We start from the raw sequence: 232,335 nt of genomic DNA on the forward strand, positions 1-232,335 counted from the left end.
ACCCTCAATACAAATGATGTTTATGTGTAACATGCTATTGATTTGAATCACACCCACCTGACGGAGGAGGATTTACTCAATCTTTACATTATGGATATTGACCAACATCACATCATCGGATTGTATCTGTTTTGCTGGATATGAGTTATGTTAGTTTAACAGTAAACAAATTTCACCCTCTTGGATTATGAACTCAATGCGTTAGCAGTCATTCAATATTTTGTTTGTGTCAACTAGTTACTTTGTATGTTACTCCACAACTCTTACAAAAGTACGAAGGATATTAACATCACACTAAGTAATTAACTTTACTCGATATTCTCGCATTACGAAACTAAAGAATGGTTGGTTAGACTCTACAAACTGTTTCGATATCACAAGACCTCTATTGTCTGAATGGGTGTTCATGTATCTTAATAATCAAATAGTTCAACACAGAACTAGTACGAACAGAAACATCAGAGTTGTTTACACAAAAGTTTGTATGTGTACAGTATGCGAATACCATGTGTAAGTCCAGCACAATTGCAGTATCCATCCGAGTTTAGTTAACACAAATTTATTACAACGGAGCCACGTAAACTTTCGTGAAAGAAAAGCATACTCACTTCCGGAGGGTTACGTCAACACCATAGCAGTAAATCAGCTACTCCAACAACAAAGTACATATGTTTTCTAGTCACGGTCCTTACATCTTTCACATAGATCAATCTACTTTGCTAAGGAAAAGTGATGACTCATCACATGATCGCCCTCACAACAAAACAGCTAGTAGATATTATCATTCAAAAAATTCCTAACCCTTTACACACCAGTGACAAATCATACAACGAATATGTTTTGTGGGTCGAATTGTTGTTCAGTGTCAAGTCTACCTGTTGAAACTTACATTAAAACAACACAGTCACAATTCAATTAAAACCACGAATCTATTTTCATTTCGTCACATACAGAAAAATAAATTTTCTTTCCCCAACACATACTTGTAACCAATCGCTTTCATTAAACACACAACTTCATAAAAGTATTTACTTTCTACAACATAGACATTCCGATGTAGTCAAGAAATATTTTTTATTAATCAAAATCATCGACTTCTGTTTACGGTGTTAGTGTGTGCATGTCATACACGTGGGGCCCGTATTAAAATGGACACGACACAACTGAATGTAAGGGGGTAGAAGTCTATCGCATCGATTTACATGTGGTCTTCGCTACGGTTTCAAAAAAACGAATTATGTATTTTGCATTGGTCGAGACCGAGCGAACCAGTTACATGTATTCGCGTTAATGATTTTGCTTGTCATATGCGAATGATAGGGTTGCTACTCCGAAAAATCAACATACAACAATCTTCTGACGATCATAATAGCAATTTCATTTTCCACCCCTTCGTAATTGTATACGCACGAAAAGTATATTGTACAACTCGGCAACTACGTTTAACAAGACCAATCACACTAAACGTACGATACCTACCCGAGTAAAATTACCATTTTCACCTAGAGGTCAGACGCTACCTGAGTAAAAAATACCATTGTCCTTTGGAGATTTATCGTTTACCCAGTGCAACAATACATTTTCTCTTGGGGGTCTATCGTTTCCTAGAGTAACAAACCCCTTTTCCTTTGGAAATCTATTTTTCCCTGGGTAACAAACCTTTTTCACTTGGAAACATATTTTTTCTCTTGGTAACAAACCTTTTTCACTTGGAAACATATTTTTTCTCTGGTTAACAAACTTTTTTCACTTGGAAATCTATTTTTTCCCTGGTTAACAATTCTTTTTCACTTGGAAATCTATTTTTTCCCTGGGTATTCGTTACTTGTTAAATCTTACCAGCGAAATCAAGTTCTGTGACAAACTGATTACTAAAATTTCACCGCGTGAGCGAGCCAACACGAGTTTCCAATACGACATGCGAGAGATACCTATACTTGAAAGTACGACGTGCGAGCGCACCCATAAGAACACATGGCGAATCACCACCACAGCCTATACCTGTAACGTTATCATGTCGCCGCGTCCATAAGAATAACGATATATCATTGTCGTCCAAAATATTACTTATAATTCCTACCTTTGTAACACCAAACCACGAGAGATGACTATTCTGATGTGTTATCTTGTGAGTGGTCGTAGGATTTTTACAAATATTTCACACCTTTTTAGAGTGTTAGTATGCGAACGCGGTTATTGTTGATATTCGAATCGTCGTCTACGCCGGCTCTGCGGTAAACTAATTACCAAAATATTACCTTGGAAGTGATTCCTAGAATTAGCAAACTATTTCGCACTGACTGGATTAGTGTAATAATCGATACGATAGTAGCACAAAACAGCTGCACGGGCAACAATTCAGCGCGCAGGTCACTCGAAATATAGGTCGCACGCACTGCGTAAATCCTCTTACAAGCCGCGTTTCCGTTTGTGCGGTTATTGTTGGTGACTATTCAACACCACGCGAGAGATGGCTGAAAGTGCGAATCACGACCGCACCCATAAGAACACACGGCGACTCATCACAGATCCCGTAAGAATACATGACAGACACATTTATCGTCGTTAGCATGTCGCCGCGCGTATACCTAAAAACATTAGCATGCGACCGATCCCTATCTCCATAACGCTATCATGCGACCGGAGCCTATACCGGAAAGTACGAATCATCGCCGCATCCATAAGAATAACGATATACACATTAACAAAGATTCATTCACATGACTATTCACTTGATACATATTCAACACCGCGCGAGAGATGCCTGAAAGTACGAATCGGCACGACCGCACCCATAAGAACACATGGCGACTCATCACAGATCCCGTAAGAATACATGACAGACACATTTATCGTCGTTAGCATGTCGCCGCACGTATACCAAAAAACATTAGCATGCCACCACGAGTTTTCACGTTAGCATGCTGCCGCCGCCTATACCCGAAAAGGTAACCATGTCGCCGCACCCATAAGACACAATGGCACCATGTGACCGCAGCCTATAGTTATAAGGGTCACCATGCCACCACGAGTTTCTCGGCACCATGCCGCCGCAGCCTATACCCGAAAAGGTAACCATGCCACCGCAGCCATAAGACACAATGGCACCATGCGACCGCACCCATAAGAGATAAGGGTCACCATGCCACCACGAGTTTCACGGCACCATGCCGCCGCCGCCTATACCCGAAAAGGTAACCATGCCACCGCAGCCATAAGATACAATTGCACCATGCCACCCCCGCCATAAAACATAAGGGTCACCATGCCACCCCCGGTTTCTCGGCACCATGCCACCCCGCCCATAAGAAACAATGGCCGTTCGCGAGCGATCTACTATACTACTCGCGTCTGTTATATAATCAAAAGATATTATAGTCACGCAAACGTAGCAGACTAAAACTTTCGTGAGACGAACACACAAATTGTCACGTCTTCATTCCTCCGAGGGTGTCCCCCGTTGCATTTGTATTGTTGGGATCAGATTTGAAGGACACGACTATTCGTCACGCCCATCCACCGCGGCTATTGACAATGGGCACATACCCAAAGTTTCGGCCTAGGTCTTTCTTTGGTAGCACAATTTGTGGAGTCGCATGATGGCCGCAACGGCATATATATTTTCGTGTGTCGTGGCGCGGTAATGACGGCACCGAAATGCCTATTCCTAAAAATTAGGCATGCATTTTCCTTGAGGTAGAGACGTATGCATTTCAAAATCAAATTATCTAGAGACATTAAATTGCGAAGCTCGAAGAAAATTTTAAAGTTAAATAAATCTTTCGAAAATACCCTATAATTTATGTTGATTTACGAATTACTTTGGAGTCCCCTTCGACCTCGATCCCCACCCTGTTGGGGTGTTTGTGGTGCGGCAGTTACGCACCTAGCAATAATGCAAATCGGTGGGTGCGATAAATCGTCCTCTATAAAGCTGGCGATCGGGTATGTTATGACGTAACAAGCAAATGAAGTATTGCCTATAAAGAAAGTTGTTATCTCATTACGCCCTTTTCATCACAATCCTTGTATAGTCTACCAATCCTCTAAGATCAGTTATAACAAGCAAAATAAATGTAATCGTGAGTAATCGTGATTACTTTTCCAATGTAATCGTAATCGTAATCGACTACTTCCTGTTTTTGCTGTAATCGTAATCGTAATCGCGTGATTCAGAAGTAATCGTAATCGCAATCGATTACATTCGTGAAGCAATCACCCCATGTCTGCCTCTCATCAGAATTGTCGGTATATAGTGGAAATATATTGGATTAGCCACCCACTTTCTGGAAAACTATCTCATCATAAAGCATGGTCTTTTGGAGAGTCCGAAGTCGTTTTTTAAGCGTCTCGGTCTTGGCAGTGCACGTCAAGGCAATATGCCCATTCATATCAGCAAATTATCCTCCGTGGAATGACATTACCATCGCCGAAGCAGTATCAGCTAGTAGGGCTGGGCAAAATCGAGTACCTGAGTTATTCGATTCTGAATCACGTAATATGCTTCGAGTCGAGTCGAGTAATCGAGTATCACCCATTATGACGTCACAACGTAATGCAACATGGCAAAGTTCAAATATGTACCTTTTTTGTGACCACAAATAATATAAAGCCCGTTATCCATCACATTAAAGATACTTTGGTATTTTTTCGACGATACCGATTTCATTGAACTTGGTGAAAATTTTGTGGGATGATCATGACTTCGGAAATGTGCTATTTCTAGTAACGTTCGTAGCTTTGTACTATATGATTCGTATGCTACGATACGGCCGATCAAGGTTCCAAAGCTTCCACAGTGAAAATAAGTTTCGAAACTATAATTCTCGTTGGTAAATTAACTTTCAATGGCGAGGAGAGTATAATTTCAGTACTCAAAAAAAACATATTTTATTACTCGACTCGAATCATTAAAATTAATACCCGATTCAGATTCGAGTACTCGAATCATTGCGCCCAGCCCTATCAGCTGGTGAGGAATAGTGATAGTGGGCACAGTAGAATGGCTTACTTTGAACAACAGCAACAATATGTTTAAACTGAAATCAATTTCAGTATTTTAAAATGCTTTACTAAGCGTTCTTCCGAAATTTATTCAAATCAGGTCGCGGGCCGCAGAATATGACCTCACGGGCCGCATGCGACCCACGGGCCGCGTGTTGGGGACTCCTGGTTTAAAACATGCGATACTTGAGTTACGAGAACGTAGTTCGTCGGGGCGACATTAACTTAAATTTGAGGATTTTGAAAAGAGAGGGTCCGAGCCCATGAACCGGAAGACGGTGTTGTCTTTCTCTCAAAAACATGTTTTTATCGTCACGACAAAAAATTATTCTGGACGTGATGAAAATTTACTAATAAGTTGCTGCAATATTGATCAATTCTGTACAAAAATAAATATTTGGCAAAGAGATATATCTTATACCCATAGGTTTCCGACCACTTCTATTGATCGACAATATTTTACGATATCACTGTGAAGTTTACATCGTTTGCTATACGCTTCATGAAGCAAGACGAATCGTGTTTTTTTTTAGCGGAAGCCTGCATACTTTTGAAGTCTTTAGTGTTTACACAGAAAACTGACGGGAAACAGATTTACACATCAAAACATTAATATTGCCAAAATAATTATACTTTCAGCTTATTTTTACTGAATGAAGCTCACCAGGAACGGTCGTCGGGTTAAGCGATAAATTAAACAGAAACAGAAATAATTTGTGACCGTTAACACAGAAGCAGATTGCCGAATTATATATTGCAACGTACAATTAACTGCAATAAAGAAACATTTAGCCGGGGAGTTGGCGTATTGGTAGCGATAAGCGCATGCAACCCGGGCGGCCCGCGTTCAATTCCCTGTAAGAGGTTTATCTGGGCTCCGCTACCTCCGCGTTGCTGTTCTTACCATGGAATCGGGTTCTCTTCTATGATGAATTAGCTCCGGAGGTCATTGATACCACTGCTCCGGCTCCAGCTCCAGCTCGGGCAACTATGGTTCGGTAATAGCTATAGAAATTAAACATCGAACTGCAACGACCGATTTTGCAGCTTCGTTCCGCTTCGCCGAGGCTGGAGTGGGAAATTGTTTTGCGTAAGCGACTGTAGGATTTCTGGCAATCCAAAAGCTATCTTCCCGAGCGCAGAAATTATTGAATCTGGTCTTGATCGAAAGCTACTGTTGCACCGATTCCGAAAATATAAATCAAAATAAGGATCAGGCACTGATCCACCTAGAATCCGTCCTCCAATCTGAACTATCGGCATTGTTCGAACAATCGGAGAGTCGCAATGGGTCATTGTTATGGCCATCGTGTTGCGGTTACCCGATTGTTCTGAACAATCCCGATATTTCAGACTTGGAGGACAGATTCTAGGTGGATCAGTGCCTGATCAATATTTTAATTTATATTTTCGGAATTGGTGCAACAGTAGCTTTCGATCAAGACCAGATTCAATAATTTCTGCGCTCGGGAAGATAGCTTTTGGATTGCCAGAAATCCTACCGTCGCTTACGCAAAACAATTCACCAGTCCAGCCTCAGCGAAGCGGAACGAAGCTGCAAAATCGGTCGTTGCCGTTCCATGTTTAATTTCTATAGTTATAGCCGTCGCAAGGAACCATCATTTTGTGGGGGTATGCAAAGTCCTGTGACGAAATAATTACTTCGTGTCGTCTGTCGATGACGTCATATCTGCACGAGAACGCAATTTGCTCCATGTCATTGCATGTACAATGTACATTGTACACATATCATACAGCATTAAAACAGTGACGTTAATATCAAGTCATACGGTCCAATTTAATCTCTAAATGGTATGATTTGTTCTGACGTAACTGCAGAAATGAGCGACCTTATCAGCAGAAATCCACTGTTTACCAACCCAACCGCCTCAAATTCGGCATTGGGGCGCTCGCTACCAGTCCGTCCGTTGTCGATCAAGTTTAGTGGGGTATAGAAGGTTTCCCTTCAGACGAATCGAATAAACTCGAAATTAGTGCCACTGACAATCTGGTAGTGCATCAATATATGAGAACTTTTAATTCAACATCGTGCACTGTACAAGTCAGTAACCGATTATACTGCAAACTCGCAAGTGACGTTGCGCGACAATTCAAGAATACGAGTGTATCAAGCAAACAAGAATGAATACACAAAATTGATGATTATAAATTGGAAAGGACGCACCCAATCACTAATTGTCCTCTTGTATTCAATACCAGGGCAGGGTTCGGACACCGCATTGACTGTAGCTCATCGCCTCGCGGCATTTGTAGGCTATGCGGACTATAAAAGCGATATGGGCTGCTTCGATGCATTTCCTTATTTACGTTCGCAAATCGTTAAACGATCGTGCGCTTGGATGAATTTAAATTCATAGGCAAAAACGATAACACACTATTCAATTTGGCGCTACGATTAAAAATCAATCAACGAAGAACGTGCATTTGTTCGTCAGAGACAATGTTTCTCGGCGTGAGGCATGCGCGCCTCTAAATCAACATGTGCAGATTGTGCACTGTGCAGTGTGCAGCAACGTTATATCGTACGGCGTCGCTTATATATTCGTCTCAATACTAATTAGGGATATTGCTCATCTCACATAAGCACCAATCCCGTTTTGTGACATGCATAGTTTTCATTTTTTGAACCACACAATTGACCGTCGGTGTTGTCCTGATTACGAATTTGAGGGTATAGCCTACCTATAATACAGTAATTACGAAGTAAAGCGCGGGAAATCCAGCCTACCCAGGTTTGGCGCATGCTGTGTATAAACAATTAAACATAGTTACTGGTTAGTTAGAAAAGGTGGTGCTAACGAGACAACCATTCTCATTTTTTTGAACGATTATGGTAAAATTATCTGTGAATTCAACCATCAGTAAAAGCATATAGCATCTTATGCAATACATCGGAGCCGGAGCTACTGTTCATGGAACCGGCTCTAGCTCGGGGTCCTCTTGAATTTCATTTAGAGCACCGGTCCCAGCTCCGGCTCCGCTGAAAATGCACGGCTCCGGGGTTCCGGCTCCTTGCTCGGGCTCCAAAGCCCTGGTTCTTACGGCGCCAAAAAAGCCCAGAAAATGACCCAGCAAATGAGCGCACTCACAAGGAATGGAAAGAGCCGCGGAATAAATATTAACATCGAAAAAGAACTGTGGCATTGGGCACTAGGCAATGGCGTGGTCAAAATGCTCAAATAATAATTTCGATGCAAGACAAACAAGTATTGGAAGTTCATGTTACGCATGACTGATTGGGTGCTAAACCCTTTTGATTAGCAGAAAATCCGAGTGAACCGAGCCTAGTTTTTGATAGGCATGGCGGGAACCAGGGCGGTAACAGCACTTCGTCAGCCCCCCCAAAAACGTTGGTCTTGCCCCCCCCAATAGGGTGATAAACCAAACTTCTGGGTGGCGTCGCCCCCCTAGACCTCCCTCATGCAATGCGCTATTACGACCGCTACTTATCATCTAAATCGGGTGTCCGTTTGGTGAGTCAGCTTTTCTTGCCTGAACGCGTGAAGCGCGAGAAATTACTATAATTCATGATCGAATCGGTCAATATTATCGGGAATGGCATATATATTGCTATCAATTTTTATCCTCTCTCTGCTCACGTAATCTGATTTACCGGTAGAGTTGAGTGAGGTGTGTTAGAAAAGGTAGGACCCCAAACATCTCCGGGTGTATACCCGTTGGCAGGAACGGAACAGCACTTCGTCCCCCGAAAAAAACTTGAGCGTTGGGCTCCCATTTGGTGATAAAATTACCCTCATCACGTTGTTCGCTTTTTCCACGAAATTATGGTGGTACCATTTGCGGGGGAGATAGTGTGGTGGTTACCATAAGCGCCCAGCACGCAGACGAATCGGGTTCGATTCCCGTCGGAGGTTTATCTAGGCTCCTCTTCCCATGCCCAGACAAAGACCCGACGAAAAGAAAGCACTCACAATGAATGGAAAGAACCATTAGAAAGGGCCGCGGCTTCAAAGAGATCAACATCGAAAAAGAACTGTAACATCGGGCACTCTAGGCCGAGGTGGATGTTAGAGTAAAGGATCGCTACTGATGCGTGTCGTCCGACATCCTCCTATTTGTTCATGACATCGCATTGTGTCTTATCGCATCGTACATTGTGTGTGACTTGTTCAGATCAAAAATATAACCCAACCATGTTATGTTATGTTATGAGCAAGCGCAAAGCGCGAGAATTTTCGGTGATTCATACTAACATCGGTCAATAACATCGGGTATTGCATACATATACTGCTATCAATTTCTTGTCCTATCTGCTCACGTAATCAGTTTATACCGGTAGAGCTGAGTGAGGTGTCTTTGAAACTGTACAGCCCGTTAATAATAATTAAACATCTTCGGGCGGGCGGACTCGTTTGTATGACTTCGTTACATGATGTTATTTCGTGACCTCCTGACTGCTATATCAAAAAATATAGAATCGCCCAAACGTACTAAACTAAAATATCACACGATTTCAAATTGGTATTTATTCACTGGCATATTATTTTTTCCCTGTGGAATGGTATTTGTCTTGTGAGGTTCAGATTGCCAAGACAGGAACATTCGGCGCCTATGGACAATTAAACCTATAGCCTATGTATTTTGTATATATAACGAAGTTTTCAGTCAGCATAAGGGCAGTCCTTCTCGGCCAAGATTATATCGCTACCGATCGTTCTATCACACTTCTTGGAGTCACATGTTACATGGCCTAAAACTTCATATGTCTTGGTGCATCGTGGCACGGTAATGGCCAACGCCGACATGCCCATTTCTATAAATCTTGCGTATTTTTTCTTGTGAAAGAATCCTCAATAATCAAGATATTTGGCGACCTGAAATGACGCATGGCGCGAAAATTTGCATAATTTGCATAAATTTTCAAAAAATACTCTAAAATTTATGCTAATTACCAAAATAATTTTGGGCCCCCTTCGAGCTCGCCCCCCCCCCATTTGGGGGTTTGGGGTGCGGCAGTTACGGCCCTGGTGAGAACGCACCACCGAGAGACTCATCCATTAATCCGCGTGAGAGCTCTTCCCGCTCGATATAACACTGCTCGTGTCCTTTGGAATTTGAAAATGTAAAAAAAACTATGTGACCTAGCGAATATTTTGTGCGATTCTATTGGTTTGAAGAACTTCAAATGTTCCCCATTCCCGCAACCGACACCATCTGCTTCGCTCTGCATAGTAGGCCTACTTTCAGTATCATCATGGAAAACTGAAAAAAACAGTTTTCCATGGTATCATCGCCTGATTATCACCAATCACCATGGAAAGGCTCATTCATTAATCCACGTGCTGGGTGTTTTTGCGCGAATAACACCACTCGTTTTCTTTAGATCTTTGCATGCAGAATTAGAAAAGGCTATGCTATATGTTGCCCAGCGGAAAATTGACTCGATTCATGTGACCCGTCGCATTAAAAATTTTTTTACTCCGAACAGCGACACCAGTAGACGCAATAAAAGAATACCCAAACTGGTAGATGGCGTGCCTGAGAAAGATTTTACTTCACAAATCAATAAAATATATATATATATATATAGGTCTAGCTCTGTCTGCGTTCAGACTTAGAGCACCATCACCGAGGTGATGGAAGTATCCATCAAAAATGAGAGAGCATCAAAGATTTAGGTTATAAATTAAATTTCCCTTGAAAGTGCTGCTTTTGAGAATGTCCTGATGTCGGTGTCGTTCCGGTTGAGGACATTGCTCATCAGCGTTGCGGAGGGTCTTCCTTTTTTCGTTCTCCTTTCATCTTCAAACGTTATTGACTTCACGACACTGTCATTAGGTTTTCGAATTATGTGTGCAAGAAATTTAGCTTGTTGGTGATCAATGAATACTGAAAGGTCTTCAGTGCGACAGATTCTATGAAGATTCTGATTGCTAATTTTGAATGCGTGATCGGTTCCCCTTCGAGTGTAGCCTCCGTGTACCATTTTTCGCAAAAATTGTCTGTAGCAGACATCCAGGACGCTTCTTTGATTTTCCGAAAGAGACCATACACTGCAGCCATATGTAAGTCGACTTCGCACAAAGGCATTCAAAAATTTTATACGACATCAAAATAATCTACCGATATCGTAGCCCTATGCAATGAATTTGTCTGCGCCGAGTGCAGCGGATGCAGTTGCGGCCAATAGATCGCTGGTGGAGAAGTGCGATATAGAACACGGTAGTGGATACGAACGACTTGTTGTTAAGCACAACGTTTGTTACATTGTTGCAGGTAGGGTTAATTTGAATGCTTTGTTTTAGGGTTGAACTTTCTGAAAATATCTACCATGAAAAAACACTATAAATTGGGGTAGCCTATACTTACCAAATAGGCAAGTGCTAAATTGATATAGAATTGAAAGTGACATAGGGAAGTTTGACAACAATATCTCACTGCATTTTATACCAACTCGAAAGATCCGATGGTCATGGAACTATGAATTGCAGAAAAGTTAGCTTGCTTCTGGATTATAGGTGTTGTTATCAATGATGATAATGAAGTGCTTATGATACAAGAGGCAAAGCCATCATGTTACGGGAAATGGTATCTTCCAGCTGGAAGAATGGAGCAAAATGAAACGATAGGTGAGTGTAGTAAGGCTATATGAAACGCATTGCTCTCTCTCTCATGGATTTCTGCGTGCCTTTTTCATTCCGCTATTTTTGTGTATTATCTGCGTGCCACGGAAAGAAATCGCTTTTGGTGAACCATTTAATTTTTACAGTTAATGGGGTGAAGCGTGAAGTTTTAGAAGAAGCAGGAATTGAATTTGAGCCGATAACAGTTCTATGTGTCGAAGAGTGCGGCGGTTACTGGGTGAGAATCACCATTGTAGGTATAAATTTGATTAAAATCTAGTTATCTACAGTATCACTGTCCGCACCTGCTTGTACATTCAGGTAAAATGGTTGGGGGCGAGTTGAAGTCGAATCGGAATGCAGACAAGGAATCGTTACAAGCAATGTGGTGGAATAGGACTGATGATATTCCAATACGCTGCAAGGATATCTTTCCTCTTATTGAATTGGGCTTGGGATGGAAGAGCAGAACGATGGCCAGGTATAATCTTATCAAAATTTTACAAAACAAATCCCTTGCTCTGATAATTATTTAGACATTATACTTTTGCGTGGATCTGCATTCCAACTAAAGCAGGCTACTTTGCATCACCATGTTTGTATATTCTTTGTCCCCATATTTCTGATTTCTGATCAGCGACTCACGTTATTGTCCTCTGTATGATATATATGTCTAATTTGGATTGGTTTGAATTTTTCCTGTTGCATAGAATTTTCCGTCTCTTCTACAAAATACTCTGTTACAGTTATATGTATGAGGTCGTTTAGTAGGCCTACCGCAAATCTGCACGTTCTCCCTTCATCTTTTTTCAAAATATCTCTCTCTCTTATGATAGTCACTGCCCGATTTGCTTTGGGGTTATTCAAGACTATTAGCCTACACAACAAAAAGGACCTAATAGTCGTCGCGGATTTTAATTATGAGTACTCCAATCTAGATATTCTAGTCCGGTAGTAATATTTTAGTATCTTTTTTCTTGAGCCCTTATAACTAGTACGATTTTTTTTACGTAAAAACGGAAGATTTTGACCTAAAAATCGAAATTTTGACATTTTTTTACCTTAAAAAACTTAGTTTTGACCAAATTTTTACCTCGTGTATGTAAATTGAGTGTTTTCCCTCATAATGCCAGAATTGTAGGCCTACTACTTATCTTCATTTCTGGATGGAACTGTCTGTCCTTGCAAAGTAGTTTGGCCTGAAAAAACTTTTTGACAAATTTTTACATGAAAAAACTTAACCTCAACAAAATCTGGATCTATGAAGAATTCCAGTAGTCACATCACGCATTATGGTAGAAATAATTAAAATTTGTTGTAGCACATCGAAAGATACTTTACTACATTCTCAGGTAGAAAGTGTCTGTCCTTACTTAGTATGTTGCCAATAATGGAGAAAGAACGTTCAACAGCTGCAGTTGTTGGTCGGCAACACTGAAGTGCGTACACTGCTGGTGACACACTGTGTTGCTTCATTCTGACAATGTTGTCTGCATCACAATTTTCATCATGCGCTTCCTGATATAAGAACCAATGCCCAAACAGTCTTGTTTCAGGTAGGATATTACGGTACGCTGAGCATAGCACCATGTCAACCTATTTTTTTCATTTATTGACCGTTCATGATTCACAATGACAATGGGCCGTCTACAACGGTGGCTACAAGCTGTAAAATGATCAGACCACAGACAGTGCAAACATCTACGTTACAAACGAAATGCAGGCTGCAAAAAACTTTGTTTTGACAATTTTTTGACCTAACGCTTACTTATAGCTCATATGGTAATTGTGTTTATGGACTAGCTACAAATTGAATAGAACATCCACAGAGTTTTTATTCAAGTAAAAAAATACAATTTGTGACTTGCCGTTTCATTATGCAGGCACGATCATCTGCTACCCACTCTCCAAGGACAGAATCGGATCTTTCTACGCATACTGACGGTACAATTAAAAGACCAGGATTTTTCGGTACTGCTACGGGCAGACACGGTTGAAGGCTCCGACTCTCATCGAATCCCAACATCTCGCATTCATCCACACGACCGATCCTTTTATAAAGCTGTAGAATGCTTGCTAGACGAAGCACTGGTGGAATACGACGCGGCGACGCAGTTTAAAATATTAGGGGTCCTCTCAATCGAACATTCGGGAGAATCGGAATCTGACAGAGACGGCATGGGGCTCACTACTGTCGTTGAATTAATAACGAAAGACCCACCACGTTGTCAAGATGGTTATCGATGGTTGAAGAAAGACAACATGTCGGATCATTCACTGGAGTACTTGCTGAGCAATAGTATTTTCAATAAGAGTATGATTCCATTACGTAGCTTACGGGAGAAGTTTTGATTGGTAACCGTATTGGTACTTACTTTTACGGACGCGTCACTGTACACCGATAAGTAGCTATGCAATTGCGCACTGTACTAAATTTGATATATCGTCTAATGGGGAAAGGCACTTTACTGTGTTATTTGATTGATATTTACTCTGTCGATTGTAAGCAACTCATGTTTTTCACTGCTCCAAAGAGGTCTGTGTGGTCAGGTTTTTGTTGAAAACGTTTGAGAATAGAAACATGCAATGAACGCTGCAATTAGATCAATTTTGTCCACTGCACAGTTGGTTCGCCCATGTGGAGTGCAGTGGTTTGAAAATTCCATGCTGACTACATATCAGTTTAAATGTACCGTAATTACTGACTCCATATCCCATGGTAATTGCGTTTTTATATCCAACTTGGACACGTTTCCACTGTTTACTAATAATGCACAAATTTATCAAGTGATGCTGGTTGAACATGAATTTTCACATCCCAGTTCTATTTCTGTGGCTCTTTCGGTTTTTTAGATCTTGCGAAATGCACCACCATGGGTTTGTTCATGAGCTGATATCCGTTAGTCTCTGTCAACGCGTCCGCGGCAGTTTCGACAGAAGAAAAACTGACGAAAGCTTGACCTTTCATCCGTCCTTGTTTTAACAGCTGGATATTGAAGGAGTTCTTTTCATGTTCCTTGTCGTGATTCACAAAACTGGAAAAATCAGAGATTTGGTCATGTTTTGAACTACAGTAGAACATCATCACCAGAGACGGCGAATAGTGCTATGCACATTGCTGAAGTATTCATGAAGTCATATATTAATCAAGCGTAGAGGAGGTGCTGCAATTAGTTTTGATGGAGGTGACCATCTTTGAGCACAGATATCACACCCGTCAGATATTGAGTACAAATGAAAATTATGCTTTCAGCATCTTCTTCCACAACTTGAAATGTGCACACGGTAGTCACAATAAATGGTACGTGATTTGACTCCAAGGTCGGGACCTAATAGTCAGTCAGTTGCACAAATTCTACTTAACCCTAATTTAGGTTTTTCATGGTACTTCATGAATTGAGTCAACAGAATTAAACAGATGTGTCAAACCTTCCAATTCTCGACAACTGGTTTCATTTGAACTGAACATTTCAGCATGACACCTATCGTAACCTACTTTTAAAACAAACTTTTAATGACCAGGTGTCACATTTCATTGTTTAATCACCAACATACAATGCGCTTACAGAATCATTGGCGTTAGCAAACTTCTTGAACGAGTAGAATCACATAATCAGCAAGCCGCTGCAATCCTGATCATTCAAGCATAGCTGATTATAACCAATCAAGAGCCGTGACTTTGTGATTACTTGCCGTTCTATGGTCCCTGGCACGCCCACTATACAGCAGCTACATTGAGACAAATCTTATCGACTTTCCTGTGAGCTTATTGCAGGCTCATTGACGTTTTTATCAATAATCTATACAGCAAGACATGGATACGGATGATTTTTGAGATTTTCCAAATTATGGACAACCCTACACTACAGTGAGAGCAAACCAACCTTCCATATATGAATTCCAAGTCTTTCTCCGTAACCCGTTTTGACAAGTTCTTAACATACAGCCTGCAGGTCGCGTCGCCTGCTGTGTAATTTTCAAAAACAGACGAGGATTTCATATCTTTCTGGTTCAACCGACCGCTGGAAAGCTGTTTTCGAGTGATGAAGTCTTTCAAAACTGAAAAAATATCAGAATTTCGGGTAGAAGTGAAGTCTTGAATACGAGTAGAATTAGCGAGTTCCAAGGCATGTCAAAGCTACTTCAAGTGAAAGCAGGAAATGAAGGTCATTGCGGTACTCAAGTTAATAGTTTAAAAAACTCGGCAGCCGTAAGGGTTGCATGCTTTTAGCAGTTGATCAGAGGTGACTACTTCCGTAAAATGACAACGGACACAACAAATAAGTGCAGTTTTCTATTTGAAAAAATCAAAATTGTAAGAAATAGCTTTGCTTTTAAAAAATAAAATATCAAGTTAGTCCGGAAAAGTGCTAGTACTTAGTCACTGATCACCTCTGATACCAAGTCAACACGTGGCCTAGGCTGGTGCATAATAACCTTTTTCCTCTTGCTCACAATCGTTGACGTTATCGAGATCGGTCTGGGTCGAGTTGGCCGGCTGTATTTTCCCAAACCCTTCAGTGCTGTGCGTGACTATCACGGAATCTGTGTTGTCTTCTGATATCGGGGCTTGAACCTGGGTGGAAATTGACAAGGTAAAATATGAAGCCCACGTGCGCCGGACATGGTTTACTTTAATTTCGATCTGCTTTCGGTCCTTCACGACTGCGGTTTCGCCGAAGGCATCCGATACGTTTGCTGATTTGGCTGCAGGCGACTGGAAAGCGAAAGATATCGCGTCGTATCATGTTAGCTCAGTAGTAAATTGCTGGGACAGAGACAGGTTTTAATGCTGAGGATTCTGGAAGTCGGCTACCCAACTAGGATTTGCGTAATTGCACGAATCACTGGTAACAATGTTCTTTCCAATTCTCTACTAGTTGCTGACGATTACCCCTGACGAGTGTCAGCCGAAAATATTCGGGTTCATTGCAATATGAATATACTATTTAATTGTATATTGAAGTTCTGTACCTCCAAGAAGCTCTTCAGGTAATGGACATGCTTTCAAACTACTCCCAAATCTACTTGATGGTTTTGAAGAAAAGCTACTCACCGCTTTAATCTTTCTAAGTAGTTTTTTTTATAGGTCTGTATCACTTCTAGTCACAGTGTCCTAACAACCAATGATTGAATATTTTTTGTCAAAAAAAATGCATATTGACATAAGACGTTTTGTGGCAGCCTACTTCTACTCCAAGCATATCTTAGGAATCACTACATTTACTTGTAATTGAGTAGTTATTTATGTTATTATTTCTGAATGAGTGGCAAAGTTAACTACTTCCACCTCTGGTACATCCCATCCCATGTATGCCATACAGGTCGCCGAAGGCCGGAACAATATCTATCATAACGAGTAACGCGGTCTTTCAACAATTATATTATGTGCCATAAATCCAGTCGAAACTGAGCACTTCGCTACTGTATTTGTTATTCGGTACACAGTATTTTTATACATGGCTTGTTATTCAATTTAGCAAGCAGATTGATTAGCTATTCACAAAAATACATTACGTTGATGGGAGTTGGCTTTGTCACAAGCTGTTTCAGTTTCTTCCGTTTAACCCGATCTTCAGTGTTTCGTATTTTTCTTTTCCTAGTGCGTATCACCCTTTCGGGAACGTCCATGTTCAGAGCTCTCAATTTACCTTCACCTTGAATGCATGAGACACAGATACAAAAACAACTAGTATATGCATCAAATCAATTTGTGTAGCTAGATGTGAACTACCTTCTGATTCACTGCTTTCATATTCTGATTCCGATTCTGACATTTCGATGACCTCCAATTTATCGGGGTCTTTAGGCATCTCAGCAGGCCCCACGGAATTTACAAATAGCTCAGGAGATATTTGATATATTTCTTTGATACGCTTCAATACCTACTTAAAAGTATTTCACAAGTTGTAGACGGATATTTTTGTGGAAATAATTATCTCCTCACCATTGGTGGTATGGTGCTCGCTGGTGAAAATGGCGGTATCAGTTGCATCTTATTCATCAGATGCAGGACCTTTGAAAAACGTTGCAGTGTTATTTTCAAATGGGTGGTAAATGTTGTGCATGATATTGGCAAATTAGAATTTCTGCAGTAAACTCGTAGAAAGTCTATCGTAAAAATATAGGATGATAACGGCTTGAAAAGCACTCAAGAACATTGCTCAGGTTAAGTAGTTTGGGTCCATCGACTTGCCAAGAGCAAAATAATATCAAAATTACAAAATAATAATCCATAATTCAACTATAAGCATGGGTAGATTGATAGCTCCAAAAAAATGTGCAGTTTCTTAGTTACTTAAATGAATTTGGTGAACAGGTCATCAAATGCAGTACGCTACAGATCAAATATGTTTCTCACATATTAGCCTACCTGTGTGTAAAATTTCGGGACAGCTGCCAGTGCCGAACAAATATTCAAGAGGATGTCTCCGCTCACTGGAGGATAGCAATACTTCAGTCCAGGATCTGATGGATAATGAATGCCGAGATGTGGAGCGATAGGACTTGGATCAATGCCTTCAAAAAAGAATAATGTTCGTCTTTAGAACAGATTGTTCTGATAAGGTGAAAGGTTAGCAGAAAATGCAGTAATGGAAATAACTCCGTCTTGTAAGGAAATATTTCCTTTATAGAGCGCCGACCCCAACATTCCTGTAAATCTACTCAGAATAATATATGTTTATTACGTTTTTAGTAATTATTATTACCAAGTAAATCAGCATATTTTTTTGAATTTAGATAAATCATGCTCGCTGAGATCAACAGCTTTGATTTTCAATCAGAATTAGTAGCTTATGTTGAAAGGAATACTTGAAGGAAAAAATTAAACATTGCAAAAATCTATAGAATTGAAGACAATCAAGATATTATGATTGAACAACGCATTCGAATGCATTGAACACAACGAAATATATTTGCCAACTAAGGTTGTAAGGATGTACACGAACATAGTTTCGCTCTATCCGTGATTTTATGTATTCCAAATGTGTAAAGATCTATAGTACCGTACGTAAAGTGTTGATTAAAATTTCAACAAATGATTAAGACACACATTTTACATTCATCATTTCACACTTAATGAACCAAGTACAAAATTCGGTCTCAGAGTTACCTTTATCCTTTCCAGACTTAACTACTTTTTCATCCGCCGTTGGCTTTTGATTGGTGTTGCTTATTGGTGAACTGGTGGTGATGGAGGATTTTTCTTTGGCAAATTCTACACTTAACACGGAGTCGTGAAGTTCCACTTGGTGAAGTCGCGCTATCGCCTTTTTTGCATCATCACAATCGCCGAAGGTTGCAAATGCGGTATGTTTCTTGGCAAAAGATTTTAAAAAGTATATAGAGAGAAGAGATGGAATCGTCATAAAAAAGAGGGTGTAATATAATTGCTGATCCACTTATATTATGAATCAGATAAATGACAACATCAAATACCACAAAACTTACCATTCGACCGTGACAAGGCATCACGCGAACCTCTTTTGCTCCGAAATATTGAAGCAGATCTGTCTTTTCTGCGGGTGTTAAGCAAGCAGGCAAATGCCTCACAATGACGGTGTTTGCTCCAACCATTGCGATAGTTGACGTGTACAAAGCGATGGGTTACAGTAACACAAAGCCACGGATACAGACCCTTGTAGCTACATAAAAATCACTAATCAGCGACCCAGGTCGATTTGACTCTCCCTCAACGCAAGTCGCAAACCACACAGCAAGCAAAACAAAGATGTTTACGCAATAATGCAATGAAGCGTGCGATTACGTTTTGGTTGAGTAGTCATAACCATGGATTTAAATAAAGTACATCTGAAATACACAAAGCACATGTATCGATTATTTTAAACAACAACAATAACCTGTCAACTCTATTTGAAAATGTTTAGGTTTTTTGGCTAAACTATACCAAGAATACCTAATATTTTACTTACTTATGAATCGCTTTGTACTTGCACTTGAGTAAGTTGGCGATTACTTCTGCTTCTACTTAAGCACCAATGATGAGTACTTTGACCACTTCTGCTCACATATTACAGTGGTATTCCAGTCGCATTCGTCTTACTTTAACGACATGACGTTCATCTATCAGACAGACAGACAGACAGACAGACAGACATTTTATTGCTTCGTCAAACAAAAAAAGTTGACTGGAGGTGACGATATGGCCTATAAAGGCCTTGTTACTCGTCACCTCCATGGCAGTGAAATAATCAAGTGCACTCATCCCAATAAATATAACATATATCATTTGATCATTTGAAGTTGTAGTCGCAATTATGAATGAAAGTAACAAAGATACTCGAATTATGCTACCGTACCGTAACCGAAATAATTCCACTTTGGTTAGCTGGAGCCCGGAGATGTTATCAGAAGCAATCAGAATGTAGAAAGTAAGAAATAGTTTTCTATGTGACATCTCCATTCTCCACCTTGCGGAAGGTATTCGTTGGTAGTATTTTGTAGCTGACGCGGTAGCCGCCTGTCGTAAAATTTTGTATCGGTCAGTCAGTCAGGTTTATTAGTATTTTCATCGTTTCAAAACATCACAAGACTGCGATACAATGAAAAGATAGGAAGGTGTCGAAACAACTTGGAGTAGCCATTAAGATCAGACACCCACCTTAGCCTAGGCGAAGTAAATAAGAGGCAAGCACACTGAATGAAAAGTAATGCAGAGAATATAAGACCCAAGCGACAAAATGGGGTGGCATGTGGCGGAGGGCGAGGTCGATGTTAGGTCGTGGTCCGGTAATCCTGAAGACTGGCTAGTATCAGTATCAGTCAGTGTCAACGAAACTTTCGTGATGAACCAATCTCAGTGTTGTCGCCAATGTAGCGGAATGTACTACATTAGATTTATTATTTCCTAAAATATGACTGACAACGAGCGCTATTCATTATTACCAATGAATAAGCCCCCTACGATTTCGCTACATACATCCTATGGAAGGAATTTATGTTGTTTGTTGTTATCAATTCCGCCCGTGTGGCGTAGTCTGTATAATGCCGTTGAAACTTAAAATTAGCCTACCTTAGCTGCTGCCTGCTGGTACCGTAATTTTATGACTATCTAAGTCTCTTGTGAATCGATAATGATATAGCAAGAAAGTTTCTTCTTAGTAATGTTTACATTTCTGTCGAATGAGAGTTTCTGCACAGGTAGTTCAGATGCCTGCATCGGCTGCATGGTATCCTGGAAATATACAATCATTTTATTTATATTTTCGTAGTTATAGAAATTGTTACTTACTTTTGCATCCTGCAATCCGCCCACTTTTTACTCTAGGACTACTTGAAAATATAGACTTTAGTTATAATAGCCCATGGCTATGTATATATATCAAAATTAGCAAATTGCTAAACTGATATTGTTACTGCCTGCTTCTGCTGAGTTTAGGGGCGTCTCAAGTCCTCAGTGATCCTGTTGCGATTTGATTGAAGTGTTACTCTGAATGGCCTTTCTTCCATATAGCCCCATTGGACTTGGATATACTTTTTGACAACTTACACTAATATTTAATGCATCTCTTCAATGGAAAAGTAGCCATCTGCAATTGACTACTAGAAGTATTTGACGCCTCGAGACCAACTCTTATATGACTGCTATTGGGACCTCTCACTTTAAACCTGTACTGGAATAAGTTTTAGCATGTTTTGGGAATTACATCTATACTTGTAAGTGGGTATAAATATGTGTCAGTATTATCTCTATTTCTACTTGAGTAGCAATACTGCCTACTTTGCAGATATGAACAGAGCAAAAATATTGCATAATAAAGGCTGCTTCTCGATCCTTCACTCCAACTGAGTCTAATATTTTAAAATGCGAAATATTCAATATAATAATATTTAATATGCATCATGATCAATGACATTAGCCTACACAACACTTGATTTTTTCATTATGGCGTTTAACATCTACAAAACTGGTAGGCTATGTAGCCTATAGTATATGGATATAGAAACCTTGGTGTTATCTTGCAATCCAAATTCATGCTTATTTCCGCTATAGATTTATTGATCATGTGTTACTATGTAGCGCACTTGTGTCTACTATCCGCATGTGAGATCTGAACTTTGGTCTTATCACTTACTCACTTATTATGATGTTATGGATAACGACATAACGTGGTAAAAAGATGATTTCAAAAGTACGACTTTATCCTTCATGTATATATATCGGAAGGAATAGGATAAATGGACTAGACTCTTGGGAAAAGTTGTCTTCGTCAATCATGAATTGGATTGATTGATTGGATTTCACTGCTTTGAATATCATGCATTGAATGATCTTTGATAGGTCTTCCAAGTTCGTAAAATTGCTTTAGTGAATTGAATGGCAGTTTTGCTTTCATTAACTTGGTCAATATGGTCTCAATTAGGAGCATCCAGCATTGCTATAGTAGGCCTAAGTGTTTAAAGGTCATCATCTCTGCGATTCGAACAGAAAGCGATGGCGATTCATGCACCGATTCACTTGTTTGCTTCAGACTTTTCTGAGGAGGCTTAAGCCTATTCATTGTCGTGTACTTATGTTTGGCCCTTTCTGAAGAAGAGAGGCATTCCATGAGTAAAGTTAGCATCAAATTAGGAAAGGTTCATTCTTTTCGCCGGGATTAATGTTACAATAAAGAGAATGGTAGTATGGTACAAATATCTCAAGTAGTTGAATATGATGTACTCTGTGCTAGTGTGAAAGGTAATTGCATTCATGGGTGAAATTGCATTGGAAAAATGTTCCTAAATTCACAAGACACCCGGAATCTTGTGATGTTTTAATATTATTTTAATTTTATTTAGATGTCAACACAATTGCACACTCCATACAAGCGATTCTGTCTAAGTGGTGATCATTGTATTCATGCTGTAATATTTGGAATAGCGTGTCTTCTGCGAGCATGTTGTAGTGGCTACAATGCATCTACAGGGCAATAAAATAGCTTCCAGGTTATGATGATGATAAATTCATGTTCAGTCCACTTTCAATTTGATAATATTGAATTAGAAGTGCATTAGACGATCTGCTTTGGTACTCACAAAATTTTCAGTTATTTCTAACGGCCATTAATTGTCATGATTGAATAATATATGTCCAATGTCCATGTATAGATCGCTATTGATGTGTGATTCTTGACAGATCAACTTGGTTAGGTATATGTCGTGGTGATCAGCAGGTATGATTTCCTGAATTGCGCTCTATGATCGACGTATATATGAAGTCGTCGGAGAGATTGCAATTGTACTTTTGACTATGACGGATATGAATTTACAAAAATGAGTTTGAAATCTCGGAGATTCCCGCCACGGCCAGCACCTGATAGTCCGGGACCAGCCCGGTATGCCCGCGCTACATTTGACTTTTCTCCAAGCGTGAGCGAGGAGTTACTGCTCGTCACTGGGGATTTAGTCAGGATCATACGGAGTGTCGATACCTTCTGGCAGTATGGATTGAAACTTCACACAGGAGAGAAAGGTTGGTGTAGAAGTTATCACCATCTTCATACCTTTGTATTGATTATGATTGTATTGATACTTGATGTATATGATTATGATTAAATTTATAGTCCTCAAAATCACTGAGTTGTTGGTTTTAAATTATATGTCATGGTGAGTTGATGCCAACATTGCCAAGTAATGTTAGTTGGGATAGTCTGACTATGACATCCCACCCCAATGCCTCAAGGTATCAATATTTATACGAAAAATATTTAACAAGTGCAATGAAAGCTTGACATCATGGAAATTGTCAAATTGGTTATACAGTCCGAATTGCTAATTAATCAAGGAAAATAGGAAAAAATGAAGCAGCTAAAAATAATTAGTAACGTAATCTAATAGTAACAATCTAAGTGATGAACCATTATCTCAGCTACGTATTTTTTGTGAAACGATCGAACAAAATATATGCAGTTCATTACAATGAATAATTTTTGCTTAAGTAAGTAGGCTACATTCAACACTATTCATATGACTTAGCGCAAGGGAATTCATTTAATTAATATGGAGCAATGCATTGCAGTGGTTAGGTTGGTGTTAATTAAAATTTCACAGTGGAAGAACTTGTAGTGCAGTGTACTGGGTAGGCCTAGAAGCTGAAATACTAGGCTGATATGTAGAGTTTAGGGTTTCATTTTTACATAAGTGTGATGCAGTCACCCTCAGCTGTCAGCTATGGCCTGTATCCAACAGGAGGATCTTGATCCTCAAGTGCTCTAATGCTTGATGAAATGACAGCAATTTTGGAATTTTCTGCAGTAATTATTTCCTAGAAAATGGATATTATACGTCATAGAATAATAATATGTCACTAGTTGAATACACATGTTGTAGCGACACAGGCTAACTAGCCTACACAATCTGTGGAAGTTTTAAAACCATCAATTTAAATAGGCCTAGACCTGATCATTTGAACTGTGTGTGCTGGACATAACCGTCGCAAGTTGGTTTGGTACTATAAAGGCTGAATGGTTAGGATCGGATATAGTAAATAATTATTGCTCACAATCACACTATTATTGAGAACTGCCATTCGCTGGTGTAGATGTAAAACGATGGACTATTATCATTCCTTATTGTGGCAAATTGTGTGAAATTGAGCTACTATACAATGGCGGATTGTTTTGTAATCGATACAAGCGGAATTGTGATGACTTGAAGCTATTGTGGCATAGGATCTAGGCCTACGCTGCTTACCTGTCATAGTCTGATACAAATGATGTCAGATTTGGTTGAATTAACTTTTGACCAACTCTAGATCTCATGGCTTTGCATGACTGACTTGCCGAGTTTTTGGTTACAAAAATTTCAAGTATCACTGCTCTGCTGAATATGAGATTTTCGAATGTAATTGAGTGTAGACCAGAAAATGAATGGTACACCTGTTATCTTACAAGTTAACTTGTGACTGTGAAACGTGGAATGATTGGCTACTTGTTTCTTGTAGAAGTTTTTCTGGTTTATAATCTTTTTTTCTTAATCAGTGTTGTTATTGAAATTATTCCAGACCCATGTGCTAATATTCCTTTGTAAATTACGAGGAACGTGTGTAGAGGAATTCCAATTTTAATAATGTGACTGACATGAAACTAATGGTTACATCTTTCGATGGGGACAAGACTACCATTTGACTATTAATAAGTCTCGTCCTTTGATGCTGATGAGAGATTACAGACAGACTGTTCCGGCAGAAGATTTATTAGATTAGAGCTAATAATCCCAACTACATCTGCAGAAAGAAATAATGCGGGAAAGCAACATTACTGCACTACTGTTAGCGCGAGCGGCAACATATATGAGCGGTGTTCACAACACATGTTGTGAGGCAAACTTGTGACTTCGCTATAGCGAGAATCAGGATATAACAACTATTGACATAATCTTCCTAGATATGGGCCATAGTATTTAGTCCATGTAAATTGAATTCTAGTGCATGCTGGATCGTTCCGCGGATCATGAATTCCATTCAGAGATTCATTGCAAGCACAATCTTAAAATCAAATATGCCTTTCTGGCTCCAGTGTGTAAACAGACTGATAAAGGGACCATTACATTCCATCAATGTTTTGCAGGGCAGTTTCCTCGTGATTTTGTGAAGGAAATCATCTTACCGAAACACCAAAACGGTGAGACATTGCTTTACGCGTTGGACGCATTCTACCCGGAAACTGATGGCGATCTTCCATTCGGCAAAGGTAGGAAAATGTGATTGTTTGTCTCGTATCGTCGCCTCTGGCTGTGTGTTTTGTTGTGTCAGACTTCACCTTTATTTTCGTGTCTGATGTGACAAAGTCCATGCCGAAAGTTTCGTTCGGTAGCTTGAGGGGGATTTATTTTCTTGAATCTGCAAAAAAATTTGTGGCATGCAAGATGTACTATGCTGATGTCGTAAAGTGTGTTATTAGGTATAATCTAGTCGATGTTGTGACGGCTACTCCTGTAAATAATATCTCATTTTAAGACACTCTCGTTGTAGAACTATATCATTGCATCTAGGTGTCTGGTTTAATTTTGCTTGTGATTATTAACAGGCGATATCATAGTCTTGGAAAGTAAAATTAACAATGAATGGGGAACTGGCCGGTGCCCGGGCTCTTACGACAAAGGGATGTTTCCATTGAACTACACCAGCCCGCTGACAAACCCTGCTGATCATAACAAGTCGAATTTTACTGATGTCAAAAAAATCGGTAACGGTATCTCCAGTGCTGAGAAGTCAAACAACAAAGGTAGTATGATGTTCTTATGGTATCCTGGTACAGTTTTTGGAACACTTTGATATAGGTATGCATTTTCACTTATCTCTTGACCATTTGGGGTCATGGATGCCTGGTGTGGTGCCAATTCAGTTGAAGTGTCTGGTTGTGAAACATTGAATTCGAGCAATGTATTGTTCGTGTTGGCAGGACTCTTACTTGTTGGTGTTGACAAAAGTATTCAACTTGTTTAATTGAAAGTGCAGATCACTGAATGTTGAAACATTTCAATTGTTTTCTGTAATTCCACATCTGTTGTTGTATGTTGAACACTTATACTTCACTGTTCAAGATCATCACTTTCTATATTTAGTCAGTGTAAATTGTTATGTTTTAAAAGCTCCTGGATACTGCAACATTGTTAAATGTTGATTTTGGCTACAAAATGAATTCTAAATGCAGATGAAGTACCATTATGGAACACCTGAGACAATCAGTGGTCTCTGAAGTGGATGTTATCTGCTTTGAATTAGTATCAAATGAGAGAAAACAGAACACTTGGCACATTCACTGCACTCCTTACTAAGCTTTGCTCTTGGGTATATTGCTGTTGTATACTCTATAGAAGACAGACAAACGAGTCAGTAATTTGTGTCTGTCAGTCACTGTTGGTAGGTTTGTTATGCAGGAATACTTGATCTTTGAAATGGTACATCACTGAGATTAGGTTGCATTGGAAGTATGCTACAAATAATCTTTGCACGCAGTGCACAGTTACTCACCATCATAGTACCATGCCATACTCATCACCAGTCATCACCAGTGAACAGATGTGATTTGTTGAATGTGTAACATTCTTTGATAGACTCTATATAGGTAGTCTGAGTAGGAAAGGAAAAGTTTTTAGTGTTATTCTGAGCAAAAAAAGACGAGGCTTGTACATACCATAACCAATGTAACCGTCCTAACATTTGATATAGTGCTATTAGGATGGTCCAATGGTCGATTAAGCTAGGGATCTAATTCAAGTCATATCCTTGCGGATTCAGATATTTTTGCACAATTTCAAAATGACTCCTTAAATTGAAAAAACCCGAAACTGCTTGACTCTACTACTCTACATTTTACTCGAGCACAATCGGATAGTATATAGCCTGTGCCTGTATTACTTACAGTGTCTTTGGTTGAATTTTTGAGCTGAGTGAAATAACGTTCAGGAACAACTGCATTAATATGACGAGGGGTGTGTAACATGCGAAGGAGTAATGAAAAAAAAACTGCCTTTACTTGACCTTAATCAATTCAATCTGATGTAGTCAAGTTTCGGGCTACAGCAACACAATGCTCCATGTTCACAAATACATGAGCATCTTTTTTGTTATAGGTTTAACGAAAGCGAAAGCTATCATGAACTTGACCGCGCAACTCGATGAAGAATTGAGTTTTTCAATCGGCGATGAAATCACAATTCTTGAAGTGATGGATGACGGGTCTTGGTACAAAGGACAGTTGGGTGACGACGTGGGAACTTTTCCTGCGGCGTTTGTTCAGCTTCTAAAGCCATTAGCGAACGCGAGTTTACCGCCTCGCCAAGTCGGGCCGCGAAATTTAATGAGAAGAAGCGTCAACAAGAGTTGGAAGGAGGAAGAATTAGATCCAGTCTTACGCGGTAATCTCGGCACCCAATACACTGACGATTCTGCTCTTCAAGGGAGAAAATTACACATTCAAAATAAGGAGATTACGAACAACACTGACAACACATTGAACGGTAAGGATGCAATTTTGAGGATGATGATATGAATTAATAATTTAGTATGCCATGATCTCTTGCAAGTGTATAGAATACGCCTCTGTGCAGCGCATAGCATCCGTCGATTTGTGCTTGGCGTCAATGGCATGACAAATCAAATTTACCCCTCCTCCATGCATACAGCTTATCCATGATAGCAATGCTAATAAATGGACATTGAAATATTTATCTCTACCGGTATATCTAAATATCTATCGATGCTGTTGATGTACAAAGTTCAAGTATCTACTAGTTGCAGAGGATTACCACTAGTTCACATTTCAGTGTTTGAGCAATAGCTACATATACACCCTCCCATAGGCCACATCATGGTTCCGATTCCGCAAGGCGATTATTTTGGCTCTTCTCTAAGAGCACTTGAGTTCGGCTGGAAGATGCTTGGTCAAGGTGTATTCGAAAATCATTTTCCGTATTGCACTAATCTACTGGATGCGGTCGGCTGGCTTCAATAATCGATGCAAATATAATTTGTAACTGACCGACTGTTATCTGATTTCTTTATGTGTATTTGTGTGACTGTCCGGTAGCACGCATGTATGTACGAGTACGAGTGCTCTCGTTTTTATTGCCAACCAGTAACAAATCTCACAGTTTAAACTAAACAGATTTCTTATTGTAATTATGAATTACATATTTTTACTCTGTACTGTGTGATTTATATTTGACGGTTCGGTAAACAATAAACATCTAAGATTTTAAGTTTGTTTGTTCATCATCCATTATAATAGCACTTGAAGCACCGTGGTCATGGTCGTGGGGGCGTGATTGTTGATTCAGATAGTATGATTCTTCTATTCATATGGGTCAATGAAAATAACTTTCTCCCATATATGTGTTTCATGCTAACACTGATGAGGAGATATATTTTGGTTGGGTTGTTGAGTGAATAATTCATAGTGTATGCTTTACCTGAGGGCTGAATTTTCCATGCATTTCTGATGTACAGCTTGAGGATTAAAAGGCCTTCCTTGCTTTACCCGAGAATCTGAGCAATCTGATCATTTTATTAGGGTTTGGGATGGAATCAATTGTAATGAATTGCAGGCTAGGTAGTTCGAAATAACTTGCGACAGGCTACTTCTGTGAGGACGACAAGATAGCCTAGCCTAATAGAAATATTCATTTATCAAATTGGGAACGATGAAACAATAGGTGAACTGAACGATTTTCCAATCTACGGCATAGTTTCCCAGTGATATTAAGGCAAAAGTGTTGTGTGTTATTCTCATTTCTCCTCGCCTATATTTGGACAACAAAGTTCAATGGGTCACATAAGATAAATCGTAACATCACATACCATAGTAGGCCTTATTACAGGGCAAATTGTCTCAGACATGCACAAGATGCTTCTAAAAACCTGTACGAAAACCTGTTGTCTTGAAATATGAATTTTATTCGATACTGAGATCGTATGATTCGTTAATAACAATTAGGGCTGGGCACAATGATTCGAGTACTCGAATCTGAATCGAGTATTAATTTTAATGATTCGAGTCGAGTAGCAAAAGAACATTTTTTCGAGTACAGAAATTATACGCTCCTCGCAACTGAAAGGTAATTTACTGACTAGAATTATAATTTCGATATTATTTTCTAATGAGGAAGCCTTGAAACCTTGATAGGCCGTGTCGCAGCATACGAGACATACTACAAAGCCACGAACGTTACTGAAAATAACACATTTCCGAAATCATGATCATCCCACAACATTGTCAAGAAGTGCAATGAATTCGTTATGGTCGAATAAACACCAAAGTATCTTTAATGTGACGGATAGCAGGCATTATATTTATTGTGGTGGCATAAAACGTACATATTTGAACTTCGACGTAGTACATTCTGTTGTGACGTCACAATGCGTGATACTCGAATACTCGACTCGACTCGAAGCGTAATACGTGATTCAGAATCGAATCACTCAGGTACTCGATTTTGCCCAGCCCTAATAACAATGGCAAGGCATTTTCATTTTTACGCGATAGACTATCACAGCAAATATTTACCTACAGATCAATGAGTGTGGATGATAATTACGAGTCAGTCCGTTTCGAAGTGCAGTCTTTATAGGAGGCTTGTATGGTTCTTGATAGTGTTTTTCATACTTGAAACCGACTGTGAGTGTTTGGGAATGTCGAAAGTGTCTTTTGTGTGGTAAATAGCCTGAGGATTGCAGCAAAGGTACTCAAGAGTGCAAGGCGCGCTAACTTCGGCTGAATTGTGGAACTACTGATGTATTTTCCATGTTCAAAATCATAATCATGCACCTTTCTCTTTCAAACTGGCTGTTAATAATAAGTCACTACCACTACTAGTCCCTTGATTGGATGCTGCTAAATATTGGTAGTATTAGATGCAGATATTCTGTATGATGTTTGCAGTTAGCACACAAGGCTTGGCATAATATTTGTAGACAATGCTTTAACAATTTTGAAATGTAGGCCATATGGAGCCATTCCGTGTCCCTCAGTTTTATTTGGGATTTTATTTGGAACTGAGATGTTGCAGTAGCCGCAAGTGATAGACTGATTGGCAGCTGAGTGTCTACTAACCTGTATATCTAGTGCAGTAATTATCAGAATAATAGCACATCTATATAAAGATATGTAGTTGGAGAGCTTGTATTACTACTGTATATTCTCGTAACTGTCAGCCTTAACGATGTAAATTTGAATAGAAATAGGTTTTGCTTTTTAAAATAGGAACAATACAAGTTAAAGCTCATGAGATCAGGTACTCCATATTATTGGTTCTGAATTAACTTTAATATAGGTCACACTCTGAGATCTCAGATTCCTTATATACTCCTACCAGTCAAGACATGTAGTGTGTTCATGTAGTGTGAGTGTGTCCCTACATTCAATAGATGTTCTTCACAGTGGCCCTTGATGACTTTGCGTATTGCGTTGCCTTTTCATACAAATACTTATATGAAACTTTTTTTCGAAATTTGCGTTTTTAAAATTCAAGACATATCTGGTGACTTCACAGCACTGAGTGTTCAATTTTTTTCAAATATTTTTAGAGATTCTGCACAGCTGTATATTGGGCTCATAGATAATCATACATCACCAGATGTTACACTGAGCCAACTGGCCTTGGAGATTGTAAATACAAAAATCAATATTATTGTAATCCCAATATTTGTAGCGACAGAACAGAATTGAAAAATAAGTATTATCCAATGTTCCTATGTAGCCTGCCAGAGGCATTGTAATATTGATTTGTGTATAATGAATGGAAGGTGGAGGTATTATCACAATTTAAAAAAAAATGAAATTTTATACCTCATAGATATGGTAATGGTTTCGAGAGTTTTATAGTTGCCGAAAGCAGAGGTGTACCGACAATTTCACCTTGATATAAGCTATTCTGTCTTTTGGTTATTGATGTTGATATTTACGTTCTTACCTACACTTCTACGATCCATTCAAATTTTAGATCGTACTGAAGAGTCTGAAAACAGTCAAGTGCGCACCAACGTACTGTATATTGTAACCGCAATTCACGATTACACAAGGAATACGGATCAAGAAATATCTTTCAAATCCGATGCGAAAATCAAAATATACGAAGAAGTAGATGAGCATTGGTTACTGGGACAAATCGGCAGCGACAAGGGATACATCGCTCGCGCCTATGTCAAAAAAGATTCAGGAGACACTGTAAACTTCCAGGACTCTTCCGATTCAGTAGAACCATCCGTGGTCATGCAAAAGTCTGGAGTTATGTTCAAACCCGCGGCCTCGACGGGTTACGTGAAAAAGACCGGAGATCGTCTGATCGATAAGAATCATGTGTACAAAGGCCCCGTTCTACCCGCCAACACTAAGACACAAGAGACAAAGCCAGTCGAACTTCGAAAGGCTCGGGCAATATACGATTATCACGCAAGCAAAAAATTTGACCTCACCATATCGACAGGAGAGATCGTGTGGGTGATTAAGGACGTAGATCGGAACTGGGTTGAGATTAAAAACGCAGACGGTAAAAAGGGTATCGTACCCAATACTTTTATACGCCGTGTCGAAGACGGCACAGACATAGTGGGTTCGTGTGATAATAATAAGGATATATCCTGTCAAAGTCATGATGTGGGGTTAAGAAAAAATGCTTCCGGTATCGATCTGTCATATGTTGGTGCGTATAACGTGAAGTCAATGCCTGTGTTGCGTGAAAATACGGTAGAACGGTCTGTGCGTGCTAAAGATTGTGATGTTGACGATTTGTCGCAAAATCCTCAAACAAAACAGTCGATTTATTCAGGGACAGGCAGTGTGGCGCGGCCAGCGCCGAGCTTGCTGAAAAAATCCATATCCGCAGACGCGGTGGCCTCTATGACAACTCGCGGGTATAGGGACAGCCACGTCGGTCGCAGCAATTCAAACCCGCAGAAAAACGTGACGGCGCAAGACGCGCGCGAGATGTTGATAGCGTGGTGCGCGACGCGACGGGCTGGCGCGTCGAAAAATCAGGACTACGCGCAAGCAGAAGACGCGGACACGTCGTCGAACAGCAGCGGCGCTACGGTATCGCGAAAATCTAGTTTCGCTCGCGGTAGCAGTAGGAGTAAGAGCATGCGCGAGAAGAGAACGCGTCGGCGAAAACCGGAGGCTACTTCGAAAGATACGAGTTGTTTGGAGACGCAGACACGGCCAGGCGGAGTGTTGTCGAAGCGAGAGAGACACAGGACTGTGACCGGCGTTATGATGCAGTCTGGTACGGACCCTGAATCCGAGCGGCTGAGAACGCGGTCGTCGCCGGTTAAAGCTAGACATGCGGACTCGATATCCACTACTAGCACTGGGTCTTCGTCATCGCTTGGAGAATCAAGGTGAGTGTCATTTAGACCAGCAACCTTTACGACCTCGTGGACCTGTAAAACTTCAAAACATATTTTCCGTGCCAGTGAACCTTCTAAAATAAACCCTAAATTTCTTGACAGCAGATGTATGCAACTCGAACTCGAATGTAATATTGGAAATTTCATTGAATGCTGCCTTTTGGATTCTCTATATTTATTCGCGGTTCTATCGAAGTTTCTGCAATGCGTAGCTCGCGAATTTCATTGTGTTTCAATTTATGGCCAACAATTTCATCATTTTAATACACCCCAAGACTGCGACAATGAAAGATAGGAAGGTGTCGAAACGACAGGGAGTAGTCTTCAAAATCAGACGCCTCCTGGGTATGGTAACCTTTGACAGAAATGCGACTATGCTGTTTGCTAATTGCATGGCTTCTAAAACACTGGTACGAGTCGCTTAACTGTACTGCCAGAATTTAACGAAGTTTGTTTAAAAGTTCCTGTAGCTTTAACATATAACTTGTCCAACATGACTTAAAAATTAGATGTTATATTTTCTATAATTAGTGGACAAGCGTCCAACTTCCAACTTCTGCGGACCGGGGGTTGAGAACCACTGGTTTAGACCAGCTGAACGACCAAACCTGGCTTATAGCTTCCCATATTTCACTATTATGGTTAAATGAAATCAATTTATGATTATATAGTGATGTCTGGCGATGCTTATTTCATAAATCATTCACCTTATAACTGCCTTACTCGAGATTTTGGATTGCCTACTGTTTTGTGTTTGTTAACCATTTGTTTTTGATGATTTTACAGAAATTCGCGCAGCACTAATTTAGATTTAGGCAACATCCAGAGAAGAAGGGTTCAACGATCAGCCCCAGCGCCTCATACGCCTCCGCATGCTGCTGATGGGTCGTCCACACCTGACACTAACCCGAATGGGTCTTTGCTGTGGACTCCACCTATTCCAACGAGGTACCGTTACCAGTTCTGTATCAACTTTAGCAGCACCTTTGCACTCGTGAAAATAGTTTGGGGAGCCACGTACTTCAAATGTTGTTTAGGCATTGAAATCACAGTCTGCCGAATTAATTGACACACCTCAATTCCCAGTAGAATACCCCCCTCCCTCCCGCAATAAACGTGAGCATGTAAGGTTATATTTCATCCAAGGGTATTGGTATTCTTGATATACTTTCCTGTTGGTTTTACATCATCCGTTCTTTTTGAATACCGTATATTTGGAAATTGGTGAGTTAGAATATGATACACCCAGTTTCTAGGTGATTTAGTGTGCTAATGGCTATGACAGATGACGCATGTTTACACACGTTTAAGTGTACTGTTGTGACGATGTGATGGGGGCGAAAGCACAAAACAATTCAGGTTTTCAACAACCACTACTGGCTAGGAATGTTCTCAGCGTAACTGTGACTGATGAAACATTTTGTTAGACAGCCTAACCTTGTTTGCTTTTCTGATCCACCAAAACCCAAGTTTAAAAACGTGTATGCTATACTAGAATATTTCAGATAGCGTATACGATTCAAATGTCTACCTTCCTTCAATTCCAGAAATCAATCATTACATCACGGGCCCATCACCCCTCCTGTTGACACCCCACCCCCCCTTCCTGATATTTCCCTAATACCGTCGCGCAGCCCGAAATATTTACCGGCCCGACCGGCGCCGCAACTCCCAGACACAAAGTCCCAGGCGTTCAGTAGGTCTTCGGCGAGCAGCGAGTCGTCACCCAAGAAGAAGGTACCTCCCACGAGACCCGCCAACCCGCCCCGGTCCAGAAGATCGATGGCCGGACAAGTGAACGGACGGTCCCAAGAAAGGGTACGACGCGTCTTGACAAATGATGTCAAAAGTAGGATTGAAAAGGTATTGAAGCAGTTGCAATTCCGGATTCATTTGTTTGTGTATTTTTTATCATTCGGCTTTTTTACCTTGCGGCACCCTCCTAACAGAATGAATAGTTGGTTAGCTGGGAAGCTGGTTACAATGAAGAAGAAAGTCATCACTTTCGACTCATTTTTAGCTGTCAGCTTACCAAATACTACTCAGAATCGGACATCCGTAACTCTTGTTATGTCTGCGGCAACCATGACTACCTCATTGTGGTTCCGTTTCATTTTAGTCATATTTGCCTCTTTTCAATCCACGAGATTGCGAGTAGACAGGAAGGTGTAGAAATAACTTGATATAATCTTTAAGTCCCACACCCACCTTGCTCTACAACAGTGGTTCCCAGTCTATCTACAGTCATGATCTTAATTCCTATTTGAAAATGTTCCACATCCATCTCTACATCTGATAAGGCGAGTATTAGAAACATCGCAACACCTTTGCACCGACCAGGCATCAGCAACCGCTGGCACGCAAGATCATTATTCACGGCACCCCAAATGTTCGAATGTCAAGTTATATCTTCCCTTTCCACAGGCCCCGTCATATATGAAAAAATGGAATATAAATTTTCGAAATTACTTGAACTTTATACTGTTTTATTACCGAGAGGATATGGAAATAGGCCACAACACCAGCAACAAATAATGATGTTACTTATAAACAGACATGTTCAAATATTTCTTAATTTTATCTGGTATGTAGGTACCTGTTTTCTTGAAAGTTGATCACAGTATTGATATCAACGCGTTCATGCATGTCTGTTGCTGTCTTCCAAATAAATGACGGGTGGGCTCACTGCTCGATGAAAAATGAATACAAAAGTCTGCCCCACCTTCAATGCCATAAAGACGAAATGGTATTTCATGCTATATTTATCCCTGGTTGTGATGCGCCCGAATTTTGCAATGTAAGCCGTGGTTGCGGGGCACATCGTAGTAACCATAAATTGCTCACGATCTCTAGAAGTTACCACGGACATGGTTTCCGTCTTGGCTCAATGTGAAAATGGTTGCCACACGAAATTTTGATCATTTATATTTGGCAAACTGCTTATGAAGGGTTACTGGCCCCTGACTCAGACTTACTACTTACGGCCTATTTGGTAGCCTACTGGTTGGTACGGCCTATTTGGGAAGCTGATTACTAAAAACGTAACTGGGTTTTAGGGGGACTGCTGCCAATGTGATTTGAACTAGGGTCTGCTGATTTTCAACACTGAACTACCATGTGCGTCAAAGTATTTACTCACTATACAGGCACATATTATGATGTTGCTCAACCGCTTATCTCGCGGAATCTGCGTTGTTCCTTGCAAAAGTTCTTTTGTAAACTAAGAGAAAAAATCTCTGCTTGATAAACAAAATGTTCCATAAGTTGTTCAGCTTTGATTGATACATACAATCATCAAGAGATAAACACGACCTATCGCTTGAGTCAACATTGGGATGCGTGTTTCTTTAGCATCCAGTCACCTTACCCCGTATGTTAGGGATTTAATCTGATTTGATGTCAGTACAGAATCTTGAAATGTCAGTAGTGGTAGGTAGTAATCTGATACATGTCTGCCTCCTGTATGGATTAAGTGCAGTCTAATCAAGATAGACTGTAGCTGGCAGATGGTATTTTCAATCTAGAAATTTCCCTACATACTGAGAAAGCAACTAAACATTTTTCAGACTTGGCTGAACTTCTACATTGTTACTGAACATCAGGCTATTCTTCTCATTCTCGTTATGATGCTTTGTTGGCATTGATATGATAGACACACCCTAATATGTGGGACTAGTGGGACAATGCCTTTGCTGTGATATAGCATTGGCGGAGCGTGGAGTAACTATTCTGTGAAAATGTATCTTGGTATTTTCGTGGCATGGTGTGACTTCACACAGGGAGTAGACAGCACGTTGAGGATGTTAGCCTTTCCACAAGCGTCATGCATGCAACTTAATGAATTGTTGATAGTTCATTGGAAGCCACGCGAATTCATGGAGATTATTGAATCATGTGTTTATTAAAAAAAGGTCAAGTTAGGGACAGGGTTGGGGGTTAGTTCTGGGGTGAGGATTAAGGTTAGGCTCTGTTGCTCAAATGTTGTTTTTCTGATCCATAGGTCTATTTAATTCAACAAAATGTTCGTTAGAAAATTTGGGAAATGCTTGCCATTTTCGATATTATAGGCTAGTTAGAGAGACTCTTATCAGTACAGAACCTAAACGTTCACTTGAATAATATGTTCACATTGAAATAAACCTGAATATTTTCTTCTGACGCCACCAGGGGTAATGGTCAGCAACTAGTGAGAATTCAAAAGAACTTTGTATATCAACAGACTTATTATATTTGTGCAATTCAATTAAATCAATCTGGTGAATCCATGCACTAGCCTATATTAGGGTCACTGTCCAAAGTACCTTGACCACCCCTGGACTTTCATTCCCACTCAGATACGGTCAGACATTGAGGAGTACAGCCGCATGAAGAGCGACCTAACAAGTCTCTATCAAAGCACGCTGGACGGCAAAGAGAGGAGAGAGATATCGGAGAATATGGAATTCGTCAAGGCCAACTTGCGAAGATTGCAGACGGAATTTCAGAACCTCTTAGGTACGTACGAATGGGCCTTTTCGTTGTCTTCCTGCGGTGGGAGCTAGAGAGCCGGGCTAGTACGCGGTTGATATGCCGACATCTGTATGTGGCTATGTGCTTTGTGCTTGGATCAACATTTTGGTAGCGTTCAACTATTCTATAGATAAGCTTTGAAGAACTTCAATATACAGATGAATAGTGTGTTTTTATTGAAATGGACGTGGATATTATCGGCTGACACTCGTCAGGGGTAATCTTCAGCTACTAGTAGAGAATTGGAAAGAACATTGTATATCAACAATTGTGTCACAGATTATGAGGTCACAAGCATGAAATTTCTAATAATGGGGGCGGAGAAATCGATATCGTAGGCCCTGGATAACTTTTTTCCAAATTAGGTTACAATTAGGATTATCGGCGTGTACAGTATTTTTCAAATTAGATTAGAATTGGAATGATAGAATACACAAAATCTCGAAAATTGAATTACATTCCGAACTGTTGAAGAAATGCAACAAACATCAAGTTCAGTTTATATCAAGTCACAGTGTGTTCTTGTAAGCATGAGAGTGAGAGTGGCAAATGTATCTGTATGATTGTACGTACACCAAGCTTGGCTCGTTTCGCACTGTACACTGTACAGTTCACTTCAAGTTTGTGTTGTCGCATTGGAACTGAAGAGCCTTGTAATTTTGGAGGTCATTTTCTCGGTATTGCCGACGCGTAATTGCGGATCAAAGAGCCATGGGGCCGGCCAATTCCACTTAGTTCCGCCTGCACCACGAAACAGTCGGGCTAAGTCCATTTTCGTGGAGCTGATACACGTATTTATTACCCCGTTAGAGCGTATCATTTCCTACTTCGGTAGTTTCATCGACGGCTTATCCATATGTCGTATGGGTTTCTGGTCAATCGTGGATAGATAGCTATCTCAGAATCTGATATCGCGTTTGTAACCGTAACGCCGACAATCGTGTGGTGCAGCAGTATTGGTTTGGAGCAGATATTCTTTATGATGTGCGATTATTAGTATTACCGGCTTTATCGTTTGAGATTTCGGGAGTAATCCGGTGGTATTTTGTTATTGGATCGTAATTGCTTACGTGGTAGTGCGTGGAATGTGATTTCGTTAGTATTTGGGAGTTATGTTTTTTAGTACGATCAGATATACGAGTCACGTTTTGTCTCCGTCAGATAGCCGTCATATTTTAAACATTCGTAACTTATTCTGCTGAGTTGGCCTATACGTTGGGCCATCGTCTTTATTGAAAGACTTCTGTATAATAATTTATTACGAGATGGCATCGGACAGCAAACACGGGTGAACGTCAAATTGAAACGGGGCGTCTGGCTCAATCGTCGGTAAAGTTTTTAGTATAATGCCATCTTCGCGTACTCTTGTCTAGGAAATATAATCAAGATACAATGCCAGACGTCGGTTTGCCGTTTTGTGTACGTTTTAGGGCAGAGTAAAAGCAAATACTGTTTTGGGCCCGCAACGGACTGTAACCGCACTCCATCTCCGCGAGTTTACGTCTGCGTGAAAAAGTTTGACAACTAGAAATTTTTCAGTCAAGCTTGTTAGAATTATAAAGATATGGTGCATAGTTTTTTTTCTAAATTAGATTAGGATTATAATTACTGAATCACAAAGACCTGGAAATGTAATTAAATTACGGATTACAAGCGTCTGTACACCAAACTTGGCTCGTTTCGCACTATACAGTCCTCCAGTATTATTTTCAGGCTAGCCAGAAATTACATTAGAATAAAATGGGAGTATAGAAATATTTCACAAAGTAGATAAGAATTGGATTACCGGCAAATCGTTGAAATAAATTAGTCAAATAAGATTACAAGAATTAGAACTAGTTAGGTTAAGTTACTATATAGTTGTCCAAATCTGCTGCGCACAAGTCGTTTCTCCGTCGGGCGGGTGTTGTTTACCCACACCGCTACGTCAGGACTTGTGATGCATCACGTGTATGCCCTCGGGGCTGACTAATTTAGCGCACTTCACGTTTATTGCAACCGAAACAGATAGCGAAACGGTCACGCGCCCTGGCTATTAACGGATGACGGCGCTAATAATATGTTACGATCGCGTCGCCGAAATAGATCTGGTACACTCCGGCGATCGGGCATCGATCAAATGCCCCCCGATCAAATGCCCGAGGTATCTCGTTCAGATCGGTGGTTTGAGCTTTGAGGTGGCTATGTTTACTCGCGTAGCGTTTGATTGAGTTCGCACACGATTGACAGCGGCCGTGTCGAAGGTTTAATCTATGTTCGTGTCGACGAAGGATTAAGTAATAATTTATGCCATGGCATTTTGAAGACAGCTGTATTGAGCGTGAGCGATTCGGCGCAGTACTCTTTATAATTTTTGCTACGCATTTTAAAGGCATTTAGTCTAACGGCAGTGTCTCGAGCTTTTGCGATCTAATTTCATCGAAAAGAATCCGTTGAATTTAACACTTGGTTTTTATTGTAGACCGTCAAGAATGTAGGGAAATTGCGGTGCTTGAGAATGATCAGGAACGCTGCTAAAATAACTAGCTTGGTTAGAAGCGGACGAAAAGTTCGAGTTAATTTGCGTTGGGAGTTGTTTTAAAATCTGGATTCTCCTTCGTATCACTTTCGGCCACTGTATTTGGCCGTTTTCCGGTCATATCTTTCTCGAGTTGTGAGTTTAATGCAACGCGCAAAAGTCCATGTTCAAATCCTGCGGGAACATGATCGTGTGTGCCCTGATGCTGTTACTAAATGCTGATATTATGTCCCTCATTTCTCATCACTGTCCGTAGGTTTTATGATGGTAATTAGTCTCTGTTACTGCGTATTATTGACACCGACAGTAGGTCATGGTGAGATTGTACGGAGTTGCCCTCTTCTGGTAACCTTTGAATGCGGGCATAAACGAGCCTGTATGAGCAATTGTGCGTATTTGCGGTGTTGAGACAACGCTACGTTTATACTGGAGCCTCTTTTGTATCAAGCAATGTTATTCAATGGATCGGCAGGCCTTGTAACTAGAGAAGTTCTTTGTAAATTGAAATCTAAACGCCCGCTGTGAGTCAATCGCACCGGTGGTTTGCCGATATCGATTTTTATGAGATGCTCTCGCCAACTTATATCACTTCCTGTCGAATTTCGATGGCGGATTACTGGCCATTCTGCTTGCCGGAAAATATTCTGACTATTGCGAGGCAGATTGCTACGTAGCGGCTGGTTGAAGTATAATAACAAAGCCTCAGGCGTTAACCTAGATATGTTTTATGTTCGTGCAGACGTACAATGCCGCACTAGCGTGAATTGTCCGCGCGTTGAAAATAACATTCCGTAGTGTGAGCGAACGGTATTGTTGGTCCTAGCGCGGTAAAATAGTGCGAAAGGTGGTGAACCCGAATGGCGATTTATTCTTGGGTTGGCGTAGCGCTGATGCATGCATGGTATGCGAGTGTTATGCTGACATTCGCACGTACTTTATGCCCGACGCAATAATGTGTCGCAACGCCTGTTGTTTTTGTGATCGATATATATTGTTAATTACATAGCCTACACACGCGCGACTTTATAACTCCGAAACGAATGTCTTGTCTTCTGTCGGCGACCGTAAAAACGTTATTACTTCAGTGTCCATTGTTAGTAGAATCTTACTTGTAATTTTACGGCATGGCAGTGATGTATAATTTCGCAGGCTGCCTTTGAAAGGGGCATTATGCCACCGTATTGAGAGCTCTTCTGGTATTTCCCACCATGGTTGGGATGTTTATTTAGCGTTGCTGGCACCGGGGCCTACGATACTTATCTTACTTAAATATCGTAGGCCCCGCTGGCACGTAAACAGTATGCAGTACGTTTGATTATGAGCCGTGCGGTGTAAGTTTGCTGGAGGTAATATGCTGCATGTTTAATTTGTGACATGCAGTGATCAGTCGCAGTTCATAATTAGCCAGATGTCACTGTAGTGGTAGCAGGGACTTGTGAAGTGATAGACGCTGAAATTGTGGTCGTTCAGTGGTAGCTACCCACAAAGCTTGCATTGATTGGTATGGTGATGCTGCCTATGTATAATGTGTCAGTGAATATCTTGTTCTATAGTTATATAATTCCACTTGAACTATTCATTTCTGTGTCATAAAGTGCAGACATTGTCAAAGGCTGATTCCCTATTTTATGCACTTCCCAGTCATACAATCTTACACATCATTTACCTGATTGGTGCTAAAAGTCGTTAATACCTGGTTTTAACAAAGTAGAAGTAACACTATCTGTGATTATTAGGGCAAGTTTTTGCAACTTTGGCAACTTTTTTTTACAGCTTCCGGAAGCTTCCTAAATACTCGTAAGATATGTAGAATGCTGTTTTAAGCTGTTTGAAGGAATCTTATAGTGCAACTTTTGTCCATTTTTTTCATGCAACTTTTTGCAACATTTTGCAACTTTTTCGATTTTTCGTGAAAGTATTTACGATTTTGGTGAAATACACGGCCAAATTCGACTGAAACACCGTGAAACAGCACCGAAGTAACGATTTTACGGGTATTTCAGGAGCTGAGCCGGAAAATTGCCCTTTTTTTTTTAGTCAACCGAGCAAAATGTGGTCAAAATGCAACTTTTGCAACTTTCTTCAAAAATAAATGAATAAATGCAACTTTCCACGGATTCAACTGCAACAAAAACTTGCCCTAGTGATTATCTACTTACTTGAGATTGGTTTCCAGTAAGGGTCACTGCTACTATAACTGGGAGTACGGTTGAGTGATTTGAAAATTATTTAGTAGATACCAAGGTTGGAAGGTAGTATAGCATGACTGTGTATTTTCATTTGAAGACGGTTAACTCAATTCAACACATTAGTAAAATATTAGAGTTTGCTTTTCTCTGATGGACGAGGAAGGCGTCTATGGTGGGGGAGGCATTCTAGCCGACGGCGGACCCCAGCCTCCACACGCAGCAATGTTAGATGCGGAAGTGTATGGCATGGTGGGCGAACCGGAAAAAAAGTTTTGGACGCGTAAACCAAAACCCAAGACCATCAATCTCGATAATCCCTTGTATGACACACAAATGTTCATCCAACAAACTCCAGAGCGTGTCGACACAGTCGAACAACCGCGAGAGCACCCGGATAGACCCAGTGTGTATAGGCCTATCCCGCGTGTTGAAATCACTCCTGCAGACGACTGTTGCAATGTACAAGACAAAGAATTAGATTCTAATCCGATATATGAGAACGCATACATGCCAGCGGATGAGATTGCCCGTTATTCTGACGATAGCTCGTGGGATAGCACGCATGATTCGGACGGAGGTACGATTCCACATAGCTAGTCGTGAAAATGAAAAGCTCTCATCCAATTTTTGTAATTTCCTCTAAATCCTGTGTGGTGTCACAGTATGCAGTCAATTTTATATATTGCTGACCAGCTGACGCACGAGTGAAACGCTCTACAGTGTTTTGATAGTATTGATGGAATAAGTTGAGCAAAAGTGATCACTCGTGGTTTGTTCAGAAGATGTTATCTCTGTCGCAGTGAATAGCACCTATTAATTCGCACTTATACTTTGTGGACTCCATAAGGAAGAAACCAAAACATGTACATTGTACCTATTTACAACAAGGTTATCTCGTCTTCTTGATTATATACACGCTCGGTTGACCTGATCTCGTCTTGCTTCGTGGTGTAATTTGTTAGGCGTTGACATTCTGAATCCAACGATCTATTACTTGTTGGTTTCGAATCCAATTGCGGTCGTGTTTTACAGTTTTGAAAAGTGAAGCAAAATTTTTTGGAAAAACCCTACGATGCCAGCCTGTTAACTGTAAGGGATGATTCAATGTGGCAGTGTCGGTGATGGCAAGAGCCAAACTTGTAAATCATAGGGAAACTTCCCACCTTTCCAAGTCCTACTCTATCTTCACAATTTAATGTGTTTGAGCAGCACTCTTGAGCTGGCACACCATATCTATTTACAGGCACCTAATGTAGTTATGTCAGGTCAAACTGGTCACAGTGTAAACAGTGTCGTATTTATACAAGATACAGTTTTACTTTAAGATTAAAAGGACAAAGGACTTGTTTAACTTGTGGAGATGCATACATAATCAAACTATGGGGACTTCGAATACTTTATTGTTTCAGATGACCAACAAGATCACATTTATGAGAGCATGGAACAATATTCCCAGGCACGACCGACGATTGCTGAAACGGTCTCTGATGAGTGAGTAGATTTTCATAATGCTCCTGCATGTGATCCCGTACAATATGTTTGCTCTCATGGCATATGATTTGACACACATCTATGGGCGTAGCACATCTTATCTCATCTCATCTCAGTCGAGAGTGGTAATTATTTAAACCAGTGCTTCTCAACCAAAGAATTACTTCATTTTAAAGTTTCTTATTACATTTTCCAAATGTCCCAAACACTGGAATTATATTGCGCCATAAGCGCCTCGAGTCACGCCCCTGTTCTCACAATAATTCGTGAGCCAGGTTTTGATTGGTGAGTGAAATCGGACAGTGCGTTATTGTGTTTGCCTGAGACTTGGAATTTATTATTTCCTTTTAACGCTTCGCGAACGTTGATAGGGAAATGCAGTACTCCAGACTGATATGTCATTATAATCAGCAAACAATTGCCGCGACGCAAGCTACAACCACAAGCACTTTGTGTTCGATGTAAAAGACAAATTGCTGATTGGATACCCGCTTTCTCGTTTGTTGTGTTGTTTGCGGTATTCATGTTTTTCGACTACAATGGTCAATTACACCAGGCCGATATTCTTTATTATCATTCTGCATCTGCCGACTGGTAGCACGGCCCACTTGCAGGCTTCTTTAAGACTCCGCTTACGCAGATCGGATAGCGAGGAGGAGCCTGGATAAACCCTCGTTTTTAATCATATGTTACATGTCGCACCCCAAACCGAAGGGGGGGTGTCAAAATAATCGCATGAATCAAAATAAATTATGGGGTGTTTATTTGGAGAGTTATTCAACTTTTTTTAAATTTTCTTCGCGCATGGCACGATTTAACGTCGTTAGATGTCTGGATTTTACTACGGGTACACCTCCCCCAAATGAAAAATGCGCATAATTTATTGAAATAGGCATTTCGGTGTCAGCCATTGCCACATCAAGACACACAAAGACATATGAAATTTGCGACAAGTAATTACTAACAACGTGCCCACCTGAAGATGTAATTATAAATCTTCGCCAGCTTCGTCTTGCAGAAACTTCAATAGAAACGCATATAAAAATCATGTATATAAAGGCATTGAAAGAAGTTTCCGATATTATATATGAGTTGAATGCATTTGCTGCAATTAAATTTTAGGGTGAATTTTGGTTTTTGAAGGTTCACCTGTCCGCCGCATTTGTTTTGAAGTTTTACCAGTCGGCGAGGTCAGAAAGGTTGAGCACCACTGATTTAGATTACTTTCACTTCACTACGTAATAGTTCTCATGCAAAATTTACCTCAAAATTGCCCTCTTCTGTCTAAAACTTGTGCTGTACCGATAAATTATTTTCTTGAAGAATATCGCGGTAGAAGTGCTGGTATCCTGAAACCGAAAGTAGAGAAAATCAACTCTGAGCAATGGCAAAAAGTCTGAAAGTAGCCTACGTCACTTTTTATGCAACTGGAATATATACAACCGGAATCGGGTAACGCCATATCGCCTGCAGTTGGGCTACAGTTATTACCTTCGGCCTGTCAAGTCTCTGTAACAGCCTGAACTACACAAACTGATGGGAATTACATTATGCCACACAAGTCACCGGTGATGTAACTATCAGTATTTACATCAACAGTGGATTTAATTTTGCAGACTGCAGGCACCTCCGCTCCCCCCTGTACCGCACTCCCCGGGCTCAATACGACAGAAAAGGCAGGAGAAGCGACTGCGCGTTGTCTCGGAGCTTGTTGAAACGGAAAGAGATTTTTTAAAAGCTGTCACGATCACTGTGGAAGACGTTATGAACGAGCTTATTGACAGACAGGTAGGATGGGTTACAAGTTGTACTGCGAAAAATTGATAATTTGTGTACCACTCATGGACAGCAATGTGAATATCATGGAAAATTTACATTGGTACATTTTTACAGCCATCAGAAAAAAGTTGTGAGTCATACCTTGTGACAAATAATTTGGCACATCTTGACTGTGACCATTTGATAATGCGTTGTGGCAAATCTGTAGGTCACTACTTGAGAGATATGTTAGTTTCATGAATATTCGTGAAGTTTGCTCAACATATTTTGGGTGCTGAATTAGTGCAGTGGGAATAACTATAGTAATTGTTGGGATAAACTTAGTTCGATTGTTGGGTATTTTTTTATTACTCGAAACTGCCAAATCTCACTACAAGTTGAATTGGTGTACTCAGCACTAGTTACAGGTTACGATGCAAAGAAACATTCCTACTTCATTGATGCTGGCATAATCTCACTGGTTTCGGAACGAATTTAATTGTGAATTGAATGGTTACACTGTGGAGTATCCAAACAGATAGGAGCCTTTTATTTGGTCTGTTGTTCACTTGTTGATGCATAACTATTGGATTAAACAGCGTTACCAGCTGTTCACATATTATAAAGCTGTAGACCACCGTTGTAAACTTTGGAACGCTTGTCAGATGTGACCATTTGCAAACTACTTACTACTGTTAGTTCTGAGGTCCAGATTTTAGAAACGAAACTAGAATTTGGACATGCCTCTCCAATGCAAGTGTTGCTTGGGTGCTCACACAAAAATTTAGCCTTGTCGGGGATAGCCCATCTTATGAAATTTCAATTAACCTTCATGGTGTCATTTAACCCGCATTGAAACACTCGTGAATGCTTGTCAATCTTTCACATTGGCGATGAATCGCAACTTGAACCAAGCCCCGCCCTTTATAATAAATTTTATGCTTCTCCAACATCAATTACACGGTCTGGCTACTCTTATTTATCACTGAGAGCATTTGTATTCAGATACCTCAACACACAATCACTACGCTATTCGCAAATATCTTGGACGTGAAAGATTTCTCCGAGAAGTTACTGAAGGATATGGAAGAGGCTTTCAAGAACGAGTCTTCGGAAGCGGTGTGTTCACGGTTATACTTTAAAAAGAGATTTGCCTTTTTGGCAATGTCTTGATTCGATATTGGCAACGATAGTGATAAGTTCAAATAACCAAAACTCGGCATCATATTTTTCACCAAGCCGTAATTTAAAAGTTCACTATCTTACAGCTGCAATCTAGTGATTCGTTTTAGTATCGGCTGAGACAAAACTTGCACCCGAGTAAGCAGATGAGATTTTTAAGTCGGGCATGTTTGCAGTTATCCTCTATGAAATCTTATAATGGACAGGGAAATCTCATTCAATTACTGTCAATGATCATAGCGCTTGACCGATGTCACAACTTTACGTTATGCAACCAGAACTTCTAATGAGTGGCAGTAAATATATCATGGATAAACTTCATTTGTTTACAACCAGATTTCAGCTGTGTAAGAAATTAGTACTTCGTGTTTAACAGGCACAAACGGCAACCTAGCTTGCCTCACTAGATTCCAGTGTAAATTATCACAAAGTTTCGTAGTTGACGTACAGTTTTCGACACATTAACTGATAAAATCATTTTTCTTTTCCACGCCAGACCGACTTCGACGGTCCTACCATTGGTCAAGTATTTATAGACTGCAACCTGGAGATGAAGGAGATCTACACCCCCTATTATCGAAATCATGACGATGCCATGACGCATTTGGAAGCCAAAATGAAGGAGGACGCTGACTTTGCTCAGATCGTTCAGGAATGCCTAGAACGTATCAAGTATGTGCTTCTACGGCTGATGACCTCGGTTTTCAATGAATTTTATTGAGATCTATTTCATGTATTATGAGATCTTTAGCCATGTTTGTATCGGTCAAATCCTGTGTTGATAATCAACTTAGCCCGAGTCACTTGAATTTATCAGATCTCCCTCTCCATACTCCATGCACTTGAATAGGCATAAAAAATGGGACTACCAGTTACTCACTAGGTTGTCGCTGCACTACTGGTACAGATTTTCAAGGTGTCATGCCATACCTGTGAAAAAACATCATTCAATAGCTATAAATCGATCATGAAATAGCATCTGAATTACCGGTACACGAATAAAAATGGCTGATCGATATCTATCAGTGTCCTCATTCAATTAAACACCACCACCCCACAAATTGAAATGTTGAGCTGTTCTATGAATTCACGCATACCGATGTGGTCTAAGGATTTGGAATTTTTGCTCTTAAATCAAGGAATCCATGACACCACCGATGTTGTTCAGGGCGAAAGTGAACGTCTTTGATTTGGGCTCGTTTCTTATCAAACCCGTGCAGCGCTTTCTGAAGTATCCGCTTCTCATCGAGCAACTGATCAAGCTCACCGACGCGTCGACCAAAGACTGTCCTTCGGACCATGACAAACTTATTCTGGCGTATAAAATGACGCAGACCATCGCGAAAGAGATTAACGAAGACAAGCGAATCAAAGACTTAGGTATGGCGATGTTAATTTGTCGCGACAATGCTATTGCACCAATGTTTCGCGCATTAGTGTAGGCCATGTTATCACGTTGTCTGTGGTCATTAAAAGCGAAAACCTTTCACATGTGTAAGGAGGGTTGGTCGAAGTACTCAATATCGGTATGGCGATGTTAATTTGTCGCGACAATGCTATTGCACCAATGTTTCACGTGTTATCACATGTTATCACGTTGTCTGTGGTCATTAAAAGCGAAAACCTTTCACATGTGTAAGGAGGGTTGGTCGAAGTACTCAATATCGGTATGGCGATGTTAATTTGTCGCGACAATGCTATTGCACCAATGTTTCGCGCATTAGTGTAGGCCATGTTATCACGTTGTCTGTGGTCATTAAAAGCGAAAACCTTTCACATGTGTAAGGAGGGTTGGTCGAAGTACTCAATATCGGTATCAGACTTCTGTTAACTACTGGCTTTTCAAAACCCGCTAATAGAACTAGAATTACCCACTTCTACTTACTGATTCTGTGAATTACTAAATTGCAAATGAGCTTTGAAATATTGGAGATGGAATCGGCATTTCAAAGAGACAAGGTTCCAAGTTTGAAAGGGGAGGGGTTTCGACTACCAAAACCCACCGCTGGCTTACGCCACTGTCAGTAGTGATGACACAAGAACATCACACAACAGTGTCACGATTCAACCAACTACATGGGTTTTCTAGTTTGCTCTGCAACTATTTCCTCAGATGCGCAACTTGAACCAGATCTACTGGCTTTTGAGAGTCCGCAAAACTTGAGGTGCCGTGCTCACTTTTCAAAGTCTACAACAAGAACTAGATTGTTAGTTTGAACAAGTCTGGTCAGTACTCGAGTAGAAGTAAATTTATACACATTTTCAAGCTGCCATTTTGTAGACATGTTAACACTACTTCAACTGGAGAAAGAGAACGAAGCTCTGTAAATACTCAACATAATAGTTTCAGAAAGATGATTAGATTTGGTCTTACCAAAGAATCTCAACAATAGATGTTATAATCAATGTTCCGTCTAAGCTGCTACTTGGCTGACGCAAAAGGATTAATGACAGCGCAGATAGACGGAATTTACTTAAATACAGTTGGTATGACGATTTCACTCGTAAAAACGACGCAGACATGACATATCACATGGATACCATACAAAATCCCAAAGTGCTAAAACTACATCGTCTTTTACTTGAAAATTTCTTCATTAATGACCGTCTCTGCTAGTAAGTAACATCTATCGAAAGCAATCAGCTTGATATACAATATTTCCGTGACAGTCCGCAAGTACAAAGATGCAGACAACGAAGGTATCACGGAGAAGCTGAGCAAATTGAATCTGAAGTCGATCAAAAAGAAGTCTCTGCGGTTCACGAAAAAATTTGAGAGGGCCGCCGGTATATCGACCAGCGAGAAACGGGATCCGCAGTTTGACGAAGTTCAGAGGAGGTGATGATTTTGTATTTTCTGTTGCGCAGTATTCAGCATCTTGGCATAGTTTTTTTAAGCTAAATGACTTGTTATACTTGAGACTGTGTTTCATCTCATATTGGTCAAGGTCAGCATACTTTGAGGTCACTACTGTAGAGTTTGAGTTATCAAGCACATTTGAATTGTGCTGTAAGCTGCGCTCTAAATTAAGAATATGAATTTTCTTGTGAAATAACGATGTAATGTAGCAAATATTGTGTCCTTGTACCCAGCCCTTGTCAGTAATCATTGACCATCGTTGAATTCGGTTTTTGCACGAATATGAGCATTTTATTTGATTTGTGTTTCGCCCGTGTGCGCATAAAAACGAACTTCTTTTCGAGCTATCGCAGTGGGCAACATGGCCAAATTAAATTTAAGTCAGGATATTTCCCGCTACCCGAAAATCATCATCTCATTTTCAAGCCTTTGATTCGAGATTTCGTTTCAGGTTCAAAGTCATGGAGCGCGCCACCAAACTCTTTGTACAGAACGTGGACTCCTACTGTGACAAGTGTCGCGACGTGCTGTACGCGGAACTGGTGGTCGCCAACGCCATGTTCGATATTGTGGCGCAACCCCCCACCACCCATCCCGTGTCCATGTTCAAATCCATGGCGGAGAAGATGTCAGATCGAATTTACAGGCAGTTTGTGAGTTTTTGGTAGTTTTTAGCAGTTTTCATTATGAATCTCTTCGGTATTCTGTGTTTTGCGCAGAGGTGGTCATCGATGAAGTAAAAGTATGCCCACTGATGTTGATTTTTGAGTAACAACAGTGTCTACTTTGAGCACCTTCGTTTTTGCGCTCAACGCTTTTGAGTTGATGTCATCTTTCTTGTTACAGCATGACCAGGTGCAGCTTCAGGTTCTGACCCCTATTTCGTCGCTGTTGCACAGTTTCAAGTCGCCCCAAACGATCATCGACAAGCGTTTGGATAAACTTATCGATTACGAACGATTACTGAAGCACTCGGACTCGAAAGAGAAAACCGAGGTTGGAGTTGATAGACGTTTTTGGTTACTCGTTGGGCAGGTTAATCTTCAGCATTTTGTTGCCTGCGATCTGATGTATTGTCAATGCATGAACATCAATATTGGGCCTATTTTGGGCCTTATGATCAAATTGACACCTTACTTGATGCAGGAGCGCCATTCTCTGTAGTAGCCACGCAATAAAGGAATAACATTTTGGCTGGTGTATTTGTAACACAGTGAGACTATATTCTGAGCACGAAACAGGTCTTATTGGGTGATTGTAACTAACCCCAGCTTTTCGACCTATCATAACCCTTCACCTGCCATATACTCTACAATACTAAATTGCTTTGTCATCACATAGAATATATCAAGCATCAGTAAATCATCGATAAATCAACAGTCTCCTTGGGTTTGTTGGTTTAGTCTGGGTATGTCTCATAGCGAGGTGACCTGCCTGAAGTAAGCAAACATTGTTGTCACATAGAGTTTGGTATCTAATTATGAAGTGTCTTTTGAAATGAACCATTTCTAGCCTCATCCAACCAATGCAGATCAAAGGTAATCGGGCAGTGCCACTTTCACTAGATTTTATGGTGTTGCATATTCCACAGCACAAATGGATTGCGGCTGATTTGCAACTCCACCGGTCACAAAATTAGTGTAGGCTATGCGGTGGTATCCTTATAGCTACAGTCGACCAGTTTAATAAAAGGATTTGTTGTAAACAACTTTCCCGAAAATGCAGATTTGTGAATGAAGGAAAGTCGGGGTTTCAGTAATTTTAGGGTTACCGTGCTTTGAGATCTGAAAAAGAGGGACACTTCAAAAATTCTGGAAGCTATAACACCGGAGAAGAAAACAAGTGATTTGGAAATTTTTTGAGTAGGCTACCGGTAATAGTATTGTGTTGACTGAAAAATAGGTAACTTTTCCGACTCCACTGCAAAGTTACCTGGTTTTACCTTTTATTAGAGGTGGTGACTAGAAAAAGGTCATTTTTCCGATCTCGCTCTGTATTTTTCTTTTATTTTACCAACCCTGTTGTTTGTGGCATCGGATTCCAGTTTTTGATTGCATTTCAACACTTCTTCTAGAAAAAAAGAGGACAAATTGCAAATATTTTGATATCTTGCGGCCCTGTGAAAATCAAACAATGTTAGAGGAAGAATCCAAAAAGTTACAGTTGCTGTATGATTTCATGTGTTATGTTATAATAAAACATAACTTGAAGGCACATAATCATGACAGATGTTTCAAAACTTTTAATAGCATAATAGTACGTCTGTAATGATTAAAGCATTCGCTAACTAAAGACTATCAGATTGCAATAATTAAAATACGTCGCAATCTCATTTTTGACCCTGTTGAACTCCTGTACGGACCCCAGGTTGGGAATGGCTGTAATAGGCTTTACTGCACTCTTTAAAAGATGTTCGTAAAATGAGTAAGATCGAGAAAACCTGATTTTAAGCGATCTTTTAGGAATTGTGCTTTTTGATAGACTCGTCTGTGTTTTCTTTACAGGCCGCGAAACACGATTACGAAGCTTTGAATAAATCTCTCCTCGACGAATTGCCGAAACTTTGCGACTTGTCGTTCAAGCTGCTGACCTCGTGCACCGCCATATTTGCGAGGGTACACCGCGATTTTGAAAGCAAACTTTTACAAGTGAGATCTCAGACTAGCTGATGGATATGGCTTGGCCGCCGTGATTTGAGTAGGCTACTCTAATCTGAATCAGAGTATTAATTGCAATGATTCGAATCTAATAGCGAGAGACGGTGTACTAAAGTACTGCGATTATATGCTGTTGACCACTTGAATTACCAACGACCATTATAGTTTCAAAATGATGCTTGTGGGTACAGAACCTGAATATACATATTTATTGCGTATTTGGGTTATATTCAATCGCAAGTGGACGTTAAATAGGGTGTGAAAGCTTACAAGGTTTTACGTTTATATATAGGCTATATCGTCTGCTATCGGCGCAACAAAGCGTGATACTTTTTTCTCAACTTGGAAGTCTTGAAACCTCAATTGGTCGTTTGTCCTATCATGGTGAAAAACATGAAGTACAAAGATACACGGTAGTGGAGATGACCTTTCTAAAGTTGTGATCATGATCAGTCCGTAGTATTGTCAAGTGCAATGAAATACTTTGTGTGGTGAATAAAAACAAACTATCCTTCTTTGTCGTAGAACTGCCGTTATTTTCTTGGCGGTCGCATAGAATGTTATAACTTTCACCATCATCCACATTCTTATGATGTCGTAATGAATGATACTCGGATACTCTGCTTTGTTCAGTCCTACTAATGGTTTGTGTTCTCTAAGTTTGCAAAGTTCCTTAACTTGCGCCTTTGATTTGCCAGGAGCTGGATCCTCTGCTGTCGATGGTGCACCAAAACAGCGATGGCGTCCCGAAGTTTACTGACAATATGGAAACCTACAATAAGTTCCAGCCCGACTACATGGAGGTGAGTTGGCTTGCGGTCGCTTTCAAATTAACTTTAATTTGTCATTGCCGACTTGAAACAGGCTGTTCAGACACTGTCCAGACTGCAGATAGTCCCGAACGGATTCGGTGCCATTTACGGCAGCGTAAAAGGGACGCCCGATCGGCGATCGGCGGGAAAGTCTACGCATGGACGCACTGAAGGCAAACCGCTTACTTTGGTAAGCACGATCGCGACTTTGCTGCATAAATTTTTGTTGTTTTTGCAATAATTTTCTGCTTTTGTGACTTGGGACATTTGCTGGTCAAATGTTTTGACTAAGCCTACAGTTCCCATAGGCCAACTTGCTCGAGCGGTTGTTTTTTGAGTACATCCACTTCGCAAAATTGGTTGCTTATTATTAGGGCAAGTTTTTGCAACTCATTTTTACAGCTTCCTAAATACTCAGAAAAGTTATGTAGTATGGTGTTTTAGGCTGTTTGGAGGATTCTTATTTTGCAACTTTTCTTCATTTTTTTCACGCATCTTTATGCGACTTTTTCAATTTTGCATGAAACTTTTTGCAACTTTTTTCGATCTTTCATGGAAATGACTTTTTACCAGAGATATATGTAAGTAGATCGCTTGATTATTTCACTGTCGTTTAAATTTGTGGTCCTTTCTGATTTGACGTACATTCAGGCTAGACCCCGAAAATTATATTTTCACTGGGTCAAGTTTTTCAGACTATTGATTTTGTTGAAGTCGCCAACACTCAGTTTTGCTACATTGCTTTCGATACGAATCAATTCAAGTCTCTCATACCCTAATAATTTCAAGCATCTTGTCCTCGAATGCTACTTTTTAGTGCAACTTGACTGCAAAATAAATGCAACTCTTTTCTGCAACTTTTGTGAAAAATAAATTCAAATTGCCACAGATCTGACTGCAACAAAACGTTGCCCTACTTATTATGCTTTAGATTTTGTAGAAGTTGAATGTAGTTTGGGGATAAGTTAGCATGACTTGTAAGAGTGTAATACGCTAATCAGAACAACAGCGTGACACTGAATAAAACTGAATGTATGTTCAAAATGCTTTCAATTTGTGGCGTTACTTCTACTTCATTAGCAACACTGACTTTTTTGACAACCTTGAGGGTCTCTGGTTAATCTATGATGTTTTAAAGTAATGTACGAGCTTCTGGAGATAAAAACTTGTATAATATCTCATCAACCAGTATATTGGTTCGACTAAATTTAATGCTCTCTAAACTTCCCAACTGATTCTCTTCAGGAGATACTATAATGTCTTTGAATGCGCTTCATGAAATCTAGATATGATATATTGTCATGTAATAATGACACACAAACAATTTCATGTAATAATGACACACAAACATACTCGAGGAAGGCGTATGGCGACACACGGCAGACGCGTTTGTTTACTTGAGTTTGATGTTCCAAGGCTGTCAACCTGCTTGAAACTGTCATTTCTCCGTGAAGAACTTTGAGTATTTTTCCAATATTTGCCTCGACAAATACCAAATGTCCTTGTCAGGTCGCTGGGTTGCAACCTGCGCCTCTTCAAATATTGTTGTTAACGAAGCAATTACGCAATGTGTACCTGTACTTATTTACTTTCTTCACGGCCTTCGAAGTAATTTCAATGCAATTTCGTCGGCAGTATTATTCCAGACTCATTGATGATTGACTCCAGTCGCTTCGAAAATCCTTTAATACGTTCAATGTATGCAACAAATCCAGCGTTATCAGTAGGGCTAGGCACAACGATTAGAGCATTTGAAGGAGGGTTGAATAATGAGAATAGTGTTTTTTCAAGCAATGAAAATGTACTACATGAAATTTTCATAGTAAATAAACACCAAATTGTTTTTGATGGGACAAAACCGGCATGGTTTTCTTGAAGGTACATAATTGAACTGAAGTTATTCATCGTTCCGATATGACGTCTTACTAGGTAGCACTGGACTCGAAGATGTGATAAGCCTGCTGTTTCGCCCATTCATTACCTCCATTGAACCCGTCAACGTGAATCATACTTCTAAAAAAACTACCTGTCTGCTTTAGAAAATCTTCCAGGTAGAAAATAAAAAAATTGGCCATCAACTAAGTATAAATGGAAGAGATGTGGAAACACAACTACTCGAGTACTCTGGAAAAACATAAGATATCCGTTGCGAGCCATATCTGCTCGCTAATAATCTGAAACTGTCTTTCAGAAACAACCAGTCGAGGACAAACAGGCTCTAAGAGCAAAGTACAATCCCCAGCAATTGCGTACGGCGACGCAGAGTTATAACGCATCACAACTGATGGACATCAGCTGCGTTGAAGGCGACTTGGTGGCTGTCTTGAAGCAGAGCGATCCGATGGGGAATCAGAACCGTTGGTTCGTCGACAGAGGAGGTAAAAGTCCTAGGGTTATCTGTATTTCATGATATGAATCCTTCATACACCAAGCGATACAAACAGTAACAATACAAACCATGCGCAAGGTTCTACGAAAGTGTCGCTTCATTGCAAGCCGAAATAGCAAAGTCAAATTGCAGATGTGTAGCCGATCTCTGCATGCTTCTGTTCAGTTAGCGTCAGCAGTCAGTGTTGTGATATGATGTATGAGATTTTTCGATTTGGCATCTTTCTATGATCCTGCTTGTAATTTGAAATGGCGTTTGTAACTAGAGCCTGGCGACAAAACATAATTTTCCGATGATATGAAATGTGCAAAATTTCCTTTGAAATCTCGTCTAGGTGCTGCCAATAACCCCTTATGAGTTTCTGCCGAAAATATTCAGGTTTATTTCAGTATCAACGTCTTACTCAAATCAATTTTTTGAAGTGCTGTACCACCAAGAGTCTCTTGTAATACATATTTCCAAATTCAGGTCCGGGAAATTCGACAGGGTTTCTGCCCGCTTCCATTTTAAAGCAATTCGACGCGTCAAACAACGACACTGCAGCTACACTCTCCCTAACGTACGCCCGCGCCAAGTCCTTGTCCGTCGAAAACTCGCCTTCGCTAAATAGTAAAGACCGAAGCCGAAGCCCGTCGATAAAGTCGTGCAGTTCGGACGATTCCGCTAACCGCGTCGTGCGTAGGACATCGATTAGCCCGCATACGTTGCGACAGAAGCTTCGTGAGGGCTCGGTTTTGAGTAAAGACGACGGGACTTTGTTTACTGACGAAGATATATCGGACGCTCTCGCGGAAGAAGAGGAATTGTTAGACGATGTTTACGGAGACTCGGAATATCCAGTGCCATCACCGAGGTAAGTTGTACTTGACTTGCGTTGACTTTAGGGCAGCTTGAAGGAATAATTAACTTTTTTTGGTTAACTATCATGCGTATGGTCCTAAAATCGCTCGATTACACTCGGTTAGGATACCGCCGATGGCAGTTAGCCATAAACAAACGTCGAGTACGGGTAAAATACAAAACAAAAGGTTTCAAAAATACTCTACTAAGTGACTTCGTCGATAGCTTGTGGCAATTTTCAATCTCTCATTAGTCTCATCTTGTAATTAGGGCAGTTTCCGACTATTTCTTGGTTGAAATTCATCTAAAATGTTGGGATTCGGATCAAAAACTACCTTCCAAACTAAATTTGTGAAGAAAGTTGGTTTTGAAACTTTCGAAGAGGTGGTCGTACGAAACAGGCTTCTTCAAGTTTCTGCATTACTTTGTCAGTAATAGTAGCCTTTTAATAATGGGAACGTAGTATGTGAAATTTTTCAAAAGGACTTGGAGCGTAGCTTGCCCGACTTCATTTCGAGAATAAAATGCGACAATTTTCCACGTTTTCTCACTGAACCTACCCAAACTGTCTTTTTTATAGTACAGCGAGACATAATTATTATTTAAATTTCATAAATATTTTATTTATAAATATCTTCCAAATGTTGCATAACGACGATCGATATGTTTCAAAGGTCACCGAAGAAGCACTTTCGAGCCGAATACGATTTTCACGCGCGAACGGAGATCGAACTGTCGCTGAAAATCGGGAATATCGTTTCCCTCATCGTACCGCACGACTCTGATGGCAACCCGGATTGGTGGTTTGTCGGCAACGCGGAAGGCGAACAGGGATATGTGCCCGCCAATTATTTAACGGTGGCAGAATATTTATGATAGCCACAGACTCGAGTGATGTCTCAAACTGTTTTGACCCAGTTCCATTTTGTGATCGAATTCTCGCTACAAATATTCCGAGGGTACGTTTGATTTTTTAGTCTTGATATTCTATCCTACATACCTCGCTCTTTCCTCGTTTTCCATAATACCGATTCCTGTTAGAATCGCCCAGTCATCCCACAAAATGTGACACGGCTGCTTGAAAGCATTCTGCTGCAGAGAAAATCTTTGCTATTCAAAGTAATTCAAAGGTCAATATTCAGTTACCCATACTCTTTTGCTTAGGCTTGGGTTATATATGGCGTTTAAACAGGACAATGCGATTTTGTGTATACTTGGCAGATTCGGTGGACAATGGACACCCGTTTCTCTCAATAAAACCTGTGCTACCCGAGTATTGATACAATGAATATTCGCCGTGAATACAGATCAATATCTTTTTTTTAAATTAAAAACGTCAAAGAGACATATGCTCTGATTATATATAGTGTGTGAAATTATCACATTTGTGCTTCATTCTTGCTTCAAAGAAATTCATATCCACATCTATTCTGTAGAATCCATGCACGATTGTATGTGTTCATTTCGCTTGTTCCTGGATTTTCTTCGATTTCAAAAGTATCTGTGAAAGTGATTGGTGATGATCCACATAGTCATTGTGAATTCTTTGAATACAACCTATAGATATATTACTGACGGTTCTATTCTATTCTTTACTGATTAGCCATTGTATGAAATATTGTTCGCGAGTTGCTATGTTCTTGTGTTACAAGGTACTTTTTCTCTATGCCGTAGTGTTATCAAGTGGACACTAAATCAATTTTTGTACGAATTTCTGCAGAATATCAAATTCAACTTTATCATTATTTGCAACTGCTGTGTCTATTTGAGTGGTGCATATTGGCGCTGGGTAGGCTTAGATATGTCGGTAATTCGGCATTGTGCAATTGTTGAAGTAGGTTTCTTGAGCTATCCGAATGCAAGTCAGCACTTCAAGTCACACAAATATGGTTATTGTGTATGCAGGAGATAATTTTGATTTGAGTACCTTGCAGTGATGGTGCAAGCAGTGGCGGTGAAATGAGTTCTTGTCCATACAAATACCAATGAATGAATAGTAGAATTCTATGTCATATCACGAGTACAGTCAGTACACACCTGTTGTTGGGACTGGAGCAAACTTTACAGCAATTGAAAGTGATAAAGTAAATCAGCGTTGTCTAGTTACCCGAAATTCTGGATATTTGTAAGAAGAACGAGTTCATTCAAAATCTGCAGATTTCTTTTCAACAACTTCAAGACTCCCGAATCAAACCTGGAGAATTGACCATCAACACTTCTGCCTTTTACAACGGCTATGCTTTTATTTGGAGATCTTCGGTTACCTGTAATGTCGGAATTGCAATCTCCCATAGAGATCAGCAGCGAGACCTGGATCTACAACGATAAGATTCTAGCTATGGTAGGATTACCGATTACCATATTTTGAGATCCGGAAAAGAGGACCCTTTTGCTGACCAGATAGCGTATTGTGAAGCGTCCGGCTTATCGATCGGTAGGTCGTGGGTTCGATACCCGGCCGGGTCACATCGAAGACCTGATTAGTAACACCGGTATCTATGACTTCCCTGCTTGGCGCTCATGCATTACTGGGATAGCATGGAGGGGTGGTGCAAGACATAGAAAGCCGCAAAAGGCCATCTCTGCACCTTCCTTGTCCAGCGGCATATGCACATCAGAGAGAGAGAGAAAGTCTTTATTTTCATCCAACCAAAATACATAACAAACGGCAGTGATGGTGGTACAGAAAATATGCATGCACGGTATTCGGTATTAGATAGGAATGATCGATAAGGCCGTGAAGGTCATCTAGTCTGATCATGGTATGCATATGCACAGATTGTGTTTATGTGTATCATGAGTCGGTGTATGCCGCAAAAAAGACAAAAATAAACTACGTCCTTTCCTTTCCACATAAAAATATATAATATCGGACAAGAAAACGGGTAATTTGGAAATCTTTACTGGAGATTTTGTGTGTCGACCAAAAGGAAGTTCATATCTCCGACTAGAGCACGAAATTCTCGTTCGAGCGTAATACTGTCGTGTTGACTAAATTTAAAAAAAGAAGCACGTATGGTGTGGTAACCAGAGGTGGTCAGTAACGAAGTACTTCTACTTTTTGGAAGTACTTAAGTAGTTTTCCTCTACTTCTGGTACTTACTCAAGTAGACCTGATTTTCTCTACTTCTACTTCTACTTCGTAAGATTTTGTGATCTACTTACTTACTTTCCGCTATTTTCAGTTTGTCAAGTAGAAGTAGTTTAATCCTCCAATACGAAAGATAGCCTGAGGAATTTCGGGGCTGTTTTCACGGAGTACCAACATTTAATATTCATAAAAGTCAACTAAAGCCCAGAAATTTTGTTGCGCTTCGCGCACAGTAGTTATGGAGTGACAAATATGTTTTCACGAAAGTATCAGTGAATATAATTTAGGTACCGGCTTGCTTGATTTCGCTCACACCGCATTGTCACCCATATTAAATATTTCATCACAGTAAATATGGCCTACCATAACGTTTGAAATTACCGTTTCGCAATATAGCAATTACCTACCATTACGTAATCTAGCAGCCCATGACGTGTCCTGCTTATCGGGAAAATCCGACATTTTTGAACGTTACGTCTGTTTTAGCAGATTACCTCTGAAGCTTTATGGACAGAAGACATGAAATATATTTTTCGCTTTTTACAAGTGGTATTTGTATTTCACTTATATTCCAAGTATAATACTTTGAGTTCTAATTACTTTCAGTTCTTTTGTCTGCAGAACATACATGTTGAAGCATAAAAACAAGCGTAGTAATGCTTCTATTTTCCAAAATAAAGTTGCACTAAATATAACTTTCACGATCCACAATATTTGTTATTAACGTATACTAATCGCGCAAAGTGTTGAATCCGTATCCGCATGTCTCCGTATTGCTCTCCGCCTAAACTTAGAGCCTTATAATATGCGGTAGGGCGCCCTGCCACGATATACTCTAAAACGGGGTTTTATAGTAAACAAAGGGTTAGTATCGCATTTTCATATCAATACTATAATTTGCATCCCATGATGCGAAAGAATGTTTATTCCGTCGAAAATTGATACCTCCTGGAATGCATCAAAACGAATCGAACTCTCTGCACCTTCCATATAACTCAATTTGCAGCTTTTGACAGTCCATGCGAACGAATTAAGACTGTTTTCAAAACTACTTACTTACTTGAGTAGATTTGAAGTCAGTCAATTCTACTTCTACTTCAAGTAGTTTCGGGTGGCTTATTGAAGAAGTACTTCTACTCGTACTTGAGTAGAATTTTTCGTCACTACTTCTACTTCTACTTGAGTAGCTTTGTTGACTACTTTGACCACCTCTGGTGGTAACCATAAAGACCTAATTGCTTAACTATAGGCTTACCATACGTCCACTTTTAAGAGGATTTGTCCTCTTTTTTGAAAGTGTCCTCGGAGGACTCCCATTTGTCCTCTTTTTTGAGATTTTGTCCTCTTTTTTTGAAAATTTAGGTCAGATTCGGAGCAAATTGCGAGTGATATGCCGCAAATTAGCACAGAAGTGAAGCTCCGGAAGGTATTTCGGAGTGAAAAACGGTGATTTTAGCTCTGAGCGAAAAGATGACCTTTTTATTTATTTTTTAGTCATCCATGCACCTGGCAACGTGGAGAGAAAAACGGTATTTTGAGCTCTGAGCGGAAAATATGACCTTTTTTTTTTTTAGTCAACCGATCACAAAGTGGGAAAAATTCACCGGTTTTTGATTTCTTTTTAGATTTTCAAAATATGGTAAGCCTACTTAACTATAGATTGCTGCATTCCATTATAGAGTCTCTATACAGTCTCTATAATTCCATCCATATTCCAACGAGTCGAAATAAAACTCCCACTAGTGACCACAGCCGCGCCTATAACACGCCCTCGATTCGTGGAAGTAGATTCGAAAAAGGGGCGCCCACGTTTGCTTTGTTGGTAAACAACTTCAGTGGCTGGCTTCAGGTTTCCATCGCGCATTAGAAATGGTGCATTCCATTGAAGACTTCTTCGGCTGTTACCTTCTTTATAGCACAAATCCAAAGTTTAAAGGAAGAACTTACATCGGATTCACGGTTAATCCTAAGCGCAGAATAACTCAGCACAACGCAGGAAGACAAAAAGGTGGAGCTTGGCGTACAAGCGGCAGAGGACCATGGGATATGACTCTGATCGTGCACGGATTTCCGTCTGATATAGCGGCTTTAGGGTTTGAATGGGCTTGGCAGCATCCAGAGTCTTCAAGACGACTACGGCACGTGCCAAGAAAAAGCAGGAAGGAAACACCTTTCGTTTATAGAGTGAGAGTCCTTGCTAGTATGTTGTCTGCACGACCATGGTGTTTAATGCCGCTCACAGTACGCTGGTTACAGCAAAAATATTGCATTGATTTGATACCTTCACCGCCTCAACATATTGCCTATGCATACGGGTTGGTGGATGTAATAGATTCAAAAAAGTTACGGAAAAAAGCCAAGGCACAAGATAACAAGGAAAGCCAGTGTTCCAAGACTTTGAATTCTCAAGGTGACATCAATATCAAAGAGAAAACATGCCACATATGTCTGAAATTGTTACCAAAGTCGGACCTTTCTGTATCATGTTATGCAGATTCATGTGATTCTAGTTATCATATACAGTGTCTAGCCAGCAGGTTCTTAAATGATTGTCCGACTGAAATATTACCTGTGGAAGGCCCGTGCCCTGGTTGTAATGAAACACTTTTATGGGGTGAATTGATAAGGAAGTCGAAAGGCTTCAATCAATATATTGACGATGAAGATGATGATTTTGAATCCTAGGTTCAACCAATATTTCCAAATGAACATGAACAACCATTGATCAGATTCCGGTATTGCTATCTCATAGCTTACCGAACTGTCATTGATGCTAACAATCTTTTGTTGATGATGACTTTTATGCGCATATCTGGCAGCGGCTAGGGATATTACTCTTGGGAAGTGTTTATGATAGGCTATCAATAATGGCTATGAATGTATCCCTGGGATAAGTTGGGTTGATAGGGATGGCATACCAAACTTAACTCCATAATTATATCTTGTTCTATCCATATATATATATATTTGTTTTGTTTATGATTTCACAATCCTATCTAGTGTCTGTATGTAGTCTGTGCCTTGGATTTTAAAGGCTAACCCGGGCCTATGATAACTTTATGACCTATCTCCTTCATTACATTTGCAGACTTGGCTTGAGTCATAATAATCGATGATGGTCAACAAATGCTGTGTTTTGGGTTGTAAGTCCGGATATTTGACTGCCGAAAAAAAAGTTTCGTCGTTCCAATTTCCATTCGATGATTCGGAGTTACAAAAAAAATGGATATCGTTTGTGAATAGGCGCGATTGGAAGCCAACTAAGAATTCTGTAATTTGTGCCCTGCACTTTGAATCAAAGTACATCAACGACTCTGGCGTACGAAAAAGACTACGTTTGGATGAAAAACCAGTTCCTTCCATTCGATCTGAGCAGGAGCGGCAACGGCCTTCACTGATCCCGACTGTGACTCCAGTCAAAAAACCACCAACGAAAAGGATATTTCAGAAAGATGAGCTGAAAGATTTTCAGCTGACCGATAAAATCAGGAGCTTATCAGATTTTACGGAGTCCCACGCTCCACCAGGCTATACCATGCACAAAAAAGATAAAGAATATGTGATTTTCTACCATATGGAATTCAATGATTTCCCGAAGGTGTCAGAGAGCATAAAGATTGACGATAAGTTGCATGTGAAATTGCAGTGTGATGGAAGGGATGTTCCTTTGCCTCGTTGGTTCACACAGGGCAAGAATGCTACTATGACTAGATTTAGCGCTTTACTTAACTTTCCTCAATATCTACGAAGTGTTCATGAAAATTCTGAGCACAATTTACTGAACGAGCTTCAAAATCTAATGTATTACAAGACTGACGGCCATGCTCATATTCCATATTCATCCGAAATGATTCGTTTTGCACTACCACTTCGCTACACATCCGTGCAAGCTTACCGAATTCTTACGAGCAGATTTCCCTTTCCATCAACGTCAACCTTGAGTCGGTACAGCAAAGGCCGTGTTGACGCCGATAAAATCCTTGAAGATATGAAAGAAAACGGTGAGATCTCCTTCGAGTCTGAATAATAATTCTGCACACCACGCCTTAATTTATAGAACCGTAAAATATGGCGAGTGGCAGTTTTACAAACTGGGCCATATCAGGACTATGTGGGCTTCCAAAAATGCTGGTCTTTCTTGCCACTGTATTGTTGTTGTTGCCATATTTGAATGAGCAATATAAATGAAAACATGTCATGTAAAAGTCTGTTTTATACGAATTTAGCAAATAACTTCCGAGGGCCCCTTGAAGCTTCGGCTTGTCAGTGTTGAGATTCGAGGCACAGCAGCCAAGGTATGGCCAGTAAGGTCTTGCTACACATCGAAAAAGGTTGAATAGCGCAGGTCTACACCTTTTCTATTACATCCATTGCCGTGAAACGTAACCTACTAACACTAGAAAATGCATTCACTTCCATTTGCATGAGGCTTGGGTCGCAAGTAGGACTGGGCACAATGATTCGAGTAGGCTACTGCGCTGCGTACAACTGATTGTCAGCACCTTCTCTATTTCATAGTTCTACATGCCCGTAAAGACGTAGCATACCAACATACATCAAAATGCATTCACTGCTATGTGTGAGGCTTGGGTCGCGATATGACAATATAAATCAGATTTGGGTCGCGGTTTAAAAAGAATTAAGAACCACTGGTTTACAGTTTCAAGAGTGTATATTGAAAACGTTCCGAGTCGGTGGTGAAGTGAACCGAATCCACAGTCCTGGTTGCAACGGACTGGACACAATGATTCGATTTCTCGAATCTGAATCGATGTCATCAATTGTAATGAGAGAGAGAGAGAGATGGTATTCTTTTTCGCCTGCACCATCGAGATGCTTTGACAACGGAGACGCGATACGGCCTTTATAGTAAGGTCATCTAGTCTGCACCCCCGGTTTTTTCTCCTCCATGCTATCCGTGATTGCTGAGCGCCAGCCGCGGATACCAGTTTTCGAGTCTTTGGTCTGACCCGGCCGGGGATCGAACCCACGACCTATCGATCGAGAAGCCGGACGCACAACCATTACACTATCTCGCTCAGTAATGATTTGAGAAGAGTATGAAATCGAGTTATGAAATCGCTTATATGCTCCATATATGCCACTAAGAGTTAATTTATCAACGATAATTATAGTTTCGATAGTATCTTCCACTGTGTTAAGCCTTGAAACCCCGAATGCTCGTATCACAGCATACGATACCACGCATGTAATATAAAGGTACGAAGTACCTTTTACATGTTCGTACAATTGACTCTGGATTATTTGTGGTAGGATCAAATTACATGTTTGAACTCTTCGGTTCTATGCCAATAACAATAAAATCATTACCGAGATGGGACTCCGCCGAGAATAGTCATTACTCATGATCGAGAATGGCCAATGCCCAGAATCTAACTTACTGAGACGTCGAGAAATTTACACCTGAGAATCGACACCGAATGTGGCCACACCGTGATGCACATAAACAATTAAACACGACCTGTGCATAACGAACAACATGACTGCATGGCATACGCTGCATGCATACATTGTGCATGTGCCACTTCTAAATACGAACCCGCGAACGGTGATTAACTTATTTCCGCGCGTGGAAGGAATGTATTTGCTAATAAATTAGGACTTGCTGGTTGCTTCGCCATTTCGCCGTTTACTTCTCTTAGCTGACCAATATGTGTTGTGAATTTCGGAGGTGGTCAGTAACGAAGTACTTCTACTTTTTGAAGTACTTGAAGTAGATTTTGCCTACTCACGCTACTCTTCAAGTAGTTATGATTTTGGACTACTAAAAGTATAAGCTAATATGGGAGCAAGAAACAAACTCTGGCACGATAATGAATTCCGACGCTTCTCTGGCATGGATAATAACATATCTCTAATAAAATCCATCAACCTGCTGTGATTCATATCTCAATTCGTTTTATCTGCTTGAAAGCGAAAAGGCAAACTTTGGCATAATATTGAATTCCCTCACTTCACAAGAACGGATATCTGAAATAAATAACCCATCGAGGGTGAGGGTCAGTCGAAAAGCTTTAAGCGAATAAATTAACAACATAAAGTTATTGTTTCGCGATATTATTATTAATTGGTAATTGTTTTAAAGGGAACAATGTAACGCTTATCAACTTATTATCGGTCTGGTGCGTCACGGCAGAAAATAGTACAACAAGACATTTGACTGAGTGGGTTAGATAACCACGTTTCTGTCAAGGGACATCTGCACCATGCCTATCATGCACGCATGGTTAAAAATGTGCATGAGCAAAGATCGTGTGTATGTGTATCAGGGTTGTAATGACTCGAGTCACGATTTTCTGATGACTCGACTCGACTCGAGTCATTTTCTCAAAATCTGGAAATGACTCGACTCGACTCGAGTCAATCTGTGTATTGACTCGACTTGGACTCGAGTCATTGCGTATGACTCGAACCAAGTCATATGACTCGAGACTCAGACGGCCAAGACCGATATTTCATTTTGATTTCGAAGAATAGTAAAGTAACCATGGGAACCACTATTGGGATTTCGTCTATTGGTACTGGTATTTGAAAATGCGACCAAAAACTGTTAAAGTGAAAAAAATGGTATATTATAATTGCGAATCATTCGATATCACCAAACGGAGTTATAAAAGTAGGTTTAACAAGACTTTAACCGGAAATTGAACAGTGAACAGAATGACTTGGACTCGGACTCGAGTCATAATACCATGAGTCGGACTTGACCCTCTTTTTGCTGACTTGGACTCGGACTTGACTCGGTGGTGAATTGAAAATGACTCGACTTGACTCGCGTCAAAACTATAAAAGTGAGATTGACTTGTGACTCGGAGCCTTGTGACTTGGTTACTTACAACCCTGATGTGTATCAGCTGGACGTCGTGGTATAAAGCAGTGGCTCTCAACCTTTTTGACCTCGCGAACCGGTATCAATACAAATTTCGTGGACTGGTGAACCTTCAAAAACTAAATTGTCTTTTTCCGATCTACCGCCTTCATTGGACACTGGTTTACACTAAAGGCGAAAGCCGTGTTTGTTTATTATAATTTTTAGCGCTTCCTTACGCTTCATTACGCTTCGCCTCGCTACGCTCGTAAACGCTAGGACAGTGCTGTACCATGCTAAAATTTGAAGGATTATGTGCTACCCATCTCGGAGAGATTTCATTTCGAAAATAAAAAATTCAAATTTTTGTCATTAATTTTCTATTAAAAAAATTCCCTCATCTCTGATCCAGTTTTCTGGAAGAAACCACTCCATCGATCAAGATGAAGATGCAACTATTATTGATGGTCCCGATTTGACTTAACATGTTTCCTTGCTACTAGAACAGATCAGTTATGATTCGGGCGATCCTTCATTATCACATAGGTTAAACATTTTTAGCTATCTAGATGATAATTCACAGTCCCACATTATTGAAGTTTAAGCGTAATCCTTCATCACCTTGATTGACATGGTAGTCACTCATCCCATTTTCTTTTGTTCGTGTTGTTGTTATTATGAGTAAAAAAAAAACACAAAAATCAAAAAATCATGATTTGAATCATTTAATTGATTAAAATCGATTTTAATCAAGAGCAAAATGATTTAAACCAGAACCCTAGAATGTCAGCTTTCCAAAAAACCTTGAGTGAATCATTTAGGACAGATATTTCATAAAAATTTTTGATTTACCGTGATGCGACGTAACAGAATTTTACAATGGAGAAAAACACTAACAAGAATGAGTGCCAGAATGCTTGAATGACAACAAATAACAATCTAACAAATTTGTACCGGGAAATAATACAGATAGATAATTTATAACAGTCAAACCATATATTTTATAAAGTTATCGGACGCAACGTGCGATCTTTTTGTTGGAACTTGGAATAAAAATTACCCCCCCTTATCAAATGAAAAAAGGGCGCATAATAAAATTGAAATTTTGCGATTTTTAGTTATTGTTTGGGTGAAATAAGGCCTTGAGGCGACAGCGGGAATAAATTGAGAAGACTTGCTAGTCCCCTTAATTTCGACAACTTGAATATGATATTGGAAACTCCATTTAATGATGTCTTTCGTTAATAGATATTCTTACGTGGTGCTATTTTGAAGCTTCTTCAAGGCGAAGTTATGTTAAAGACCACTAATTTGATTGTGATTTTTCGGTTTCTTCTGAAAGAAATGTGAATTTGCTATTTGCTATAAGCTATATTATATTGCCAAGAGTTGCTTTATTGAACTTTGTTTAAAAGTCTCCGTAGCTTTCACATATAACTTGCCCGAAACGAATTGTAGGCTACTTTATGACAGTTTTTATAACACTTGTACCATTGTGGTGAACGCCTAAAGTAGATCATGGATTCACTATTGCGACTCCATGCAACGTTTCCCACTTTTATATAAATTCAAAATTTGATGTTTATTTCTCTAATTAATGGATAAGCACCCAACTTCTTGCATTTTGGAATTGAGATAGAAAATTCTAATATATCTACTGGCGGACATGTAGAAAACTTGTTACGGACTGGTAGCTGGAATCGGCGTCGAGAACCACTAGCATTAAGTATTCTCAGGTAAAGATTTCACGACATCGTCCGTCTTAGTAGCCTACGTTAGGTTCTCGGCATTGACCATATTATAGGTAGTATACATTCTCGGTAATGTCCATTCTCTGTGATGTCCATTCCCGGTAATGTCCATTCTCAGTGGTGTCCATTCTCGGTAAAGTCTATTCTCTGTGGTGTGCAAAGTCCATTATCGGTAATGGTTTTCTCGGTATTGACCGGGCAATGAACTTTTCACATCCTCCATACTGTTATGTCGTCATAATGAGTGATATTAGATCACTCGAATCAACTTGAAGCCTACCACTCGATTTTGCCCATCCCCAGCTAGTTGCAACTCCATCATATCATATCTGGATTATGTTCAGCCGGTATTGCCACTCAGACATCATGTCTGGAGTGTGTTCGGACCAGACATGGGGTAATCGTAATCGATTACGACGATTACAGCATTTTCAAGAAATCGTAATCGCGCTCGACCACATTCGAAAAAAAATTCCAAAGTAGCCTAATCGTGATCGTAATCGATTATTTCGCATATCTAATGAATTTCTTCGTGAAAGAACGATTACTTTTTACTTGTAACATGACTATGACAACAAAACATTCTTGGACAAGGAAGAGTGTGCTATAACATCAGGTTATTGATAGCAGAAATGAAGGATTTTCAAATGACACGGCTCATTATTACGTCATTAATATTAGCTTTGATCGTCATTGAGTAACGAATTATCCACAAGCAGCAGTAATTATTTATTCGATGTATTTGTAGTAGTGTGATTGTAAGAACTACGCATGTCGTAAATCAGGTTATCAATACACTTCAGACACCGCTTCCTCACAGGAGGATATAATCACCACTCTGCCAATAGTTTCAAATAGTGACTTATGTATTGATTTTTGGTTATCCTGATACTTCCAGATTTTCCCGTAATCGTAATCGCGTGATTCAGAAGTTATCGTAATCACACTCGATTATATAATTATATTCATGAAGTAATCACTCCATGTCTTGTTCGGACTGGGTTGCTACTCGAATATCATGTCGGGGGGTATATGTTGGTAACGGCGTCCGTTGCCATTCATATTCGCGATTTAGCGCCACTCGATATCTTACTTTTATAGTATATACAATTGAGTAATTCATATTGAAATGAAGTGAAATTATAATTGTTGCGTTTGAGTTTGATAATGCTATACATTTCCTTGATGAGTTGCACTGCAAAAGTTACAAAAACAATGCAGAGAGAAAGTTAGAAAAACAGACAGAAAACAACAAATAAAATTTAATTTTCAGATTCAAATCGTGAATACTTTGCGGTCCTCATAACTCTGTGGTTCCCAACCTGTGGTACGCGAAGGTCTTCCAGGTGGTACACAAGTAGATTATGTTTTTTTCGTTCGTGAAATTGTTTACACGAAATCACTTTCAAGGGTTCTCCAACTAAGGTACGTTTTGACGTGAGCCAGAAAAATTGCGACAGATCCTCGCATGTAACAGGCCCATATGTTCCAACGGGGAAAGTCGAACATTGCATAATCAATGACATGATAGGGCTGGTGGAACAATTTGTTGAAGGACCAGCAATTAAGTATGCTTCATGTCTACAATAACGTTTTTGGAAATAAATACATCATTTCGCCTTAAGGTTTTGTTACTACTAAGCAACTCTGAGTTACAACTCGAAATACGAAAAAAGGACTTTTGAGCATTTTTAAGCGTCCTCGGAGAACCATTCACTTTTCTCAAGAAAAGAGACCGAATCCTTATAAAATAGGACGTACGGTAGGCCTACAATATTATGCAAGTTCCCATGTTATTGGCATCGAGAAAATCGGTCGAGCAAGTGCGAATGAAGATATCATGACATCAATTTCGCAACGGAAAATCGAGACGGTATCAACCCCTGGATTTGTTCTGGCAAGCAGCGGAGAAAGTCATTTATTCAACTGACGTGGAATGGGGAAAGTTGGAATTTTCGTCTAGTTGCAGTGGATTTCTGAAGAAATGGCTGAAAGAAAAATTTCTCCCGGTTTTATCCTCCATTCACGACCATGTTAACAATTTTTGATCCCGGTGCAACTGGAAACCAGATGACTATATAGTAAGCGAATAAAATGAATATACAAATGTTGCGTTCGCCTTTATTGTGGCTCGTTTGTGATTCGACGATTTCTATAGACTTCGTGTCGATACTAAAAAAGTCCCTTATGTTTGTGGATGTTACGCATGAACTGTAGTGAAGCGCTAGACAATTTCATCGGGTCCGTGAAAAAGTCTGTTGCAGACCAAACGAAAACACCACCCCTAGGTATCACCAGAGCTCAAATCAGGGATGGTCATAGTAGCCTATAGTACAGTATACTCTTCAACTTGATTCGGAATGGTATACCCTTTTTACGTTTTCTCTAATCCAGGGATCACCAACGCGGTGCCAGGTAGCCCGCGAGGACCAGATGAGTAGCCCACGAGCCTGTTCTAAAAATTGATCGAATAGCATCATTTACCAATATTCGTCAGATTATTACCTGTGAGCTTTTACATATACAGATTGAGAAATTTAGTTATTCTTGTTTAAATCACGCTAACATGTAACTTACAAATGACAATATGTATATACACTGTAAAAAATAAAAACCTCGATTTACCGCGAAATGTTTGGAAGCACGGTAGCCAGACATTTCGCGGTAATCTAACATTACCGTTAGTCAATGTAAATCTAACTTACACTCGTCCGGTAATCTCACTTTACACGCCTGACTGTAATGTTACAGTCACCTCCGGTATATCTAATCTACATGTTCTCCTGTAGATATGCGATCTAGACTGTCATTTTACCGCCTACCTACCTACATGCTGTCCCTGTAAATCAGGATTACATACCAGCTTGTAAATTCACGTACATCCATACCTATCGCAAAGCAACCCGATGCAAAAATATCGCAACATTTTCTTCACATCCCTAAAACGACATTGGAACAAACTGTATATTCATTCATGATATCACGATGAAGTGGTTATCGATGGAAAAATACTGCTGCTGGAGGTCTAATTCTTCTTTAGGAGACATGGAGTAACACGAGTGGTCTCAAGAAAACGTGAATTAATTTCACCACCGGCCAAACTTCCAATTGTTTCTTTTTCTCGTTCTCATTCATTCTGTGTAAGTAGTATCTTGCAGTTCCGCTAAAAAGAATTCATGCGTAAGTCGCTATATAAAGCAAAGTTCCTAACCTGGATAGTGGACATGACATTATAAAGTCTAAGACAAATAGGCTAACAAAAATATAACATGTTCTGAAGTACCGGTACTGGCACATTGTGTGATGACGGATCCGCCTTTTACATGACATAGCAGAGATTCATGACTTTATCTCTGTATTGAAGCAGAAGGTTCCTAATTTAAGGTGGCATGTGTGGCAAACAAATCCAGCAGTGGATGAAAACATATCTATGCTATGGCCCGAAAATGACATTACCAAGCCAACAGTTTCAACTCCTCCGCAGCGGAGTATGTGGTCACTATATAAGTCGACAAATATCCCAAAATAGAACAGAGAATGCGGCGAATGAAATATATCAATCATGAAATCTAAGTCATCGAGGGCTGGTGTGCAGAGTCAGATATTCACGGTAACAAATACTATGTAGTACTGTATTACCTTTTAAGATGCGTATTCCATTCAGCATTCCTAGGAATCTTCAACGATCGTGTCCACTTTCATCAAGCACAAGCTTCGCTCCACCCTTTGCTCAAATCTCACTAATGGAATGGCCACTGGTCAGACGACACTCGAACGATTTCGAAATAAATGGTATTCATCCGCTGACACATGACACCAATAATATTTACTGGCCACGTTATAATGTTTGATCTGGGTCGTTTTTTCCATACAGAAACATTTATCATTGCATATAGTCCCTTTTTTCATCTAATTTCGTATAAATTGATATATATTCCATGTGTTGTTCACTACTTACTGTACTTTCCTAACCAGACGCTGCTTGTGATGTCACAGTTGTGCGTTGGTTGTTTACTACGAATCTCAGAAAAAGCAGTCACCTAATGTGACCTATTACAGGTCGCCTTGTCCGCCATTAACAAATGGTCAGCTGAGCATGTGGTGCAGATATTTCTAGTTTCCCCGAGCAATATTATACATCCTGAACTAATTTTCTAACTTATCAGCCTTATCCGTGACAACGAATGTAGCCAGCGAGACTGGCCGTACAGCCATTGCCTTATAATATAATATGGCTACGGTGTACCACATTAGCTACGATTGTCAGTTATTTCTTGTACCCTACTAAGCTTAAATTAATACTAGGGCCAACAATTTCGGTATGACAGACCCCAGTCTCGCAAACGAGGTTCAATCAGGTCAAATCACCTCTAGAATGATATATCAGTAACCTCTAGAATGATATATCAGTAACATTCAGTTCTACGTATACATTGGCTGCAGCGATTTTGAAGCTAATCAATTTTGCCAATAGCCCGGTAAAGTGCGGTAACGAGTAACTGTCAGTAATTTTGCGAAGAAATTCTGGTAACTTGCTTTACAGCTATATTAAGGTAATATTACATATCAAAATGTAAAATGACAAGCTACGCACAGTAATTGGCTGCGACCGGTAATTCGTGGTAAAATTTACAGAGATTTCCCAGTAAATCTACCAGATTTTTTACAGTGTATAAACACTTAAAATGATGCTATCAAATATCCTGAATTACAATTAGTAATATACTAACATGCAATAGAATCACAAGATATCGAAGACGTAGGATATGGCGCAATGCCTATGCAGGCTTCTTGACGTAATGTCATCCACGGTCTTCTTGAAATGGCGGCGGATTCCGTTATGGTAGCTCGACTCTCAGTACAACGCCAAAGTAGTAAACAACCTTACTCAAGATAGCCGTGAAGTACTAGCAGATTTTCAATATCTGTATGCCCATTACGTATTGCATCTTTTGACACTGCTTAATTGTTTCTCTTACACTCAACGCAGTTTAGTGCCATGTTTCTGACTTTCTGTAATCGTTGCTGCTGTCCGGTATAATGAAATCTGTCATGTCTGGATGCTGAATAGTTGGAGATTCAAATTGTTTAACTCTGCAAAATGACCTCCACCTCAAAGCCCACCAGGGTGCAGCAAACTTTTGGTGCCTCGTTGACACGGAAGATTACAGTGGTGTATGCGCAGCAGCTCTAAAGGTTGCAAGCGTGTTTTGTTCAACTTATCGTTGTGAATCAGCCTTTTCGGACTTGAACTTCATCAAAAACAAACACAGAACACGCCTCACTAATGCACATCTGGAAGACTCACTCAGAGTCGCAGTGTCAAGTTACATACCAGATAACAGCGCACTATTTAATAGCATGCCATGCCATGCTTCCCACTGACTGATATAGAAACAAATAACATGATGTCCGATCTGAAGTGTCACACGATTTATTTTAAAATTTGAGTTGACTGTTGTTGTTGTTGTTGATCATTATTTCATTGGCGATTATAACGCAAGTGGGTTTGCTCGCCACATCCAAAAAGTCATTTATCATCTAGGGGTGGGTATTGCATTACAAAATATAAACTCAAATATACGGCTTTGTTGCGAGAACGAATCCCACAACGTATGGAAAAATATGCGTGTCAGTCAAAAAGTTTGTTACGGTGGGAGCGATATTCCTACTCCGACACGTGTCCTCGAGAACTCTTCTCTGGTGTCTATAATTTCGACACGTCAATAAATAATGGGCGACACTCTCTTCTTGGCGGCACGTTGAGCAATCGGCTGAATCTGCTATTCCCAATTTGAATAGATGTGCTTTTAGTCCACAATGTCCGGTTTGTAGTCGGAACATAATCACTTGATACCTTTTCGGTAGTCCATTCACGTCTGCACTGTGGTAGACGGTTGGAAAACATTCCTTATATTGTTGTAACTTATCCGATTGCGAATAGCGGTTATTCCATAGTTCGATGCACGCCTTCCGACGCGAAACAGCGATGTCTCGTACGGACGGTTTGAATTCAGTCGTTTGTCCACTGGCTTGACTCGCTCGTCTGGCCAATTCATCTGCCTTTTCATTCCCGGGAATTTGATAATGACCGGGTATCCAAACAATAGCGATCTCGTATCCTGCCTCCGATATCCGATGGATCGTCTGTAAAATTGGTGCGACGAGGTGATGTGATCGCCCATAAATATTGCCAATCGCTTGAATTGCGCTCAAGCAGTCCACGAGTATTAGTATATTGGTATTGCTGTTTTCCACAGCCCATTGTAGAGCTAAGCTTATTGCCACCAATCTACAGTGAAGGAACTCGATTCCTTTATGATAGTGGTTGCGCCGTTGATAGTTCGCGATACATAAAACGCCGCCGCAGTGCCCGTCGTAGTTTTTGATCCGTCAGTGAAAATCTGCATAAGTATCCCGGTAATCGTCTACAGATATGTTCATTGATTAGCGGTAACAAAGAGGAACATTGTTTAAACTGCAAACTCGTCAAAGTTAAATCTATACGTGCTCGACGCAACGTCCAAGGTGGATGGGTTATTTTACTCAACTGCAACAGACCTTCTCCATTTACGTCGCAACTCGGTCGATATGTAATTTGATTGAAGCAAACGAATTGCTTTCTTTTCGGCCATTGTTCCTCCCACGATAACTAGAGAAGCTGCTCTCGCCACGGGTGCTGCAAATCAGCATTCACCTTGGATCTGAATTTCATACATAAATACCTGTTGTTGTATAATTTATACAAACATGGTGCGAAGTAATTCATAGTTTCTTTAAAAATCTTAGTCGCTAGCTAGTTGAAATGAGATGTTTTGATTTAAAAGACTGTTTATGTATATCAAAGCGAAAATTCAGTCTGGTACACGGTTAACGGCGGGAGTAAATGGTAGCCCTTCGTTTCAATCAGTACCCAAGAAGTAGCCCTTCGTTGCAAAAAAGTTGGTGACCCCTGCTCTAATCCTACCCCAGTCCATGTGATACACCGAATTCGTAGTAATCCTAAGCGCAATCAAGACAAAAAAGGCCGGTGTAGGATATGCTAGGGATGGTGTGAACGTGATGTTCACGTTCGCGTTTTGTGTGTGAACCTAGGAAATTTAGAGGTTCACGCTCATAAACGAACCTTGGTAGGTTCACACACAAAACGCGCTTCGCGGGATATCATGTGCTTGGTTTGTATCCAAGAAGGTCACTGTGTTGAGTAGACCTACTGTAGCCAACAAGCGAGACACGCAGGAAAGTTATAAACACTACAATGTCAAAATGTGCGGATCTTTGTATTACACAAATTGGTTTGTTGTCCTGATAAGAATTGTCTTACACGAGTTTCTCTATAACAGTGGTCGGGAACCCATGGCTCGCGAGCCATATACGGCTCTTTTGGGCATAAGATATGGCTCTTTGCAAAATTTTTATTTTTGTGCCTAATTTATCTATATTGCAGCAACGAGAGTAGGATACGTGGCGGCACCTATATCACAATGCAGTTTTCAAATACACATTGTTTTCCTGAACTACGGCGAGAAATGAACTACCGTGGAAGTGACATTCACAATTACAAATTCAAATTACAAACAACGACATAGCTATCCACTTTTTTGATTGATAACGTAGCGTTGTAGTCGCTGTTAAAATGTAGGCGTGTGGCGCAACGTTATGTTATCGCCGAATACTTTGAGAATTGAGAAGTGGAATCGGAATCAGTGCGACAATTACATTCGATTAATATCAGTTATTAAATTATATGATATTTGCGATGAATTGCGCTATCACAGGTAAGGCATCGCCCGGCTGTGCTTCACCTGTGCCTTACCTCTCCATTTACACTTTATTTTCGAACAATAAATAGGCGTGATTTTGACAGTAAAAATGTTCAAAATCTAGTGTAGACAGGTGGGTAAAACTGTTTAAAAAGTAGATAAATACTTTTGCTGTTGTTTACGTCTGTTGGAAATCTAAAAGGTAATTGTCTTAAGCTTCGAAAAATATGATATGCCTCTCAGTGTAATACAATTAAAAATATAAAACTGGCAAAAGATCTATGTAACTCAAGTTTTGCATATTCCTCACTCAAATAAAGGCAACCAGCATGATTAGTACGAGTTTTTACAGAGAAAATACGGTACAAACAACGAATCCCATGTAGTGCTTTCGAATTTGCGCTACCATGACGTCACGATTTTCCAATTGTGACATAATAGTTGACTGACATGCATGGCTCTTTGGGAGTTCACATGGAAAATATAGGGTCAATATGGCTCTTCGAACGAAAAAGGTTCTCGACCACTGCTCTATAAGGTCTAACTTACGCGGGCAATACTCGGGAAGGGTGAAGGAAGGAAAAAGCGTGACCGTAACTGCCGCACCCGATATTTCTTAGTATGCACAATTTACAGAAATGAAGCGACTTTATTCGCAATTATGAAATAGCAGAATATTCCTAGTATCGCTTAACGCCGCTTGAGACCGTTGGACTGCTTTAATCTAATGGTGTGCAAATGTATATCGAGGTCACCCTTTCCGCCCGCGCCGCGTCGCAGCGCGCGTGAAACATAAACTCTTGGCCTACTTGCGGCAGCGGTCAAAATGCGGTGCTAAAAACGCAGGATGAATGCGATAAAACCGTGGCACAAAATGATCGTTGCTGGTTGGTTCAATATTGAAATGTCCGGTCTTCGAAATGGTCGGCACCGAATAGTCTCGTCCTCGCAATTTGAGCCCCGCGGTACAAATCTGGCCAGCGGATGAAAATAATGCACCCCGATTTGAAATCGCATGCGTCATACATGTTTCATAGAACTGCATTTCGTACAATTGGTCGTCTGCACCTTTTCTATTTCATACATGCCCGTAAATACGTAGCATTCTGACAATAAAACTGCATTCATGTAGATGCGTGAGGCTTGGGTCGTGAGATGAAATAAAACTCAGATTTGGATCGCGGTAAAAAAAAAGTACAAGTACCCCCGATGTATACATACAAGTGCACTAGCATATGCATATATTCAATACATGCATAGCATATACTTGAGCTTAATCGAGCTGCATCAATTGGCTTACACAGGCGTGTCAAACATGGGTTACGGCGCCCGTAGGCCGCATCCGGCCGGCCTGATGATTTCATGCGACTCGCCAAGCCATTCAGAGCAGATTGAAAAACACGTGTGTTATCCATCACTCTTGTATGAAATTTCAATTAAATAATCCCCTACGACAGCAAATGTTGAGTATATTCATAGAACGAATCATAACTACCCCACAGCGGTGTTGCGGTCACATTTAGGAACAAGATGCTAACATTGACACCCAATTCCAAGAAGGTAAAAGGGTACATACAGAGTTCAAATCTTTATGGAAAAATGGACCCAAAACTAGCTTTTCAGAGAGGCGAAAACGTCAATGCGAAACCGTCATATGCAGTTTACATTGAGAATATATTAGTTATACTAAAATATAATTCCAGCATCTGTGGTTGCACTGCTGCATCACTTTTAACTCAAAAGGTCCCCGTCCTCGAGAAAAACCTGAATCACCATTTAATAATGATGAAGAAAATTTCTACGTCCGCGTTTACAGTTAAATCACCTATATTCCTCACAATTCATACGCAGGGTTGACATCAGTATACGACCAAACAAAGGTAGCACAGAAATATGAAAACTTGTATCATCGTTAGAGCCACTGTTTTAGCGGTAGGCCGGCATAACTGTATTCAACCACTCAATCAACCTATCATTGCCAATTCCATTGTTTGCGATTAACGGTGTAGCTAGAATACAACACCTATAAGCCGTCATAATAAAATACTACTGTGTTTGACAATAAAGTATTCAAATGAAAAACAAGAGCATGGACTTTGAGGTAATATTTTGGAATCATTTGACTGGTGCGGTCCGCGAGCGATGGAGCGAGGTTTGCATGCGGCCCGCGACGCAAGTCGAGTTTAACACCCCTGGCTTACAATATTCCTTCACACGAGACTTCACATCCAATATCGTGACAGGAAGTTGTGTGCGCTATATATCCATCAATATGCAAAATTTCCGGATGTCAGGCCTGCATGCGGTCCAATCTCGAAGCATAGATGACTGAGGCTGACTACAGCGAGATACCCCTTCGGAAGCTATCGGACTTTCTGTCGCTAGATAGGGCCTATTACTTCTCTTAGCTTATTGTATATACATAAAATTATCTATCAGAATTGTATCGTATTGGATTATATCGCAAGGTATGGCAAAGAAACATGCCAGTAGCAAATTCGTAGCAGACAACCCGCATGGGAAGAACACATTTAGTTGGGAGCGGTCGTTGATCATAGATCTCAGCAGAGCAGGGAGTTTCAAACTGAGGTAACGTGAGAGAAATTACGAAGTACGCGAGCAACTTCACTTTTCTGGCATTGTAGTGGCCTGTGCTTTTCAACCTGTGGGATGGTAAGTACTTGTGCGGATGATAAAAAATTTCAGTGTGGATGACAAACGTGGCGCGGATGAGTGCGGATGACAATCGTGATGAGGGCGGATGAAAATTGTAAATATTTGGTATTTTTTCTGGCGTGGAATAATTTAAATAAACCTAATCGGAAATTTAAGTGCAGAGGCTGCCTAACTTCTGTCGTTGTGGCGTAATTGTAAAAACCTGTTCTCGACGCATCACCACGAATCGTAACTTTTACAATAACTTTGTAACGAGCCGTAGTAAATTAATATTTGCGCATTATCATTATTACGTAATTAAAAGCCTGGTTCTAAAGCGGATGTAGTGCCAGGCATACAGTAGCCTACATCAGCCATTCTGAGCTTGCGACATGCGGGAAAAAATGAAGTTAAATTGACTTTATGCTTTCTTTCTCTGAACAATCATCATATTTCCGTAATAACTGTTCGATTAGCACGAGGCACGAAGATAAGGCACGAAGTACCTATCATCATTACATACTCAAATTTGTTACTGTAATGCAATTTACTTCCCCATTAAGGGTTTTTAATGTACGGGTCGCAAAGGGTATGATTTTGGGTCGCCACGGCACCAAAACGATCTGCTAAGATGTACGTAATATTTGTTGAATTTCTCGTCCGATTTCATGTGGATGGTTTGACATAGCCAATAAACCAGACACGTAGAAAATGTAGCTTGATAATGCAAATGTGTCTATCTTTGTAATACATGAATTTGTTTGAATTCATGATAACATTTGTCCGACTGGTTCCTCTGGAAAACACCGTCGTATACCGTTGGGATGCTTTAGTCTAGGGGTGTGAAACGAGCGGGTGGGGGCCTATGGGACATATTCATTTGACGCCAACCCCTTCTAGGTTGGGACACACGAGAACGAGAAGTTCTGGGCGACTTGTCGCTGGCAAAGTGCGTTGCCAAAAAGATAGGCGGCGACAAAAGCTTGGCCAAAATGACCGTATAGCTGGTTGGCCAAAACTTTCGATAAGGATATGCCCAGTCGTCGAAATGGTTGGCGGTCGGCACCGAATAGTCCCGTCCTAGCAATCTGAATAGACAGTAATACAAAAGCGACTCGCAGTGGGAAATAATCCACATCAATTTGATGTCTCGTCCGTCAGACATGTTTCGTAGAGCTGTGTTGCGTAGAATTGTTGTATGCGCTTTATCTATGTCATACATGCCCGTAAAATCGTAGTATACTATTATAATATTAAAAATGCATTTTTTTTATATGTGCGGCTGGGTCGCGAGAGGCCACTAAAACTCAGATTTTGGTCACGGTCCAAAAAGTTTAAGAATCCGTGCTTTAGGTTATTGAACTGTTATGAACTTTCTAGATATATTGAGCTAAAGAGCCGGACACGGTATCGTGACTTCCCTCGCTCTTCTCACTTACTCGCAAGACAGAAAATGGGAAGTTAAAATAAAACAGAACGCAAGTTAGAGCAGCGTATCATAAGCTAGCGAGCTCCAAAATGTGGTTACCCTTCTTGTTAGTTTAGGAGCTTATTTTCCAAGTCATGATTAGACAGAAGCATTAAAACAAACACGTCGTGTTTGCACCCCTTCGACAAAGTGGAGCCTCCGTGACGTATGTGTCATACTCATAATCACGATTTCTACCAGCAAGCATTTTTCACTCGCGGAAAATATGCTGTATTTTTAATAGGAGTGCTGGGATGGTTCTTATAAAGACCTGGCCATTCAAAACCCGACGCCTTTTTGGCTGAAAACGGGTATAGTTCACTATAGTTGTAATCATAATGAGGGAAAAGAGTTTGAATTTTAATTAGACACATGATGGCCTAAACCGGTAGCCTGCTATTGTTGCACATCTGAACAAAATATTGTTATGTATGAACGTAACAATATTCTGTTTGCGGATGAAATTTATTATAGAAAAAAGTGCGGATGGCACTCAAAATGGTTGAAAAGCACTGGCCCTAGCGAAAAAAGCACTAAAACTGGGTATGAGATGCATTCGAGAATTATATGTCATTGAGACTTTGAGAGTATAAAGTTATTTCGCAAACTAAACTAAAGTGATATATGTTCTTGAATATTTTCATTGGAATGTTGGTACCACACCCCTTCTTCACAATTATGCGATTACTGTCTATTACTATAACTGTAGTATCACTTGAGACCATTGGGATGCTTTATTCCAGTGGTGTGGTGATCTATCTGCTGGTGCGGGATTATATAAGGTATACTGTCATTTTGGCGCTGGTCATAGAACCTGCCATATGACACACCAAAGCGTATAAACGCGTCATGCGACTCCGTGAAGTGCGTTGTCAAAGATATCGGGGATTGTGATATCCCCAGGCGCCAACATGGCCGGCGCCAGAAATTCCTGACGCTGTAATCTGAGCAAGAAAAAGTGTCCCGCGAAGAATTGCGAATTAGGAATGAATGCGTCCCACGAAAGGAGTTTTCTGAAGTTTGGTCATGTACGTGTAAGCGACATCATGTATCATATGAAAAGCGACAATATTTCCGGAAACTCATAAAATATCAACTGTTGCCAGAGCATCGTAAAAAAGAGCCCTCCCGAGGCTATAGCCGGCGTGAAACTCATAAATAGTCTTGGGCTTGTGGCTGAACAATTGAAGATACGCTATGTCACGCTCTAATAGTTTCGTAGTCGTCTTCCACTTCATCAACTCTACCGATAAATCCGATACCGTGGGAGGAGAGAGGAAAGTAAACTAATAGCAATTATACAAGTACTAATGTTATTGACAAAATTGAAAACAAAACTCGCTTTTGGTGACTATAACTAATATAGATAGTCCTGCGTTGGTGAATAGCGTAATCCCGCACTTTGTTCGATACGGATATAATGTGTTTGTTTGTGAATTGTGTGATAAAATGGCCCGTATAAGAAGTTGCATTGAAAACCCTATGGGGGCTCAAGACCAGCGTTTTGTGGCGGCCTGACAACGAACGGCCAGCAGGTACGACAAATCGGTAATAAAGGCTTAAAGGGTACGAGCACTAAATATGTTAGGAACACTGTTTTAGGGCTTAAATCAGCATGGTTTTACATTGATGTATTACGTAAGAAATGCTGTTGCTGTGCAAAGTTACTCGTATCGACTACAGTAACTGTAATAAATTTATGTTTCTCTACAGTCATAGAGATGAGAGATTCTCGTAACCCAGGCTACCGTAGATTTCGGATAAGTTCTAGCAGAACAAGTGCCATTTATTCATTGTGGGGACTATACTTGATTAGATCTTCAGGTTTTGTTTGCGTACGATGATAATAACCATGCTATTGTGTTTGGACTGACGATGATCTCCGTGAAACAGATTTTTTCTAACTGATTCTGCCAGAGTCACTTTCTCCAGGCCACCAAGACTATACATATATTATAAGTAAGATATAACCAGAGTTCTTTTAGGAAATTCGATGCGAAGATTACATATAATATAGGTCGGGCATTGATCATGACCACTCACAGCTGTTTGACTGCTCTGCGGAATAGATTCTGTGAAAATACGAGCGAGCCCTGCAGCAACTCATTTCATCGTCCGCTGCTGTAGATGGCTCAGGACACAATGTTTGCGCATCATTGATTACTCTTGCCAATTTACTAGGCCAGTGCAAAGTATTTGCAAGAAGGCCCTATATATGTGTACGACTGTACAATCACGCATACACACGTCAGATCGCGGCTGAGATAAATCGAGGAAGCACGTCTATTTAAGACACCGGATTCTGTTTGTTGTGGGCATAAGAATAGTTTCGTTTTATGCATCGTACGATATCAATGGGGTTGAACACTGTTGGGATCAAGCGATCAAGTCACACCACCTTCGAGTCACAAGTCATCCCGAATCATCGTACATTTTGACCAGTATTAGGATCAAGTCACTACCTTCGAGTCACGAGTCATCTCGAGTCATTGCACATTTTGACTCTGGTCAAGTCAAGACAACCGATTTTCGGAGGTGACTCGAGTCAAGTAAAGTCACTCGTGGAGGTGACTCGAGTCAAGTCAAGTCAAATCACAATTCAAGTCAAATTGAATTTTTGAAGTATGAGTGATGATTCAAAGTCAAAAAATTTTGCTGATTGTATGAAAGACAGATTAATTGGCCATTTATCTTGAATCAAACAGCAAATATGAAGTTAAATATACATGCTCACGCACACATAGAACTGCTAGCAAAACACCTGAGTAACTGTATAGCTGCATGCTACAGTCAGGTATTATCAGCCAAAGTAGAGGATCGAATACGAAGCCTCGAGGAGTTGATACAAATTGATATTGTACGCTACACTAACCATCTACGCATCCATGAGAACATAAACGCATAAACTATATTCGCTCGATTCAAGAGGGTTGGTAAAGGGAACACTGCGCAATGTAAGCACTGAGCCGTCGGAGAAACAGGGATAAGTTGCTATTAGATTAATCTACTACTACTACTACTACGACAACGTAAGCTGTGGCCTGTGATCGTTTCGTTTGCGGTCAATTTATTTGTGACATAGCAATGGAGGTCCAGTGAGACGTACAATCGGTGAATGGCTGGTTGCTATCACTAGTGACACCGGCATATCGCGAACAATCCTAACATACATAATATACAGTGATTTAAACGATACTGTGTTCTGAATGACTTGAAATTGACTCGTAAATTTTGTTCCGAGTCACGAGTCAATTCACAATTTTGAAGCGTCGAGTCAAGTCAAGTCATTTTTGCAAAGTGACTCGAGTCAAGTGAAGACATGAGAAAAAAGTTGACTCGAGTCTGACTCGAGTCATGTCAAGTGTCTCTATTTTTTAAGGTGACCCAAGTCAAACCAAGTCAAGTCACTTGTCAAATCATGTCGAGCATTTGACGTATAATAGGCTTACCATATTTTAAAAATGCAAATAGAGGACACTTTTTCAGAAATTTGCAAGATACAAAACCGGAGTAGAATTCTCAAAAACCGGTGAATTTTTCCCACTTTGCGGTCGGTTGACTAAAAAAAAAAAAAAAAGGTCTTCACTTCCACTCAGATCTCAAAATAACGTTTTTTACTCTACATTGCCAGGTGGATGACTAAAAAAAAAAAAAAAGGTCTTCATTTCGCTCAGAGCTGAAATTACCGCTTTTCCTCCGAAATACCCGCCGGAGCTTCACTTCTGCGCTAATTTGCGGCATATCACTCGCAATTTCCTCTATATCTGACCTAAATTTTAAAAAAAGAGGACAAAATCTCAAAAAAGAGGACAAAAGGGCGTCCTCCGAGGACACTTTCAAAAAAGTCAAAAAAGAGGACAAATCCTCTTAAAAGAGGACGTATGGTAAGCCTAACGTATAAGGCATCTTTCGAAGTCATTGTATACTACGAGATGTTGAATGTTAGGCTATATATTGAGTTCCGAATCGAGTACTAAACATAGAGCAACATGGTGTTTCATCGCTTAGGCATACGGGGAATTGCTAAACATTGTAGACAACTGTCCATAATGGCGCCTGCCTGTCAGCCGAGACAGAGGATAGAATACAAATTCTCAGAGAGTTGAAAGAATTGGTGCGATGCTGTACACAGCCATCCTATTTAAGCTATCCATGAGATGAGATAGCCTGCAGCAATTGGCGAGTATTGTATTTCTCTCCTCTTTAGTTGCAAAAATCGCCTGTGGAGGCAGTGCTATACATTTATCGGACTTTTGAGAACAAAGCTCCTGAAATTATGAGGCATGAATTTTATATAATATCAAGAGCATAATTCATTGCTTCTCTTTCCGAAGGCAGGCCTACTCCATTTGAGTATTTGAGTGCGTGTCGCAGTTTTCCACTGATAGCATGCTGTTATGGATTGTGTCAGCACTATTTTCGACAGAGTCAATCTGCATTGCGACCGTAATATTATGCTTGATAAGGTGTGATCAGCATCTCGGCATCCTTAAACCTCGTTTCCTACATATTCGATATTTGAAGGTACTACATTCATCGGAAATGGCAACGTCTTCAGAAACTTGGAATTCCACATGAACCTCCATCTCTCTGGAACGTCGGCAATATGCGGGGAGTTTTTTCCACGGTAAGATAGACTACCAATTCCCGATTTCATGTACTTTATATACTTTGTGTTTATGTTTCTAAACCTTTCGGCATGATGTGAAGCTGATGTGTCAAACAGCCGGCCTGTGGGCCATATCCGACACGCCGAGCGATTTCATTTTTGAGTAAATGAAAATGTACAAGTATAATCCAGCATATTTATATCGAAGGCGGAGAATAGTTTTATCAAAACGATCCTTTCGCGCAAATAGTCTCGCACGACCGCAAATGTCGAACGTAACTAACGTCCCGTCACAACATTCCAACGGCAATGTTGCGTTTTCAGTCTGGTCACCATCAGTAACAAGTCTGTGACACCAACGCTGACAAAGTAGTAAAGTTCATAGTTCACATGCAGTTCAGAGTTTCCAGGAAAATTGAACTGAAGTCCGAAAGGGAATTATTCCAGAGGCGTATCTCCTACAATCTTTAATCGAGGTATTTCAGGCCGTGGCTCAAAATCTTAACCCCGTAAATGTTGAATAAATATATTAAAGAACCAAATTCGAGGAGTCCGTGTTTACTATTAAATATCTTACATTCTTCACAACACATGCGCTTGGCGCAGACTAGGACAGCTAGATAATTTTAGTTCCCAAAATAGACTATAATTGAAATGTTGGTGATCTAATTCTAATCTCATTTGTGAAATGTTTCTATGCTATCATTATAATTCTATCCTAAATGCTGGTTTTTCTGTAGATGCTACTGGACAACTGTATATATAGTACGAAACGAGCCAAGTTTGCTGTACAGACATTTGCCCCTCTCATCCTCATAAAAATGAGCTATGACTTGATATGATCGAAACTTGATTCAATGTTCAAACTTTAGCAAATTTAGTAATTCTAATTCTAATCTAATTTGGAAAATCACTGTGTAGCTTCAATTATAATTCTAGTCTAATTTGGAAAAACAATTTGTGTAGCTGTAATTTTAACTGTAATTTAATTTTGAAAAGCTGAAAATTTTCTACTTTTCCAAGTCTGTCGGGGCCAACGCCGCATCACGAATATAGAAATATTACAAATGTCTATATCATTATGGGCATTCGGTTTTCGTTTTGTATTGTGATCCACACTCGGAGTTCGATATTAAGCGATTAAACTCCTTACTTGCTCAGCATTATGCCAGGGGTAATTCGATTGTCGTTTTCGACTGTTCGTCATCATGTGGAAGGTTTATTTATATTTATTTTGTGGATGATCGTATATAATCATCGGTGCTTTTATGTTTATCCGATCGAGGCACACAATGTACAATGCGACACACGAAACACAATGCGATGTAATGGACATATATAGGAGGTCTCTAAATCAAACCCGTTATGTGACTCGGCCTATGTTTCCGTTTTATCCTCGAGTATTTGTAGTCTATCCATGCGCAATGCTGACAAACGATGTGTTTCTTTCTAAGACCATTCCTTGCAAAGCTGATGAGATAGTGGCCCTGGTCATTGCAATCGGAAACCTAACAGTACTCCCCTTTTCTATAAAAATATGCTTTAGCTTACACGATTTCCGCGGTTAATATTATAAACAAGCGCAACTTAAATAAAGATTACACGGTATTCAATAGCAATACGCAATACGCAGTTTATACTATATAACAATGGGCACCAAGTCAGAGTTACATGGAGTTATGTAGCTGGCTTGGTTACTGCATGCCTAAGAACCATTGTCGCAGCCAAAGCTCATTCGTTGCTATCAGTCAGTGCGCCATCAAGAGCACGATGATGTTATGGACAAGGCTATATCTTACACTGGTCAACAAAATGATTTTTTTGGCAGAACATCTAGGAGCCGATACTGGGGTTTTCAAGGTTGCTGATTACGAATATCACATTAGTTTTGCCAGATTGGCTTAAGAAAAGAAGATATTTATACACCATAAAAGCTTAAAATCACTTTACCCTTGAATATGTTATTTGGTAGGAAGTAAATCTTGGATTTCTCTACTTTTATAGTGCGCAGTGCGCATAAATAGAAAATTGACTATGATGAACATTCATGTCGTTCTCAGTTATTCCATCAATATTAACATGATCTGATGCGAGAACTTAGTCTGTTAAAAAAGCAGTTTGTCAAGCCTAAAAATTGTCCTTTTGCACAATGGGAATATATTTTCTTCTGTACCAATTGGTCTTTCTACCAAGAATAAAGAGTAGTATAAAGCTATCAAGTTTGTCCCTGGAAAGCTTAACTAAAATACTCATATGCGCCTCATCTCTTTTCACTTGTAAATGGATAATTTTCCGTAAAGCCAACAAAGTAGGTATAGGCTACCTAGTATCCATATCAAACTAGAAGCGTAAATCTGGAATCTGTGATGGATCTCAGATTCGAATACGGACTGAGGATTACAATATCATATTAAGAAAGGTGCTCACTGCATGGAATCCCTTTTAGGATGTCGTGAATAAAACTTTTTGGAAGATCACAAAGCACCCAACTACAAACAGTTAGTCCGAGAATTGGTATCTGCGTATGGAAACCTTAGAGCAAACCTGAGCATTAAATCCCACTTCCTGTTTGGTCATCTTGATATATTTTCTGTTAATATTGTTGATTAGAGGTATCAGAAAGGGGAAAGGTCCCACCAATATACATCAAAACAACAAAAGAAAGATATCAGTACAGATGCGTCGAACATATTATGGCAGACTATTGCTGAAACCTTTCGAAAAACTGCAATAAATTGCTTACAACCGAAAATAGTACAAGAACCAATTTTGCTTTAAGATAAGTTAATAATATTATATTCCAACTGATTGTCTTGAATTTAAAATAGGTGGTTAACATAAAACTGATTCAGTTAATGCAACGTTATTTGAGTAGGGAAATACTTAATACATGATTGACGTTTATTTATGTACATGATATCCGTGAAAGTCTCCAATTATGATAAATCTAATACCCTGAAATATAATTCTGGTGACAAATTTTGATCTAAAACAGTCTTCGGGTTGTCAAAATAACAAGTAGATTGAATTTATGAACTTTAATTACGACTACAGATAACTAACCTACGGATAGATGCGCACGTGATTCACGGTCGAGTGATTCGATGGTCGGCAGATTTGTTATCGCTTCATAGCATGAAACGGCAACGAAATTGCTAATCCCATATAGATCACGACCCGAGCGCTCAAATTAAATAAAGTTGATCTGATTTGAACGCTACTGTCGCGCTGATTCTTATAATCTAGATTAAACTTTCATCAAGGCAATGGAACCACCCCGAAATAGCCTTCAAAATCTGAAAATTGGCATACTTCCGAAAAATCGCAACCACGCAAGGGCCGTTGTTATGGTCATTGTGCTTCGTCGTTGCGATTGTTTAGAGAACAATGAATAAAATCTGCCGACTATCGTATCACTCGACCGTGAATCACGTGTTGCGCATCTATCCGTAGGTAGGTTAGTTATCTGTAGTACGACTGAGTCGATTTTTTATCCAGCCCATACAGCGAAAATATGAGATTTTAGTCAAAATATCCCCACGGATTATCTCCAAAAATAGAGCCAATTTGAAAAAGTAAGGTCATATTAGGAATCAGTGCCCCTCAGAGCCCCTAAAACCACTCTTATTTTGTCTGCCCAAAAATATGTGTTGACCAGTGTTATATAATGAAGACTGATGGCGACGAGGGTATGCGATGATATTATTGCGATTTAGTTCACTATTGCGAAAATGAAATAAATCTCAGCATCTAAATTATTATATCGTGTTATATTTTCTGAAATCTCAGACCAACTGCGGGCCGCAGCATATGACCTGGAGGGCCACATGATAATGACCCCTGATGTAGGCTATACTTCAAAATCCCCATGATCATAAGCAGGCATGCTTGTGTGTGTCACGTGTGCTCTCTGCTAAATGTATTTGATGTCTGTTTTAATTTGTATATTTAGGATACAGTCTGTCAAAAGATGCTCGAACTGAAACGGAAATACGGCCTAGTTTACGGGTAAGAGCCAAAGATGAACGGACGTGATATTTCCAAATCTCAATCGGATTAAAAGATTGCTCCAAGTCGTATCGACACTATCCTTTTCTATCGTTATCGCGCATTCTCGTGGGGCTTTGAATTGATGGAAATTCCAATCAAATTACTGTAACTCATAATCCTATTCGACATTTATTGAGATTAGAATCATAGGCTGAATCCAAATCCAAAATTTTCTTCGTATCATGTTCAAATCCAAGTTCAAGTTCTGATGTAACTAAAACTTGTTCAGAAGTGGCACGACATTCTGTGTAAATTCCATGTACAAATCCAGGGTAAAAATATCAGTATATCATACATACAGTTTGAAAGAACTCGCCTCATGTGTCCGATGACTTTTCATACTTGCTAACATGTTCACTCTCATAATGCAAAATCCTCGGCAAAAAGGATATTTACTCGACTCTGCTTAAACTCCGGCACTTTGATTCCGCTCACTTGCGGCTGAATCAGGCGGAGAAACGGCTTTATGTGAATTAATCGATTGTTCGTTGCATAAAGATATACAAGGCATTAAAGACACTGTACTGTGGCGTAATAAATGAATTACACCAGTACTCAGTAACCTCCACTGATCGCACAAAACGCTCACGGTTTACTTGTATTGTACTAATTGAACTAAACGAACATGAACACAAAATTAAAATAAATCTACATCATAATCGACAATTTTATTGACCCTTGAGAAATTTGTTCGATATATCACACTATTACAGTTGTGAATAGTATATTGAAAACCGCATGTGACCGGAAACTACATCAGATGAGCTTTCATTCTGGCCTAGAGAGAGGTCAGTAATTACTTATGAAACTCTTCATATGATATTTAGATGCCCAGATGTCAAATGGTTACTGGGATGAACGGATTCTTAGAGTGAGCACCCCGACAATACTGGGCGTGAATAAGTTTTTTTTTGTGGGTGCAAACTAATTCTGTATCTTCATAGAATGTAACCAACATTATGTTGTAAGATAATGATAGGACATTCCGTTCTTAGTTACTTGATCATGAGTGACATATTTCCAGGCAATATCTTTTTGATACGACGACGCAGATAATAAGGCAGCAAAGTGATCTATATTGAAATTAGCATTGTGATGTCACATTACGTCATATGACCATGCTCATGCTCATAGCCCTCATTTTATAAAATATCGTGTTCACACGAACCAGAACATGTTAGGGGTCCGCATCGTCCTTATTTCCATAATTTTTCTAGCCACGAGCTTAAGTTCGCTTACAGACCCCTTTATCATTAAAATTGGCGCTAAACAATCCCTTTACAAAGTCGCGCATTGAACGACAATGTGCGCTTTTAGCATGCAAAATCTTGCTATGTCTTAAGATCAGGGTTCGAATCAGGGCATTACGTTTTCTTCTACCTTTGTTTCTATTTTTGTAGGAGTTGAAATCGGCCGATTTGAAATATAGCCTACCTAATCACGAGTGAAATATTCTGTCGGGATCAATGATCACCCTCATTCTGGGCCAGCGGAACCCAGATAATGTGAAGTATTAGTAGCGTGTTGCCAGCACACGTAAACCACTTCGGTGGATGGCAGTCATAGGATTTCCCCCTCTTCACACGTAGCATTCCCCACCAAAATAGCAATGCTTCATACAAAGTACTAGCTCAATCTAGAAACAGTGACTGCTATAATGGTCTTGCAAACGAGTCGTGAAGAGCAGGCTTATTGTACCATCATCACGTAGACCGCATTAATGCATAACATAGAGCAGTGGTTATCCCACCTTTTTGTCTTCGCGGACCCCTTTTGATCCGCCACGGACCCCCAGCGGGCAACTTCAAGTTTTCGTTCAAAATTAGCTCAATTATTCTGCAACCATCATCTTTCTCGTGTAAATATTAATTGTAGGCTAGTATGGGAGATGTGGTACCGATGGATCAAAAATTGCAAAATGATCTCTGGCCCTCAAATCTTCAGCCGAGAATAGCAGATATTTTGCTGTCTCACCACTTCGATACAAGCTCTACCTATCGCGTACATTTACATGAATATCCGCCTTTTCAAAAAATATTTATGGACGTTTAAAATTTGTTGTTCGAACGTGTCATCGGTCCCCACCCGGTGGGTCCAAAGGCACACGATCATGGGACCTATGGGACATACGCTCAAAAACTCAAATTTGTTAACTTGATTGATTGTGTACCATAAGCTAAGCTACAGCCAGCCAACGAAGAATGTTTTGTCGCGACATTCAAGAATAAAATAGATTATATCAGCTCAAATGTTGGCCTAAAATCATGTTTTGATTTACGCCTAAACTTACAAAATTAATGCCACATACATATTACCCGCAAATCGACATTTTGACTTTCAAGTACCTCGTAATAGCGATAAAACACCACAGGTAACTATGATTTACAGTCTATACATACGTAGGCGAGTTTCTGTTATTAAGTGATTAGTAGGTCCATCTACTTTGCTTGATTTGGCTATGGTACCATAGGTCCCCTCACCCCGTACATATTGTAATTGACTTGAAAATAGTCCACTCGAGGATGGTATTGATTCAAGAAATATGAGTCATTATATACCCCCTATACTTCACATCAAAAATTATGGCGGGTTTGTTAGTCTGTAAGGTGATATAGAAAAATGCAAATGTCGATCCAAATTTACTTTACACCCCCTATAACGCAGAGCGAATGTTTATAGTTGTATAATTGACTCCAGAAGGTTGCGTTTACAATTCGCTGCGTGTTTCTTCTTTTGTTCGACGGACCGGCGTAACCGCGCCGTACGGCCTTGTTGGCTGACGTACCACGAAGCCTGTCTATTGCACATGTATCCGATGGATCACACTGACGAATACATTTTGTTTCTGTCTCCACGACTTGTACTTTATTGAATCACGTACGGCAATGCAATCGACTTCCGAATCAGCGAATCGAAATAGAATGAATGTGTATCTCTACGTGGCATTACCTACGCATATCTCTCATAGCCACGAGAGAGAGTACATGCCCAAAACATCGTACGATTTCATATTTTGTTATCTACGTTCACACGACAAAATATACGACTCACAAAGGTCTTATCAGGTCTCAATTCAGGGAATTACATAAGGTTTACCAACTCCTTATTGAATATTATTAAAATGGCGTTATACCAATATATTTCGTTAAACCCCCTAAAACGCAAATCATTCGTCACAGACCCCATAACTTACGCAGGTCGAATTTTTTTGCAGTTAAGGAAAGATTCTGTCAGCATGTAATTGTAGACAAATTCACGGAGTGTAATCATGAAATGATCATGGAGAATTTGTCAAGTATTTTCGGTTCCAGTGATCCATCGGTCCCACATCTCCCCTACGTAGTAATAAGCAGCCACAAAATGACGATTCTTAAAAATAACATCACAGTATATGTAGAAATTGGGCAGACTTTTATTATTTCGAAATGACTTTTGCAGCTATATTAATTGTCTTGAAAATCAGCGTCTTCGATTGGATATGAACCAGTCCCGAAAATCCATTTCCACAAAGATATACTGGTGGCGAATGTAGTATTAACATGTAACGCTTTCGACTACAGCTTGTGGTGTGTGTTTTTAATGAACATATCACGTCCAGCCTAGTCATTTCTATCTAGCATCTCAGCTTGTACTTATTGAGTGGTTATATCACAGAAGAAAATGGTTTCGTGGCGTGGTTTCAATTCCGTCATTGTGATAGATTAGGAAAAAAATTCAGGAAATTCTTATTCAAACGACTGTTCACTAATTTTACGAGACTGACAACTCCAAATCCACAATGCTATCTCAAACATTTCATTTTTCCACAAAACATTTCTACACAGCAATATGTTTGCATCGGCCAGCTATTGGTAATTTGATAATTAGGATGAGTTTGCACAGTCAGATATTTCATCTCAGACGACCATTTTAGTGATGTGAGTCCTAAAGTTTTAGTAATTATGAAACTGTCTCATGCTTTTCCTAATTAAAAAATATAAAAGTAGGTTATCCAATCACTTTACAAATTTAGGGGTCTCGCGGACCTACGGTTGCGAACCACTGATATAGAGGGATTACGATCGATCGCGTAGAGATACTAACTTAGTTAACGCAGTAAGGGAAGTGCGCTGCACAGCATTACATCTATAACACTGTCCATGAGTGTGCAGCACTGCTACAGTTAGGCTACATCATAAAAAATAGTCTTGCCGAATTATTATCTACTTATAAAATAAAAAATAGTACTTAATCGCAGTTCCCTTGCTCGACGCATGTCGCGCTTGTTCCAAGATCAGCTTCATATTTTGCATCGATCTTAAGATCTAAAGTTTTTATAAAATTCCACCCGAGCTGGGAACCATAGTAATAAATTCGATGTTTCTGAGGCGGCTACGGTGCACGTGCACATCTTTATCGAGAGTTCGAGGCCCATACATTGGGAAATATTCAAGTAATGATTACAGACGCTGTCATTAAAGTTAATCCATATTGGCAAGTTCTGATTAGTCGCTTTTGTAGACCACACGTAGGCCTTACACGGTTTCTGATAGAGGATAATTTGCGCACTCGTGGATTTTATTAACAATGATATCGATATGCAGATGCTACTTCGGTTTGGAACCTTGTATTGTCATACATGACACCGATATGTTGAGACAAATATATACCAAGGAATTCCATAATTTTCCGGACAGACAGGTAAGAAAATCAAATCATCAGATAGACGTATATATATAGGACCGTAACTGCCGCACCCCAAACCGTCTAATTGGGGGCGGGGGGAGCTCGAACAGGGCCCAAAATTATTTTGTGAAATTTCTTTGGAAATTGATGCAACTCTTTCAAAAATTTATCACGCTGCGCGCGATTTCATGTTAACAAATTTCTTGATTATTGGGTATATCCTTCCTCCAACAAACAATAGCCTACGCATCATTTCTAGAAATGGGCACTTCAGCTTCGGCCATTACCGCGCCACGACGCACCAAGACCTATGAAGTTATAGCTCGGGGGTGACCAACTTTTTTGCTCTACTCGGTCGCATTTCGATTAGTCATGTATCCTACGGCCGAATTCCAGGGCATATAGTTCGTAATGAACAAACTGGACGCCAAATACACATTTTGAACTGTCCACGCGCATTTTCAGTGAGCTCCAGAGTATAATCTATTTATTCATATCGGCTTACTATACGCACCCAAATCCACCCAAGTCATGTTATAAACAGATACCTGATTTCGTTCTGGTTCTGGTTTCAGATTCAGGAATTAATTTCGTCCTTAGTATTCGTAGTTTCACATATTCCGGTAGAGTTGATGGAAGGTGTATGTAATATTAGTTCAATGTATTTAAAACGTTCCAGTAAAAACCCCACAACCAGTCCTCTCGCCTTCGAGCCCGTTCTGTCGATCGCGTGACCGGAGCATCGGGAGCACACATCTAATAATTACCTTAATCACAATCACACTTCCCCTTGATCTATAGATCACAAGGGAAACCAACACATAACGGAACAATGTAACTTCAAACGTGGAAATCAAGTAAACAATTCTAACACAGTGTATATATGAAACGGCAAACTTCCCCTTGGTCTGAAGATCGCACGGGAAGCCAAGCCAACGTGATAAGTGTGGACACGAAACCACTAATACGTAGCCTACTGTACACATATCGATACATCAAACTGCAAGTAAATTTTGACATATATGGCTGTGATTTATTGACGGTGAAGGGGAATCGTTTATTGGTCTATCATTTATTGGTCTTCCTACCCCCGTGATCAATTGATCACTTAACCAAATTCAAAGCTTTCGAGTGTAACCCCGCAGTGTATCGTATACAAGACTGTCTGGGCTAATTGTAAATAATTAGCACGAGTCGATTGATATTAGAAGTACACAAAGTGAAGCCCAAAACTAAAACATACTGGCGTACAATAAAACAAACAACTGCGGTGTAGGTGTGACTCAAACGATGGACGAAAGCGATGGTGACTGGAATTTGTCGCACACAGAATTCGCATTTGAAGGCTAAAACTTGTAAGGTACATGGAATCACCACAAGGCATGCCTTACATAAGCATTACGCACGAATAAATCAAATGTAAAAGATCACTACGAGCGAACAAATCAAATGTAAAAGATCACTTATTCTTAGCACAGATAATATAACCAAAATCTAGCCTACATAAAAATCAGCCAGCCATTGTGGCGGCGCTCGATCCCGATTTGGTCGCGAATGTTCAGAGTTATTACTCTCTATCTCTTGAACGAAATTATCGTCACCAGGTTGATCCAGATTATTAGAGTTATTCCTATCGGTGATATTCTCTTCTGTACCGACTGGACCATTTGCTTCAACCGAGTTGCCGCTGTTTTCCGTCATATCGATGGCATCATCTCCTCTGCTACAATTCAGGTCAATGTCGCGCGTCGTAACACTTCCTGGTGGGTTAGGTAGATCCCCGACGGCGTGTCTAACGTCAGAAAGATGTCGATTCATCCCGTCAACCTCGACCACCACGTCGGCGACAACTCTGGTAACGACACCTCTATTCCATGGAGTAGTACATCGAGCATTTGGTGGCTTCACGAACACTACATCGCCGACTCGGTCTGGGTTGGAACTATTTTGTCGGCTCTTTCGGCTCTTTCGACTCTTTCGGCTTGCGCGGATCATTGAAGATGGCAAACCAGATTCATAGCGGAACACCTTATCCGCAGGTACAATATCTTCTGAATTCGGGGTGTGATTGTACCAATACACCATTCGTTCAACACTACCTCCAGATCTCGCAGCCATTCTTTTGTTAGTTCTGTGATTCCGCTCCACAATACCATTTCCAGAATGCCGGTAGGCGCAACTGAACACATGTTCCACCCCCCAACTGTTCAGAAACTGGCGCATTTTCTGGCTAGTAAAACAAGGTCCGTTATCACTCAGTATTTCACTCGGTGCACCTCTTTCCGAGAAGACTTGTTCAAGGATCTGGGTGATTTGATCGGCCGTTTCATTTCGCACCGACCGCCATATCGCAAATCGACTAGGCCCGCAGTCAATCAAACTCAGGTATGGTCGGGTGCTGACGTAAATAATGTCAAGTGCCAGGCGCTCCCAGACAACAGGAACGGAAAGCTGTCCGTGTTCCCACCTCACAGGACTCGGATCGATCTTGCGACATATGTTGCACTCATTGATTACTCGTTCAACAACATCACGAGTAACAGCTTCGCCAATGCTTCTTTTGGCCACGAAAAGCGTCTGATTCACACCTAGGTGATGCACGTTATGAAGAGTCCGTATACCCGTTCAATCACGTTCTCATTAGGCCGGTTTACTCCAAGACACATTTTCTTTAGCCAGCGTTGCGGGACCCTCGTTAGTGTATCTGCGAGATTCTCCGACGATGGTACCCAACGGAAGACCAATAAATGATAGACCAATAAACGATTCCACTTCCCCGTCAATAAATCACAGCCATATATGTCAAAATTTACTTGCAGTTTGATGTATCGATATGTGTACAGTACGTATTAGTGGTTTCGTGTCCACACTTATCGGTTAACTTCATATTCGCCATTGGGCCGCGATAGCTTGTAATATTAGTTCAATGTATTTAAAACGTTCCAGTAAAAACCACACAACCAGTCCTCTCGCCTTCGAGCCCGTTCTGTCGATCGCGTGACCGGAGCATCGGGAGCACACATCTAATAATTACCTTATTCACAATCACAGTGTATTTTCGAAAAGTAAGGCTAGTTATAAATGATAATATATCTTCGGGTGGGTCAATTGTAATTAGTCACGTTGTTGGATGCTGTTATATCTTGACCTCCCATTAGGATTGTTGGTATCTTGGAAAGATATTGAAATCGCCGAAAATGCACCAGAAACAAATTTCTTTCGTGAGGAAGACACCATTCCTAGTTGGTATTTCTGTATGGGAAGCACCATTTCTCTCTGCTGTTCACACATGTTCTGCGATGCTCAGGTAGCAAAAGGCGCGACTACATTCGGGAGTAAATTCGTAAATTCAATTTTCATGTCGACGGCCGCCAACACATACTAATGGAAATGGAAATGTGTTCATGACCGCACAAGCTTCCTTCTACGGCCTCATGCAGCACTACCGTCGCAGGTTGGCTTCTCCTGTTATAGCCCATGTAATGCGACTCCGAGCAGTGTGCCAGAACGATCAGCAGCGAGAAGACCTTGGCCGAAAAGGACTGCCCTTTTGCTGACCGAAAATTTCAATATATATACATACATGTATGTTTAATTGTCCAAGGCGCCTAAATGGCTGGTGTCGAATGTTTCTGTCATGCCGATTTGAACCCCACAGGACAAATGCCATCTCGCAGGGAAAATTCATTAGCTAGAAAAGAAATAGCAATTTGAAATCGTGTGCGTCTTTTAGTTTAGTAAGTTTGGGTGATTTCAATATCCCTTGACATAGCAGATAGGAGGTCATCATATAACGAAGTCATTATACCCTTGGGTTCGCCCAAAGATGTTTAATTATTATTTAGGGGTCCTACCTTTTCCAATACCCCTCACTCAGCTCTACCGGTAAATCTGATTACGTGGTCAGAGAGAGGATAAAATATTGATAGCAATGTTTATGAAATTCCAGATGATATTGACCGAATCAAATATTAATTATAGAATTTTCTCGCACGTGGCGCATTTCGGCGATATCTGCCAACTCACTAAACAGTACACCCAGACTTGCTGAAAATTAGCGGCAAAATACGTATAGCCTGAGGGTTACGCCCTCCAGAAGTTTGGTTAATCACCCTATGCCAAGACGGATTGACGAAGTGCTGTTACGGTCCTGCGTATATTAGCTTCGTTGCAGCTCACTCGTCTGCCATAAAGACAATTGATTTGGGGGGATACATTAAAAAGTGTCATTTTAGTTGTTTAAGTGACGAATCATTCGAGTGACAGAAATACAGTTATTCAAGTCAAGAGTCAGAGTCATAATCGGGAATCTCGATTGAAAGGTGCCAAGCACAGTTGTAACGAAGTCACAGGACTCCGATTCACAACTCAATCTTATTACTTTTATAGTTTTAACTCTAGTCAAGTCATATTCAATTCACCGCCGAATGAAGTCCAAGTCCTAGTCATTATGTGCGCGATTCAGTCTTCGAGCTCAAGTCATGTTCAACCCACATTTTTACAACTCTGCTCGGTTCATATCGAATGCTTCACATTCATAATATAGTAAGTTCCCTCACTCTTATCACTGTCTGAACCTATTTATCTAGGGTTACCATAAGTCCTCTTTTAAGAGGAGTTGTCCTCTTTTTTGACTCTTTTGAAGGTGTCTTCGGAGGACGCCCAAAGGTAACGCTCCGGCGACTGTTTAAGTAACTGAGCCGGAAAGTTGACCTTTTTTTAGTCAACCGACCATGAAAAGTAATAAATTTACCATTTTTCAGGATTTTCCACCGGTATTGCAAGTCGAAAAATTTTGAAAAGTGTTCTCTTTTCACATTTCCAAAATAAACCCTAATCTATCAAATAAAATAACTGATAGGCGAAATACCAGTAATTTGGTAAATTTACAATTATTCGAAGTTTCAAAGAATACCGGTCTTAGGCCCTTAGTGTCTAGAATCATATGAATCGGTCGAGTCATGCGCAATGACTCGAGTAGAAGTTGAATAATGAAACAATCGCGACTCGAGTCATTACAAACCTATAGTGCCAAAATTGGAAGAGGTAGAGTCGGAGACTTTGTGTTGGAATCGAAATTTGAAATCTGATGGAATTGTGAGCCGTCTTTCTTCTTTCACTATAGAGTCGTAATCGCGTTATGTTTGTCTACAGAAACTACTAACCCGACTTCATGGCAAAGATATGAATCATGGTCTTATCGTAATAAGGGGGAACAAATGGAAGAGAATACGGTAAAGTAACATGATACTGCATGTGGATATAACAAGATGTCTGCTCAATGCTAATAGCGTAAAACGGTAACCACCATTTTATGCGATTGCCCTTGATTCTAGATTAGCGCTTTCACCAACATTCGCTATCATGAAACTCAAGCAGACCTTTACAATCATCGATCACTGTCTCGCGCGAACTCTGAAAATTTTGGATCGAAAATCAAGTAGCGGACTGCCATTCGACGCTAAAAGGTTTGGATTTCGTTTCGGCATTTACACCATTTTTAGATATGAAGAATTTGATCCGTTCATCCGAAGTATGAAATCGCTCAAATATTTCACGAATTTCACGTGAAGGATGAGTAAGGCAGTTGCATGATATCACCACTCCAATTCATTCTTGACCGTGAACATTATTGATCAAAATGTCGTGGCCTGGTTCATATCTACAATTTTGAAGCTGATTGATCTTGGAATTGTGTGAAGTGAGAAGCTTGAGGGTATTTCCTCAGAGGCGCATCACGTTTTCCAGGGTTTTCTCAAACCTCGCATTGGACGTAATTGTTTCATCCGCTCTCGGGACGACAGTGGATACACAATCATCGGGCGGACGCGATACAAGACTGATGACAGAACTAAAAAATCTCTTTACGAGAGGTTTTGCAGGACCAGTCGGAATGCTATGTAGTAAGAGATACAGATATGGCCTACCATTCTTTCGAAATCCGCCATAGACCTCTTCAGTGACCAATTTGCAATCGCGATTGTTATAGTATTATAGGGCTTATAATATAGGCGATAATTGACTCAACTCGAACCTCACCCGGTTTGGCCCATCCCCAATTGTTGCCTTGAAACAGAGGATCTTATCCTTATTGCGATAATTTTAGTCAGAAAGGATGCGTAACGCTACCAAAATATTGCAGCCTACTGCATCGTAACTGAAATGACAAGATTGCGTATAGGTGATGCGTCTGGCTTCTTGATCGGTAGGTCATGGGCTCGATCAACGGCTGGGCCGGACCAAAGACCTGATTAGTAACACTGGTATCCATGACTTCCCTGCTTGGCACTCATGTATTAATGCAGGGGTTCCCAACCTTTTTCGTCTCGTAGACCGCTTTGCCGATATTTGAGCTGAAATCCCCCCATGAGAAAAAGTTACCCAGTGACTAAAAAGGTGCTTTTTATCGCACAACCATTTGTTGACTGAGCAATATATGCCCATGCCAAAACATATTCAGATATGCCCAAACTATGTACCGCGGTCTATACTTCTGTATCAACTATTTAAAACTAGGTGAACTGCTATTTAGTAAATTTGGTCGTCACTTTCCGTTATTGGCAATATTGCACTAAATGTGGCCTGATTTCTACCAACCGCGTAGCTGCGGGCGAAAAATAAATCACCATGTTTGCTTGCGATGGCCTGGAGCTGAATCGATGGATTTCGTATGTTTTTCAGGTTAGCTCAGATGTTGGCTTGAAAAAGGTAAACAATAAAACATGTTCATCAGTGACCTTATGCTGAATTCAGCATGACTTTCCCCTGCTTAGTAGCAATTTCGTCGAGAGGCTGTCGCGGGTCCAGCGAAATCGTCTCGCGAACCTCGAATCAGGGTGTGGAATTTCTTCGGAGAGCCTTTAAACATACACCTAGCTAAAAATCCTCCAAACAACATACAATTGAGAAGAACTAGTTTCATACTTAACAGTTCTACCGTGAAATCTAGAAACCTTGTCAACCCAGTGTATCATCCGATCCAACCAGAAAGTCAAATCCCCCCCTAAAAATTTCAAAATTTCCCCCAAGGGGGAATTCCCCCCGGTTGGGAACCACTGTAGTGCAGGACTTAGGAAGCCGTGAAAGGCTATATCTGCACATTCCTTGTCAAGCTGCATATAGTGCATATGCACATTCTCATGATATGCATATGTACAGATGGTGTGCATGTAAATCATGAGTTGTTGTATATGCAGCAAAAACATCAAGGACAAAAATAAACTACTGCTAGTAAAATGTAAGTAGCTAAATTGCACAGCAAGAACACAACAAACATGTAAAGTATATATAAGAGCTCTTTTGAAAAGTTGACTTGCAAATCAAAAAATTTGTGATGTTGCGGCCGCAATATCTATGCGCGTAACGTTAGGAATATAATTTCATCCCTTTCGCACGATAACGGCACATTCCGTACTAAATGCGTCTCTTTTGATGTCCCCGTGAACCTTTCAGCAATGTTTCCTTCGCTGGAGTGGATTTTCGAGAAGCTTGAATACGGGTTCTATCCGAAAAAGTCGTTGGATTATGTTCATAAATTCACCAACGCTGTCATAGAGGACAGGTTGAAAAATGAGGTGAATATCATCTGTCCAAGCAGTTTTCCTCATCTTCATCATATCGAATTGGTTTAGAAAAGTCGCCGACCGGACCTTTTACAATTGATGTTAGACGCTGAGGTGTCTGAAGACGAAATATCGGATGAAATTAAAAAAGGTAAACAGTTGATGCCCATAAACTCTGCTGTGCAGTGTGCGCGTATAGCTCTGTTTGAAGTGCCGCGTTCATTCGTAAACTATGGTGGTATATTATTTGAGATGGCCGGATGCAGAGTCCCCCTGCCATCACTCTGTCACTCTGTTACTAACTGATGGCATGCTATACATATGAGTAGGGTTGCATTTAAAACAAACGGTGTTTTAAAACACTGTGTTTAAAACATGTTTTAAGCAGTGTTTTAAACAAATGCTTTAAAAAAAGAATGTTTTTTGAAACGTTGTATAATCATGACCTATTTTGTAAATACTTTCGAAAAACATGTAGTGTGAGTCAACGGACGATTTTCACCCAATAAAGTCGACGCATACGATATGGAGGGACTGGAACCCTCGAAATCGTCTTCGGTTCGACAGTCATAGCAAGTAGATATAGACCATTGGTATGGAATGGGTCTTCCGATGATGGTGACTGTTCATCGTAAAAATGCTCTGTAACGATGTCGTCTCGGTTAAAGATATTTTGGCCTGTTTATGACAGTGGTTGTAAGCCCTTTCCGTCGAAGTAGCCATATATACCCCATATTTTCAATTGCCAATGCCAATTCTCTTTGACGTCACAATTAAAGATTCGTGACGTCATGGCTAAAAAACAACAAGAAAACAACAGTAAAAACACGTTTTAAACAAGGACCATGTTTTAAACATGTTTGATTTTAATTGATTTTTGTTGTAAATGCAACCCTATACATGAGGTTGCTTGAAAATGTTTTGGTCATACTCAGAGGCCTGTACAGTACAATGTACAATTGTACATTATATATATACGCTTCTTTCGTAATCTGATTGCTGGCTAACTATGTTTGAAGCTATTATGTCATTGATTTATGTGTAGGGCAAACCTAGAAATGAGGCACTTAGATATGTATTAGCTAAAACGGATTCGTGGGCTATGAAATTGTGGGAATACCGGCATTTTATATTATATTTTAGGTTGTTGGTTTCTTTTACTACGATGAGCCTATCACACGGGTAGCTCAATAAATATTACGCCTATATTAACCAAATTGTGAATTACACAGGAATAACGAGGGACGAATTGATTGGAAACGCAATGCTTATGATCGGAGCTGGGTTCGATAATTCAGCGAATGTTATGACATGCATGGCCCATTGCTTAGCCTTTCATCCAAACATCCAGGTCAAACTCCAACAGGAAATTGATGACACCTTCCGTGATAAGGTAAATCGATTGTGAAGTATGGAACGTATCTTCTCAACTCCAGATTGGGTCGCTAAATCTTTTTCGTTGCCAAGCCACGGATGCAATTTGTATACGTACATTGTTAATATATTTCTCGACCGGTCATGCCATCGATAGGTTGTGTTATTTCTTCAGATAGCTTAGTTATTCCTTTCTATCAGTGGTTCTTAAACCTTTTCAGGCCGCGACCCAAATCTGAGTTTATAGTGGCCTCTCGCGACCCTATCCTCAAACGGCAGAAAGCATGCATCTTTAATATCATAATAGTACGCTACGTTTTTACGGGAATGTATGACGCACATAACGACATACAACAGTCGTACGTAACACAGCTCTATGACACATTTCTATCGCACGCGATTTCAATTTGCGGTGAATTATTTCCTCTGCTTGCCCCTTTTGTACCACTGTCTACTCAGAATTCAAGGACGCAACTGAGCCAGTGTCGACTATTCCGACGAATGAATATATCAGTATCCAAGGTTTTGGCCAACCAATCCAAGGTTTTGTCGCCATCGATCTTTTGGCACCGCCCTTTGCCTAGCCGTGTGCTGTCCAACACTCCATGTCTTCATACGTTCCGGCGCGGACGGGTCGGCCTCGAAATACCTGTTTCTTATAGTCCAGCACCCGCTCGTTGCACACCCCAACACTAAAGCATCCTAATGGTTTCCGACGGTATTTTCTAGATACACCATTAAATAAAATCGGATAAATCTTATCACGGATTCAAACCAATTTGTGTAACACCAATGTCGACACATTTTCATGATCATGATTGAAGTACCGGCTTTTCTGTGTGTCTCACTTAATGGCGATAGCACACAACACAGTGACCTCGGGTATGTACAAACTTAATGGCGATAGCACACAACACAGTGACCTCGGGTATGTACAAACTGTCCGATGGAAATCCCACCCACGAGGCGCAAAGAAACCTGTTCGTTGCCAGATCGCTCTGGTGCTGTCGCGACCCAAGATTATTCCCTTCGCGACCCATACTTTAAGAATCCCTGCTCTATATTATGCCATTGATAATGTCAAAGATGGTATGACATCGCAAAATTGATTCCTAATGTGCGGTGTAATTTGGGTGGAGCGCTAGTGTTTGTGGCTCGTACACAGTGACATATACATCCAGACTAAAAGTATATCGTACTCTGCCAAATAGTGAACACTGCTGTGCTAACGATATGGTATTATACGTAGTTCGCTCAGAAGCATTAGTTGTTACCTACTATATTTGGTTTCTATGAAATCCTGACTTCGTATTGCAGGCACGTATAGATATCGGTATAAGATCTGATAAGCTAATACCATCATCACAATGAACAGGCATGCCGAAAATAGCTTATTCTCGGCATTTTTTAAATTTTGTTTTTGAAAATTTTGGCATCGATATTACTTCATATCTGTAAACACGAATTAACCATGTAAAAAGCTTAAGTTTGTTCTTTCATATCAAACAGAAGTCACAAAACGTGCAGTATCCCCTTTATGCCATCAAACAGCAAGATTAAAGATGGAATTGACAGCGATGTTGGAGAGCGAATTCACCCGATACAAACCCGCCCGCTTCTGTAATAAATAATATCAATAGTGGATTCGCTATGCGTGCAAAATTACCGGATTTCTTAGAGATCACAATACCATTTACGGTAGTTCAAAAGGGTTGCTGACACATTTGAATCACAGCCTTCACTCTAGAAATAGGTTAGAAATCATGAGTGCCCCTAAAACAGGGCCGGAAAACCCGTGGCCCGCGAGAAGGTTTTGAGTGGCTCGCGAGGGTATTTTCGAAATTAGTAATATTGTCAAAAATGGATTGCCCAGATTGTAAACTTGCAAGGTCAACCAAAAATTTGATTAGTCTGGGCGCAACACCTGAGATGTGACGACAAGTATATCAGTTGCGACGCATTGGCTGACCCATGAGCCGGTCACATTTTTGGTATATCTTCGTTCATTACCATAAAGCAGAATATTCTGCGGCAGATTTATCTAAAGCAAATTATTTCTTTACGCTTCCCGCAATATGTTGTCACTCGATTTCTTGCTTTTGATGTTGTTATCCCCTCCTGAAAATGAAAGAACGCCGAATGTACCAGATTGAGTATATTTATATTCGCCATTACGAGAGAAAGCGTCGTCCAACATGCGACCTTGCGTTTGCGCTCGCAGAAAGACCGTCGACGATGAAACCTAGGCAAAAAATGACTGACGCATGTTAGCCAAAGCTTTCGATATCGATATGTCCAGGCACCGAATAGCCCAGTCCTTGCGAACTGAGTCCAGCGATATACAGCAGGCCCACAATATACCCAAGTAACAATATGATATGCATGCATGAATGACGTATGTATGTATGTATGTATGTATGTATGTATGTATGTATGTATGTATGTATGTATGTATGTATGTATGTATGTATGTATGTATGTATGTATGTATGTATGTATGTATGTATGTATGTATGTATGTATGTATGTATGTATGTATGTATGTATGTATGTATGTATGTATGTATGTATGTATGTATGTATGTATGTATGTATGCTACAGAGGTTGCTGCTTGGCGACTGAGGCCTTTAGTATTATGTTTGTTTGTTTATGAAACTATGTCCCTATTGGACAGCGTGACACAGTCCACCAGTGCTTGAACCATGCATACATTTTCAACAGCAATTTTAAAAGTGAATCGAATTTGGTATGTGCAAATGCAACCTGGGTCCCGCGTGGCAGCTACAACGGTTCATACAAACCCCTTTCTATTCTTGTTGACATTAGTATCAAAAACCTTCATAATAATCTATATTTCCAAAGCGCCTATTCTTGGCATATTCAGAATCATGAAACGTATGGCATCTAGCCACAAAATGTAATATTTTTTTTAAATGATTACTCTTAAGAGACGGCATTTATTTTATTTCTGTCATTTTCTTAATTGGATATTAGTCTCAATGAGAACATCTGAACCTATCTATTCGAAAAAGGCTATTACAATATTTCTTTTAATAAGTGTTATTGGGCATGTATCATAGACATGCATATGTAGACGTAGTCTAGAATTGGTGTTCCACTTAGGGACGCATGGATATTTCACTTCTATAATGAGCACACCTAAAAGTTTGATAATCCCTGGAATAGAACGTAAAGTATAATTCTGAAGTGGCTCATGGTGAAGTTTTATTTTAACAGGGCTGCTTTGACTACGATTCTGTCAAGGGAATGAAATACCTAGAAATGTGCGTCAACGAAACTATGCGATTGTACCCCGTTTTTATCAGGTGGGTTACGTGGTGGAAACGGTGCATACAAATAATACGTGACGTCTTTGATTACCAAGTATGGTTCTCTATATTAATATTAACTCAGACTAACTTCAAGTGGTCTATAAAAATCTATCATGGAATTGTCCCGTTGCGTAGACCATATCGCAATACGTTTTGTGACCTGGGAGGGGCACTGGCTACCTGCTACTCCATTCGAAGACGTGGGAGTTTCTATCTGTCCTTTCTCTATATTTACTAGCACAAGTAAATGAAAACATCGCATAGGCCAGTGCTTTTCAACCTTATTGAGCTGCATTCGCATTCCTGTTATGAAATAAATTTCATTCGCACAAACTAATCGAAAATTGCTATACAAAAAGAAGATGAAGATACTTAGAAACATTTTATTCAGATGTGCAAGAAATTGGCTACTATGTAGCTTAAGCCATCAAGTGTCTCATTAAAAAAGTTACTTTTTACGCTCGTTTTGATTTCAAATATTTCACTAAAACCCTTCTCGTCCAAACAAGTTGTTGGGTTTTGTTCAAGAACGTCTACTAGTGCTTGGATGGCCAGGTCTTAAAATCTGTTCTGCACTCCTATCCAAAATACAGCGTACTTTTCGCGAGAGAAAAATGCTTGATGACAGAAATCGTTTTTGAGAGCTGACACAAAGGTCCCAGAGGCTCCAGTTTGTCGAAAGGGTGAAAAAATCGCATGTTTGAGTTGAGGCTTTTGCCTTATGTCTTGGAACATAAGGGGCAAAACGATCAAGGAGAGTAGGCACATTAGAGCTCGCTACCTTATGATACATTGCTCTAACTTCTGCTTCGCGGGTATATGAGGAGAGCAAATAAAATCTCGATACTGTGTGCTGTGCTCTTTAGCTCAATCCAACTTGAGAATTCATAAGAGTTTAAGTACGGTAAAGCAGCTTTTAGATTACCACCAAACTCAAAGTTTTTGTGGCATCTCTCGATACGAGCCTCACTCATGAAAAGGAATTCATTTTTAATTTTAGTTGCATGCTACGATTTTACAGACATGTATGGCATACAGAATGCGCACACCACAATTCTACCTAAAACAGCTCTACACAACATGCCTGACGTACACGATTTCAAACTAGGGCAAATGAAATTCCTCAGCGTGTCGCAGTTGCACTACTGTCTACTCAGATTGGAAGAACGGGACTATTCCGTGCCGACAAAGTAGCATATCCATGTCGAAAGGTTTGGCCATCCAGCATCGGTCATTTTTACAGCAAGGTTTTGTTGCCGCTTATGTTTTTGGAACCGTATTTTATCAGCGGTTTGTTGGCCAAAACTTTACGTCTTCATGTGCCGCGACGCGGAGGCGTTGGCCTTGAAATGAATGAGTCTCATAGGCCTTAACTGACTCGTTGCACACCCCTACACTAGTTCATCCCGACGGTCTTCGACCATGTTTACCAGAAAAAAACAGTCTGACAAATCTTATCATGAATTCTCATGATAGAGCCATATTGTCTGCGTGTCTTGCTTATTGTCTACAGTACCCAACATAGTGACCTTGCACCTTGAATATGTAAAAACTATCGCAGGATATTTTGCAATGAATTCAACAAATGTTACACACATATTAGGAGATAGCTCTGGCACCGTGTCGACCCAAAATTATACCCTTTGCGGTCCCTACTTTAATAACCCTTAAATGGGAAATAATTTGCGTTACAGTTACTTACAAATGAGAGTCTGTAATGATGGTACTTAGTACTATCCTTGTGCCTCGCGCTAATCAAACAGTTGATACGAAAATATGATGAATGTTTAGCGAAAGTAAGGAGAAAGTGAATATGACGTCATTTTTTAGCCTGTCGCAGACTCAGACGGGCTGATATACTGTATGTCTGCCACTACACCAGCTTCCAAACCAGGCTTTTGATTACGTAATAATTATAGTGCGAAAATATTAATTCACTACGACTTGTGAGAGCTACGATTAGTGGTGCGTCGTAAGTTAAACAAGTTTTTACAATTGCGTCGCCACTGCAAAAGTTACACTGACCTTAAATTTCCTATTAGGTTTATTTGAATTATTCCACGTTACAAAAATTGACAATTATTATGATTTTCATTCGCACATGTGCGGATCGTCACACAGGTTGCAAAAGCGCGATGAGCCACGAACCGGTAAAATCCATGTACCTTTTTTAGGAATGGACGCGTCTGTAGGAAGGATACAGTTGTTAATGGATTATACATTCCGAAGAACATGGTTGTGAAGATCCCTGTATATTTCTTGGCGCACGACCCTGATTACTGGGAAGATCCCTGGGAATATAAACCAGAAAGGTAGTTCATTCTACGTTTCCTGATAATTATGGATCTCTATCAGTTGTTTACACGTGGTGCATATATCGAAATACCAAGTTTGCTAATGGATAACTATGTACTTTACACCGTCTTTGTAACGCTGTTTTAATACGGCTATGTAACGTATAAGTTGGCGTATGGTTTGATGAGCTAGACAGCTATTCCCTTGCTCTTCATTTCCGATTTCAAAACGGGGTAATGTCAATATTTTAAAGTCAGGTTCTATAAAAGTATAAGGGTTTGTGCTGGCGGCGTCCTGACATGCTTCACTGCCTTTCTGTTAGTGGAAAGAGAGGAGGGTTGTGGGACCGATGAGACACTGGGACCGCAAATACTTGAAAAATTATTTATGAAAATACGATGATTAGAATCCGTGAATTTGTTTACAATTGCATGCTGAAATAAACTTTCCTCACATGCAATTCCATCCGACTTATGCGAGTGATGGGGTCTGTGACAAATATTCTCCGTTTCGTGGGGAGTAAAATAAATTTCGATCGACGTATACAGTGTAGGGCTCGTATCATGCTATATGACGGGGCATTTTTTTTATACAATGCCATCCTTGAGAGAAGCTTTTCAAATCAATTATACGAAATTAGTAGATTTGGGACCAACGATACACCATAGCCAAATCAAGCAAAATAGCAGAAAATCGCCTATATACGGAGATGCTATGTGTCATAGGTGACTGTGGTATTTAATCGCTAAAACGAGCTTTTGGAAGTCAAAATGTCGATTTGCGGGCAATATGTAGGCCTACGTGTCTTCATATCCTTGCACTTTTCATGCGTTACGTTTTACAGAGGCATCGACAAAAAACTACAGAGTTGTATCTTATACCTTTTTGTGCTCATGATTGCAGAATGGAAGATATGTCTCAGATCGACCCCATGAGGTTCCAACCGTTTGGTTTCGGGCCAAGGGGTTGCATTGGAATGAAATTTGCCGAGATGGAAATTAAAATGGCGTTGTGTCTCACTCTGCGTGAATTCTCCTTTTCGCCTTGCGAGGACACACCAGTACGGTCGAAATCGATACCGCTAGTTTTGAAACCATGACAACGATGATTTACGATTTCTGCATTTCAGAGACCGCCTTTGAAAACTATATTCAAAATGGCCTTGGTTCCGAAAGAGGAATTCCGTTTGAAAGTCACTCGAAGATGAAAGACGCATTTTCCTGTTTCAATTGCAATTGTGTATAGATAGGTGTATGCGAGAAACAATATATTCAACGCAATGTTTATTCTCTGATCTTCAAGATGAATGCCCTCAGCATCAATGAAACACTGAAAGTCGCCGACAAAGATGCGTAGGCTAGACGATCAGGCATGAGAAATTTTGAATTTCAGGCTTGGAAATATTAAACCGGTCCGTCGACTTATTGGCATGTGACACTTTGATCTGTAGACCTACCCACATTAGCATGGTTACTTATACACATGCACGTAGGAACAAACGCGATGTTGCCACTGGAACAAAGGAGCATATGAGCCTGTACACCAGGGGAATCCGACGCGGTTCCCACAGGCACCAAGTCGCATGTAAGGACCAGATGAGTCGCCCTTGGTGGCAGTAGCAAATATTCAAATGAAAGCTTTTATTGTTGATGTGGAGAAGGGTTCCATGTGGACGGAAGTTGAACATGGGTCATTCGACCTTGACGGACATGCGAACGCTCAGACGCTAGGGGATCGCCGAAGGAAAACGGTATAGTGTAGATAGTGGTGTATTAGTCCTAATATGGATGCAAAGTTCTGTTGTAGAACTATAGTTCTACATATCCCTGAGAAGTCGTTGCAAATTGTACTTCTAATAAATTCCTCAAATATCCAAATATTCGGCAGCTCTTTGCGATAAATTACCGAAGATGTATGCAATATACCAAAAGATGCAGTGGCTACTACAATTCTTGTAAAATGGGAATCCTGTTTCATGCGCGTACTTGTAGATTGCAAAGTCTTCCTTAACACAGTTTCATCATACTAGGTAGGGGTTCTGCCGACAAAATGGCTCAAAATAAGTATTGTATCTTGCAGCACAATGCGTATCGAAATCAGGGAACATGAGTTTACAACGTCTGCGAGTGAGAGCCATTTGTAGACTAGACGTCCTTCGAAGCATTGTGGCTAAAATGATAAACTTGAAATCATTGTATTCGAGAGCTACAAAATGAAATTGTCAAAGTTTTCCCATCGTACCACAAGGAATGATTATGTTTGGTGTTGTGACCAAAAACATATGTACAACAGTATTTGTTGCATTGTTTTGAGTAGACTACATCCATGTCAAATTTAAAATAACTTTAGGTATGATATTCCAGCTTATGACCGAACTAAATTACTTCCGAACATACAATGTAGTCTGTGTAGCTCAATACCACGCTTCAAGCTAGAAATAGCTGCAATATATGTAATATAGTCTAATCGCAATCTCGCAAGACCGACCAGACTTCGACCTCCACCCCATCGTCTTTAGTACAACCGTTAAAATACAGGGGGGGGGGCTAGACCATGACAATTTCTGAAAGGGTGCGCTGCTATAAAAAAAAAGGTTAAGAACCGCTGGCTAAGGGTTGCGATGAGCTTACTATTAACCTTGATTACTGATCGATCACATGTCAAATATTTCAGGTGACAACGTTAAGTAGGCTTCAATTCAAATTTGAATAAACCGATTACACGTAAACGTAATCACGATTGTTCACCGTGACATTTATTTGGCATCCTTGAACCTGAGTATTGAATACATATTCGAAGGCAATATAGCGATTGCGATGAGGACGCATCATTTAGCCCAGGGTTTCCCTAGCTTTTTAGGGTCGCGGCGCCACATTTTGATTTGAAAATGTTGCGAAACCCTTCCTCTCAATTTGGCGCGATGGTCTTTAAAGTAATAGGCAGCGTCTTCGGCCTTCGCCCAAACCTACTCACGGCCAATATGTGAAGCTATATAGCAATAACGAACTCGTCAACCTCTGTCCTTAAATTAATGAACTCAATCGAAACTATAGCAACGCATATAGGTCTTTTGGAAGTATTTCTATCTACGTCTAATTGAATCGTAATATAGTCAAGTACTGCTACATGAAATACTCGAAACACAGATAACGATGTTTCGGTTATTCGGCTCCGGTCACCACTCGAAGTTTTCCTGGAAGGGCAAATTCCCGTTTTATTGATTTTTATTACGCTCCCGACACTTTAATCTTCATAGTGATGACCCAACACCAATCTTGTAGCAGGTTTTGCCTCAATATGACGCTTCGCCTCTATAGGCTGTCTCATACAAACATAAATATTCCACGAATAATATCATTTTATTAGTTTTGAAGTGGTATGGAACCAAGTTTGAAGCAGTCTTGCGTTAGCGTATTAATGTACAAATACAGTGGTGCATCTGTTGTAGTAATTTCCTCCAACGTCTTAAATATCTGGTGATTTGAGAACGACTCGAAATCGGAAAGTCTGAGATTATGAGTATCTTGGAAACATTTCACTTGACACACTTGGCACGTGACCCGAGCCTATTGATATGACTTCTCATGACTTGAGTCACAATTAGCATTGGTTCTGAGATCGTGACTTGAACCTAACACTAGTACCGGTAAAAAGTTCGAAGCTTCAAATCAGTCGTTGAAATTCACGTGGCTAGTCACTGCATGACTGCAGGTCAGTGGTTCGCCGTCCCCGATAGATGCTATACTGCCCCAATCCACGAAACATGAAACCTTTCGCAGATGTTGCCAGAACGGAGATTCTCGCATCTCTATCTCCTCGCAATTTTGAGTTTAAATTCTTGCTTCAGAACCATTCCCAGCTTGAAGAGCATATTTAAAGGTGGTTTCTGAAACGAAATGATATTCTGCAATGGTTCACAAGGAACTTTGCGTAATCGTATTCGTCCACAATCTGAAAAATGTAGTTGTTGTTTGTTGGTTACATTGAAGTTTAAAATGATCGTGCAATCCGAATTGCTACCCTCAACACTGGACCATGACAGATCTGCCAAGTCAAACATATCACTTGACGACTCGACAACTCTAAAAACAGCACAACAAGCCGTGCGACAATAAATTCACAATTTAAAGTTGCCTATACTTATCACATAGGCTACAATAGGTGAACAATGGAGATACTCTCATTCGTCCGTAAGCATACCGGCGTATCTTCGCAAGGTTCAAAAGAGTAAATATGGAGAATACGGCACATCGCCATTTTGATCTCAATCTCCGCGAACGACATTCCAATGCAATTCCGGGGTCCCGCACCGAAAGGTTGGAACATCATATCGTCGATTTGAGTCATGTCTTCCATTCTGGTATAAATGCAACTTGGGAATCAAATTGATTACAATGAGTACATATGCAAAAGACTATACGCAGGGGTGGTCAGTAGCGGAGCACTTGTACTCTTTTGAAGTACTCATGTATTGTTCTTCTGCGCTTACGGTGGACTATTAGCGACAAAAAGAGTGTATTTACATTCCTGCACCATCACCCGCGATATACGGGGTGTGAATATACGCACCTACACTACATAAATCAAACATAGTACAGTAATCCAACTGGCGCTAACACGTATGGGCATATGAAGGTAACACCTAGGTATTAGTATAGAGCGGATCGACAAATTCTATGGTCCTACTCCGGTTCTATTTTTTAAAGCTCTGGTCCGACTCCGAAGCCGGATTCTAACCCAGTGGTTCTCAACCGGGGGTCCGCGAAGCATTTTCAGGGGGTCTGCGAAACCTATCAAGTTGTTAAATGATTGATTACCGAATTTGTATTTAAAATCAATAAAATGGTCGTCTGAGATGAAATATCCGACTGTGCAAACTCATTTCAATTGTCAAATTGCCAATACCCTGACAATGCAAACATATTCCTGCTTGCGGTTGTTTTGTTGGCGTTTGTGGAAAAATTACATGTTGAAGATAGCGTGGTCAAACAGGGCGGCTTCGAAATGTTTGCAAAACATTTTGGATTTGAAGCTGTCAGTGTCCGCAAATTAGTAAACAATCGTTGGAAATAGAAATTCCTGAATCGCTGACCTAATATGTTCCAATGAGGAAATTGAAAACTCGCCCCGAAATCCATTTTCTTCTGTGATATAACCACTAAATAACTTCAGGATGAGATGCTAAATAAAAATGACTAGGCTGGACGTGGTATGTTCGATCACTATAAAGTTACACCAAGCTGTCTCTCACCAAGCACTCTCTCAGACAGCGTTGCGCCCCCCTAAGGGGAGGGAGCGGGGGCGCCCGCCCCCAGTTTGAGAACCACTGCGTTAGACCATGTTTTACAAGACTGCCGTTGTACGTTTCTAGGCAACAGACAAGAAATTATCTTCCACGTTTTAAAAATTGTATCGGCATTCGTATTCTTTTAATACAGAGTTCAATTAATTTAATTCTTTGAAGTTCTTCTATGACTGGAGCACATCCGTGTTAGAGTTGAAAACTATATTTTCCGTAAGCAAAATTAAATGTGGCTGTATTTTTGTGATCGACCTATTTTTGGTTAACCTTCTAATCGCGCAAAGCGTTAATGCAGTATCCTGTTTATTTATTCATATCGTTCATCGTATCAGCAACGGGCCTTATAATAAGGGCAAGCACGCCATCCACATACTTTTTTTGAAAAAAGGTCGCTGGGGTGAAATAGTGAAGGACCGCTGTTCTGTAGTAAAACAATTATTGGCGTCACGAGATGATGTGATACTATGATGTAATGTGCTGTTGAAAATTTATACCCCTGGAAAATAGCAGTACGAACCCACAGCTCTTCACCGTATATGCATATGTCGGTTTCCAGCTTTTGACAGTCTGCGTGGGAGTGCATTTATATCTGCTTTTCGCAACTGTTTACTGACATGAGTAAGCTTAGTTTAGTAGTGAAAACCAGGCAATTCTACTTCTGATTAAAGTAGATCAGAACTGTTTTTAAGAGCACTACTACTATTACTCGTATACTGGATTAGCATCTCGCATCCCTAACTACACAAGAGCGAACTTATTGACTAGAATGACGTTGAGTATCCCTGATATTGCACAGAGGTGGTCAAAGTAGTCAAGGAAGCTACTCAAGTATAAGTAGAAGTAGCGACGAAAAAATATACTCAAGTACGAGTAGAAGAACTTCTTCCATAAGCAACCTAAAACTACTTGAAGTAGAAGTAGAATTGACTAACTTTGAAAGTACTCAAGTAAGTAAGTAGATGTGAAAACGATACTAATTCGTTCACATTGATTGTAAAATGGTGCAAATTGAGCTATGAGAAAGGTGACGAGCTTGATTCATATTGATCCACACCAACAGGAATTTTTTTCAGGAATTTTTTCCATTTATACTTCAACATGTATGTTCTCCAGACAAAAAAACTGACATTAAATATAACTCAAAGAATATGTGACTTGGAATTAAAAGTAAAATGTAAATAATACTTCTTAAAGTGGAACATGTATTTCATGCCTATAGCCAGGGTTGTAATGACTCGAGTCATGACTCGACTCGAGTAAGACTCGAGTCACGATTTTTTGATGACTCGACTTGACTCGAGTCATTTTCTTACAAATGAAAAATGACTCGACTCGACTCGAGTTAATTTGTGTATTGACTCGACTTGTACTCGAATCATTGCGCATGACTTGGAGTCCGAGTCTCGGACCAAGTCATATGACTCGAGACTGGGTCTACCAAGACAGGCATTTCATTGTAATTTCGAAGAATAGTCAAGTTATCAGATCACACTATAATTATTTTGTCTATCAGTACAAATACTTGGAAATGCTACCTGAAACTGTTACCAAGTGAGGAAAATTAGCATATTATAAAATATAAATAGACTATTTGGGGTACAGAACTTTAATATACATTGTAATAATATATGCAGAAATATATTATATATTAAATATATACGATTGCCCTTGAAGAGTGTCAGCTCGAAAAGCTCCGGGTTTTAATATATTTCTGAAATGAATATATTATTAAAATGTACATATTATAAATGCGAACCATTCGATATCACCAAACAGAGTATAATAAAAAGTGGGTTTAACAAGACTTTAACTGGAAACAGAGCAGTCAACACAATGACTTGGACTCGGACTCGAGTCAAAACACTATGACTCGGACTCGACACTATACTCCATGACTTGGACTCGAACTTGACTCGGTACTGAATTGAGTATGACTCGACTTGACTCGAGTCAAAACTATAAAAGTGAGATTGACTTGTGACTCGGAACCTTGTGACTTGGTTACAACACTGCCTTTAGTCCAGAAAATTTTAAAGGTGACATGCTAAAACAGCTCTAAGACTAAAAAAAGTCCGAGTCCACTTTTCCAGATTAGGACACGCCATGGACATGCTAGATTACGATATGACAAGTAACTGCTAGATTGCGAAACATCAGTTTCAAACGTCATGATCAGCCATATATACTGTGATGAATTATTTCACATGGGCGAAGGACGACAATGTGGTGTAATCGGAACCACGCCAGCACGCGACCTAAATTATATTCACCGAGACTTTCGTGAAATCATACTGGATACTCCGTATCCACTGCGCGCGAAGCGCGACGAAAATTCTTCGCTTTACTCAACTCTTATGAAAATTAAATGTTGATACTCCGTGAAAACATCCGGGAAATTTCTCAGGCTATCTTCCTGATTGGAAGATTGAACTACTTTTACTTGACAAACTGAAAATAGCGAAAAGTAGGTGGGTCGATCACAAAATATTACGAAGTAGAAGTAGCGAAAATAAGATCTGCTTGAGTAAGTACCAGAAATAGACGAAAACTACTTGAGTACTTCTGAAAAGTAGAAGTACTTCGTTACTGACCACCTCTGATATTGCAATATCACAACCTGTACCTGTCAGGTTTGAATTCCCATGGATCGTCCCAATAATCAGGGTCGTGTGCCAGAAAATATACGGGAAATTGTACAGTGATACCCTTTGGGATGTGCAGACCATTGACGACTGTGTCGTTCCTGCATACGCGCGAATTTCTGGAAAATATTGAGGAGAATGAATTGTCACACCACTTAAGCTGATAAGACTTGTCCAACTTACAGGATTTTCAAAATGTGCAACTTGAAGCAGAACAACTCATTTTTCAAAATCCGCAACTAGAACTACTTACAACCCTCCGACAGTCTAAAATCATGTACCATAGATAAGTTGGATCAATATTATAATAATATACAGGACCGTAATGGCCGCACCCCAAACCCCCCAATTGGAGGGGGCGAGATCGAAGGGGGCCCAAAATTATTTTGAGAATTACCAATAATTACAGATTTATTGATGCAAAATATCTTGAATATTGTGTACCCTTCCGACAAGAAAATACACGCATGATTTATAGAAATGCGCATTTCGGTGTCGGCCATTAACGCACCACGACGCAACAAGACGTATTATGTTTCAGTCGATGTAACATGCGACTCCGAGAAGTGTGCCAGAACGATCGACAGCGAGAACACCTTAGCCGAAAAGGACTGCACTTATGCTGACCGAAAACGTCGAAGTTTATTTGTCCATGGGCGCCCAAATGGCTGGCACCGAATGTTCCTGTCCTGGCCATCTGAACCCACCAAGACAACTGCCATCCAGCGGAAAAATAATCTACCAATTCAAAATCGTGTGCGTCTTTTGGTTAAGTACGTTCGTGCGATTTCAATATCTTTTAACATAGCAGATAGGAGATGACGAAATAACATCTTGTAACGAAGTCATTATACCAACGGGTCCGCCTGAAAATGTTTCTTAATTATTTACGGACCCTACATTTTCCAAGACTCTGCTCTACTGGTAAATATGATAACGTGAGCAGAGAGAGAATAAAAAATTGATAACAATATATATGCAATTCACGATCGTATCGACCAAGTCATTCATGAATTATATAACTTTTTAAGCCTGTTTAGGCGGCCCAAGCTGACCCACTTAACAGCACACTGAAGCCTCGCGCAAAGCGTCACAAATATATGATTCAATGTGGGGAGGCGAGTGTCACCCAACTGGGGCCAAGTCGAACATGTTTATTTTTGGGGTGCTAACGAAGTAATATAGGCAATACTCACATCAAAATAGACGGATACAATCTCATCGTCTCATTGACACACATATCGAGGTATTTAAGCCGCTTGACAGTCTTATAGTCAAAGCGTCCCTGCAAGTGTAGAATCAACTATGAGTATCGATCAACACGGACGGTCACAGCAATTTGTACCTTGGCGCGATAAGCTTCGTCTATTTCAACTTGCAATTTGGCTTGTATATCTGGATGGAAGGCCAAACTATGTGACAAGCACGCCATAACGTTGGAAGTGTTGTTGAATCCGCCTCCGATCATAAGCATTGCGTTTCCCAGCAACTCCCCTCTCGTCATTCCTGCAAAATTGTGAGCAATAAGTTAGCACAAAGTCATATAATTATGCCGTAATTGTGTAAAGACATTCCAAAAACATGTTGTATGAGCCTGCGGACGACGATTACCACCTGATATAGCCGACTTATGCGATATGAGACGGTTGGAACCCTCGTAATAGTCGGTTCAACAGCTATAGGTACGTAGATATAGATCATTGATACTGAATGAATGTTCAGATGATGATGACCGTCGACCGTAAAAATCCTGCAAGACGATGTAGTCCTGAATAAAGATATTTTTGGTCCGTATATGACAGTGGTTGAAAGCCTATTTCGCCAAAGGAGCTATATTTACCCTATATTTTCAATTGTGAATATCAATCCATTATGACGTCAAAATTGAATATGCATGACGTCATTGCTTGAAAAACTGAATAAAAACATGCTTTAAACTAGAGCCTTGATTTTTGTTTTAAACACAACCCTAATCCTATAACTGCGCCTGTGCAATGTCGTATTTGTTGATTTCATGTTGCCCATATCAATATTATCTTTGTGGTAGTCGTAGTGAGCAACACAACTGGAGCTATATAGAAGCAAGATTTAAAATACGAATTTGAATTGCCTTTCATTGATTTTTCCGTAATTTCACTCTCTGGGACTTCTGCGTCCAACATCAATTGTAGAAGGTCCACGTGGCGCTCACCCTGGCAAGATTGCGATTGTATATTGACGACATACAAGACAAACAGACACAGCGATCGCAGCCCTACCCCTTCCTGGAGTCGGTCTTCGACGATGGTGTTTGTGAAGGATCGTATATATCCAAGAGATTTGGTTGGAAGCAAGCTGTATCCGAGTTTTGCAAATACAATTTCGCATGGCGGGAATATTACTGAAACGAGAATGTATATGTTTATTTTTCAGACAACGAGCCTCATTACTTAAACAAATCTCCAAAGGCCTTACGTGATCTCAAAGAGTCGTGTAATCTAATCAACTACACGATACCAAGGTGGTAAAAACACCGGCACGATATCAAAAACGATATATGATACTATCTGCATATGTCTGGTGCAAAAGACCGATAGAAGTCGAGCACCAATATAAAACTCATACCACAACAACCGGCACGAATGCCGCATGTGACCGTCTAATACTATAAATCTGGTCCATCTGTAAAGTCAATTACATCTCCAACTTTATGTAAAAATTGCATTGTAGTGACGCACAAGGCCTGTACAGGTGATAAGCGCCACTGTCGTTGTTGGGCTATACTAATGATAAAAATATATCTCCAATATTTATGAGGCCGTTTGCAAAATGTAATTGGTATCATGCTATTGCGTTCCGACCGAACTACACGATGACATTTTCCAATGTGAAGTCTCGCATTTCTAAACTGGTATCTGAAAGAGAACAACAAGGATTTGCAATTGGTTTGCAATAAATATTCATTTGATGTTTTCGGTTCTTGTGAAAATCATATTATATTGTTTTTGTTGTTTTCACACTCTGTTAATGTACAGTTCTTTTGTGCTCATATAATCTATAGTAATGTAGTGTATCGTAGTTAGATGCATATTGTGACAGAATTAAGGTTTCTGGCCAGTGAAGCCTACTGGCCTGGTGGTAACCACTGACCTAATGAGAGAAAATAAGTCATCGTTGGCTTGTAACGTTACAATATATCCGTTGCCAAACGTTATAGCTGACGATTTATCGCCCTCAACAGGGGTGTTTAAAATTGACTTTTTCTCAAATTGTACTGGCTACTTGATAAAATTGTTAGGTTACCTAATTGAAGCCTGTACACCAAATTCGGTTCAATTCCAACCAGTAGCCGTGTTGCTACTGGAAAAGAATTTTCTAAAATTTAATATGTGAAAATGAATAAAAAGAAAATTCAATATTTTCTGTTCACCCCATGAGATTGTTTGCTTGTCCACAGAAACGATGAGCCCAAAATTTGGCTCAATTCCAACCAGTGGAAGAGGAGTTATTGCCGTCGAAAATTTTTGGATTTGAATAAAATAGTACTAACGGTGGCCAATTCAATAATTATTTATTTCAAGTGTGCCCACCGTAAATACTATTTCATTCAAATTCAAATTTTTCGACGATAATAATTCCGCTTTCACTGGTTGAAATTGAACAAAATTTTGTGTGCATCGTTTTTATAGACAACCTAACAATTTCATGTGGTTTATTCGAAAATTTTGAATTTATTTTATTATTTTTATATAATAAATAAAGAACTTTCTTCTCATGTTGAAACACGTTTACTGGTTGGAATTGAACCAAATTTGGTGTGCAGGCTTCAATTAGGTAACCTAACAATTTTATCGAGTAGCCAGTACAATTAGAGGGAAAAAAAGTCATTTTTGAACACCCCTAATATACTTACACGATAATGCGAACCGCCGTTATGAGTTACGCAAAGAACAGCTCGATTATGATTTATACCAACAATCGGCGTCCTTTATTGGTATGATATTTAAATGCTCATGTTTTATCTGACAAGTATAAATTTTAATCTTGATCCAGTTTTTATACCGCTTGACCACCCGCAACATTCAAATTGAGTTCAACCAATTATAACCATTTACCCAATCATCAAGCATCAATAACACTGGTCAACACATATTTTTGGGCAGACAAAGTAAGAGTGGTTTTGGGGGTTCTGAAGGGCACTGATTCCGAATATGACCTTAGTTTTTTCAAATTGACTCTTGTTGTGGAGATAAGCCATGGGGCTATTTTGACCAAAATCTCCCATTTTCGCGGGAATGACTAGTTAAAATATAGGCTTAGTTGTACTATAAAGTTCAGAAATTCAATCTACTTGTTATTTTTACACACAGAAGACTATTTTAAATCAAATACAGCAACAGCACTATATTCAGGGGTAATAGATTTATCATAGTTCCAGACTTTCACGGATATCATGTACATAAATAAACTACAGTCATGTATGTAATTTACCTAGATAATCAAATAACGTGGCCTTAATTCCATCAGTTTTACGTCAACCACCTATTGTAAATTTGAAATAATCAGTTGGAATACAATATTATTGATATATTTTAAATCGAAATTGTTTTTTGTACGATTTTTGCCTGTAAGCTATTTAGTGCAGTTTCTCGGAAGGTTCCGGAAATGGTCTGACATAATATGTGCAATGGTTCATCTAATCTGCTTTGGTATCTTTCGTTTGTTGTTCTGATGTCTTGGTAGAACCTCTCCCTTCGCTAATCAACAAGATGATCGGGAAATATATCAAGATGACTGAACAGGTTTTCAATATGCAGAGACGAATTTTTGGACCAACTGTTTGTAGTTGGGTGCTTTGTGATCATCTAAAAAGTTATATTTACTACATTTTAGGAGAAATTACATGCAGTGAACTCCTTCCTAATGTGAAAAAGGAATCTTTCATCGGTATTCGAATATACCAGATACCAGATTTAAGCTTCTCGTTAGATAGGGTTACTAGGTATATACCCACTTTGTTAAATCAAGGGAAAATTATACATTTACCAGTCAAAAGAAATGAGACACATATGAGTATTGTAGTTAAGCCTTTCAAGGATAAATTTTATAGTTTTATACTCCTCTTCAATCTTGGTAGGATTACCAATTGAAACAGGAGAATATGAATTTCCGTTGTGCAAAAGTAAAATTTTTAGGCTTGACAAACTGCTTTTTTGACGGACAAATATTTCGCATCATGCCATGTTAATACTTATAGAATGACTGAGATTGACATGAGGGTTCTTCATAGTCAATTAGCCATTTATGCGCAGCATAAGATTAGAAAAAACTACGATTTTCTTCGGACCAAGTAAAATATTTATGGGTAAATGCAGTAATTTTAGGCTTTTTGGGGGTGCAAATATCTTTCGACAGAGAGTCAATCTGACAAAACTAATGTGATATTCGTAATCAGCAACCTCAAAACCCCCAGAAACGGCTCTCAGAAGTTCTGCATAATTTTTTTTCTTCATTTTGTTGACCATTGTTGTTTGCGATTGCGCATGTTCTTTTCTATCCTTTATTTGAGGTCGATTTTAGAGGAATCAGTTAGTCTTTCAACTGTCCTTATTTGTATTCCATGTTTTTACTAATTGTATTTGTACGATTTTAGTGATTTGATTGTTTGATTACTGTTTTAAATTGTCTTTTTTCGCTAGTATAAATTGCCCTCGCTACCGTTGTCTCGTCCTCCATACCACCGAGCAACGGATGAGCAAGCACTATTGCGAATCTCACTATCTTGTATTATTCCTTAAGCAATTCGGAAGTTCACATTGTTTAATCTTCGATTTGGGTTGCTTGATTCTGTTGAAATACAAGACTGATGCGCAAGGTTAGCGAGTCCAAAGAGCAGATTCAGCTGAGCAGACAGAATTCGACGCCTGCTAAATCGGCACTCATTTACATCGGAGTGTCGCATCGAAACAATTGTAATTGAGGTTCTATTTTGATCTTGGCAGAGTGGTGATGATCATTCTGTTACGAAGTAGATTATATAACTATATTAACGACCAGACATAACTGGTGGTGGTCCTATCAATCATTCTGCTATAAGTCGAAGATCGACGGACTATAGACGTGTGGCTAACTCATTACGCAAGAACGAGCAGAGCATATAGCTATTAGCCAATACGTGTGATGAAATAATGAGCAGCGTGCTTCATAAACCCAACGTTTCTATCCACCAATAACCCGATACAACGTAGTCTGCAATTCTTTGTTTACAAATGTATATTTTATGTCATAGTCCTTTAGTTCTCTTATGAGGATATCGATTGCGTCAAATAATCGATCACGATTATGACGGATTTTTCAAATGTAATTGATTTCGATTAGAATTACTTGAAAATTATGCAATCGTCGTAATCGATTACAATAATACATCACAATTATCCTATGTCTGTTGCAAATTAGGCAAAAGGGCCTTTCCGCTACTAAATATTTCTTTCACACCAATTTCGATTGGTGAAAACGAATCAAATATACATTTAAATGTCACGGTGCTAGTCCCCATGGGGGTGGAGTGGATTATATTTAAGAGCGCCAGGCAGCACCCCAGCAAAAGGCAATCTGCATCAGACACAGATTCGCAAACATATGAAACCTGAAACGATAGCGGATTCACTTGTCGACTTGTTTTTTTTTATCACACTAGCACTATTCAAACTTAGAAATAGGATGTAATGCAAAGAATAAGTGTCCACAATTGAAGGTACTTATGGGAAATAGCTAACAGGTACATTCGTAAGAGAATGTGAAGTGCAATAGGACCACTCGTGAAAATCTTTTAGCGACAATTGGAATACGTGGTTTTCTGACGAAAATTGCTGGTAATGACCATTTAGTTACCGTCTTCCCAAATGCTACTCAGAATTTATTTGTCCCTAACTCTTATATGTCGGTATCAACCCTCTTTACCTCACCGTCTCGCGGCACTCCTGAGCAGTCGCACCACAGTTGAGAATCACTTTCCTAGGGCTACTTCACTACCGTGTTAGTATACTCACTGCTTAGAATTCCCACTGGGTTGGTAAATCCTCCATAAAAAAGATTTCGGACTGCCTCCGTGAGTTGTGTGCCCACGCCGTCGGGTGTTTGTGTGTCAACATTCCTACCAAGAGCGACTGAGACAATAGCGACCAACGACAAATTTGAGAACAAACTGCAAAAGAATAAGTCAGACCGACGCTGATCACGAATTGCATAATTATTTTCGGCACACAATTTGCGTTGATAGCAAAATATCATCGCCATGCAGAACTTTCTGGGAACCGCACCATCCCTAATATACCTACTTCTGGACTGAAACTTCTCTATTTTCCAGCCAAATGTTGTGTAGTATATTCATTGTTTGATCCAAACACCTTTCAATGGCAATCGTTGTGGTCTGCTGTGTTCTAGAAGCGGAAAAGGCTGGCGACAGCGCAGATCTGAAAAAATTTGCTTTCTTCAGTAACATGGGCTTTTCAACCTCTGTATCCATATAGTGAAGCGCTGCTATGATACAAGTTTATGTGTGAAATAATTTATGGATATGATGGTGATCGATGATCAATCAGGTGATCATTGATGATCGTCGAATGGAATGATAAATTCGACATCATTGGTCATGTGGAACGCTTCATGCACTGCCCTGACACGATTTCCATAACGACCGTCAAATAACGTTTCATAAAATCGACTGACCGTACAACGTTTATAATAGGTGGTGGACTTCTCTTACGAATTGGTCGTAAGTTTTCGATATTTGGCGCGCTACTTTGAATTCTATGCATGCATAGCATGTAGATTGTAGGCCGATATAGGCTACACCAGTCGTTCCGGAACTATATTTTGTTGACGGCGCCCTTTGAAACTCTATCAATACTCGCGACACCCCAATGAATTTACCGATTTGCAGAGGGGCCCACAATATACTATTGCAAAATACTTATAGAAAATTGATCGAATATACCAAGACATTTGTTCATGACCAAAGATTAGGAAAAAGTAAACGGGTCTATACAGTAAAAAAAATCAAATCTTGATAGCTCAAATCCCACAAAGATCATGGAAAAAAGATCACAGACGGTTATGGGTAATCTAATGTCATAATGCTACAAAAGTGATGCAGAATTTATAGCTAACCGCCTGGTCTAATCCATTTACCTGCATTCGCAAGAGGGTATTTGGTATTTGAACTTGGTCTACGTAGGCTTACGATATTAGAAAAAAAAGGAATTTCAAGAGTCTTGGCGGCGCCCCTGGCAAAGATTGGCGGCACCCAATTCAGGAAATGCTGAGTTATACTGAATTGTGATTCCAAGTATATTCCCTGGTAACTCTTAATTTAAAGTATATATCGTTATCTGTCGTACCTTAATCGTTTCCATTTCGTGCCTTTACTCGGTAAAAGTGCTTCGTTCATATCCTTTCCATTGAGTTTATTGAATAACTTCTAAAACATAATAATGTAATTGTGATAGAGATCTTTGAAATAGCATTTGTTTACAAACGCCTCTGGTTTTGAATGCAACCCTAATCGCAATACTGTGGTCCACACATGAGTACCGAGGCAACTCAAACGCATGAAGTGATCTGAAATATACATTGCTTCAAAACGTGCCTTGGGAAGGTTTACACCGGCTTTTGCTTTTAACAACAGTCTGCGGGTTTCAAGGTCGAAAATTGCATGGGATGGATATTAATGATGCTACAAATATTAATTGAGGGTTACTGAAAATCCCTGGTTTTTAAACGGAGGTGATGTCAAGGGTGCCACGAGCTCACGTGAAGATGACAGGGTTGATATTGTGTATCACTTAGTACCTATACTATTGGACGTTTGGGACATTTCTCTCTAGTTGAGTACGACCGCATTGTCCCTTTTCCGGGTGTGATGATGGAAATCTGGAAGGAGTGAATAAAATAGGTGGGAGGGCGCAAAAATATTTGAACAATGTCGCGACCTCACGAGTTCATTGAATCATATAAGGTCACGATCCACAAGTCAAAAATTTGTGGTCGAAGTAGCCATTCATCTCTGGCTACGCCTGGGGCAATGCTTATAGCATTGGAACCACAATACGTCAATCGGTGGTTTGCGAGGGCAGCATATTGCCAAATGTTGGCTACTGTAGGATATTCTATATTATCTACAAAGTGGGCATAATGCCCACTTGTCCAGTACCCATATATATGTCCTAATATTTCAATGAAAAGAAACGGCAATTAAAATTAGCATGATGGATATCATGTGTGAACATGAGCAACGACGATATATCGAAGACATCAGAGGGTAATGATTGATAATGAATGCCATCGACGATGATCTTGGTATGCTACAGTCTGTTACACGTCCATTGTCAATTGCGCACAAAAACAATACTAACCGTCCTATCGGGAAAATTACGGAATTGTTTGGTGTAGATCTGCCTCATCATGTCTGTGTCGCATATTGTGATTACCGGCTCCAAGCCTGCGTACATCCTGGCGAAAATAACAGATCTCGCCGTTCATTCACAAACCAAACAAGGAAATTTCCTCGTAAGAAGACGGTACACCTAGTATATGATGTGCCTTCTTCGAACGCATATAGTTACGGAATTATCTGGCTACCTTAATCGTGATTCCATATCATACTTGGCAACGTCATTTAATCCACAGCTCAGTTGGTATCAAATTAGGGTGCTTAAGCACAATATGTGCTTGAATAAATTTATGAAGATTACCAGTGTAGCACACAGGCGACTTCCTTCATCAATACACGCGCTTCGCGTGACCGTGAAATGTATTATTTGGAATGTTTCGTGAGGCCCAATGTGTGAATCATGAAATACTGCGGTTTACACATACATCTATAACACTACATCCAGTTATAAGCAGCTCGATTTCATTTTTTGCCCAGGAAGGGATCATTGAAAATCTTTGCTGGAGTTCGCACATATACGTTAAAACGAGCTCACTAATGTTGTTCAATATCTGACATTGAAGGTTAGCGGCCAGTATACAGCTACTCTGTAGTAGAAAATGCAGTAAGTAGGCCACCGCATATTGCCCAGAATCTCTTGGTATAATTGCATCATAAACTTCGGTTGTGTGAGCAGAGCAGATATGCAAATTAGCCTACAGTTGACTGACTCTCGGCCCAAGCCGGATTCAAGGAGGATTGTGAAGTGTTAGATTCGGTATACACGAGCTGACAGCTGACAGTGTGATGCCGTACTAATTATCCTAAAATAACATCTGCTAAACTAGGAACCTAGGTTTTGTAGAAATATGTGCCTAGAATAGGGTTACCATATTTCAGCAACCCAAATTCCGGACACCCTTTAGCGTAGGGTTGCCATACGTCCGGAATTTCCCGGACATGTCCGGAATTTCACTGTTCAAACTAGCGTCCGGGAGGAATTTCTAAAATATGCCAAATGTCCGGAATTTTGAAGACTTTACGTAGGCTCATAATTTTTTCGTAAATCAGCATAAAGACAGTATTTTTGGGGAATATTGATGCTGATGCATGGTATTTTTCTTCACGCCCCGCGCGATTTGCTATCACATTTATTGATTTTGATATGGAGCCTACCACCCTCTCAAAATCTGCAATAGAATATAAATATAAGCAACCTTTATTTACTGGAATAAGCCTAATTGTAATCGCAATTATAGGAGAGCGGTATGTTCCCAGAGATCGTTAAGGCGGTTTTAATGCTTCATTCAAAGCGAGTGGTCCAAGCGGGAGGGGGTCGTTTGCCTTTATTCGGGGGTTTGCGAATATGTTGAACGTAATCAGCTTCCAAATTAGCCCGTGAGTAAGTCTGAGCAAAGGTGCTGACTTCTTTTAGTAATCAGCTTGTCAAATTTTGATCTGGGCTACGGAACATTTTCAAATTGGAGATGGAGTCGCGACCATAAAAGGTTGGAAACCACTGGATGTGGGGTGTTTATAAAGCTCCGTGGTGCGCACCGGCATAAGGCTGATGTTATCGGTAGGACATGAACATGACTTAACGATGTGCAATTACGCTCCCTGTATTTTCGAACTCATTATCCTCCACCAGCTCTACCGCTAACTCTGATCATGTGGGCGGAGAATAGTATCTAAATAGTAATACATGGAACGACCAATATTATTGACAAAATTCATTCAAATAATTCAACGACCAGATGCATATAGAAATCAAATTCATATAGCAAGCACCCCCCACCCAGAAGTTGCATCGATTACCCTGTATAATGTGGGCTCAAAATCATTGTTTATTTGGGCGGGAGGAAGCTGAACACGTGTGCTTTCGGTCCTGATTATAAAACACACACAGCCACATACTCCTGAACCGGATCGTGACCACCTCTGGTCTATGAGCAAAGCTTTGCTAGTCTGACGTCATAACTCATTTTGAAATCCCCTAGTGGGCGCTAAAGTAGGCTTACCATATTTTGGAAATCTTAAAAGAGGACACTTTTTCAGAAATTTGAGACTTGCAAAACCGGAAAAGAATTCTCAAAATTTGGTGAACTTTCCCCACTTTTTGATCGGTTGACTAAAAAAAAAAAAGGTCAACTTTCCCGCTCAGAGCCCAAAATACCGTTTCTTCCTCCACATTGCCGGGTGGTTGACTAAAAAAAAAGGTCTTCTTTTCGCTCAGAGCTCAAAATACCGTTTGAGCGTCACTGCTGTGCTAATTTACGGCGTATCACTCGCATTTTGCTCTAAATATGACCAAATTTTCAAAAAGGAGGACAAAATCTCAAAAATGAGGACAAAAGGGCGTCCTCCGAGGACACTTTGAAAAAAGTCAAAAAAGAGGACAAATCCTCTTAAAAGAGGACGTATGGTAACCCTAAGGTTATTTATTCTTTTTTCGGACACAAGTAATAGTGATTTTTAGTTATTATTTAGTTCTTTGTTTTCTTGGTGTGCGACACGCAGCCTGAGTTCCAAGAACCTGTTCACAACTTTGATCGACCACAGATGTCTCATTCATTTACATAGCCATTGAAATACGTTACATCAATAAATTCATTGAATACTGTTATGGTTTCTATGCTTCAAACTTAAAATTTACGTTACATACGATTAATCTTTGTATAGTAGGATTGGATAAATACGCGTTTAATGCATCGATTCAGGAATCCGGCCCGCCAAGTACTTCAATTTCCCATATACGGCCCGCCGACTGGAGATGTTGCCCGCCCCTTTTATAGATCATATTCATGGACCTCGCTCATTTCGGTGCTGAAATTTAATTCAATCCAATGTACGGGCATCGTACTTTATCCAGTTGAAACAGTTCAATCCAAGAAAATATAACCGGATTCTTTACCACAGTCGACGAATATTATTACTAAGGCAAGTTTCTGCAACTTTTACAACTTTTTTTACAACTTCCGGCAGCTTCATAAATACTCAGAAGTAATGTATTATGGTGTATTAAGCTGTTTGAAGGAATTTTATATTACAACTGCTTGCAACTTTCTCCATTTGTTTTCATACAACTTTGTTCGATTTTTCATGCAATTCTTTCCAACTTGTTTCGATTTTTCATGCACAATCAACATTTTACTGAAAATATTTGGCACTATATGTAAATGAATCTCTTGATTATTTCACTGTCATTTAAATTTGAGTTCCTTTCTGATTCGACGTACATTCAGGCTAGACTGTCGACAATTATATTTTCACTGGGTCATTTTTTAGGCTATTGATTTTGTTGGGGTCCCCAACACTGAGTTTTGCTACAGTGCCTTGCATACGGATCGATTCAAGTTTCTTATACCCTGATAATTTCGAGGAACTTGTCCATAAATCCAACTTTTTAGTGAAACTTTTGTGAAAAATAAATGTAACTTTCCACGGATTTGACTACAACAAAACCTTGCCCTAATTATTACTATAGTCACCGGTGTTGGGATGACTCGAGTCACCCTTTTCTAATGACTTGACTTGACTCGAGCCACTTTGCTAAAATGACTTGACTTGTCTTCACTCGGCGTATCAGAAATGTGAATTGACTCGTGACTCGGAGCAAAATTCACGGGTCAATTTCAAGTCATCAAGTAGGGGAGACCATGGTCAAATGTAAATAAGGGCGAATGTAACAATCGACCTCACCACTAGTAGGGTGGAGAAATCGCCTTGATATTTTGAGTTCGCATGCGGTAGTTATGTCTTCTAACATACCTGAAGTTACGTTGAGCTACGACGCGAAAGCCCGGAATAATTTGATAGAAACAAAGTTTTGGACACTTGGGTAAATTTTCTGTTCTGGAATAATTTGTTCAGAAGAATATTACCTCAAGTGGTTACAACGTAATATATGTAGCTGGAACAATGTTACCATAGTCAGTGGTGGCCTTACGAACGGGGGGCTGGGCAAGACTTACCGGGGGCCCCTATAAGTGTCTAACCGTAACTTATGGGGTCTCCGCCCCCCAGACCCCCCTTTCCCGCGGTAAGGTTTGGTCAGGTGCTGGATTCGTGTATGTATATTATTGCATGTGTCTGAGGATAGACTTCATCAAGACTAAGTAATTCTACCACATGCAGAGACGAGTTGATCATCGGGATACGGGACTTTTCTAACAAATGCAGAGATTTGATGATGATTGACACATCCGTACGGAATCATATTCTTGCTTGGTACACGGATTTCCATGTTTATTCGTTATTATCCTTAAAAAAGCGCATAATCCGAATAGGGGAGCCCCTTCTACCAGAGGGGGGGGGGGGGGGGGGGGGGGGGCTCGGGCGACCGCCCACATCGCCCACCCCAAAAGCCACCACTGACCATAGTTTACCGTGATGATAGGAAAACAAGAACTTGCATCGCCGGGAAGATACCATAGTGAGACACTAATCATGGTCGACCGTGTCAGGGGCAGTTGTAACACTCTGTCACTTTTGTCCCGTTACGACATCTTTGTTCATATGTTGGTGTAACCATTAGGGATGGTGTGAACCTCTGAAAGGCTCAGGTTCGTGTGAACGCGAACCTTTTTGAAAGGTTCTGTGTGAACACGAACGTGAACCTCATGACGTCACGTGACGTCATATTGCCAATTCCAACCTTATCTTTCAATGAACTGGCGACTCGAGCCTCATAAGGCCACAATGCTGAAGTGCATATTGGCGTTTTAAACGTCGCTAAATGTATCAACTGAGGCAATCAAATGATATAATACTCCCATAAAGTCAATATCTTCCGTCGCTTTGCCAACAATTTCGACGAGGACTTACCAAGGAATATAAGCTTACGCCTTAACGGTCCAGGCCAGACCGGACAATGTATTCGGCGTCTGAGTATTGCTACATTGATATTGAGCAGAGTGTCAAACGGGTTTCTATATTTGCTACAGATATTTCCCCATTCACAAGTTATACAGCAGTAGCCAATACCTCAATCGCATAGATCTGGTTTTAATGATGCAGAAAAGGTATAAAGTCAAGATAGACTCCGTACGCCTGCTACATTTTTTGCATCCGAAAACGTTATTAATCACATTGATTGGTTGAATAAGCATCATTCGCTGACTACGTATTTCGCTTGTGATGTTGTGTGATTGCGGCTCAAGCTCACAGCAGAGAGTCACTAAATATCCACAAGCGGAAAGCTGGGTATTTCGAGCAAACTTTTGTAACAAAGCAAGTGAAACTTTTTAGATTGTCAAGGTGCATGCTCGTTTAGTGTTGATTTTTAAAGCTGCCAGCGCCATGCATAGAGCGGCCCGCAGTCGAAATGTAATAAATTTGAACCAAAGATGTTATAATGAAGTGAAAATTGTAATATATGAAAAAGGTTCACAGTGCAGAACCTACCTAAATTTCCTAGGTTCACACACAAAACGCGAACTTGAACCTCACGTTCAAACCATCCCTATAAATCATTTACCTAATTCAGATTAATCTTGAAACAGCCTGAAGCTCAATACCAGAACAGATACTACCTTGCCATACCAATTCTAATATGATCATCTGCCGGAACGGCCATACTGACGTATGATGTGAATCTTAAGGTCGATTATATCCGTGATTCTTCCACCCTTTTCATGTTGATCGACTTTTGGTGTGTCGACCTTTAATGGTTACTTATGAACTTAGCTATCACTGAATCCTCTTTTACCAACTTTGAGCATGACCCACTTACATTTTGTCGTTTGGTGTTCACAATTTTTTTTAATTTGGTACTGAACAGAAAAAGTGCCATTAGCTTTGACGCCACACAATGCTATGTCCTCGTTTGGCTACACCATCATCGACCCATTCAACCAAGATATTTTAGCCAGGTGGCAGGTGACCGAATGCCCAACCGATTATGCTCGCTGAAGAACAGCATCTTGGTAGAAGAGGCTGAATATTTGTAGGGAGATGATGAAATGAATGTGTTTCTTGTACGCTTTGAGCTCATGAAGAAGGCACGAAGGGTGATACTGCATTCAGATGCCAAAATGCGATGGGGCGTGGCCTGGGAGCGTTCACACTTCTCTTTCTTTAGGTTGATGCAATCATACAATTTGTGCTCCCGTTTTCGGTGTTCATTTCGATTGTTTTTAGTCATAAATAACACTGTTATAAGTGCCCCGCATAGGCGGTACGTTTGTCCGTTCGAGCGGCGGTTTTCGCGCCCCAAAATCTCCGTGATTGATTGTAGATTGAATTCCATTTTAGTTTTTGTATCAACTATCGAGTTGTTGGCTTCTTTATATAAAACTTTGGAAATTAAATTTTCACGAGAAAAACACGAAATGTTAGAAAATACAAAAAGAGTTACAATTATATCTGGTCTCCCCTAATCGGTGTCGATAAAAATTAGTGTATCTTGCATATATTCGGACTGTTCGCAAAACGTTGTTGTAACCCGTGAGAGCGAACAATCGTTCAATGATCGTGCGTTTTACAGAGCCTCCATTGTTCTCTCATAAATAAACTGACCGCAAATAAAGTGATCGAAGTTCTGTTCTCTGTTCTTACCTCGACCCAACCTCTTGTTTTATTGAATTTGAATTCGAATATAGTTTATATAGTCCTCAGCCATTGGCGCAGGCTCGAATTGTATCATATCAATTTGTAAATTGGTAATGTATTGCATCTTATTAATTCGTTTCTCTAACCTCTATTCTTTATTTTGGCTGTTAATTGTAAACTGACGCTATGCAATTACTTATGTAGTTTAAGAGTTCACGAACGATACAGCGCCTTTTTGCGTGTACGCAGTTTACCAGTTCTACGTATATGTGAACGATACAGCGCCTCTTTGCGTGTATACATTTAGTTCAATATTCGGTCATCCGTTCGGAATCAATGATCGCTCAATCTGTATTTCAGACAGCTTGCAAAATGCAATGACGTAATCATGCCTCGTACTTCGAAACGGCAACTTCACTTGAATTGTGACTTGACTCGTGACTTGACTTGACTTGACTTGACTGGAGTCACCTCCGAAAATCGAGTGAACTGACTTGACTCGAGTCACCTTCGAAAATCGATTTACTTGAATTGACTCGAGTCAAAATTTGCAATGATTCGAAATGACTCGTGACTCGAAGGTAGTGACTTGATCCCAACACTGATAGTCACTATACCCAGTTTCAAAATCAAAAGTTATTCGGAAGCCATTGACAACTGTTATACATTGTGTAACATACGCACCCAAAAATTGGTCCGTGCCTTTTCCTCAGCCCAGCAAACGCATCCGAATATGAGCCCTGGAAGAAATCGGTGAGATCAGTCGACGATAAAATCTCGTTGTGAACACAACGAAAAAAACACCTACAGATTCTTTAACAAAATTTCCATTGGAAATTTTCGTACCGTGCATTGTAAACCTTGCAAAACTGATCGCGAATACCCTAAGACAAATTTTAAGCCAACTTAATTAATATCTATAACTAAAATTAATATCATCATCTCAATAATGGAGATTAGAAAGTCGTACTTAATTTTAACAAAAGTTCCAGTTATTTACTACCAACAATACGCTAAAAAATTAAGAGCACTAACTGACAACGGGCACTCTGGCCCTATTTAATCAATTTTAAATGCATGATTTCGTATCGAACTGTCTTCAGTCTTCACTCACACACGAGAAATAAAAAGCTGAACGGTGACAGTAACAGCTCTCATACTTTACTATGACCGCGTCCCTAAACGCTGACCGGTAGATTTTAATTATGCTAATATTCAAAGCTCAAAATACAACTCGGAGTGAAAATGATTAGAGTGGCGCACGTCATCTTAACATTCTTAACATATATCACGATTACCGTTTCTTGCTGGCTAAATAACGAATGTAATTTCATAAACACACATTTTAACGAACTAAGCTATCTACACAAAACTCAACCTCTGAAGACCAGGCACACACTGTTTCCGCTTGTGCAGGCTTGGCCAAAAGCCAAGTCACACTTCCACACTTCCCACGCCTTAAAATTTACATTTAGCAGCGACTACCAATGTTCCCTCTAATTTATGACGAGTCTGCGCACACTCACCAACTCACTGCGCAGACCCTTTGACAACAGTGCGTAACGATTGAAAAAAAGGTCCTCACTTTGGATTTTTTGTGCGCAACTTAGATATTCTATGCGCAGAGACTGCGTCAGCACTGCGCATTTGCGCACGTACGCAGGTTAGAGAGAACATTGGCGACCACATCGAGTAGAGGATGTTCTTTCAAACAGCAGAATACTAATCCCGATGGAAATATCTCAAAGAAAAGTACTTGCTGGTTATACCAGCCTACGCGGAAATTGTTACCTCTCTATTCAATCCTCTGATATTGCCAGCATTCCAAATCGACGGAGGATCGTGCGGTATTCCATTTATCTTGAAGAATTGCCATTTCCGATTCATGTAATACCTGAAATTCCGAGTACAAGATATAATATATTCATAAGTTTTGAAATTGTGGCGGCAACCCGTGCACTCACCTGAACAAACACAATGTGGATACGAAGATCACAAGCGATTCAAAGGAAAAGAATGGCGCTACTCGCGTTGAAATCAACATTGTTCTATCTGAAAGTTTGCGATAAAAATGAGCATACTGTTTCGTCATCAGAATGTGTGTCTGAAAAACTTGACAAAGTCGCTTTCTACATTTTCATGTCTTACCATAGTGCTGAATGGAAAATTAATGAAACAAATGATTGCTAATCCATCAAGTCATCGGGGTTCAAGGTTGTGAAGTCTATACTCATCCAACTGTTAAATACTTGGTAGAGCATTGCACACACCATCGCCGAAGCATAAATGATCTCATGACATATATAGCTAACAACTTAATAGGGATGGTGTGAACGTGAGGTTCACGTTCGCGTTCTGTGTGTGAACCTCAGAAATTGAGTGGTTCACGGTCACAAACGAACCTTGGTAGGTTATGCATTGTGAACCATTTTCATACATTACCATTTTCACTCCACTATAACATCTTTGTATGAAATTTATTGCATTTCAACTGCGGGCCAGTCTATGCGTGGCGCTTGCAGCATACTGGCGACACCAAACGAGCATGCACCTTGACAATCTCAAAAATTTTACTTGGTATGTTACATAAGTTTGCTCGAAATATCCCGCTTTCCATTTGTGAATATTTCGTGACTCACTGTTGCGAGTTTGACCCGCAATCACACAACATCAAGAGCGAAATATATTACATGTAGTCAGCGAATGATGCTTATTCAACCAATGAAGGGAATTGATATCATTGTGTGATGTAAAAAATCTAGCCGGCGTACGGGGTCAATCTAGACTTCATATGTTTATTGTATCATAAAAACCAAATCCGTGCGATCAAGGTGTTGGTTACTGCTGCATAACTTGTTCGTGGGGTAATATCGGTAGCAAGTATAGAAACCCGTCATACACTCTGCTCAATATCAACATTGCAATACTCAGACCCCGAATACATTGTCCAGTCAGGCCTAGACCGTTAAGGCGTAAGCTTATATTCACTTGCAAGTCGTCGTCGAAATTGTTGGCAAAGCGACGAAAGAAGTCGATTTTATGGGATTATTATATCATTTGATTGCCCCAGTTGTTACATTTGGCGACGTTTAAAACGTCATTTGGACTTCATTATTGTAGTATTATGTGGCCCGAGTCGTCGCTAGGTATCGTGTATATTAATATCGGCTATCAGTTCACTGAAATGTAGAGTTGGAATCAGCAATAGGACGTCACGTGATGTCATGAGGTTCACGTTGGCGTTCACACCGAACCTTTCAAAAAGGTTCGCGTTCACACGAGACTGAACCTTTCACAGGTTCACACCATTCCACTTAACCATTCCACTTAACATCAAAATATAGCTATATTCAGTGTAACGTTCACGAGTCAGATGTGGCCTAAACGGGGCCTATATGGGCTATATACCTGATAAACTCCTGACTCGAATCTGTACGGTTCGTCTGTAGCTTGAGATCCGTTTATATACTTGATAACATTAGTTTAATTTACAAAGCACTGTCTTCATAGCGAATCTTTTCACCCTTTCCACGGCGAACAGCGTCTCCTACTGCCAGCACGGAGTCACTTACATCAGCTTAAAACTAATTTACACGAACATTCCGAGAACTCGAACATTTCAAAATAAGCCATTATCAATCATGCATTGTGCAATACGTGTCACATATGACAAAGTAACACCAAACAAAGCCATTATTTTAGACAGCACGTTGCAACACGCGCGTCATCGAAGAACAACTACCATATGATCAGGACTGAATACAAGAAAACGCATTGCTCTATCAAGTATGCCGGACCACAATTGTGGAACAGCATCTCGCCGGCTATCCGACAGTCGTCGAGCATGTCCGCATTCAAGTCGAAATACAAGCAATTTCTTCTAAATCAATACCAGCCAGTCTACAGGATTAGCGGACCACGACCTAACATCGACCTCGCCCTCCGCCACATGCCATTTTATTTTGTCGCTTACGTCTTATATTCTCGGCATTACTTTTCAATCATGGTGTGCATGCCTCTTATTTACTTCGCCTAGGCTAAGGTGGGTGTCTGATCTTAATGGCTACTCCAAGTTATCTCGACACCTTCCTATCTTTTCATTGTATCGCAGTCTTGTGATGTTTTTGAAACGATGAAAATATTAATAAACCTGATTGATTGATTGATTGATTGATTGACTACTCTTTGATCGGCTGTCGTTTATGTCGTATAGCCAGATATTTACAACGTCGCCTTGCCACTATGCGTAAAACTATGCGGCCGATCATGTGATTCTCAATACATGAAAAGTATCTGTTAATATGAAGGCTACGGTACAAGACAGGGGCTTGTAAAGTAATGTTCACGACCTCTACATGGGTCACGACGGGTATAAATTTTGGTCTCGAACGAACTTGAGCGATATTTCTTATGTGCATGTATTATTTCCCGAATCTCCCGCAACCAATCCGAGTGGATACTTCGTTCGTATATCCGTGTTCATTCATTGTCTTGGTTACTATCACAAATAAGCGGGAAACGCGCAATAATGGTCACAACAATATAGGCGAACCTTTGTATTACAAAAATTGCTTGACGTCATGATAGGATTTGCCTGACATTGGTTTTTCTGGAAAGCTCTAACTACTGCCGGTAATACTCGGCTATGAAAGATGAAGGAAGGGGCCATAACTGCGGCACCCCATAGTTTTTTTAATGTGCATAATTTACAAATATAATTCATACCGTATTCGAAATTGGTATCACTCAATACTGTGGTAGACCGTTTGAATTGAATGCTTTAGTCTAGGAGTGAAAATATGCTACCGGTGTGAGACTATTAGACACATGCATTTATGGGTTGACCATTTCCACACCAGGACACATGAAGACCTGAAGCTTTGGCCAACATGCGTTTAGGCCAAGTGCGGTGCAAAAAGATCGGTGGCGATACAAGCGTCGTTGGTTGGCCACGATCCTCGATATTGATTTGTCCGGTCGTCGAAATGGTCCTTCCACTCTTAACTCCGCAGCGCAAATGCTCGTAAACACCGCCGTCACACATGTTTCACAGATCTGCGTTTTGAACAACAGATTGTGTCGGCCTTTTACATTTAATATACGTCCGTGAAACGTAGCATCTATATGCATATATTTCGATACGCTAGATAAGCGGGATGCCAATAAAACTCACTTTTGGATCGCGGAAAAAATGTTTGGCAAGCATGATAATTTGCGACTATCAATAGCCAACATTACAAGTTCACTATTCAAACCGTATTTTGAGCAGAACCAAGACTTAAAAAAGTGGACCTCAGAACATTTTAAAATCGGAAAATGGGCCACGGCTGAACTGAGGTTGAGAACTCCTGCTCTAGCAGCATGCCCTTGGCATAGATCTCAAGCTCCACGTATAGTCACAATTTACGGTGTGAATGTCTCACTCCTCGTGCTTACTCGTGATTAGCCATTCGCCTATGTGCTAAAAACTCGTTATTCAAAAACGTGCATAAGTAGCAGGGATGGTCCTGAAAGGTTAATGTTCGTGTGAACGCGAATATTTTTGAAACGTTCTGTGTGAACGTGAACGTGAACCTATGACTTCACGTGAAGTCATATTGGATCATCCAGCCCTACATATCAGTGAAGTGTTATATAAGATACCTAGTGACGACTCAGCCAACATTATGCCGAAGTAAATACTGACTTCCTAAACGTCTCAAATGTATTAACCGGAGCAATCAAGTGCTATAATAGTCCCACAAAATCAATATCTTCCGTCATTTTGTCAACAATTTCTACGAGGACTTTCTAGGGAAAATAAGCTAACGCCTTTAACGATCTAGGTCAGACCTGACAATGCATTCAGCATCTGACTATTGCCACATTGATATTAAGCAGAGTGTAGGCGGGTTTTTGTACTTGCTATCGACATTACCCCATAAACTGGTTATGAAGTAGCCAACACCCCAATCGCACGTATTTGTTTTTTTTTGATACAATGAACATATCAAATCAAGATGGATCCCGTACGGCTACTACATTTTATACGTTAGAAAATGATGTATTCTTCATATCAATTCAATTTATTGATTGAATAAGCATCATTCGCTGACTACATACAGAAAGTGCATTTCGTTCTTGATGTTGGGTGATAGCGATTCAAGCTCATAGCAGAGAGTCACTAAATATTCACAAACGCAAAGCTGAACACTCCGAGCAAACTTTTGTAATGAAGCGAGTAAAATATATGAGATTGGCTAGGCGCATGCTCGTTTAGTGTTGATTATATATCTTGCCATGGCCATGGCCATGCATAGAAAGGTTCGAAGCTGGAATGCAAAGAATTTCAACCAAAAATGTTATAATGACATGTAAAATTGTAATATATGAAAAAAGATTCACAGTGCAGAACATACGAAGGTTCGTTTGTGAACGTCAACCTTTAAATTTCTGAAGTTCACACACAGAACGCGAACGTGAACCTCACGCTCACATCTTCGTGACTAGCATCCATCCGGTTCTTGATCACTCTTCACCAGCACTATTATCAAAGTCTCAAGGATAGATAAGGTACTCAGCATAACGGAGGTGCATCAAATTTTAATATAGATTTTAGTTAGGACCTCAAAAAATAAAACAATGTACTTTTTGGGCTCGGGCAATCTTCAATAACATGGCATTACTGAATCAAAAGTCATGGAATAGTAGTGTTTAGCATGACTTCAATTGCATGTTCGAATATATTATCGGGAAGGAGTCGCCCAGATATGCACATGCCCCGTTGTTGTCTGTGCTTTTTTGTTAACATATGTTACTTTTCATTTAGCATCCATGTTCTTTTGTTATTATCTGCGGGCAGAGGTGGTCAGTAACGAAGTACTTCTACTTTTTGAAGTACTTGAAGTAGATGTTTTCTACCCACACTACTTCTTAAGTAGTTATGCATTTAGACTACTTCTACTTCTACTTGACAGTTTTCAGTTTTGTAGGCACAAATAAGCGTAAAATACCTACTTACTTACTTGTGAACCACCACTTCTACTTCTACTTGAGTAGAAATTCCGGCGTTACTTCTACTTCTACTTGAGTAGAGACGGTGACTACTTTGACCACCTCTGTCTGCGGGCCATGATTGTGTGTTGATTGGTTGAGAGATGCCCAACTGCATTGGGCTGACCGATGTTATTATGGATGGGGAAAGAAAAGAGCGGTACGGATTTGTCCGCCTCGTAAATATTCAATGGAACTGATTATTAAGGACAATTAACATCACATACGCGACTTCGAATGTACCAGTACTGTATTAGCGACGTGACGTAGGCCAATATGTCTGCGCTGTATGAACGTAACGGATCGGGCGACAGTACGGGGCTATATTTAGAAGTTGGCTAAAATGAATCGTTTCTGCGGCTGCAACGATCATTACTGCCCTATGCTTTTCGTGCAATTCGTGAAACCAGATGTATTGGCAGAATCGATAATTGGTTTCGCACAGTAATGAAAACGTGTGAAACATTATATAACAATCGATTGTGGTGTAAAATGCTTCCGACACGAGGTTTCATATATATCGGGACGCCGAGTCTTGCCAATGGTGGTTAGCGTATTTGAAACTCGTTAATAAAGTTGTTGGACCATTGTAAGATATACAGTTAAGAGTTTTTAAAACGCTTTTACCACGAAATCTTCGGTGCCTACGCCGCTGACCGAGATGCTGTGTAGTTAGAATTAAAACGCATTCGCCAAGAATTCGTATCCGTCCAACTTTATCCACATATAACTGCCACACAACAATGCACATTGCACAGCAATTCATTTGAATAATAATTTCGGGGTATAACAGCGAATCATCGCTTGGAATTGGAGACAAAGGTATATTGCATGTTGCCCATGTGCGTATCCAGTGGTAGGGAACCTTTTTTGTCCGAAGAGCCATATTGGCCCTATTTTTTCCATTTTAACTCCCAAAGAGCCATACATGTCAATCAGCTGTTATGACACAATTTAAAATTTGTGACATCATGCTAACACTTATGCGAACTCACTACATGAGATTCGTCGTGTGCGCCACATTTTCTCTGTAAAAACTGGTATATTAATAAGGCTGGTTGCCTTATTCAAGCTTGCGAAACTTTAGGTACGAGATCGTAGGTTCGTCGTGACTCGTGAGGCTCCTTTGAAAGGCGATAAACCATGATCACATGCGTAGGTGGAACCAAACATGGTCATCGGTCACTGCAGCAGTGTATATGCCTGTCCACTCCGAGCTGTCATAAGCTACATCAGTGCCGTCGGAACAGGAAAGGCGAGTGAGGCAGTTCATCACCTGTCGTCAGGATGGGTGAACGAAAATTGTGAAACCTTCAATTACTGTTGATATTTTCTGTCGATGTTCATGAACGACAATATTTTGAACATTTTCCCCCCAAAATCACATAATTTGCATATTTATTGTTCGAAAATAAAGCAAGAAACGGGAGGTAACGGACATACAGACCAAGCCTCACATTGATAACGCAATTCATCGTAAGTAGCTTGGAATCTTTTATAATTAATATTAATCGAATGTAACTGAAACTATTCTGAAAATCAGGGTTGTAATGACTCGAGTCATGACTCGACTCGAATCCGACTCGAGTCACGTTTTTCAGATGACTCGACTTGACTCGAGTCATTTTCTCAAAATACGGAAATGACTCGACTCTACTCGAGTCAATTTGTGTATTGACTCGACTTGGACTCGAGTCATTGTGTATGACTCGAACCAAGTCATATGACTCGAGACTCAGACGCCAAGACCGACGTTTTATTGTAATTTCGAGGAATAGTACAGTAATCACACTATTGGGATTTTGTCTATTTGTACTGGTACTTGAAAACACGTCCAGAAACCGCTAAAAATGACGAAAATTAGTATATTATAAATGCGAATCATTCGATATCACCAAACAGAGTCGTAAAAAGTGGATTAAACAACCCTTTAACTCAGGGGTGGGCAAACTTTTGAGCTCGCGGGCCGCATTCATCATCTGAATCCATTCGCGGGCCGCACTATATAAAATTGGGATTATAAACCAAATCGCAATATTGGTATTTGATTATATAGTGAGGACATGGAGATAATATATGTGCTTATTTAAAACAAACCGAACATTGCTTTGATGATATCGTACACGCGTCAGAAACAATGGCGAGATTTCATTGGCTGGTCGGCCTCAATAACCAATTTGTCAAAACTATAGAGATGAAAGTCAGTTGTCCCAATTCTTAGAACAGGATTGAAATTTATATCTGTGAGCAGCTATCTTTACATAGATTTACTAATTCCACTTTTGGTTCATTTCCAGTACACACAATGCTGACGGCATCATAACCATGTTAGCTTCAAACACGCTTCTACTATGTGTAGATAAAACATAAATACCTTGATTCTATGCATACAGAGAACGAATCTACCTAAGACACGCCTGAATCGTTTTCTATGGGCACTTCACCTAAATAATTAAAGCTGGAGTGGCGAGGTTACGACTGTGGATGAGACATTTTAGAATATCAAATTCAGACTAAACACACAGAAAAAAGAATGAATGTGATGAAAATCGCGCGAAGCGCGAAAAATTTTTTCAGTTGAGCTCAGCTTCGCCCCCCCCTTTCAGACGCTTTCGCGTCACCAACGGGGGATGCTCCCCCCAGTTTAAGAACCACTGCCTTAGAATTATCATGGTGAAATTTAATGAGAAAAAGTTTATTTAAGTCCCTGCATTAATTCGATTTTTAGTGCGCATTTTATCAATATTTTTAATAAGTTTCTTTAGACTCTCGCGGGCCGCACAAAACGGCCTGAAGGGCCGCATGCGGCCCGCGGGCCGTAGTTTGCCCACCGCTGCTTTAACTGTAAACTGGGAAGTCAACATAATGACTTGGACTCGACTCGACTCATAATACCATGACTCGGACTCGAACCTCTTCTCGGTGACTTGGACTCGGACTTGACTCGGTGGTGAATTGAAAATGACTCGACTTGACTCGAGTCAAAACTATAAAACTAAGATTGACTTGTGACTCGGAGCCTTGTGACTTGGTTACAACCCTGCTGAAAATCTAAATACTGATCGACTTCTCAATTCTCGAAGTAACACGTAACATTGTGATACACGCTTACCTGTTATCGCCGGTACTACAGAGCTACTTACCAGTCAAAAACGTGGATAACTATGACGTTGCTTGTAATTCGAGTTTGTAATTGTGAATGTAGCGGCCCAATTGTATTTGGAAACTGCATGTGTCGTGATTAGGGCTGGGCAAAATCGAGTACCTGAGTGATTCGATTCTGAATCACGTAATATGCTTCGAGTCGAGTCGAGTAATCGAGTATCACTCATTATGACGTCACAACAGAATGTACTAGGTCGAAGTCCAAATATGTACCTTTTATGCGACCACAAAGAACGTAATGCCTGTTGTCCGTCACATTAAAGATACGTTGGTATTTTTTTGACCATACCGATTTCATTACACTTCTTAACAATGTTATGGGATGATCATGACTTCGGAAATGTGTTTTTTCCAGTAACGTTCGTAGCTTTGTAATGTGCCTGATATTCTGAGACACGGCCAATCGAGATTCCAAGGCTTCCTCAGTGGAAAATAGTATCAAAACTTTAATTCTCGTCAGTAAATTAACTTTCAGTTGCGAGGACCGTATAATTTCAGTACTCGAAAAAATCGTCTTTTACTACTCGACTCGAATCATTAAAATTACTACTCGATTCAGATTCGAGTACTCGAATCATTGTGCCCAGCCCTAGTCGTGATATGGACGTCGCCATGTCTGCTATTATCTTTGATCGATCAACGTATCGTGCAATTCAAGATTTCGAGTCGGGCACATCGAATTCGGGAGTGATATTGGTCGCCGGCGCGACAGTAACTTGAATTTGAGTATTTTAAAAGAGGGTGGTGAAGCCTCTAAACCTGGAGACTGCCTTGTCTTTATCTCTCCAAGACATGTTTATACTGTCACGAGAATCATTACTCTGGTCGTGATGAAAATTTACTAACATGATGCTGCAATATTGATTAATTCAGTACAAAATTATATATTTGGCAAAGAGCCATATCTTATACCCAAAAGAGCCACATATGACTCGCGAGCCATATGTTCCCGACCACTGGTGTATAACAAGACTTTAATTGCATGTTAGAATGCACTACATTATCGGGGTGAAATCGTCCACGTACCAGACTTGTACAAACTACTGGATTTTCAGAAAGCGCAACTAGAACTGGAACTAAAACTACTCAATTCTTAAATCTCGCAACTATAACTATAACTAGAACTACCCGATTTTCAAAATCCGCAACTTCAACTAGAACTGGAACTAGTCAATTTTCAAAATTCGCAACTACAACTAAAACTACAACTACTCAATTTTCAAAATCAGCAACTAGAACTAGAACTAGAACTAATAAAGAAAACCGTTAGTTAGTTGACCATCAACTAACCTAGTGGGTAGTTTTTACAATGTACATGTCTGCCTGAGTAGCTTTACTGGTAGTCCTACAGATTATAACTAGGGTTGCATTTAAAACAAAAAAAATCAATTTAAAACAAACATGTTTAAAACAAGGCCCTTGTTTAAAACATGTTTTTATTGTTTTTTTTCAAATGTTTTTTTAAAAGCCAGGACGTCACGAATATTCACTTGTTACGTCATAGTGCAGTGGTTCTCAACCGGGGGTCCGCGAAGCATTTCCAGGGTGTCCGCGAAGCCTCAAAATAGTTGATAACCCAATTTATATTTTTTTAAATGAAAAAAATCACCAAGCAGTTTCGCTTCATTACTAGTTAAACTCTAGAGCTCACATCACCAGAATGGCCGCCTGAGATAAAACATCCTACTGTGCAGACTTATTTTAATTGCTAAATTGCCAATATATACATTTTGCTGTTTAGAGGTGTGTTCTTGGGGCTTGTGGGGAAAAAGTTGGAGGAGTATGGTCAATCACGGTGACTTCGAAATAAAATCTGTCCCAGAAGACCCTACATTCATGTTGATTTACGAAATAATTTGGATTCACCTTCGAGCTTTTTCCATTTTGAAAACTTTTGCTCCACTTTTTGCAAGAAACATGAATATAATAATGCACATCAATTCATTCAGCGTGCCATGAAAAATCATCTAGCGTGCCACTATTGGCACGCGTGCCAGGGGTAGTCGATCTCGAGCGTATTCTATATTCATAATAAAGTCGATATAACATATGACATATGTCATAAGCACAAATTCACTCGGCTGAAGCTGCGAGAAGACGAATTCGGAAAACCTGCCAGCTAAATTACCTAAACAACAAGACAATTTGACCAATAAGCTACACACTGTTCGAGATAGTGACCATAAGCTGTAACATCCCATACATTTTAGTGTCTTTTAGACGGACGTGTCAATAGGTTGATGTGATTAAAACGATTAAACAATGTTTCTTGTTTTCCATTGTTCTGAATAATTACGTGGGATAAATATTACATTTGTACCTTGACTCTAAATTCTTAATTGCCAAATAGTACCACATTCACCCAGAAGCTTGTGTTACCATGTAATTCATTGCTTTCAATTTAGAAATTATTAGAAATACATACACCGCCGAATATAGTGCAAACTTCTGACATAGCTAGCCAACGTATTTCCTGCCTGTCATTATCAGAAAATTGTTGCCCATCTGTGACGTTGGGCCGGTTCCCAAGTCATTAAAGGTTTAGAGCCGTACAAAACTGGATTTTATTCTCCTGGTCAACACATTAATTTTCCTTTTGTCGGAAATATCAGACATTGAATCAACATTTTAAAAGAACGGGGTTTCGAGTTTGAAATGGGAGAGATTTCGACCACAAGAAGTCACCCGCTGGCTACGCCACTGTTAACAGTGATGGCTCTGAGCGAGCAATGGCTGCACAAACATGATTCAACAGAACACCAGCATCTCAATTCACCCAAAACCTGGACACGTGTTTTTTAGTTGTTCGACAACTAATATTTTTTTCAAATGTGCAACTAGAACTAGAACTAAAACTACTCAATTTTCAAAATTCGCAACTAGAACTAGAACTAGAACTAAGTCAAAATATCGTTAGTTATAGTTGACCATCAACTAACTTAATATTTAGTTTGTACAAGTCTGCCACGTGCACATGTCACGTTGTTGTTTGTGCTTTTTTGTTAACATATGTTACTTTTCATTTAGCATCCATGTTCTTTTTTTTATTATCTGCAGGCCATGATTATGTGTTGATCGGTTGAGAGACGCCCAACTGCATTGGGCTGACGATGTTATTATGGATGGGGAAAGAAAAGAGCTGTACGGATTCGTCCGCCTCATAAATATTCAATGGAACTGATTATTAAGGACATCACATACGCGACTTCGAATGTACCAGTACCGCATTAACGACGTGACGTGGTCCTATATGTCTGCGCTGTATGAACGTAACGGATAGGTCGACAGTACGGGGCTATATTTAGAAGTTGGATAAAATGAATCGTTTCTGCGGCTGCAACGATCACTACCGCCCGATGCTTTTCGTGCAATTCGTGAAACCAGGTGAATTGGCAGAATCGAGAATTGGTTTCGTACAGTAATGAAAACGTGTGAAACATTATATAACAATCGATTGTGGTGTAAAATGCTACCGACATTAGGTTTGATATATATCCGGCCGCCGAGTCTTGCCAATGGTGGTTAGCGTATTTGAAACTTGTTAATAAAGTTGTTGGACCATTGTATGATGTACAGTAATAGTTTTTAAAAAGCTTTTACCACGAAATCTTCCGTGCCTACGTCGCTGATCCGACATGCGGTGCAGTTAGAATCAAAACACAATCGTCCACCTTCATCCACACATAACTGCTACGCAACAATGCACATTTTAAGTCAATGCATCTGAATAATTGGTGCGATGGAATAACAGCGAATCATCACTTCGAACTGGAGACAAAGGTATATTGGATATTGCACGTGTGCATATAACCTATTTCTTCTATTCATTTCAGTGCAAGAGGTTATGAAGCAATAGTGTCCCTTTGCATTATTTGTCGCTGTTTTTCCCCACCCCGGTAGTGTCAATATTGCGATAGACTGACGGGGGTGACCAAATGACCATATAACCTGTTTCATACTCTTCTCCAGCTGGCGGTCTTTATATGTTACATCGATTATTAAAGTATTAGGCGACCATACTATACGCGAGTAGAATAAGGGATATACATGAATGATATCGTGGAACTCAAGCATGCAGATTGCAGGCACGCACGGGATACCATAGGAAAACGGTTCACATGTTTCTTACTGCTATATATGTTACTAACTAACGAAGTGGTATCCAAGTACTACGATGAAGGAGTGGATTGCTTCATTTGCTCTTCATGGCATATGGATTAAGAGTTGGTTCCGAAGTCTCCGGATTGCTGCTTCTGCAACTATCATTACTAAATGGCATATTGCAATAATTATATGCCATGTATATAATTATGGAAAATTCAGGTAACCATAGCCACGTCTATATGAAAATACTCTGTTCCAATTAATACTCGTCCCAGGTTTCTGGCATTCTCTAGTAGCATGATAACTTGCGACTATCAATAGCCAACAATACAAGTTCACTATTCAACCATATTTTGAACAAAACCGAGACTTCCAAAAAATGGGCCACTGAACATTTTCAAATCGGAACATGGGCCACGGCCGAAATAACCTTGAAAACCCATGCTCTAATAGCATGCCCTTGGCATGGCATAGTTCTTAAGCACCCCATATATTCGCAATTTACGATGTGAATGTCTCCCTCCCCGTTCTTACTAGTGATTAGCTATTCGCCTGTGCGAAAAGCACGTTGTTCAATAACGTCCATAAGTAACATACATCCGGTACATGATCAGTATTCGTTGGCACTATATATCTAAGTCTCAAGTATAGGTACTCACTTTAACAGAGGTGGATCCAGGTTGAATTTAGGTAGGACCTCAAAATAATAAACTTGTCGGGCTCAGGCAATCTTTCATAACCTGTACTTGCTTAATCAAAAGTCATGTGGTCATTAGGGTTGTTCAGATTTGACAAATTGTCAGGAAACTTCGATGCTTGTGACCCAAATGAAGGTTTAGTACATAAAAACACTTTTATGAGCAATTTTGTTCATCTTCGTCGTGATCTTCTATCCCCGAAAACCCCCCAAAGATCCACGGGGCAATTCTCCTTACTACTGGATATGTAATGTTGACCACGTCACCGGTTTATAGCTTTTGTGACGTTATCGGTTGAAAACGGCCGTGTAGAGATGATATATTGCAATAAAATAGCCATGATTTCAAAATTCTACTTAAATGCAGACCCATAAAGGCCACATGCATAACGATTTCACTCTGCACAACATGCTCAACATGCTCATGGGAATCATGTATTGGTTGCACCATTGACATCCGCTTGTTTTGGATCGTACATTGAAGAAGCGCCGTTGGGTTGCAATTCGTGAACAAATACTGATATTCCCAGCTAGTTTTCAGCCATAAGATATTATTCAAAGGTATGTAATGTCAGTAATACTTTTCTCAACTTCAAATCATCTGTAAAATACCGAGTTATCTTATTTTATGGTGGACTGCAATTTAGTTGAAGAAGAATGCCTGAAACAATGCATCAACACAATGTTCAGCGCTTGCCTTATAGATATACTTGTCATATTCCATACGTTGTCAACGTCTTCAACAGTTAGAAGGACACAGTCCTGCGTTGTGGTAGTTTCGGGGCAATATTCTTTCAGATATGGCGGATGTGGTAGAACCTCATCTAGAGTCGGTAACTTGGAGTGACTAATACACTCAGATAAATATCCTTCCGAATAGTGACCAGAATATCAGACCAAATAGTGGGCAGACCTGAATCTTGCTCATGGTTGGTCCGCAAAACCCATATCCGCTTTGTTTCAGACATTCTTCTGCAACTAAATTGCAGTCTACCATAAAATAAGATAACTTGGTATTTTACAGATGATTTGAAGTTGAGAAAAGTATTACTGACATTATATACCTTTGAATAATACCTTATGGCTGGAAACTAGCTGGGAATATCAGTATTGGTTCACGAATTGCAACCTAACGGCGCTTCTTCAATGTACGATCCAAAACAAGCCGATGTCAATGGTGCAACCAATACATGATTCCCATGAGCATGATAGACAGGTTGTGCAGAGTGAAATCGTTATGCATGTGGCCTTTATGGGACTGCATTTAAGTACGATTTTGAAATCATGGCTATTTTATGGCAATATATCATCTCCACACGGCCGTTTTCAACTGATAGCTATAAACCGGTCACGTGGTCAACATTATATATCCAGTAGTAAGGAGAATTGCCCCGTGGATCTTTGGGGGGTTTTCGGGGATAGAAGATCACGACGAAGATGACTAAAATTGTTCATAAAAGTGTTTTTATGTACTAAACCAGTGGTTCTCAACCTTTTTGACTTCGCGGACCCCTTTTGGCCGTCAAGGACAATGGCGGACCCCCTCAAATTTTAGTTCAATTTTAGCTTTATTATGGTGCAACCTTTATGTATCTGTCTTGTGCAAAGATGAACTGTATGCTTGTGATGAATAGCAAAATAATGGTTTTTCATGCAAATAACATCATACTATTTATGTATAAATTGGTAGACTTTTATTATTTCAAAGCTGATTTTGCTGCTGTATTTCTTGAAGTATGTGTTCGTGTCTTGAAAATCCGGGTCTTCGTTTTCATATGAACGAGGAGTGCCGAAAACCATTTCCGCAAAGATAGATGGGGGCTAATGCAATATTAATGCATAACGCTTCCGACGATACTTTTGATGTGATCGCAACATTTATGACACCAAAATGAAGAAACATATATTTTATGAACATATCACATCCAGCATCTAGCGCAGGGACGGGCAACAGACCACGGGCCCCGACGGCATTTTGATCGGCCCGCAGAGAGTTTCTGCCGTCAAGGTAAAATCCTAATCTAAAAGTATAGACAAATTTTATGCGTCAAAGAATGGATCCAAGTTTGCCAACCTGAGAAATACTGTCATGAAACTACTTGTTCTGTTCGGATTTACATATATATTTACGAGCAAACATTTTCGACCATGAACAATTGAACATTAACAAGACAAGGCTGCACACCAAGGCTGCATACCAATATAACTGGTGATATGGATTTCAGGGTTGGAGCGTAATACTTTGATAGCAACGAAACACTCCTTGTTCATAAAAAACTAGCCGCAATAAGAATGCGCCAAATCTGATAGCCGAGCTTTAGGAGCAGGTATATCATTGTCCGATTTATGACGGGTGTCAGCCAAAAGTATTCGGGTTCATTTCAATATGAATATACTATTTAATTGTATATTGAAGTTCTGTACCTCCAAGAAGCTGTTCAAATTGTCGTTATGTATATCACAGGATAAAATGGAGTTCGTGGCGATGTTTCAATCCCTGCATTGGGACAAATTAGGAAAATAATCCGGAAATTTTTATTTCAAACGACTGTTCACTAATTTGATGAGAACGACAACTTCAAATCGAGAAGGTTTCGCAGACATTACGAAGTCACCCTGATTGACGTTACTATCTCCATATTTTTATTTTTTCCACAAACCACAACAAAACCTCTCTAAACAGCAATATGTCTGTATCAACAGGTTAATGGAGAATTGGCAATGAAAATTAATTTCCACACTACGATAGTTCATGTCAGACGATTAATACGATGATATGAGTCATCAGGTTTTAGCATGTACGGGATAGCCTCAGGATTTCCCAAATAAAAAATAAAAACAATTAGAATATCAACCATACTAAAAATTCAGAGGTCTCGCGGACCCCCTGAAATTGCTTCGCGGACCCCCGGTTGAGAACCGCTGTACTAAACCTTCATTTGGGTCACAAGCATCGAAGTTTCCTGACAATTTTTCAAATCTGAACAACCCTAGTGGTCATATGTATAGCACAGTGACGTGCGGTCCAATGAGGCACGTGAGGCAGTGCCTCACCTGTCGTCAGGGCGAGTAAGTGAAAATCGTGATACCCCTCCATTAGTCGATGATTATTGATATTATACATCGATGTTCATAAATAACTAAATTTAAACATTTTTTCACACAACATCATCAGGGTGCAAAATTGTTATTCAAAGATACAGTGCGAAAGGAGAGTTGAGGCACAGGTGAGGCACGGGTGGGTCGTGCCTCACCCGCGACAAAGCGATTCATAACAACTGGTATCAATCAAATGCTATCGTCACACTGATTCCGAAAATCCAAATATTAGGAGTGTCAGACTACCAGAACACCCTCAAAATCGCCAAGGAAGGTGACATTCGGCTTTATTACAGACAATGCCATCGCAGAGAAACAATGGCCAGGTGAGGCACAAACGAATCTGCCTCATACACTATTCGCTAACAATTGGACTATCGTAGCACAGTGAAACGTGCTATCGATTTCGGAATACATCAGTCTTGACCAGTGATTCCCAAGTGCAGCCCTGAGGGCCGCATGCGGCCCCCAGAGAGTCTTCTTGCGGCCCCAAAATATATTAGGAAATCGGTTATTGAAAAAATAAGATATATATTTATAAAATACTCTTGCTTGACTTGACCTCTGTGGTTTTTAATTATAGAATTGCAGGAAAGTTGTGCGTATGGACGGCTAACGTTATGTCACTGCTGTTTCAATGCAATGTGCCCTAACTTTCCAGTTGAACGAGCAGTAACTATAGATATAAATAGGTATTGATAACTTACAAAACCGGAGGAAAATCTCTCCCTCGTGGTCGCTTGACTAAAATAAAGAGGCTCAACTCCCGGAAAATACAGTTTTTCTTTAACATTGAAAAAAAAAATTCCCTGTCCAGCTATGAAATAGCCGCCGTAGCGTTCCTACAGTGCTGACTTAATGTATATCAGTCGAATTTGGCCCTATATGTAACCAAAACCCTAAAAAAAGAACACAAAATCTCAAAAAAGAAGACATTTGGGCGTCCTCCGAGGACACTTTAAAAACAATCAAAAAAGAGGACAAATCATCTTAAAAGAGGACGTATGGTAACCCTATAACTATAGATTTGTATCACGTGACTGACGGTTGAATACGCCGAGATGCATACTGCTTAGTCGGCTAAAACAGCATAATTGGTAGTCCTATATTCAGGGCCGTAACTGCCACCCCCCAAACCCCCCAATTGAGGGGGCCGAGTTCGAAGGGGGCCCAAAATTATTTCGTGAATTGGCATAAATTATAGAGTATTTTTTAAAAATTTATGCAACTTCTTAAAATTTTTTTCGCATATCTTGATTATTGGGTACTCTCCCCCAAGAAAAAATACGCAAGATTTTATAGAAATGGGCATATCAGCGTTGGCCATAACCGCACCACAACGCACCAAGACATATAAAGTTTTAGGCCATGCAACATGTGACTCCAAGAAGTGTGAACGATCGGCAGCGAGAAAGCCTTAGCCGTAAAGGACTGCTTTTATGCTGACCAAAAACTTCGAAATACCAAAGCTTCGTTATATATACAAACTACATATAGGTTTATTTGTCCATATAGGCGCCTAAATGACTGGCGCCGAATGTTCTTGTCTTGACAATCTTAACCCTACAAGAGAAATACCATCCTGCAGGAAAGAAAATTATATGCCAGTGAAGAAATACCAACCTGAAATCGTGTGATCTTCCAGTTTAGTAAGTTTGGACAATTCTACATTTTTTAATGTAGCAGACATCAGGATGTCACGAAATAACATCATGTGAAGAAGTCATACCTAGGGGTCTGCCCGTACGAAGATGTTTAATTTTACGGGGTCTGCAGTTTCAAGACACCTCTCACTCAGCTCTACAAGCAAATTGGATTACGTGGGCAAAGAGGAGAACCACGCGATTCCCGATCTTATTCACCGATTTTATCATGAATTATCTAAATATTCGGGCGTCGCGCTGTCTCAATAAACAGTGCGATTTTAATTTCGTGGCAAAAGCGAACAACGTCATGCGGGGTCAGTTTATCACCATATGGGGGCCGGAGTCCTGACGAAGTGCCGTTACGTTCCTGCCAACGGGTATACCCCGGATATGTTTATTTCCTATTGAGGGGGCATATACCTTTAGAAACACACCTCCCTCAGCTCTACCGGTAAATCAGATTACGTGAACAGAGACAAGATGAAAATTGATAGCAAAACATGCAATTCCCGATCATATTGACCGATTCAGTCATGAAACTAAAGAAATTTCTCGCGCTTCGCGCGTTTAGACGAGAAAAGCTGATTCACTCAACGGACACCCAATGCAGCAGATAAGTAGCGGTAAACAGTGTACAGTTTCGAAATCTCGCCAGGGCAATAAAACTACTTCGAAATACCCATGATGACTGTTTGGGTCCGTTTCATAGCCGTAGTATTCGTGCGGCCCCAACCGTACTATGAAATTCTAAATTTGGCTCTCACACCGAAATAGTTAGGGAACCACTGGTCTTGACTGTCTTGTAGGAAATATATGGTTTGTTTGTTTGTTTGTTTGTTTTTGGTATTCATGGTGTTTGTCGACTACTATTGTCATTTACACCAGGCCGATATTCTTCTTATTTTCCGTAACTGCCGACTTATAGCACGGCCCACCTCTAGGCTTTTGCAAGACATCGCTGACGCGGATGAGGTGGCGAGGAGGGAAATATATGGTATCGACGGTCAATGCGTGATACGGAGCAAATACATTCCCTTAGTTATGTAGCTGTTATTTATTTTTCGTTAAATTGTGGTATGTGATAGCTACTTGCATAGGCTGCATTGTCGTTGCTTTATGCTTCGAATAATTTATACCGGTACTTGAAGAGATAGTAATTGTTATCCGTCTAAACTTGCCCATTTAGCACAATAGCGACCAGTCCTGCATGTATTGTATAATGTGGAATTGCAACGGCTATCAGTGTGCAAAGAAAATGCTCTCTATGCCCGCTACTGTTGTTATTCACATTTAAGATCTCTTTATCAGGTAGGCTACCGTACTTTGCGAGCGTGCGTGTTTGTGTGTGTGTGTGTGTGTGTGTGTGTGAAGGGGGGGGGGGGGGGTCCGTGCCTCACCAGCCATGAAGCTCACCGCACGTCACTGGTATAGCATGACTTTAATTGCATATTAGAATACATTATCGGGGTGAAATCGCCCACGTACGTACACATGTCACAATGTTGTTTGCGCTTTTTTGTTAACATATGTTACTTTTCATTAGCGTCCATGTTGATTTGTTATTATTTGCAAACCATGATTGTGTTTGATTGGTTGAAATACGCGCAACTGCATTGGGTCGACGATTTTGCTATGGACGTGGAGTTGGGCGGATTTGTCGGCCTCGCAAATATTCAACGGAATTGATTATTAAGGACAAATAACATCACATACGCGACTTCGAATATACAAGTACTGTATCAGCGAGGTGACTGATATGTCTACGCTGTGTGCACGTCAAAGATCGGTCGACAATACAGAGCTATATTTAGAAGTTTGCTAAAATGAATCGTTTCTGTGGCTGCAACGATCGATAATGCTCGAGATTGTTTGTGCAATTCGTGAAACCGGATGAATTGGCAGAATCGAGAATTCATTTCGTACAGGAATGCAAACGTGTGAAACATTATATAACAATCGATTGTGGTGTAAAATGCTTCCGACATGAGGTGTCATATATATCCGGCGGCCTAGTCCTGTCAATGGTGGTTAGCGTATTTGAAACTCGTTAAGAACCACGTGCTTTTGTCGATATTAGGAAGTTAAGAACGTGTGAAAATTTGACGTGTAGTTTTTTTGTCGACCGAATGTAACGATTTTCCAGCGGGCAATGTCGTAAACCAACATTATTGTGTTCTGTACCGAAAGAAACACTCGTGAATCATTTGGAACGTTGGCGCGCGAGTACTATAAGTGGTACGGGTATCGCCAGTTTATCATCCGTCATTGATCCCCACCTTATCCAAGGATACATTTATGGCGAATCGGGAGTGAAAGATAATAGTCAGAGGCCTAGCAACGGTAATAGCTAACGATCACAATTGTGCGATATTGCCGGAACATAAGGTTGTAAAAGTACCTCTGTGAAAGTAACCAATCGCTCACCGCCAACTTGTCCTTCTAGGTATCTTTTGGGTACCGTCGGTGCTTTCTTTCAAGGCTTTCAGCTGTTAAGCAATCAATCCCCACTCTGTGTAATCTAGGTTTGCCATATTTTTGTTTGTCAAAATTCTGGACACTCTTTAGCGCCCACTAGCGGATTTCAATATGAGGTATGGGCACATTGTTTGTCAATATGACTTCAGACTAGCAAAGCTTTGTCTAACTACCAGAGGTGATCACGATCCGGTTTAGGAGTATGTGGTTGTGTGTTGTAACTAGGACTAAAACCACATTTTTCAGCCTCTTCCCGCCAAAATAAACACCATCTTGGGCACACCATAAGGTTATCGATGCCACTTCTGCGGGGCTTGCTATATGCATCTTGTTTCTATATGCATCTGCTCGTTAAATTTTTTGAATGAATTCTGTCAATAATATTTGTTTTTCTATACATTACTATATAATTTTGATCCTCTTTCTGCCCACATGATCAGAGTTAGCGGTAGAGCTGGTGGAGTAGGATAACGTCGAAAATGCAGGGTGCATAATTGTCATGTTCATGTCACACCGATAACACTAGTTATCAGCTTAATGCTGGTGCGCACCACTGAGCGGTGGTTTAATTCCATCCTTTTTATGGTCGCAACTTCATTTCCAATTTGAAAATTTGATAAGCTGACTACTATAAAAAGGTCAGCACCTTTGCCCAGACTTACTCATGGCCAATGTTCCCTCTAATTTTTGACGAGTCTGCGCACGCTCACCAACTCACTGCGAAGACCCCTGGAAAACAGTGCGTAATGACCAAAAAAAAGGTGATCACTTCGGATTCTTTGTGCGCAACTTAGATTTTCTGTGCGCAGAGACCGTGAAAGTACTGCGCATTTGCGCACGTGCGCAGCTTAGAGGGAACATTGCTCATGGCCTAATTTGGAAGCTGATTACGTTCAACATCTTCGCGAACCGCAGAATAAAGGCAAACGACACCCAGGTTTAGAACTTTGAATAAAGCATTTAAACGGCCTTAACCCAACCGACTCTACGAATATACCATTCTCCTGAAATTGTGATTACAATTACACTTATTCCCGTAAATGAAGGTTATTTTTATTTACTTTTGATTGCAGTTTTTGAGGGGGTGGTAGTCCCCATAATAAAATTATTATATGTGATACTAAATCGCGCGCAGCCCGAAGAAAAATTTCATGTTGCATAAATCAGCCCACAAATAATGTTGTTTGTTTTGAATAACGACAAAATTATGAGCCTACTTCAAGCCTTCAAAATTTCGGACATTTAGGCATATTTTAGAATTTCCTCCCGGACGCAGTTAGAACTGTGAAATTCCAGACATGTCCGATAAATCCCGGACGTATGGCAACCCTAGTATAAACCTAAAATCGATACAAAGCGAGAGAAAACTCGACACCACTTGGCCGTGGATGTAGCGGGAGTTTACAAGCTCTAATTTAAAGTCAACTTATAATCGAAGTCATTTTCGGAAAGCGACTTCGCGGAAAGCGACTACACAAGATTTGATGAAAAGTAAGTGTATGTCTTAGGCGTTCCATTTGCCGAATTGAAATGGGAAGTAATGCTGTAATACAAATGCTTGAGGAGATTACCGAATCTAGACTAGAATTATGTTAAATATGAATGCAAGTTTGAGACTAGTTAGTGTAATTAAACTTATACATGATCTTCTATGCCGTAATTATTTCTTATGAACACATGTAGTTCTCTACCGCGATGGTGGTGCGCCACAGCGCGTAAAGGTGTTCACTTCTCGTGGTTTAGGCCTAGTTACTAAGGGACGATGCGAAGATGTTCTTGAACGCGAACATGCGTATATGTATTAATACTAAAAATTCAAACATAAATTACTTAAGCTTTCTGGTGTACGCCCCTGTCTGCATAAATTATTTTCTGAGTATAGGTTCCATAATTCTTACAGCAATTGATGTGATTCTAAAGCGATGTGATTGGAGATAAGGGTGCGGCCATGCTGCTATAACGACTTATTGGGGAAATTCTAATAAATCGGTGGTTAGTTTCGAGCGTATAAAAACCCTTCATTCGCGCCAACTATTGTGTGCGTGCTCCAAGCACGCACATATCTCGGGAAGTATTGTGCATCACTGAACCCAAATATCATGTGCTATTGTATCAGGTATAGCTTAGGGTTTCCATACGTCCGGAATTTTCCGGACATGTCCGGAATTTCACCTTCAAAACTGCGTCCGGGAGGAATTTCTGAAATATGCATAAATGTCCGGAATTTTGAAGTAAGCTCGTAATTTTTTACTAAATCAACATAAACAATATTATTTTCGGGCAGAATTATGCTACATGAAATTTTTCTTCGCGCTGCGCGCGATTTAGTATCACACATATTGGTTTTAATATGGGGACTACCACCCTCGCAAAAGCTGCGATCAAAAATAAATAAATCAAAATAATATTCAGTTACAGAAATAAGTCTAATTGTAATTGCAATCACAGGATAACGGTATATTCATAAAGTCGGTTTAGGGCGTTTGGACATGACCTAACGATGTACATTGTACAATTACGCTCCTTGCATTTTCGAAGTCATATCATCCTCCACCAGCTCCACCGCAAACTCTGATCATGTGGTCGGAGAGAGGATCAAATTATATAGTAATATATGGAAGAACCAATATTATTGACATAATTCATTCAAATCAATTAACGACCAGATGCATATAGTAAGCCCTCAGAAGCTGCATCGATTGCCCTACTTTGGGCTCAAGATCAATGTTTATTTGGACGGGAGGGGGCAGAAAAATGTGGCTTCGGCCCTGGTTACAAATTACAACACACTACCACATACTCCTGAACCGGATCATAACCACCTCTAGTCGATAGACAAAGCTTTGCTAGTGCGACGTCATATTCATCAATGTGCTCATACCTCATTTTGAAATCCGCTAGTGGATGCTAAAGAGCGTCCGGAATTTGTGTTACAAAAATATGGTAACCCTAGTATAGCTTACTGCGCTACCTCGACAGGTCCATGATCTATTTAGCGAGTTTGCGGGCCATACGCATAGCGCTGCCAGAAAATAGTCCCTTTATTATTTACAACCTGAATTAGATAATATGTCAAGGAGGATATGTAGCATTATCATCGAGCTTCTAGCTGTAAGATTGACTACTTAATCAGACACCTTTACAAGCCGAACTCGAAGTGTATTCTTCCAACAGACCAAATGCATGTCTGATATCAAAACATTAGAGGAACCCATCGCCGGCCTCAATCAAGCATATCATAACACCACATCTCCCTTTTTAAGTGGGAGAGACATCGACACTACTTACATTATATAAAAGTGACAGGCATCGTAAATACAACATAACAATATATACAAGGTTAAACTACCCTTGCACACTGCACAGTTAGCAAGAGCAGGGCATTTAAACTTAACAGACAGTCACCAGGGAGGTAGACTATACTCTCGAGGTGTACAACAGGTTAGGGTTAGGGGAATATTCTGCTCCAGATCTTGAAACCTGTGTATGATCAACATTGCTCTACAAATCGTTGAGACGGCCTTCTAATTCTTGAATATCGTCTCGCGGGGTTCTCCTTCGTAGGTTCAGTTGGACCGTTGGCTTCTTGATAATTTCCCGGTCGCTTTGCCACTATTAGACAATACTAAACCGGTTTATTCTCATGCGAAAAAGATGGTTTTGGTTCCTCCGGAGGATTGTACTTTCGTAAGTGTTTCCGGTTTCAACGATGATCGCTCTAGGATTTTCATGCATCTCCTTGATGATACACATCTTTTCACAATCTGGAATGTAAACATATGGTCTCCAATTCCGAATCTGTCATTCTCAACCACACGATATCTTTTATTGTAACTCGCAGCCATTTTCTGTCTCTACCTACGCTGTCTCCCTTTTTCGAAGATCTTCGGCATCAACAGCCCGTGGTCGTAGCTGGTCAGGATGACAAATCACTTTTGTCTTCAATCTGCGCCCCATGCTCAATTGACCTGGCGAGAACCCGTTGTGTAAGGGCGTGTTCCTATAGTTCAGTAGCGTCAGAAAGAGACCATCCGTTTTCTTGAGCAAGGCCTTTATAGTTTGCACTCCTCTCTTGATGAAGACCTGGCTATATTTCGGAGAAGAGGTGAGGTGCTGAAAATTCCGGCTCTCGAGAACTGGGAAAATTCAGAAGAAACGAAGACTGAAGCATTGTCCGTAAATAAAACATCACAGATACCATGATGAGAGAACACATTCTTGAAGTTAAAAATTGTGTCCCGTGATGAGATCGTTTTTTTCACTGAAAACAGTTCTATGTCTCTGGAATGGTAAACCATTATCAAAAGGTAGTAGCCTACTTGTCCTCCAGTTGAAAAATATCAGCAGCAATTCTAGCCCATGGGCGCTTCGGAAATTCGGTACCCGTCATTGGTTCAGTTCGATCTCGTCGATGCTTTTCACAGCGGTTGCAGTTGAGTAGGCCTACTGCGTGTTCAACAGGCCTATGTATTTTGAATAACCCGGCCACCAGCAAGCGTGAGCTGCAAGTTGTCTGGTCTTGGTTATTCCAAGGTTCGCTTGGTTAAGGTGCTTCAGAACATCTTCGCGCAATGGCGGTGGTATGACGAGTCTGTTGAATTTTAGCAAGATATTGTCATGTAGGCTACTGTTAACACGTCTCTGAGATTCCAGAAGATACGTAACGGTCCATTTGAAGTTTCTTTACTTTAATAAATCGAGTAAACATTGTTTTTGGAATGTTAGATTACATGATTCGTTGACAGATCAGAGGGCAAAGCAAACTTTGCATTTAAAAAAGTAGTTGTTTAAAACATGTTATAAACAGTGTTTCTATTTTTTAAAATCAATTTTTTTTTCAAGTTTTAAATTCATTGGAACCCTCAAAATACTCGGTTAAACAACTATAGTACGCAGATATTTCGTCAAATGAGATATATATACCCTATATTTTCTATTGTCAATACCTGTTCACCACGACGTCAATGTTTTGAACAAGGGGCTTATTTCAAATATGTTTGTTTAAAATTGATTTTCGTTTTAAATGCAACCCTATTCATGAAATTGCAGTTTTCAAACCCAAATTCTTTGTCTAGTAATTAGCGGGAAATGGACTCCATTGGAAGTGACATTCCCATTTACAAATTCAACTTACAAATATAGTCATCTAAAATCATGGTTGTTCGGTAGCTTTCTCGCAACACCGTTAAATGTAGGCTGGTAGCGCAACTTTATGTTACCGCTGATGAATTTTAGAATTGAGTGTTGCAGTTAACCAACTGATATCGTTTACCGATGGTCTCGGCCGCTGAAGCATTTTCCTAGCTTGGAGCAACTGATTGGACAGCGCTTCTCTACTAGTATATCAATGGAGGTATTACCTTATAGTTACTCGCGCGAGGGCTGCACGGATTCTTTGGAAAGCCGTGTTACTCAAGAACAGGCCTGGGCAAAGTGCGGCCCGCGGGCCAAATGCGGCCCGCCGAGCGATTCTTGGCGGCTCGCGAAAGGCTGCTTTAAATTTAAAATATCAAACCTACTTTTACATGTTGCCGCGTGGACAAAAACCATACGATGTATAAACTGAACCAAAAATTCGTTTACTATCAAGCAGGGTTGTAACTAAGTGACAAGGCTCCGAGTCACAAGTCAATCTCACTTTTATAGTTTTGACTCGAGTCAAGTCGAGTCGATTCATCCTCGAGTCAAGTCCGAGTCCAAGTCAGCGATCAGATGGTCGAATCCGAGTCATGGTATTATGACTCGAGTCCGAGTCCAAGTCATTGTGTGGGCTGCTCAGTTTCCAGTTAAAGTCTTGTTAATCCACTTTTTATAGCTCTGTCTGGTGATATCGAATGGTTTGCATTTATAATATACTAATTTTCCTCACTATTAGCAGTTTCTGGTCACATTTTCACGCGCCAGTATCAATAGATGCAATCCCAATAGTGTGGTAACTTTACTATTCGTCGAAATTACAGTGAAATGTCGGTCTTGGCTATTTGAGTCTCGAGTCATATGACTTGGTTCGAGTCATGCCCAATGACTCGAGTCCAAGTCGAGTCACTACACAGATTGACTCGAGTCGAGTCGAGTCATTTCCGAATTTGGTGAAAATGACTCGAGTCAAGTCGAGTCATCAGAAAATCGTGACTCGAGTCGAGTCATGACTCGAGTCACTACAACCCTGCTATCAAGCCTGTTACCGTGATTACGCAGCCTATAGGTACCTCACATGTCTAATCCAGATTAAAACTAAAGGCAATGTAGCAAGTCAAGCCTTTAGAATTAAAGTCACAAGAAGTCACCAAACCTTCTTTGGTGCCATTGTCACATTACGCATTACACGGTCTATGTTTCAAATTGTTACGTGATGTGTTTCCAAATCCATAATTCATGAACCGTGATTTCTATCAATATATCACCACCCATAAAGGATGTCACAAAAACAAAGTCGAAAGTTGAAATTCAAAGATGGTTAATAACTGCAACCTTCGCTAATCAACAAGGCCATTTCGGCAAGCTGCACACATCTCAGAAACCAGCTACCAAGACAATAAGCTATATATTATCCTTAGGACCGTAACTCCCGCACCCCAAACCCCCCAATTGCGGGGCGAGCTCGACTGGCGCCCAAAATTAATTCATGAGTGAACATAAATTATAGGGCATTTTTTTGAAAATTTATGCAACTTCGTTCAATGGTTTTTAGAATAGGCATTTCGGCGTTTCGACATTTCGACCAAGATAAATGAACTTCAGGCCAACACGGGATTCCGAGAATATACTGCAATTGCAACTGCTGATCAAGTTAACTAAGTAAAGGGAATAAAGCTCGACAGCGAGTAAACCTTGTCCGAAAAGGACTGCCCTTATGTTGACCGAAAACCACAAAGTCCAATTGTCCATAGACAATATTTGCCCGGGAAGAAATACCAATCGGGAATCGGAGTCGTCTTTTTAGTTTGGTACACTTCGGCGATTTCAATATCTTTTCACATAGCAGACGGAAGGTCACGAAATAACAACATGTGACGAAGTAATTATACCAACGGACCGTCCCGAATATTTCCAAGACAGTACCTCACTCAGCTCTAGCGGTAAACTGAGTAGGCCACTACGTGGGCAGAGAGAGGGAAAAAAATATAGCAGTATATTTGGAATTAATAATATTATTGACCGATTGAATCATGAAAAAATTCCGTGCTTCGCGCGATTAGGGCGTAATCGTTGCTAATTAGTGTATACAAGCCATCTCGTGCTTCGTGCATCTCGATGGGGGCTGGTATTGATAGAAAAACGCGGATAGGAGTTTAAAGAGAGTTCAAAATGTATAATGCTTAACATTCTTTCAAAATATGAATGCAGGTATATATTTTTATGGGTACACTTTGTCTTTGACTCGGCCCGCCAACATATTTCTGCTTCCCATTTGGCCCGCGGAGTGTAATAATTGCCAACCCCTGCTCAAGAATATGCACGGTGCAGTCACTTCTCACGTTTACTATTGTCCACGATTGTTGGTTTTGCTTTAAAATGCACATCTTATTTGCCTCAAATTCTAAAAATATGTTAATTTTTAGGGATACTGTGAATGTGACGTTCACGCTACAGTTATTTGTTTGAACCTCAGAAATTTAGAGGTTCACGTTCACAAACGAACCTTGGTAGGTTCTGCACTGTAAACCTTTTTCATATATTACAATTTTCCACGTCATTATAACGTCTTTGTTTGATATTCATTGCATTTCAATTGTGGGCCACTGCACGACGCTCGCAGCATCAAAAATCAACACTTAACGAGCATGCACCTCACCAATCTCAAAAATTTTACTTGCTTTGTTACAAAAGTTTGATCGAAATATATTCAGTTTTCCGTTAGTGAATATTTAGTGACTCTCTGCTGTGAGCTCGACCCGCAATCACACTATATGAAGAGCGAAATACGCTACAAAAGTAAGTATAGTCACGGAATGATGCTTATTCAACCAATCAATGACATTCATATAAAAAATACATCGTTGTCTGATGTAAAAAAATCCAGCAGGCGTACGGGGTTCATCTTTATTTGATATGTGTATTGTATCATAAAAACAAATCCGTGCGATTGGGGTGTTGACTACTCTTGTAAAACTTGTTGGGATACTGAGATGATATCAGTAGCAAGTATAGAAGAGAAATCCTTTTTACACTCTGCTCAACATCAATGTAGCAATACTCAGACACCAAATACATATTCCGGTCTGGCTTAGAACGTTTAAGCGTAAAAGCTTATATTCTCTTGCAAGTCCTCGTCGAAAATGTTGGCAAAACGACGGGCGATATAGATTTTATGGGATTATTATATCATTTGATTGCTCCAGTTGATATGCTTGGTTTAGGCGGGTAACAAGTTTATTGTAAGCAGCACTTGAGCGAACTGACCAAAAGCACAATCAATGGCTTTATATATAAAGCGACATGAAAATAAGCGAAAGCACTGCACGCTTCGATAACCACAGTGGTAGTGCCGCATGGTGTCGCCACATGGTGATGTTTAAAAATTCAGTATGTACTTCAGCATTGTGGTGTGGCATAATGTGGCCGGAGTCGTCGCTAGGTATCGTGTTGAACATTTATATCACTTCACTGAAATGTAGGGTTGGAATCCGCAATGCGACGTCACGTTGCGTCATGAGGTTCACGTTCGTGTCCACACAGAGGCTTTCAGAGCTTCACATCATCCCTATTAATTTTGACTGTAACGAAAAGAAAATAATTAAACATGTTAAGCTCGTAACAGTTCTCGAACCCAGTAGCAGGGCCAAAGTAGCCCATGCTCATTGCTCAACTGCCGTTTATCACTGTGTCGGATGCTCAAATTTAACGCAACCCGTTTGATTGGTGGGCCAGTATAGTTTTCAACCGTTGTCGTATGACATCCCGTGCGTGCCTGCAATCTGCATGCTTGATTTCCAAGATATCATTCATATATATCCCTTTTTCCACTTACGTATATAATGGTCGCCTAATACTTTAATAATTCTCGTAACATATAAAGGCCGCCAACTTGAGAAGAGTATCAAACATGTTGGGCCTTTATTGGATCACCCCGTCAGTCGATCGCAATATTGACACTACTGGGGTGGGGACAGAGAGCGACAAATAATGCAAAGCGACACTGCTTCATAACCTCTTGCACTGAAGTAAATAGAAGTAATAGGTTACATGCACATGTGCAATGTGCAATATACTTTTGTCTCCAGTTCCAAGTGATGATTCGCTGTTATTCCCCCGCACCTATTATTCAGATGCATTGCCGTGCAGTGTGCATTGTTGCGTAGCATTTATATGTGGATAAATGTGGAATGATACGAACTCTTACCGATTGAGTTTTGATTCTAACTGCACCGCAGTTTGGATCAGCGACGTAGGAACGGAAGATTTCGTGGTAAAAGCTTTTTAAAAACTATTATTGCATATCTTACAATGGTCCAACAACTTTATTAAGCAGGGCTTCGGAGCCGGAGCCAGAGCAAGGAGCCGGAGCCCCGGAGCCGTGTATTTTCGGCGGTGCCGGAGCTGGAGCCGGAGGTCTAAATAAAATTCTGATGGTAACTGAGCTGGAGCTGGAGCCGGTTGTTTGAAAAGTAGCTTCGGCTCCGATGTATTTTATAAGATGCACTGCTAATACGTTTGGCTGAATTCACAAAATCGATCGTTTAAAATATTAAGAATTGCTGTCTCGTTGGCGCCACCTTTTTAAAACTAAGCATGTTCAAATTATTCATATATAACGCGCTAAACCTGTGTAAGCGAGGAATGCCGTGCAATCCTATATTCTGGGGCGTGGTTTCCTCATCAGCACAACACAGATGGTCAATACAGCGGCTCGAAAAATATTGATCACTGTGTATTTCACAAAATGCTTATGTGCTTATGTAAGCTGAGCAAATTAACTAATGAGCCAGTGGTTCTCAAAATGTGGTACGCGTACCACACCTACACGAGAGCTTCTTAGGTGGTATATGCGAAAAGTCTTGTGAGTCGGGTTGCATTTAAAACAAATGGTTGTTTAACACTTTGTTTTGAACAGTGTTTTTAAACAATGGCCGTTTAAAAAAGATTTTGTTTTTTTAAAGTTGTATAATTATGCCATATTTGTGTAAATACTTTCCAAAAAATACTGCATGAGCCTACGGACGATTACCACCCGATATAGGCGACATATACGATATGGGATTGTTAGAACCCTCAAAATGGTCGGTTCAACTGCTAGAGTATGTAGATATTTCGTCAAAAGAGCTATAATTACCCTATATTTTTTAATGTCAATGTCAATCCACTATGACGCCACAATTTAATATTTGTGACGTCATGGCTTAAAAATAAAATAAATAAAAAAACAATAAAAAACATGTTTTAAACACACAGCTGATTGTCGCATAATCGCCGACATGGATCTTTTCGAGTCAATTGTTTCAAGAGAACGTGCCTTGCATACAATTATGAATTTGTTTGCATACCATTTTCCAATCAATCTCACTGTGATGCAGGAGTCAAGTATCTGGCTATCGTTCAGTTGTATGGCTATTTTCGGCTATGTATCGCAAACGAATTTATGATCACGATATCACTTCTAATGAAGTCGAGCTTCTTTACTTGGTCGGACTTAGCTTTTCCGATTCCAGCCTGATTTTCATATACGGACACTTGTACCCGTACGATTATAAAATATCGTGGATTTTTTGTTACCTCTATTTCTCAACGGAAGTTGCGACATCCTCAGTTACTGCTCATCATGTTTATCTATTGAGTCTCATTCGATTACGGAGCATTACAGGAATCACCGGATCAACTAAGGAAATAGGCACGAACATATGTCGTATTTAAGTTGTGTCATCATATGTTATAACTTATTTACTGTATGGATTAATCGCCCCTGTTGGAACTGAATATCGAAAAACCGGTGACGCGCGTTACTGTGGCATTCGAAAAAATGCAGGCAGTTTCATTGCAATTGTGTCAATTATAGCTCAAATAATCGGTATGCTCATTCCTTCAATACTAATCTAAGTATTTTGTGGTGTGCTCATTGCATTTCTGTGGCATCGTCGATCGCAATATCGTCGTCATCTTCCCCGCGGAACAAAGAGAAGCGAGCTCTCATTCCATTAGTGGCAATCGTCATCACTTACATGGTCGGGTACTTGGCTGATTTTGCGGTGAAGTTCTACCTATTTTCGAACGAATTCATGTTTCCCGCGACGTCTTGTGGGCACTTACTTTGACAGCTAATGGCATCCTACGTTTTTGCGAATGCCTAAATCCCCTTCTCTACGATCTTGCAGCAAGCAATATCAAAGTCGAATGCGGGCGTGTGATTGCAAACATCCGCGACGGATTTGCCGCTTGCTTTCCGGTCGCAAATCAATAAAACGGTAAATCTACTGTCTGTCATGAACCTCGGGTGCCGGGCACCAATCCGCCTTTCTCTAGTTAACGTGAGCCAGCTTACACAGTACGTGTTGTAAATGTCGTGGAACCGATAGTGGAATCACCCGCGGTTGATTTGGCTTCAAATGTAGGCACGAAAGTTATTTCGCATCCATTGAATGCACAGGAGCACGGCTGTAGTGTGGATACACAGGCTTGACTGTGAAATTGCCCAATTCAGTTCGAGACGACGTAGCGCCGTGAACCCGTCATCGTTCAATTCGATAACGCGGCATAGTTCAGGGCTCATCAAATCACGGCTCTTCTACGTGCCTGTCATGCTTTCCAGCTTTATCCTTGATTGGTGGGTAATCCCAGAAATGTCAACGAAAAACTCAAATATCTCCGCTTCTGCCGATGGGAATTAGGTCAAATTTGTTTTGTATCGTCTTTGAAGACAACTCAACAATTCCACGGGGTTGACAGAATTTTTTTTTTTTTTAATTTTTCCCCAGTAAATTAAATATTTTAATTGGCTCTGTGGCGGTTTATACTTGTTAGAATTGAATAGAATTGATTCTACAACTTTGAAAAAGAGCACGATTTAATTTTGATGGAGCGGCCTATTTTAAAACACTGTTTAAAATATGTTACAAAGTGTTTTAAAACACCATTCATTTTAGATGCAACCGTAATTGTGGAGCACCGTTCGGCTTATCGATCGCCAGATTGCCAGATAGATCATACCGACGACTTGCTTGCCAAAGTATTCACGCCTTTCCCGTTGACAATCTGTATCGGTGCTCCAGGATATTGTGTATTGGCTAATGATGGTTCTGAGGAGATGACAGTGTGTCTCCCTCGCAAGTTCATCGTCTAAGAACCTCGATAGTATGCATACGAAAATAGGCCTGTCGTTAGCCGCTCATTCACAGCTAGAAAGGATTGTTGATTGGTTTAAATTTCATCAACTGTCATTAAAGTGCTTCGAAGTAGGCTAGTATTTATGCTGTTTCACAATTTCGTAGCCATAAAAGCGACGTGAAAATCAAAATATGCAATATTGAAATCAAGTGCGTCTAGACGAGAGCCCAGCCGATATCAAAATTTCGGACCGGTATGTCGTGAGTTTCTTAAGAAGCACTGTACTACAGGGATATATGGAATCGTTAGAAGTTCTGACCATGCTCGTAATTGCCATTACACCGCGTTTGCGTTTTTTCGCGCGAAGATAATTGGATGTGATCAAGCAATTGATGGAGATCGTTTCCTCGGGATTTCGGGAACCTATAAAAGCCACTGTTGATTTGGGAGGCGCGATGTTCCGCTGACTATTTCTGTTTCATTTTGTTTTGCTGCAAGTGCGAAAGAATGGCTTCCAAGTGGTATTTGTTGTGAGTAGTGTATGCCTGTTTCAATCGCAGTTTCGCCGTGACCGCAGCGCGTATGATTTTCAGGTTATCCGCATTGAACTGGTTTGTGGTCACGGCTAGTGCCGCCAATGGAAACTTGAGCAAGTGCGACTTTTATGACTGTGTCGGAGAAGGTTACCAATGCGTTTCCTTGTCGGAAGCTGGATACCGTTGCGAGTGCTTGGGGACATGTGAACAGGTCAGCTGTGTTACTCGGCCCTGTGCTAACGCTAACCACGAGTGCACCGCAACATCCGAGACGACCTACGAGTGCGTATGCCCTGAAGGGTGTCATGGCCTAAATTGTTCAAATTGCCAACAAGGTGAGATATTATCAGAAAACCAGGTATGATGCTATGTAGCTTTCTGTCGTTATCGGTTCGGCAGATGCTAAGCGAGACTGGAACATCTGCGACACCCGACCGTGCGCTCATGATTATCATCAATGTATTCCGTTGTCTGAAGTGAACTACCAATGCGTTTGCCCAGACGATTGCGACGGAGTGAATTGTTCCAATTGCTTGAAAGGTGAGAAGTGTGATGTAAAACGCAAGTAGTGTGTGGTTATTTCAACGTAATACTCGCCCCTCGATGTAGATTTGGCTCCATCCGCCTGCAGCCCGAATCCGTGTAAAGGGGATTGTGCTTGCTACGAGTCTTGTAAACACGCAGGAGGCTATTATTGTCGAAGCGACACGGGCTACCTTGGCAAGAACTGTGCTGTCCGTGAGTAATTGCTCGTTGCGCACTTGGTTTTGTGTAATTACTACCGACTAATGCAATTTCTCTTCATGTAGCGGTCCCGGTTTTGCGGTGCGATGCAGACAAAATGGTGTTAAGCGTCTCGGAAAGCTTCGTCAACGAGTACGATATGGGAATGAAGAATAGTTACATATCGGTCGCGCCAAGTCTGCATGAGCACACTAGTTCAGCGTGCAAAAGTAATATCATCGCCCATTTAATGTAGACATCTTTGTAATATAATAACCGCATTTTGAAGTCTGGGTACCTACCAACGGAGCGTATGAAATGACTATACCTCTTCCGTTCTCCGCTTGTAATACGACTTGGAGAGAAACCGGTGACGGCGTGGTCTTCAATAACCAAATGTGGTTCAATCGTGACCTAGACAGCGGAATGTTTGACATGCCTGTTCCAGCTGTGGTGTTCCAGTGTACGTACAGCCGCGTTTATCAACTCGTAACGTCGCTCCAGCCAGTGTAAGTCATTGTGTGCTTTGGACATTACCCATGGTATTCTGAGACTTGTTTCGTTTGCGTAGAGTCGGCAGTCCTGGTTTGGTGACCTCAAAGAAGGACATCTTCCCGACGATTTCATTGTGCAAGGTTCCGACATGCCCCGGGCCATGTCCTGGCATCTACAAGGTTAGCGGCGGAGCCTCGTACACCGTCGGAGAAATGATTCATGTTACCATGTCGTTGGATGTAAGTATCTTGCGATTGCGTCGTAGGAATTAAAACCTCAACAGAAATTTTTCAATCCAGTCTGGATCGTTGACGACTGGCGTCGTTGACATGTACTTGTCCTGCTCCGAGGAATCATCGAGCCGTAGCGTGCTGGACATCGTCGCTAATGGATGCAATGCAATGTCGGGTCTGCCTTCCAAGATTCGCACATCGTTCGTGTCCGATATAGTCTGCGTTTCCTTCCAAACCCCTCGCACACTGCAGTGTACCGAATTCTACATCCATGCAGAATTGATGTCTTGTGCCGATTCCGAGGTAGAGGTGAGTACTCGGTATGGTGTGAACGCGAGGTTCACGTTCGCGTTCTGTGCGTGAACCTCAGAAATTTATGATAACATGGAAACAAACCTTGGTAGGTTCTGCACTGAACCTTTTCTATATATTACAATTCTCACTTCATTATAACATGTATGGTTGGAATTCATTGCATTTCAACTGCGGGCGACTCTAGCAGGCGTACGGGGTCAATCTTGATTTCATATGTTAATTGTATCATAAAAACCTAATCCGTGCGATTGGGGTGTATTGGCTACCGCTGCATAACCATAAAGTAATATCGGTAGTGGTAGTGAGTACAGAAACCCGTTTTATACTCGTACTCAATATCAACGTAGCAGTATTCGCATGCCGGATACTGTCCAGTCTTGCCTAGACCCGTCCAAGCTTGTATTGCAAGTCCTCGTCGAAACTGTCGGCAAAGCGATGGAAGATTGATTTCATGGGATTATCGTTGCATTTGATTGCCCCAGTTGATACATTTGGCGACGTTAAAAACGTCTTATATAGTACTTCAACATTTTGGCATTATGTGGCCCGGCTTGTCACTAGGTATCGTGTACACTGTACAGATTGCCCCAGTTGATACATGCCGGATACTGTCCAGTCTTGCCTAGACCCGTCCAAGCTTGTACCCTTGCAAGTCCTCGTCGAAACTGTCGGCAAAGCGATGAAAGATTGATTTCATGGGATTATCGTTGCATTTGATTGCCCCAGTTGATACATTTGGCGACGTTAAAAACGTCTTATATAGTACTTCAACATTTTGGCATTATGTGGCCCGGCTTGTCACTAGGTATCGTGTACACTGTACAGATTGCCCCAGTTGATACATGCCGGATACTGTCCAGTCTTGCCTAGACCCGTCCAAGCTTGTACCCTTGCAAGTCCTCGTCGAAACTGTCGGCAAAGCGATGGAAGATTGATTTCATGGGATTATCGTTGCATTTGATTGCCCCAGTTGATACATTTGGCGACGTTAAAAACGTCTTATATAGTACTTCAACATTTTGGCATTATGTGGCCCGGCTTGTCACTAGGTATCGTGTACACTGTACAGATTGCCCCACTTGATACATTTGACTGGTGACGTTAAAACGTCTTGTATAGTACTTCAGCATTGTGGCATTATGTGGCCCGGCTTGTCACTAGGTATCGTGTACACTGTACAGATTGCCCCAGTTGATACATTTGGCTGATGACGTTAAAACGTCTTATATAGTACTTCAGCATTGTGGCATTATGTGGCCCGGCTTGTCACTAGTGATGACTATTTTAGTCGTTACGCACTGTTGTCCAAGGGTGTGCGTAGTGAGTTGGTGAGTGATCGCAGACTCGTCAAAAATTAGAGGGAACATTGGACACAAGTCAATCTCACTTTTATAGTTTTTAGTCAAGTAGAGTCATTTTCATTTATCCATCGAGTCGATGCCCCAGTTAATACATTTGGCTGGTGACGTTAAAACGTCTTATATAGTACTTAAGCATTGTGGCATTATGTGGCCCGGCTTGTCACTAGGTATCGTGTACACAGGGTTGTAACCAAGTCACAAGGCTCCGAGTCACAAGCAATGTTCCCTCTAAGCTGCGCACGTGCATAAATGCGCAGTGCTGACACGGTCTCTGCGCACAGAAAATCTGAGTTGCGCACAAAAGATGCGAAGTGATGACTATTTTAGTCGTTACGCACTGTTGTTCAAGGGTGTGCACAGTGAGTTGGTGAGTGATCGCAGACTCGTCAAAAATTAGAGGGAACATTGGTCACAAGTCAATTTGCCTTTTATAGTTTTGAGTCAAGTAGAGTCATTTTCAATAAACCATCGAGTCGAAGTGACCACCGAGTCGGAAGTCATTGGCGAGGAGGGTCGAGTCCCCTAGCCACGGTATTATGACTATGTCCGAGTCCACGTCATTGTGTTGACTGCTCCAGTTTCCAGTTAAAAGTTTTGTTAAACCCACTTTTCAATCTCCGTTTGGTGATATCGAATTGTTCGTATTTATAATATACTATTTTCCCCACTTATAGCAGTTTCTGGTCGCATTTTCGAGTACCAGTACCGTAGAAGAAATCCCAATAGTGTGGTTACTTTACTATTCTTCGAAATTACAATGAAATGTCGGTCTTGGCCGTCTTGAGCCTCGAGTCATATGACTTGGTTCGAGTTATGCGCAATTACCGAGTCCAAGTCGAGACAATACACAAATTGACTGAGTAGAGTCATTTCCGTATTTTGCGAAAATGACTCGAGTCGAGTCGGAGTCATCAGAAAATCGGCGAGTCCGTGTCATTACAACCTAACGTGTACATCAATATTTACAATAACTTCACTGAAATGTAGGGTTTGAATTACCAATGTGACGTCATTGTAAGGTTCGCGTTCACACGAAGCTGAACCCTTAGCGAGGTTCTCACCATCCCTAGTGAGTATACCAGAAGTATGCAGAGGAAGTGGGAGCTAACCGTGTCTTTACCTTTCAGAAATGCCCTCTAGCCGGAGATGGATCGAGGTGTCGATCTTCACGTGCGAAACGTAGCACTCCTCGGGTGGTCTTGCTTGGGCCCATCGTCGTTTTCAATGGTTCTGCTGGTGCGGCGCGAGTTGCTATCAACGGTATGGACGAATATTCGGACGTAGTCGACGAGTATGTAGGAGGCGTGATCCCGCGGATTGTGGAAGGTCGACTCGATAACGCTACGTTCCAGAGAGGAATTTTGGACAATGTTGTTGTGATGATCTTCATCTTGTCTGCTGCACTAATCTTGTTACTGTTGATTTCGTTAGCGTATGCTCGATCATTTCGTAAGTCGTGAATCGTTGTCATTCGAAAATACGTGATCGCCGCAATTGGAATATGTGGTTTCACCTTGCTTGAATAAAATGAAACAAGACACTTACTATAGCGGTGCTGATTCAATTGTCGAGAGTTTGGTTATCGTCAACAGCCTTTTTATTCTGTAATACGGCGTGTACAGGTACACCAATACGGCGACGAAAGTTCCGTCTAGTCGACTACGTGTTCCAGCACGGCGGCGATCGTCGTTGACGATTAGCGCTCGCGGTCTGCCGTAGATAGGTTGGCTTAGTAGGCGGTCTCACAAATCTCCATATTCTAGTAATTTCGGAGGGTTTAGGTTGCATATGTGGAATGAATAGCCTTTGATCAAGCGGTAAACTGACACGATATTCACAGATTGGCTACAAGTCGAGTTTTGTTTGAGGAAGACATAGGCCTACATTGCATCTGCAACATGCAACTGAATTCATATACATTCTGATATCGAGGTACTGCGGAAGGAGGGGCCTAACGACCATGAGACTTTGGTAAAAAGTCAATTGCTACTGATTTAAGCTGAATATCATTTCAAAGCTTGCTAAATAAGTCAACTTGCCAAAGACGTCAAAGTGTGCCAGTATATACTCAAGTTTTAGCGATCAAGCAATCAAGAAAGCATTCATGGAAACGCGCAGAATATGACTGATTTGGAATTGTATCATGTTGGAGGCGGCCGGAGGGTACATTTACACGCATCTAGATCAGAGATTTACAAACTGTGGGGGGAAAGCGCCCTCATTGGGGGCGTGAACGTGTCTGATAGTGGGAGCGACGGCACGTGAGATGAATGATGCTCCGTGAACTTGGAATGAGTTTAATTTGTGCTTAGACTTACAAGTTTCCACAACGGCAATGATTCTAATTATATTACCACTTTAATTCCCATAGCGGCTGTTTCCCATGGTTCAGTAGCAACAACTTGGTAAATTATATTATAGTCTAAATCAGTGGTTCCCAACCGCGGCTCCAAGGTAGCCATCTTGCGGCACTGATTAACCTCTAAATGTGCCACAAAATATTACAGACGACAGTTGTTGTTTGTGTCTATGAAGAGGCAAATTATATATAGTCAACGTCTGTATAAGTGTATATGAATGCTTAAATGAGGGATATTAGTTATGTCAAAAGCGGGCCAAGGCCGCTTCTTAAATCCGGGAAAGAAAATTCCTGCAGACTAGTGTCAAACGTATGGATGAATGCCCGTCAGACCAGTAGGCCTATATATTTCGAGTTTTGTTGGTCACAGACCTTTATACATCGTCTCTCTGAAGAGTAAACTTCGTCAAAATTTTACTAACATCAAAAGAACGTCTCCCTAGTTAAGTATTTATTGCAATAATCCCAATGTCAATCATCGTTTCTTCCCCGCAAACTTTTGCATCAAGTGCCGGAATGTATGAAGAGCTATCACACAACTATATAATATGTGTGTAGTAGTAATTATATGCATTTCAGTTTATTTCAATGCATGGCACTCGGTCAATTTTCCGGCTCAGATCCCGAAATACCCGTAAAAGCGTTACTTCGGTGCTGATTTACGGTGTTTCAGTCGAATTTGGCCGTGTATTTCATTCATTCATTCATTCATTCATTAAAAATCGAAAAAGTTGCAAAAAGTTGCATGAAAAAATATGGACAAAAGTTTCAAAAAGTTGCACTATAAGATTCCTTCAAACAGCTTAAAACAGCATTGCCAATCTTACGAGTATTTGGGAAGCTGCCGGCAGCTGAAAAAAAGTTGCAAAAGTTGCAAAAACTTGCCCTTCTCATCACGTCACAATTTATCGCAAAAGTAGAATGAAGATTTTAGTCAAATACGGCTGTATCATGGGTGTTTATGCCCGTTTAGGTCCGTATATGACACGAAACACATCCTACAAAGCTCTCAGCTTACTTTATTGGATTTGAGATTTGATTATCTTGAACTAAAACCCTCCAGAAAATCGGGATCCTTGGTATTTCCAAGAAATTTAGATGCAATTTCAATGAAAGAGAGTCGTGTATTATTTTCCAAATCCGTCTTCCTGATAAAAAATAGGGGGTCTTGGTGAGTGTTCTGATTTCAGGTCCAGCAACTCAAGTCAGGAAACCTTTCGTGAATGTATTTAGAACGTGCTCTCTCTTTGATCAGAGCCTTCGAAAACTTTTCCATGAGATACAGTTTAATATATAATGGTGGAAATACAACATTAAATCTGTCGATAAGGGCATGCTCTGAAACACTTTAAAGCCTGGTGTAGGACACTGCCTCATCGACCACCTACGGTAAATTCAATGGTTTCTACTCTCCCATTCCCACATAAAACAAGAGTACCTTGTAGTGCTAGACCGTTGAACCAGCACCATATTTATGTGCACAAAATTAACGGAAACTTAACACGTTTGAATAGTTTGAGTACTACATCCCAAATTTGAAATGAAAAGTTCCATATTCTCGCAAGATGATGCCAGTTGTACCAGCTAGAATGCTAGATGGATAGAAGCACATTGATTTGTATCGTGCGACAATACATCTTTTAGGCTTGATGCATAAATAAAGAGGCTACAATTCACGGCTCCCAATGTCTCTATGAGACCTTGAACATAGACACAATACACTTAACAGTGTTCGCTGGCAAAGAAGAGTGTGCAATGTGCATATAGCAAGCAAACGTGGTAACAGAGCCAAGTAGGCTATATGTTTGACTTTCAATCTCGAACCTACAATAAGAGCAGATTCATTCGGTAAATTCAAATTCATAACGCAGTTATTTAGTTCAGCTTGATTCAACTTTATATAGCAGCTGATCATCATCACTACACACAATCTGAGAACATTCTTCAGACAAAGACTCTTCACCGGGAGAATCTTCTTCAACTGCTGGTAAAACTTTTGAAGGCAATGGGATTGTAACATCTGGCCTATGAGAAATTGGTCGTATTGCGCAAGTCAAATTGGATATTGAATTTTATGCTGATTTTTGACATTAAATAATTAAAATAAAACATGAGCAAAAGTAACAATCTTTTCCATGTCCATGTTGCTCTCCCCAAGCCATATTGGAACACCAAATGGTGAATATATTTGTTTTCTAATGCTTCACAGCCTCAATGTCGCTTTACTATTCATTCATTGTGCTGTGCATACCTCTGCTTTACATCGCCTAAGCCCAAGTCTAATTTCAGTTTTCTGATGTCTGATTTCAAAGACCACTCCTGAACGTTTCGACGCCTTCCTATCTTTTCATTGTATCGCAGTCTTGTGATGTTTAGAAAGGAAGGAAATAATAATAAATTGATACTGATATCAAAAACTAGGCCTAGATGATGACTTTTTTACATGCTTATGAAAAGTTACTTTTACTTCTACTTGAGTAGAAATTTGACGCAGTTACTTCTACTTCTACTTGAGTACCGAGTATACTCAATTAGCCCACATTTGGTAGATTTATGCCACTCTTAAGAAGTGCATTCTATGGCAGCCCAATAGTACTCAATTGAATTATTATTCTCCTACCAAACATGCACCTGCGACCTGTAGAGAAAAGTTGTTTGGCCCTTGAAGAAGTGCCAAGTTTGAATGTCGTGCGGCACGCGCTATTGATTTTTGATTTAACTTATGGTATAGTACGTCTGAGCGAAGCTGAAGGGGGTAATAGAAAGGATTAGACGCCAATATATATATGCTACCATTGCATATGATATTTGAGAAGTCTTGCAACTTCGGTCTAAACTATCCATGCCATTCCGAAGATTGATGCATGAGTCAACTTGCCAAGAATATTAATATACGGATCAATCGAAATATATTAAATGAGTAGCGCGACTGGGAAAAATGCCTCGCTTGCATTATGATAAGGGATGTCGAAAACTTACATGTTCGATACCAAATAATCTGTTATCTCTAGCAAGGTGGTAGAAAACTGTCATGAGAATATAGTATAAAATTGAAAACTACCAATGCCCTCTTGAACACTCAACGTTCTTTAGCATAAGGCTGTCACAGAAACTTACCCAGTCTGTATCGAGACAGGAAACCGACGTCATCCTTAGATATTACTTCGTCATACTAACACGAAAACGATCGCCAATAGCACGATAAGGCATATCGAGATTTTCACATTCCACGGAAAGCACAGCAAATGTCTGTCTTATACACGCATCTGATCATTTTCTATTGAATTATCATTTCCACAATCAGCATAATGAGCAGTCCGAAGCCAAAAATGTCGTCTGCCTTCGTCGAGAAGCCGAAAACCATGAGGGTCAGCTTCCCGACCACTGCGAATAACATCATTTTTCAGAGCCCAATAGGTGGACTTTATATCCCTAACTTTACCACAATGATCACACGTACGAGTAAATTTCGGTGACTGCACTTGCCCTTCGCCTGATAGGCCCTAACACTTTTCCTCGGAGAAACTGGAATCACTCTTTACAAATGCAAATTTAATTGTAACTGTGATTGTGGTTACTTAGGAAGAACATCGAAGCGTTTGCGTGAACGCATAAACCAGCATGTCTCTAGATTTATCAGAACACGTGCATCACGCTCGGTGAAAAGCTCACCCTTGACTCATCCGCTTCAGCTTGACACATAGCGTTCAAAGGCCATGAATTCTGCCGTTGGCAAACATCTGTTGGATAATCCCGCCTGTGCGAAAAATTATCGAGACGACAGATTTCACGCCATCGGGAGGGGCCGCTGACACTTTCATCTCTGTACCTTGGACTCGACCTTTATCAAAATACATCAGCCCAAGCTTTGTCAACAGCAATGAGTCCGCGTACCATCTTAAAATGGTGCATCGAACGCTCTCTTATTTGAGATCTCATTTCATGCTGGTGACGTCATATTTTGAGATACGATTGTTGATATACAATGTTCTTTCCAATTCTCTACTACTTGCTGGCGATTAGCCCTGATGATGAGTGTCAGCCGACAATATTTGGGTTCAATTCAATATGAATTTACTATTCCATTCTATAATGAAGTTCTGTACCTCCAAGAAGCTCTTCACACCAGAAATGCTATGACCTGACGCATGGTTCGTTTTGGGGTGTCGTAAATATTTGTTCATCTATGATGGTCCTCTTATTCTTTATATAATAGTTGGCGTTCTACCACCTGGTATATGCGTAATATTATATTTTAAATGTACTTTTCTCTAATATCGTATTACACCCAGCAATAGCCGTAAGGTCAGGGCGTCACTCTCTTTCCAGCCATTATGAATATTATTGACTCGGTACGTAAGGTTTCATATGCGTATTGTGCATCATTTGCGATATCGCAACTATATTCAGGCCACGTACCACGATGATTAAAGGTGTCGAATACCCCCTTATACTTTATTTCTAGGCATTTATCGATCGATATACTGCTCATAGCATTATTTACGAACCCCATTTGTCACATCAAATTCAAGTTCCTTAGCAATGAGTAGCATACGACCGATAACACCACAAAAACGTCGTTGAGTGTCAAATCACAAGAAACAAATCATGTTCTGATTGAAATGAGGCATAGCCCAGAATTATTGTAATACACATGACCGACTACACCACAAAAACGTCGTTAAAGTGTCAAATCACAACGAACAAATCATGATCTGATTGAAATGAGGCATAGCCAATATTTATTGTTAAACACATCATTGATACGAATCTAAACATACAAACTTACATCAACACGAATTATTAGTGTATGCAACACAATCTGAATTGTTACAAAAGTGAGAGATGTCAATATGAGATATACTTTGCGTGAGAGATTCAATTTCAAATGCAAAATATTAACAACTCATTTCGATATTCATAACCTTATCGGTATCTCAGTGTTAATTGATTGATGAGAATGGTAGTAAACTGGATTGTGGTCAAGCTCTCGTCAGTTATGATTCGGTTGATTGAATTCTGAAAAAATAAAAATGATACGAACTGATACCTCGCAATAGTGAGTTTTTAGCACAGTGGGTACGAAAGTATGGCGCGCGACCCCTGAAAGACGAAGTACATAAAGTGGGGTTGCAACTATGTTAATTCAAAGTACCAGGATTGTGATTTCTGCCAAGGCTGCTGTGTTCAGATCGTAGGGGCACTATGACCATTTCTTGTAGGCAAGTTGCTACGACTATTATGGACTGGTCGTAAGTGTACCCACCGTTTTAATACGCCATTCGATGTGATTTCAAAGTATGGTTATCCTAACATTTGGTGTCTAGGAACATGTATCAGCTTGCATGGCTAATAAATAGGTAAACGGAACAGCAAGAGCTGCTGTTAGACATGGTCAGTTAATTTATCGTCAACAATTTGGAAACATGCGTAACTGGCAGGAACGGCAAGACTCAGTTACCCAGAGTACGGTGCGTATGAATTCCGCTCGTTGTTGCATCATAATTGTATATTTTAGTATTGTTGTTCATATTTTCGCATCCCACATGACCAGATTTACCCGAAGAAATGATGCAAAAAGTATTTCACGGAAATTTACTCATTCAACAGGTTATCTCGGGCTACCTTCGGTTACCATGGTTTTCAACTTCATTAGGTATTTTGTTATTACGTGACTTACAGATACACAAAAGCTATTGCGATTGCTCGCACATACTGCAACCAACTTAATCGCAGGCTCGTTTCTTCGGACTCAAGCTATTAAAAAAATTCATGGTAAAGCTAGGTAAATTTTGAGTGATAGCATTTTGAGGCTGCGATTACGATCAGAAAATGAAGTGATAATAAACCAGGTGTGGCCAACCCGTGGCCCGCGAGAAGGATTTGAGTGAATTTGAGTGGTTCCGGTGTAATTTTTGAAATTAGTTATATTATAATAATAATTATTGAAAATGAATGGCTCAGATTGTGACCTTTCCAGGCCAGCCAAAATTTGATTAGTCCGACTGCTATACTTGGGATGTTGATGACTCAAATATCAAATCCGACACATTGGCAGATACAGGGTGACAGGGTCCAGTCCCATTTTTAGCAAATCGTCACACATTACAATAAAGTAGAATAGTATTACATTTTTTCTTCACGCACCGCGTGATTTATTTTCTTTCGATATCGATATGTCCAGATGCCGAATAGTCCTGTCTTTGCAGATTGAGCCCAGCGGGCGGTATACAGAAGACCCGCAATATACTTAAGTAATAATATTATTGACCTATTTCATTTATGAACTTTGAAAAATTTCGGTGCTGGGCGCGGCGAGTGGCTCACGCACTCTTTCGTCAATTGCATGTGGCCCTTTAGCCGAAAAAGCTGGCCACCCCTGTAATAAATCGTACCAAGCCTTGTAATAAACCGTGACAAGCCCTAGCCACATTTTTAAATTGAATAAATATCCAAAAATTCAATTTGTATGTAGGGGATTTTTAGATGATAATAATGTCAGAGTCAAATCATAATGCGTGTGTCAAACCATTTTCATTATATTCATGTCATCAGTCGTATTTGGATGTATAATACAACATTTATTACCTCATGAATTCATATTTTAGGAGATAATTCAGTAATTGAATTAGTAGATTGATGTAAATGAGTCTTACTTTCGATAGAAAAATTCGTCAAGTCTATTCCAGGCGTCGTTTTCTCTTTGATAATCTGGAAAGTAAAGACAACGTGTAAAGTAATCGTGATGCTTGTTTACTGTTTACTTTTGCCATGGAATTGCCTCAAGTTATCGTTGAAGCTGTGTTCAGTCCAACAAATTTCAGCTGAAGCTTCCTCACGCGAAGCTGGGATTTCGGATTATATTTTTCGAATTGACTGTTGACCAAGAAAATACAAACAGCTGGCTACAGTTGACCTGCGAGCCGTGTCAATTTCAATCCGCTGATTTTTAATCTTACCTCACTCACATTCTCGCATCCAAAACAATTTTAGCATTGCAATGAATAAGTATTAGGCAGACTATATCAGACTCGTGGGGTTTCCGGTGATATGTCAACTTGACTAGAGCTATACCGAAAGCTCTCAGATGAAACGATAACAAGCATTTTTAGCAATATGTCGGGGCACAACGGCCTCGGAACAACGGCTGGTGGTACTGACGCGGTATCACGACATACTTTTCGTGAACTTTTATTGCTAGCTCCTGATACATTTATACGTTTATGTAGTTTGGACAATGAATGATCAGAATCTACAACAGATTACAATTAATTATGTAAAAAGTCTGTCATTGTTATCGATATGAAGTTGCATAAAGATCAATTCATAGCAAACTTACGGTAGATACATCTCGCAGCATTGGAATAGCCCGAAAGCATCAGAACTGAATTCAATTCTTCCTGGGCCAACATATTTTTTTCACTCCAATGTGTCATAGTAAGGTTCGGCGGGTTGCATTCTTTCAAAATCGATTTAACTTCGTTCAAGGAAGTACGATATCCCGAGCTGATTATGCATCTGATATTTCCAAGCTGCAGCGAAACGTTTACTTCAGATACCATGCCAGTTTCACCATATCTTGAGTTATATCACCTTCTTTCGCCGAGACGCTTCATATATGTCTGTAACATCCCCCGTTTTCATTAATATAAACATCGAATGAATATTGACGTCAACATCAAAATTGAGGATTTTCTTTCCATGTTTGGCGAAAATCCTTTCGTCGTCGGTGAATTTCTTGCCATCGACGGCAATGTCAATGACGTCAACCTAAAGTTCATAAAATGGCTCTGATGTATAGACAGTGAAAATAAAATGAGATAATACGAGAAATCGGACCTGTAATTTTCGCGAAATGTCGTCAATCAATGACCAATCGACTCGCTCCTCTTTCGTGTTATCGATCAAGATCTTACTTATCTAAAGACATTGAAATTTATTGAGATATAGAATCATTAATGTCAATAAATGCATGATGTTGCTGGCATAGGGTATGCTGTCTTGGTTTTCCTTGTCGATTCTATTTTCCGACGAATATCCTAATGAAGATCTTTTCACGGACGGACACTCGGAAACATGCATCATTAATCTTAAGCAATACTAATCGTTTTGTATGGAAATAACCCAAATAAAAATAGAATCAATTTAATTTATCATTACCTACTATTTTTGTAAGACGACAGCATTTCGAAACCATAATCTTCAGCGTAAGCATGAGTGGGATAATCCTAACAACTTAAAAGCATTCAAAAATGACTTTTTGTTTTCGTTTGGCATCCCACAAAACCTTGATTTTACGAACATTAACACTTCTTGGTGCGCGATATGCCGTTTCCCATTAAGACCTAGTAGTAAATCGCGTAATATATACCAGTCTCAGTTCGCCAGGCAAAATAATATGAATTTTGCCAAGTGTATGCATAAAGTAGGGTTACCGTACGTCCTCATTTAAGGGGATTTGTCCTCTTTTTTCACTTTTTTGAAAGTGTCCTCTGATGACGCCTAAATGTCCTCCTTTTTGAGAATTTGTCCTCTTTTTTGAAAATTTCGGTGAAATACACGTGGAAATTTGACTTAGATATAGGAAATCAGCGCTAAAGTAACGGTCCGACGGGCCTTTTGAGACTTGAACCAGACAAATGCATTTCTCTTAGTCAACCAACCACAGACTGGGGAAAAATTGACCATTTTTCCCGGGTTTTACTCCAGCATTGTGAGTCTGAAAATTTTGAAAACGTGTCCCCTTTTAAGACCCCGAAAATATGGTAAGCCTAGCATAAAGGGCACTGGCAAGATAGCGTAGTGGCGTAATCCATAGCTACAACACTAATGGATTGTGGGTTCGAGTCCGACCGAAGTCGACTCCAGAATTCCTATCCAAGTGTTGAAAAGGTTTATATAGGCTTCTCCTCGCCATCTCATCCCTGTAACCCTTGTCATACAAAAAGTCTAGAAGTGGGCCGTGCTACAAGTCGGCAGTTACGGAATCAAAATAAGGAATATGGGTCTGGTGCAAATTACCATTGGAGTCGATGAACATCATGAATAGGGGAGATGTGGTACCGATGGATCACTGGGACCGAAAATACTTGAAAAATTCTCCATGATAATTCCATGATTACAATCCGTGAATTTGTCTACAATTACATGCTGACAGAATCTTTCCTCACATGCAAAAAAATTCGACCTGCGTGAGTTATGGGGTCTGTGACGAATGATTTACGTTTTAAGGGGTGTAAAGTAAATTTGGATCGACATTTGCATTTCTCTATATCACCTTTAAGACTAACAAACCCGCCATAATTTTTTCTGTGAAGTATAGGGCTTGTATCAGGGTATATAATGGCGCATATTTTTTGACTCAATACCATCCACGAGTGGATTATTTTCAAGTCAATTACAATATTTATGGGGTGGGGGACCTATGATACCATAGCCAAATCAAGCAAAATAGATGGACCAACTGATCACTTAATAACAGAAACTCGCCTACATATATATAGGCTGTAAATCATAGTTACCTGTGGTGTTTTATCGCTATTACGAGGTATTCGAAAGTCAAAATGTCGATTTGCGGTAATATGTATGTGGCATTAATTTTGTAAGTTTAGGCGTAAATCAAAACATGATTTTATGCCAACATTTGAGTTGATATAATCTATTATATTCTTGAAGGTCGCGACGAAACATTCTTCATTGGCTTGCTGTAACTTAGCTTATAGTACACAACAAAACAAGTTAACAAATCTGCGTTTTTGAGCGTATGTCTCGTAGGTCCCATGGTCGTGTGCCTTTGGACCCACCGGGTGTGGACCAATGACACGTTCGAGCAACAAATTTTAAACGTTTATAAATATTATTTGGAAAGGTGGATATTCATGTAAATGTCCGCGATAGGTGGTGCTTGTATCGAAGTGCTGAGACAGCAAAAGATCTGCTATTCTCGGCTGAAGATTCGAGGGCCGGATATCATTTTGCAATTTTTGATCCATCGATACCACATCTCCCCTACCTCAAACAACAACAAGGGCAGTGAAGGAATGACTATTACTAGGAATGGGAGTATGCATGGTGAAGTTGGTTGATCATCCCAAGGTCAGCGGCCACTCACGACAAAGTGATGTTTCGGTTCTGGTCACCACACACGTGGATGAGATGGCAAGGGTCGTTCTTGGATCTCGCGAGTGCGGATTGTATTCATAAATGGTAGGGGAGATGTGGTACCGATGGATCAAAAATCAGAAAATGATCACTGACCCTGAAATGTTCAGCCGAAAACAGCATATCTTTTGTTGGCTCAGCACTTTGATACGAGCTCTACCTATCGCGCACATATACATGAATATCCGTCTTTTCAAAAAATATTTATGGGCGTTCAAAATTTGTTGCTCGAACGTGTCATCGGTCCCCACCCGGTGGGTCCAATGACACACGACCCGGGGACCTATGACACATATACCATAAAAAATTCAAATGTTACTACTTTTCTTGCTCAGTATTATAATCTAAGCTACAGCAAGCCAAAGAGGAATGTTTGGTCGCAACTGTCAAAAAATAGAATAAATATTAACTCAAATGTTGTCATAAAATCACGTTTCGATTTAGGCTCGGACTTATAAATTTGAGGGTACATACATATTGTCCGAAAATCGACAGTGTGACTTCCAAATACCTCGTTATAGCGATAAAACATCATATGCAATTATTACATAAAGATTTTCTGTACGTAGACATGTTTCATTTGTTTCATGATTAGTATGCTTGATTATTTTGCTTGATTTGGCTATTGTATCATCGGTCCCCACCCTACGAATTTTATACATGAATCGAAAAAAAGTCCACTCAAGGAAAGTACTGAAAAAAATAATAGGTGCCATTATATAGCATGATACAAGTCCTACACTTCACAATAAAAATGATTGCTGGTTTGTTCGTGTTGAAGGTTACAAGGAAAAATGTATATGTCGATCTAAATTTAGTTTACACCCCCTAAAACAAAAATCATCTGTGAGAGACCCCATTGCTCGCGCACATCGAATTTTTTTGTATGTGAGGAAAGATTTTGCGAGCATGCAATTGTAGACAAGTTCACGGAGTGTAATCATGGAATTATCATAGAGAATTTTCAAAGTATTTTCGGTCCCAGTGATCCATCGGTACCACATCTCCCCTACTGATGTCACCCCTAAAAGGAAGGATGATCTGGTGCTAATATGTCCCCGACTGCTGACTATATATTATATATAAGGTATTATAACAGCTTAATCGCAGTATATGCGCTCAATATGCGTTCTCTGAAATCGAAATGTCCGCATGACGGAATGATATTTTTCGATGTCTCTCAGGCACCAGCCCAAAATCTGCGTGCAAGTTTCGCGATATATTCTGACAATATTCATCGAATTAATGATACATCCATTTGTAAAAAACATATGTTACAGCTTACCTTGTTTGCCTTCGAATTTGATAACTCCCGTAAATCATTATGCTTGAGATAGACATGTTGGTCAGGAAATTCTATTGGTTCTGCGTCAAGGAGTTTGAGCAAATAGAGAGCTGACGCGAAGACAGGAGCGTATTCCAAGGCTAAAGACGAGTCCTGTGGAGGCAGAAATACTTGGTCATGCAGCCATCGACGCGGAAATTGGATATGTTACAGTGGTTCCGCGGAACATTTTTCAATAGAAGAGAATGAAATTAACCAATGACATAATCTCCTATTATTATTTAATTTTGGCTGGGAAAAGTTGAGAACTTAAAGTGCAATGCGTGGTACATGAGAAATACCAACGGGTTGTAGTTGTAGGATATAAGGGATAGCACAACCTTATATAACAAAAAGGGCAAAAATAAAATCGAAAAATAAAGAGATTTCATCGCACGAATTTAATATGCGACTTGTTTTTTATTACGAATGCCATGAATGCCCCCAAGTAAGTTTAAGGTAGATACATAGGCAGTAGACTGATATATAACTTATATATATATTATATATATATATATGTATATATATTTGAACGTACATTCCAAATAATACCCAAAAAATGAATTATTAACAACACGTTGCTCTTGCATCGAAAATTGGAAGTTGGATTGTGAAATACCTTTAAAATAAACCTCCCGGCAACCGAACCAAATATCTCGGTCACATCATCTTCGATGATCAATTTGATGTCATCCGTTTTCCGCACTGTGAACTGGAGCACCTTAATATTGTACACATTTGTGACATCCTGTGTATCAAATTCAACCAAGAAGATCGTATAGCGATGTTAATCTACGTATATGTGACTTGTCATAATTTTATCGGTGATGATATCTTGTAGCAAACAAGGATTCAATTGTGTATTCTCAATAAACGGTTGACTAATGTACCTATAAGCGATATAACAACACAGTTTCCAAAGTAAGAGACAGGACGCTGGATACGATAATTTAGAGGTCGACATATATTATTCAGAACCAGACCTAGAAAACATGTCTGAATTGGAAGTAACTGGTGAGTACGAATGCACATAACTATTGTAGCTGTTAGTTGTTACTCAAAATATATTTCTTGTTGGTCCGAGATCCAACATCAACATTGCTGCAGAATGCACTGACAAGGGCTAAATTATTGAAAAATTACTCATTTCCTTTCCAGGCCGTATCCTATACAATGTCTTTTTAACCAAAACAACAGACATTTGAAGGAATATTACTTGAGTGTCAATGAAGCCAGTTATGGTCTGCTCAATTAGAAAACAAACTTATGTAGTATCCTACTCCAATGTAGCGGCGCCTTAAGCGTCAGGCCAAAAGTACCATACGTTCGAAATGTTTCAACTTATGACCAGACCTGACTCGGGTTAACACATATCCAAATCCCGCCAAAGATGTGCACCCTCGGCAATAGCAGATGTGTGCCACCTATGCAGAGAAATCTTCTGCGCCAACGGAGAAGCGATAATTTTGAATGGAGCAAGGCACGAGATATGGCTGACTAATTAAATTTATGGCTCTGTTTGTTCGAGCTATAGACTCAAATCGGTCCGAGGGACATAAATACCGACGCCGCTAATATATATGTGTAGGCTGAAATTGAATATGAATATTTTCAACAATATGTTCAACAACCTTAAAAATAAATCTGTTTTGCTATTGTCCATGGGCGTGCCTCCAAATACAACCTCCGCTGCCGTAGCACTGAGTCTTGATTAAATGTAAAAATCCCTAGGATGCATTTGAAGTTATAGATCGACAGTTCTGGGATTTCTAACGAAATTACACCATTCTCACTTTTCAACTTAGATACATAAATTCTGATTCATCTGGACCTCGTTAAAGAAGTGAGCGAAGTGCTGTTGCTGAAAAATTGTTTCCCCGCAGATCTATTTTGTCAACCTGTTGAAACGAAAGTATGCCTCACGTAACGTAATATCAAACATATGATCTTGCAACATATGATCATCTTCGAAACAAAAATTTTAGCAGTCCGGGTTGATTTACTTAATTAGATGATGGTTTCAACATGAACGTCTCGTAACAGTATGTGACGTGGAGCTCGTTTGCAATGCTTAGATTAGTGGATCCTAGAATCGCGCACTTGGAAGCGATATCGCCCACGTTGGGAACCACAGGCGTATATGAATCATAAATCCAACTAATGTTGCACAAGAACTTATTTGAAGTAGGGTTGAAATTGCTTGGGATAAAGTGGTGTATATGCAGCCATAGGTACCAAATAACTTGCCATACAATATCAGTTTCCTTCCATAACCAAATTATGACAAATGTGGTAATGATTTCTTTGTAAACACCACCCGTTCATTGTAGAAAGATTTGATGACCTGTTTACAGCTGCTAACAGTGGGATTTCGTATTGGGTCATCAATATTAACTCTAATAGTCAAAATAGTAGCATTGAATTCGAAGTCATGAGATAACACTGTTTCTAGTCATTTTTAGTTCTTGAACAGCATGCATACCTCGTTCAATGTTAGCTTAATCTTCTAAAACTCACGGTAATCTCATGCTTCAGAGAGGTTGCAATAATATCGATGGTCTTGTCGTCGATGTTACAGCGGTATAAAGTCAAAGACGAGAGACGTCCTCTTCTGTTCGCTAACGATCCAATTATATGAGCGTCATATGGATTCAAATAGATGTTTAACACATCAATATCTTTATGATGTTTTAAAAGTTCGTTGTTATTCGCCTCATAAACTGCAGTATATAATTCCATCCGAATAAAAGCCTTTTCATCTTCGTGAACCTCCTTGAGTTGCTTACAAATCGACTTTGCAAGCAATGTTCTCTTTTTGGTCTCATCTGGGACTGGTGGGATATAAATGAATTCGGTAAATTGCAGTCAATAAAGTTCTCTTACTCTCCACGTTGGGACGTGACACTCCATCCTTTCACAGTCGTATACAACCGACTGAATAATTGATGTATAGGCCATCGGTTGGAATCAGAAATCGAACATTCATAAAAGTAGAGATTTTCAAGTAAGTATAAAAGTAAGAAGTATAGGCCAGTGGTTCTCGTAACCTTTTTGAGCTCGCGCACCGGTAGAACTTCAAACACCAAAAGTCACCCTAAATTAAATTACGACAAATACATACAACTTGAATATGACATTGGAAAATTTATTCAATGATGTCTTTTTGATAATATATATTTATACATGGCTCTATTTACGTTTCTGCAAGGCGAAACTCGCGAAGTCCTATTAACGACCACTACCCTGATTGCGATTGTTCGATATCCTTTAAAGAAATGCAACTTGGCTACTTGCTAGCTCTGATACATTACTAAGTCTCGCCCAATTACATTGTCGTAATTCAATATTTGTTTGCCAGAAACGAGCTAGTTTTAAACAATTTCGTATAGCACTTGCATCAATGTGCAACGCCCAAGTTAAACCATGAGCTCTCTATTGCGATACCATACGAAAAATACGTTCCTAACTTCTAAATAAACGCAAAGTTTTCTGTTTTATATCTCCAATTAATGGACAATCACCCAATTTCTTGCTCATTGAAACTGAGATATCAAATTCGAATACATCTGGCAAACCGGCCGGAAACTTGCTGCGGACCGGCGGTTGCGAACCACTGGCCATAGGCGTAGTTTTGCCTGGAAAACGGAAAACTGTCAAGTAGAATTTGAAGTAGAAAAGCTTTGTTTCTGACCACTTTTGTTGATACATATATTTAGATTTGGTGTTTTTACCCTCAAAACTATCAGACAATTACATTTTTTAAACATTTAAAAATGGAATTGATAGAACGCTCTCACTTTTAATTTCCACTATTAGTATAACGGAAATAATGCGATCGCTTCGAGTTCTGCACTAATCGTTTTCAACGCAAAGGCAGTAAAATGCTCATATCACGAGGAGATTTATTCCATGGGTTACCAATCACTGGTCCGTGGACCGCTTTGGGGTACGAAGCACCAAATCAGTCGGTATGAGATGCATTGTGGAATTAGTCCTATACGCTATCTGGAACCCTAAATTATTTCGCAAACCTACAAATATGGGTAGATTTATTTAAAAATCTTTATTCGCGCTATTGCGAATTTATGTAAATGGAATTTTTGATTTTAATATAGGTACCATCAGAAGATGAGTTGAAAATGAAAAGAAGGCACGACAAATTTGATTGAAAGTTTACGGGGAACGAGCGCTAAAAATCCAGAAGCACTACACTGCATATTGACAGCTCCCAAAGACTATAATGCTTGAATTACGCAGTCTACCACGTGTAACGCATCCAAGCATACAAAGATCACAATTTTATCTGCGTCGTATATGTACTCTTTCACTATACCGGTGTTTTCAAAGTATCAAAGTTATTGTACTTCATTGAAAAACAAACATTAAAAACGATGATTTGATTAAAATAGTGGTTCTCAAACTGGGAGGTGCGTCCCCCTTCGACGGCATGAAAGCATCCGAAGCGGGCGCAAAGCTGCGGTCAACTTGGAATTTTTTTTCGCGCTTCACCTCCAATCCACACTGTTTGCTCTGTATATAGTCTGAATTTTATATTTAAGAATTCTCTCATCAACAGTCATAACCCTTCCATACCATCAAACTATCCATTGGGATTGCTAGCATTCTGGTGGAGTTTTGTGATATGACGATAAGGGTTGCACGAAATCTTTTACTATCATAAAGGGGGGCGTGTCTGAAAAGATTTTAAAACCACTGGATTAAAACGTTGAAGTACGATTCAAATTTGGGTAATTCGATTTGGAGCAGCCATAACAGAAACGAAACATGCACCTAATGTACGGCTAAGCCAGGGGTTCTCAAACTGTGAGCCACTGGCGCAATTTAAGGTAGGCCACAAAGCCATTTGGAAAATTGTAGTGATAGTGAAAGTTTAGTTATATTTGTTATGTGATTCGCTCGAAAATATATTCATGTTATCGAATTATATGTAGCTTACTTAAAGCTTCTGATCAGACGTAGTGGCTCGTATAGAGTCACAACGTACAAGTCGAAAATGGGAGGTGAAAACAGCGGCTTTTGTCGCCCCGCGGCTATGACCACGACTAACAGCAACGAAAATAATTCCGATTTTATAATTACTGGAAGTTAATGCTAAAGTAATCAAGTATTCCGGCGGGGTCATACATCGTATGCCGTGGAAACGGGTGTGCATTAAACTCGGACAAAGAGCATTTAATGTAGATGAACGTACTCCTGTAGGTCGTATCATGCTAATATAAAAATACTCATGATTGCAATTTATTGTCAATTATCAACTTCCTGTGGATGTATAGAGTACCACCGCAACGAATCGTTATGCATTGAAGATTTGGCGCAGCACATTAGTCTTTGGAACCGGTTTAAAACGTCCGGCCTTGAGATCATTAATGTACATGTACAATTGTACATAATGTAAGGGTCACGTATAGGGTTGCATTTAAAATAAAAATCAATTTAAAACAATCATGTTTAAAACAAGACCTTAATCTAAAACATATTTTTTATTGTTTTTCATGTTTTTTTTAAAGTCATGACGTCACTAATATTCAATTGTTACGTCATAGTGGACTGACATTGACAATTGACAATATAGGGTAAAAATAGCTCATTTGACGAAATATCTGTACTGTTGCTGTTGAACCGACTATTCTGAGGGTTCCAACCATATCATGTCGATATACGTCGGTTTTATCGGGTGGTAATTGTCCGTAAGCTCATACAACATGTTTTTTTGTAGAATATTCACACAATTATGGCATAACTTTACAAATTGTGTTTTTGTAGGCCTTTTTTTAAACACTGTTTAAACCATGTTTTAAACAAAGTATTTCAAAACACCGTTTGTTTTAAATGCAACCCTAGTCACGTGAATTGATTTGATTGTATCATTAGAATGAATGTTCTGACATCGCAACTTCGATGGGTAGCCTACAAGACAGACTATGTACGTTAAACAGCTTGCATATTAAGAAATTTTTTCTCCACTTTTCTATAGTATCCCATTCACCAAATAACTGTTTGAAGCTGGATCATAATGTTATTCCCACCATAGTGGACCCAAAACCACAATCACACAGCGGATACGGAGATTAGATAATTGGGTTTCGCGACGTTAGTGGAACAGTAGACGGCCATAATATACACAAGAGTCATACAATCTGCCATGGCCGTAAGTTTCGTACCCAAAACCCCCAATTGGGGGAAGCTCGCAGGGGCCCAAAACAATTTAGTTGGTCGTTTTTTATGGGGAGATATATTGAATTGAAAATGATTGTCGCGCATCGCTCGATTTCATGTCCCTAGCGGTTAAGTTTCAAATAGTAACAGAAGAATGCGGATGTTTTAGATTAATAGGTATATCGGCGCCGGAGACTATCACGCATTGAACAGGACTATGACTCGAGGAAAAGAGGTGGGCATCAGAACATTTTCAAGCCGTAAAATGGGCCACGGCCAAAGAAAGGCTGGGAACCCCTGGGCTAAGCCTATGTCTACTGAGGTACAAAATAATGCATGCTTACCTTTATGAAGCTCATATCTTGATACCGAGCATAGTATGCCTGTAAGAAATCTAAGAACGACGGACCATCGTTGCTCTCGCAGATGTTGTGACTCGAAGCGCGAGAATTCAGTGAAGTCCATTTCGGCTACGTAACTCGCTGCTAAAAATTCCTGCATGCTTTGATGACAGAAGAAGAAAATAAAATCGTCCTGCCTCAAATAACGGGTCATGAAAACGTCATTCGGAACTTTAGTCATTACATCTTGCACGGATTCTGCGGAAAGTCCGCCTTTTGTCAAGTCCGTGTCCCTGAATACGACCTTCCCTTCATCAATGCCTGTAAACGCGATTTTCTTCAATTTTTTTAGTATTTCTTTAATGGCTTCCCGATTGCGGAAATTGTTGACTCTGTGAAGGCACTCTACAATTCTATCGTACAGTTCTGTAACGCTGGTTGGTGGATCTCGTCCCCTGTCCTCCTTCACGACAAATACTGTGAGAAATAGGAAGAGCGGTACAGAAACTAAATAGACCAACCACGGCGACATTATTTCTATGTTTTTCCAAATTACACCTCCCCGCTCTTTAGCTAGAAAATGAACAAATAGCTTGCGCGCGTCGTCTCGTGTCAGACCATTCAGAGTAATAATAGTCTCTGGTCGGGCCGTTGCCGGTAGCTCCGACACCTTAAATTCACGCATTGATATAAGGATTTTGACCTCGCAAAGGATGTTACGCGATAAGATGTTGTACATGATAGTGGAAGTGCTCGCTTTGTCGTAGTCTCTTATTTTACGGAGACTGTCTTCAGAAAAATTCCATCTAGCTTGATCAAGACCATCAAAAATTAAGATGACTTCCGACTGGTGCTCATTCAACCATTTACATGCCTGTTTCTCTTCGTCCTCACTCTGGTAAAGACCATGGAATAAAAATTCCCATACTGTAGTGGATTCCTTCTTTTCGATATTTTTAATTTCGATATAGTGCACCATTCTTTTTCCGTGAAAAGGCACATCTTTCACACGCTGCTGCTTTCGCAAGACGTTGAGAACATTTGTAGCAATCCTACGAGTTAAAGTTGTTTTTCCGGATCCAGCTGATCCGACAATAGCCGTGACACCAACTACATTTGACGACCTAGATTCACGACTTTTCCAAATCGATGCAAGTATCTCGTCATAACTGATAGCTTGATCTGCATTGTCGTCAAGACGGCCAGAGAGCTCCACTTTCTCCGTCAACTGGCTTCGCGAAATATGTTGCATCGAGAGAGCCCTCAATTCAATGTCTAGGCGACCTTTATAGAAATCGTCAACGTCAACTTTTCGCATTTTTGGATGGACCACGAAGTCTGGCTCGTGAAATTTTTCATGCTTGTGATCAGCAAGGACGCTGATATTCGTTCTTTTCTGAGTGTGTCTGTGGACGGCCTTTATTAGTTGTCGTTCTGTGATAAGAGATCGGGCAGTTTCAAATTTATGATTGTTCACCGCCTGCTCATACGAAGTGGTTATTTGGGAGTATGACAAACTCCGATATTGTTCTACAACATTGCGTAGATAAAAGGTTGGTCCACAGCAGTGCTTTTCAACCTGTGGGATGGTACGTACTTGTGTGAATGAAAAAAGTTGCAGAGCGGATGAAGAATATGGTGCGAATGAGGTGTATAAAAATTCGTCTGAGTGCGGATGAAAATCGTAAATAAATGCGGTAGAATTCAAATAAACCTCACAGGAAATTCGAGATCAATGGCTCCCTAAATATTGCCGGTGTGACGCAATTGTAAAGTCTTGTTTGACGCCACACCACTAGTTGTAGTTTGTATGATAGCTTTGTCTCGAACCAGCCGTAGTGAATTAACATTAGCGCACTATAGTTATTACGTAATAAAAAGTAAAGTGGCAGGAAGGCCTACGTAGCGCATCAGATCATGACGTCAAATTGACGTTCAGCTTCTTTTCTCTGAACAATCATCATATCTTTTAACAACGGTTCGATCAGTGTGAAGCACGAAGATAGTAGTAAATATCTTCATTATAGACTCAAATTGGTAACCTACTGTAAATGCTGATTTTACCCATTTCAGGGCTCTTAAGGCAGTGGTACTTAAACATTTTATACCGCGACCCAAATCAGTGTTTTAGTTGGCTCTAACGACCGAAGCTTCACAATTTGAAAGGGATACCTTTTTAATGTCAGTATGCTTCGTTTTTACGGGCATATATGACATAGAGGACGTGCAGACAACCTTTGAGCAGTTGCTCGCAACGCAATTCTATGAAGCATACCGCGTGACGTACACGATTTCAAATATGGATGCATTATTTTCCCTGTGGGTCGCATTTGTACTGCGGGGCTCAGATTGCAAGGACTGGAACATTTGTTGCCGATCTTTTCGACGGCCTGACATATCACTTTTGAAGGTTCGGGCCAATCGGCGATCTTTTTGGAACCTAACTTTGCCAAGCCGTGTATATGTTCGCCAAAACTTCATGTCTTCCTATTTCCCGGCACGGAAAGGGAAGGACAAGAAATACACGTGTCTAATAGTCCTGCAACAGCTCGTTGCATTCTCCTAGATTAAATTATAACAAAGTTCTCCGACGGTGATATACTGTACTAGGAGTCAGGGATATGTTACCCTGCTTGGACTATACCGTTCTTTCAAAATTGCGATTGCTGTTAGATTGATTTATGAAAATTAGACGTGTTCAAAATAAATCGGGTGCAGTAGTTACGCTCCGATCTTTCCCTGTGCTAATACTAGTTAGAGCTCCCAGAAAAACAAATGTCTGACTGATTTTATTATAACATCAAACAAATTTGTATAATATAAGGTTCGGCACATTTTCATGATCACGCCATATCATCGTAAACACTTTTCTCCGTATCTCTTTTTGCTATAGTACCCTACACATTGACCTTGGACATGTACAGTACAAACTATCCGCAGTGGAACGCAAGAAGGACAAATAAATTTGTTCGTTGCAAGAGATTCAACAAATATTACATGGATAGTAAAAAATCGCTTTAGTGCGGTGGCGACTCAGATTTATACCCGGGTCGCAACGCATACTATAAAAAACCTCTGTCTCAAAGTATGGGTCGCAAATGGCAGAATGTTGGGTCGCCGCGGCAGCAGAGAGGACTGTTATTATGTACGTGACATGCGTTGATTGTTTTTTCAAAAAATGTATTCGCGCGATTTTCAGGGAGATGGATGTAAACATCCACAGTCTTAATTTTGGGTATTATTATTATTAGCAATAGGATAAGCGAGGCACACAGAAAAATGGCTTGATCATGTAAATATGCCGTCCTTTTTATTATACAAATTGGTTCGGATTCATGATAAGATTTGTCCGACTGGTTTCTCTGGAAATCACCGTCAAAGGTCGAACACCGTTGGGATTCTTTATGTACAGGTGTGCATGGTGCAACTATAACGGCTGGGGGCCTACGAGACACGTTCCTCTTTCGTCGCGAAATATGAAGACGTAAAGCTTTGGCCACATACCGCTGGAAAAGTGTGGTGTCAAAAAGATGGGCGGCGAGAAACCTGTGGCCAAATATCAAGTCGCTGATTGGCAAAAACTTTCGATATTGATATACTCGGTCGTTAAAATGATCGGCAGTCGTCCCCGAATAGTTCCGTCCTCGTAATTTGGGGAGACAGAGTAAAAGTACGAATGTGACGCTCGGAGAAAGTAATAATTCACCCAATTTGAAACAGGCTTCGTAGAGCTGTGTTGTGTACAATTATGGTCTGCGCGTTCTCTATGCCCTACATACCTGTAAAATCGTAGCATACTAATGTTTAAAATGCAATTTTTCGGATGTGTGAGGCTTGGGTCGCGAAATACCACCAAAACCCTTCGTATCTGTCGGGAAGCCTTTGCCATACTCGCGGAAAATATGGTGTATTATTAATAGGAGAGTTGGATGGTTCTAATGAAGACCTGACTATCCAAGCACTAGAAGTTATTGTACAAAATCCAACAACTTATTTGGCCGAAAACGATTTTAGTGCACTGTAGTTGAAATCAAAAGGAGGAAGTAGAATTGTCTTTTTAGAGATACCCTTTATGGTCTATACCGGTAACTTACTTGTTGACATCTGAACAAAATACCGGTAAGTAGGTTTATCTTCATGAATGATTCTCAAAAAGGTTGAAAAGCAGTGATCCACAATATAATCGTCCCAAGTTGTTCATGAGGGCCAAAGTCGTTCAAGTGTTACAAGATTATGACGAACGAAAATTCGTTCGTGCGTGACGTACACATCCGTGACATAGCCTACAACTCGGTGTGATATTTAAGTCTTAGCACCTTTGATGTGTTTTAGAAGCCTATTTATTTGTTGATCTTACGCTGAAAATGAGGCAGAAGATATGTCGGACAGAAATGAACTCTTCATGAGACATTTGTATCTATAACAACGACACTTGGTATGGTCAATATAGGAAGGGAGCATAGAAAATTATCAAACGCTTTGGTTGTCAAAGGTACTTGGAATTGATGACCAAACTACATGAAGATTAGCGTGGTCAAGTGAGACATGGTAGCACGCTGCCACACTCCATCCCTATAAGTAATGGTGGGAAGTCAGGCTCCAGCAAGCGACAATTATAAAGTCTATGCATGAGGCATCGCAAGGCTGGGAGTCTAGCCATATAACAGCGGTTGCTGAAATACGAAAGTTCTTTTGTCTGTCATTAAGTCTGAAGAATATCGAAGTTCTCATCAACCTTGTCCAGAAAAATCTTCCATCAAGGTCACATCTTTATGTGGGATATGTGAGACCTACGGTGCGCGGATCGCATCCGCCGGCGCCGACTTCCCTAAGAGTTCTTTACAGAATAATTGATATTTATATTCAATAATCTACAGAATGACACCTTACAACACATCATATTTGAAGGTTCGCGAAATTTTGGCAACTTGTAATGTAGAGCAGGGGCGCGCAATGACTCCAGTCGGCGGACGCGCCTGATATGCGAAAGTGGAGTACTTGACGGGTAGGATTACTCAATTGATACACTAATCGCGTAATTATCTATCTACACAAGCAATAAATCCTATTTAAGGTGAACTAGACTTTTAAAGCATAGAGACTCAAAACAGTACTTAATGAATTCATTGACGTATCGTAGGCCTACTTCAACAGCTGTTGAAGTCAAAGAAGCATCTGTGGCCGATGAAATTTGTTAGCAAGTTCTTTGAAATCTTACTGCATGTGGGACGTTGAAGCCCTTGATAAACACTGCACGTGAAAATCACGTATATTAGAGTGCAACTGCTTTGTGTTTTTAATGTCCATGGTCGAAATGTATGCTTAGAAATGTATATATACCCCAACAGAACAAGTAGTTTCATTGTCATTTTCTCAGCGGTTTAGTGTCTCAGTGACGAATAAAATCTGTCAATGCTTTCAGATTTTAAGCTCTCTTCTAGGGTGGAGTGACAAATCACTCAACTCCAGCTGTGGGGCTTCTGGCACCTTTTGAAGTCAGTTGTAAAATTTTCATGTAAGACCCGACACCGCGCGGGCCGGGTCCAGCCCACGGGCCGTATGATGCCCGCCCCTGACGTTAAAGTCACCAGTACATATTCTAAGCTTTTTATGACTGTGAATATACTGGTAATCCGCTATGTAGCCTGCGGAAATTCAGTTTAGCATTTTTCCGATCTTTTTGTAGAAATATGTCCTTAGAAAATACCACACTAAACATACCAAATTATATGAGGACTATATCATTATAAATTTACAAATATCCCCATATCGTAGCATATGCCTGGCAGTTAAAAATATCTTACCGCAGGGACTTGGAAAGGTCTGTTCGTGAATATTCACAATGCATATAGAGTTATTCGAGAAGTTCTGTGTAACTGTTCCTCCTTGAGCCGAAATTAATGATCCTTGAAAAAAATATAGAAATACATTTTATTGCATAGTACCAAATTATATCTTGTATCGGTGGCGCGTTGATATTTTTAGACACGCTTCCTTGATGATAGCGAACAACCAGCTCCCGTCATGGCCAAATGGAAAGTGTTGAATAGTGAAATGGGGTGTTTCCAGTAATGGATTAATTCCAGGTTTAATTGCCGTTGATAATATTAGAAGCTCACCAAGTGCCAGCTGGCTTGTGTGGGAATGCCGGTGCCTAATAGCCCCACACCAGCGGAAAGCGCACTTGAAGACTGAATGATGCCTCAAGCCGCAATAAAAATATTGCTTTATTTCAAGTTTGGTTGAAGGGATGCCCATATTAAAAATTAAAGTGCCCTATTGATACTAAATTGCGCGATGCGCTAAGAAAACTTTCAAGTTGAATGAATCGGATCATATCACTCTTCTTTGTGTGAATTCACAAAGCATTTTATCATGGCGAGTCATTAGAAAAATAATACTCGCAACCTTCTCGTTGATTAAGGGCTGGTTACCCTTACACTAGACTAGACCCACTTTAGGTAATTGGATAGTGGTATCCATATCCGTAAGAACAAATTTTGTTTCAAAGGAGATAACGATATCATTTGATAGAAGAAATACCTGTCATAACTTTCAAGAAAATGAGAACATGAGATCCCTGAGCATACTTCCACTGGAGTATACCCGAGCTACCTATATGTAAATGCTGTAGGACAGAAGTTCAAATACAAATTGCATCGCGGGCCGGATTCAAACCTTGAAATCAATCACGGGCCGGACAGGTCAAGTGATCCCTGAATGCTATACCTTGTGCCGTTGTTCTTCAATCGAATACTTTATTATCAAGCGTAAGTTAATCATATATTACATTACCTCACGGATCATAGGGTTCTATCCTATTTCAGCAACATCTGTAATAGCGAACGATGAAATTGACAAAATCAGGAGAATTGACCGGTTAAAGAGCGTCATGATCGAGCCGCTGAAACACTGCATGTCGACGATATAAGTGAGCATGTTTCTAGGTTTCCTTGGTTTTAATCGTGATCTATCGATAGTCTTGTGTGTGCGTTGCGTTGTGAGCAAGAGAGATTTATTCAACTGTAAGCGCAGGCATTGGATTTTATTTTATCATTATAAAATGTGTGCTTAATGCTCCATAAGAAGCGATTCACTTGCTAGAGAATATTTGGGACGACGTGCCATTTCGTATAGGTATGTTACCTGTGTCCATGTTAGGAAATGATGAATCGTCAGTGGCAGCGCTTGGTGTTAGGTCTTTTTCCTCATTGATTGAATGAGATACACGTGCTTCTTCTCGAATTCACGTTACGCATATATTTTTATTAAAAGCTGAAAATATGATATTTCGAATAAGATGTTGTAACACGATAAATAACCAAATGATTGTGAGACTCACGGCTCAATAGTGCCCTCTCTAGCGAGATTTTCCACTCATTGAAGTTTAGTTGCTTTGTTGCTCGCGATATCACGTTACGCATATATTTTTATTAAAAGCTGAAAATATGATATTTCGAATAAGATGTTGTAACACGATAAATAACCAAATGATTGTGAGACTCACGGCTCAATAGTGCCCTCTCTAGCGAGATTTTCCACTCATTGAAGTTTAGTTGCTTTGTTGCTCGCGATATCACTAGATCAGTGATTGAAGGTAGGGTAGATTTAGGGATGTAATGTACCAAAACGCAATATTTGATTTATGGTAAAAGATTAGGCCCTCTTTGATGTGATTGTATTTTACTGATTCAGATCGCCAGCGCTCCCTCAAGGGGCGATTTGGATTTTGAAGAGGGCGAAAACGCTCAGGGGGCGATATGGGGGGAGGCTGGGATCAGGTGGTTGTGAGGAGGACACTGACGAAAAATGGCTTCGCAGTAGGCGTGCGGTAAGGACATATGATTATATAGTAGAACTACAGTTTTGTATATCCTTCCTCTCATTGCAAATTAAACTTTGACGAAATCCGAAAATTTCGTGTCTGTGTTTGCAACATGTTTTTCTATATATGTAGCGGTCCATTATAATTCATGTAAAATTATTTAAGTGTCCTTTTAGATCGCCAATTCCCCGTTAGCATACACTAAATCCGGTTATTTTCAGCAAAATGTTTTGAACTAGGTATTTTATCCCGCAGCGAACTGCGTGTCCAAATCGAAAAAGAGGCACCTCATCACCTCATTCTCAAGAGCGAGAGGTATTTGTACATCAAAGATGCTTTGAAGCTTGTACCAAATGATGATCTATATATATTTGTATTTGAGAGCTACAAAATTAAATCTTCCAAATATTTCTTCATCGTATCAAGAAGGTTGATACTGTTTAATGTTGTAACCCAGAAGCGAGCAACGTCGCCAGTCGGCGGGCCGGATATGGGAAAATAAAATACTTGACGGGCCGGATTCCTGAATCGATACATTATTCGTTTATTTATCCACATATACGCAATAAGCATACAAGGAATAAATCGTATTTAATGAATGTAAACTTCAAGTTCATTTAGCATAGAGACCAAACACAGTATTCAATGATTTTTTTTAACGAAATGTGCCTTCATATCTGTTGAATTTAATGAGACATCTGTAGTCGATCATAGCTTTTCACAAGCTCTTTGAATTCTGGTTCCATGTGGGACATAGAAACCAGACTGCACGTGAACGTCAGTCAGATTGGAACGGAGCATTGTCTTGTTAATGCTCATGGTCGAAAATTTTTGCTGGCAAATGTATGTACACCAGAACAGAACAAGGAATTTCATGACCATCTGTCTCAGGCTGGCAAACTTGGATTCATCCAGTGACGCATAAAATTTGTCGATGCTGTCTGGAATTTCCGTTTCAGGGTAGAGTCACATTGCAGATCACTCAACTTCAGCTGCTGGGTACCCGGCATCTTTTCCAAGTCTGTTGTAGAGCGAGATGTCAAGATATCAAATCAAAAGGGTATGAAAAAATCACGAAGAGAATGTGGATTTTAGAACAGCATTGTCATACAGGCGTCGCCATGTCTGCTTTTCTCTGATGAATTAACACACGGTGCAATCTTAATTAAGATTTCAAATCGTTCGGTAAGCCAGGTAGGCCTACCCTATTTACCAATATATCAACTCATTAGGGTTGAGTAGTCCTACATGCCTAAATGCCGATAATGCCTTCTCGTGTCGACGAACGTACGTGTAAGCTTCACTCTCGCACGCTACGCACCGCAAACGTATATCGTATATATAATAAGATACAGTCACCAAAATTAGACGTAGTAAGCAATCGCAGCAGACTGGGGCCGCGGGCCACATTATCATAAGACGAGAAATTGTCTGCGTGACGCAAAAAATCCAGTGGCGGGCCGGATCCGGCCCGTGGGCTGTATGCTATCCGTCCCTGCTGTATGAGTCATCGTAACTTTATTGAATAGACGTGCTACTTGTGCCGCCATTTGTTTTTGTTTCGTTTTGTGGTATTCATGATGTTTGTCGACTATTATGGTCATTAGGGCTCTTCAAAAATGACTTTTTTTTCTCAAATCGTACTGGCTACTTGATAAAATTGTTCGGTTACCTAATTTAAGCCTACACACCAAATTTGGTTTAATTCCAACCAGTAGCCGCATTGCTACAGGAGAAGAAAGTTTTTATTTATTATATTAAAATAAATAACAAAAAATTTGAAAATTTTCTGTTCACCCCATGAAAGTGTTAGGTTGTCTATAGAAACGATGTTCACCAAATTCGGTTAAATTTCAACCAGTGGAAGCGGAGTCATAGCCGTCGAAAAATTTGGATCATGAATAATATAGTATTTACGGTGACCAATTTTAATTATTTATTATAGCGGTCCCCAACGTAAATACTATTTTATTTCAATCCAAATTTTTAGACGGCAATAACTCCGCTATCACTGTTTGGAATTGAGCCTAATTTGGTGAACATCGTTTCTATAGACAACCTAATGCTATCATGGGGTGAACAGAAAATTTTCAAATTTTTCGGTATTTAATATTTATATAATAAATAGAAACTTTCTTCTCCAGTAGCAATGCCGCTACAGATTGGAATTGAACCAAATTTAGTTTGTAGGCTTAAATTAGGTAACCTAACAATTTTATCAAGTAGCCAGCACGATTTGAGGAAAAAAATCATTTTTGAAGAGCCCTTTGGTCATTTACACCATACCCGCTATTCGTCGATTCCGTAACTGCTGACTTATAACTTATAACACGGATCACTTCTAGGCTTTTTGTAGGACACTGCTAGATAAACCACTTAGACATAAGAATTCCGAAGTCGACCTCGGTCGGACTCGAACCCGCAGCCCATTGGTGTCGCAGCCGCGGATTATACCACTACGCTATCTCGCCACACGAGGTGAGGCGATTGAATTTGATGTTGTCTCTTTCTTCCCTCTTCCTGTTTGCTTTATTCACAGTTTTGATCTAATATAGATGTTCTCATTTCAAATAACCAAACAATGCACGTTAAGTATATAGTAGGTCTTGGTACGTCCTACCACTGCTATTGCAGTAAATGGTGCATCATTCATTACTCAACGCGTTTTATACGAGGATTTGATCACCATGCGTTTACCTAACTCTTTTTCCCTTAACTGCCGTGACTTCAAACAAAGAGAATACTGTATGAGAGAACTTCAAACCGTAGTATCGCGATTCGTGGTATTTTAGCCGCTAACATTTCATTAACTGTAGATATAAGTTCCTCGAAATTTACAAGTACATACACCACTCTGTGAATAAAGGATGGACTCAGATGGAAATTCAAAACTAATGGCTCTTTTTAGTCATTTTGGAATGCTATTGATAGCGGGATTAAAAGACAAAAATAAATGCATCACATAAACACATTTTATAGTATATGGTGTAACATTCGGCATACAATTTACTCGACTAGACATGAAACGGATGTCATTACGTTCAGAAGATGTTAGGTGCCGCGCTTTCGTGATTGAAATGCCTATCGGCAATCAATGCAGTCTAGGAATACTCTAGGCTTATCTCATGCAAAAAGTGTTGAATATTTGTAACTTAAAGGGGCACTGCACTCTAAAAATGATGTGGTCTTAAATTGAAGGGCAAAACGAAAAAAAAAATTTGGCCGCAGCCATTTTCTTCAGAACTCCACCGTAATGGAGCTGCAATTTATTGAAAGTTCCACAGCAACTTCACGCTCCAGCAGTCACGCAGAGATCGAACTTTAAATCGTTGTCAGCCGATGTTATGAAGGAAATATGTCGTACACGCCAAGGTGGTTAAGATACCGCGCTCAACGGAAGATGTTCAGTCAGGAGATTTATGTCAAAATCGGGTCTATAGTGTATTCTATTTCTTCATGACATAGGGCTTGTACGACATATTTCGTTCATGGCATCGACTGACCCACTTATAGGCTTTTCATAAGACACCGCACGGAGGAGATGGCGAGGAGGAGCCTTTATAAACCTCAAACACTTAGGTAGGAATTCTGGAATCGACTCGCAACCCATTGGTGTTGCAGCGGTGGATTATACCACTACGCTACCTCGCCGCATTGCGTATGTATCAATTGTATCTCGACTAATTCGGTAACTTCACACCAGACCGACGTTCTTTTTATGATTCGTGAGGAGCCGAATTTAAGTATTACCACGCCCACCCTAGACTTTTTTAAAGCTCGCGCTTATGTAGCCAGGATGGTCGGCAGAAACCTGGACAAAACTCGAACCCTCAGGTAGGAGCTCTGGAGTCAATCTCAATCGGAATTGAACTCGCGACAAAGTCGAGCATGCCTGAACGATTCGAATTGGAATGGAGTATTAGCTGGGTTACGAGTCGAATCGAGTATTTGAGTGTAACCCCATATGAGGTCCGTGGCGAGATAGCGTAGTGGCATATTCCACAGCTGCAACACCAATGCGTTGCCACCGAGGTCGACTCCAGAATTCCTTCCAGAATTCGTACCTGTCTGGTACGGGAAGCGAGTGGCGAAGTTGGTTAAGCAACAGCGTCACGACACCAATGACAGTGGCTCGAATCCATCGTTCTACGCGTCGGAGGTTTATCTGGGCTTCGGAACGCTGACGTCACTGCATATGCAGTGTCGTGCGAAAAGCCCATGCAGATGAATCAGCTAAAGTGTGAACGAATTCGTGACTGCAAGTCGCCCGCGAAGCGTACCGAAAGCAGAGACATACCAACATTACAATGTTTATGATCGGGCGCAAATGACCGTATCGGCGATAAGCGCCAGAAATTGTTCAATAAGAACAAAAACAAAAATATAAATTGGTCTTCTTTCGACTATAATTAGTTCAGTGCACTTTGAGGCAATGCTGTGGGTTGATTACATATAATTTCCACTAACATGCGTAACTTTGAGCAACATATTTCATACGACCAAGGCTTCCACAATCGACGTTACGATCGAAACTATAATTCTCGTTGGTAAAGTAACTATTCGTGGCGATGAGCGCGACCCGTTAGTGTTGTTGCTGCGTACCACAGCGGTGACATCGCTATCTGGTCATTTCAAGTAGTTTATTAAGCAAACATCGCGCGATGCCGGCGCTGGTGTTGCCGTGGATATAACATTTATCGCTATGCATACAATATGCACCAGGCATCGACGTAAATATTATTGATGAGAAATATGATCACTATGCAAATTATGAATCATGTAAAAGCACAACTCTTCTGGTTAATTTGGTATCGTTTATAGAAGACCCCATAAAACCTGGCAATAAATGTCATACTGTAGCTCACCGCGTTTCTGCCTATAAGATTCATAGATGACTTGGAAACACAATATAGAGCAGGGGTGGCTAACTCAACATGAGCCTCGGGCCGGTAGGCCTTGTGGTGCATCGCATGAACAATGCGAAACACAGAACAAAAGTTTACTAGCGTCTCAGGAATGTGGCAAGCTGCCATGAGCCAACTCTGCTTGATAGCTTTGAAGCTTATTGTCCAAATCATCAAGCCAGTGGTGGCTAACCTGCGGTCGTAGAACAATTAGTATGCTGGGTGTCTACACATAATTACCGTCAGCGTTGTTGTAGGTTGTGGAATTCGTGGTGGTTGTCGACTATTATGGTGATATACACCACGCCAATTTCCAATTTCCAGAAAACAGCGATGACACACAACAAAAACGTTGAACATCCCTGCATCAGCCAGAAGTATCAATCATTTTGACTAATTGATTGAGGCATAATTGAGCATGTAAAATCTCGTTAATGTTTCTGACGCATGCGAGTTCATCAAATCAATGTTTAATTTGTTTGTGTATTGTCTCTATGTCGTCGGTTACTATGAGGCTACTATATATTCAAATGAAAGCTTGCATGCGTCCTGGCTTATATTTGCGGTTGTACTATAATGCGGCCCGCGAAGGGTGTCAGATGTTGAATGCGGCCCGCGAGCTGAAAAGTTTGCCCGCCCTTGGCCTAAGCGGAAGCTTTGTGGTAAGGAAGTGTGCTTAACTGACTTGAAATGCCAGTAACATCCAGAAGCAACCGACTCAATCATAAAACGGTACCTAAAGTGGTGGACATTTTGGTATAAAATTGTCAAGTAATTTCATTTTCTTTTTGTATAATAATCTTCGGTTGGCTAGTGCAAATGAAATTTTTGCACAATAGAAAGTGCGAATGGCTCTCAAAAAGGTTGAAAGCACTGTGGTAGAGTATTTCTCAAACCTCTCGATTACTACTTACACCCTTACCTACATCAACATCACTAGATCTGCTTCGAATTGCTTAGAAATTCACTGCACTATTTCTATTAGTAGCCCCAACGACTACTTTGACCGATTCCGTCAATTTGTGAAGATGTTTGTCATGGTAAATACCTCAAATTTGAATACCGTGACACAACATGTACGGATTATAATACTTTATGGGAGGTTTAAATCATAATATGTGGTACATTATGTTTTTTCGAATTTCCATACAACCGTTGCACAGGTACTGAATTAAGCTAATACTGCGCTATAACATCACTTGTGGTGGCATAAACGTAAATGTAAAATGTATCCAGCTGTCTCAGAGCTGACGAAATTTATTAGTCTAATTTGAATATAGTCTCGAATAGAAAAGTTATAGTAGGTATGCAAACAGAAATTAATGAACGGCTAGTTTTACGAGTTTATTTTTCAAAAAGTCATAAATTTGAGCTCCTTGCGAATAGCATAACAAATAGATCCGGAAGCGAGCTTGGCTCATATCATAAAGGTCGATAGTCGAATGCATCATCTCTGCTACGTGAGATGTACTCGTGTTGGTTAGCAGGGGATATGTGGTACCGATGCATCAAACATTGTAAAATGCTCTCTGGCCCCCAAATCTTCAGCCGAGAACACCAGATCTTTTGCTGGCTTAGCACTTTGATCCAAACTCTAACTACCGCGGATATATACCTGAATATCCGCGGACGGTATTCGCCTTTTCGAGAAATATTTACGAACGTTCAAAATTTGTTACTCAAACTTATTAACGGTTTCCACTGTTTCGTTGATTGTTTACTCCCATCAGCATTTTTATCACATGTCAAGTTATTTGGTTCTACATGTTTTGAGAACGATATGTTGCGTATATGTTACGGTGTATATGTGTTTATTTGCTTCCCTGTAAAGTATTAAGGCATGACGTCATGTCATGCCTAACTTAGCATCACCACATCGCTTGTGTTTTGGGGCTATTTCTGTTCTGCTCTTCTCTGTTGCATGCACATGCACATTAAGGCAGTTTTAGATGTGGACTAAGAAACATCCACAGGATGGGTCCAAAGGCACACGATCTTGAGACTGATGAGACACGCTCAAAAACTTGAATGTTCCCACTCTTCTTGCTAAGTGCTATGATATATGGCTAAGCTACAGCAAGCCGAAGAAGAATGTTTGGTCGCCACCTTAAAAATAGAATGAATGATAACTGAAATGTTGGCAGACAATGACATTTCGAGTAAGCCTAAACTTTAAACGGTGCCCGTAAATCGACATTTTCACTTCCAAATAACTCGTTATAGCGATAAAATACCACTGCTAATTAGGGCATCCACTCTCGCTGTATGTAGGCCTGTGTCCGTTGTTGCATGATTAGTTAGTCCAACTATTTTGCTTGATTTAGCTATGGTATTATCGGTACCCACTATATAAATTTTGAAATTGAATTGAAAAAAGGTCCACTCAAGGATGATATTGAATAAAAAGTATATGTGACCTCATATACCTTGATATAAGCCCTACACATCACTTTAAAAATGATATTGCTGGTTTGTTTGTGTTGGAGGTTTCAAAGAAAAATGTATACGTCGATTGAGATTTGCTTTACACTCCCAAACAGAACACATCTGTCACCGACCCTATATCTCGCGCACGTCGAAGTTATTTGCATTTGAGTGAAGTTTCTGCCTGCATGCAACCGTAAACAAATTCACGAAGTGTAATCATGAGATTATTATCATAGATAATTGTTCAATAATTTTCGGTCCCACTCTCATCGACTCCACATCTCCCCTATAATTTATAAACTTGTGAATATAACTGTATTCGCAATTGTGAAAGAACGGTACATTCCTAGTTTGGCTTAATCTTGCCCTAGACCGTTGGGATGCCTTAGTCGAGGGGGGTGAAGCATGCGTGTGCGGGACTATTAAACCCAGGTATTTCGGGGCCGAATGTTCCAGCGCCAAGACATTTGAAGACATGTGGAACACGTGAAGGATCATGTCGCTGGGCAAAGCGCCGTGCTGCAAACAGTCGGTGGAATACAAAACCCTGGCCCAAAATGACCGTCAATGGGTGGCCAAAACCTTCGACATCGATATGTACGGTCGTCGAATGGTCGGCACCGAAACTAGCTGCCTTTGCCTTTTCTATTTCATAAATGATCACGGAACGTAGCATACTAACGTTAAAAATACATTATTGCAATGTGCGAGGTTTGGTTCCGAGATTCTAATAAAACTCAAATTTGGGATACAGTGACGGATAATAACCATGCTGACATTTGTAGCTAGTAGTCTGCGAACAACATTCTAGTTTCCGTCACATCAGCAAACACATGCTGGTTCAGTAATTTCATGCCCGCAACTCCGCCATGAAAAAGGGGGAAGATTGCTTCAGATCTAACCCAGGAAAATATATTGGAGGATGACGTGGAACCATATTTCGCCGCAGAGCGAGTTATCATGGAGTCTTATGTTTTGAGTTACTGGAAAAGACAAATCGTTTTCCTCATCTCAAGGCTGCTGCTCGAGAACTCATAGGCATGAAGGCGACATCAGCTCTCTTGGGACTATAGTTTTCAGCCATGCAGCAGAACTGTATAGTGCAAAACGAATCAAGCTTTAGTGTAAGGACGTTGACCATTCTGGTGCTTATGAGAATGAACTGTTATTTGATTTGAACATAACTTAACTGTTTCTGTATTTCTTTCCACTTCGAATTTGCGTTCAATATTCAAGTTTTTGCGAATTCAGTAATTCTATTTCTAATCTAATTTTGAAATAACTTAATAGCTCTAATACTAATTGTAATCTAATTTGAAATAAATTGGGTAGCAAGACCTATAAAACTAATCTAATCCTAAAAAAATGTTCAGCCCTTATGCTAATTCTAATCATATTTGGCGAAGCTGAAATTTTTCTAGTTGTCCAAGTCTGCCTCGTGGATGCTTGCGACTACACGCCCACATTCGACTTTGATATAGATCAGCGGTCGGGAACCTATGGCTCGCGAGCCATATATGACTCTTTTGGGTATAAGATATGGCTCTTTGCCAAATATTTATTTTGTTACTGAATTGATCAATATTGCAGCAACTTGTTGGTAAATCTTTATCACGACCAGAATAATCATTCTCGTGACCGTATAAAGATGTCTTGGAGAGATAAAGAAGATGCCGTTTTCAGGGTTAGGGGCTCGGACCCCCTTTTCAAAATCCCCAAATTTATGTTACTGTCGCGCCGGCGACCAGTATCACTTGCGAATTAGATGTACCCGACTCGAAATCTTGGATTGCACGTTACGTTTACTGACCAAAGAGAATAGCAGATATGGCGATGCCGATATGACGACGCACTTATAAAATATATACGCACTGTCATCCTGATCTAAGGCACAAAATGAGCCGCCGTGGAAAATCGAAATACAAACAACGCCATAGCTATCCACGTGCTTGATTGGTAAGTTGCTTTGTAGTACCGGTGATAAAATATAGGCGTGTATAGCGCAACGTTATATTTTCCCGCCGAATACTTTGAGAATTGAGAAATCAATCAGTGTTTAGATTTTCAGTCCAACAGTTACATTCAATGAATATCAGTTATTATAAATTCTAAGCTCTTTACGATGAATTGCGGTATCAATGGCAAAGCTTGGCCCGTATGTGCCTTACCTCTCGTTTTGGGCTTTATTGTCGAATAATAAAGATGCAAATCGCCTAAATTTGGGAGGAAAATGTTGAAAATTCAGTCAGTCATGAACATCGATAGAAAATACTAACTGTAATTGAAGGTTTCAAAATTTTCGTTCACTCATCCTGGCGATAGGTGACAAACTGCCTCACTTGCCTCCCCTGACCCCACGTCACTGATGTATCACTGCGAACATTAGGTATATACTGCTGTGGTGATCATGTTTTGCTCCACTTACGCATGTGATCATTGGTTCTCGCATTTAAAAGGAGGATCACGACGAAGCTACGTTCTCGTAACTCAAGTTTCGCATGCTCGAATAAGGTTACCAGAATGATAAGTACGAGTTTTTACCGAGAAAATTAGCCGCACACGACGAATCCCATGTAGTAAGTCTGTATAAGTGCTACCATCATGCCCCATATTTTCAATTTTGACGAAACAGCTGATTGGCATGTATGGCTCTTTGAGAGTTTAAATGGAAAAAATTGGGCCGATATGGCTCTTCGAATGAAAAAGGTTCCCGACCGCTGATATAGATAGATGCAAGACAATAGAGAAGGGGATTGAGGCAATGGCTAACACGTAGGATGCCATGAGCTGTCAAGCAAAAGGCCATGGACACGTCTCGAGGAATGAGAAATTAAATAATTCACCTCCAAAACTAACCAAGTATACTCGATCATGTGAGCGATGACTAAGGCAAGAACTATATGTAAATAGATCTATTGATTGATTCAATTTCGTTTAAATTTGAGGTCTTACCCCATTTGACGGACGCCTACGCGAGACCGGCGCCTACGCGAGATCACCATTTCAGCCCTTTGCAGACATAGCGGGTTTGGGGTGTGGTATTTGACTTGATTTATGGGTCATCGCTTTGCTGTTTGGCGTTTTGCGCGGTCTCGCCAGGCCGTCCGTGTAAAGGGAAAGTACCAAATTTGATGGCTCTGCAGGAGCTGACAATGAAATGCTGTCACGTATATTTCAAAGCTAAATAACGTAAATATGTATGGAAGGTCGATAGAATGGCGAAAAAATAGACGAAACAAGCAGACACCCTTCAAATCTTTAACTGTTGGGTTATAAAACGGAACCTTTCGAGTATTGCATACCCTAATATTTCTAAGAAATTATAGATGCGACTTTCCAATGCAACTTCTGTTAAAATTATGGGCAACTTTTTCACGATTTTAGTACAAACTTGCCTTAGTGATGACGATGGCTGCTAATTGAAGCAGGGCTTGTTTCTCTGTTTTTCGCGTGGAACATCACGAATACATCGTGTACGATTAGCGATGCAGAATAGATACAATTAGCACACAATAAAATACTAGGATTAGAATTGAAGGAATGTATATACTGATTTTTGAGATACCATTGCCGCAATTACTAGCATACTGCCAGAATTTTTCATGACACCACAGTAACATCTGTCACCGATTTTTTATGACACAAAGTAAATCCGACAGCTCTTCGTGCTCAACTCCGCAGTTGATCCGCCGATTCTTGTAATGCTCCGTAATCGAATGAGACTCAGCAGAGAAACGTGATGAGCAGTATCCTACTAAGGATGTCACAACTACCATTACGAAAGCAATAGCTATTGGCCGCTGAAATAAGATCGGAAAGGCAGAGTTCGATCAATAGTACAGTAAAGAAGGTCGACATCATACGCAGGAATATTACGATCATAAATGCCTTTGAATAATGTATTCAAATTATTCATATTGAAATGAATCCGACTATTTTCGGCTGACACTCGTCAGGGGTAATGGTCAGCAACTATAGTAGAGTGTTAGCCTACTGTCGGCATTTCATGCTAATTTAAGAGGGTTCAATAAGTTAGGAGCCATATTTGTATTCGCTAGATGGCGTATGCTTGACGACTTTACTTGGTCTGGTCGAAGGGAGCTTGCGGGATATAGCTGTCGTGGGGTTTAGTGTTTATCAATAGTAATCGGCCCACCGGACGTTACACACTGTATCTATCGATCTTGTTGGGTCTTCAACTGTCTTGTTTCGTTCTATTACCGCATTGTCTTAAAATTTGGATACAAGGAACATCGATCAATTGGCACTTTCACGCAATATACTGATAATAGGCCTACTTCAGGATTTTCATAGTTTTCCGATAGGAACGAACCGAATTAGGTAACATTGAAAACAAGACTTATATGACTATTGACTACACTTTAAAATTGATAACAATTATGTCATGAAAACTAATGCGTCGAAACTAATGTTTTATTCATCATCAAATTTCGCGTTCAGACTAATCTAATTTTGGTTGGCCTTGCAATTTTACCTGACGTTATATCTAATTTCGAGAATAACCTCGTAGGCCACACAAAACCTTGTTGTGGGCCACATTTGGCCTGTGGGGCACGGTTTGGCCGCCCCTGATCTGTATCGTTATTAATAACAGTGAATGAGATGTTTTGATTTTACAAGACTGTCTTGGAAATAAGTCTTACCGCAATGTGATTACTGCCCTATGAATATCGAAGTGGAAATTCAGGAGGGTAAACGGTGGGAGTAAATGGTGCCCGTTGCATCAATCAGTATCAAAAAGTAGCTCTCGGGTGCAAAAAGGTTGGTGACCCCTGATCTAGGGACATGCTGTTTTATGAGTTCCTGCTAACGCTTTGACGTTCTTCCCATTATCCACAATCACAGTGGCACTTATATTCGTACACTATATTACTTTATGGAAGTGCAAGATGCACGTCTTTACGTGTTGTAGAGAGCATTTCCGTTGTCTTGAAAATCACGTTGGTCTTCACTGTTTCGTAACACTTACTGACCGCAGAAATCAATTGCTTTTCAAAGCGGGGGGCAATATGACAAATGCAAGGTTATTATCTGTATCACGACAGGAAATGCCTTCCCCGGAGAAGTTTCAACCACTTGGGACAGATTAGGAAAATTCGTCACTGATTCAGGTTTACCATAAATTGATATGAGTTTGCACACAGTTATTTTGATTGCAAATGTGCATTCTGTGTTCCATGTTCCATGACGTACCACAGGAAGTATAAAGTACAAGCGTGAAAAACGGTTGAATTTGAAGTAACACCGGTCAAGAATACTAACCGCTTGAGTGTGAGTTACTGAGCTTACTTCAGTAGTGTCTAGGCTACTCCAAGCAAGAATATATAAGTGCTTAATTGCAAACACGAATCCACCCAGCGACCGACTATGACTACATGTTGCATACCCGGGCCGTAAATACCCTGCATTTTTTCACACCAAATTCATGTCATGAATGACCTAAGGTTTCATATTGATTCCCAGACAATCGAGTTGTAGCAAAACTAAGTAACTCTGTCACGTCCCAATTTAAATTCATAGCAATCACAGCACGCGTTTATAAACGTTATATCTGTCACCCAATTACAGATTGTTTACCACACCGATAATGGTAGGGCGTAATAAATGAGTTACCGTTGATTCAAAACCAATCGGAAGACTTCTAACAATGTATGGTAAAGTTCCAATCACAGTAAAAGATGGAGTAGGATCTAAATGTTGAGAATCCTGGACTTTACAGTCCAATATCTCAGAAACAGATTTCAAGCAGACATATCTGGGGAAATCCAGACGCACGGCAGCCATGCTTCCCTGTATTGCGAGGTTTTCATATTATATAATACGACTCAGGAGGATGACGTTATATATCATATATAACTACAACCTGATTGTCAACACAGTACTGCGTTAATTTTGCGGTTTCTGAAGTATTGATGGTTCATAGTGTACTTTTTGATGTCGAATCCAAAACTGTTACCCTATATTTCGACTCTGATATTATATTTTTGTAGAATTTATAACGGCTGTCATTCCAAAAAACTCGAATTCAAATAAAATCACCATCTTGAAAAATTGAAAACAATATTGACCAAAGCTAGCATAACACTGGTCTACAAATTTCAACTTTTGTCAGGTTTGGGTTTTGACAACTGATTTTGGCTAATTTTGGGGCGCTGAATTCAAAAATGGGCTCAAATTTTCTCTATCACATCACGTTTTTGATATATTGTCGCGATGTCTGCTTTTCTCTTTGATCAATCAAGGTATCGTGAAATCCAAGATTTCGACTCGCGCGATGACGTTTACATGGTATTCGTGAGAGATGTTTGTCGCCGGCGCGGCAGCAACATAAATTCGAGGATTTTGAAAAGGGGGACACGATCCCTTGACCAATGATACTCACTGTTTTGACCTCTAGATGATATGTTTATGCTGCCACGAAAATAATTATCTGGCCGCTATGATAATTTACTAACAAGTTGCTGCAATATTGCTAAATTTATTGCGAAATGAAAATTTTGTCTAAGAGCCATTTCTTATACCCAAAAGAGCCATATATGGCTCACGAGCCATAGGTTCTCGACCACTGGTGGAATATATGCTGCATCCTTCAGCTTCCAGTTGTATGTTTCAGACAGTCAATCGTGCAATTTTGATGGGCGGTAAAACCGATTTGATATCTTAGTCCTCGTGGTCCCGTCGTTACATGCAATATGGTGCAATGTATGCACAATATCAGGTCGGGACTGGATAAGTGTCCGTAAATTGATCTCGCGGAAACTGTACGCACGTATAATCGCTACTGTGGCGAAAGTATCCCTTCATTTCAAGTGAGCAATGTAAGCAAAGTTTTGAAAACATAGCGTGAGCGTGCTTCCGTTTGGCGATATAAACGCAACATGGAAATGAGTATCTAGTTTCGAGTACGTTTCCTAACACCAAGACATAACTATAGCGAAATCAAACGCCTATTACTGTATTACATGTTCAGAGGTGGTCAGTAACGATGTGCTTCTACTTATTCGAAGTAGGCCTACTCATGTGGTTTTCCTCTACTTCTGGTACCAACTCATGTATATATCTGATTTTCACTACACTTCTACTTCTACTTCGTAATATGTTGTTATCTACTTACTTACTTTTCGCTATTTTCAGTTTATCTAGTAGAAGTAATGTAACCCTCCAAATAGAGAGAGAAACTGGGGAATTCTCGGGCTGTTTTCACGGAGTTCTAACTTTCAGTTTAAAAAAAATTTAAGTCCAATCCAGAATTTCCGTCGCGATTCACACAAAGTAGATATGGAGTTATAAATATGCTTTTACGAAAGGGAATATTATTTAGGTAGCCAGTTGCGTGGTTCCATTCGCACCTCATTGTCGCCACATATTTCATCACAGTAAATATGGCCCATCATAACGTTTGAAGCTATCGTTTCGCAATCCAGCATTTACCCATCATATCGAAATCTAGCAGCAGGGTTTCGACTGTTTTGAGCGTTCGACATGTTTTAGCAGACCACCGTTAAAATTTTCTCGACAAAAGACATGAGATCCCTTTCCGCTTTTCTGAAGTAGTATTGGTATTTCTAATTAGTTTCAGTTCTTTTGTCTGGAGAACATACATGTTGAAGTTTAACAGAAAGTGTAGCATCACCCTCGATTTTCCGAAGATACAATTTCACTATATGGCATTTTTACGTTACGCCACATTTTTTATCATCGTATATGAATCGCGTAAAATGTTAGCATCGTATCCCTACAACTTTTCCGGATTGCTCTTCGACTAAACCAGTGGTTCCCAACCTTTTTCGACTCATCGCCCCCTTTTCAAACTCTGCACCGATCATCGCCCCCCAAATATTGGGAACACAAAAATAGGCATTGACTGAAATCACCGGTGAGTTGACTAAGAAAAAAGGTCAACCTTTCGGCTCGACCTCGAAATTACACTTTTCCAGCTAAATTTTGGTGAGTTGACTAACAAAATAGGTGATTTCTCCGACTCGATTCCTAAAGGACCGTTTCAGCACTTCGTCAGCCCCCCCCCCCAATACGTTGGTCTTGACCCCCTCCATAGGGCGATAAAGCAAACTTCCGCACCCCTCAGACCCAACTCCCCCGATACCTCTTTACCGCAACTTCTCGGCACAAATTGTTGGACTCTTTAGTTGCTGGGCTAAATTCGCGCAAAGCGCGAAAAATTTCTACTATTTATGATTGAATCGGTCAATATGATCGAGAATTGCATAAATATTGGTGTCAATTTTTTATCCTCTCTCTGCTCATGTATTCAGATTTACCGGTAAAGCTGAGTAAGGTGTCTTGGAAAATGAATGGTCCGTAAATAATAATTGAACATATTCGGGCGGACCCGTGGGTATAATGACTTCGTTACGTAATAACATTTCGTGGCCTGTCAGCTATGCCAAAAGATATTCAAATCGCCCATCAGTACTAAACTAAAAGACGCACACGATTTCAAATTGGTATTTCTGTGCTGGCAATTAATTGTTATCTGCGAGATGGCATTGTTTGTGGGGTTCTGATTGGACAGGACTGGAACATTTGGCGCCAGTCATTTAGGTTCCTATGGTCAATTAAATATATATGTATGTATCGTATATATATCGAAGTCGGTCAGCATAAGGCAGTCCTTTTCCGCCAAGATTTTCTCGTTCTGGCACACTTCTCGGAGTCGCATGTTACATGGGCTGAAACTTCATATGTCTTGGTGCGTCATGGAGTGATAGTGACTGACGCCGAGATGCTCATTTCTATGCCTCGTGCGTATTATTTCTTGAAGGAAGGGAATCCAATGAGCAAGAAATATGTGACCACGAAATGGCGCGCAGTGCGACGCCAATATAGCCATTTCAACGCGCTATCGCCCCCCTATCGCCCCCTTCGTCCGTTTTCGCCCCCCTATCGCCCCCTTGGCTATTTTCGCCCCCCTGGACCGACAAATCGCCCCCTGGGGGGCGATATCGCCCACGTTGGGAACCACTGGACTAAACTAAAGGCCGTAATATGGGCGAGGGAACAGGCCATGGCATTTTCTAAAACGGGATGTTTGAGTAAACAAAACATTAGTATCTCATTTCGATAGCAAAACTATCATTTTCATCTCATGATGCGATCGAGTGCTCATGCTGTCGGAAATTTATACTTTATGGGATGCATCAATGTGCAATTGAGCATTGTGCATGAAGCTCTCAACACCTTCCGCATAGCTCAATTTGCAGCTTTTGAAGTCCATGTGAACGAATTATGACCGTTTTCAAAACTACTCGCCTACTTGAGTAGATATAAAGCCAGCAAATCCTACTTCTACTCCAAGTAGTTTTAGGTTGCTTTCAAAATTTCTACATCTACTTGTACTTGAGTCGATTTTTGCGTCGGTACTTCTACTTCTGCTTGAGGGCTTTCATGACTACTTTGCCACCGCTGTATTTCATTATAGAGGTCCAAACTTTGGTTAATGATAGTATAAATGATTCTTTGGTCATATCACTGTTCAGTGTTCAGTGCCAGATTTCAAGGATGGTGACTAGAAAAGTAACGACCAGCAATGAGACTGTGATGCTGAGGCTTGGTCGAATATGACCACATCATTCCAAGGTCAGCAACATGTAGTGAGACGGAGAAGGATTCTTTTAGTATTTTCGATTGAGATAAGAAATATATCGCGGGATATATATGACCATCACCACCTTCCTACATATCACCCTCCTAGAGTGGTCGTCATAATATTTCATGTAAATAAGCAAAAATCATAATAGCGAGACCTTCTAGAGATGATAATTTTAGTGTGATAACTGCGAAAGGAAATGCGAGAGTTTGCCAAGTGCACAGAATTACGCAGCACCACGCAAATGCCTATATTTATCGTGTACGTGATCCACATACCATTGATCTCAAGGTATTCTGGAGGACTTCTAACGTCCACAATATTGCACGAAATAGCGCAAAATTGCGAGTCAATCAAAATAGCGAGCGGTTTCCCCATGTTTGCTGGTCATACGCGACTTAATCAATAAAGACAACCATTTTTGAGCTATGGTATTTCCTTTCCATTTCATCAGCAATATAGTTTGTATTCTGTAATAACTGAAACCACGCGTGGATGTATGCCTAAAATAACTTTGATAAACAGACTACGTTCGAGCTGAGTAGGACTCACCAGAGTAGGATCAATTACAATTACAACTACTTAATTGCATGTTTCAATTACGTTACAAATACAATTAATCCATGCTCAAAATAGCAAATTACAATTACAATTATACTGTTAAACAAAAATACTGTTAATTGATTAATCATAACTACAACTTCGGTAGAGAGGTGCTCTTTAACAGCCGTAGCGACGTAGTTAGCAACAATCAAAAGCTATTCCTGTTTCATTCATAATAGGCTACGCACTGGCGTAGCAGCATGTGCTGCCGCCCCTGGCTCTCGCTCAAAATGCCGCCCCCCTAAGTAGATCGCAGCTAATATCAATATAGAATCATGACAAGAAATAGCGAACGAATGTATTGTGCAAATAGAGAATCAATAGCCGTCTCAAAACTTAACTTTTCGGGCTTTGCCGATGCAAAATCAGCGATAATATCCTCAATTTCAAGATTTTGAACGTAGACTCTTTCTATAGACCAGTGGTTCTCAACCGGGGGTCCGCGGGACCCTGGTGGTCCACGAAGCATTTTCAGGGGGTCTGCGATGCCTCTGGTCATTGTAAAGTCATTGGTAACCTAATTTACATTTTTTTAATTAGGAAAAGCATGGGGCAGTTTTCGCTTCGCTTCATAATTACTAAAACTTTGGGACTCACGTCATTAAAATGGTCGTCTGAGATGAAATATCCGACTGTGCAAACTCATTTTATTGTCAACTTGCCAATAGCATGCTGATGCAAACATATATTGCTGCTTATAAATGTTTTGTTAAGAGAGAGAGAATCTTTATTCGTATACATTACATATCAACATAACACTACAAAAATGTCACAGTGAAATGCGACATGCAAGGTAGACGGGAGGCTCGATATGACAAAGTCTTCAGAGCCGAGCCACCCGGGACAGGAGCAATTTTCACAGTCGATAACTAATGAAAAAAAAAAAATTGAAATAAACTAACGAACGAAAGGGAAAATAAGACACAGTATCGTGGACCAATTTGAAATACAACGCAAATACAATTTAGCGGTAATTAGAGATAAGAGATTGAAAACATTGTTTTTTAAAAGCACAAGAGTCTAAATTGCGGAGATTAGGTGGCAGCTTATTCCAAACATTGACACCAATAAAACTGATGGAATTTTGCACTAGACTGGTAGAGTGGTGTTGCACAGACAGAGACAAGTTAGAAGAAAATCTGGTATGATGTTGGTGGATATCTGAAGGTATCTTGAACAGATTATCAAAATATAGTGGCAGTTCACCCCGATGATAGCTATGCATGAATTTCATTACCTCAAATTTGAAAATGTCTTCCACTTTCAATATTCTAACGCTACGATACATGCTATTACAATTCTCATATCTAGATTTCCGACAGAGAATTCGTATGGCTCGATTTTGCAAGACTTGCAATTTCTGCAGATGTTTTTTCGCAGCAGGTCCCCAAACTAGGATCCCATAAATGAGATAGCAGTGAATTAAGGCATAGTAGACTGATCTGAGAGTTTGATGAGGAATTAAATTTTTAAGGCGATAGAGAGCCCCGACACCACGCGAGATTTTAGTTTTTATATTGTTGATATGTTAAGGTTTCTGAACAATTAAATGTAGGAGATAGCAATTTGGATTTGCAGTTGTCAGTCGCAGCAAATTTGTAAACATTCGTTTGAAATAGAAGTTCCTGAACTTTTTCCTGATCTGTCCCAATGAAGGAATTGAAACCGCGCCGCCACGAAATCCATTTTCTTCTGTGATATAACCACTAAATGCCTTCAAGATGAGATGCTAGATAGAAATGACTATAGGCTGCGTGGACATGATATGTTCATTACAAACACACACCAAAAGCTATCGTCGGAAGCGATACGCGTTAATGTTACATTCGCCACCAATATATCTTCGTGGAAATGGACTTTCGGCACTCGTTCATATCCAATCAAAGACGAGAATTTTCAAGACAATAAATACAGGTGGAAAATTCGTTTCGAAATATTAAAAGTCTACCCAATTTCGACGTAGAGTGTGATGTTATTTTGAATAAAATTCATTTTCTGACTGTTTATTACTAACCTAAAATCAATGTCTGCTCTGCACGAGACAGTTGACGGTTGCACGAGAATTCAGTTAATTTTGAACGAAAACTTGAGGGGGTCCACGGGGGTCTGTGGCGGTCCAAAGGTGGTCCGCGAAGACAAAAACATTGAGAATCACTGCTATCGATAGAGCTGATAGCCTATCATCATTCATGGTAGAACGTAAATAAGACTTAATCAGTTTGAGCTTTGAAAAGCTCCTCGCACAGCTCTCAATTGAAACACCAATGGTCAGAGGAAGTTCCATACACGAGTACAAATATGGTGTCGAATGAAGTAGCTTTGCATTAACTAACTAACCAACCAACCAACCATTGTTAAGAACACGCGGCCTTGACGGCTATTTCGGAATGGTTCCATTGTCATGTTAACATATTAATTCGTCTTTTTGGAATTAGCGTGACACTAGCTTTCGTTGAAGACCTGTTTGATTAAATTTTAGCTCACGGGACGCCAGCTACAGGACTACCAATTACGTTGCTTTAGCCGGCTGTGTACACTGTGTTAGCCTCATTTTGCCGCCCCCTTGGAGCCTGCCGCGCCTGGTGCAGAGCCAGAACCGCCAAATAGCTGCTACGCCACTGCCCCTACGTAGAATACCCTTTGATTAAAAAAGAAACTCGAACGTTTTCGAACTATTCCTAATCATGAGTACTGAAAAATACAAACACACAAACATTTTTAAGCGACTGTTAACAACCAAAAGTTTGAGCGACTCGCAACGACTAACAACGAATAGGCCACACGGCAGGCAATGAATTGTAATCAAACGAATACACAAAGCTGCGTAAGGCAAATCAAATGTAATTGGTAAGGCGGCAGCGATAACGATAATACCGATAACGTGTGTAAAATTAAAGTAAATCCAAAAGGAAAGAAGCTCTTGATAACCACAAATTACAAAATTTTGGTTCGCATTTACATTTACGTATTAGGGTTAGGAGTGGTAGATATCAGTGTTGGTGGTGGGTTGAGGTTAGGGTATCCCAAGATTAGGGCTGTGGGTGAGGGGATATTGGGGTTGAACGTGAAGTAGGGTTACGGGTGACAGATATAAGGATTAGGGTGCGGGAATCGATACTCCCAACCCTAATTTTCGGATACCCGTACCCTAATACCACGCCACCCTATTTTGGGATACCCTTATTCACCTACTACCCTAATATCCCGCACCCAGAACCCTAATCTTTCGATAACCTGACTACAACCCTTACCCGCAGCCCTATTATCCCAACCCACGTGACCCTAATATCTCGCATCCATAACACCAATCCCAACGCGAAAAAAAATATTTATTTGACCGTTTATACATTTTGACATGTTCATGGGAAACTGGCATTGCTGTCACGGTGAACACTGGTTGGTTGTTGATTGTAAAACTAAGAAGCGCAAATTATATTTTGCTGTATGCTTGCCAGGTCTCAATAACAATGTACTGTAATTGAAATTGTAATTAGGCAAACTTTTTATCAAATTACAATTACACAAAATTAAAATGCTTCAATTGCAATTATAATTGCATGAAACATGTAATAAAATACATTCAGCTCAATTACAAATTACAATTGATCCAACTCCAATACTCATGACTGAAAAACCACGTTAACTGGTACCGGACAGCATTCGCACCTTCCTGCGAACGGAATTTGATGATCCCGAAACCGTTGATACATATATATTACATCGTTATACAAACTCGAAAACACATGAAAGTATCTGCTATACCACAAATCCTATGTCGATGCATCTTTGCCTTTCATACTCCATAGTTGTCGAACGCAGTTTTCACTTGCGATATAGAGGTTCGAGGCCTGGTATCACATGGGACGGAATTAGCAACAGTGTCAATTGTACCGTTTGGAAGCAGATTCATACAAAAAGAGTATGAACTGCATAATGTCAGAAGGCTTTTCAATTGATATCCATATTGAGGTAGCTATTCATCGCCGAGAACGTGTAATGCATGCATACTGTACAGGCAATTATATTTGCTACATATATATTCGTGTCATTCAAAATGATAGATCCATACCGATAATATTCATTCTTTTCAACACTGCGATGGATCTTATCAAAATTAAGACATCAAGATGAGTTTTCAATTGTTCATCGCAAAGGCCGATGTGAGAGGTCACTATCGTATTTGCTTCAGATCTTGAAAGAAAAGACAGATTAATCAGATTATATCTTGTACTTGAAATCATTCACCGAAGCAGTTATTACTGGAGGTCTGGTGGTCGAGTGAAGTCAGCTAAGAGAAAGAGATACGGTATTCTTTTTCGCCTGCACCATCGAGATGCTTTGACGACGGAGCACACCCATTTTTCTCCTCCATGCTATCCGTGATTGCCGATCGGGAACACATATACTATTCACCTGATTTCCCGGAACATGTGCAACACGTCCCATTTCATGTTTCCCCATGAAATAATCGATTTCTTTCATGTGTAACACTAACATGAATCCCTTTTTTTCTTTTAATTTATTCTCTCGTATTAAGTGCACGCCTACTTATTCAGCATTTCTTTCTATGACGCGTTTTAGGTTTTGTCCAACTGAATACCCCGTGCATCCAATCCCTGAAAGTTCAACACAACTTTTTCGTGAGCACAAGAACGACCACCCCGCGCTATTTTCAATCCCCCATTTGCAATAGTTTCCCCGGAATTGGCCCTTCACAAAGCACAACATCGGGATTAGGAGACTGAAGAAGTTCGAGACCCTCAGCCTGCAGGTCCACCGCATTCATGCTGATGACAGTTTTCCGGCCTCGCGTCTTTGTCGTTTTCGTTTTACTAAGGTGGACGAATTTCCGCTTCATCCTTTCGATCCCTTCCTTCAGTAGGGCTTTTGCGTTTGATTCGGTCGTCACATGATACAGTATTCCGTCACCTCTATACTCTTTATACGGGGGAGGTGACCCTTTTGTATGACCATGTGCGGCGGCCAAACCACGATGGACAGCTACGGCTCTGTCGCACCTTTCCATGACAGACTTGACATCCGTGATACTTATTCTCTTCCCCAATTTCTGCGTTAATATTTCGGAGATACTTTCCCAAGGGTGGTACCCGTCAACCGACTGGTTGCAATGTTCATGACGACAATGAAACATCAACATTCGCTGTATCCTCTCCTCTAGCTGCCCTTTCAAAGGATGCGGGAGTTCCTTTTTTCTTGGTATCGTGGCCCAAACATGCGGATCGTCATCCCCCGCGGCCATTTCCATCCAATAAGATCGGGACAACCCATCTGACGTAAATACTTGTAACGTACTTAAATGGATTACCTCCTTTATTTGGAATCCGGAAAGATGATTGAGCCACCTTTGAATTAGAGGTTTTGGGCTCGGGTTTTTAGCTGTATCCGCCATTCTTTTGAGGAGCCCAAACACGCCCGTGTTATCAGTAATTATAGTAAAGGGTAAGGCGCGCAACATCGACTGCCACTTTTCCACCGAATCTTTTAGGGCTTTCAGTTCTTTTGTGCACGGATCATAAGCTCTCGCAGCTGGAGTTACCCACTTCTGACTATAGTAGGCGATCGGGTACACATTTTTGAAAGGGGGTTTACCTCCAATTTCCGTCTGAAAAATTATGGAGCCAAACCCTACATCTGAAGCATCGGTTTCCACAAAAATAGGAAGTACTGGATCCAAATGATATAATACACGGGTACTGTCGAGGGCGGCTTGCGCAACCTTGTAGTCACGCAGCAATTCTTCGTTCCATAGCACTGGCGTCATTCTTCCCTGAGTTGCCGGAACTTTCCCCGTTAGCGCATCAAATTTGGCTAGCTTCAGGCTTAACTCAGGGATATGCTCAGAGATGTAGCGGAGAGCCCCAATCCATCCCCGCAATTCATATATGTTCCGGGGTGGCGAGAGTTCTCGGAGGGCCCTTATCCTTTCGGGTTGTACTTCTATTTCTTTGCCCGTCAGTGTCGCACCCAGTAAATTTACCTTCCGCTTTCCGATATAGCATTTATTGATGCTGACCGTCAATTTCATTTTTGCCAGTTGCTCAAAAACCAGTCGTAGGAGCAGTAAATGATCGTCTATCGTCTTTGTACTCAGGAAAATATCGTCTATGTAGGCCTCCATAGGCGTCGCATTCTCCTCATCCGACCGGTCATTTTGCTTCATGTGTTTGCGATACTTCTCCGTGACGGGTTTCACCAAGCATTCTTGCATGTTAGAGGTCCAAAGGGCAACCGCTGTCTTTAGCCCCATAACCATCTTACGCCATCTTACGTGCATTCCTTTAATGGCTATGCCTACATATTGTTTGGATCTTTCTGTGATATCCATGTGAAAGTAGGCTTTTTTCAAATCTAAGAGGGAAAGCACTCCTCTACCTTGGGCGAGTTGCTTTACATCCGGTACTAAGGGCGGAGGTACTTCTATTGACTTAATGGCCGCATTAAGGGGCTGGAGGTTTTGTACCACCCTCCATGCTTGCTTCCATCCGCCTTCCTGTTTTTGCCTCTCATTCATTTTTTGTGGAACAACAAAAATAGCTAGTTTCCACTCGGCGAACCCTTGCTCAATTATTCCCAAATCCAAGAAGTTGTCTACTGCCTCTTTTAAGGCCTTCGCCTGGCCCTCCCCCTTCAGATTATAAGGACCAGAAACGAAGGGTTTGGTGGAGGGGTCCTTGAGTTCGATATCACACTTATACTTCATGGCTTGAGGAGCTCGCAAGTGGCCACGCAGATCTTCTAGTTCCCTAGCGAAAGGTTCATAGACGCTTTTCCAGATTTCGTCGGCGATCAAGGTATTTTCTGGCGTAGTCAAGTCAGGGGGCTTATACGGCAATTTCGCTAGTTCGACTGATTGTGTGCACAGTAGCTCAAGTTCAGTTTTCACCTCGGGGTTGGTGCCCTCTTGTAGTACGTACGTGGTTACCGGACTGTTCATCCTTTTGTTTGGCTTATGCGGTAATCTGAGTTCTGGTGTTGGCGGAGAGAGAGCGAGGTCCTTTTCCGTCAGCGGGACTTCCCAACCTATTCGTGTTAACCTCTGATCTCGGCGCGTGCCCACGCCTAACGTCACGCCGCCGAAATTTTGATCCGACGGGGGCCCTTGTTCTGGAGAGACTTGCATCCTAAAATCCCCAGACTCCTCTTTAGTCACTTCTGGGCTATTATCCAGAAAGTGAGTAGTAGCTGCTTTGGAATTAATATTGAGCGAAGCAGGCGTAACGGCGGCTGCCGTGAGGTCATTCCACATCGGCGCCTCACGTTCATCTGCACACACAGTTTCGCCTACATCCTCGTGGTCTCCGTGATTACTTTGACCACAGTTCGCGTCAGCGGGGCTTCCACGCTCGGCACGAAATCGAGTGGTGTCAGCAGGCCTTCCTTGCTCGGCACCTAAAGAGTCTCTTTCATTTATTGTAACGCCAGCGGTATTCACCGTCCCAACGTTTGCGTCAGTGGCCCTTGCCACCTCGACGCTCTTTGCTACATCATTGGAGTATTTCTCAATTGCTTGCACTCCATTTGCGTCAGCGGGACTTCCTCGCTCGGCGCGATGTCGGTGGGTGTCAGCAGGCCTTCCGTGCTCGGCACCTAAAGAGTCTCTTTTTTTTGTTTTAACGTCAGTGGGTTTTACCGACTCAACGTTTGCGTCAGCGGCCCTTGCCGTCTCGACGCTCCCTTGTTCTGCAGCTTTCACCAACCCATCCTTGGTCACAGCTTTGCAAGGACTGTTCCCAATTCTGGTTCCATTTCTTTCGTCGCATAATTTCATACTATGTACTGTTGCCAATGACAATTCTTCATTAGCAGTGGATGGAGTTTTAAATTCAGTGTCTATACTTGGTAACTGTTGTACTTTGTCAATCCATTTCAACCCCACTATATTAAGAGGAACTCCTTTGCCAGTTGCAAATGGAACTTGCAACCCGTCAAGAGGTACTATTACCAGAGAGTCGACTCGGGACGAGCCTCCTATTCCGCGCAATTTCATATCAAGGGGCTGTCGTTCAGCCCAGCTTCTCGGATATTTATGTTTTACTACGCTTTTCATAATCAAATTGGGGATACTGCCAGTATCGGCTAGGAATTTAGTGTCTGTGTTTGTATCCACTAGGTATAAAAGTTGTCCACCGAATAATTCCATGAAATCCGGCTGTAGGGGGTTGTCCGGTGAATCAAGGAATGTAAATAAAGGTAACGAGGCATTATGTACAGTTTTAACGTGTTGGGGTAATATTGTCTCTGGGAGCTGATTTACCGGATCAATCAGCGCCCCCAACCGTTTTTTGATAAGCGTAAGCCTTGTTCTAATTCCTCCTCGGTCCAGTAAGAGGCGGCGTATTGGCGCGGCTCTCGACCGTATGAAGGCGCAATCCAATTTACTTGACCGTCATTTAGAATTGGATTCGCGGGTGGCCCCCTGGGACCCCATTGGCCCCTATCGTGCCAGTGGGTTCTATCTCTGTTTTTAGGTCTACTATCATAGTAGGCCTCACATAGATTCGTTCTTTCTGCCAACGGGGGAGAGCCATGGGATATGAGATACCGATCAAGGTCTGAAATCGTCAATAATCCATGGCTAGTAAGGAACGGACGCCAGTTGCGTTCAGCGGACTCCTTAAGGCGCGGTGGCACCGGTCGGACCCTCTTACGGATTATCCACCCCAATTCGCTATCTCTAGAAAGTACCTCATTGTTTAGCCAAAGGACAAACTTGGCAATGCAATTACGGGATTGGTGTCCGGGAGCCTTGCAATAATAACATACCGAAAGAGCCTGGCCCTGCGACGGATTCAAATACAAGCCTAAGGGGGCAAAGATATTAGCATTTCCAAGGAAATTGTACCTCTCACCTTGGCTATCCGCGATGTGACGAGCCTCCTGACTGTTGGACGGAGTGATTTGCGAGTTATCCGGCCCAACTCCAGAATCTTGTGTTCCTTCCACTCGCGGGCTTACTTGGCTCGAAGTTCCTGGTTGTTGACTGGATTGTGCTGGTCCTGAAATAGGTCCGAGCCGGAAATGGGGCTCGGCAGAACCGCCTTGTACATTCTGAGGTCGTTCCAGTCGTTTTCTAGTCGTTTGTACTCGCCTGCTAGGTCCGCTACCACTTGCGACGTTAATCAGGGGCCGGTTTAATCTTGTGTTGCGAATAGGATTCCGGCGCGGTTGTGGAACCTGCCCCGTATTCACAAGCGGTCGCAAGGGGACCATTCTAGGAGGTGGAGGAGGCGTTGCGTCGAATTCTGGAGGAGGATGTGATGATGGGGAGTTAGGCTGTGGAGAGACTCCCCGTTGTCCATCTACGTTAGAGTGGGTTGGATAACTGTGTACCACAGGCCCGGCGGGTTGTACATTGTAGATATGTACGGGTGGCATAGGTGACTCGTTCTGTTTCGTCCGTCTAGCTCTCGGAACCGTCGGGTTCGATTCCCGGTCATCTTGGAACTCCGAGTTCCAGAACAGTTGAAGTTCTTCCGCGACTTTACGCCAGGTGTTTTCTTCCCACCCCCGAATAATCAACCTGAGTGCTTCCGGCAGCTGCTGTCTCAAATTGCGGAAGAGGCGCAGTCCGTCCGGATTATCCAGAACTAGATCGTCCATGTCTATTTCTAGTTGTTTCAGGGCGCTGTTTAGTAGAGGAAGGGGTTCATCTTCCCAATGATAATTTCTTCGGAAATCGTTGATAATTCTTTCATTGTTCACAATTCCTTGCGGGTTGGAAAGTGATAGCGACCTCATAACGGATTCCCAGCTGGCGTTTCCCGAGTTTGTGTTGAAGAAGTTTCCAAGTTGGTCAGCTTGCTCGTAACGCCCAGCATTCTTCAATTTCTTCTGCATTGCATTCATCAATATTATATCGGCATCAGTGTTACCCTCCCCGTGGTGAATTCGTCTCATCGTGTTCTCCATCCATTTAAGGAGAGGCATGTCCCCCGGATCCATCATTAACTGTATCATTTCCTTCTCGGATTGAAATCTAGCAGGTGTAGTTAGCGTGGGGTTTACTATTACCTCCATCTGTCGTGACCGCGGATGACTTGGGCGACCATCCTCACTGTCATCTGGAGTAGATGCGAAACGCGGCCTACCAGGATATTCCGAGCCATTCGGCTGATAGAAAGCATCGTAATACCCAGGTCCACGTAGGATTTCTCCGGAAGCGCCGCTACCTCCATGGAGAGGTTTCTGAGTAGCTTCCCGGAGGGTGTCTCGGGTGGATTCCATTTGTCGTTCTAGATTTCGCAGTCGAGACGTCGTCGCCCTTTCAGAATCTTCTGACGGAGCCTCAGAGTCTCCTTGATCCTCCCTTTTCCCATAGAAAGTGACGTGTTTGGCGTCATTCGATGAGTATCTTGCCCGACTACTACGTGGCTCTACATCATCCAACTTGTTGCTGCCCCGCTGCTGATTCTTTGCATCTCGGGGTCCAGACACCAGTTCTCGGAATGTGGGGAGGTGTTCGCTGCCCAATTCGGAGTCCGTCTCACTTTCCATTCTCAATGGTTCACCTGCTGTTACCCCCGTAGGTGTCCAATATGTCATGGGCGTGTTAGCAGCACCTTTGGCCTTCGTCGCCGGATGTATGTTCTCTCTTGTCTTGAAGTTCGGAGCCAACAGAGAACGGGCAACCGGTGTCGGTCGAGACGGGGCTCCAGTCTTCACGTCTGGGTGCGTAGGGTAGACTGCAGTTACTGTATGACAATCCAACCCCTTTTTCACGGTGAAGGTGGGCATAGGCTGACACTCCCTAACCACCTGGGTAGCCGGAGGATCATAGGCCGGAGGAGGCGCTGAGGGTACGACGGCCAGGGCGGGAGGAGGATGCGGTTTCTCTCCTACCGCCTGCATATGGGCTTTACCCAGCTCGAACTCAGTCTGCAAGATCTCATTTAATACGTCAGTGGAAACTTTTCCACTAACCTTGGAAGTGGCGTCGCATACCGCCTTCAGATCGGCTTGAGCACGGCGGACTTCCTTCTTAGCCTTTTCAAGACCCTTAACGGCCTCAGGCAAGGTCGTTTTGACTTCTTTTAGGACTCTTGTTTGATCGGCCACATCTTTAGCAAGTTTCCGCTCTTGTTCTCGCACATCCTCGTGGCGTTTTTGGGTTGATTTAAGCAGTCTGATGCCCTGCTGTAGTTCTGTCGACGCTTCCGTTGATTTTTTCTTTTTGAACAGCTTCATGATTCTGCGCATGGCAATAACAATAAATTGGATTTATAGGCTCGTAGTTGAGTTGTCGACAGCCTGATTTCCGCTGGAAACGGTCGGGTCGTCCAAAATAGATCGCTGTGTGGATGCGATCGAAGAGTTGTGGACGTTAATTTCAGACTCTAGGACTTTAGAGAACGAGTCTTCGGTGGCGATAAATCGACGTCCTTCAGATGCGTTTTGTGAGCCAGTCAGAACAGGGAAAGCTGTTGTAAGTCCGTTGTTAGGTCTTCCGTTTCCACTTGGAACTGTAGTTGGAGAAACCCCCGGTACTAAATGTAGATATATTGATGACAACGTGACGAACAAGGATATTACAGACGCAATCAGGGCCACGACCAATACCGTTTTAACGATGGTCGTCTTTGAACACATTGATAGGTCCACGTGCAGCACTGGAAGTAATAATCCCAGTGGTGCCTCCAGTACGTTTAGAGTGCAGCTCCAATAACGCTTGTTACTGCGAGAGTCTACACTTGGTTCGATTTTACTTCACAGTGTTGGTTTTCCTTATCTGTGTTGATGTTGTGACCTTGTAGCATCCACAAATGGTGATCGAAGCAGTTGTAAGGGTAGCAGCAGCTAGATCCAATCAGGCAATGACCTCCAGGTCCAGAACTTAAAACTACACTGGTATAACTAGTAAGCTAAACCTTAATACAACCAAATACTCCAATTATAACCATGCAAAGAGGAATGAGGTTTCTATGGGTAAAACCTGATAAAATTGGTAAACATGCTTCAATTATATTACAAGTTTTATCTAAACCTATTCATCAACTTGCACGATTAATAAACATTTTCAATACTCCAAGGTTTGTTTACGCATATAATTCATGCGACGGCCTGTCCTGCCGAAAAGCAGCTCCAAGGTTGGTTTACACATATAATTCATGTGACGGCCTATCCTGCCGAAAAATTCATTCATGAAATATTGTGTCATTACACAACACTCAATTACAATAGTATTTTGATCACAATCTACTATATCTCTGGGTTCGATTGTACTGGTGTTTTAAGCTTTTTATTCATTCGTATGTACCGTGTCTCACAGACCATAGATCTGATTTACCACGAATCCTAAACTTCTATCCCGTTAGGGTGAAGGGTCCCGACACTAACATACGGCGTGGTCGGTTATAACGCCTTACTGTACGAGACGCTACAACATAGATCATTATAAACACTCATTGTAACAGGTTTGACTTTGTCGAGAACAGTGTGACGTTAGTGTAGGTAGGGGTATTTATTTTAGTAACTTAGGACACTGAACAACGTGTCAAGGACCAGTAATTTCCTGATTTAATGTCGTTTACACATACACCCTATTTATCCCTACTGGACCCAGCTAATTGCATATATGGTAGTTAGTCACAAGTCTCACTTAGTCAAACCCTGCTATCGTCATGCACTATTAATAATAGTTTACATCAATACGGTTAACACAAAACAAACAAATGTATACTTAATCATGTATCACTCGATTAAACGGCGACCCAAATATGTGTGTGAACAACAATACACATACCAGTACATAACGCAATGATTCAATACGTAGTAATATGACCTCACCCCAGTCAACTACAAATGCAATTTTGCAGCGACAACTTACCATTCACATAATAAATATCCATTAACTCTAAACTATGTTCAGGGCATGAAAATGTTAGCGCCATTTAAAGCAACCTGATAGTAACTATCAAGAACATAGTGACTATAGTATTTGAACATAATAAAGCGAATTAGCTTCACTGCACAGTACTATACTTTGATATCAGTCCACTAGACAGAAATACGTTTGTCTTGCCTGCACCGTCAAGCTCCATACACTTTGATCTTTTGCGATATTTTCCCATTGTAGAATATGCAGCGCTCAGCATCGGGCGAACATTCTTGACACAGGCCCAGATGTCCACAGGGGATCAGGGTAACTTCACTCCTATTATTCTTGCATTGTTTGCAAAGTATGGTTTCTTGTATAACCATCAGATTCTCAGCAATTTCTTCAACATATGCTATTTCTAATATTGATGGCGTCCCCATTCTGTTTCTAGCATAAACAGAGTTGCCCAGTCTACTCTTTGACTGTTGCGCAGTTTGTGTATTTGAATCGACTGGCACTATATCGAGTAGTATCAAAGGGTCTTTTACGACATCGTTCACAGTGAAATGAATATTTCATCGTCTGCTGGTGGCTCTTTTCTGTGTGACTTCTGCTAAATCTCATCTTGTCCAACTGCATCCTCTCAGCATCTTCCTCTGACAATCTGGTTCGAGCGACGCGTATTTGCGTTCCAGTTCGGCGATTGCAAGGTGAAATATAGGTGCCGTTTTGTCCGGGAGAACCGCGATATCGTGGAGTGGTGATTCCATCTTCTTGTATAACTCGTTGTCCTCTCGGTACATTAGTGCTTGACGGAGCCGGCTTTCGACAAATTCGTGCGGAATGAATTAATATGTCCGTCATCGCTTTATACGATAGCTTAACTACACGGGTGTGTAGAATATCTTGATATCGTATTTGATCTGTCTTATCATTTCGAAAATGAGAATGACACTTGTACTTCATGACGCAATTTATGCCTACGTCTATAGCACAAAATTTAACTCGGTAAAATGACATTGTCCCAAATCTTATACAGATATCGATATAACAAACGGTTGACACACCCGCTTCGTAAAACGCATGTGCCGACAGGGCGGACCTATGACTAACGTGGTTATTGATCATCGACACATCTGTTTCGGAAAACAAATGTGTGGATGGGGCCAATTTATTTGCCATTTTCAAGTTCATGTTATTTGAAGTACACTTTCCTATGTGTTCTAGGGTCTTTTCTAACCTAATTACCATACTATTTTATTCCGATTATATATACATCACTATTACTACACATATAGGCTATCATATATATCTATTTATTCAGGTTATATATTATTTCTTCATTAAACATAGTTTAATTAAACCAGATAGGGATGCCAATTCATTGAGTGTATCCTAAGACTTTATCAGTCAGCCCTATCGATTTAGTTTTCAAGGCTTCTCTGAAAAATCTATCATTTCCAGTCCTGTGCCTATTAATTTAGTCTTCCAGGCTTCTCTGGATAATCTAGCATTTCCAGTCCTGTGCCTATCACTCGTGGGTAAGTTATACTTTTGTTTCCAATAGCGGAGTCTTAAATTAGCCTCGCCGGCCAATATGCCCCCTAAGTACTCTGATAACGTGTGTGTCGTCATTTAGAACTTTAATGATTTCAGTCCTTGATCTAGGAACTTTTCTTTTTGGGGTATCCAGACTGAGTGCTCTGTTTCAGGTTCTTCGCAGCGTAATCCTAGACACATGTTACTACTCCTAACTACTTAGTAATTTTTATATATTAACCTTAAATTTTACAAAAATAGTTTTCAAATCACATGTTCCATGAAACAGTACTTGTACGTCAGAAGCGGGATCCGCTTTCAGGCTCCAAACCCATGTCTAAATCCGACCTCGACTTCGTGCTTGGATTCAACCTTGTATTTAATCTATTCACTTGATAGACAGCATGTCGTACCCCCCACAAGGGCATTTTTTATTTTGTTATTTTATATTCAGGTTTTTTTTTTTTAATCATTTTAAAGTTTTTTTTTTCTTTTCATTTTTAAACACGACCTTTACTCATTTTATTAATTTTTTCTTTGATTTTCGTCTATTTATTTTTTATACTCTTATTTACACGTGACAAATCCACTTTGCCACAAAGTTTTATTTATATTTTATCATTTTTTTTGTGGGTAAGAATATATATATATTGTAACACTTATTATCTATATACATTGACAATACATCTGTCCCTCCTTCCTCCCTATCGTGGTTGATAATGCACCGGCGACTCACTTAACCATTGATATCGAAAAAGCGAGATTTCAGCATAATCTACTTATATACACGACCACCACATTACCAGACCCACAGCGATCTCATGTAGGCTACTATACTTCAATCCAAAATTGTTCACCGGAATGCTTCAATGTCAACGGCCCTCCTCCTCAAGGGTAAGAGTCAACCGGGATGGAATCTACTTCCAAAGTGTAGGGAGGTGCATTAGGGTGGGAACAACCTGAGACTTACCCAAACTGTACCCATATATACATAATTACAATTACACTCTACTTCAGGCTGAGTGCTGACCCTAACGGTAAGAATACATTTGAAGAGGGATTCTATAGATATTCATGCAAATGTAATAATAAAAGATATATGTATATATACATTTTTAAAACATTAATATAAATTATGGGATCGCGCCTGGAGTTGGTTCCGCATTCCGACACCAGGCGCTACCCCCGAGCAGCGCAAACGGTAATACCGATTCTATGCTTAGATAAGAAAATCAATGCAATAATATGAAATGCTTCATTAACATACCAATATAGCAAATAATATGAACAAGTATTTGAATAAGTCAGAACAAGAAAAAACATGAAAGAAAGAAAATGTAAATAATATTAGTAAAACTTTTAATAAGTAATAAGGGGTGATTGTTCACGGGATAGGTGGTCGTTAGAGCTGTTACTCCACTATTGCACGTTATTCTACTTCTTTCGACGATATTCAAGAACGGGATTGTTGTCTGCCACAGGCATACCGAGTTTACCAACTTTTGCGATACTTAAGTGAAATTTTACCACGATGCACGCCAAGTGTCGCATTTACAACAACCTCTATAGGACTAATACATTACATAGCCGGTCACAAAACAATTGATAACGAAACAAAACATGTTCTATTTTATGTAATATCCGTATTACATATACAGTGGAAAACTGCTCAGCCTTACGTCCAAGTAGATGGAAACAACTTCGCTCCTAGGATGTTAGCTAGGAGTCTCTTGACGTATTAAATTGCGAATCGATAATATTTTCTTCTGGATAATAGCGAGTGCTCGGAATATATGAATGCAGCAATCATTAATAATCCGTGACAAAATAAATACAGGAATACAGTTTCTCTAATTTAAGCTATTCTCAAATTTCTACTGCAACCGACTCATTCATCTGTTTCTTCTTAGTTTAGTTTAGACTAGAATAGGGATGCCAAATAATTAAGTTTGTCCTAAGTCCCCATTAGCCGACCCTATTAATTTAGTTTTCCAGGCTTCTCTGAAAATCTAGCATTTTTCAGTCCTGTTATCGGGCAACCAGTTTTAGGAGACTACACAATAATTAGCCAAGTGTCATTCAATTTCTACTTTGGTTGATTTCGATTCCTTTATACGAAACCAGCGGTTATATATACGTCTTAACCCGGCTTCTACATCGGGGATGAGATCATCCCTCCAGGAGTCCAATTTTAGCAACTCCTCAAAAACAATATTTCCAAGGGCAATATCATAATCGATCCTACCACGCCCTTCCAATAGGTATTCGTCCTGGACCTGCGCCAGCTTGCCAGGTGTATTCAAATTGGGTGCCAGGCAACACCATATCATAATGGGATAGATAGTGAAAACCAAGCATTTTGCTATATTAATTCCCATGATAGTCTTTTCTGCCTCATAGGAATATCGGAACTTCCCCCCACCCCACTTTACTTTGAGAGCTTTACCCGTCATTTCTAACATGTCATTCACAACCTTTGGACATTCGTTATGTAAGTCGTCCCCAACGGTCAAACAGCAGTACAAATGAATCATTTCTCTACATATCTCTCTCACGTGATATATATTATTAAAAAATACAAGAGGTGATATTCCAATTCTTCCATTATTGTTTTTTGAGTACCAAGTATTTGCTGTCTCCCAACAGGGCATTAGTTCATCAAAAATTCCGTACCTCTCTTGGAACAAGTAAACTTGTTCCTGGAAAGCCAGCGCAATTTGCTCCGCCTCGTCATTCACCAGTTCAGTACTTCGTTCAGGATATTCCCGATTTTTGTCGTCGTTCTGGAGTGTACGTTCCCTTTTGCGTATTTGATAAATTTCACCACCGGCGCCGTCTCTCACAGCAGTCATTCTAAGATGCTTTATTTCAAGGATCCTTTTGAATGGAACCTTTTGTTGTATAGCAAGTACGATGTCGTCTTGGATAGTTCGTGGAGTAGTTTCGGCCTGAATCCCACACAACCTGTTCAGGCGCCACCTAATTGTACGAAAGACAAGTCCCTGTGCATTCTTAAAATTACTTAGTATAACCAAACCAAATCACTCCATCCAATTGACTC

At 40.4% G+C, this 232,335-nt stretch overlaps 8 protein-coding genes and 3 long non-coding RNA genes across 14 annotated transcripts; 7 read left to right on the forward strand and 4 right to left on the reverse strand.

Moving 5' to 3' along the window:
- Positions 1–10,562: 10,562 nt before the first annotated feature.
- Positions 10,563–14,436, forward strand: LOC145454029 (8-oxo-dGDP phosphatase NUDT18-like). The gene is made up of 6 exons (XM_080332002.1): positions 10,563–11,051; positions 11,121–11,262; positions 11,505–11,615; positions 11,756–11,866; positions 11,931–12,090; positions 13,493–14,436. The coding sequence occupies exons 2-6, from the start codon at positions 11,130–11,132 to the stop codon at positions 13,959–13,961; spliced, it is 984 nt and encodes a 327-aa protein (XP_080188128.1). The 5' UTR covers positions 10,563–11,051; positions 11,121–11,129; the 3' UTR covers positions 13,962–14,436.
- LOC145454028 (RNA-binding region-containing protein 3-like) lies at positions 14,322–19,337 on the reverse strand. Its single transcript, XM_080332001.1, has 10 exons — positions 19,062–19,337; positions 18,724–18,928; positions 17,983–18,128; positions 17,557–17,625; positions 17,344–17,494; positions 17,127–17,266; positions 16,243–16,326; positions 16,047–16,185; positions 15,494–15,668; positions 14,322–14,644 (listed from the first exon to the last, which is right to left on the reverse strand). The coding sequence occupies exons 1-10, from the start codon at positions 19,185–19,187 to the stop codon at positions 14,434–14,436; spliced, it is 1,446 nt and encodes a 481-aa protein (XP_080188127.1). The 5' UTR covers positions 19,188–19,337; the 3' UTR covers positions 14,322–14,433.
- A 3,375-nt stretch (positions 19,338–22,712) lies between these two features.
- On the forward strand, positions 22,713–57,414 carry LOC145454760 (dynamin-binding protein-like). The gene is made up of 22 exons (XM_080332745.1): positions 22,713–23,085; positions 25,181–25,303; positions 25,640–25,837; positions 27,189–27,575; positions 31,056–32,448; positions 33,244–33,405; positions 34,005–34,320; positions 36,792–36,951; positions 43,083–43,164; positions 44,781–44,952; positions 45,928–46,041; positions 46,601–46,776; positions 47,273–47,484; positions 48,775–48,943; positions 49,416–49,617; positions 49,811–49,960; positions 51,469–51,612; positions 52,320–52,424; positions 52,486–52,623; positions 54,625–54,811; positions 55,291–55,675; positions 56,337–57,414. Exons 1-22 carry the CDS (start codon positions 22,887–22,889, stop codon positions 56,536–56,538), a joined length of 5,376 nt encoding a protein of 1,791 aa, XP_080188871.1. The 5' UTR covers positions 22,713–22,886; the 3' UTR covers positions 56,539–57,414.
- Positions 57,415–60,523: 3,109 nt separating this feature from the next.
- LOC145454550 (structure-specific endonuclease subunit slx1-like) lies at positions 60,524–62,958 on the forward strand. The gene is made up of 2 exons (XM_080332526.1): positions 60,524–60,937; positions 61,842–62,958. Exons 1-2 carry the CDS (start codon positions 60,623–60,625, stop codon positions 61,857–61,859), a joined length of 333 nt encoding a protein of 110 aa, XP_080188652.1. The 5' UTR covers positions 60,524–60,622; the 3' UTR covers positions 61,860–62,958.
- A 9,053-nt stretch (positions 62,959–72,011) lies between these two features.
- On the reverse strand, positions 72,012–88,291 carry LOC145454753 (uncharacterized). Its single transcript, XR_013920220.1, has 3 exons — positions 88,178–88,291; positions 73,895–74,037; positions 72,012–73,761 (listed from the first exon to the last, which is right to left on the reverse strand). It is a non-coding gene; the product is annotated as an uncharacterized LOC145454753 (long non-coding RNA).
- Positions 83,151–108,393, forward strand: LOC145454752 (cytochrome P450 3A5-like). 2 transcript variants are annotated; one of them, XM_080332737.1, is made up of 14 exons: positions 83,151–83,685; positions 83,744–83,846; positions 87,781–87,836; positions 92,462–92,558; positions 97,698–97,777; positions 97,880–98,011; positions 98,292–98,446; positions 99,996–100,117; positions 100,175–100,256; positions 101,338–101,498; positions 104,718–104,806; positions 106,987–107,124; positions 108,011–108,167; positions 108,237–108,393. In XM_080332737.1, exons 1-14 carry the CDS (start codon positions 83,609–83,611, stop codon positions 108,312–108,314), a joined length of 1,527 nt encoding a protein of 508 aa, XP_080188863.1. In that variant the 5' UTR covers positions 83,151–83,608; the 3' UTR covers positions 108,315–108,393. The 2 variants fall into 2 exon arrangements, with proteins under 2 accessions (XP_080188863.1, XP_080188864.1); XM_080332738.1 differs by lacking the exons at positions 99,996–100,117; positions 100,175–100,256.
- Positions 108,394–110,447: 2,054 nt separating this feature from the next.
- Positions 110,448–135,204, reverse strand: LOC145454750 (cytochrome P450 3A8-like). 2 transcript variants are annotated; one of them, XM_080332736.1, is made up of 15 exons: positions 134,421–135,204; positions 132,977–133,064; positions 132,804–132,906; positions 131,697–131,752; positions 124,444–124,540; positions 123,430–123,509; positions 122,368–122,502; positions 122,080–122,234; positions 117,310–117,431; positions 117,162–117,243; positions 116,397–116,557; positions 116,248–116,336; positions 115,033–115,170; positions 111,308–111,464; positions 110,448–110,993 (listed from the first exon to the last, which is right to left on the reverse strand). In XM_080332736.1, exons 2-15 carry the CDS (start codon positions 133,054–133,056, stop codon positions 110,916–110,918), a joined length of 1,533 nt encoding a protein of 510 aa, XP_080188862.1. In that variant the 5' UTR covers positions 133,057–133,064; positions 134,421–135,204; the 3' UTR covers positions 110,448–110,915. The 2 variants fall into 2 exon arrangements, with proteins under 2 accessions (XP_080188862.1, XP_080188861.1); XM_080332735.1 differs by lacking the exon at positions 134,421–135,204 and having other exon boundaries at positions 132,977–134,399.
- Positions 135,205–165,886: 30,682 nt separating this feature from the next.
- Positions 165,887–170,695, forward strand: LOC145453460 (uncharacterized). Its single transcript, XM_080331446.1, has 9 exons — positions 165,887–166,018; positions 166,082–166,359; positions 166,424–166,564; positions 166,634–166,762; positions 166,834–166,977; positions 167,037–167,256; positions 167,319–167,481; positions 167,542–167,784; positions 170,279–170,695. Exons 1-9 carry the CDS (start codon positions 165,996–165,998, stop codon positions 170,609–170,611), a joined length of 1,674 nt encoding a protein of 557 aa, XP_080187572.1. The 5' UTR covers positions 165,887–165,995; the 3' UTR covers positions 170,612–170,695.
- Positions 170,696–176,224: 5,529 nt separating this feature from the next.
- Positions 176,225–230,342, reverse strand: LOC145453457 (NACHT, LRR and PYD domains-containing protein 1 homolog). 2 transcript variants are annotated; one of them, XM_080331442.1, is made up of 13 exons: positions 226,786–230,342; positions 196,856–196,953; positions 196,660–196,788; positions 195,318–195,419; positions 189,517–190,947; positions 185,513–185,826; positions 183,615–183,716; positions 182,957–183,109; positions 179,350–179,430; positions 179,104–179,280; positions 178,850–179,042; positions 178,167–178,221; positions 176,225–176,529 (listed from the first exon to the last, which is right to left on the reverse strand). In XM_080331442.1, exons 3-13 carry the CDS (start codon positions 196,667–196,669, stop codon positions 176,508–176,510), a joined length of 2,640 nt encoding a protein of 879 aa, XP_080187568.1. In that variant the 5' UTR covers positions 196,670–196,788; positions 196,856–196,953; positions 226,786–230,342; the 3' UTR covers positions 176,225–176,507. The 2 variants fall into 2 exon arrangements, with proteins under 2 accessions (XP_080187568.1, XP_080187569.1); XM_080331443.1 differs by lacking the exons at positions 176,225–176,529; positions 178,167–178,221; positions 179,350–179,430 and having other exon boundaries at positions 178,934–179,042; positions 179,104–179,132.
- Positions 183,774–188,254, forward strand: LOC145453473 (uncharacterized). The gene is made up of 2 exons (XR_013919788.1): positions 183,774–184,009; positions 187,111–188,254. It is a non-coding gene; the product is annotated as an uncharacterized LOC145453473 (long non-coding RNA).
- Positions 195,415–197,720, forward strand: LOC145453474 (uncharacterized). The gene is made up of 3 exons (XR_013919789.1): positions 195,415–196,283; positions 196,341–196,444; positions 197,209–197,720. It is a non-coding gene; the product is annotated as an uncharacterized LOC145453474 (long non-coding RNA).
- Positions 230,343–232,335: the final 1,993 nt, after the last annotated feature.

The sequence above is a fragment of the Botryllus schlosseri genome, chromosome 13 (assembly GCF_051294905.1).
Source record: "Botryllus schlosseri isolate E-star chromosome 13, Bs_hap1, whole genome shotgun sequence".
Classification (NCBI taxonomy): domain Eukaryota; kingdom Metazoa; phylum Chordata; class Ascidiacea; order Stolidobranchia; family Styelidae; genus Botryllus; species Botryllus schlosseri.

Bases quoted from the DNA above. Each gene is read 5' to 3' on its own strand.
- LOC145453457 (XM_080331442.1), bottom strand. The intron at 185,827-189,516 runs GTAAGCATGCAT...ATATCCCACCAG, and splicing joins AAGATATGAGCTTCATAAAG to TCCCAGATGAGACCAAAAAG. The intron at 179,431-182,956 runs GTAAGCTGTAAC...CAATGTCTTTAG, and splicing joins CAAATTCGAAGGCAAACAAG to ATAAGTAAGATCTTGATCGA.
- LOC145454760 (XM_080332745.1), top strand. From the start codon at position 22,887: ATGAGTTTGAAATCTCGGAGATTCCCGCCACGGCCAGCACCTGATAGT. The intron at 32,449-33,243 runs GTGAGTGTCATT...ATGATTTTACAG, and splicing joins TCATCGCTTGGAGAATCAAG to AAATTCGCGCAGCACTAATT. The intron at 34,321-36,791 runs GTATTGAAGCAG...ATTCCCACTCAG, and splicing joins TCAAAAGTAGGATTGAAAAG to ATACGGTCAGACATTGAGGA.
- LOC145454029 (XM_080332002.1), top strand. From the start codon at position 11,130: ATGAATTTGTCTGCGCCGAGTGCAGCGGATGCAGTTGCGGCCAATAGA. The intron at 11,616-11,755 runs GTGAGTGTAGTA...TAATTTTTACAG, and splicing joins GGAGCAAAATGAAACGATAG to TTAATGGGGTGAAGCGTGAA. The intron at 12,091-13,492 runs GTATAATCTTAT...TTCATTATGCAG, and splicing joins AAGAGCAGAACGATGGCCAG to GCACGATCATCTGCTACCCA.
- LOC145454028 (XM_080332001.1), bottom strand. From the start codon at position 19,187: ATGGTTGGAGCAAACACCGTCATTGTGAGGCATTTGCCTGCTTGCTTA. The intron at 17,626-17,982 runs GTAGGCTAATAT...CGTTTTTCAAAG, and splicing joins TCCCGAAATTTTACACACAG to GTCCTGCATCTGATGAATAA. The intron at 17,267-17,343 runs GTAGTTCACATC...CATGCATTCAAG, and splicing joins TGAAAGCAGTGAATCAGAAG to GTGAAGGTAAATTGAGAGCT.
- LOC145454750 (XM_080332735.1), bottom strand. From the start codon at position 133,104: ATGACGAAACAGTATGCTCATTTTTATCGCAAACTTTCAGATAGAACA. The intron at 116,337-116,396 runs GTACAAATTGCT...CTACACTTGCAG, and splicing joins ACGAAGCTTATCGCGCCAAG to GGACGCTTTGACTATAAGAC. The intron at 111,465-115,032 runs GTACAGGTTGTG...CATTTATACCAG, and splicing joins TGGGAATTCAAACCTGACAG to AATGGAAGACATGACTCAAA.
- LOC145453460 (XM_080331446.1), top strand. From the start codon at position 165,996: ATGGCTTCCAAGTGGTATTTGTT. The intron at 166,565-166,633 runs GTGAGAAGTGTG...CCCTCGATGTAG, and splicing joins TTGTTCCAATTGCTTGAAAG to ATTTGGCTCCATCCGCCTGC. The intron at 167,482-167,541 runs GTAAGTATCTTG...TTTTCAATCCAG, and splicing joins ATGTTACCATGTCGTTGGAT to TCTGGATCGTTGACGACTGG.
- LOC145454550 (XM_080332526.1), top strand. From the start codon at position 60,623: ATGGTGCATTCCATTGAAGACTTCTTCGGCTGTTACCTTCTTTATAGC.
- LOC145454752 (XM_080332737.1), top strand. From the start codon at position 83,609: ATGCTGTTATGGATTGTGTCAGCACTATTTTCGACAGAGTCAATCTGC. The intron at 87,837-92,461 runs GTAAGAGCCAAA...ATCGATATGCAG, and splicing joins AAATACGGCCTAGTTTACGG to ATGCTACTTCGGTTTGGAAC. The intron at 98,012-98,291 runs GTTTGGATTTCG...CACGTTTTCCAG, and splicing joins CTGCCATTCGACGCTAAAAG to GGTTTTCTCAAACCTCGCAT.